Genomic DNA, 288358 nt, shown 5'->3' with positions numbered 1-288358 from the left:
ATCTTCAATATGCTGCTGAAGTAATCGCTAATTAAATACGATTCCGCATTAACAAAACAAAAAGTTTTTACACACGCTTGTTTATCTGTCACTCTACAATAGCAAAATAGAAAATTTGTAGGCATTGTTTTTCATTTTATATACTGTAAGTATTTAGCGATTAGCTTTGGTCCAAACCGCTTACAAACGGTCGCTTGCATTGATAAGGGCCAAACAACGCATCAAATATAGCGACTCAAAAAGCACTTTCCGCAAAAAATATCCTAATAATTCATTAGTCATACTCATTACACTTGTGTCTACAATCTTTTTGATCCCACAATTGTGATGTCATCATTTGCAAATTAAATACCAGGGTATTCCCCATCATAAGAAACGTTGTAAATAATAATAAACAAAACGGTAACGTTGTTGTGTAGTTATTAGGGATGTGCTGCGAGGAAGATTATTCGGGTTCGTGCGAACCCGAATATCATGAAGTTCGCCACGAAAGAATTCCGAATCGATTCGTATGAGAACCAAACAATAAAATTTCGTCCAAAAGTTGTCAAGTCTTGCTTGTAAAATGACGTAATCGATAAACAAATCGCAAACTTTACAAAACGATAAACTTTCGAAAAATAGTGTTTAAAAAACGATTGAGAAAGCAAAATCGTTAGGATAACGACCTTCATTGTAAGTACTGCTGACTCTAGTTCAGCTTTGTTAAGAAATTAGATCATCATTTTTAACAAAAGTCAGTAAATTTATAAGTAACATTGTATTAGGGTTCGCCATTGTTAATCTTCCATGAAGGCGATAATTGGCGAATCTATTCGGGTTTGGGTTCGTATCGGTCCATCCCTAGTAGTTATGCATTATCACAATACGTTTTACAAGTTTATATTGTGGATTGTTTTTCCAACTTATTCCACGAACACGTTATGGCTGCTTCAAGACTATAATCTTAAAACGGCATTCTTAGCGCAGTTTAAGCATATAGACTACTATAAGATATAATATATTGTAATAATGTGCAGAACTGCTTTTGACTTGTGAGGGACTTGTGTGTGACTTTTGACTTGACTTGACTTGTGCTTTTGACTTGACTTCTTAACTTAATTTACCTGTTGAATTATCTGATTATATTGTTGTGTGCGGTGAGAACACTCTGCCCTTTTGCAAGCCGAAAATTTTTAATTTTACAACAGAAATCGCTTACAAGAAAAGGGTTTTCCGATAGGTGCTGTACACTTTCTCAATATTATGAATAACCATAAGTAATACTATTGCTTATAAGATGTCTATTGAGTTACAATCACCATGACTAGCTTTGACAACTTTATGTTGATTTTGGTGATTCACTCCACTAACTCTCTGCTCGCTGGTGTGAGCTTATATAACGTGAAAGTGATGGGAATTAAAATGTTGGACTTGAAAAACGCAGCGAATTGTAGCAGGTGCAGTGATAAAACAATAGGAGATACATATAACTAAAGCTGACACATTAAGACATGGATATGTATTCAGTGTTAAGATTAAGAAGCGGCATTTCCAATAAAGACTTCTTATGAGCATGGATGTTGAAAAACAACCTGGGAACTTAATAAAAAGAATGTTCACACGAAGTTCATCCGAGCAACTTTCCAAATATCATTTGACAGTTGAAGTGTTTGTCAAAAAATAAATTCATAAACTTCAATCAATAACTAAGAAATAGAGCTGCTATATTTATTCTTGAATAAAAAATTGAGATCACCAATGATTAGATGCACGCTTTTCAATGCATATGTTTTCACATGATACAATTTTCCATAACAACGCTATGGTTATTAGACGCTGGCTAGCACATCCATGCACATGCATGCAATCTCCAAAATGTACACTTTTTGTGAAAGTCCTTACGGCTACTGTCTTCGTCATTCGTTGTGAAGCCGTTTTCGTTGCAGTTGTTTCATTATGACATTAGGCTCTGCTTTTCCGTCTTGGAATATCATGATAAATTTTCTTACAACACTGTAAGCTGGTAATACACGATTAACATTTTAATTATGTTACCAGTTACCACACAATGCAGTAATAACACTGCATCATCAGTCATGAAAAACGTTACCGAACCAAATAAATCAGAGTTATGTCTTAGATTTAGAAATATTCATGCTACTGTAGAAGAATATGTGCTAAATTGAGTATAAATACGTAAGTTAGGTTACAATACACTGAGTACAGTAATGCTTCAAAACTTAAACAAATTTTCCAGAAAAATTCTGTGGCTGCACTCTATCCTGACTTAATGCCATTTGAAATGCTGCTACAGCGATGTTTTTACTGGAAGAAGATATGAAGTACAGTATTGAAAACCTTAAAACGTTTATATTCTGTATAAATTAACTAATGATTTACTAAATTTTTCTTTCCTAAAGTGGGCTATGATATGAATTTCTGTAGTTGGCATATGTACTTTGATGGTGTGAAAAAAAGTCATTACCTTCGTACACTTTTCTATGGAAAAATTGCTTTAGTACTCAAAATATTTAAAATAAAACGAGCAGGAACAAATAAGTTTCTAGTATTGAGTAAAGACAAAGGTTGGATATAGGCCCACTTAGCACTTACAACTAGTATACTAGCATAGCTGAAGTTTTTGAACTTCACTTTGAGGCTGCACCATGACCCAATGCCTATTTCCTTGCTTTTATTGCGAAATTTATCAGTTGTTTGCAATAAAACCACAAACAAACTAAGAAAATAGTTAATAATTCGTCAAAACTCATGCTAATGAATAGGGCCAAGTTGATCTCTTGACGTCCAGATCTGTGACGTCACAAAACCATAGTTAGTCATCTTGCAAGTCCTCTACAGCAGGGGCCGCAAATATTTTTTGGCGTGACCCTTGAAAAATAGTTCTAAATTCCTGTGACCCAAGCATTTTGCTAGCATACAATTTTGAACATATAATTGTAACAAAAAAAGCATAACTGGTTTCACACGTGTGCTCGACTATTATTGCATTGTAACGTAGTCACTACGTTAAAATGCAATAGTAATTTAGAGGTTTAAAAAAGCTGAAGTTCATTATTACACTGATGCGATGCTTATATTTATGGTAAGTTTAAAATATTTCACGACCCATAATTTGCGGACCCCTGCTCTACAGTAGTCTATCACAACAAAATAGTGATATTGTTGCTCCACAAGTTATAGCCTAGGGCAGGGTGGTCCAAGACTAGACCACATTAAGGTTTGAGAAGAAAATTGCTGGCCGCAAATAGGAGAAATTTAAGTGATAGCGTAAGACTGAGTTTTCTGTTCTAATCGACTTAATGCTTTGCTGCACCACTAATAATGTAATTCTTGATACTTTCTGTACTTGTTTGCAACTATTCTAGCAAAATCATTGCATGTATTTTAATTGTATATATCACCACATAATACTGTGGTGTTTGTTGTAAAAAGGCATTATCACCCCATAATAATTACATATTGAGTTGCACTTCAATGATGTGTGACTTATCCCAGGTTGTGGCTAATAATGCAACCCATTTAAATAAAACACAGACGTGTATTTTGCTGTAACAACTGCGGATTTTGCATGGGAAATACGGGCCTAGTATTACAAGTGTACAATCAGATGATGTCACAATTTTGAGCTGCTTGAGTTTAGTATACAAATGCATGCTGTGGTTGTGCACTTACATACCAGACCCAAAAATACAGCGTACCAAAACCCTGAAACTATTTGCGGGCCACACAAAATCTGTCTGTGGGCCAAATGCGTTCCACGTGCCAGGGTTTGGACCATCGTGTGAAGGGTGATAATCTTGCCAGTAAAGTGAGAGAGAGAGAGAGAGAGAGTTTATTTTACCATTCAAAACAAACTAAAAAGTATCATAACATAATTGATTGGTGTGTGGCAGCGAAAATACCTCACGGTCAGCTGCCCCAGATTCTATTGCAAAAAAAAACAATTCAAACGGATAGAAAACTCAAGCTCAATAAATTAAAATAACACTGCAAAAACAGAGACACCCCACAGGACCAAAAGCAGAACAAACAAAAAAATGTTTTATAACCAAATCAGCAAGTAACAACAATATGATGCAAAAGAGATGAACAACCATACATCGATCACTCTATTCACAATTATCCAAACAGCACTTCCCTTGCACAAGTCCATTTTTCAATTGATATGAGAAATAGTTATGAGACTTAATTTTTTTTTATTGTTTGGTAGTTTATTCAAAACTAGGTCCTCGAAATGTTAACCTTTTTTTACATTTTACTGTTATTATTAGATTAGATATTAGATTAAGTTGTCTTGCGATGATCTATTATTGTATTTGTGTACTGTTTGAATTTCGCTGAAATAGCCATTAAATATTTGGGGAAGAAGATTTGTGTAATAGTTATGCATGAATTCGCCTGTCTGTAATTGATAGATTTGAGATATAATTAGAAATCGTTTGTAATATAAAGTGTAGTTAGCTTCGTATATTTGTTAGTATTCGTAATTAGTTTTACTATTTTATTGTGAATTATATTTGATGGTTCTAAAACACTATTTTATGCAGATACCCAAGCCAATATGCCATATTGTAAAACACTGTAAACTAGACCATAGCATAACATCATCAAAACATTTTTATTGGTAAATTGTTGAATTTTGTGCAAGACACCACAGATTCTTGACAACTTTTTGCAAAGTTTTTAAATTATTCATGTAGTATTATGCCAAGATTTTTAATTTTGATAGCCTTTTTTATTTTCTTGTCGTCATTCTTGTCTTGTCAGGTTTACTTCTTGCATTTGCAGATTTTAGGCGCTGTTATAATGAAAAAATTTTACTATAATTTAAAGAAATCTTGTTAATTTTTAGCCAAATATTTACCTTATCAAGTTTTCATCTGTTTTTCAATTTCTGCAATATTTAAATACGAATTGTATAATACTGTTTCATTAACAAATAGTCTTGTTCCAAGAGAAGCACTTGGTGTTGCATAGATCATTTCTATACAGCAGAAAAAACAGTGGCCCTAATACTGACCCTTGTAATACACCTATTGAGATATGCCTTTGCTTTAAAAAATAATCACTACACTTGCAATATTGTTGTCTACGTGACAAGTAAGATGTTATCAATTCGTTAGCTTTGTCACAAATGCCATAACAATTTAATTTCATAAGTAATTGCCTATGAGGTACTGTATCAAAAGCTTTCTCAAGGTCAAGAAACACCATACACATTTATTTGTTGCTTTCTATTTGTTGTTTTGCATATTCATCGATATCTGTTACCACTAATACAGTGGAATGAAGCTTTCGAAATCCAAATTATTTATGGTGCAGAATTTTGTTGTTATTAATAAAGCATATAAGTCTACTGTATAAAATTTTTTCAAATACTTTATTCAATTGACTTAAAGACTAATTGGTCAGTAGTTACTAGGATCATTTTTGGCTCCATTTTTATATACAGGAATTTCTTTGTCCATTTTGAATTCTGGTGGGTAGATACCAGTGTTTATGGCATGGTAGAAAGTATGTGCTAGTCTAGTGGTTCAGAGGATACTTGCAAATTTTTAGTATCTTTGCTTGTATATCATCATATCCTGGTGATTTCTTGATTTTTAGTTGACTTATTTGATACTCATTTTCCCAATTACCTGTTTCAATAAAGTTTAATTTTTTTGAATAAATCTTTTTAACAAAGTGAGTACCGTCACAGGTTTTTTCAATGCCTTTAAATTTATTAGATATTTTGAGGCCAATGCTTACAAGATGTTTATTTAGCAAGTTTGAAATTTCAATTGGGTCAGTGTTTTTTAATTGTATTTGGTAAAATATTTGTTTGACTACATTTGTTCAATAATTTGTTAATGACTTTACAAGTCCTGCTTGTATCATTGTGAGCTTTCATAAATTGGTTTTTATATTGCATGTGCTTGGATAATTCTTTTAGTTTGGTCAACCTTTTTTGCATATGTATTAAAGTGAGGCTGATTTTTTGTCCTTGTCCATTTATGAAACAGTTTTGAATACCTCTGAAATGGGTTCTTCTTTCATAAATTTGGTTCCTCACATCTCTTGACATAAACTTTACAATGATAGGTGGTGGCGGTCTTCCAACTTCATCTTTTCCAAAACAATGAGATGTTGGTATGTCGATTTCTTTTAAAGTGATGTTTACTTTCTTTAATTACACTTGAAATGAGTGAGTTGGTGCTCTCAGATGTGGTTTAAGGAAATTAATGAAATTCCCAACAAAAAGTCTTGTGTACTGTTGGACTTGTTCAAGTTCACTACTTACTTCATGTAGTTTAGCTTTCGTTGTCACAAGTTCAGTCATGAGTTGTACACACCTTATTAGCATTGACATCTTCAACCAGTGAGATGCGCAGCTTGATAAAGTCATCAAATTTCTCATTATGGAAAGTTTGTCTATGGGAGACTTTTCGGACTTCAGTAAGCAGTTTTGTTTCATGAGATTCCATTGTCCATAATATCCTTCAACTTATCCTCAATAACTTTTGGGATCTGGGAAAACAGTTTTTTTGAAGTTCTTTTCCATCAAGTTCATCAGGCTCTTAATTCCCTCTAAGGATGCCATATCCTAGGTGTTTAACAGTTGTCTGGGTTTCAACTTTCCAAAACAGGTAAGTACGACAATAACGTATTAAGACTATCATAATAAACTTATTCAACGTCGAGCATGTGTAGAATGGCTTATTCAAATAGAATGAAATTAATTGGAATAGAATAGGTGACCAGTCGTCACATCAGTTTATGGGAATGTTCAGATTTGCTGTTTTAGATAGTTTCATTCATTTGCTTGGTTTTATGCAACTGAGGGCTCCAATATCATGCCCTCATCCCTGGTCTGTATTTCATGGTAGGATTCGCCAAGATCTCGGATACACAAAAGTAACTAACTCGGGTGTGCATGTGTACAACGACTAACCAAGTATGCGCATATTCAATATTTCCACAGTGCATTTCTATGCTACTGGCAACACTTGCAAGTATTCTATAGATTGTATGAAATGATTATTTATCTGTGGGCCGGATCAATATGCATCAATTCGTATGGAAATTTCACTATTTCAATCAATGAGATAAGGAAATTTTTTTAACTAGACTTTAGGACTGGCTTATAACTCCCCACTGATTTTTTTCCCTGTTATTTTTGTCTTAGAAAGGGCTTATTTGACAGTATATAATATATATATGATATAAATTTCATAAATTTATTCTTTCAGATGGATTGATACATAGTGACTAGATAATGCTGTTTTTAGACTTCAAAACAAGGAAAAAATTTATGCACCTGTAAATATGGGTGCAACAAGCTCCATAGTTGCAAGTAGAGACAATAACATTGAAATGAATATTGCAGATGAGCTTCCAACCAATGAAGCTCGAGTTATGAAAAGGCATAGTAGTCAACCAGCTGGACAGTTTTTTGCGTCTCTGATGCTTCGTCAAAAGGTACAAGCTTAACTAGAAACTGTTTCGGAAATAGTCAAAATTTAGATGATGTATTAAATGTTTAATCTGTATTGAAAAATAACTTAACAGAAGTAATTTGAATCTACCACAACTATGTGCTAGGAATGTTAAAGTTCTCCGTGTCTACAGTAAAATTGCTGATTGGTACTACGGCAAACAGAGCTGGGCAGTAGGGATGTGATGGGAGGTAAACTGATCAGGTTCATGCGAATCAGAAATAATAATTTCAGAATATCGAATCTGAGGAATTTGGAGCTTAAACTATCCTATTAAAACTGTAGATAATTTCTGATGCTGGACTTAGACTACGTATAGCTAAGTCCAGACTATCCAAATTCAGAAAACATTTATTTGATTAAAAACACCTCTCGTAATTGGTCAATCATCCATTACCAAAAAAATACAACATCAAACATCACTAACTAGCTTGCTTTTTATTCTGTCTGTGATCGCTATAACCAATTGAAATACATGCCATATCTGCACTCATCTCTTCCCACATAGGCTTGTTTTTCGAAACCAGACAATAGCCGAAAGCAACATTTATATACAATGTGACCTCATCATCTTTCATTCGCCTGTTGTTCAGGCCTGGTCTTCATCCCGAAACATCAGGGTCAACCAGTTGTCTGCAGCGACGCCTCCACTTTCCTCTGTCGATGGCATCCTCGATCTTCAAACCTCTCCTTCTCATATCATCCTTCACCGTCTCTTCCCATGTTTTCTTTGGTCTTCCTCTTTTCACCTTTCCCTCAATCATCTTATGTTGTACTCTTCTCGTTAAGCTCTCCTCATTCATTCGCTCAACGTGCCCCAACCATCTCAGACGATGTCCTCTCAGATGTTCTTGTGACAATGTGACCTCCGTTGATAATAGTTATTGCTCGAACGAATACATAATGATTTCAACGGTAGTATGGCTGATTTTGGTTCCTTCGTGAAGTCAAATTTTGCATCACAGTTGCAGTCACATTTAAGTACAAGTAGCTGTAACTTTGTAAATTTTTTACCACAAATCAAGTAGGAAAAGTATGGCGTTGACACTGTTAATAGTTATATCATACTGCACGAAGCCTATGAAGAATATTGTTTGCTTCACACACAATTAGGTCATACATTACGTTTTTGAATACAAGCATTTAAGTTTACCTTTATTATTGGTGAAAGATTACTAATGTCTATTTTTTTGTGCGTGGAAAAAATAACAAGTTGGGAATAGCACAAAAAATATGGTAAGTAGCACAATTCTTGTGCACATTCAAATTAAGTAACACAATTGCTAAAGGAAAATAGTGCCACTATTGTCTGGATCTCTTTTGGTGTATACTCTTAACCAATCAGTGGAAGGCCATGATTAGGGATGGGCAATTCAGAATAATTTACTATTCCAGAATTATTCTGAATAACTAAACTGAATCCAGAATACCAAATCCTTTTTTGAATTTTTTTATTCTACCAAATTAGCAAACCGCAAAACAAGAACAATTTGTTATTTACAATACAAACACAATCAAAGCACAAGTTTATTGCAGTACAATATATTGTATAAACCTTTCTAAATATTTTCCCGTCAAACGAGATTGCAACTTCGTAGCAGTTAACACTGCACTGGAAAAAGATCTCTTTGAAGATGCAGACATGATAGGTATGCAGAAATATTTTAAAGCCAACTGCTTTAGCAGTGGAAACCATTTAACATTGTTGCGCTACCAGTCTAGCGTGTCATGCAAGAAATGCACGTGTTGAATTGAATAAGTGAGAAAAACGTCCACGTGTGTGTGCGACATGTGCGAATAATGGTTATGCTTGTCTCCTTCAATCAATTGCATGCGAGAAATCTTACGTGCATTTTTTTTAACTTTTGTGATGCACGTTCACTTTTTTCTCACTTGTTCCTTCCCAAAAGTTTTTTTCGCTTATTTGATAATACTCTCATGCTCTTACAACCAAATTATAGTATTCGGTGTAAATTGGCATTTTTGATTCGAATAGTTTAGGATTCAAATCATCCAGATTCGGTATTTTCAATTGCCCATCCCTAGCCATGATGTAATAATATGGAAGTACAGTATGTGAATATTATGATCTATTTATTGTGTTTTAAAGCAGAATGATGGAAATGTCCGCCCTTCAGTAAGTTTACGATCTTCAGGGTCATTCGACCCCTCCTCTCCATACAGTCAACTTCTTCCTCCAGAAGTAATTGAAAGCTTTCGAAAGGAATATGAAGCCTTGAAGCTTACTAACGAACAAGAAATACAAGCCCTTCAAAGAAAAGTATACAAACAGTCAGTAGTAGATCTGTAAAAATGGTTGTGGGTGTTCTGGGCCAATGGTCCATCTGGAATTTTCCAATCTGGAAACAACTTTGTTGTCAGTGGTATTCCATATTGCGCTGATACTGTGTATTTTCCCACAATGTGGCTAGCATTGTTTTCTTGAGTAAAATTACCACAAGCAATAAAAGAGGAATAATAACATTATAACAAAAACAGGTAACTTTCCTGAGAGAAATGGTGCAACATGCAATCACTCCTTGAGATCTCCCACTGCAAGCAGTACTTATATATAATGAATACTAGTACTGTAAAAAGGGAAAAACGAAAAGGTAATATTCTCATTGTTTGTATTTAGGAACAGAAAATGGACACTGAAAATAATCGGTTAAGGGCAGAACTTCAAGCTTTAAACAAGCAATGTCAAAAGTTAAGGCAAGAACGTGATGTTGCAAAGGACCGCTGCTATGAAGCTAGTGAACGAGCTATTGCCCTTGAGCAGGTGTGATGAGTACTTTGGTGCACTAGTGTAGTTTTTTTTCGGTTGATTTTTCGCCTGTTTGCTAAACAAGGATAAGAATAGCTATTGGAAACAAACCTGTGTGCTGAAAACTCTTTGCTGAGAAACTTTTGACCTCATAAATGAAAATTCTTTTAAAGTTTTCAGAAACCTATTCTACAGTGAATTTCTTTTTAGTTGGACCCTACTGTCACAGTTATGATACTGAAACATTAATGTGTCTTTCAGCTAAGAGTTTTAATCACACAGTTTTGTACATTATTGAAGTATTTACACACCAAAATGTAAAATTTTAATTGTGTCGTGTTTGTTGTTTTTAGTTCTCAGCTTTTTTGTTCGTAACACTGTTTTCAATTCACGATAGCTCCTTTAATTAATTAAGTATTAAAATTAAGAATTGTGGATTCAATTGCTGTTGCCCTCTGTAGGGCAGTATCCACTTCAACAACAATTTCTAATAACTTCAAACAGCACTTTCCAAATGCTTGCATAGGTGTCCTTTTACTATTTAGCAGATGTCACTTTTTACGTTGTTATCACACCTATGTGCAAACAAACAGGCACTTTAAACTTACACTAAAAGAGTTACCTGATCATGTTTAATACAGATAAATTCAAACCTGTGCTCTCATACTAACAACCAATTGAACAGTTTAACACCTAGTGGCTTGTAACAGGATTATTGAACAGTCAACAGAATTATTTTATCAAACAGGCCATGAATACAGACGAACTACACTAATGATTATAAACAGTGTTGTGATGGACATAGCAACACAATTTCATTAAGTTATCAGACCCCCATCCTAAGCAGGAGCTTGATTTATGGTAGTCAGGTTAATAATATAGGGCATTGTTGATGAGCACAGTTTTTACAGTAAAAATGCACATCAATGCAGATCTTCTAGAAATTGTGATGACATTGCTGCTTGAAGATGAATCGTTATTGGTAGGTATATCAACAGGGATACGCAGAGAAAGATGCCAATGTCGTTGAATTGATGATAGTGCTATAAGAAAATTTCTTTTTTCTGAAACTCATAACTCAAGCAATTTTGGCAGTGAATTCTCAATCCAGTTGCTAGTTTCAGATCCCGGAAATATATAAAAATGGCTGGCAGTAATTGCAGTAAATATGCTAAATAGTTATGAGTTGATTGTTAAATTACTTAAGGAATTAACAGTTAAACCTTTATATTTCTTAATTTCATCGAAAGTTTCCTAGCAGCGTCATCTTATCAAGGCAGTTATATACAATTAAAATCAATAACAGTGCAAAACATTGCCACCGTGCGTCATGCAAGTGTGATCACAAAGCAAAAGATCATTTTAATTTATTATAAAAAATTGACTTATTTTCTGAAAGTTTCAAATCATTAGGTGAAGAATTCCTAATTTTTGGTCCCATATCGAATGGTTTGTTGGTTTAACAAGTTACTGCATAAGAAAGGGTAAAAATTGGATAGATTTCTCTGTGAACTAGCATATTTTGACAAATTTCTTGTATATACCTGCACATAAGCCCCCTCCTTTAACAAAATTTCGGGTCAAAGAATGAGAGAGGGGCACTTATACGCGGGAACTAAAATCTATCCAAAAAAATTCATGTCTCTATGAATGAAATTCCTCTCGTGTAAACAATACACTCATCAACATCTTTAAAATAACAAAATTGAGAAAATTTACTTGCAACTTATTAGTTTAAGTCTGTTTGACATGTTGTTAAAATTATAATATTGGCAGTACCGTACTCAGTTATGGCGTACTCAGAATTGAGAGGCTTTTTGCCTGACATTCAACTTTTGTTATTAACATTGTTGGATTTGTAGCCTATTTATATGTTTGGTTTTACTCTGTTATGAATATTGATGAAAGCCATTACAATTACTGGAAATTATTGTCATTTACTGCTAATTCAGCTAATATGTTTGCGACCACCTGCGTCGGCACAATTTTTTCGGCCCTCTCATTGAAGACGAAAAATAAAATGAATGGATCATTGAACCTTTGAAGTGTCTCGCTTGGTTGATTTGTTGACCAAGTTGTTGGTAAGTTTTAGTATACACAACGCCTCGTTAAACTTTTCACCAGAGAAGGCATCTCAGCTGTTCATGTTGGCATCAAGGCTGCATTGTCATTTTGCTAACAGAGATTTTTAACTATATTTTTCAAAATGCACAGGAGAGGACTTTTTTATCATCTCCTCTAAAACGCATGTTTTCCTTTAAATATATTATTTTTTTGGTTTTTAAACTATTCTGGAGTTAATTCCAATATTTTCAATCTGGAGCAGAAACCTTTCTAAGGTATTTCAAAGTAGTTCATTCTGGATAACTGATCCATAATGTGCATCCCTAATTCTTTTCAATTGCATTATTACAACATCACATTTATCATGTTTTTTATGTCATTGTTTTTAGGATAGAGAAAAAGTTCAGCGCCAATTTAAGATTTTTAGAGAAACCAAAGAGTCAGAAATTCAAGATCTATTGCAGGTAATAATAACCATTAAGTGAATTTTGTCTTGTCTAGTAATTTGAAGCAAATGTTGAATGTTTTACCTGATAATTTTATACAGTAGAACCCCGGTAAGTCAATCACCCACAGGTCCATGGTGAAGTGGTTGTGTTAGCAGGGTGATTGTGTTAGTGAGTTTTACACTGAACTGTGACGTCACAATTGTACACAGGACTATATTGTTTATATAGCCTAGCCGTTGTGTTTTTGTGAGGCATGCAGAATATTCGTTTAATACGTAATAGTAGACGTTGTTGCGCCATGCATCTAATAAATGCGATAAGGGATTAATCACTTTCTACTGTACTTTAAGAACTCTTTGATAGATGCTTGTTTTAATGCACCAGTTAAAATTTTGTACATACTATTTTAAATGTCGTACTCAGAAACTGTCGCTGCAGGTTCACTTGCCATGCATTAACCTGTGTGCACGTGCACACATGCAAGCAATCACTAAACAAAGTGACTATTTCATCTTATGTAGGTCACGCAGCCTGTTGTTGATAGACAATAGATGATGTTGATAGATAGACGGTTAGGTTAGGAGAATGGGTATGCAAAAATTGGTTTTAGCTATTTATGGTTTTATTGGTGTTAGATTTTGATTAGAAGGTAGATTTAGGCTAAGTTTAGTTTACTAAGTTATAAAATTTGAGTTAGGTTAACAAGAAACTAAAAATAGCTTCGAATGCACAATTTCTTCAGTTAAAATAGTGGCAGTCATTCCTAAAATACAGTCCTAAACGGTAACTGCAATTAGTTAGTTATGAATTAACAATTACAAATTAAAAAGTTTGCAAATTTTTCTGTAGTAATGGATTAACAGTCATGCTAGGCAAGGTTTAATCAATTTCTTCTTGCCAACTTTATTGCAATCGCCGTCTGGATACCGGAGTGGTTGCGTTGACGAAACAGAATGTTATACATTGCAATAGAGGATATTCCGCGCACCATTAAAGTGGTCGGAATAATGCAGTGGTCGCATTATTGGGGTGGTCGTTAACCGAGGTTCCACTGTATGTCTCTTTGCTTGACAAAAATTTTGGTTTTGGTGGTGTGAAAATTTAGATAAACATTTCTACAAAAACGCCAGTTCAGAAATAATAGCAAATGTTTGTATAATTCACAACTTCAATCAACAAATCATGCCATATCATAATACTCATGTACTCAACCAAAAAGTAAGACTTTTTACCTAGAGTAACACTGACTGGTTTGTCTAGCCTCTTTGTTGCTTTTTTAACAATTTCACCCCATTCTTTCCACCACAGATTTTATGTCAATGAATTTATTGCTAGTTCATATTCTGGTAACAATGTTTTTCTTTAGGCCAAGCGACAATTGGAGAGTAAATTCCAACGATTGGAAGCTCATGGCATGGCAACTGTTGATGATCATAACTTTAGTAGTAATGACACTATGCAAAATTTAAGGAATTCAGCTGGTATTTTAACCTAGTCTCATGTTGTTAAATGCTTACGTAGGACACTAAGTTGAAGTACTTTGTCAGTATTTTATTTGTTCACTTATCTGAATTCTAAGTCTATACTATTAAATTAAATATTCATTTTGTTTGAAAAGGCCAGTTTGGTGTAGAGAGTGAATGGTGGGCTGCACCAGAAAGTGAGGCTACCTCACTATTTGGAAGTTGTATACACCTACAAAATGATTCTAATTTGGAGTGCTCTGATAGTTTACCTGACATGCATGACAATGCAAGGCTTCGAGATACTGAAGTACAGTAATTCTAGTGACTCCGACATGCAAATATTCTGGTCTTTGTAAAACATATAGCTTTCACAATATATGCATCTGTCATATGCAGTGATGATTAATTATACACATTCTTTATCACATGTTTTTATTCTAATTGTTTTTTATTTTGTTCATGTTATTTTTGTTGATACAGGACTTTGATCAGGATTTTACGTCAACAAATACTTTTTCCACTTTAAATAACTTTACAAATGTTCCTCCAGCCACTCAAACTGGGGATTTCTATCCAACAGCAATATTAAGGTAAGTTTTTGTGGAAATCCTTCTAGGGTAATGCTTAGCTTGAGTATCATTTTTTGTTTAGATGTTATGTTTCTGCCACTCCAGATGTGATTCAGGATGCCAAGATGTTATTGTTGCATCCAGATCTCAAAGAATTAAAACAATCTTGCATCAAAGAAGGTTATTGTCTTTCTATTGCTCATTTCACTGGTAAGTGGTTCAACTAAACATCAAACCAGCCAAACATAATTTATGAGCGAAATAAGTGTTTCCTATGCACAGGCTGTTTGCACTGCAAAACAGGAGCAGTCGCTCGCAATTATCATTTGTCTGTTTAGCTGATCCATGTGGTCCAATGACATATTCTAGAGTCTAGACCTTGTCTGTTTTGGTCAATTTGAGCATTCAGGTCACCCATAAGAAGTTTTATGTCGTGATTGGGAATTTGGTTGATAGTATCTTGTAATAGTTCATAGAATTCATGAGTCCTTTTCATCTTCATCTGTCTTTTCTGTTGGAGCATACACTTGTGTGATGGCAGTTTTTGCATAAACTGGACTGCAGTCTTGCTATGAGAATTCGATCACTTACAGGTTTCCATCCAATTAGTGCTTATGCAGCATTGTTATTAAGTACAAGACCAACTCGGTGAACATGCAGGCGTTCATGTCCAAAATATAGAATTGTCATTCTGTTATTATGCATTTTTCCTCTTTCAGTCCATCTCATCTCACTTATGTGCCAAAATTCACAGTTGTTTTGGTATTTAGAATCGAGTTCTTCATCAGGATCTGGGCGTCCTTTCGGCTTTGACCCAGATCTGTCATATCAATGGGCGAACCGTCATTAATTTACCGAGATTGTTTGGTTTGGTTTTACTGTTTCTGTAGCAGTCAGGTAGTTTGACAGGGTCAGGCGCTAAACTGACGTCAAACCCTCCTCCTTTTACAGCCGAGCTTGGGAGCGTCCTTGGTGAAAATAATATATGTTCATGCAAATCTGAATGGAATCTAAATTTTGTAACTTTAGTCATCGTGCTTAACTAACATACCTGAAAAGCAAAGAAATTATTGTTAAACTTATAATCGTCTTGATAAATGAGAGAAATCGACTTTGATCCCCTCTCTTTATATTTATAATCCGGAGAGCTGAGGGCTGAGGCAGCAGTTTACTATCTCTCTGAACCATTCATAATCTTTTGCCATGTTTGCTAGTATAGCTTTTGGGATAACCGTTCGTGACTAGGCCGATGTAATAGATGTAATTATACCACCTTGACCATTGTTGACCTGAACTATACTTTATCGGTCTCTATGACAATCAAGACTTATTTTGCAAATCAATCTAAGGACTCTTCCTTAAGTAGATAGTTAAGTGGAGTCAAAGGACACAGTGGACCCTTCTTCAAGATTCCATTCTTAAGCTTGAACCCATGACCAAGGACCTTAAAAAAAACTTATTGTTCTTAAAAAGCTCTCATTTAATGTCAACCAAACCGTGATGCTTAAGGATGACTGCATTTGTTTTTTCAATTTTCAATTCCCTACTCCCAGGTAGGGAAGGCCAACATACAATCCTACACCTAATGGTTTCTAGAGTTACACTGTTGATTGAAAAATTTCGAGTCCTTCGACTAAATAGTACCGGATGTTGTAATGTTTTTCTCTGTCCTGTTTAAATTATCAGTTGCCCTTGCTCAAAAAAGTGCTTATTTAAACAAAGTTTACCAAGCTATCATCATAGTAAGGAAGGTTATAAATGCTTTTGTTTAAGAGCAAATTGTACGTGCCCTAACGTCGTTACCAGAAAATGGACTTTTATCATTGGCCTAAATATTTTCTAATTTTTTTCTGAATACGATATTTCTTCCAAAATAGCCTCCTTTATTCAGCTATAAGCTGCCTATAAGGAAAAGAAGTAAGCTAAAATGAATGTATACCTTACGGTTGGAGGTAGTGACTGCTCTATAATATCTATCTTTGGGTGTTACCTTATGACACACTGCCCTATTGGGCTCATGACAAACAACACGTTCATCCGTTTTCCTTAAAATAATGAAAACAATCGTCAATTACATTTTTGTAACTTTAAATGGAAAAGGAACTTCATTTATTTAAAATATCTTTAAATGTTGATTATTTCATGCTGAGTGTTATGAGATCATAAAAGTATAGAAACCAACAATCTTTATGTGACGTCATTTAGTAATATTTCTAAACAAAGCAAGCTGTTTAGCGAATGCATGATAATGGATAACAACTTGGTCAAAATATTAGGGAAATTTATTAATATGTTGTTGATACAACTAGATTCGAGTTGTGGTGCTAACAATTGGTATAACACAAAAGAAGCAAATGTTCACGCACAATTATAGGAACCGATTATGCAGATCTGGTTATTTATAATATTAATTATTCGATATACTCGACGCTTTCATTAGAGATCTGATTAAATGATAATTATTACTGGTCAACAGCCAATTTTAAATGGACATGCGATTAGGTGATTCTTGTAGGGTTTTTGATGCTGATTCCAGAAATGTCCTTATTTTGTTTCTAGCACATCAGGTTTTCGAGATATTTGCATTTTTAGTTGTTATGCTTTAATAGCCTTTTATAGGGAGAATCTTGTGCCAACCTTTTGCAAAATAAGTGGTATATTGAGCAGTTAATGCCACATGTAGATAGTACTTATAGCACTGCAGCAGAAAATTTGAAATAAAGTGTTTAGTTTTCACAGTGTTTGTTAATAGCAGATTTTAATCAATATTGTAGTAACATATACTGTTCAATAGATTTATTTGTGCCATATTTTTATCGACTGCTATTCTGCCATTGTTAAGTCAAGAAAGTGCAAGAACAATCCCGATCTGTTTTGTTATATTTGTGGCAGTTTTACAATCAAAGGCAAGCAACGAAGTATCACTTCAGATATCAAAAAGATGTACAAGTTGTACTTTGACTGCCCATTACGAGACCAAGACAAAAAGTGGGCACCACATCAAATATGTACAGCTTGTTCAACTGGTTTACACAATTGGCTACACAAACGAACGTCATCGATGCCTTTTGCTATTCCCATGATATGACGAGAACCAAAAGACCACATTTAGGACTGCTTTTTTTGGCTTTGTTAATGTAAAAGGGTTTTCTTCAAATAGTAAAAGTAAAGTTGCATATCCCAACTTAGATTCAGCGAGGAGACCTGTACCACATGATGCTTCACTTCCATTTCGCTTCCTCCTCATGGAGGTTTTGAATCTGTTCCTGATGAAGTTGAAGATAGTGCTGCTGAAGAGAGTTCCACAGATGCGAGTAATTCTGCTGAATCCGAATACGAACCAGAAGAAAGTTCAAAACCAATTCTGTTTTCCCAGAAACGTTTAAATGACCTTGTAAGAGATTTGTCTCTTTCCAAAGAAAAGTCAGAAATGCTTGCATCAAGATTAAAAGAAAACAACTTGCTTGAGAAAGATGTAGTAATAAGGCATTACAGAAAGCGAAACTTGGACCTGGCCACAGCATTCACAGTAAACGGAACTCTTCGCTACTGCCACAACATTAATGACTTGTTTCAATAATTGGGTGAAGCACACATTGTTGATGAGTGGCAACTTTTCATTGACTCTTCGAAGAAAGTTTGAAAGCTGTGATGTTGCACAATGGAAATATAAAACCGTCTATTCCTATAGCACATTCTATTCATCTGAAAAAATGTTATGAAGGCATCGAAGTTCTTCTGGAAGCTATTCAGTACAATGCTTACAAATGGAGTATTTGCGGACACCTCAAAGTCGTTGGCATCTTGATGGGAATGCAGGGAGGATTCACGAAACACTGCTGCTTCCTGTGTTTGTGGAACAGCCGTGCTACCAAAGAGCATTATTTCAGAAGAGACTGGCCTGTAAGAGAATCGTACTTAACTGGAGTGGCTAACATCGAAAATGTTCCTCTAGTGCAGTGTTTCTCAACCTTTTTAGCCCACGGACTCTTTTCCATTAGCATAAGTATTCGCGGGCTCACGTAATAGGAATAAAAAATAAGTTAGTTCAGCACTAAAACAGTAAGACAAAAAAGCAGAAACGGTTTGTTTATTGGGCACATTTGCACTATAAATCTCAGTGAGAACCTTGAAAATTACGACCTTTGCTCAACCTATCTCAGTGAGAATCTTGTTTCAAAAGTTTGTCGAAATCAGGAATTATGGTCGTCAATGAACATCTGATATCATCTTCCGGTTGAAGTTAGTTCCGGTAATTGGTTTTAACTAAAGCCAATGTTCAAAATCCAGCTTCATGCAAGTATGTGGTCGGGAAAGGCAAAAGAGCTATTGTTGCTTGTTTGCAGAGGTCAGAACGATTAGGTTCCTCCGACAGAACATTCGCCCAAAATTGAGTCAGAGAAACAATTTTGAACTTGTCTCTCCACATCTGTCGACTTTGCAGTTCAATCAACTGTTCAGCGATGCAGTTTATTTCTGAATGAACCTCTAACACTGACACGTCAAAAGGACTCCGTACCCAGTTAAATATCTTGTTATAATTGTGGGAAGGAATATATCGATCCAGCTCAGAAACAAATGCATTAAGGTGCTCAAGAAAGATTCGACGAATACCACGCAAATCAATATTTTTCTCCTCAACAATTAAGTTCAATGCTGGAAAAGCAGCCATCTTCCCACTTTCCATTCGATGTATCCACAATTTTATTTTACCTTTGAACACATCAATGCTTTATGTTACATCTAAAATATTTTTGTCTTTTCCCTGCATAGAACCATTCAATTGGTTCACATGGCTGAAACAATCAGCTAAGAAAAGCAATTTGGCAATCCATTTGTCATCGCTAAAACGATCAACAAATTCCTGTTTCTGTTCTTTCAAAAAGGTGCTGATTTCATCTCGTAGGTTAGCCACTCTCTCCAGCACCTTTCCTCGCGATTACCAATGAATGTTTGAATGGAACGGAAGCCTATTATGTTCTGCCCCCATTTCGTCACATAATACACGAAATAAACGAGTGTGCAAGAGACGACATTTAATCAAATTGACCACAGAAACAACTTCTTTGAAAACTATGGCAAAGTCTTCTTGTATTTTTTTTGCTGCCAGATTTTCTTGGTGGAGAAGACAATGAACAACTGAAATGTTTTTGTTTTCCATTTTCACGAAACTCATAAAACCCTTTTAACACAACACACACTGTGGCCTAACTTCACCATTTACCTCGACCGAAGTAAATCCAAGCGTCAAATAATTATATCATTATATGCAAACACCTGCTTTCGTTTTGCCATGACTAGATATTACATTAAGTTGTTAAATATTTTAACTTTTCGCCACCAACAATGCCTAATCTGGCTTCCTATGCACAGACATTTGCGAGCATAACCTGGTGTAACGTGCACAGGCGAAATCGCATTGCTAGAGAAGGAAAGAAACAAAAAGGCGCTGACACTTGGGAACTCCTTTTAAAGAAGAGGGTGATTCGCGCGCCAGGAGTTGGAAGACGGAGAAGAGAACAAAAGAATTAAGGAATTGGATTGCCACCAGCGTAACAAGAGAAATAAGCAAGGCTCTTTATCCGACTATTCTAAATTACCAACAAATGGATGTTTTAATTATCAAAATTATCCAACACACCAAGCTATCTCTTGCGACCTCTACTTTTAGAGGCGAAAAGCCGTCGCGAAAATTATGACCTATGCCTAATTATATACGGTAAATTAATGGGCTTGCGGACTCGGGATTGAGAAACACTGCTCTAGTGTCTAGTAGATCCTCAGAAAATTCTCTTGCCACCTCTTCATATCAAGCTGGGTTTGACGAAGAATTTTGTTAAAGCAATGGGAAAGTGCAATTCTAATGGGTTCGCATTTCTCTGCAAAAAGTTTCCTAGCATAAGCCAAGCAAAACTATAACAAAGAATCTTCGTGGGCCCTCAAATTAGAGAAGTGTTAAATGATCCACATTTTGAAAAATCATTGTTGACATTGGAATTTTGTGCTTGGCAGGCATTCAAGTGGTTGTGAATTAACTTTTAGGAAATGCAAAATGACATTCTTTTCAGGCAGGAGTTGATGATTTGCTTGAGGCTTACAGAAAAATGGGTTGCCGCATGTCCCTCAAAATGCATTTTCTGCACTCCCACTTGAACTTCTTGGTGCAGTTTGTGACAAACAAGGTGAACGATTTCACCAAGACATTAAAGCTATGGAATCTTGTTACCAAAGTTTTGGGAATGATGGGTGACTACTGCTGGATGTTATATCGTGATGACCCAGTCATGTGTAAAAAAGAAAGTCATATGCTAAACATTTTTAAGTGCCATGTATCATAGCTGTGTATTGTTTTTAAGTTTTTTTTCTGAAAACATTGATTCGACGATATCATGAAAATGTGATGAGCTAAAGAAAAACTAAAGGCAGATTTGGAATCAGAGCAAAAAATACATCTCAAATAATATACTTGCGTTCTCGTTTAAAACAAAAGTGAAATTTTGTTGACCTATAATTCTCAGCGAAAGTCAATAAACAGTGGAAAAACTCCAAAAGTATATCTCCAAACTAAATCAACTATCAACTCCAAACTAAAAAAACATTCAAGATTTCAGTTACTGTTGTCCGTCCGTACCCATATAGATCTATGTGGACAAAATTTTGCAAATGTACACACAGTCCGAAGCGCAACTAACCATTATGTATAATTTTAAGTCCCAAATGTGGACCACATGTTCCACTCACCTAATTTTCCCATATGGACCTTATAATACAATAATTCATAATGCAATCTGTTTTGCTTTGTCTAAAAATACCCAATGTTGATCATTTATGCAATGAATTTCTATCTTTAAGAGTGCCAACTTTTACTTTCCAAATTTGACATTAAAGTTGCTCTAGAAACCTATCTTCATTGGAATTTTGGAATCAACTCCATGTTTGCTTGCAGGTATGGAAAATTATCATCAAATTTTAAAAGAAGGAGAATGTTCGGACTTACCAAATAATGCTACAATACAATTTGCTGTGTCTAAATGTTCCGTTTTCGTCATTTTTATTGGAAGCGTTTTGGGGCCATACACTGAGACGGAATGTCAGGAAGCGCATTTCAATATGCCTGGTTTAAAGAATACTTTATTTTGTATAAAACAGAGTGTAAGTGTAATGATTTTGATGACGTATACTGTTGAAGGTTAGTGTTAATGTAGGTATAATTTATTCGTATATTAAGTATATATTTAAATATATTCTTTTTATTTATTTTTTATTGTTTTGAAGAGCCACAATACTTCTAATTCTTGTGCTAAAATTCTTAAACGTATTGAGGAAAGCTCAGTTAAGAAGACGTCGTTCTACAATTCTCCTGATGATGGATGTAATACAGCTTTAAAGGAGATATTTAAAGCTGTGCTCCTGGTAGGCTAATTATATACGTAAGCTTGTTAAATCACTTTCAAAACTGGTAAAGACAGAACTGCATATGTTTTGTGTATTTCTCATAGGTATCAATTTATTTAACAATCATTTCATCAGGAGTTTGGAGTGAATATGCCAAATAGTTGCACTAATTCTTATCATGCCCCATATGAGGTGAGCTGTATTGACGAAGTGGGATTGGATCCATATGTTGAAGTAACACAGCATGAAATAGCTTTGATGACCAGCAAGGAGAACCAAGTAAAAGTAGTTGGCTTGGACAAGGTTTGTTTTCAAATTAAAGAAATGCTCACTACCAGGTAGTCCTTATGACAAATTTAATCATGTTGCGTGGTAAGTTTCTTAAATGTTACAATGCTGTTTTATAACATGGCTTTTAATCTTGTGTAGTCATTTGATAGAATGGATGAGGCTGTATCATCTCCTGGTCCAGTGCCACCACTTTTGGTTTCCGGTACTGCTGGTTCCGGGAAAACATGTTTGTTATCAAGGTATTAACATTGCAATAAATATTTGAGAACTATAACTTTAAGTCAGCTAAACGTCTTTGCAATAGTTGTTTATTATGTTCAATAGTTGGATATCCAGACTACGAAGTAACTGTCCAGATGCACTTATATTGTCTCACTTTGTCACTGGCCCGAGTGCAGTCGATGCCGATCCTGTTATTCTTTTAAGGTGACACAATGCTTTATGGCTGATTTGCTCTCAGACATAATATGACGTGTTTGTTCTTGGATGTAGGTGTAATTTTCTACATATTTTTATATTTTTGTGGTTTTAGGTTTAACATCTACAGTATTTCATCTTAGGCGGCTGCTGTTGCAGTTATGTCAGCACTTACCTGCTGGCAATCCATCACAAACTCAATTATATGCTTCATATGATGTTATTCGGCTGAGTGAAACCCTTCCACGCTGGCTTGAACAGCTTTCATCTCGAAGCAATAGACGTATTGTACTTGTAATTGATTCATTAGACTTAATTCAGGTACATAATACATTTTATTAGGCTATTTGCCTTAAGTACAGTAGTTGCTTGAAAGTTTTATTGTTCTTTAATTTCCGTGATGTTTTGTTTTCTAGGATGCTCAGAAACATTTTAATTGGCTATTGGATCCTCTACATGTAGGGGTAAGAGTTGTTTTTTCTGTAGGAGTAGATTCATGTCCAGAAGAGTGGCGCCAGTTTCCAACTTTGCACTTGGAGCCACTTTCTGTTCAATCTGTTAAAACTCTCCTTTCAGAGCATGCAGTAAAAAGAAATGTACTGCTTTCTCAGCAATGGGTAGGTAGCGATGTCTTGTAAAGTTGCAATGGTATTTGTTGTTATGATTGTATGAGCAGAATTTCGTTTAAAGCCCTATTTTTATGTATATGTGAAAAGGAATATGATGTCATATCCCATTGCCGAACTGCAACAACATGTCATCCTCTTTATGTTACTTTGCTGTCTATGTTAGTTTGCAAGTATGCTTATTATTATTTACTAATTGTGACCTACATACATTTTTATGAAAACTAATGATATTAATACATAATCGAAACTAAGATAATTTTACATTTAAACATTTCAATTTAATAGATATAATTTAATGAAACCATTTAGTCAAAAGTGATAAATTTTTGATTTACATATTTTAAAATAAAACTTTGTATGTGAAGCATTTGTGAGGGATATATTTCACAAAAGTTTTTTCATGCTTGTTGTCAAACTCGAGATTCAGTTGAACTCTATGGAATGTTTTTGCATGAAACAGAAGAAAAATGTAGTAGCCAAGATACTAACAATTACGTGAAAGCTACTCTTCAGGTAACACACTGTTTGTAAGCAAATGTTCTGAGACTTTTTGTGTCATGTACTGCCCCAACTCTTTTTACATTAATTAAAACACACTTTTTTGTTATTTTAGTTTATTGCTTGTTCTCCCTACGGACTTTCAGAAACCGAGCTAATGTCATTGGTACCAGACTTGACTTGGTTAACATGGACGAATCTCATACATACACTAACAATGTTGTGTATTATTAAAGAAAAGGCCGGATTTTTTGTACCACACAATTCTGAGGTGTGAAAAAAGTATGATTACAAATAAAAGTACAAGTATTTACATGCAGGTGATCACATGTTATACACTAGATGTATTTGGTAGCATTCAAGATGTTTTTATGTTTTATCTTAGATATCTAGGTTGTTATTTGAAAGATATGTCGGAAATCATTCCAATAAAAGGAGATGCCATAAAAAAATGCTAGCATGGTTGCGAAGTTACTATGGAAATCTAGTGTCCCCTCGTAGTACAGACCTTCTTTTGTGGCTGCTTCATGAAGATGAGGAAAGGGACGATTTATTTACAGTGCTACGCTCTCCTTATGTTTTTTATTTAATGTATTCCAGGTAAGTCAACTCACATGTAAATCCTGAGTTAATTTTCAGTTGCAATACCCCAGCGTTGTCGCAAATAAGCTGTTAATAGTAATACTGCTTTTTTAAAACTTAAAAATCAATTTATTTTACGTCTTTCACTTACACTAAGATGTTGCTTAAACACTAGTTTGCTGTGAGACTGCACAAGGCTGGTAAATAGTTGCACCAACGTGCTGTTAGTGGCCATGTAAATGCCAGAGCGACCGTAGCTAAATGTCCCCCTTTTTCAGTAGAACTTTACAGATTAAACCGCTTTCGAAAGTAGCCATATAAACAAGCTTTTTGAGACATGTGCCAGTGATTAAGTTTTAATATAAATAACAACTAAGTACCATGCGGTTTTATTTAGAGGAAGAGCTAGTGAGTTGGTCGGTTTGTGGAATTTTTTGAATGAGGAAAAGCAAGCTATTGCTACTTACTACAATGATGCTCTCAAGCAACTTGAAACCACCTGGAACCAACAGAACAACAAATTGCACAGCATGACTGAAGTTGCTCACATATATGAAGCATTTGGCAGATTTCTAAAAGACCTTGGTCTCATGGAAGAGGTGGGTTCATGTATACTACTTAATTGGAAATAACAATTTTGCAGTAAGGACAACGAGTGCAGAAATAGGCATCTTTACTTAATATAACAAACTGTCTGACGTGTTTAAGACTTACTTCTGTCCCTCATCAGAGTAAGATGAAAAGAAGGGGAATTGAATTGCTATATAACATGATGTGATGGTAAAACACAGTTAACTTTTATTTCAAATGGGTTTCGAGGCCAAATAATGGGCGATTTTGGCACTTGAAACAAAAAAACAGTGTGTCGTGCTTCCTGTGTCTTTTATTGTGCTAGACTTTACTTATCTTACCATACTGTTTTCTTTGTTTTGTCCAACAGTTATTATCGCCCATTATTCTTCTGAAACGAAATTGACCATTTTTTACTATCAGGTCATGTTGTATAGCAATTCTATTCGTTTTACTCCGATGAGGGACTGAAGTTAGTCCGAAATGTGTTACACAGTTCGTTATGTTAAATAAACATACCTAATTCTGCACTCGTGATAATTGCAACACTTTGGCATTGCCAAACAATGTCATCTCTCCCGAAACTATATTAATTGGAAATGTATCAAAACAAACTAACTTGAGCCAACAAAAATAGTTGATATCTTAATGTAAATAAATTTGTATGTTTTTGTTTAAATATCATTGCATTCTGGGTTTAATTACAAGGTTTTAATGAAATATAATACAAAATCAGTTCAAAAATTTGCTTGTGCTGGGAATTTTAACAACGCGAAAACATTGGTTGCGAAAACACATTTTAAGTGACTTGACGATATTCAGTTTCAACAAATCTTTATTGAAACTGGCACTGAAATCAGCTAAAACTGACAGTATGGCATGAAATTTATGTTATTGGGCTTGCATGACTTCTAAACTCATCAAATGTTCCCCACCATTTGAGCTCTGGTTACTAAATTTTTCTGTGTTTTGTCTGATGAACACAGTCTTTATTTCATGTTTTAGTTTTCTGCTTGAATTTGAAACTGTTCACCTGGAGCAAGAACTGTTAATGCTTTGCCCAAATGCATTATTATGAATGCGTTTTCTCTAGAGCGTTACGCCCAGTTTGTGTTATGGCAATGCTTAAGTTCTCCCAAATCATTAATCTTTCAATGTCCCATTCTATAGAGCCAACTTGAGTTTCTGTCAGACCATCCCTATTTGTACTAAAAGGCATGAAAAACTTGGAAGATTAAAAGTTACTCTTTGAGCTTGAGCATTCTTTGTTTTTAACAGGCAGTAGCAGCTCTCCAAAGATCTCTAGAAATCCAGGAAACTGTCCTGGATCCAGATCACCCAGCTATTGCTGATACACTGCACCACCTTGCTTCAGTCTATGTGCAGTGGGGTAAATTAAGTGCTGCTGAACCCCTTTATAGGTAGTAATAGTAGTATATAATATTTGACCCTGTCCTTTTTACCAATAAACACTGGTGTATTTAGGAGGCATTGTTACGTGGCCCTCCTCACTAAATCACTTTTTTAGCTATACATCTTCATTCCGTTTCATTCATTGCATTCTCTTGTTTGCACTTATCGACTAAAACCTAGAAAAACATGCAATAGGCGAGTAAATGGCATCTCGAAATGGTTTTACGTGGCATTGCAAAATTGTTTTATGTAGTGTTTCAAAATGGTTTTATACAGCATTACAGAACCTTTTAAGCGGTGGTTCTAAATCGTTTTATACAGTGTTTCAAAATTGTATATCATAAGTTGCCAACTACTGTACTCATAAATATGAGAATGCATTTTATTTCAAAGGGTTGTAAAGCTCCTTTTGAGGCCTGAAATCTCAGAAATTTAGTGCTCCGCTCAATTTTTGCTGCATTTAAATGGAGCTAAACTCAGGAAGCACACTTGCCTATTACAATTGTGTGTCAATAACTGATATACATTATCGTTACAGACAGTCGTTAGAGCTTGTTGAAAGTGCAGCTGGTTCAGATCACCCAAGGGTTGCCCAGGAGCTCAGTGCCTTAGTTAAAATTGCTCGTAAAACTGGACGCCGGGATTATGCAAATCAATTGCAATTAAGAGTCATTTCAATAACCAAGAGAAATGGGAAAATTTCTTTGGTAATATGTTCAAACTTGAGTGCATTCGTGTTTGAGTTATATCGTATATGTCTTATAATGTATGGCATGAGAGTTAGACTGTTGGTATTGGAATTTCCACTTTAAGTATTTGCAATTACGTGATACTGCATTCACGTAGAATCATTTGGAACGAATAAGAAAAAGGACTCTAACACTTGAAGAGTTAACATTGGGAGAAGATTCTCTTGAAACTGCACAAGCTCTCTATGATTTAGGAGTTCTCTATCACTTACAAAATAATTTAGAGTAAGTTTCTATAAAAATGAATCTACCTTCCTAATACATAAGTACATTAATATTACTATGGTGAAATGTGTAGGTTATTTTATCTTGAATGTTAAAAATGTGTATAAATATTATACAATATACTGTACAAGTACACATGTACAGAAATAATAAAAAGTGTAATTCGCTTAAAATGACTTTGAAAAATTGGCTAAATAATAATGCAGTTTGATGCAAAAAGACGTGATTACTGAAAAGCTTTGTAGTAACCTAGGAGTACAAATTATTCATGCAATAGAGAGTACTATTTAAATAAATTACCTTTGCGTTACACTTTTTCCAGAAATGCAGAGTCAGTCTTCAAACGAAGCGTCAAAATTCGTGAAAAGTTAATCGGCCGCAAGAATTTGGAAGTTGCACAATGTCTACACAATCTAGGATCTGTGTACAATGAGCGTCGACAATATTCAAAAGCATTGGATTGTATGTCAGATGCTTTAACAATAAGGTTGGTAATGGATACTTTTCGTTTTAATGTACAGTACTTCCATTGGCACTGGAACCAGATTGAGTAAAGTGTCAGTTATGGATATCTTCTGTAGAAAGGAAATGCTTGGTTTGCATGATTCTAGTACAGTCAGTACATTGAAACATGTGGCTGTGCTTTACAAAAAACTAAACGATCACAACAAAGCTCGTCATTCATATGAACACCTTCTCCAGATATCAATAGAGGTGTCCGGTGAAAAATCGACCTCTACAGCAAATGCGATGGTACGTTATTGCTTTTAGTTTGTGAAATTTCGTATACAGTGACGTCGGATTATAAGTGCGGAGAACGTCATAGATTCGGCGCTGTTAAACTTCAACGAAACCATTGTCACATTTTATTAGGTTGATCTTGCTGTAGCTGAATGCCAAACCAAACACCTTGATGCTGCATTTCCATTGTACAAGAAAGCCTTGGTTATTTATCGCAATGTGTATGGTGGAAGTTGTCAGCAAGTTTCACAAACACTTAGAAACATAGCCGTACTTCTGTAAGTGTTTTGGATATATTATTATGGGCTGTATATCATCTGAGTGACATAATTATGACATAAATTATTCATTGGAGTGACGTAATTAACCCTAACCCTAACCCATTACTGTAGTTTGAACAGTACTTACCAATGTGTCACTCAAATGAACTGTCACTCAGTTGATCAACTACCATTATTATGAACCCAGTTCTTTTGACAACTTAACCAGTCTGCTTACAGGTATCAGCAAGGCAACTTGGAAGAGGCTGCTAAAGTATACAAAGAGAGCATGGGTGATAAATCACATAAATAAATAATGCCTTGATGAAAGATGGTCCATATTAATTCCCATTATGAATGAAATACTTTTCGGTGTGGAAATTGTTGTCCTCGACTGATTAAAGTCTTCGCACAACTTGGCGATAAAGGAAGGTATAGCACTCATCTCAAGACGGTAGTTATATATCAAAGTCCTAAAATACTTAACGGGATGACATTTTCGTCTATGGACAAAAGTTGGCCACCAAAAGTGATCTTGGTTGCCACTAGTGGCTGCTTCACACAACTACTAGTCTGCTCGATTTGTTGTGCAGTTTTGACTTAAACTGGTGAATAACAAAGAAACATTTACCTCTATTACTATTGTTTATTTTTCGCCATTGAATACTAAAAGTGCATTGAATACCTGCAGTAATACAAAGTTGTTGTATACAGCGTTTCAAAATTGTATGCCATAAATTGGGAGCTTTCTTGCCTGGGTTGTTTAAATAAAGCGAGCAGAGTTTGGTTTGATTTGGTTACATTAATGGAATTGTTTGAAATGTGGTAAAGTAAGAACGTGCTGTGTCGCTTAAGATTGTTATTTTACTTTGCGGAACACTGGATTAAATTATCTTTTAACACAGATTTCGAAGCGATGCTTTTTCACCTTTTTCAGCTATGTTGTGGCAGCTAAAGTGAATACAATGTGTAATACTTCTTTCCTCTACGCAGTCCTAAATGGGGTCAATGGTTTAGCGTATTGGTTACACTACAGTTAGAATAAAATAACGTCGATCTTTTTCTGTAGGCCTATTACAGTGGGGCATGGCTATGACTAAAGATCCCCTAACAGTTACGAAATTGGGCCCCACTGTGTGTAACCCCCGGTTTCGCGCATAAACACAAATTAGAGAAAACCGTAGCGCCGGCCCTGGTAAAACGTTAACTACAGTGTAGGTTAGTACGGCCACCAAACTGAAAGCCAGTGCCGGATTTACACAATGTAGCAAGACTAGCATTTGCTACAGGCCCCGGCTAAAGCCGACTTTTTATAAGAAAATAGAATGAACAAAGCTAGCAGAAGAGTAAGGTAGCATCCACTGCAGTAACTCCCAATCGGGGGTTAGTGGAAAAGTTGCAGGTGGGGGGCGTCGGTTGATTTCAGGAAAACTACTCGAGACGGTTTTGAGTCACTAATTTTTAAATGTTTAAGCCCATCTCTTGTTTTCGTAAACAAAACACTGGTTTATAAAGTCAGTTAAATTTTACGTGAATAACTAAATCTGGTTATCGATGACATTATTATGACGTAATACAGTAGACAACGCTTATTATGACCATCTTGGGGCCAGACCATTTTTGTCATTATCAACCACATCAAGATCGATACAGTTAAGCATAAAATGAAATAACATTGAATTCATCTTTTATTTTATAACCTAAACCAGGGATGTCCAACCTGCGGCCCGCTAGTCATTTTCACTCCAAAAGTAAGTACTTTATGCACCCATTTTTCTTGAAATTTAATAGGTTCTGCGGCCCACTATAATAAAAGGTTGGACATCCCTGGCCTAAACATTTGCAGTGGCCTGGGTGGTATTTTCTCATACCATTTCATCATTTCTTGCAAAAGTGTTTTCTAGTTATTGATTGAAGTTATAAACTTGTTTTTTGATAAAGACTTAAAATGTCGATTGATATTTGGGAAGTTGCTCTGAATAACTTTGTGTGAACACTCCTTTTAGTAGGCCTACATTCCCAGGTTATTTTCAAGCATCTGTGTTGATTAGAAATCTTTATTGGAAATGCCCGCTTAACTTTTACACTGATTAAATTATTTTTATATATGTCTCAATGTGTCAGCTTTTGCTATATGTATCTCACATTGTCAAAACATTGTTTCGCTCCCTGCACCTGCTACGACTTGCTGCGTTTTTCATGTCCAACATTTTAACTCCCTTCGCTTTCATGTTTTATAAGCTCGCACTTCTACCAGCGAGCGGAGTGAGTTAGCTGAGTGAATCACTAAAATCAACAAACGAGTTATCTAAGCAAGTCATGGTAATTGCAACCCAATATACATCTTATAAGCAGAAGTATTACTTATGTTCTTGGTTTTTCGTAATATTGAGAAAGAGTACAGCACCTATAATAAAAACCTTTTCTTGTAAGCTATTTCTGTTTGTTATATTAAAATCTTCCAGCCGTCAAAAGGTTGAGTATTCTAACCGCACCCAACAATAGAGTCAGATAATTCAACAGGTAAATTAAGTAAAGAAACCCTCCTAGGTCAAAGCGAGTTCTTCAAATGCATGTGCAAAGCGATTAAGCCTTTAACAACAGTTCGATTGTGCAAGATTAAACTGCTTCGGAAAATGGAGAGGTAGTTATGACTGAAAAATGGGCTTGAGCCCAACCCATCAGAATTCTGAGCCCTGGTCATCTAAAACCTGAGCCTAACCCGTTAAATTTTGAGCTCACCCCATTTCGAGGTCAAATGGGGTGAGCTCACGTTCTCCATATGCTGGTCTGGGCTCAGAAATTAAATTGGCTGGGCCCAAATTTTCAGTGGGCTGTGCTTAACTTTTTGATGGGCTGGGCTCAATTTTTCAATAGGCTTGGCTCAGAATTTAAATGAACTGGGCTCAAATTGTTCATGAGCTGGGTTTAAATTTTCGTTGGGCCGGGTTTAAGTCCATCTTCAGATCATAACCGCTGTTGCAAACAATAGCAACCCTGAAGGAATACGAACAAAAAGATTAAAATATTTGGATGCTTATCCATAATAATTAGCACTCTAGTAGCCTACTATCAAAACTACACATTTTCTTGCGAGAATAACCTCAGTATACCCAAACACATATTAATAATGCCCAATTCAAACTTTTCTAAACACCAAAATTTTCGGAGCCGTTCGGGTGACAATCTCTAAAACACGAATTAAAATGGTGCAATCTTGTTTACCGATATTGCACTTAAATGTTGAGCTGCCTAGGGCCAATTTCTTATCAGGATAAAAGAAAAGACTGAACCATCACATTGCTGGGAAGTTACAACCTTTCCTATAAAATGGACAAACACAAAGTGTATACGTATTAATCTTGCCTTAATCAATTTTCATCTAAATACTAACCTGAATCAACTTCTTAGTTTGCAATATTAACACCCTTAATACAAACGTGGGAAAGCAACAGCTGTTTCCAATGAAATGAAAAAATGTAGAGGATACAACACTCTATAAACAAAAACACTTACATAAAGAGGCTCACCATGGTCACGACTGGGGTGATACTTTAAGAAAACGCAACTTTCACCAAAAGGAACAGAAAAAGATAAAAAATTTGTATTGCCCGTCAAAATAATATCCATCATTTGCTAAACTCACATTTAAGCTAAAGATGCTGGTCTGGTGGGGAGGCACACAGACGATATTTGTTCCCCACTTGCCGATGAGCCCTTTCTCGGGACGGAGAAAAATATATTCCACAATAAGATCGAGAAATCTACAAAAAAAACGAGACTATGAATAAAAAGGCTTTGGCAATGACGAAAAAATATTAATTTCAGAAAAGGAAAATTTGGATGCAAAAACCTTGCATGCACGGATGTTGAACAGATTGTACGAGGAACAAAATTCAGAACCAATTATAGCATACGACCTGAAAAGTTTCAAGGAGAGGCAAAGGAATAAAGCAAACACTGCATCAGGATCACACTTGGTGGACAAATAAAATAAAAAATCGTCTTCCTCAAAACATAAGATTGAAAAAATACATAAATATAGAAGTCGATAGCAGGTAAAGAACACATTAACTTTATTTCAAATTAAAGTTCTGGTTTATCATTATACGATGAGTGGATTAGGCAGAACAAATATAAGATATAACTATAGCATGAGTTTACGTGCTTGTTGTCCTTGGGGACATACAATCAGTAAAGTAACATAAGCTTAGGAAAACGTATTAAGTATTTGTGTCATTACTATCATGAAATATGATAACAACTAGAAATAAGCTACAGAATATTCAGATACGAGTAATACACTTTACCGCCTAAGACTTAGTCGGAAGCAGATCGAAAATGATGTAGAATTGTTCACAGAGATAGGTAGTTTCTTTCTTCTTGATCGTTTTTCTTCCATCTTTCCGTTAGGCTATGCTTGCAGCTTGCCTGTGTTGCTTGCTTGCGTTGGCCAGGGTTGAGTTCACCCATAGTGAATGAATCCACGAATCTAGTTAAAGACAATACAACTTTCCTAATAACATGCTCAAATTGCAATTTAACACATCACTACAAATGTCACAGCACTAGGCTTGTCCGATATGACGTCTAGATACATGGTCGGCGAAGATTGTGACATAAAATACGTAAGAGTTTGCGTATAATCTGCAGCACGTTACACAGGCTAATTTTGTTTGGCATGTAAAGCAAAGTTTAAAATAATCAACTATAACTTAGAAGTAAATACAAACTGAGTTAGGCTATTACATTCAAACGCGGCGCGTAAATATCGTAATGTTTATCGCAATGGTCAGAACGTTTGTCATTTAAGAAAGAATCAAAGTGTGTCCACATTTTCTATTATTAAGTAGGCTATAAGCGATCGAAAAAATCTTACCACTCAGACAGTATAACTCGGAAAGGGTCCATTCACTGACTAGTAAAACTGATGTTAACTGTTTTCTATTTTCCAACTTTGGTAAACTGTGGGCGGTAAAATAAGTGTCTACTTTACCGGCCACCCTTTTACTGCAGTAAGAAAATACCAATTGCGTAACCGGCTAGCCGTTTACCGACGTAGCTTTTTCCAAATTCGATAACCCGCAGCTTGGAAATATGCGCAAGAAAGGGCGTCATTTTCCTATTTTAACTTGGTGGTTGGTGGTCATTGTTTAATTTGACCCTCACCCCCATCGAAATTAGTAGTTTGTTTTCGTAAAGTCATCTTACTGAAGCCCACTTTACTTTTGTAAAGCTAGCAGACAGTGTTTGCCAGCAGAAACTGTTTGTTAGCTCGACTCAGGTTAGAATTATAGATGTCTGCATTCAACAATGTAATATTTTCGCTTTCAAATAATGTTGCTTGTAATTGACAATAATTACGAAACTTGCATATAATTATGTTACAATGGAGCTGCTGTTACGAACGTTTGGTACATATTAACTTATTATGTAACCTACTTTTTGTTATATTTTATGCACACAAAACAACCATATCTAGCTTTTTTTTCTGTGTAAATGCAATTGAAATGCGTGTGATATCTGCACTCGTCTCTTGGCCCACATTGCCGTTTCCCGAAACCGGGCAATAATAAAAAACGATGTTTGTAATGTGACATAGGCCTAATAACTGTCCTTTGATAACTATTGCTACGACCTTAACTTCAGTATGGAAACTATGGCAGTCACATTGCTGAACGGTTAATGACAGCGCACTTCACGAAGCCTACAAGAAATATCGCTTTCGCGTCTCATGCAAAAGTAAGTCACACACAAAGTCGATAAAGTTACGATAAAATTTTTTCAATTGAACCATTTGTATTCATTTTGTTGGTTCATAGCCTTTTTTTTGGCAAAAAAAAGAGCGACGAGCGAATAACTCTTAGAAACAAGCGCGGGGGCGATTTTGTTCCAACGTTGAAGAAAAAGCGATGCTCTCGAGACCGCTCCTAAAAAAAGAAGCTTGCTCGTGCCCACCTCTGGGTATGGTATGATAATCCTTAAACTCGGACTGAGAAAAGTATTTGCACAACTTAAACGGTGATTCCTAGGCGATGATTCCTCATCACTCCAGACTGAGTTACCGAGCCAACCTTTGTGCAAGTTCCGATTGTCACCCATTTTTTATTTTGAAGGTTAACTTTATTTTATTCGACACGAGCTTTGAAAAATATTCAGATTTTTTACCATTTCACAGTACACCTGAAGAAGCAAGGTTATGCTTGCGAAAGCTCGTGCCGAAAAATATAAAGTTAACCTTTTGAGCGCAAAACTATATCCTGTTTTTTTATTTTACTTTAAAATTTGGTATACACAGTCCAGACAACATCAATTCTTTATTTTGGGATTTTGTTGATTTTTTTTTTATATAGTATTGTTCGAATTTAGAACTGACCACCAGGTCAACTGAATAGGAGAAAGCAGTGAATAGGAGTAACAAATTGTTTTAAGTAAATTTTTGGCAAAAAGCTTACTTTTTGGGAAGTTACTGCTCCAAGTGGAAGTTTATGCCATTTTCATTTAGTGTTCTCGACCAGCGGTTCCCAAACTTTTTTGAACGCTACCCAAATCCGAGTTTGGTGAACATCTCGCGGCCCAAGCTTCAAACAGCGTATTTTAACACGAAAAAGTAACGATTATATGTTTGATTTTTTTGCAGTAGCTATATAAGTTGCAATTTCAGCAATCTACTTTTTTCTCAAGTATTTTGTTACGAACATACCCTTTTAAACTACCTACACAGGAAAAAAAAGTGACTGAATGCGTTCCAAAAAAATGGTTATGAATATCCCGGTATTTAGCCACTACCAGCTGGATAAATACAGTCCTTCTTGCGGCTAAATACTAGTCTGAAACGACTAAATCCTTTCCAATTGTGTTTGGTTATGAATATCCCCATATTCAGCCGCGAGCGTCCTAGTTAATGTAAACCTGGCTAAATACTCGCCCATATAGAACCTAGACCAGCCTGGGATTCCCTGGCTTAATCCATGCCAATTGAAATGTCGCACTTGAACATCACGTGACCAAAATGCATAATTACCAGTCTGACAAAATTTTAATTATGTATCCTTCCAAAAAAGTCAAAGAAAAGAAAAAGCGATTACTTTCAAAATTCACAATCGGCTTGATGCCGTCTACCACAAGCTACGAGAACGAAACTAAGGAAAATGGCATATAGTCAACTAAAAACTATATAGGCTACAAATGCAATAATAATAAAGTTTTTACAATAAACTTAAAGAAGGCAAACAAACATTCCTCGTTTCGAAATACTGTAATGTAAACATTCAAGCGAAATTATTATTATTTAAAATTATTATTTTGGTTAATGTAATAAAACCGTATATTGCATATGATGCAACAAGTAAAGACATTCGGACAAGAAATACAACTTTGAGAATTCATAATTAGAAATAAAATGTAATTAGGCTATACATGACCCATATTCACACAACGTTGGAAAATTGAAAACTGAAGAAGTAACCAATTTTTGCGATCGCCCCACAACTTTTTACCTGCAGCAGGATATGCTAAATCCAGGATAAAATGCACACAAAGCAGAGATAATAGACACAAAAAATTTCAGATTTTCCTAAATCAACAAATTGCAATTGGTCAACAACAACTGATCCGGGTCCCGGATCTCATTTAGTACCTGCACACAACTTATGTGGCTGATTTCGATCTTTAACGAGCTTTACGCTTCCATCATTCATAAGCTTGATGACAGTAGATAGCTCTTTAGGAGAAGAAACTGCTTCTAGTTGGTTCATAACTTTGGAAAATCCCATTAGGCATACACACCCTGTTTCACAGCACAATGACCTTCCCTCGATGAAATTACAAAATCGCAACCGGCACTTGTTCACCATGTTTTCTTTAGAGGAATATCCAAAGAATATAGCAATGTCGGTTATGCACTGCAAAAATAGAGAAAACGTTTCAACAATAACGTTGACACGATTTTGTATCTTATGTTTACTAACGACAAAAAGCAGAGCCTGTTGTTTAAATTTTATGCTTAAGTTAATGAAATATCAGTTAAAATCACACTTACCTTTTCTTTCAACTTGTATGATGGGTACTTTTCTAAAGTCTTTGCAGTGCGTTCGTCACCAGGAAATTTTTTGATAACTTCCATCCTCCTCTTGATCGCTATTAATGACATTTCTTCCCCCTCGTTTAGGTGATTTTTCTTTTTCAGAAGTGGCGTCATTGTGAATTTATTTAAGGCTGCCATTTGGTTGTTGAATCGCTTTCGGATATGGGCAAATGAACAGGGCTTCACTGCCACAATGAAAATACAAAATCTTGTTTGTTAGATCCTAACTCACAACAAACCACTGTTCACCTCCACCAAAAACTGCTCCATCGCTGTTCCAAAAAATCTTTCAAGAAGTCTTCTGTCTTTGAGACTGAATGGACTGATATTAGTTCCAACTTCTTGAATAGATGAAGGCAGATCGTGTACTGTGACTGTGGCAACTGCAAAGTGCACATATTGTAAATTATTCGTTAAAATGGTAACGCTTATAAATCCTCTATATTTTTTTTTAAACTATGATAAATTATTTCAATTGCGCAAAATATAGCACTATACAAATTACAAACTTGTACACAATACATATATAATAGGTATGTATTTTTATTATAGTATGTATTACAGTAGCCATGGCAGTTACCAACGTAATGAAATATAATAACGCAAAAGCAGTGCAGTAATCACAAACTTTGCTTTTTAAAAATAAAGACAGGTTTACATTTTTGACCGTAAAACTAAGGGCTATAATTTTGGAACAAGTTGCAAAATTTACTAAGTTTACGTTAGCATTAAATCTCTAATACAGTACTCAAATACAATGCATATTATATCTATTGTAATAAAATTTAGTGTGTACACCACCAATTAACGCTGCGTAAACCGACTTTTACATAATAAAGTAATTTAATCATTTAATATCACGGAGCTCGTTCCTCGTGTTGGTACAACAGAATGTAAATCGATTCATTTTTGGCCGGACAACAGCCAGACATATGTGCAAATGGAGTATATTGAACGTTTTGAATTAGCTTTGGTAATGCTACTGATCAGTGTTTTACATAAAAATATGCCCCTCCGGTCTCCTTCATAACAATGTCGCAAAGCTTGAAAATAGTTCGCAACGGTTCATGGTTGCAAAATAAAACAGTCTTGGCTACATTACAAAGCTTTTTTTGTATTAGCAATCGCACGCAATTCAAGCATTACTGCGTTATGTGTAATGTCGTCGTCGTCCTCTGTTTTTGCTTTTTCTACGAATCATTGATTACGCATGGAATCACTCTGGGATCAAGTGCGAAGTAAAAACGTAACGCGCGTAACTCACCACCGGCAGGCGAAATTAGTTACAAGGAAGTTTTGCAAACGGAGCAGAAAGCTTTTGAAACTAAGTTGTTTTGAACAGCAATAGAAGTTTTAAGTTTAATAACTTTGTTCCCACAAGTTATGAAGTTTTACAATAAAAATGGAATAATCGGTTGCCGCAAAACAAAATGCCACATATGTAATGCCTGGAAAAACAACAGAATTGCCAACAAACCTTCAATCCCTTTAATGAAAGCTTCATGCAAACCATTCTTGAAAGCGAAATTTCGTAACCAAGGGTCCATCTCTGCAGTGTGGTGTTTGAAAAGAAAGTATTACTAGACTTGTGTAAGACATCATCCGCAAAGTTGTCTTTTATTGGTTGGATTGTTGGATACTTCCCAACTTATTTTGAGACTTTTTTCTTTCCGGCTAAATATACTCCAGGTCTACCCAATTCTCTCAACTTCCTTTTTCGTGGCCAGTTAGTTTGCCTGCATGTAATCGTTAGCCGCAATACTTTATGCATAGTTCTCCAAAAACTTGGTTTTGTGTGCTAAATCATGAAGCTCTTTATTTGTAGAAACTGTACCAGCTATCAGATCTCAAATTATGCATGCAATTCGATTCGACTTTACCACAACCATTTGCGGAAACATGTTCGCGACTCCAGTTTTCGTTACGCTTGTCAAATTGAAAATTACAGGAAGAGATAAAAATTCCAATTCCCTGGCACAACCTAAAAAATAAAAATTGTCCAAGGAAAGTAAGTCTGGGTGCAAACAACCTCAACCCAGAGATTATGTTTATGTAATTGACCCTACCCCAAACTCAAAATGGCATCAAACTTGCTTTACCTCAACACCAAAACACAAACAAGCAAACCTACCTTGAACATTTTTGTTGTGATTGTTAGCCTAGATGTCGTATTTTTTTGTGAAAAGTGAATGAAGTATTCGTAGCACTTGTGTGCGTTGACATTTCCGGATTATTTAAAAAAAGCCTTTACCATTTGGGGAAAATAATTTGGGTAATGAAATTTGTAAAAAAATCTTGGCCTACTGTACTTACGTGGGAAAACTTTTAAGTTCCTTCGTCCTTTTACAGCTTTGCATTTAGTAAAAAACTCATGAAATTATGGCATTGCAGGGATAAGAAAGGTTTTAAACAGTGACGAAATGTCACCATCTAAATATTAATGTGGTGTTTATCGCGGTAACAGCAACTATTAAGCCGGTAACTCCGACTGTGTCAAGTGGCTGAATATATTACGTGACACGAATGACATTAAGCCACTTGTTTTGCACTTGTAACGAAGTAAACGCCAATCACATCGTACACTGGGTTTTATTTAGCCATAATTGTTTCCAATGCATCGGTGGTGCGTAGTTAGCCATAAAAAGGCGTTGCGAACTGTATGTAGGCAGGTTTATGGTACTTGGACCAAAATAAGGCGTGGGGAGTATTTTTTTGGACGAAAGTGGCATTTTATTAGTCAATGATGAAAATTGTGGACTATTATCAGTCACTATTTTTTCCTGTGTAGGCTAGAACGACCAAGTGCACCATTTGACGCATAAAATGCAATTCGTTCATTTTATTTAGTGAGAAAGGATCCTTGAAGTAGAAATGGCATTAAATGTCATCCGTTTCACTTTAAAAATAACCACACACCATGTTATAATTTATTCGGAAGAAAGCAAACAATTGAAAACGCAACCTGGTAGGCATACCGATAAACCACAAATCTTGAATATTAGCTTAAAGGAGAAAAATGTTGTTGTTTGCAAAATAACAACTGCAACAGTTCACGAAGATAAGTAAACGCTGGTTATATTCAATCAACACAGTTAGGGCAAGTTTTTATAGAGCATTTCCCACAAACTGTACACCGGCAGGTGTTTCACAAATCCACTTTTCTGTTGCGGCATTTTAGCTTTGAGCATGTATTCCGATTTTTTCTGCAGGTTCAACAGTTTCGATGGAGTTTCTTATCTACCATGTTTATCAGTCGGGACGTTATTATCAATAGTTATGGCAACATTATTATCAATTGTCATTTTTGTCTTTTAAGGTTGAACTATATTAGCCTTTAACTACAAGTCTTGAGGCTGAATGGTTACTTGCTAAGATATGGATGTTAGCAAGGGCAAGATTATGGAATTGGATATTAATGAGGAATTGAAATCATATTCTAAAGTTTGTGAAAATATTCGAAACATCATGACTAAAGTGGCTGAATTGAAATCTAAACCTGGTGACCACAAATCAGAAGTTACGGAATTAAGAATGCAGGTATAGTAGTTAAATTTTGTTTGGATTAATATTCTTAATTTTATTTTACTTTTTTATGTTTGATAATATATTTTGTATATAAATTAAGCCAACTAAACCTACTAAACTACTTTGTTTGTACTACCTACAAACGTAGTCAACTTGGTTATAATAGGTGCAGTTGAGTTTTTTGCGAAATAGGCTAATAAAGGAACAAAAATTTCTAGTTTTGTGAAATTTGTTATCATTTCCGGTATACTCGCACAATCATGCGAGTTATAACTTCATTTCTCCAAATGACGAACATCATATCTACAGTAGAATAATCTCATCCTGGCAAGTGTGTCGGTACACATTGACATTGATTTTCGAAAAGAAAATGAAAAATCTGGGAGGCAAATTAAATATATATTGGGATTTCCCCATTGTGCGAACTTTGGAGCAGCACAATGTGAAAGTTGTTATTTAAAGCATTATCACAGTGCGTTTTACAGGTACAGTACTGTAGTAACGATATATTGACCTACGCTTCCAACCTGCCCCTCAAACACATTGTGCTTACTTTTATTTAAACTAAAAACTGTTGTCAGACATTTTATCTTTGTCAGACTATAAACATTTTTTATTCGATTATCCAATATATGCATTTAATCAATCTTCTCTAGAAGTATGGTATACCATGAACAAACGATTGTGTATTCTACAAAACTAAACTAACAAAGTCACACAAACGTCACTACCAGATAAACCAATATATTCCATATATACCGGCGTACGGGCCTTTCAAAACAAAATTATCAGGCATCATGATATCTTCGCTCTCCAGATATCTTGCCAATGTCAGCTTTGACAGAAGAAGTGGCAACTCGAAGTAGACTTAGCAAGTGCTCATCAGTAAGCTGATTCCTGCATTTTGTCTTGAACAGCTTCACTTTTGAAAAGAACTGCTCACAGCAGTATGTGCTTCCGAAAAGAGAGATCATTTTTTTCGCTTGATTTTCTAGATTTGTTTAATTACCGTGTAGGTAGCTTTTGTAAAAAGTAAGCAAATGATTTTCATTGTAATATTCTCAACAACCAGGTCAAATGGATGAGCAAAAAGTTGAAAGTTGACTTCTAGATTTCTGAAATCTGTAAAGCAAGTTTCAAATGCTTTAGTTAACTTTTTAACCATCCCATCATATTTTTCACAGTTAATCCCTTGAACTTGAACTTTCTGCTTTCCAGACAAGGAAAGTGAGCGAAAGATGCTTGGCTCAACTGAGATTGAAAGAGTTGAAGTTTTTATATAAATGAGGAATTATGTTCGACCGTCTTGTTGACTAACTCGTATTTTCCTTGCAGCTTCACATTCAGTTCCGGAAGGTGCTTGTTGATGTTGGTTAAAAAATTAAAATTGTTCAGCCATTAATCATCTTTGAGGAAAGAAACGTCTTGATCTTTACTTTCTATAAAAGCTTGAATATCCTCCTTGAGATTCCAGAATCTCTATAAACTGGCAGCTCTGCTTAGTCATCTAACTGCACAAAAACAGTTTACACCCGGGTAATCAGAGTCAAGCGCTTCCAGAAACGACTTAAACTGCCGATGATTCAGTATAGATTAAGTTCGTACTCTCGTCTAAAGCGTTACTAAAAGCGGAGCATTTGCTCATCCTCTCCTTTAGAGAAACATCAATATTTTCCAAGAGGTCATCTATTCGTACCATACCATGCAGCAAAAAGATATGCAATGGAGCGAAATTATCAAGTCATTAAAAACGAACTAAAACAGACAAGTTGCGATATGATAAAGAATGAAAGTGACGCTTATGACGACTTAAAGAACATCACTGGTATTTTGTCTGCTATTCCGCAGAAAGAAAACCAGCTTTGAATTTAAAAGAAAACTGAATTATTGCGTCATGAAACACATGACTTACAAACATTTTTTGTTGGAACATTTTGCCCACGAAAATATGCAATTAACCAAACAAAAGCAGTAACTAAGACAAAAACCTTTTGTCGTAATCTGATGTATTCCTTTAAGCGGTATGTGATTAACCAATGTTTTTACTTAATGTTAGATAGGAATTGATTCAGGACTTCAGTTGTGTATGCTATAAAACGATAAATGAGTTTAGACAGTATGCGATTAACCGGTTTTGTCTGTTCTATCGTAAGTAGGTGTTTAAGCCTATGCATAATTCCCAATTTTAATATTAATCAATTTTCTTTTTTAATTTTCGAATTGAGAGCTAAGCACGACAGCAAAGCAAAATAAACTCGCTTAAAGACTCCATGTAAAAAGGGTTCATAATAATACCGCGTATGAACGTTAAAAGGCCTAAAAAAATTGAATGTAATTGAAGTTCATTGTGGATCAGCTAAACGGCCACTTTCTTATTGATATGTAAATTTTCTTGAAGCCAAAAGTTTCAAAGTTAGAGGCCACTTAATGATTTTACTTTTAGTCAATATTTTATGTTAATTAAAATTAACAAAAACACCCAGTTATTTATATCTGGCCCTCCTGTAGTAAAGGTTGCACACCCCTGCACTAGACCGTTAGGAGGTATTTTTAATAAATTATATACTATACATATAAATGGCGAAAACTGGCAATTCAAGTTTCTTTGGTTTTATTATAAATGTCAAACACTTAGGGTCTTACCAGAGCAAATCATTCGATTTTAATGCATTTGTAAAAAAGAAAATAATTTCAAACAAATCATAAATAAATCTTACATTCATCATGAAACCCATATATTCTGTTGATGCTAGCACACTCGTTGTCATAACCTTGAAACTCAAACACTAAATTCGAGCAACTTAGGCTTTATTAAAAACAGAATTGAACAGACCTAAAACAAATAGAATCAGTTAGGCGAAACGTGACAGCTATATAACATTTATATATATGTGAACTTATACTATTAAGCAGCCGACCCACCGACACTGCGCTTGCTACTGAAATGACGTTCTACAGTTCTATTTAAGGCGGCGAAGCAATTAAGGCGTGAGGCAAGGCGTAAACAATTAAGGCGTGAGGCAAGGCGTAAACAAAGGAATGTTAATACATTGGAATGTCACCACATTCACCCCCGGTTAAATTATTATTAAGTATTAATAATAATAAGTAATTACAATGTTTGAAAAAACTACAAAGTCCATTCGCCATATCTTTGTGGAGGTCTTCTCTCTCTCGTGGAGCGCCGCGGGGTTTGTGAATCAGTCTCCATGGAAGACGTTTCCTGGTCTCCATCGTTTCGAATGTCAGTTTCTGTCCGCACACCGTCTACAGTGCCTGTAGGCAAACGTAATTCCGGTTGACGTAACGGTGGAGTGACATCCGACGCTGTGACTTCCTCAATGTCATCGTCAGCCGGGTTTGCTTGTGGGCAAGGTGCAAGGTCGGAAGTCGACACCGTACTCTCCCTTCCATTTGGATATTTAACTCGTGCGAAGGTGGGGTTCACCATCATTAATTCGACAGGATCGCAGACGGGATCGCCTTTGTTTCGCACAAATCGACGCAGCAGCACGGTTCCTTGATTCAGCAACCACGTAGGCATCGAGCTTCCTAGAGTCGCCCGTCTTGGAAAAGGAAACATTCTTTCATGTGGGGTTTCATAGTGGCCGTACACAACAACGACCTAATTCCGTGTAGAGCTTGAGGGAGAACACGTTCCCAATGTTCTTCTGAGGTTTTGTAGGAGGACAAGAGGAGTTTTATAGTTCTCCAAATCGTTTGATTTGTACTTTCGCATTGCGAGTTCCCTTGAGGATGATACGGAGTAGAATAACTTGTCGCAATTCCTCGAGCCATTAAGAAATCTTTAAGTTCCCGACTCATGAAGCTGGATCCTCGATCACTATGTATGTATGCCGGAAAACCAAACAAGCAGAAGAGGTCGGAGAGACAATCGATAACTGTGTCTGAAGACATATTCTTGCAAGGATAAACAAAAGGATAACGACTATATTCATCAAGAATTACTAATAGATATGGCTTCGTTCCTTTAACAGGTCCTTTGAAGTCCATACTCAAACGTTCCCACGGGTGAGTAGCTTTGATGAGTGTCTCAAGCGGTCTTTTAAAAAAGCGGGGTTTAACCTCGGCGCAAACACGACAAGACTTACAAGCGGTTCTTGCTTCCTCGCTAGTGTATGGAAGGTTTCGAACACGGATGAAATGATAGAGTCGAGCGTAGCCTGGATGTCCGAAGGAATCATGAAGCGATGACAAGTCTTTTAGGCAATCCACTGTGGCACAAACTCTTGAAAGGGCGCTTCTATGATAGCAGTAGCTTCTTTCTCAATAGAAGGATAACGTCGTTCACATTTACTGAGCGTGCGAGACATAAACGCCACTGGGCGCCCTCCTTGTGACAAAGTGGCTGCAACGGCGTAGTCGGATGCATCGCACTCAACCTCGAACGGCATATCTTCAGAGATACTACTGACACTAGCTTTAACAATTTCTTCTTTTAACTCGGCAAAAGCATTTGACGCCTTAGCGTTCAAAGGGAAATCGGTAGCCTTAAAAAGGGGGCCAGCTTTTCCGGAAAAATTCTCGATCCATTTGGAATAGTATGCAAACATGCCACAAATTCTTTTAAGTTCCCGGGGGGATTTCGGTGGAGCCATGTCAAGTAGCGGGCGGAGTCTTTCGGGGTCCGGCTTCACTTGATTGTGGGATATCTGGTACCCAAGCAGGTTTATGGTTTGCTGACGCAGTTTTGACTTCTCTTCGTTGAAAGTTAATCCAGTAAGCTTCGCGGCATTTAGTAAAGCTTCTAAATTTTGATCATGTTCTTCTATCGTCGCGCCAGTAACTGTTACGTCGTCCAAATATGCAAATACCTTTTTTAGCTTATGACGTCGGATGAAATCGTCAATCACTCTTTGAAAGGCGGCCACACCGTTTGTAACACCAAAGGGAAGTCTTTTGTACTGATACAGGCGACCCAAAGCTTCAAACGCAGTGAATGGGCGTTCCTCCGCTCGAATCGGTACCTGGTGGTAGGCCGACCGTAGATTGAGTGAGCTATAGTATCTGTCCTTTCCAACCTTGTTGACAATGTCCTCGATGCGTGGAAGCGGATAAGCATCGAGCAAAGTGAAGCGATTGACAGTTTGCGAGTAGTCGACCACCAAACGACATTTTTCTCGGTTTCGCACCACTAGTAATTGAGCTCTCCAAGGCGATTTCGACGGCTCAATGATGTCTTCGGAAATTAATCTTTTAATTTCGGCTTTTATGAAGGCGGAGTCTTCCCTTGAGTAGGAACGAGTGCGAGAAGCGACAGGGTAGTAATCCTTTTGCATAAATTCGAACAAGTTGGGTGGGTCAACATTGGCTACCGCTACCGCGAAAACCTTTTCCGAAGCAGCGGACACTACAAGAGGATTTTCAGCTCCACCAAATTCGAAAGTAACAGCCTCATGTCTTTGTAGAAACTTTTGCCCCAAGATGATATCGGCACAAGAGTTATGCATTACGTCCAGCACAACGTTAGAGTAGCTCCGGCCGAGCAGTTGAATGGCTGTTTTAACATGACCTTGTGTTTCCAACTGCAGTTCAGTGGAAGCCAAGGTTATATCACTCACTTTTCCTTCCGGTTTTAAATTGATGTTTTCAGCTAAAGAGCTATCGATAAAATTTTCTGAAGCTCCGGAGTCTAACAAGGCTTTAACGAGTCGGCCTTCAATGACAGCGTTGACGACTGTACGCTGGAGGCAGCCGGGAGCGCCTGTCAGAAATGAGGTCCCAGATGTTTTAGCGGCGATGGCAGAATACCGTTCTGATAGTTCACTTGATCCCTTGGATTGCTTAGCAGTTTGTAGAAAAGAGCGATTACTGCGGCAGACATTTGAGAAATGGCCTCTTTTTCCGCAATTGCGACATTCTCGATCACGGGCGGGACAATAATTACGACTATGTAGCGCACCGCCACAGTAGAAGCAAGTCTTCTGAGTCCTCAATTCACGTACTTTCGGAGCGACAGCTAGTGATCCTCCAGTTTGTAGTGTACTTTCTCTCGGTGGCAAAGCGGGCAACGTTGATTGGGCCGAAGCCACCAGGCGAGGGCCGGTACTGACAGAGCCCATTGAGCTCGATTGCAATTGAGCTCGCTCTAAGTTATCTGCTCGCTGTAGGTTGATATCATCTATCTCCAACAGGCGTTGACGTACGAGCGAAGAACTCACGCCATTAATGAAAGAGTCCCGTATAAGTTCGTCGCGGTACTTACTCGCTGTGACTGCTTCAAAAGTACAATCCTCAGCAAGTATCTTAAGGGCACGAAGGTACTCCAGGACATTTTCCCCGTGGTTTTGCTGCCGACTGACCAGTAGATGTCGTGCGTAGACATTATTTTTTGGTCGGATGTACAACTCTTTCAGAAGAGTTACAATACTCTCGTAGCTATCAGCTTCCTCTACGTAGCAGAAAACTTCGGGCGAAAGACAGCTTCGAACAACTCTTGTTTTGTTTATATCGGGCGATTGCGTAGGGCATAGCTCTTCCAGTGTAGCAATGTAGTCTTCGACCGTCTGTAACCAATACTTGAAAACTTTAGGAGCGTCGACGGTATCCGGGCTAACCGTGAGATCTTTCGGTCGAAGTAAGAGCTTGTCCATCACCTGTTCGTCTTATACTGTTTTTAATAAATTGTCATAACCTTGAAACTCAAACACTAAATTCGAGCAACTTAGGCTTTATTAAAAACAGAATTGAACAGACCTAAAACAAATAGAATCAGTTAGGCGAAACGTGACAGCTATATAACATTTATATATGTGAACTTATACTATTAAGCAACCGACACTGCGCTTGCTACTGAAATGACGTTCTACAGTTCTATTTAAGGCGGCGAAGCAATTAAGGCGTGAGGCAAGGCGTAAACAATTAAGGCGTGAGGCAAGGCGTAAACAAAGGAATGTTAATACATTGGAATGTCACCACACTCGTGGTTGCCTCTTAGAAGAAAGAAATTTTCAGGATATTTTATTTTGTATACTAACAATAAGCATGCATATCTCCGTGGCGAGCACAGATAGTAGTTGTTCGTACTGAAGGAAAAACCCGAATGTGTGTGGACCACTCACAAACGATTAACCTTTATACTCACGTAGATGCATATCAATTCCAAGAATAGATGACCAGTAGTTTTGTTCTTTTGAACCTTGTAACTTTGCGCTATATTGATTTGTTTTATATCTAAACTTGTGTTTTCTTTTTATAGGGTTCTTTTCACTTCCTCAGTCTAAAGCAGTTGAATCGAATTGCTCAGACCAGCTGTAAGCACGTTAAAGACAACACTCTTGAGGTGAAGTAGTGTGTATGTATCTTTATTCAGTGTTATCCTTCTATCACATGGACCGTAAAAACTTTTTCCCATTGGTCCATAGAACAATCAGTGTGGGCCACATAACATTTCTTTTTAGTACTTTCATATAAGGTTTTGTCCTTTTGGTTATTGACACATCTAGGATTAGTTACATGAAACTTTGAAGTTGTCCAAATATTCTAAGAATCGTCATTGATCATTATGTTGGTTACTAGCGACCTGGCTACATTAAAGCATAACTGCAGTACGATACCACCCTCTGGATAGGAGACAAATGGTCGTTTTAGTGGGTTTTACACTGAGTCATGATGTCACAATTGTGCACAAGAACTTCAAAATAGCATGTGTGTTTGCAATCCTGTTGTTTATATGAAATGTGGACTACGCACTCATTATGTAACACGCCTAATAAATGCGATAATACAATTACAGTAATCATTTATTATAGTCTTACTGCATAGGCTATAAGAATTTTTATTAGTGTTTGCTTTAATGCAGCTGTTGACATTTTATTTTACTTAAAAGGTGTGATTCTTTTCTTGTTTCGAAGTTTTCTTAAACTTGTGTTATTTTATGCCATATCATAATGAGAAGTGTTAAAAAGTGAGGAATAGTTGCAGCAGCTATCGTCTGCACTATGTGTATACCAAATTTTGCACACATGTGAGCACAAAAGCAATGACTGGATTGGAAAACAGTCCTACATGCTTACAGCTGCAAACAATTATCATTTAACAATTTCTACTATTAAGCTTTTGTGGATTTTTACACAATAATATTGAATTGTGGTCATGTTAAGTTGAGTTCAATTAGTTCTTTCACTCCAGGTATATTATGGATGTGATCTGGATACTGTATTGGTCATGTTAGTAATGGTTAGTAATTATTATAATAATAGTTGTTAGTAATTGGTCACAGAATGCCATCCATTTATGAGACACTGAGGTGATCGTGTTATCTAGGTGGTAGTTAACCGGGTTACCGGGGTTCTATTGTAGATTAATTAAGTGACATGAAACCGACTTTTGCAAACAGTAACTGAATACTAGGGAACCGGTAACTAATTTCATGCCAGTATGCCATGATTCTTGTTGGATTTAAGAAATGTAATGACATACACTAGAAGCTTTTTATTTAACCAAGCTTGTGTAATGAGGTTAATTTTAATGACAATTGTCCTCGTGACACTGTATTAAGCTTATAATACACACCTATACTAAACTAAGCTCAACATCATCGAATAAGTGATAGTAGTGCAACAAACAAAATGTTTGTGAAATATCACTTGCTCAACTATTTCAACAAATCACATGCTAATAATTTTATACTTTTTGGTCTGCACCTTGGTGTTAGGCTTAAGGAATGAAACCATGATATTTAAAGTGAAGGGCAAGTGCTACAACCAATAGACATTAAGTTAAAGAAGAGTTGTCTGTAACTATTTCAGAGAAAGAGGTGTTCTATAATATTTGATGGGTAAGGGTAAGCAATTGTTGCCAGAAGTGTGTCACATAACTGCGAATTTGGTGCTCATTAAGATACATGTGGTGACTCTTACCTTTGCTTCCTTTAGTTACGCACACAGGTACACGACTAAATATGAATAACCTTAAACTCTTAAAGGGTAAACACAAACCATGAAAACGATTGAGGTTTAATAGAGTCATTCAAAGATATTTAAAAGGAATTATCCCACAGTGGCAATTATGATGTCGCAACGTGAAATCCGTTTGTATGCCTGATGCTGTTTGGTTCAAGTATCTAGAGAACACTTGGTGTCACAGGTGAAAAAATGGTGTAGTTTATATGTAATTAAGTGGTTAAGAGGAATATCTGTGTTATCGCATTAGTTCAGTTTCACCTGCCTCACTGTTGAAATGTTAATACACTGACAAGGTGGATTCTAAGTGTTAGTTAGTCTATGATTACACCATATAATTAATTCCAAGACCGGCCCTCAAGCTTGTTTATTTCACATTTTGACAATTTTCTTGCCACTGTCTCCATCATAATTATCAGCAAATTTGCAATACAATTTCAGCATTAACTGTTTATTATTAAAAAATTCTTTGGTACGCTGTATTTACTTAATTAAAAAGTGCCTTGATCAGAAGTTGCACAGAATGACTGAAAAAAAGAATAGAAGGCACTATTGATTTAAAATCGCATGGAATGATTCTGAAAAATTATTGTACTAAAAGCCTCTCTTGGAAGTGTTGAAAGATTTTACTGAAAATTGCTAAAGCAAATTCAACTTTTTTGCTTGCTTTACACTTAAGTGCGATATCATAAAATCACACTTCAAAACCATAACTGTATGAAATGATGACAACACGCCAGAGTAAAACCAGATTTTCCAATTGATGCTGGCTGAACATGGATGAAATACCCAGCACATTTACGAAATACTTTTGTTCCAGCTATGGAAATGAACTAGCAGGCAGAGAAATGTGTGATCATGTGGGGCTAATCTCGAAATGTGCAACAATATCTCATACATTCATGTTGAGATAAAGAATAAAATTGTATAATGTTCGAAAGCGGTTGGTTAAAATAATCAAAAGGTGGCACATGGAGACCTAGCTCTATTCAAGTATTTCTAGGCTTGTGTGTTATTTTAATATTTGCAATTCTTCAAGTTGCAAATTGCAACTATATCTTGGCAAAATGTTTTGGTAAGAAATGTTGCATCCTTACTCTAAAAATAAATTTTATATGTATCACATTTTATTAATTGAGTGTTTATTAACAGGCAAAACAAACACTTGATGCTTACAACCTACAGTTAGAAAATCTTCAATATGAAATTGGTCATTTGCACAGGGGAATAACAAAATGTTTTGAATTCAGGTATTATTTATTTATTGATTTTAATTAACTACAGTACTTATTTCACATACGCAGTTCTCCTGTAATGTCTTAAATACTTTTCTTTATTAATATTTATCAATTTAATTATTTCAAATTTTCCAGTTTTAAATCATTACAAATTGAACAGCACAGTTGCTTTAGAATATTGTCATTTTAACTATTCGTTTTATTTCTATTCTTTTATGATGTTGTCTAAACCGTGTTAACCAAATTTTAAAGTAAAATAAGAAACAGGATATTAGTTAAATTTTAAAAATATAAAGTTTAAGAGTGCCAAACTATATCCTGTTTCTTATTTTACTTTATTATCACTGTATCGGGGAATAAGCTAAATATGCACCATTATGATGTCACATTGATGTGTCATAATTGTACCTAAGGGATTCAGCAAGTTGTAACTTAGCAATTGTGATTGAATACTGTCACAAAAATTGTTACATAGTTCACTTGGCGTTGATGAAGCTAACCTGACTGGATTAGCAAAATGTTAGCAGAAATAAATTTCTGTATTTCACCAGTTGTGCCTTGTATTTGATGACTTGAGTCTAATTAAGTCGATTGATTTTCAATATTAACTCGAATCAGACCATGTCTTTAAGTCAAGTCAAGTCTGTAATGCAAAGAGACACAAGTCAAATGAAGTCTTTGAAGTAGTAATGCAACAAAAGGCTATGTTTTTAATTAGCCTACATTGTTTCAAATATTGGTTAATTATTGCAGTCCTAGAATCCTGGAGGGCATGTGGTTCTTAAATTCCAAATTCAATTTCCTTGCACTGCAGTCATGTTCATGCACACACTTGCCCTAAAGCACGTATTTCTCAGCCAGATGACTCAGCGTAATGTTTTTATTATGATTACGTAAAAAAGTACTGTATTTAACAAATACACATTTATGATATGGCATCAGATTTTTGTAAATGTATATTTATCAACATTGCTTGTCGAGAGCAAAATTGCGTTGCTTAGTAATGTTATAGCACAATTAAAACAAACGCTCACTCACAATTATGAGATATGAAAAGTGGCAATGTCCAGAGGGGTTAAAACGAGCAACATGTAAAATACAGTGGTATGATACTATAACAATGGATGGTTAGCATGGCCTCCAAACCCGAATATAATAATATCCAGATTAAGCAAGTTAATTAAAAACGTAGCAACATAAAGGTACAAGGAATAATACATTGTATCGTTAACATTTAATTGAATAAATACAAGCAGAGACATGTGAAGGACATACTGCTATTTGTCCTTAGACTAAGGAAAATCTTTCCACACCTTAAACTTCAGTGATGATTTTTCAACATTCAAGCCCTGTTTAATATGCTGACCTGTGTGGATTGCCTGTTGAACACGTTTTTATTTAGTTTTATAAAGAAAAAACATTAATGTTTGATTTGTTTAGAAATTTGGGGACCTTTTACACAAAGAATTTGTGTTTAAATAACATTGATGTTTTAGTTTCTTCATGCAAATGCAAACACTATAAAATAGTGTTTTCATGAAAATAATGGGCCGCTTATACAATTTGAATACAAGGGTGTGCCCTGTTCCTGAGAGTTAATGGTTTATGCCATTATAATGCAACTGTTGTTTTTCTTGGAATGGAAAATTGATTTCTAAGATTCAAAAAAATGATAAAGTTTGTTGAGATCGTTTGACATCGTTAATGTTGCATTCTATAGATGTATGATACACTCAAAATTTTATGTTTGCATGTATTATGCATCTTTTACCTATTTTTTCTTTAATGCTTTCTCTTGCCCTTGCTGGAGTAATTTTTTCTGTTCCTTCTTTATTTCCTTTTTTCGGTTTTCCATTTGCTTTTTTAGTTTCTTCTTTTCTTTCTCAATTTCTTTAGGTGTGCCAGTGAATGTTGCACTGAACGTATAGTTGGAATTCACCTTTGTAACAGTTGAGGTTTTATTTCCATCCACTGTTGTCTGCAAATAGTTATAAATAATTAACTAAGTAGTTAAGCTATTTCGTACCAAATTGTTACAATAATAATAATAAGTGCAGAAATATTCATATCGGTATTGAAAACTAACATGTTTCAGGTCTTACAAATTACAGTAGTCTCTCCTCAGAGTGTAGCAACGTACAGTATATAAATGACGATAAAGAATCATTTGCTAGTTCTTTGGTGAATTTAAGGTTGGGGTGTTGCTGGTTCTGTGCTAATTGTCATAATTCGCCCTTATTCCTACGAAATTCCTGTTCAGGTCTGATGATATTATAACCTTATTAGTGTTCTTTTTCGTGTGTTCACCAACATATGCTGTGCTACATTTTGGTCTTGTGTATGTAACCCATTTCAAACCCATATGTAGTATATGCAACCCATTTCTGTTACCGAATTACGTCAACCTTTACTAAAATGCATAATGCATTTTCTCACTACGTTCAGTCTAGTTTCAGCAGTGATATCGAATGCATCCCCAATATGTGCTCTGAAAGCACTGACTGTTTCGTATTGAATCAATAATACAGTAGAATCCACTTAATAAATCCACGGCTAATAAATCCATCCGCGTATTAAATCCAATTTGCTTTGAGACAGAATTTTTACATTAAAAAATAGCTGGTTAATAAATCCAAAATTCACTGTATAAATCTGTTCCATAATTATTTTTGTGAACAAAATTTAACGTAATCTCAATCGATTCAAAATCCAATGTATGTCAACTGATACAGTACGTCAATCTCAATGAATCGAATGTTTTCAAACTGGGATTACAAATTGTTGTATTATCAGTCTCGTGTTGTGTAACACTATAGTATTAGCGGGTTACACTAGTGTTGCGTAACAATGCAGTATTGTCCCATATGACTGTGCTACAGCATGAACGTTTTTGCAATGTGCCATTTTCATTTAATACATTGCGACGAAGCAGTGTAGTTAAATTGCGCAATGAAAAGGTCGACCAAACTGCATTAAAAACATGGATATGTTTTACTCTATGAATAGAGGACCATCTTAGAGTGACAAATTTCCCCCAAACAAATCACGCTGGATCAGTTTTTTGCATTGCCCGCTGATAAATAAACATTGTGCAATATACTGTATTATATATTATATATGTCTTGGTGAGGAACCATTAGGTGTTAAACATTTCATGTAATTTGAAATATTTGTCATTAATATGCTGTATGTTGTACATTTAGTAATGTTATACTGTGAGGAGGGACTATTTTAAGGTCCGAAACATGTTAATTTTTAATACAGTATGAATATTTTCTGCACTAGATATTATTGCTATTGCTATTCAATTTGATATAATTAAGCCATTTCAACTTTCTTCAACTTATAAAGCTTTTTATATATTCTGTTGTAATTGACTAAGAATATTAGTTTTTTAAGAATATTGACCTCAGTTAATGCACTGACAGCTGACAAATCCTTCTTGTTTGTTAAATCAGTCTCCTTTGAAGTGGCTTTTGTTTTTGTTTTGCCACTGCTTCCATGTCCATCATCAAATTCTGTTTTTGTCTTTTGAACATCTAATTGCAGTATGTAAATAAATGTAAATACTAAAGAGCCAAGATGTCATAAAGCACTACCAATAAATACTACCCACTATACAGCAGCGTTCTTCAACAGGGGTTTTGCAAAACATTTAGAGCTGTTATGCATGGGTTCCTCCTCACATTTCAAAAAAATGATTTGAGAAATGATTCGACTGAAATCTTACAATTACTGAACGCAGGTTTGGTCAATCATGTTTCTAAAAACGTTCTTGCCAAGCAAAGCATTCCACCTTTAAATTGTAAAATTGTTTTGGCTTTAACGGTAGAGATTTATAACCCAACTCCAGTCCATCCTTCCTTGAAAAAATATACCAAGGGTTCCATGATGCCAACAAGTTAAAAAGCACTGCCTTAATTATTTGTCAGTAATTACTCCAGAGAAAGAATTTTTCAATAAAGTTTAGTAGTTAAGCAGTTATTACTAAAAGTATGTCACAAAAAGGCCTGGTATGGCATGGTGCCATAATTTTCATCTTCAGACTGAAGAATGTCTTTGTCTGAGGAAAGGGCAATGATTGCTCATTGCTTGAGGTCTGGTTACAAAGCTAGCCAGTGTGTGAGTTACGATTGACACACGTTTTTTATTTGGTTTTTAGAATTTTTATACTGTATTACCTGAATTTGGAACTATTCATCAGAACCACTGGACAAGAGCAAGCGTTGTTAATGCCTTGCCAAATGGAATTGTTGTGCTAGTGCCACTGGGTATCACACACCAGTAGATGGTCCGCATTTTTGCGAGCACAGCACTCTAATGACTTGGCTACTAGGCTGACATGCAAATTCATCTCTTAATTATGACGGAGGTGGTACAGCTCACTGAGCCTAGTTTTTGGTCGTTGGAGCTAGCCTAGTACGATACCAGTAATTGACATAACGACATGAATGCTTCACTAGTGTTTATATATATACTGTTATCTGTGATATTTCCATGCTGAAAATAAAGATTATTTGCTACAAACTGCCTGCCTGCAGAGTCGTATTCCATCCAAGGCTCATATGCAACCACTATTACCATGCCTAATTTTATCCTCAGTCTTTAAGCATATTATTTGTACATTACGCTGACATAATTGCTGCCACCTCCATAATAATTAGCAGCAAATTTGCGATATATTTTTGCTAATAACTGCCTAACCCTCACATATTATACAAATTTTGGCTCCGATAGTAATTAATCTTTGCATTTTTGGTTGAAATCTACAGCTCAAGAATTACATTTATACCAATTAATACATACATCTTTGCTTTTTAGAAAATTTTTACTTTTTTTTTACAAAACCTAAATAGGCACATGGTTTTAAACTTTGATGATAACGTGTACAAAGATAATAATTAATCGATGGTTGAGGTATACTTGTGTTCCCTTTTCGGTATTCTTCTGTCTTCTGGTAACCTGTTGCGTTTCCACTTCGGGTGGCTACAGTCTTTTCATCAACTTTTTTATCTTCCTTCTTTCGAAACAGTGGCATGGTGTTTTCATTAATCCAAATTGGAACATAAAAGTTGCATTAATTTTTAATTGCTTTAAATATGCTTTTTAAAAATGTTAAATAAAAATTTTAATCTGTGCACCTCTACCCTTTCCAAGGAAAAAGTACTTTGCTACATGTTTTAACTCTAAAATACATTGTATGTTAATCTTATAAATAGTTATACTGCAAAATATTCTTCATGCAATTTCAAATTTTAAAGTTTTTTAGTAAAGGTTAGTTCTGAGCTAAATTATTTTCTGAATTGAAAGTTTCACAAGGAATGCCTTACCATTACCATTAAAACTTGTCAATTATTAACGAAGCTCTAGAAGCCTAGTAAATGATCTTAAACAAATATCATTAACTTTATGAGATTATACACTCCGAAAAAGAATCGTATCTCTGCTCGACATTTCTATTTGTTTTCTGGGTGGTTGCCAACATTTTACATCGCAAATTTGTTTATAATTGCATGTGACATGGTTCAGCAAGCACATACAGTATTAAATATAAATTTTATAATATATATATATTAGGGATGGGACAAAACCAAAATTAGATAAATTATCGCAAGAGAACACAATTTATGTTGCATTGACACCGACTATTGTCCTTACCTAATTTTGTGGTGCTGAATTCAAGTATGCAATTGCTTTTTTTTGTAGAAGCTACAGATTTTTTGCAATTCAGTTTTTTCCTGTTTAGCAAGTTTTAGCACCTATAGGCACGCTATAGGCCGCATTTATATACATTTTTCCTGTTTAGCACCTATAGGCCGCATGCAGCCACTAGTATATAAGTTGTTCATAAAACAGTCACAAAACAAGTTAATTAATAACACTTCACATGAAAACTTCAAAAAAGGAATAGAAAAAGACTGTAGACTAATCTCACGCGATGTTACAGCAGTAATCTGCCAACATGTTTTTGTCCCATCTACTCTGGTAGCGATGCTCCATGGTCATGAGGTCCTGATGAAATCGCTCACCATGTTCATCGCTAACAGCCCCGAGGTTATCAGGGAATTCATCAAGGTGACTATTGAAGAAATGGAGGTTGATGCTCATGTTGCACCCAAGGTCGCGAAAAGCTAGCAGTATTGTATTAACCAGAACTTGGTAGTTATCTGCTTTTTCTTACCAAGAAAGTTTTTGTAACTGCCACAAAAGATAGCTATGCGTCTTTCTTCTTGGTATTCATCTTTTTGATGAAGTCCTCATCATGTACAAGGGTACGAATCTGAGGTCCATTAAACACACCTGCCTTGATTTTGTCAAACGACAACTTAGGAAGTGCAGAAAGTATGTACTGAAAGCATTCACCATCGTTATCCAGTGACTTTACGAACTGTTTCATCAATCCGAATTTTATGTCAAGTGGAGGAAACACCATCTTCTCTCGGCTTACGATTGGGTCGTGCACAATGTTTGGCATGCCTGCCTCCAAAGTTTCACGGATGGGCCACTCCTTCTGGATCCAGTGTTTCTGTCGATCTCGACTGTCCCACACACAAAGATAGCAGGGATACTTTGTGAAACCTCTCTGTTGGCCAAGGAGAACTCTGACCATTTTGAGGTCTACACAAATGATCCAGCTGTGCTCGTGATACTTGACAAAGTTGATGACCTCTTATGTCTATATACGTTTCTCTCATATATATACAAAGTGACCATTGGGAACTCCTCCATAAAGGTTGTGATTTTGTAAAAGAACACATTTGAGGCTCTGCTTAGAGCTATCCAGAAACAGCCTCCATTGTGGTGGATTGTACGAGGCAACACCTAACTGCTTGAGCAAACCAGGGATAACGTGACAGTAAACAAACTGCTTCTGTTCTGAAAAAAAGTCAGAAAAGACTGGTCTCACTTTCGGAAATAAGAAACTTTTGCAAAGTCGTCAAGTACATGTTTTTCTTGCAGTCTGGAAGCAAGTATCTCTGCGCCTTTGTTAGATAGTCCCAATTCACGAGCCAAATCATTAAAGGTATTTGTGACTTCGACGCCAAGATTAGGTTAATTACGTATACGTACGTATAGTCATTTACAAATCTACCTCTCTATAAAAATCGGAATTTTCAAATTGCATGAAAAGTAGAGCATGTTGGTAAAAACCGATTTCAGATTTGGAATCAGGGCGAAAAATCTATCGAGAATCAGTTGAAAAATGTAATGCAACAAAATATCAAAAAATAGAAAATATATTAAAAAATATATTACTAATCATTACTGTTACTAATCTGTGCATTACTGAATTTACATTAAAACATTACATTAATCTGTACATTACTGTGTTACTAATCATTATTAAATTAATTATTATGTTAATAGAAATTAATTTGAGTTCGAGTACTCGATCGATGATCGCGAGAGATTGTAATTGCTATACAAGCTGTGTATGTCTGTCGTTCACTGTATTGTCACAAAGCTATGCATTATTGTCGCTTCGACACTTAACAAATTATGTAATGTAGGGCCAAAACATATATTAATTTTTTCTTAATGTGTTGTATAATTTAAGCCAAAAAGATTTCTCAAGCGTTACTTACTATGTAATTCTAGCTGCATAGAGTTGAGTGGACTTTATTACGAAAGAACAGCTAACATTTTTCTCTGCTACTATTTAGCGAAAAGAATGGTGCGTTCCAAGCTATTTCTCATTGTTTCTTGTTAATCTAACTTAACTAGATCTTTTTTCCAGTTTAAATCTAACTAAGTAGCTAGAATCAACTTTTTGCATGGCGATTCTCCTATCCGTCTAACTTTAACAACGGGAAGGAAAATCGTAAAAGGGAAATGTAGCGGCGCTTATCTATGTCATGTATGGTCAAATGTATTAACTGGGCACACTTTTTTGAAACTTTGCAAATACAAATTTGCTTGTGCATCAACTTGCAATAATTATTATAATCATAATAATATAAGATTATAATCAATACTTAGGTGAAAGATTGTTCCTACCCACTTATTAATAATATCAGTTTTAAATAACAGCAACTACTTTTTGTGTAACTAGCAATAAATTACATTAAATTAGCCGCACTGGTTTGCAAATACGTGATGAGTATAGATGTTAACAAAAGCGATTCGCTTCATTTGTTTCTCGAGGCACGTGCAGACACAGACGATGCACAACTAAATACGATAACGTACAACTGTACTTTATGACTATTCTTAGCACCTAATTAGCTCAGAAACTAATTAGTCACTCTGGTAAATCTGAAACTTTCCTTGTTTATTAACTCGTAAGCCTAATGCTATTAAGTTGCAATGCCACTAATGGTTCGAATTAAGAATCACTACTTTTTGTAAATAATATGTATTAATTATCTTTGGTGAAGGGAAATTGTAAATATTGCAAATAGTATTGTCTGCCAACAATGGAATGGTGTGCCGTTAATATCTAAGTTAGTTATCTGTCTCTTTGAATTTCCTGGCATGTGGCCCTTTTCAACTTATTCTGTATGGAATGACCTTATTCATGAACCCTTATTGAATTGCATTGCTAAACGTAATAAAATGGATGAGTACATGAAAAGGCTAAGACAATGTTTTTCACCTTTTTTATGAAATTTATTGAAGTAGTAAAACATAATGAAAAGAATGAAAACACGTGAGACGTGAAATCTAAGAAAAATTAAAACACGTGAAGCTTAACACGCTAAACAAAAACAAAACACGTGAGGCGTAACAACTGATGATAAAGAAAAAAGCATCAATATTAAATAGCATTAAGATTGCTGCTAAACGTTGCCAAGAAAACAAACAGCAACACACGAGCAATTCACACCAAAACTTTTGTTGCTAACTCTCGTCTATTTATGCACTTGAAATCATTGAATAAACGCTTCACAGCATCGAACTTTGGAATGCGCCACTTGCTTCCTTTCAGCAGTTTCCTCAAGATAATGTTGCCGACTGTACACTGATCATTTTTTTAGGCAAGAAAGAAATCAATATCTCTTAGCATTTGGTTAAGGATAGACTCTAAAACGTTTCCTTGTCCAACGTGTGGTTTGGAACAGTCAATTTCCTGCCCGTGGACAAGGCCATTTTGATCTTCTAAAAAGTGACGAGTAACTTTCCCAATATAAAGTGATGGTCTTTTCTTGCCTTCATAAATGTCCTCGTACCTTTGGTTAAGCACATCTTGCTCTTAAGTTTGGAGGAATGAGAGAAAGCCTGACATGACTTTGCGCTCATTTTCAACTTTCTGATTGAGAGCAGGTTTTCCACCTCTGCTAATAATAGGCTGTTCTTCTTTAATTCGTTTCACCCTTTTCTGTAAAACGCCTTCATTCGTGTTATATTTAGCTGCTATACTTCGGCAATTCTCTTTCCCTTGCAGAAATTCATCAACAGCATTTTTCATGTCCTCATCGGTCCACAGTATTAAGTTTTTTTTAACTGAATCTTTTGGCATTTTTCAGTTTAAAACATTCACCAGTAACTTCTGAAATTGCTAGGCTGGACTAAGTGTCTTTGCCATCCTAATTCCTTGTTTAGTGAGTCTCCCTTTAATAGGTTTTTGCAGTGGACATGGTTGGAAATAAACTGCTTCATGAAGCATATTCAACATATAAACCAAAAGTTTATATCTTAAAAGACAGCAAAGAAAAAAAGGAAAAAACTTTAGTCACGCGAAAAGTCTACTCATTCGACCACTCACGTGACTTGCATTTTTTTATGTACAAACCGCATGATGCGTACCAAATTCAAACGCACAATACTCTGCAGAAGATTTGAAAATGTTTTACCAGTGATCGAAGATTAATAGTTTAATACAAATATACTAGTAACCTAATATAACGAAACTATTACTATTAAATTGATACATTTGAAAGGTTGATTAATTAAATTACTTGATTAAAGTTTCAATTTTTTTATAGGTCTAGGCATGATGATATCTCATTGGTATCAATTAGGGAATTCTACAAACATGCCCCATCACACTTATCCAAGCCAGTAAGAGAAGTTATGTGAATTTTTACATATTGGTATATATAAAGTAGAATCTGTTTTAGCATTGAGCAAATCAATACATGGGTATATAACAATTCCATCAATGTATTACATCCAGTTTTCCATGAGATGGAATTTTAACATAGAAAATACAACCGTTAACCACGTCCCATTTTTTGTGGAGTTGGTGGTTTAAAAAATGAAAAACGTTTCTGTATTTTTTGTATTTAAATGATTGTGTTCAGCTCTACATAATGTTTTTAGTCAAGAAAGACACCTGCTGCAATTCCAATAATCATATTTCCAGCACTCTCACTACTTAGTTGGACTCATTTTTGTATTCCTTCAGATCATAATCTCTATCTTCAGTGGAAATAATATACTGTTAAGTTATTTAAATTACCATTCGATTCTGCCTAAATCTTCAATAAGTTACACTGGAAGTAAAAAGTAAAAACATACTCTAGACTGCAGGTCGAAGACCTAGTATCGGACAATAAGTTCTGTATGTCCTTGACATTAAATGGCCATAAATGATACTATTGAGTTAAAATTACAAACGAAATGTCCAATTGAATATGTGTGATCATAAATAAGTGAGCATAACGAGTTGATTTAAGATTACACGATGTTGTGTGGATAGCACCACCGATTTTCATCAGAATAGTAAGGGGTGTGCTTAATACATCCAAACTCTATCTGTTAAAAAATCTCCATTAGCATAAATAAACATTTGTTTTATGTCAACGGACAGTCGATCCCATCCTTGCATTAATTTCAAAGTGTTTTTTGATGTAAAGAAACAATGTTAAAATCATTATCGCATGTGTCAGTTTATGTCTGTATTTCAGCAGATTGAATCTGGCTGTAAGTACTGGTATATCGGTTGACATTTGACAAATGAATTATATTGTTAAGCTGATTTTTTACTTCAAGAAGCATGAACTAAGCCATACCAATATATATTTGTTATCCTAACCTTGTTTGCTGTATTTTTGATCATGTCTTAGATACATCTTTATTAATCAGCTCTTTGATAACTTCAAAGCGATAACTTCAAAGTCGGTAGGGACTGTAGTGGAATTATTAATTGAATTCTACTGTGTAGGTTTTTAAGACAATAGGTGCCAAACTTTGGAAGTATTACTGCGATTAATTATTAAGTCAGTTCCCAAATTTTGTGTGGTTTCACAAGGCAAAAATACAGTTGGATTACAATCAGTAATAGTTAATATGGATCATCATCATCATCATCATTAGGTCCTTGTGTACTCTTTTTGAACACGTAGGGCAGTTAAAGATTTCCATGCAGTTCGGTCCAATGCGACATCTTTCGCTTTGTGGTAGGTGGTGTTGAGCTCCTGTAGATCGTTACAGAAAGTGACATGCCAGGTCTTCTTCTTTACCATCTTTTGGTTTGCCGATTTGCAAAATTTTTGTTTTGTTTCCATTTATTCTGAGTCTAATTTTGTCTGCAGCATCCTGTAATGCAGATGTCATATTTTGTACGTCATTTTTAGTCTCCCCAAGTAATGCTATATCATCAGCAAAATGTAAACCTATGATTCGATGATGTTTGGACCAGTGTATGCCAAAGTTTACAGTATTCACTGCCTTGCGCATTACAAAATCTACTGCTAGTAAGAATAGATGTGGCGAAATTATACATCCTTGACGAACACCTGTGTTGACATTGAAACAATCGGTTGTTCCTGTTTCAGTACGAATACAGCATGTTGAATTTTGGTAGATATTTTTAAAGATGTTGATTAGTGTTTTGGGATGCCATATGCTTGTGCAATGTTCCTTAGGGTGTCTCTGTGAATGCTGTCAAATGCCTTTTTGAAGTCGACAAAATTTACCAATAATTCTTATTGGAATTCCAGACTTTGTTGAATTATTTTACGCAAGACAAATATCTGTTCACTACATGCGGCCATTTCGGAACCCCGCTTGTTTCTTTCTAAGAATTTTGTCAATCTGTTCTCGAATTCGACGAAGTAAAAGAGCACAGAATACTTTCCCAGTATGGATAAAAGTGTAATGCCCCTCCAGTTGTTACAATCTGTTATATTCCTTTTTTGGGTATCTTGACAATTGATCTGTTTCTCCAATCAGCTTTTATTACATTGCAATACGCAAGAGGAGTTTATTGAAGAACCCATTTTGTGGAATTCTTATGGAATAAAACTTATGGATCGGCTGTTTTCAGACAAACCATGTCTAGAAACAGTTTTGTTGAAGGATTTATCAGGTTTGATAATAAAAACTGTCGAAGTCAAAAACTGATAGCTGATAGGTTTGTTGACATTTGAGAAATCTCGGAGGCTTTTTTCAAAAACTGCATCAAAAACTACTCCCGGACTGGAGCCTGACTGTTGATGAACAACTATCGATGAAAAATAGATGCCCTATTATTGTTTTCATGCCGAACAAGCCTGACAAATTTGGAATGAAATTTTGGATATTAGCAGTCGAAGTACGTTTGAAATATTTTACCCTACCTAGGAGCTTTAGAAAAAGAGCAACGAAATGGTACTCTACTCTCGGAGGATGTAGGTATGAGACTGACTTCTCATTTATCACAAAGAGGTGCATACAATATTACAACAGATAATTCTTTTACGAAAGTGAATCTTGCCGGTTTGCTACAGGAAAGAAACTTGACTCTGGTTGGAACTATTAGAGTTGGTAGTAAAGGACTACCAAAAGAGATCACTAAGGGTGGGGAAGAACAGTTCCGCAGCAAGTTTTTCTTCGACACATCCAAAAAGTGCACCTTTGTAAACTATCAGTGTAAGAAGAAAAAACATGTCATCTTGATATCCACAATGCACTATAGCCCAACCACGGATACAACAGAAAAAAGAAACCTGATATCATCCACTTTTACAACAAAAATAAAGTAGGAATGGAAATGGTTGACCAAATGGCGAGACAGTACTCAACTCACTTAGCAACGCGAAGGTGGCCATTGTTGGTCTGGTCCAACATTTTGGATATTGCCCTGATAAATTCCTGGATAACATACAAAATATGTGCTCGTAGTAGCTTCACTCGCCGAAACTTCATATTAGAGCTGGTCGAAGATTTGAGGAAAGAATATGCACAAAAGTTATCACGGCCCCGAGATGTCCATCAATACCAATAACGACTATCGAGGAAGAGGAAAGCATGTAGCGGTAGTCCATACCAGAATAAGACAGTTATGATCTGTCGACACTGCAATAACCCTACATGTAGAAAATGAGGATATAGCGACTGGAAAGTTACAGAATGTAAAACGTGCATTTTGTAAATTTTGTGACTAAAAATGTTGCTGTTATTGTAAGGCATAGTTCTAATTCTGAACACAAATTTCTACACTTACACCTTGAAAAAAAATGTTGGTTATTTCTTTGTTTTGCAAGAATACAAATTATGGGAAAATACGAATTTTTTTAACTATTAAAATGTACAAAGTTATAAACTGTTGCACCTCAGGGTCAGTAGCGATATTATGAAAAGCAACTTAAGGATTAAAATCAAACTTCATGGTTAAAAAACAATGAAAATTTTGAAAGGGTTGATTTTGACCTCAACGGTCGTTAGAGGTATTACGTTTTTTCTGGACGTTCTAGTGTTAAAGCAATCCATAAACACAATTTTTTTAACCAAAATATTTTTTAATACTTTAAATCTTTTAATCTATTTGTGTTCATTTTGTGCTTTCGCAACATTGTTTGTACAAAGAAAATGATCGACAAGCGGATAACCCTTAAAAAAGAGCGCGCTTATGTCCAGCTCTGTCAAAGCCTCAAAATAGTAAAATTGTATCCCCGATAATAATTGATTGTATTTTTACCCTTAATTTAATATTTTGCTTTAAACCTATCAAAGTTTAGCACAAGCTCGTTTTTTTAGATCTACTTCATACCTGCATTTTCCACAGTTATTTGTGTATATTCTAAACAAGCTATAATTTTTTTCAGATTGTTACCAAATCTAATAAGCACAAGCAAACTTTATCACGTCTTGGTTGGGAGTTAGAACAAAGAAAACGGTATGTTTTCCAAAGTAAAGTTGTTTTTATAGTCTCCTCTTTGGTTTTTTTTTAATTGCTCACAAAATATTTTAGGCTTTCTGGAAAGCTGGAACTTTTGCAGAAAACTAGAGATGATGTAGTAGAAGAAATAGGTTTGAAAAAACAGAAATTGCAGGTGAGTATTAACCTCGAACATGCTATAAATAGTAAGCAAGAGCTTCTAAAATTTTAACCAACTTGTAACTACAGTCCACAAAACAACTTAATTCAATTTTAGGGTCATTAATTTTAAAAGTTAGCTTGAATGTAAAGTGAATGAATTCTTTACTGCAATGCAAAAAATAACAAGAGTCAGTTCTGAAAAAACTGTATAACTTGGTTAGAATAACTTGGGTAAATGCTGATATATGCTTAACACACTATAACTACAATGTTAGAAATGCAAAGAAAGAAATTGAAGACTGGTTTGCATTTAGCTGTTGTAACTTTCAGAAAGTGTTTCAAAAAGTTGTTGTTCCGACTTCAAAGTAGTTGGAGTTTTCATGTTTTGTGGTATCTCTAATTAGTAAGCATGTATATTTGTTGAGTTACATTTTTTAATACCTCTCTTTGGCATGTTCACTTTATGTTATAGACGTTGTCCCCACATCTGCAAGCACTTCTAAAAAGCTCTTTTCCTTTGCAAGAATCTTTCAATTTACCTTTGGATTATATCAGAAAACAACATGAGCTGGCAAATCTCTTACCACGTCCTTTGTATGCTCTATTTTTGCAAGCAAAGGCCTACCAAGAAGCATGTGGTGAGAGTGCACATTAGTAATAGAATTTGTACTATTATTGCCTCTATTGAAATTAGTATTGGTATTTCAGGAACAAAATAAAATATCTCAGGAACGAAATTTCCTGTGATTTTTGCTCTATAATCATGTGGTTTTTCAAGATTATCAGCTTATATAACAAGGCAACACATAAGCCAAAAATTACAGATTGTTATACTACAGTCAAATTAACATGACAAAATTCACAGTCTTTATGGGATTCATGATCAGCAACAACGTAGACATCACTTTGTCATGCAAATGTTTCTGTGTTTGTGGTGGTAATCGTAATCGTCCAAATTGTCTGATTTAGTTAAACTTTTTTTTCTGTATACATTTGTTTCATTGCAAAAAAGTATTATGGTTGATCCTGCAATGATTATGGTTATAGGGTGGAGATCAAAAATCCAACTTCACATATTTCAGTGGCGATCTCCACATCCAATTAAATTTCTGAATCGCCAACTTTGGTTACTTGATAAAGGGTTTTGAATAGGCAAGTCAACCCGAGTTTTATTGAATCATGCCAAATTTATTTCAAATAATCGCAGAGGAAACTCAGAATTAAAAGAGTCCATTGAATGTAAGTTATTCAAAGCAGGTACACTTGGCGGCAAGTTATCACAAAAGTGTAAACAGAGAATAATAGATGCATTGTTAGCATCAATTACCACATGTTTTTCTTGTTGGTGCTTTTAATAAAAAATAGAACTTGTTAGATCCAAAAACAGAAATGTACAGGATTGTAATGACAGTAAACATAGCACCTGTAATATCCAACTGTTATAGCCATTTATACCAGTGTGTCGAACCGGAGCTGAACCTGAACATTTACGGTTTGAGCGGATGTTTCTGCAAAACGGAACCAGAACCCAATACACTAAATTTAAATAAAACTATAATTTTTTCTGAACCCAAACAGAACCTTAACCGTTGAAGACAAAGAAGCAAAAATTTGAACCTATCTCAACCGCAATAAAATTTCTAGTGCAGTAATTTTATGGAAAAGTTATTGAAAACGAGTTTTTAATTAGTATTTACTAAACCTATTTTGAAGTAAAAGGTTCTTACAAACTAAGAAATATCCATACCTAATGAAATTAATTGAGCTAATTAAGTGCTGTTTGGGCAGTGTAGGCAAAGAATTTAAAAAAAATAGCGGGATAATATTGTTTGAACCCAGAGGGAACCATATATTTTAGGTTTTGTTGAACCTGAATTCAGAACAGGGTATATGTCTGCATCCAATACAAACTCGAACCAGAGTAGAACCGGTAAAATGAAATTTTGTAAAACCCGAATCGGAGTTGAAAAGTTTTTGACTTCCTGGTTTAGACCTCGAACCCTTAAATTTAGGGGCAAGTCCAAAAGCAAGTTTGTAATAGTATGTAGTGGTTAAGCAGTTATTGTTATAAATAAGTGGCAAAAAAGGCAAGATCATTGCTTCATTATGATGAGGATTTTGATTCTTATTACATCATAATAAAAAAAATAGAAATTACTCAGGTATTTGGATCAAGTATGAATAGAATATTTCCTGTGACAGACAAGTAAAGAGTAATACGTATAACTATAGTGTACTTACTTTATAACAGGAACATTGTGTTAAGTAAGCCTAAACTACTTGCAAGTTGGGAGTGTTTGTACTGGTTAAAGTAAATGCTAACCTACAGGACGGTTCAGTCTTGGCTACTGGCGCTAGCCTAGTCCGGTACCAGTAACTGCAGTAAAACCAAGAATGATTTATCAGTTTACGAAGGATGTATCAAAAGTAATGAGCCTCCAAGAAACAAACATACAACACAAACAACTTTGGATGCTTTTATTTTTCAACATAATCTCCCAATAGAGCAACACACTTGCTCCACCGGTGCTGGAGTGCCTTTTATCCCACTTGAATAAGAACCCCCATTTTGGGAGTTCAGAAACTCTTCCACTGCTTCCATGACTTCCGTATCATTGGCAAAACATCAGCCAGCCAGGTCTTTCTTTGTGTTTGGAAATAGGTGAAAGTGAAAGGGAGCAAGATCGGGTGAATAAGGTGAGTGAGGAATAATGTCGAACCCACAATCATTAATTTTTGCCATGGCAACCGTCGAGGTTTGAGCAGGAGCATTGTAATGGTGGAAGAGGACACACTTGGTAAGCATTCCTCTCCTTTTTTGACGGATATTTTCTCTCAAACACTTCAGAAGACATGACAATCGGCGATCTTCCATTTCCATATCAAGAACAAGGTCGATGTTTTCCTCGGTGGTGGCAGTTGATGGTGTCCCTAGCCTCTGCTCATCTTCAACCCTTTGTCTGCCTCGCTTAAATTCAACCATCCAGTGTTTTACTGTATCATATGAAGGAGCATTGTCTGCCAAAGTATCCATTAAATCTTCTTGGCTTTGGGATGCCGTTTTTCCTTACAAATGAAGGTATTTGATGACGGTACGATACTCAAATTTTTCCATTGTTAAAAAAATACCAACGCACTTTAAATTAAACACTCTGCATTATCACTGTCATCTGCACTATCATTTATGACATTCCTGTACTGAAAATAAATATTACTTGCTATTAATCTCCTACCTATGGTTGTGTATTCCATCCAAAACGTGTTAACTAGCCTACCACTACTACCATACCTAATACAAACCCCTTTCATCAGGCATACTGTTTTACATTGTGATATCCTAATGATTACCCTTTTTGTCATAATAGGAGGCCACATTTGCGATACAATTTTGGCGATATATGCTTAACCACTATATATTACTAAAAAATCTTTCAACAGCAGATTTACTGACAAATTACTCTTTGATTTAAGGCCAATTTATTTTCGGATTTGTCACTAACTTGAATTTCATGCCACGATTACATACGTTATATAGTATAATAAATATGCCGTATATGCCTGCGTATGAGCCCACTACCAGCTTTTGGGTCCAGAAAATTGCTCGCACCATGAAATTTTTATCTTTGCCATGGCGACGCTACAACTTCATAACAATACATTTAGCTTTTGAACAAAAAGGCGTCCCACAACGTAATCGTTACCAATCGCAACCCAACATCCTGCAAAATCAAACCAAGACGGCCATATGTGCACAAATACGAAAAGGTAAAAATGTGATACTGTAACTGCAACTGAGAACTGCCTCGATGCGTTGTGTATTTACCATTGATTCGGGAAGAACGCAAGTTGGTTATATCGGCTGTAATGATTTTATGCGGTACGAACAAATTTTTTTAGGTAACATGTTATGCTCGGAGTTTAGCCCACTGCTAATTTTTACGATGATTCAGACATACCCAAAAGTGGGCTTATAAGCCGGCATATACCGTACCATAAAGTATCATCTGGAGTTTCCCTACCCTTACTGGTTTTGTCACAAAGCATTTTGAAACTCATGGTATAGTACTGTATATTTTTGGTATGATATTTCATGCGTGTGCACAATTGAAATAATGTATTGTAGGTACATTTGCGTTTTGTGCTTCAAGTTTACGTATTTAGGTGACCTTCAAACTCATTGAACATTTTTGCTGCTGCTCTTTAATAAAAGCATTGCTCGTGCTTTCGTTCTTCTTTAAAGAAAAGAAGACTGCCGCTTATGCTCCTGCTATTTTTAGAAATTAAAAAATGATTTCACTACAACACGTTTTCAAACATCGGTCGTGTTTGTACTTTGCCTCACTACAACTGTAGTTGCTTATTATTTTTTGTAAATGTTATAGCAACTTTCATGTAATCAAATGCTGAACAGTTTTGTTTTGGTCACACTTGCCACAAATGATTAATAGATGAGTACACTGTCAAGAACCTTCTGGAATTGTAGATGCCGACATTCAAATATTTACTATTTTCACTTTTAAATAGAGTTGAACATAACTAGCAAAAATTACAAAACTTGTATAATTAAGAACGTTTGGTACAAATTGCGTTATTAATCTAATTCTTTGGTGTGTTTTATGCGTACGATATCTACACTCTGCTCTTGGGCCACATTTCTCTTTTCTGAATCCAGGCAATAACACAAAGCAATTTTTGTGATGTGACCTATCCATTCTTTGATAAGTACGCGCGTAGTAGAAGTAAACGTACGTAATTAAATTTTTAAATACGTGCGAAACTACTTTTAAAGTATATATCGGTTTAGTTACAAAAATATCGGCAACATGAAGCAAATCATGACATCATGATGACTACTCGGCTTATTGTTCTCAGCTTAAAAAACACAAGTGTTTGCATCAATCCACCATAACATACCAACATCATTCTTACCTGCTGTGTATTTTGTTGTTAATTTTTCACCATTAACTTTGTGGGTCAAAAATTGTGCGGGAAATTAGTCTCAAAGCAGCCATTGTTTATTCACTACATGAAATTATAGGCTTACTGCAGTCCAAAAACCTAAGTTTTTTTCAATCCATCCATTTGTATCCATTTTGTGCGTTCATAGCGTTGTTTGTGCAAAAATAGCGACAAGTGAATAACCCTTAAAAAGGAGCACGCTCGTGGTTCCGATCCTATGTTCAAGAAAGAGCTGTTGTTTACAAAGAACATGACATAAGGTTTTTCTGGGGACATCACAAAATGTGGTCGTTCTTATGACCAGCTCATGAGTGAAGGACCATGCAAGATCAACCGAAACTGTTATTAACAGTGTAAAATGACAAAAGTCACAAATAAAATTTGTGTTGCGCAGTTGTGATTACATCTGATGTGGTCAAAGAGACAGATGAAGGAAACTTTGTGGGGTTAGCAAATTCAAAGTATGCAATGTAATCACACTGTATAAGCTTGGGAAGTTACCAAAAGTCTCACCATATTAACTTGGCTTGCTTTTCACAGTGTGCAAACTAGACGGCTAATTGCAATCGTAAATTGTTTTTGAACAAAATAAATTCTTATGTCATTTGATAACTCAAGTTTCAATTTTAACTGATTACTATGTTGAAATACTGGAGTTTCAGAAATTTTTTTCCCGGAATTGAGATTTCCCGAATCTCAAAACTAGGGTGTCCAATTTGGGGTCACAGTCAAGTTTTTTACTCAGCAAATAATTGCTAAACTTATTTTTGCTGTTACTTAGCAATTTTTACAAAACTGGTTGAATAAACCAGCATATGTTTATTTTCAAACCTTGCTATGGTCGAAATTTAAGGAATCCTCTATGGCATCACAATATATATTTTCACTCAAAAAATTTGATTGATTACACTGGTCTACAAATTTCAACTTTTTTTTTCAGGTTTGGGTTTTGACAACTGATTGTAGCTAATTTTGGGGCGCTGAATCCGAAAATGAACTCAGATTTTCTCTATCACATCAAGTTTTCTTTCTATCGGTGTCATTATTTTATGAAATTGACCAATTTTACCCTTTTTACAGTAAAATGTCCAGTAAATGTACAGTAAAATGTTGTAATGATCCGGATATATTTTGTTACATTTGTGGATGCTTCATGTTGAAGTCTCAACAATGCAATATTACCACGTTTGTAAAAAGGGCATATCTTGCTTACTTTAAAGTCAAGTTAGGGGACCAGGACAAAAGCTGGGCTCCTCATAAAGCGTGCAAGACCTGCGTTGAATGTCTGAGAAGTTGGTCGCAAGGAAAAGGTTCACAAATGAAATTTGGAATACCCATGATTTGGCGAGAGCAACGAAATCATGTTGACGATTGTTATTTTTGTCTTGTTAGTGTGAAAGGGTATAACAAAAAGAGTAAACATCGTTTGAAATATCCAAATCTGGATTCGGCATTGCGGCCAGTTCCTCACAGTGATGAAAAGCCACTGCCAGTATTTATATCACTTCCAGAACTACACGAAGAGGCTATTTCTTCTTCAGAAGCATCGTTTAGTGAAGGAGAAAGTGAAATTTTTCAACCAGCACCCGAGGATCTGTCAGACAAGCCTTCCCAGTTTAATCAGATGGAATTAAATGATTTAGTGAGAGATTTGTATTTGCCTAAGCAATCGGCGGAGTTATTGGCATCAAGGCTACAGGAAAGGAAACTTCTCAAAGCTGGTACAAGCGTGACATTTTTTCGCAAACGAGAAGAAGAACTGCTTCCATATTTTGCTTCCCACAATAATTTTGTTTATTGCAACAATATAGAAAGGCTTCTTCTAGAAATGGGATTACCACAGTATGATGCAGACGAATGGAGACTTTTCATTGATAGCTCCAAACGAAGTTTGAAGTGTGTTCTACTTCACAATGGTAACGTGTACGGTTCTATTCCTATAGGACATTCGGTGACAATGAAAGAAGAGTATCAGAACATCAAAACCGTTCTTGAAAAGTTCAAGTACCATGAGCATAGTTGGCTCATCTGTGTAGATTTAAAAATGGTGAACTTTTTGCTGGGGCAACAAAGTGGCTACACCAAATACCCATGTTTCCTATGCTACTGGGACAGCAGGGCCAAGGATCAGCACTGGAAGAAAGAAGAGTGGCCTCCAAGGCTTACCTTGACACCTGGAGACAAAAATATCATACGTGATCAGTTAGTTGATATCAAAAAGATCCTCTTGCCTCCTCTTCACATCAAACTTGGTCTCATGAAACAATATGTAAAAGCTTTGGATCATGAAGGAGAGTGTTTTAAGTATATATGTTATGCTTTTCCTGGTCTCAGTGAAGAGAAAAAAAGAGCTGGGATTTTCAATGGACCACAAATCAGGCAATTGTTAAAGGATGAAAATTTTGTAAAATCAATGTTGCCATTCGAGGCTAGAGCTTGGAATGCTTTCGGTGCTGTTGTGAGAAATTTTTTGGGAAACAGAAAAGCAGAAAATTATAAAGATCTCTTAAGGGAGCTACTGCTTAGTTTTGAAGATTTGGGATGCAGGATGAGCATCAAAGTTCACTACTTGAAGAGCCATGCGGATGAGTTTCCAGAAAACCTTGGGAAAGTTAGTGAAGAACAGGGTGAACGTTTCCACCAGGATATTAAAATTATGGAGGAACGTTATCAAGGTCGGTGGGATTGTCATATGATGGCCGACTATTGCTGGAGTTTGAAAAGAGAAATTTCAGATGCTGCTCATAAAAGAAAGTCCCTCAAAAGAGCATTTTTAAGCTTATAAGTGAAGAGTTCATATTTTATGAAAGCTCTTTTGTTGGCTGTTTCTGAACTTGCCCTGCCCAAGTCCCTTTGAGTCAATCTTTATTTTGGCACTTTGCTATTTCTGTGTGTGTTTTCAGAATTTCTGCACTCCGTTGTCTATGTGCATATTGTGTGAACTGTAGGCTATAATTCAGATAATACCTTGTCACTGTCCTATCGACAGGTTCGTCAGCATAATGTAGCGTTTGATGTTATTATGGTTGCTCTTTTGTATGCCTATTTTTTATTCCAAAACATGAAATTTTAATAAAGACAACGCAAATTTGTGTGAATATAATATAGAATGCTTGTTTGCTAATTAAAGCTAGATTATTGCAGGTAAAACAGTGTTTATTGCATCAGAATTCCTTGTTTTGACAACAGAGGGGGGGCAAAAATTGATTTTTTTTCAAAAATTAGGGATATTTCATATCTCAAAAACGTGATGTGATAGAAAAAATCTGAGTTCATTTTCGGATTCAGCGCCCCAAAATTAGCTAAAATGAGTTGTCAAAACCCAAACCTGAAATTTTGTGTAGACCAGTGTTATTACCTATTTGTAGTAGTTATTTCATTCACCATTGATTACAGTCTATGTGCACTTCTTATATTTTTGTGATTCCATTTGGCATCAATCATCCGCAATAGATGCAAAATTTTAACACTTAACTTATGATTCAGAAAGGTGGTGTTGATGCATGTTGATGTATGCGATGTTGATACATATTTATGAACATGTTTGAAGACAAAAACCTGGGATTTCAAACAATTTTTTCAATTTTGTTCAGTGCTTTTCCATCTGTTAGACTTTATGCACTAGTACGTATAGAAAAAAAATCTAGTGTGGATTTCAAACGTGGTGCGGATAAAAGTAGTCTCTCTGAATTTCTGTTATTTTTTAGCAACACTGATTGGTTATGTAAGTTTGGCATTTTCACGTTGACCCTCATGTCGGGCCATGGTCGAAGCAAGCACATCCGTAGTCCAGTTTTGCCAATATAAGTTCGCTTCCATGAATAAGATTGACATTAAAAAGAGTGTGACAGAATGTTAAAGTGGCAAAAAAAACAACAGCAAAGTACAGGAGCATGTTGATATCACATCATAACAAGGGGAGAGCTTATCTTGTTCGTATTTAGTTGAAAAGTAGTCGGGTGCTGTTATGGACACAAGAATCTGCGCTTTTATTTCATCAATAATAATAAAAATACTAGCATTTCTATAACGCTCTGTACCTGATCAAAAATTGCTCAATGGCACTTCACAGAGAATAGATAAAAACAATTAGTAACATATAAACAGCAAAATAATATGCTAAAATCAAGATTTAAAACACTTAAGTACAGCGGGAAAATGCATTTTTAACAATTATTTCACAAAAGGGTGAATAATTAAAATAAAATTTGTTGAAATATATTTTCATTGGTTTTATGCATTAACTTTGTGTCATCTTGAAAACGATTTGCTTTAAGAGGATTCTTGCATACTTTTAAATGTAATATTTAATTTAATTTTACTGCCAACTGCCAACTTCCAGCTCTAGGCTATACATTTTCGTACTCGTACTCGCACTGTTATGACGCGAATAAGATGGAAGAAAAAAAAAGTTTGAAAAGTACTTACTGATATAGTTTGTTTGCTTGGTTACTCACAGGACCAATGATTCCAATTGGATTTACTAAACTTTTATAAAAAAGACTGACATTTTAACGAAAAATCCTTAATATAATATACCTTAACGATATTCATTTCTTGAAAAATATATTTCATTAAACAAAAAAAAATTTGGTCCTCAAATGAGATTTGATTGGCATAGGCAACTGCAGCCTTTTTTAGGCATAAATGACCTTGGCTTGTCATTGTCATAAAAAAAACTGTTTTCTCACATCTTAAAACCCGAGTTTTGGGTTACAAGATAATAGCAAAAAAATGGGTTTCACGTTCGGGAAGACTCAAGTTGGAAACGCTGTTCTACATTACTGGTAAATTGAAATGTTTGTTGCTACGTATTCTTGTCCAATTTTATTTCATTACAGTTGTAATTTATTTATGATATAATTTATTTTGTAATTTATACAATATTGTCGTTCTGCCAGTTTTCAGACAGTTACACTGTTAATTTGGTTGTTTGTTGCTAATGCTAAGCCAGGTTATTTTTTAGTTAACTATGGTGTCAATTTTGAAACTTTAAAGTAATATTTTCTCTATTTAGTACTATATAAACCGTTACTGTTACAATTAATTACGTCACAGTTTATTGTTAGATAAACTATTGGCAGTCACCATAGAAGGAGACAGCAGCGTTGCTCAGGTCTTACTCCACAGGACGATGAAAGAGGACAAAAAGTTTTGTCTATCTGCCGAAGGCGGTGAAGATTCAGATTCTGATTTGGAAGAAAAAGATTACCAAGGTACTCATTATGATTACGAAACACTGAAGAAAAATGTTTGTATAAAGATTATGGTGCCTTATTAACTTGTATTGATTACCTTATTCAAAAAAGGCGCCCATGACTAGTAGGAATAAGCATTTATAACAACCTTGAGTCAGCACTTCAAAACAGCTGTCAGTATAGAGGCAAACAACCATTGGGTCAGCAAACTGCACTATAAGCTAAATGTAAAAAGTGCAATAAACCAGAGTCAGTTTGCACAGTTTAACACAGAAATACATTTCGCCTTTACAGCTATATGCATCAACAGTCTGTCAAAAATAAATAAAATAATACAAAACACGATCATAACCGAAATATATGAAAATAAATATGTGAATACTAAATGAATATATGAAAACTAAAATTGATAAATGAATAGAAATAAAACTGTAGTTCAAACTTTTATAAAATGAACTCCAACAAAGAAATAAGCTAACAAATTAAAAGGTCGAAATCAGTACAAAAAATGTGATCAGTTTTTGTTCTATAAAACCAGTGTCATTCTTGAGGTTTTTTGTTTGTGACATATTGGTTAGAATAGTTTTTAATCTGATATAATGATAGTGACTTGTGCACGTTTGTTAATTGTATAATTTTAATTTAATTTAATTGTGGAAAGGAAGTTGATTATGGTAGTACTTGATTTGTTATGTAGATGCTGATTTCCGTTTATCAATTGTTTTTTGCTTTGGTTTGTAGACTCAAGACGTGGTCTGAAGAGTCGTAGATCTAATGAACAAAAAATGGAAAGTGACTTTCCTGTTTTGTATGATGTCCTTCACTGCCATCCATTAAGTGTCATTTTAAACCTAGATGTTGAGCAAAATGGTATGCACCTCATTGATAACTTTATTTGGTCAGTAACATCTATACAAACGATTTTGCCCTGCTTTATAATGGTCCTTCTTAAACTTTAGCTTCTGATTTTCCATGCATCCAATTATGTTATGAGTAGAAATATGGAATGATATCAACGCAGCGCTTCAATTTTGTCTATTTCACATTTTTAGTACTTTGTAATAAGTACTTCAACTAATAAGGACCATCAGCATTTATAAAACTGTGTATATATATATATATGTATGCGACTTACTCAAACATCAGTGGTTCAGTCACAAACCAGAAAGACCTTTTGGCAGTGGCGTCTAGAAATGGCAATATTTCACAGAAGGTACACCGCAATACCACAGGATGCTCTAGATCACTGGTTCTCAACCTTTTTAGCTTGCGGACTGGCAAATTTTTAAAACAAATTTTGCGGACCGATGGACCTTCAAAAATCAACCCAAAATGTAATTACGACAAAAGTATGCAACTCAAAATTTGTTTTCGCAAATTATACTGTAAAATTTCGTTAAATTTTCTTTAAAAGTCTACTTAGCTTTCACATACAACTGGTCTTAAACGAATTGTAGCCTACTTTTAAACAGTTGGGTACAACACTTGCAGCATTGGGACGTGCGATAAAGTCCAAAGTAGACGATGATCTCTATGTTACGTCACAATGCTGCAAATTACGGAACTGGCGAAGCTCTAAATCAGTTTAAAATTTGATGTTTTATTTCTTTAATCAATGGACAAGCCTTCAACATCTTGCATTTTGCAATCGAGATATAAAATTGTAATATATTTGGCGGACCGGCAGGAAAGTTGACGCGGGTCGGCAACGGTTTGCGGACCGGCGGTTGAGAACCACTGCTCTAGATGCTAAAAAACAACCCACCGCCCTTCTCTTCAGCCACTTTTTCGAGAGAAGCAGGGAAAAAGTGTGTACCAAAACTAACCAGAAATCAGACGCACTTACAAAATAATTCGTGTACATTTGGCCAATTTCGACAATAAAACATTTTTAAACTGTGTAATCGCTTTCCTTACGGTAATATCTAAACAAATCAAACATATAAAAGCCAAACCAAAACTTGCTTATAAGTATTGTTATGCCATCTTAACAGTCAATTGAAAAAACTCAATTATGATGTAAAAATGCATGAATTCAAACATGCTGGGTTACCAGTAAAATGGTTTAGATCAGTGGTTCTCAAAAAGCATTTTTAAGGGTCCGCAAAAGTAAATTTCTCCCTTAGCTGTGCAAATGCATGGTATACAGTAATTGTTGTTCATATTTATGTAAGATAAGCTTGTTTTTTCGCTATCTAAGAATATCTTAAAAAGCAATGTCGGTAATAAAAATTTCATTACTATCGTATTTAATTTCTTAAAGTCAGTGCTTAATAAACTTTACCCATGTTTAATGCTCATCCTTGACTTTTTGCTCCTTTATATGTGATGTGTCGTAATATTGAAGGTATGACAGGCTTAGCTAGACCTACAAACACACAATGTTTCTTCGACAATCTCGAGACTTTTTGTGTTTTATATACCATGATGTCACAATAGCCATAATAGATTAATCGGTCATACAATGACACTTTTTGAAGAAGTGACATCTTTTTTGGCCCAATAAGTTATATTGCTTGGTGGTCTATACCATCAGTTTCCAAATTTTTTTGAGCACGACCCAAATCTTGTGTGGCAGTGTATTTTATCACAATCAGCGAATTGAAGCACAATCATCCAACTTTTAACATTTTAACTTAATTAACCCTTCCACAAAACATGGTAAAAACAGGTACCGTAACTTAATAACTTTTCTCCAAAATAGTACCATAGTCAACTAATATTGACTTGTGAACTTATAAACCAAGTTATCTTTTACCTTTACCACGCATCTGTTAAAACTTAAAAATGATTGATTCAATGATTTACAATTATTGTAAACTGGATTAGTATGTGTTTTCATATCCATTTCTTTATATCCATTTCTAAACACTGCGTTGGAGTCGGACAACCAGATTTTAAAATCAAGGGGATGGAAGTAGGGTTTCTGACTTGAAGAAAAATGTTTTTTTCGTGATAATAAGCTCTATATTATTGTAAAAATCACTAATATGTTTAATTTGTCCTTTATTAACAAATAAGTAATTACGCATTCATTTCTGAAGCACAGTTTTTACTGGTTCTTGTAGTACTGACTATATTGATATTTGACGATTTATTGATAAACTCACTCTCCTAATTATAACAAATAACCCAAAGCTTTTCTTCTGCCCATATTAATAGGTTACAAGGTTTAATTAGTGTAATGATGTCAAGCGTATTTTTCCTTTCAGGAGTACGGGTGTTTGTCACCAGTCTTGTCAACTGTAGACAAATAATTTAATAAATCTATTTAAAAAACGCTTTCACTTATTGTATATCTGTAGTGGTTAGTTTGCTAATCTATAACCTAACAAATTTCAAGATGCAGTACCATTTTCCAATAGGTCCCACACTGCAGTTGAAGTTTTTTTATTTCACCACACTTAACTTTGTGACTGTGAAGACCTGTAAGCTATCTGGTTACACCTCAGGAGATCCACTACCATCAAGGTATTGTGCAGTTTGTACTGATTTAATTAGAGAGGTATATTTTTCCTTTGAACTTCTTTTTCAAGGGATACCAAAAAGGATGCTTGGGTATTGTTAACTTGGCCAAATTCTGGATTCTTTGTTCAGTTTTAATGTTGATATTTGTACTGTTATTCTTTTACTGTTCATAGCAAATTTATTTTTACCAGCCCTCTTCTATCTGGTGACAATCTCCTTCAGTGTCTGCTACCAAGTGATTATGGCCTTACATGTCCCAACCCAAGTGCAGTTTACTTACTTGAAAAATCATCCTTGCAAATAGAGGAATCTGTTTTCGAATTCGGTCGACCTTACATTTGGGCGCAAAAACTATGTGGACTTGAATTTCTGTTAAATATTGAAGTGAGCAAACGAATGTTAATTTTTTACTCACATAAACGTGACTATTATCTTGGTACTTATTCAGTTACTCGCCTGAATTAAACTAAAAATTCTATTAATTACTTCTCGATATGAACCTGCTGATTGTACAAAGGTATTATCCTGCATTGAAAGGTATACATCTTGCTTTTGCAGCATTAAAATTTATCCTGATGTTGGAAACGTTTATGTAATAAAATCAATTGATTTGTTTTTTTACTCCAGTGACATTTACTCAACATCTTTTAATATTTTACTTGGAATTATGGATGCTATTTCTCTTAAATTATTACTTTGAATAACTTCCAGGAATTTGAATTGTTCATTTCCAACCGGATTAAAATTGATGTACTACTAATGTTGCTAACTTAGTACAGTATATGTTTGTTTGTCTGCATAAATAACCAACAAATGAGTGACCCAGATAGCTGTAGTGCAGTAAATACTGACATTAAAATGGCATCCTAAAATAATTTTTTAAACTAAAAATCTTGGCTTGATTTGATTCTCCGAACAGTTTGCTGCATTGCATTAAACATTGACTTTTCACTGTTCCAAGCTAGCTGCATACGAACCAAGGTCAATTATACAATACTTCTTTCGAATAGCTCAAACTTTGGATAATTTAAAGTTTAATATATTTGTTTGTGTAAATTGGTTAAGGCTGTGTAATTGCACTAATACAATGTAGCTTGTTTTGCTTGATACCAAATCTAGTTAACAAGCAGTTGTTCGGTATTTAGATATTATTTATTGTTGTCTTGCACTCCAAATTATTGTCAAAGTGGTACTGTTCAAATGTAACGTAACTTCCGATAAACTTTAGTTAAAAATGTTTTAGAAACTCCATTCAATAGTATTTTTTGATACTCGTGAATTAGGAAACGCTGATTTTTTGTATTATATATTTTAATATGCACACACAGGATGACCAAAAGCAAAGGAGTTTTTGTAAGATGGAACATGCCATTTGCAAGTTGCGAAAAAGAGTGCTGTCTCGTATAAAACTTGCAAAACAACTGAAGAATTTTTCGGAGAACAAAGTGTCATGTGCTGATAAAATCATGATGTTACTCCCTAAAAAGGCAAGACCATAATTATGCTTAATGCTCTTAGAAGTAACTGTACAGTAATTGTTTTAGAGGGAGCTTTAGGGCAGGACATTCTAGTCTAACATATCTTGTGATGTAAAAATAGTTTTGACTTACAGTATTTAGAAATCAAGTAAGGAATTTCGTAGCTGGTGCATGGACTCCATTTCTTTGTCATGTGGTGGAATTATACCCTGTGCACACTGAAATTGTTGGCCCTTGTTTATAGCTAACTATCTGAACTTCAAAGACTGCATATCATACAATTTCAAATATGTGCTCATGACTCATCGAAATAATGTCAAAAGTGCTATTGTCTTTAGTAGAGCCCAAAATTTCAAAAGAAATTATAGTTAATACTTTTGTTATAATAATTTTGCAGATACAATCATCATTGGCAGAGTGGAAAAATCTTTCCTTTTCGGAATACAGAAACCTTCCTCACACACATGCTATAACAGATCTTGGATTGTTGGGGTCAGAGAAGGAAGCTGAAAACCATTTATATTTTCTTGCCGTTATCAAGCGTGGCACTACTGCCAAACTCAAAGCTGCCATTGCATTAAAGAAGAATTATCCGGAAACTATACCTTTGATAACACTTGCTTTAAAATGGAGGGGAACAAAATATTCTGGAAATGATCAAAACATCAGAGTAAACGTTTTGGGTGTTAGCATATTGCCTATTCAATTCTGCTAGCTTTACTCAACATATTCTATCAAACATTAACAAAAGTTCATTTGGTCGTAGGTACCACAAATTTGTCAATAAATGGTATCAGAATAGACATTCTTTATCTTTTCAGGAGATGGAAGCAGAGGTAAACGTCAAGTGGTCGCCGATAGTAAAAGAATTAAGTGACGAAATTTTAGCCGCGCAATTACTCAGGTAAACTTTATTTATTTTTAAGCGATGCAAACAGCAACTTTTGTATATGATGCCATAGTTCTTTTTTCAAGTCATTAGCAGCTGTTAAGACGCATTTACTATCTCAAATTAATTTTATAATTGCCATCTCATTGATCTACGGCGTAACTGCAGTAAAAAGGCGTTGTGCGTTGGTGTAATACGCTTTGATATATGCCTAAAAAGGCGCTCTTAATTGTAAACCTTGTGGCCGCATTTGATTGGAACGCACACGAGAGATACTAATACAAGGTAAACACCAACAACATACGACTTGGAAAACGTTGTCTTGTTATCAAAAGTGACTTGAAATTAGCATGACTCTCCCTAAACACTCGCGGATAGAGGATTAGGAGCACTGTCGTACATAAGGTACTCGGCAAATAAATTTACTGTAGCAAGAAAGATGTAGAAACTCCCTAAAACGTTTTAAAAAAAGAGTAGTAACTGCAACTTCCATTTAAATAAATACTGTAAATGACCACGATCAAAGGAAATTACTGTACACTTATTGAAAACTGTCAGAACTTTAAAGCCAAGGGTTATTTGGTTATGCAGTTTTTTTCCAGTTTCGAAATTTGTGAAGAAATTTAACTCCTTGTACATTTAGTTAAAATGACCTAGTAATCCCTTTATACCTTCACGTGTCAACAGTGACAGTGTTAGGTCGTGTTTTACATTAAGTAAATAGTGTAGAATTCATAACGTTTTTATGTGGATCAAAGCTTCCCGCTCTTTTAGAAATAGCGTCGCTTGGGCTTTTGCTTTTTCGTAAATGTAAGCGCTATCGTTTTGTTGCTCTTTTTAGCGATTAGATTTAGGAAATATTGTACTTATTTTCACTTCAGCGCGTTTTCGAAAACTAATCGCATTCGTATGTTGCAAATTTACATTGTTGGCCTAAAACTTGTGTCTAACTCTATCCTAATAATTGCTTATCATTACTTATTGTAAAGCTAAAAGGAAATTTCATGGAATCCGATATTTAGGCGTTTTGTTTTGGTCAAACCTTCGGCAAATGATTAATAGACGAGTAGATTATTAAGAACCTTTAGAAATTGTAAATGCCGACCGTCATTAATTTATTATTCTTCACTTTTAAGTCATATATCGCTTAAGCTATAAAAATAATTTCAACGTGAAGCAAGTTACCAGCGCTAGTAAAATATCTAATGATTGTTATTATGTCGAATGAAATTAGTCTCATGTGAAAAATATTTTTTATCCAACCACTTTTGTCCATTTCGTGCGTCCGCAGTGTTGTTTGTGCAAAAAAATAGCGACGAATGGATAACCCTAAAAAAGACCGCGCTTACAGTTCCATGCCTAATTTGGAAAAAGAACGTGGCTCTTGAGATGGCGCCTAAAAAATAGAAACGCGCTCGTGCCTAGTTCTGTTGCTGGTCCTGAACACTGATATTGTATAGGTATTTACCACTTACATTTACTTTCAAATATTGCATGTTTATTGTTTCAGGCTGATGGCAATGTTGGATATATACGTTGAAACGGAGTGTGAAAACTGCCATCTCAATCAACCAGGAGAGTTTAGCCTAAACCGCACTTGTCCCCGCTTCACAAAAGGACCTGCCCGTCTGAAGCCCTTATGGTTTCAAAAGTCAAACAAGACGCATGTTCATCATTGGTTATGCTGAATTTACTAGCATAAGGAAATAATAATTTGTGCGTGTGATTTGCGGCTCGGTTGTTGAAGTTCGATAATAATTAATGGTTGATGGTTGTTTCAGTGTTTACAATCACTGAACTTTTCGCCCATTTTGGATGAAGTACACTTGTACAGTATTTTTTAAATGGACAATAAAATCTTTTGGAGGCGTTTGATTCGGAATACGTTTATTTAACTCACGAATTGGCGATTGACCAATACTTGCATACATACACGTAGAATTGCCGAAAGATTAACGTTCTCAGTGAAGGGAATTCCCAATTAACTTTAACGCGTTCATTTCTGCTTCAAAATGTATACATTTACGTGTACATGACAGCATGTTACGCAAAAATGTATTTAAACGTTAGAGTTTGAGTGTTAATTGCAACGCATTTAACGTCGCATGCAAGGCCAGTGCGTAGGGTTCAAAGCGCTGGAAAACTAGGCAACTTTTTCTCAATACTTTTTTTTCATCGTAGCCTATAAATTGCGGGGAAACAGGCACACAAGCGCCAAAACTTCGAGCAGTCTATTTCTATTCCGTCATACACAGGCAAACAAACTTTGAAACTTGATTATAGAACCTCATTCATTACGCAAATCAGTGAAAAAGTGTGCTTTATCAAAACAAACTGAATAAACATTTCGTTAATAAAACACAAGGTCTTTCATAGTACATATCGAGACCATTATTGAGAGAAAAAAAATCGCTTTCAGTCGAAACCCGAAAAAAAACGGGTTTAGCCGATTATTTGCTGTCACACCCGAAACCCGGGTTTTAGAATTTGGCCCCGAATTGCAATCACTACGCTGAACAAGCTGCGCCTATGGCGTCAGAAAAGAGTAAGTCTCGTACGGCCTCCATGCATCTAACTTCTTTCAAGAAAACCGCAGCTGCCAAAAAATGAAAATCAACGCTGAAAGTCCTGCCAAGACTTTTCTCAGTCCGAAGACAAAGATTGTGACATCACAGAAACACACCATATCAGCTGGCTGATTCTACGACAATTAACCGTGTGAAATTGACCGCGAACAAACTAACCGGAGACAACTGACCGTGACGTAAATTGACCTAGAACCAACTGACCGGAATCAAAATTGACCGGGAGGTAAATTGACCGTGCAAGTGCTGAATTATTGTATTTAAGTTGATGTTAGTATATGATATGTAAAGTAAATATTTGTTTGTAATTATTTCCTTTTTTTTAACAAAATTTATTTTTATTTCAACACAAATTCATTTCATACAACTGTACGGTTAAAATGCATAGCGTTTGATTTGTGTCGCCGGTCAGTTGATCAAGACCAATTGTCGCTGGTTAATTTGTTCACGGTTAATTGACGTGATCCCTGGCTAGCTTATACAGCGTTGTCATGAGATACGCGATATGAAATGTCGAGCAACGTAGTTGATGTGTTGTCATGAAATACGCGATATGAAATATCCAGCAACGTATTTGATGCTAAAAAATTAGCCTTCCGTAGTAAAATCGCTAACTTATTCCCTAGGAAATGTGAAAGCGTTGTCTTGTTAACAAAGGAGACTGAAAAAGATATAGGCCTATATAGTCTACATATGCAACTACTGATCAGCAGGATTAGCAGCACAGTAACCGAAATGTAGTGCATACACATAGGTGGGCAGTACGGCGGTTCTATAGTACCGAATTACTGTACCGCGGTACTTTTTCAGTAACGATACCGGTACTGTCGGTACTTTTTTTCAAAAGTACCGAACTAAGTTATATTTTTCAAGAAATTTCAGTCAGTCCCGGTACTTGGTACTTTTCACGTGATTAGTTCAAAATTTTATCAAGTATGTGCTTAAAAACACATGTTAATTAATCCTTAATACTAATTTCAGAATTTGTTGATATTTTTTAATCTAGAAATGTCACGTAAAATTGCAAACGGGTAACGTCTAATATGTTTTGACCTGGAGTAACCTTTATCGGGGCATAATAACGGCAAATATTTCATTTGCAGCAGCAACTTTCACACGAAAAGTACCAAACTACTTTTTTAAAACAGTACTGAATACCGGAACCGTCGGTACATTTTTTGCCAAGTCCCAGTACCGTTACCGACGGTACTTTCAAAGTACCGACTGCCCACCTCTGTGCATACAGTATTGGTCAAACTTGTAATTGCGAGAAACAGAACCGCTCGTGATTAGAACTCGCACAAAATACAGAATATGAGCAACCTCTTTCATTTATGCTCGTCTTATAAAGTGTTATCGCCACCTAATTTCAGCGACTCTGAATAGGCTGTATATTAGAAATTCTCCTTAATCTGTCACGTAGACTTTAAGTCTAATTTCTAAGTCATTCGGCATTTAACGCCATGTTAGAAAGAACTAATGAATTCGTGTCCTGTGGTTTAATATAATTCACGCTTATAAATGTTATATCTTAGTGTTAACTTTAATTAAACGGTAGCTTCTAAACTAGAGCTGATTGGCCAATCCTGGTATAGACTATAGACTAGAGCAGCGTGGTCCAACTTCTTTTCATCGCGGGCCAAAATCAGAAAATTTTTTTATCTCGCGGGCCAATGTTTTTAAATTAGAACTGAAGAAATGTGAAATTAGAACTGAAGAACAATGTGACATTGATATTAGAACTGAAATTAGAATAGTTCAAAATTTAGCTATTAAATGCTGATCAATGTGACATCTGCGGTCGAGGTTCTTCCTCGACAATAGCGACTATCAAAGCTGACTATCAGTTGGCGGGCCAAAAAATCAGTGCTCGCGGGCCAACTTTGGCCCGCGGGCCTGCAGTTGGACCACGCTGGACTAGAGTATAGACTATAGAGCAACCATTAATTATATTATTTATCAATCGGTCGCTCTTTAATCTGCACATTAATCAAAAAGCACAGTCCTGTGAACATGAGAAAATATTTTAATTGCAAATAGTGAGTATAGTGACACACTAAAATTTCAAAAAGTTAAACATAGTAAACATCATTTACTTTAGCATTTCAACACAGTTAGATTACGATCATAACCGATGATGATGATGCAGCTTTGTGAGGTCACGAGTCTGCGGTGGTAGTTGATCAACTGAGTGACACATTGGTAAGTACTGTTCAAACTACAGTAATGGGTTAGGGTTAATTATGTCACTCGAATGAATAATTTATGTCAAAATTATGTCACTCAAATGAACTGTCACTCAGATGATATACACCCGTCTGCGGCAATAAACTCCTCTTCAACTGACTTCCATGACAGGCTACGTGCCATTCTCTGCCAGCACGAATTGCAGACAAACAGTATGATAAAATTTCACTAAAACATTTATTCGAGCTAGTGAAACATAAGACAAGCATTAACTGTGTCAGCACAAGCATTAATATAGCATGACAAATACCAGTTATATGTGAACAATGTGCCGAGAAGTCCAAGTCCGAAAAGTTAAAGGGATAATGTCATATGACATGACGCTGTGGCGCTGAACACCACGATGCCATATTCTGAAGTCATGGTACGCATTTACGTCACAATGGCGGGACAAAATGTTTCACGACAACAGGTCTAACGCAATTGGATCGCTCGTATTGGCCCAAGGCCGGTCCGGTCCAAGCCAATATGATTTCTAGAGTGTGGATATTTGAGTTTCATTCTCTGCCCTCATTTTTCTTCATAGAAATCTAAATACATGGGATTCGGTTGATGAAGTTAATATTGTTTTATAAGTTACTCTGGCACAAAAACGTATACCGTAATGATGATCCATAATCCGATCCACTTTCACCACTGCTTGACAGACAGATAAGTTAAAAAATGATCTGGTTGAAACTCTTATTTAATAATTTGATACATCTTTGAAAATTCCCGCTCACAAAGCTGTTTTGTGACATGGTAGAGAACGCCATGTATCGCTGAAAGGTTTAGCCGGCTCAGCTTATTTGCATGCGTAAATCTAACTGGTAGCAACGAGCCAAATTGCTATTCAGTACCGTGGTTTGGTGACCACTGCTTTAGGTCGTCGCGTATCCTTGTTTACAACATTTCTGCATCTATTTGTACTTCTACATAAACTATGAATTGCAATAAAACCTGCATTGAACATTGGTGAAAATATGGCTCTCGGAGTACCTTTCTACTATTATATTGCGTTTTCGCAACATCATGCTCAATTTTTTTTGAGTCTTTCTTGTCAGCCACTGTATACCATTATAAACCCAAGCCAGCAAAAAACCTGCCCATAAATTATATATTTTCTGAATCTGCAACAATCTGGTTAGTTAGTTAGTAGTAGATCACTTTTCTGGTCAGTAGATCACGTGTCTGTGTCAATAAACTCAGCTTCACCTGACTTACAAAAAAGCTACATGTCCTTGTCTGCCAGCATTAATTGCAGACAAACAGTAGGTTAAAACCTCAAACTAAAACGTTTATTCAAATTCATGAAACATAAAACGTTCTGTGACATCCTGCCAGCACAAGCAATTATATAGCACGCCCAATGATAATTACATGACGAAAGTCCGAAAAATTTAAGGGAAAATGCCACATGGCATGACGATGTGGCACTAAACGCCACATTGATTTTTGTACCACACTGGGTCTGGTGCTGTGCTCTTCCTGCACTATTGCTAAATCTATTCTCATAATTGTAAAAAATAACGTATTTATTTAATTTGACTTTCGAATAATTCGAATTACACGATATCGTTTAGCACAACAATACCAAAACAAGCCCTACATTACACACATACGCAGTAAAACAAGGAATATGATTAAAAACCTGCTTAATCGTTTCTGTAAAATGTTTTCAACTTTCAAAGAAATGCAGTATATTAAACAGTAAATACAGCATATATAACGGCAAATTTAAAATGAAATAGAACTAGGCAAATCCATCCACTAGACGGCTTTAATTAACTCTTGTTATACAACATTCATAACGATATTGTCTTTCAACAGTTATTCATTAATACGTAACTCCAGCAATTCCAGGGAGTGAATTTCAAAAAGAACAATTACAATTGCACGACTGGCTACCACATGTAGACACCCTATGCGCACATCTAATTATGGTTCAGTTTGCTCCAGTCCGATAACAAAACGAAGAAATGCAAAAAAATCTCCAGAGTCAACTCGAAATGCACTGGACAAGTTTTATGCCAAATTTGAAATTAGCTTTTGTTACACACAACTGCAAACTTGTTTGTAAGATTACTTTTAGGGAAGTATTTATAACAAGATAAAGATCCGAAAGACAAACTTTCTTCGTGTTGTTGCAGGTCTACCAGTAATAAATACTGTAGGTGCTACAATACACTTAGTGAAACCATAAAAAGCAGCAGAAGTAAGAAGCTACGATCTACTTTCAAACAATTGAGCCGTGCAATCTAATCATTTAAGTTTACAAAAATACTGACACAAAAATGGACATGAGAAACATGGGATAGATTATATAAACTGATTATACCAAATACTGCAAAAAAACTTCTAATAACATAGGCTAACAGTTTTTAAAAGGCACATGTATCATGAGTGATCATAACTTTATAAAGAGATTGGCGCACATCAATTTGGTAACTAATAGCAGTGGCCCATGGTCTGAGCAGGCTATATTCCTACTACCAGTATCTTTGTTAATTGTTTCAAAGAACTCTGATATATGAAGGAACTGTGAGTTACATTCCTGGTGATAACGATAATTGAATTCATGCAAGTGCTTCATCTTTACCATAATGCCTGTTCATTTTGCTTTTAACACAGTGTTTCTGGGAGGAGTGATGGGCCGACCAGAATTAAGTCCACCATATTGATATTTTGCCTTTTTTTCGGAAGGTTTTAAAATCTGTAACAAAAAATGATTTAATTATATGGATTAACTCACATGTCAGTTAACAAACTCACAGTTAGATGTTCACAGGGCAATCAAAAACATTTTTCCAGAGAACATTGAAAGTGAACAGTAAAAATAGACCAAATTAAGCAGTGAACAGCACAGGTAAGTGATACAAAAACATGAAAATTTGTAAATATATTAACAATGAAATAATATAACTTCTACATAAGAGATGACACAACACATGTTGTCTATACAGTTATTTTTTGTTGTGGAAATTATTTTAGTATAAGCAATGGAATATGGAGCCAGAAGCACAATATTTTTATGTCTATTAGAGTTTGTATATTTTGTAGAACTTGATGAAAATTCTGAGCCATGAAACAGGCTAGTTTAAGCTATAATCCAAAACATGCTGCTATGCCATGTTGTGACTCAAACAAGTCGGGTTTATTTATACTTGTACTAGAGTCAAGTCAGATCAATACTTTCAGCTTTAATAATATTTCTTATTTAAACTGGTTAGCATAACGTCATGGCTGTCTTAAAATTAGTCTACTTGATACTTTCCTTCATAAAAGTTAAATTTTTTTAGAAAAATCTAAAATTTCTTAACTAAGGATCTATGTTTTCCGATGTCATCACGTAACTCAAGCAATTTTGGACTGGCTCAAGTCAAGGCGAGTCATTTTGTATGCTGGCTCTAGTTAAGTCATGCAGGAAAATTAACACGAGTCAAGACAATGACTTGAGTCATTACAACACTGGTACAACGTCGAAACTTCACCAAAATTCAGACACACAACATATTGCTAATGATTGGGTATTGAACTAAGAAAAAACATTACGAATAAATTCTTGATTCTTGATCTAAGTTTACAACAGGTTTTTAAGTTTATGGGGTGAGAACTTGGTTAAACTGCAGACAACAATTGTGCGTTTTTGTTGTCCTTGATCTTAGTTCACTTTTTTCACTCATTCAGGTGAAATGCGTTACTGTTAAATAGACTAAATATGAAATCACAGATGCCCTATGGCAGGGGCTTATCAACCCCTTTCGCTGGCCATACCCCTTAGTTTTGCTGCAGCATTCTTCCTACAATATTTTCAACGACACACTTGATAACGCAATTCAATAAAAACCTTTAGATTGTCATAAATAATGTGATTATGGGCCTTAATCAATAACAGTTTTCATAATCTGTTTACTCGAGTTGTATCATCCAGTTATTGGTTTCACAAAAGATATGGCTGAGCAAAGCATATCAATTGAAAAGTGCACCAGGAATAAACCATAGCATTGCATCAATGTAGAGATGGTTAATGGTCTAAATGAGTGAAGTCATGTATTCTGCTAGGATAATTAGATTATTATCAGAGTTGCGATACATTTTTTTTAAGGCTGAACGACGATGTTTATCTTTTGGCAGATCAGTAAACATGCCAGGTTAAAATTAATAATCCATGGCCATGATGAAAAAAAGAACACTGAAAATCTATGGAACTCTCAATAATGATTTAATAAGGGAAAATTTGGAGGACAAGACAATAACAAAATTGTGCCCAGAATTTTAAAACAAAATACTTTAGATACTGGGTTATAAAGAAGCAAGCAAAGGATCTCTAATATTTTTACTTCAAAGGCTACTATCGACATGACTTCTGATGTGTTGCCACAAAAACAAATAACTTAGGTATCATACAGATCAATATCATATTAACAAAGTTTTCCTTGACCTTTCAAAACTCCTGAAACAGATGCAAAAACAGTTGAAACTTTTGTGAACGATGTTCTTGTAAGGTTTAATTTATTGCTTAAACAAATGTGTGCTCAAAAGTCAAAACTACGATGTCATGTGTCAAAATGTTTGCCAAAAACAACAACGGCTAGCGAGGTAATAGTAACAATAAACTTGGAAATATTTTAGACCTATATTTTGATAAAATTTAAGGGATTTTGACAAACAAAAATTTCATTAAAACCCAAGATTTCTGAGATAGGTTGCCTGGTTTACAAACCCCAATGTACATATCATACAGGATAGCTAACAAAAATTATATTAAAGAACAGTAATTAATTATATTTCAATTTATGCTTACTTGAAATGAACACATAAGAGACTCATCAACGCTCATCATTCCACCAGCATTATCAAATTCTCCACAGTAATTTGGGGCAGAGAACAAGGTGACAAGTTGACGCTTCGCAAAAAATTCATATCCATCCTCCACCACCTTCATTGTAATAATTACCACATTACACACATCAAAAAAACATTAACCAAAGCATAAAATTGTCAGCATATTGCAATAATTTCTTATTAATCCACATCTGTAGTATACGATTACACTTCAAAAGAGTTGCAAAACTCTTCCCAATCTTGGCATCAAGTATTTTCTCATTCAATTAACATTGTATTGAACACAGTTACTCACTCTGTGATGAAAAATTTTATGATATTTGTAAAATAGTACTGTACTAAAGCAGTAGTAGCCTGGTAGCTGAATCACCGTAGTTTTAACAAAGCCTTGGAATAGATTTCAAAAAAATGGAGAATGACTGTTTTCCAACTTGCTACATATTTTTAATAAATACGTAGCTAGTAGGTACAGATATTACACTGGGCGCATCGCATTGTTCAGGATACAGTAGGTTGTGAAAACTGAGAGAGCGTGTTGATATTTTTTTGATTAACTTTCAAGTTAGATATATATGACGACTTCTATATTTCTATTTAAGCATTAAACAAGGTTGATATGTGCAGTTTTCGCTGACGTAAATGCTGCCTAAAGATTACTCATGTTATAAGAATTAAGCAAAGTTAAAGAAACATTGCAAATAATGTATACAGTTGAAGATTGCTCTTCTTATAGCTCTAAAAATTGGTTTCAAATTGTTATAATACATTGTTTCCAATACAAGTGGCGCTGAACAGTTGTTTGTTTTATTTACAAGTTTTGTTTGTTTTTGATCTAACTCATTTGTTTTGATTTTATACAATGCAACAACGGAATCATTTTCTGTGTAGTAAGTCTAGTTGTCTGTGCAACAATTGCCTAATATTCTCAAATGCCACAACCTTTTTCTTTTCTTCAGCCTTTGTGTCTAGACAAAACATGAGATTAACAAGAGAGGTCATAGTTTATTGTAACAGATAAAGTAGTAATGATTTTAGGAATACATTAAAAAATGAGGTCATTATGGTAACGCAGCAGAACCTAAAACTTCTTAGTTCTTATCTATACACTTGCAACTATGACAAGTACGGCTTAGGACTGTGCAAGTGAAATCTTGGCAAAACAATGAACAAAGAAAGGTGGTTCATTTATTCGTACATAACTCTCATTACCTCAAGACACAATATATCGGTATTAGACAAAATGTTAATTAATCTATTTTTATAAATACACCACATAAGCCCTTTTATGCATTAGGCAACAAGCAGACAATCCGGAATATATGAAGAGTTGATTTTGGCGATAAAAAAAGGAGATATGGTGAATTCAGCGGATTTTAAGTGAAAACTTTGGGGCTCATGTAAAATAAAAGGTAAAAGTAAAGGTAAATATAAAGGTAAAATAAATATAAATATAAAGGTAAAATTTTCTCATATATATTTTCGCATATAAAGGTAACATTTTCAAAGAATTGTTTTGCAAATTTAGTTTTGGTTGACACAGGATGAGATTAGTCTATTTAACTTGAACTTTTTAAAATATGACCAAAAAATGAACAACCCTAATGACCACGCGCTTTATAAGACGATTTTGATGCGATCCAGAACTCTGCTATATAAAATTCTCTGCTTCCTATAACCAGTTTTCAGATATGAGGAGAACTTTTCCCCATTCTTTCTAATTTTTCTCTCAATCTTTCGTGTCAATTATGCGATGTGACAAGTAATTGAGCCACATGTATTCTCAACTCACCTACTGACATTGTTAAAGTTGACACACTTGATGTGTCATAATTGTTCCCTAGTAATACAGCAAGTTGTATAACCTAGCAATTGTTATTTTCTACTTTTAGGAAACAATTCAAATATTCCACCTTCCTCGTCTTGATTAAGCTAACCTGAATGGGTTACGGAAAAGGTTGGTAGAAATAAATTTCTGTATTTCCCCAGATGTGCAATATGTTTCAATTTATGCCTTTGGCAACCATGGTATTTTTAAGTACTACTGTAGTAAGCGCCATATTACTTTAATTATACGTAAGTCACTGTACAGGCACTGTTTTCTTCACTTTGATGGAAATAATACTTGCAAGACTAAATTGGCCGTAATAATTTTGGTTCCTTTTTTCCAAAAATTCAAACTTTTTCGTACAAAAATGTAGACTGATACCTTGAAGAACTTTAGAAACAGAAATGCCTTCGCTAAACCGCAGTGGAAAAAATTGCTCATATATACAATAGCAGAACCCTGTGCCACATATACTATTTATATACACAACATATACTATTTCTGATGCAAAAAGGCAATCACTCATTACAAAATTGCACAAGACACAAATGGCAAGTATTAGTATAAAAACTGCAAGACATGCTACCTGATGTGCTCGGCATATTAAGTCAAGATCATGTCTGTTCAAAAACTTGCTAACAACATCAGGACCAAATGTAAAGGAAACTCCACGATCATTTTCTCCCCACCCTTGGATATCCTTGTCAGGATCAGCCCAAAGCAGATCACACAATAAACCTAAATTCAAGAAGCTCTAAACATTCTGGAAAAATATTGTATATTGTATATGTAATGCACATGCTTGAAAACGGTAATGGCCAAGACATAGGTGCTGACTTTTGCTGATTTTTATACAGGGTGGTGGTCGCATGGTAATGTACTATCATCAATGCAAAAATAATTTGAGCCCAGTTTAAGCGTTATTGTTCACTTGCTTTCTGTTAACTGTGCTTTGTAAAGTCAAAGTGTGCAATTGACATCATTTTTCAGGCCTGGCCAAGCTTAACAACTTGCAAATGTTGATAGCCAAATATTCAGAAAACTTCATGATGAATGCATTTTCATTTTGTTTTCTGCATTATGAGATCTTTTGACGGCCTTGACGTTTAAGTATGTTTTTAAGGTTTACCTGGCTTATCAGCCACGTCGCGAATTTTGCAAGGATGGTTTTGCATTATATACATTATACAAGAAGGTTGTTTTCCACTACTTCAATCATCCAAATTTTGTGCATTGAACTTTACGTTCGTTAGCGTTGCTAAAACGTTTTATGTAGTAGTAATTTTATACGAAACAATAATGGCAAAAAAAAACGCTTAAAAAAAATTTTAAATTTCGAAACTTTTGTCTTTGTTAATACCTTTTGAAAATAAAAAGATAACAGCTTTAGCTTACAGATGGTAGACAATAATGCTGACAACTTCCAGCGAAGTTTGCGGTTGACAAACGTTTGCATAGTGATTTAAATTCGGGGCCAAATTTTAAAACCCGGGTTTCGGGTATGTGACAGCAAATAACCGGGTAAACCCGTTTTTTTTTTCGGGTTTCGAATAAAAGCGATTTTTTTTCTCTCAATAATGGTCTCGATATGTACTATGAAAGACCTTGTGTTTTATTAACGAAATGTTTATTCAGTTTATTTCGATAAATCACACTCTTTCACTGATTTGCGTAATATTGACGCATGAAAATGTCCAAAGTCCATCGTTAAAGATAGGCGGTAAAGTTAGGAGAATTGGTATGCAAAAACCTGAATTTAGTTATTTAGGGTTTAACTGGAATTAGATTTAGATTGGAAGGTAGATTTAGGTTAGGTTCACGTTAGTATGTTATAACATTAACGTTAGCTTAACAAAAAACAGTGAAAAAGAGCTTTGAACGCAATATTTGTCAGTGAAATAGTGGCAGTCTTAAGAATATAGACCTGAGCAGTGAGCACTGTTTATCGTATGCATCGAAATTTGGTTACTTTGGGTCAAGCTCACACGTAACGTCATTTCAGACGGTTTGGTATGCTTTGGAGCTTGAAACTTTGAAGAAGTCTTTAGAAACCTATTTTTAAAAAGCAACAGTCAATATTTTGGTTTGCTTTTTTGCATGTTACAGTTGCTGTCTCTACTTTGTAGTAAATTTTGTACATAGAATCATAAAAATTTCTTTATGAAACTTTTGGTGTGAACACAAAAAAGTGTAAAAAAGCATAGTTATGTGCGAAAGAGTTCCAAGAGGCAGTGCACAATTGACACAATCACCCCCTTGACACCAACAAAGAGAACGATTCACAGCTCGCTGCTAAAAATTATGCCTAAACAAAATGATGTATGCATGATGTGATTAATGAAAATTGTTTTGACCGCTTTTGACCGAAAACCGCTTTGACTTACTGGACACTTTATGTTGTCCTGTGGCAAAGAGTACTTTAATTCTTAAAGCAACAGGGTGGCAATCACCCTGTAAACCCGTAAGTCAGCGCCTATGCGTCAGGAATTGTATAATTTCAACTTGCACAAAACAAATAGAATCTCAATGCAATGAGTTACCAGTGTCTGGGACGTCTGTTGGTCGAATAATTTTCTTGATCTGATCCATTCCCTGAAGATCAGGTGACAAACCTAAAGATCAATAAATTCGGTTTGTAATCACTGACCTAAAGTTACCACAGATTTCAAAACTTTTGTCAAGTTTGTCAAGTCAATGTTATTCTTAATGAATGATATTATACTGTATAGAATGTAATAAATCTGGTATAAAATTCTAAATAAATGTATTTCAAGTTCTGATCAAAGATAAAATAAACACTTTCAAAATAGTGGAGCTTTACCTCCATGGCAGCAAAAGATCTTGTCATCAATAATTGCAGCAATAGGAAGGCAATTAAAGCAGTCTGTGAAGGTCTTCCACAGCTTAATATTGAAGCGTCTTTTACCTAGAAGAAATAAACTTTTCAGAAATTTAATCTAAAACTGTGTGTTTATTGAAGGCAAGAAATACACAAACTTTCCAAGGTATTTCTAAATTTATGACTATTTTAGTGAAAACTTTTACAAAGACTAACTTAAACTCAGATATACTTAAACTTAGCATTATTGGCTTTTACCTAAAAACAAGAACTATTTTAAGTTACAGCATTTTAAAAACAGAAAAATATTTCAAGTAATTTGTTTTCTCTTTGATATTGTCAAATGGACAACTGCATGTTCCATTTTTGTCATAAAATAAGTAAGTCGCTGATCTTATGGCCCTGTGAAATGAAATGTTCAGCTATAGGTGTACGGTTATGTTTGTGACGGATATCACTTCTGTGACCAGTGAATTGTTTCATCTAGTTTGATCCTGTTTCTCCCACATAAACTGCCTTGGGGCAGCTTTGACAGCAGATGGCATGGTGTTGTTGCACGAAAATCTTCCACTGATGAAATGTGAAAAAGCATTAGAGTCGGCTGCTCGGTAAGCTGTATAGATGTAAGGAGACAGTTGACAACCAGGGTGTTAAGAGGGGAATATTCCCACTTCTTCAGATGTGTTGGATAATTTCTTCAACGTCAGGAGATTGGGAGGTTGTCGGCAAGCTAGCAGAGGTTGGTTTCGAAAGATAGCATTGAGTGTAGGATCAACATTAAGAATACCCTGTAAATCTTTAGCAATGCGCTTCATGGGTCTCAGTTGTGGAGAGAGTGTCATGAGTCATGACGATTTGAGTCCTATACAACTCTTAAAGCTTACGTCTATATTCCAGGAGCTTATGGCACGCTTTTTTGGCTTTTTTGGTTTGCCCTTCTATAAGATAGTTTTGGTAGTCGAGCTTTGAAAATTCCTAGTGTAATTTGCATAGTGGTTGGTCTCTGTCTGAAATGGAAGAGCAAATGCGGCAGTATCTTAATGCTTAAGTATAAACAATAGATTTACATGTATGAAGAGGGTATGAGCTATCAAAGTGTAGGTAGGTAGGTAATGGCATCTGTAAGATTACGGTATAATGAGGTTTGTTTTTTATTCTGGGTGACTGTCATTTCAGTGTCTTGGAAGTAGACTTCTGTTGCAGACCATTCCAACATGAATTGAATGCTGGAATGTTTGAAGTTGAGTACCTCTGAAAATTGAACAGGATTATCGTAGCCGACAGTCCAGATCATAAAGATGTCATCAATATATCGCAAGTAAAGGAGTGAATTCAGAGGAAAGTAGGAAAAACTTTAAGTCCTCTTCGAGTCGAGCTATAAAAATATTGGTGTACTGGGTGCTATGCGAGTTCCCATAGCAGTGCCTTTCCATTGAAAATAAAGTTTGTTTTAAAAAAAGAAGTAGTTTCTTTCCAAAATAAATTTAGTTAAAGATTCGGCAATGGTAGAGGTGTCATTAAGTGGAAGACTATGATGGATGGCCTGTAGACCGGCTTCGTGAGGAATGTTCATATATAATGATTTCAAATCCATGGTCGCCAGGATCGTATCATCAAGTAGATCTGACCCCGATTCGAGTTTTTCAGAAAATCAGTGGTGACTTGGATGTAGCTGCTGCTTCCGGATGCATATGGTTTTAACACTCCTTCTACATAGTCAGATATCGTCTCTGAGTGTACCGTTGCCAGAAACAATTGACCGGCCAGTGTTTTTGCTTTTGCGAATTTTGGACAACAGATAAAATGGTGCAATATGTTGCAATATCCCCAGGTATGGTGTCTAAAAGGTTAACTTCTGTACTAGATAAACTATGAAGAAGTGTTTTCAGTTCTTTTTTAAGTCAGTGGGATCGTTATTAAGTTTATCATAGTATAGAAAGTCCAGTTGCCAATGAGCCTCGTTGATGTAATTGTCTCGATTGACCATAATTACAGCTCCTTTATCTTCGGGTATGATGGCTATTTTGCGGTTGGATTTCAAGTTCTTTTGAACTTGGTTTCATGGAGTTTTGCGATCGATGAATGTACGGACCAGAAGAATACAGCACAGTTGGCCATGTTTGTAAAAGGAGTGGACAAAGAGTTAAATGAAACAGAAGAGCTTCTGTCACTACAGTCAATAAAGGGCTTGACAACTGGTGCTGATATCTTTACTGAAGTAATTGATGCTTTTGACAAGTCTGGATTGGATTTGTCCGGATGCGGAATCACAACTGATGGTGCTCGATCCATGTCCGAAACTAGCATTGGATTCGTAGGTCTCTTGAAGTCTGTCTCGATCGAGAGAAAATCAATGACAATATTGCAATTTTTCATTGTATCATTCACCAGCAAAATCCTTGAAAAGGAAACACGTCTTGAACCCGGTTATTAAGGCAAAAAATTTCATTTGAGCACGAGGCCTCAACCATCGCCAGTTTCAAAGGTTTCTGAATGATCTCTACACATCAAGATCTAGTGTACTTTTCCGAGGTGCGTTGGTTAAACAAGGGCTGCATGTTGCGACGATTTTAAAAACTGCTGAAATAATTCACAAACTTTTTGAAATTTAAAGGGCACCCAATAGCTGAAATGCAAGACGGAAATTGGCTATGCGATCTAGCTTTCTTGGTTGATATAACTACGCACCTGAATTAACTCAATACAAGACTGCAGCGAAAAAGCCAGTATGCGAATGATATGGATGGTCACATAAAAGGTTTTATGAACAAATTACAACATTGGAAAGCTCACATACAAACAGAAAATCTTTTCCATTTTCCTATTTTGAGAGACTGTCGAATGCATCCCGAGAAGAAAACCGAATTTGCAGACCAACTTGAAAAATTGTTGTATGAATTTTTTGCTCGTTTCAAGGACTTAAAATCTCATGAACATTTTTTTGCTATATTCTCTTCGCCATTCAACACAGCCGTTTACAGAGCATCAGCTGATATCCAACTTGAAATGATTGATCTCCAAGAGAATACTGATTTGAAAGCAAAGTATTTGGAAAGAATCTTGGCGATTTTACCGACATCTCAACCCAGATAACTTTCCCATTTGAAAAAATTTATCGCTTCAAAAATGTTTTTTTTGGCTCAGCGTATTTGTGCGAACAATTTTTTTCTAAAATGGGTGTCATCAAATCCCCTTATCGATCGGTTCTGACAGACGGACACTTGGAAAATAGACTTCGAATTGCGAGCACTTTCATTAAAGCAAATTTGGAAAAAGTCGTGGGGAAAAAAGCCAGCTGCATATTTCTCACTGAATTCATTTAAAGTCGATTTGACAATAAATTTGACTAGCAATTTTCTTCAGAAATTTATGCATCGTAACTTATTATTTCTGCAAGGGGATAACCCCTAATAATGCCATAAGATCAATAACAAAAAGAAACTATTTTTTGTGCCTGCAACTGCTAGAAAGCAAATGTTAAATAAACGTGCGGCCCACGGTTTCCACCCAGTTATTTATATCTCGCCCTCCTGTAGTAAAGGTTACACACCACTGCACTAGATCGTTAGGTGGTATTTTTAATAAATTATATACTACACATATAAATGGCAAAAACTGGCAATTCACGTTTCTTTTGTTTTATTATAAATGTCAAACACTTAGGGTCTTACCAGAGCAAATCATTCGATTTTAATGCATTTGACAAATCATAAAAAAATCTTACATTCATCATGAAACCCATATATTCTGTTGATGCTAGCACACTCGTGGTTGCCTCTTAGAAGAAAGAAATTTTCAGGATATTTTATTTTGTATGCTAACAATAAGCATATGCATTCAAGTGACTGTTTTCCTCTATCAACATAGTCTCCCATAAAAAGATAATTTGATTCAGGTGGAAAATCTCCATACTCAAACAGTCTCAATAGATCCGTATATTGGCCGTGAATGTCACCTGAAAAATATAGATAAGATAGCTGACAAGCAAATTTCTGACAATTTACATTGCTACAGAAAAATGCAGAAATTCTTGTTATTTTTTCTCTATTTTCTATGCAGTAGAGTGTCATTTTGGCAAGTTTTAGGGAAATGAATACAATGGCTCAAAGAATAAATATATAAAAACTAAAAACTTATGGATAGATTCGCACAGATTTTTCCAAAACAACATTGCATTTCTAAATTCATCATAAAGTATTTCTCACTAGATTAGTCAGATCGATCAACTTTGATATTATATTCTTCTTTAAAAACAGTAGTCTTTCCAATGCAAAATTTCTCTGAAAGTGAGTACCAAACACCGTAATCCATTGGATTGCAATCCGGAGATTGGAGAGGTCATTATTTGTTTAAAGAAACTTGGAGTACTGTCTTCAAGATTGTTCTGAATGACAGGCTTGGGTATAATAAAGCTGCATAACATGCAGAGAGATATTAGTGACTACTGCATATGATTAGCCACTTGGTGATCAGTATTAAACTTTTTAACCAGAGATTTCTGAAATGCTGCAATTTCAATATCATTGAAGAGTAAAGCTGAAACATTAAGGAATTATACAAAATGCCTATAAAATCGTGGTTTTGTACAACTATAAAATACAAGAACCATAATCTTGATACTTTTTCAAAAATATAATTAATATATAGAAGAGTTTTATTGTTCATATTTCATTTGTTCTTCTAAAGCAGGGGTGGCCAACCAGTCAGAGGATAAGAGCCTCACTTCTTACTGTGTTAACAGCAAAGAGCCACATCATACACATTATGATTTATGACGCTTTTTCTTATTACGTCATAATACTACATCAGATTTTGTTTCAGTTTCATCATCTTTATTCTGGGTCGAAATCTGATGTAATCAGTCATTATTTAGCAAATATCAATTGAACATTAGCCAGTAGAGATTACTTTTCTGTATTATTAATCTGCCTAAAATGGGTAAAATGTGCTCTCTTTCAGAGGTTCAATATGAACGAAAGAGCCGCGGGTTGGCCAGTCCTGTTCTAAAGCTAAACACAATATCATTTTACAAAACATAGGTAAAGTTATCATGTTGACCGTGAAGCGATGTATTGTCATTTCGCTGAAGACTTTGAGAAAAAAGACAAGTGCAGACAAAATTGGTTAATGACATATCCATTTTGTCAGATTTTTTATGCGATTATCTGATACATGTGTTTAAACCATTTGTTCTAGAAAAAAAAATGTATGGTGAAAAGTGACTGTATACTTTACATAGCTACCTACTAGCAAAACCACACAAACTTACCATGTAAACCGGTATATTTTGTATATATTGGTTTATACAAACTAAATAGTTTTTTTTAATATTAAGAAAAAACTATTACGCCAAGAATCAAGAGAGAGCTTATTCAACAGACCTAAGGATTGGTCAAAAATGTTTTATGTATCATTGTTTACAATACTGCAAAAGCAATAAACATTACACATGCAATGCCGTACATTAAGCTTGAAACAACAACATTAATTTAACACAAATTAAAATCATTGACTGTCAGCGTAATTAAAAGCCTACACCATTTCACTGACATTCTTAACATTATGGTTTACTTATAACCAGGGCGACTTGTCAAAAAAAGTCAAAAATTTGTCAAATTTACAGCGTTAGGTTAAAAATTGTCAAAATTGTTTAAAAAGTCAAAAATTTTTAAAAACTGCATTGCCGTGGTGTCGTAGAGGTTGCACTGTAGGTGAACTTGTCCTTTTACATTGTACACCTTGTAGCCTACTTTATACTGCTGTAAATGGCCCATTGTCTACTTTTTGTGAGTCAGCTGTTGCTTCGGTTTTGCTTTATATACATCATGTATGTTTAGTTTAGAGTGTTTAGACAAAAGTATTGAACAGTTTTTGTTGTGTTTTAGTTGCAGTTTTGTTGGCAGTGATTTGTAATTAGCTCATTTCTCTTTTCAGAATAGGCTAGGTCTGTGTTCAGATTTTTGCACGTCTTTTCTACAATAAATTTTAACTTTTTGTACAATAATGCGTAATTTAACTACTTAAGTTGTTAAAACGTCAAAATTTGTCAAAAAAAAGTTTTTTAATGTCAAAATTTTCAATTTTTAGGTCAAAAACTTTCGTTTTTTAGGTCAAAAAATAATCGCCCTGTTTATAACTCTTTCAAATGTCTCGCTTGGTTAATTTTTTGTACTCGTTTTGAACAATTGCTTTGATGTAAACAATGGAACAGTGAGAATGGAGTTTTCTGCATAAAGCATCTCAGCTGCTTGCATTGACTATGAAGTAGAGCATAATTATCAATTCGCTAAAAGACTTGAAGTACAACTCTGAAACGTTTTTGTGTAAAAGTTCATCAGACTTGGAGGGCAACATTGCACAGCATAAAGATTTGCAATGGTGCCAATCTATCAAAACATTGAAAGCAAGCTAAAACAAACAAAACAAGGATGTAATATGACAGAATAAGACAATGAGATTTTTGACCGATTAATAATCACTTTGTCTGTTCTTTCACAACAAGAAAATCGACTACGAATTTGATAGGAAATGAAGTTGCTGTAAATTATGCATTTAAGCAAACAATTTTAGCAACTGTCTAACTGGAACTAAAAGCCTATGCATTAATCAGATTTATTTCTTTAATAGCCTAAGCTGTATGTGATTAACCAACATTTTCAATTAATGTTAGATAGGATTTGGCTTAGGACATCAGCTAGGACTAAGAAAACTTTGAAAAAAGACAAAGCAACTTAGACAAAACCTATACAATAAGGAAAGCAAATACAGGACCTCTGCTTATTAAACTTTCATATGTGAGTGACACCTCCAATGAAGTAGAAAACAAATTCCTCTGCTTTGTGAATCCCAGAATAGCGTATACCTCTACTAAATGCTTGCCACGGTAGTTTGTGTTCCTGTCCCTGGGCTAGTGTCCGCGACATCTGTCATGTGTTGCTCTTCCAGCCTTGATTCTTGATAACGTTCTGTCACATGTTCCTGTTCATTTGTACCAACTTACTTTCTGCCCTAGCATGTGTTCTCAACAACAGTAACGTGCTCTTGTTCTTCCACCTTGGCTTACATTTCGGCTTATTATCTTGGTTATTGATATGGTTCGGAAACATGATGGCAAAAGTATCATCGAAATATCGCAGGCATACTTTGGGTCAGTACAGGTATAATAGGTTATTACCAAATAACTTGCATTCTATATCGCTTTAAAACAATACGAGTACGGTATAGGTGCAAGGAAATTTCACATTGCAATGCCATTGACTTGTATAAATAAAGGTAAAACATGCATACTTACCACATATTTTAAGAGGGGCCTCTAGCTCCAGAAGAATGGGTTGGCTAAGAAAAATTTCTCTAGATTTAATACACAAGGAACGAATTTCAGTTTCTGTCATTTGAACAGTTCGACCTGGCCTTCCTCCACGCACTATCAAGTAAAAAAAAATCAAATAAAAAACATTTCACGTTTATTATCAAAACTAAATGTATAATATGTTTTTAACAAACATAAAAAAGTAATTAATTATTCAATTTTAAGGTATTTGCAAAATAACAAACATAGCTTTGTTTCAACAGTATTGCTCTTAATAGAGAATTGCTATTTCCTTTATAGCAACCCAGTTAATTGTATCCCAACGCAAGCAACAAGTCATTGTGAAATCTACTATTTAATTCATTGTAATAGACTATTATTAAATTTATTACAAACATCAATTTAAGTTATGGGCAGTGGGCAAGTGACGGCGAATCTAAGTGACTGATACCCTTCAATAGTCTTAGGTAGTGCCTTGAGCAAGGCCTAGCAACCTTATGCTTCCTTGCCAGTGATACAATAAAGACCTACACAATGGAACAGGCAGAAGTGAAAGTCTTACTGCTTAACGGCTGAGATCAAGATGGGGCAAAACGGGACATAACCCTGCAAAAGATGTGATTTCTGACACAATAAAGCAGGTGTTATTCTTCAATTTTCTGGCTTGAAGCTGCAACCAACCTGGCTCTGCATGTAAGAGCTTAACTAGTCATTTGAGTTTCAGTCAAAGAAATAGAAAAAGGTGTATTTGTTCTGGGCAAGTCAGTATTCCTGTATACTGCCCAGGCAATTGCTTTAAATTCAAAAAGAAAACTCCTGGTAGGGTTTCACTGGGCTGGATATTTAACTCAGCAGGCAACAGATACTGCAGAAGCTGACTAAGCAAATATACCCAGGCAAGCAGTGTAATTTCCAAGCTCAGCATTGTACAGTTAACATGTATTCCTCTTAAGAAAAATTAAAGAGAAGTAGAGATGCCTTTTCATTGCCTTACATTTACATGTTATCTGATTTTCTGATTTGTTAAACACATTGTACCAAATATAATGGCGCAATACATATATAACCAATGCTCAACTTAAACAATTAAATGCTCCTTGTGCACTGAGGCAGCGTTTGAGTTGTGATGAAACAATTGCTTTTCAGATAAAATATTCAGGCATCGTTATCGAAAGCACTCCATTTTTTCTGCATAAGTATCAATGACCAACTAGCACTGGAGGTCGACCAATATGGTTTTTCAGGGCCAATACCGATCATTTACTAGTCACATAAGTCGATATTAATTTGTAGTAAAACGGAAAATATTGACATCAAAATTTTGATTAATACAAACTCCAACACTTAAGTTTTTAGAAATACTTTATTTACTTACCAAACAGTTTGTGTTTTAAAAGCATGTGGTGCAACCAGGGGTGGATCTAGAAAATTCTCTTATTTGTCTTATTTTGCTACTAGTTTACTTGCTTTCTTATCTCCATCGATAGAGTATTGGTTAGTGACCTCAAAATAATTGCGCTTTTTTTGAAAATACAAACTGTTCAGGGTCAAGGTCAGTTCATTGCTTGCTTTCCTTGTTAAATTATTCAAATTAAAAGACAACATATTAATCTGGAAAGATTGTTTGTTATCGGGAGTGACACGCTTCGTTGTGTACAGTGCTCATTGGCTTTGGGTAACAATGATGCTAACTGTGTATGTTGCTGTTTTCATTTATTGGCGCAATTAAAACAATCCTTGTTATAGTAAAACAACATGGTGTAGACATTCTAATCTTTTTTTGCTAATGGTTAATAAAACAAAAATATGATCACTTTTGGTACCATTGAGCGAAGTGTTCATCAGAGAAAAACAAATGAACTTTTGCACAGGAATCCACTACTACCACCTGTCAATCAATCGTGGGCAGCTGGCCAGATATGCACGTTAATCAAATTACCCATTACCCACATATAGTATCATAATTAAGATGATAATAACAAAATGATGTAATTGTGATTAGTATATACAACAAGTGCAGCATTAGATCTATTAATTAATAAGAAACAAATCAGATAACCATAAATCCATGATGATTATTACTAATCAGATGATCGTATGGTAAAGCAAATTAATGCCTTAAAATTCTTAAAAATGCAACAACGCCACTGTTTACAAAAAAAATTTAGTTAGGTTAGGTTAGTACAACAGTTATGCAAAAAGTTGATCTTGTCTATTTCAGGTTTTATTGGTTTTAGATTTAGGTTACTATGTTAAAACATTTAAGTAAGATTTACAAGAAACTGTGAGAAATAGCTTCAAACGGGCAACTTTTTCCAGTGAACTGGTGGCAGCCAAACATTTTGTTTTACTCTAATCGGTTCCTTGAAAGTTAAAACATCTTAGACTTTAACTAAATTAGAGTTAAGTGTAACATCAAAGAACAAAAATCAACTTTTAACATATCATTTCTTCTAGATCATTATCGACTATTTTAAACAATGTTCTGTGTGACTTACTTACAATAACTTTATTCATTTAAAGTGAGAGGTTATTGTTAAAACAAGTGTACAAAATATGAAACAAGAATATAAAATGAACATACTTAACAGCAAAAATTTTAAAACTATTTTTCATTTCAAAATTGGCCGGTGAAACCGGTATTGCAAACTTGCCACGTTTTGTTGTGGTGATGAGATTTATTGCGATGTCACAATAAAATCGACATGCGTTGCGGCCAGCTTTAGATTCAAAAACGGGTTCAGCTATGAAAGCAATTTATATTAGACGCCAAGTGTAGCTAATAAGCAACTGGTAGTGTTTAGCATTCTCAATAGCAACGCATAGTAGTATTTCATAGTTTCAGCAAATTAATAGAAGAAGTTACGGGGTTTGTACGATGAGTACCTGGTTAATTTAAGGCTAAGCTATAGCTTAGCTCTAAAAACAGCGGCGATCTTGACCAATATAAATGCTTAGCCTAACCTTCAATTTAGGCTAAATATACCATATTTTTATGCTAAGTTCGGATAAAAGCAGTCTGTTGTTTGTCACTCACGCACATTGGCATATTGAATCAAAAACCACTTTGGTGTGACAATGTAATTATCGATACTTTCATAATGATGTCACAATAAGCCCATTTACATGAGCATTTAAGACGAATTGGAATCTGACTCGCCAATCCAATCAATCAATACTCTCTTATTTTCAACGAAGAGAAAAAAGCACATTGAATTTGAAACGCGCTTACTTCAATGCAACAAAATGTGTGGTTTTATGAGTCGGATTTAAGCTACCGATTAGTGCTAGTCTAGTGGCCATACCAGTAGCTAGGCTAGACCTGTTATCACCACCACGCAAGTATATTAATCAATATTTTTCTCTAAAAGCCATTACTAGAATGCTGTACAAAAACACAAAAAATGCATGGAACAGAAGTGTCGCCAATTTAACAATTGGTGACCTGTTAAAATAGGCTGATCTTTGTTTGCTATACAAGTAAGAACTTCACATCTGCGTAATGACAAGTTATTCTATTGATTTTGTCTCACTAGTATATTGGATAAATTATTGTCAATATTATAACAAAAGCTTATCTTTGACATGCATTGACTGTAAAGCCATGTATAACAAAGCCTTATTTAGAGAAGTATGATTAAGTTTTAAACCTAAACCGACGCTTGAAAAGCGGTTCCTTCTTCTAGAGGACTGTTTATCACATGTGCGGTATTTTGGTCAATGAAACATAAAATACTTTCATCAGACTTCAGGTCGGGCTTACAAAGCCCTCGCCTGTTTTTGGGCCTGATAGTTTTTTGTATGAAAGGTTTCATATGCCAGTATATACATAACATATCAGTTTATCTGGTAATAAAGTTTGTGTGACTTTGTTAGAGTGTATTTTTGTGGAGTACACAGTCGTCTGTTCATAGAAAACCTATTATCTAGAGCAGACCACCAAAGGCATATATAGGATAATTGCATAGAAATGTCACAAAAAATGGATATGCGATTAACCGGTGTTGCCTGTATAGCTTTTTTTCAAGGAATCAGGAAAAGATGAACAGAATCATGAAAATACCTTCAAGAAGACGTGATATTAAGTTATCCACATCCAGATCAGAGTCAGACATGGTTTCCTAAAGCGTTCAAAATTTTCTTTTAAATGACAACCTGCATAACTGCAACAAGAGGAAAATGAATGTTGTATATATGTTTAAATTTTCTTATATTGCATTGCATCTATTGCACTCATTTTTTGTATTGATTAGTTGTTTCATCTACAAAGTTTCGCATTTCATCACAAAAAGCCACCTCACCAGCTTTCAAAGATCTTACAGTTAGGGTAACCTCGACCTCAGTGAGATTACTTCATACTTTTAATGTAGAATATAGGGCAAAACGACAATTCTGTGTCAGGAAATTGGTGCATGAGTAAACTTTCTGCGACGAATAAAACCGACACATTATACAAACTTTCCAGTTAGGGCCCTAACCTAAACCTACATTCTATTCTATATCTAACTTTAATTTAACTCCTATACTCTAAATAGATTTTAAAATCAAATTTTTGCGTAAACATTCTACCAACCTAACAGCTCATAGTGGAAAGCATGGCAAATGCACCCTTGACATTTTTTAATACTGTGCTTGGTGCACCCGAATTACTCTTTGCCCAAAAAAAGGGAGTTCATATTTAGATCATGATCAAACAGTTCAAGTTAAATAAACTAATCCCATTCTGTATTAACCAAAAAACTTTTTGAAAATTTAACGTTCTGATGCCGTTCATGAATCCCATGCTGACCATGTAATGTGATCTCATATCGAACAAAACAAAATAGTATTTCAAAATGCTGTAAATGAAAAACTGGGCATCATATTTTCAATAGTTTTTCTTCACTGTTTAAAGAAATTAATGTATCATCTAGGCCTATAGCTGAGCAAATTTACAACAAAATGCCCAGAACGCTTGCAAATTAAAACTTGAAAACATGAACAGTTAAACATTCTCTTAATAATGCAGGCATATATCCCAGATTGGAAAGTTTGCTAAGTGTGTGGGAGATTTCTTATCCAAAAACCGCAAAGTTTCCAAACTGCCATCTGGCCTATGTCAATCAATCATTTTATTTTTTGTCATAAGCGCAGTAGGGATGAAAAAATCAAGACATTTGTTATTAGCATGCACTAATGAACATATATGCTCTAAAACATATATCCAAACCAGCGAAATTCAAGACTAGTGGTTACAGAACCTGGTTGATTAATTAGGCTATTATACATGGAATGACTCTATTGTGTGGCAAGACATACATGCAACGATTTTAACCTTTTGTTGCAAGTACAGTCGCAAACAAGTATAGAAAGTTTCAAGGAGTGCGTTGTGGTCCTTCATGCTCGCAGTCGTGGACCATCCTGAGTTAGCATACGAATAATGACAGAAAAATCAGTAAGCACAATACTGTGGTGCCCCGCTTTTTTTCTCGACTTTTAACTGGTTGAAAGCAGAGTACGACCACTGGTCTACCAGAAACACTGTGTTTATAGAGATCAGTAAGTACTACCAGAGTCACGTAGGGAGAGATGAAGTGATAACTCAATATGCCACTGCCAGCTATTGGTAGCTGGCATACCAGCTAGCAGTAGCTAGTACCGGTACACCACCTAGTAGTAGATGGTACTACGACACCTTATCGAAAGACACTTTATCAAAAGACACTTTATCGAACGACACCTGATCGAAACGACAGCTGATCGAAAGACACTTTATCGAACGACAGTTAATCGAGCCGACAGTTGATCGAACGACACTTTATCGAAACGACAGCTGATCGAACGACACTTTATCGAACCGACAGTTAATCAAAACGACAGTTGATCGAACGACACTTTATCGAACCGACAGTTCAAGCAAGATTTTTGCGTGTTTCTCAAACATTGAAACAATGAGCCATTGTGATGTGCGGTCTTTGTAATGGTGTGCATTAATGAATTGTGATGTATATATCATAAAGTTGACGATTTATATTTTATATCTATATTTTATATTTGTATCATAAAGTGTACGATTTCGCATGGCGGCCGGCCCGCCCACATATTAATAAGATATCACAAGAATACGCACGAGAATTACTAAGTACGAGATTGTCTGTACAGTAGACAAGACTATAGTCATTATAGATACAAAGAGTAAGGAATTGAAGGCAAAATTTTATAGCAAGGGGCATGTCGCTGCCTGACTTTTACACAAAGTAGCTTCTTGAAAGTAGTCTTTATCCCAGCTTGACCGACAGCGCAAAATAAATGGCTTCGATGCTTGGTAGCACGTACACATGTGAACAAATATTTTCAACAATGAAATTCACGAAAAGCAAGCTAAGATCACGCTCAGCTAATACACCGAGGGGAGAAGCCTTCGTTATCGAGGAAGACGATGAGAACGAATTCTATATGTTTGCATCTCAAAAGAATCTGGATATACTGAACAACTGCGCTAATTGGTTTTGTGACGGTACATTTGATGTTGCCCCACTTGGATACCAGCTGTACACGATACACGCGCTGGTCGATGAAAATCGCACGGTGCCACTCGTATACACCATTACCGAGAACAAATCTGAAGCTGTGTACAATCGCATCTTTTGTTTATTGGAACAACAGCGACCAGGAATAGCCCCAGAAACCGTAACAATAGACTTTGAAATGGCAGCATATAATGCTCTTTCTTCCAGCTTCCCTCGGGCAGAAATTCTCGGCTGCCTTTTCCATTTTGGCCAATGGCCAATTCCGCTTCCTTCCAAGAACGAATAATAGCATTGAAGGATGGCACAATGCGTTCAGCAAGCGTGTCTCATTATCCCATCCGACGCTTCGAAGACTCGTCAAAAAAATTAAGCGGGAACAAGGTTCCAACGAAATGTTAATTGAGCAATTGAGTGCTGGAATCGATGGCCCACCTCGGAAGAAGCGCTACGACGCTGTCAACCAACGGCTGAAGAGCATAGTTGAAAATTATGACTCAACAAATATGGACATAAAAAGTTATCTTCGAGCAATTGCACACAACTTGTAATTAAATGAATGCGATTGAAATGTGCACTTCGTCAGTTGTCGTGCTTTTAACAGTGCATGTTGTCAGTTCTTTTAATAAATTGTCGTTCTTTTAACAGTGCATATCGTCAGTTGTTTCAATAAATTGTGGATCTTTTAACCCTATCCTAACCAGGCTCGCGAGTTTACTAAAAAAACTAGGTGTGGCCAACCCCGCACACACATTTGCAATCGTTAATTACTAGAAACCTATGCGTCGTAGACGATGAGATTATTACAGGTTAGTAGAAACATCATCTGGCTTCCTGTATACATCATAATTGTAAAACTAAAGAAAGTGAATTTAGTGTAAATTAGGTATTTCTAAAAGTGACACATTTCTATAAATTCTTCTTGTTACGCCGCGCCCCCGCTGTGAAAAGAGAACGAAAAAGAATAGTTAGTCAAGTTATTGGTGCGTAAATGAGTAATACGTTTCAATGCGGAGAGAGAGCAAAATTATATAAATATCACAATATCTCAAAAATTACAAAATCCAACTTTATCAAACAAACATGGACAGATAGCTGAACATCACAATGACCCATTGTTTCAATGTTTGAGAAACACGCAAAAATCTTGCTTGAACTGTCGGTTCGATAAAGTGTCGTTCGATCAACTGTCGTTTTGATTAACTGTCGGTTCGATAAAGTGTCGTTTGATCAACTTTCGGTTCGATAAAGTGTCGTTCGATCAACTGTCGTTTCGATCAGGTGTCGTTTCGATCAGGTGTCGTTCGATTAAGTGTCTTTCGATAAAGTGTCGTTCGATTAAGTGTCGTTCGATAAAGTGTCTTTCGATAAGGTGTCGCGTCACGGTAGTAGATAGCATCTCTCATCAGTAGTTCTAGCCTAATTACCTCTCCTTGTAGGAGCGGTTTCTCAGAATGACAGTGGTGCAAAATAGATACAATATAAACATGTATTTATATAGTATCTATGTTGTGGGCTGGTAACTCAATAGAAATATAACAGCTTGTTAGATTTCTATGATAGCATTAATGTGGAGATCAAAAACCTTACTTAAATGTTGATAGAAACTTAAAATTCAACTCGTTACTCAAGTCTAAATCAAAAACTCAACCCAACAGTGTTGAGTGTGGATCTTCGCTGAGCACTATCTTAAATTCTGAGCCGCCCATTTTGGTGACTTATGAGTACCCAATTTCAATAATTATGTCAAATAAAAGTTATACTAGCCAACGGGAAACATAAAATTTATTGAAAATGAAAGATTGGTGTTGAAAAGAAACGGCTTAGTTCGTTTCAGTGAGGATTTGTGCCTGGTGGCTGATTATATTTTCAGCCAAACTACTTAGAATTGAACAACTGCTTTTGGCTTATGAGGGTATCTTTACTTAATTTACCTGTTAACTATCTGACTCTGTTGCGTGCGGTTAGAATACTCTAACCTTTTGTTGGGTCGAAAGCTTTTATCATTACAACAAAAATAGCTTACAAGAAGAGGTTTTATTATAGGTTCTGTACACTTTCTCAATATTACGAATAACCAAGAACATTAGCAATACTGTACTATTGTTTATAAGATGTCTATTGAGTTGAAATCACTATGGCTAGCTTAGACCAAGGGTCTGCAAATAATTTTTTTGCGACCCTTAAAAAATAGTTGTAAATTCCCGCGACCCAAGCATTTTGTGAGCATATAATTGTAACAAAAAAGCATAACTGGTTGCACACGTGTGCTTGACTATTATTGCATTGTTACGTAGTAACTACGTAAAAATCCAATAATAATTTAGAGGTTTAAAAAAACTCAAATTCATTATTAGACAGATGCGATGCTTATATTTATGGTAAGTTTAAAATACTTTGCGAAGGTCTCGCGACCCACTAGGTCCCTGGCTTAGAGATCTGGCGGACCCCTGGCTTAGAGATCTCATCTGTTGATTTCGGTGATTCTATGGCGATTGTAATAGTGAATTGTAATAATTTATAATATGATTGGTGTTTTAATAAGCGATTGTGTGTTCTCCAGCTACATAAAATGTATTATTACGAAAGCTGTACTGTCTTTGGTTTATCATGTCATTCAAACATTTAATTCTTAAACCGACATATTTGACCCAGTATACAAGTGGTTTTAAGTGGCATCATATATTCAGAGTTTACGAAGTTAGACGGTACTTACGATAAAGAATCTCGGTGATGTAGAATTTGTTAGATTTTTAGTCATTAGGCCTACTATGAAAAACTTTGGAAACATAGCATAACGTAAACAACTGTGTCTATTTCTGATTGGCTATGCAAAAGCGATATAAAAACTGAGGCTTGGATAAAAACGCACCTCTTCTCTTTTATTCATCATGCAATTCAAGCCATTTGCTCTATGCGGATTTGAAAAGGGATGTGAAATTAATTCTGATTTAATTACAACTATATTTTGGAATATAAGAATGTGGACTTTATGAACGTTGTGCTGATTTAATGAAACATTCATAGATAGCACAAACAACGGAGCCAAAAGTAAAATAGACAAAGAGTTCTAAAAGAACGACTAAAGCCTTTGGCTTTAGACCAACCTAAAACAATTAACCTCGCCATCCCCATAATTCATTTGGTTAACTCTCAGCTCGCTGGTAGAAGTGTGAGCTGATAAAACGTGAAAGCGATGGGAGTTAAAACGTTGGACATGAAAAATGCAGCAATTCGTAGCAGGTGCAGCGAGCGAAACAATGTTTTGACAATGTGAGATACATATAGCTAAAGCTGACACATTGAAACATAGATAAAAAAATCATTTATTTATTGATTATAATCAGTGTTAAGGTTAAAAAGCGGGTATTTACAATAAAGACTTCTTATCAGCATAGATACTGGAAAACAACACGGGAACATACTAAAAGGAGTGTTCACACCATGTTATTCAGAGCAAGTATTCCAATATCAATCGACAGTTGAAGTATTTTAAAAAATCAATTTCATAAAAACAAAATGATACAAATACTGAAACTTAAATTGTGTGGGTTTCTGCGAAATCGTCACGAGAAGGGGAAGCGGGTGGTGCATCATCGGAAGGTCCAGAAGAATGCGGTTGGTCACGAGAATGTCAAGGCAATTAAAGGCGACGGTTGCTGTGGATATGCAACTGGTGCTCGATGTTGGTGTTGCCAAGTGCGATTACGGGAGACAAGGGATCTGGCATACTGCAAATGGTGCGGAGATGATCGGATAAACCCGATGGTGTGGAAGAGAGCCCACATCATTGCAAAGAGTTGCAGGATGAATGTAAGGGCTGAGAGAAATGGATTCGTAATCTGCGACAGTGCAAGGATTAACGTTTATTTCAAGGCGTGCGGAAATGTTTGTGTGACGTAGGAGCCGTTGACCATTGTTTCATAGGTCGTAGTAAAGCTTGTTAAGACATGTTGCATTTGCTCATTAAGAAGGGTGGCTTCAGACACAGAGCTGAGCATCGATTGAAGATCAGTAAAAGAGTCAGAGTCAGGGAGCTCGTAGAGGATTTTCTCGTAGTCAGGTGAATGATAGTTGATGTGTTTAGGCGACAAATGTAAGTTGAGTTGATGCACGCTCGTGCGATAAAGTATAGTTGTGATAAAGGACGGTGTGTCCCAGAACTCGGAATACAAAACTTCTTGCTGGTCGATACGATTCCAATAGATGAACTCCCGATAAGACAATATTGTCTGAAATGAGTTGGCCGTATTGACTGTGGCCGTTTTGATCGCGATACTTGATGAGTGGACATTGGCTAAACTCATTGGATTTAAATTAGAACTTGATATTGATCGCTCTCTTTGATGGCTGTTTGATCGATCTTCGCATCGTGTTCCATCTATGTGCTGATGTACTAATTCGGTGTGTCAATCATTCAATTAATCTTCAATCATTGGAGTTCAAGTCAAGTTGTGTGTGTGATAATAAGAGGGATATTATGTTTCTCTTATGTTGAATATATTTTGTTACTCGGATATTATTGTAGTGATGTGTTATTAGCTACGAGAACAATTCTCATACATCGATATTTGCGCAGCAAGCAATAGTTGTCTTATCTAGCATATATTGTATTCTTCTGATAAGGTATTTGTAACGGTCAGATAATATTGCACCGTTGCCAAACTATACGCGACAACATGGCACTTGGACGTTTGTGATATACAGCAGTAGTAAGCATCCCAGCTAGCACAACATGGTGCCCTTTCTGACATCAGTAAAAAACAACAAATAAAAAATGTGTCTGTGAAAACAAAGAATAGGCTGACACGCTCGCTAATCCGAATTCTGATAAATGTTTGCTATAAAGCTACGATGAATCGTGGCTGAATTTAAAGAGTGTCATGAAAATAAGTTCAGTTCGTTCTATAACTTTCAACCATTTTGTCTGAATTATAAAACTCTCGTTATCGTAAGTGTCAATCGTCTTGTTACGTCATGCCGTCAAGTGATTTTTCTGTCAGCAACCGAAGGTTCAATAGAGCAGGCCCGTTGCTGTATGTCACAACATCATAACATACATATCATAACAACATACATACAGTAAGCCTATATACATAACTTATCCGCATGCACGAAGTATATCGCTTGAAGAAAATACTATAACTTAGTTATAAGTAGTTTAATGGTAATTTTATCCGTATCTTTGACATTTTCAGTACATGCTTGGAATATGTACAGGTCTTTAAAATACATATGTCGTATATATAATCCAAAAGTAACTTGTCGCTTGTCAAAAAATGAATCAAGCCGTCACGTTTGTTGGGTGATGTTACATACAATAGAATGAATAGATAAAGAAAACTGCCGCGCGTATGTACGGTAGGCTACTAGAAGTTGTCTGTAACGAGTAATTTAGCTTAAATTAGGTAAAATCCATGAGGAAATCTGTCCCCGGGCGTAGCGATATAGGGCGAAAAAATGATTTCAAAAGTTTTCATCATGCACTACTCACAAAATGCAAATGTATTGGTGGCAATGAAGTAGGCTATGATTCTCTAATTTGTAGCAGTCTCCAGTTGCTCACGATTCAACATTGCAAAAGTATAGGGTATAAAAAGTTTGATACACGGTTTCCCTTCAGAACAACCGACACGCGCCAACTTCAATTTTAAGCCAAAAGAAAAAGCTGGAAACGCCCGCAAGCTGCTCTTCGCTCCCTGTCGATGGACATAACTTAGCACTTAAAGATCTGGACGCTCTTAACGTCACCGTACAGTACGTGAGGTCAAAGGCATTGCCCAAAATCGTTCTTTCTGGAAAGTAAATAAACCTACTTCCAAAATTTGCTCCACTCACGCAAACCTCACGTGTCAAGAGCAGAAACCATAATTGGGATGACCTTCAGAATACATTTCATAAGCAGTTTAAAGCACAAAAAACAAAAATGTTTGCACTCTGTGCATGTTGATTGGTATGGCCAGCCGCTGGTATTAAGAAAACTTCACTATTTCGCTCGCAACTTCAATGGTTATTTTTCATTTAGGCTTATATGTTGAGAAGTGGTGACGCAAAAACTGCATCTGTCCCCGGTCCCTCAAAATTCTATAGCTACGCTTCTGCAGTAACCACATATGGATTTCGAATGAAAATATATATATCAATGAAATAAAATAAAAAATAAACTCGTAAGGGAGATAATGGGTTAGCTGTACGAGAAAATGAGTAGCCAATATGAAAATGAGTAGCCCGAAAGTACCAATGAACAAAACGTTTGGGAACCGCTGGCGCTGCATAGAATATAAGTTTATTTGGTTTGCTACTTTTCTTTAAAAATCTAACGGTTTAAAACACAAAATCTTAGATTTTAAAACAACATATCCTAGCCTTTGTCTTTTCAAAAAGATTTAAAAACCCCAGTAAGGTCTCAGAAAAAGTTGCGTGTCAAGTTCAAAAATATTCCAGTCTTATATGTTAACGTACATTGGTACATATAGTATTAAATAAAGTTCTCCGTATATTGGTTTATCTTGATGTTTCAGATAAAAATGTAACATGCGAAAGATAATAAACAATGCATATAAATTTTGTACATTCACTTCCCTGAACACTTTTTGAAAACCTAATATGGCGCAACAAAAGGTTATTATCCTATATAAATGTTGTTGAGCTGTTCCTGATCCCCAACTGCAGCTAACTTGATTTCATTTTATTGATAAATAACATGCACCGAAGCACATGCATAACTTGACGCGGAGAGACGTCTTAAAAGGATGTCTGTGTGCCTCGTTGTCTGAAAGATGACTGACTCGAAATGCGAACAGAGAATAAAGAGAAAAAACACAATAATTCTTTGAGCAAATAAACGTGCTGTCCTGCCGCTTTCTAGCGGACAGGGTGGTTAACGTTACACTGGTGAACATTTATTAGTATTACCATCCGAAAGACATTCAGTTACCGACCCCTAGTCACTCGCGCTCGTCTATGAACCGATGTCTGTACACGCTTTTATTTATGTATTTGAGAACATAAAACAAAAAAACGATTATAACGATTATAACGTCTATTATATGGCACATAAACAAATCAACAACAAAGAAAGGTGTTGTAACTATGTTGCAATAAATAGCTGTTGGCCAATCAGAAAACATTAAACAAGTTATTCTTTTGTTGTAAATTATAGATGTGGTTTTGGGAAGTGCTTTTCACGTCCTTGTGGTGCACTTATAGCGTTTTACGAATTTACACGTCTTCTTGTTGACATATCTCTGTGACGTATAAGTGCAGTCAAACTGTAAGTGGTAAAAATAAAATATTTTGTGACACATCTTTATATGACATTAAACTGGTGGCCTTATCTGATTGGCTATAGCATAAAGCAATAAAAAGAAATGGTTCGGTTTAATCGCTCTCTTCTAAAAAGCATGTTTTGGGGTTACATGGATGATTTTTTCTAGTATGTAATTAGAGTACAACTAGCCTACATTTGGAATATAAGAATTTGGACCTTTATGAATGTTTTGCTGGCTAGAAGAAACAAATAAGCAATAGCATAAAAACGGAGTCAAAAGTTAAATAGACAAAAGGAGTTCTAAAGGGCAATTAAAGCCTTTGGTTTTAGGTAATCCCAATACATTAATATAACCCCCGTCATCGCCATAATATGGTTTATACTACGTTATATAATTTTTTGCGTTTTAGATTAGACTAAACTTTGCTTTTTTAAAACTGTCACTGGGCAACATCATTCGAAAAGTTTACCATCGGTCTAGCACAGCGGTTCTTAAACTTTTTTGAGCGCGACCCAAATCTGAGTTTCATGATCACCTCACGACCCAAACCTATGTCGCGACCCATTTTAATGTCCTATAGACCTATATTATATTATATTAACCTATGTCGCGACCCACCTATGTCACTATGTCGCGACCCATTTTCTGACCCTCCGCGACCCATGTTTGGGTCGCGACCCATACTTTAAGAACCCCTGGTCTAGCAGCTTAGTACTCTCCTATTGCTCTACAATCTACATACTCATAGAGCAGGGGCGGGCAACATACGGCCCGCGGGCCGGATCCGGCCCGCGACGGGATTTTGAGCGGCCCGCAGACAGTTTCCGGTCTTACATGATAATGTGGCCTGCGGCCACATTCTGCCGCAATTTCTGTATTGCGTCACTGAATAATTCCAAGTTTGCCAACCTGAGAAAGATGGCCATGAATCTACTTGTTCTGTTCGGGTCTACATACGTTTATGAGCAAACATTTTCGACCATGAACATTAATAAGATAAAGCTGCGTTCCAATCTATTCAGGAATCCGGCCCGCCAAGTACTTCATTTTCTCATGTCAGGCCCGCCGACCCAAGAAGTTGCCCGCCCCTGATAGAGAGAGTACTACGCTGTCAGAATCCTAGCAAGATCATAGAACTCAAAACAACAAAAGAGAAACGTGAAGCTTCACGGCTGAGTACAGACGCGAATCAAAGCAGCATGCATGATCATTAGGCCTGATCAAAGCATCTGTAGCACATTGAGTTAACTGAAAATATAATAACTAAAAATTCTGAATCCTCATCCAAACCAGATGGTCCAGCATGAACTACAGCGAAGTAATGTAAAATATAAAATCGGTAAACAAAATGAAAATTTATGAACTTTGCAATTAAAACAAACTTTAGATGGAACTAACAGATACTCGATCGAACAATACTAGACGAGCATGACGGTAAATGCAGTGATTCGACCAAAACTTTCAATCGAATCAATTTCAATTAGGAAATACTGAAATGTCGAGAGTTCCTGATTGGCTTTTCACTTATAAATTATCACTCAAGGTAAACAAAACTTTCTGCTAAACCTAAATCTGTCCCACTCATTTCACATACGCTGATGGTTATTGGTCAAAACATTAGCATGTTCTTCCAACGGTTCAGTGTGTCTGCATGTTTTCTTTTTAGTTCTTATGTTAGTGTAACATTTCGCCTTAATATCTTGTATTGGACATCTGAGGCATATGAGTTCTCAATAACTTATTTCTGACATGTGTAATGCAATAAGTTTGGTGCACTAGAGGGCCCTACTGTCGTGCCTTCTCCTTGGACACGGAAGTGGGATTTCAATCCATGGAATGGGGTTTCTTTTCACCATCCGGCTGCGCTAACCTTAATCAAATGTTTGTTTGTTGTTGTTACCTTGTTGCTGATGCGTATTTCTACTATCAGCTTTTAATTACCACACTGCATCATTGTCCAAATTTAACTTTAACACTTATTTTTTTCGTCTGTTTTATTGTTATTTGCGCGGGTGGTAACCATTAATCGTCTTTATCTCATGACTTATGTTATAATCATTCTTGCACGTTTTAAACCTTTGGGCTTTGCTGCTTTGTACCGTCATTGTCTGCTGGCTGAACTGTGATGTTTCTACATTGTAATGGTTAGCACTTTATTTTTCGTTCCCTCACTGACGAGTGACGATGACGAAAAATAAGCTATACGAAACGATTCGACTAAAACTTTCAATCGACACTGCTGAGAAATCTAACTCTGTATTACAAGTTTTTTATTTGCGAATATTAGCAGAAATTTACTCACCTTTACGATGGTATCTATTTTGCTTGCCGCAATTGGCAAGAAATGGATTGAAGAATCAACGTACAGATGTCAGATATATTATAACTTCTTTATTTAGTGCAGCAGGTGACGCTAAAGAGCAATGCGTTGCTATACTACCTGTTTATTGGACGACATTCTTGTTGCGAAGAAGGCAGACGCTCTTTGACTGTAGGCTCGGCGCAGTTTTGACGTTTTTCAAGAATGTTGGGTTTTTGTTTGGTATGCAGCTGTCTGGTTATTGCATCTGTTTTTAGTCTACGCGGTTATTTGCATTTCGAAATGTTTGTCATAAGTGGCTCATCAGTGACCGTGACTAGAATGGTTCATGTTAATGGGCATTGCATTACCTTTACCCTGCTAGGCCTAGGCCTATTAGAAAGTTGGGTCTACCAAACAAATGCACAACCACATTATGCCTTTGAATACTAGACCCCAGCTACTCAAATTATGACGTCATCTGGATGTGAACTTGTATACTAGGCCTAGACCCGGAAAGTTTGAAAAATAGGCTACGCCTTTAAATGTAATGCGAAAATATGCATCAAGCCAACGTTATAATTTCAATGCTGAATATAGGCCTAGGCTAGAGCAAAACAGCTACTCTGCGTCGGTTGGTTGTCGCAGTTTCGCTGAAGCCAATTTTTACCACAGAAGTCCGTTGCATCATACAAACGTTCCAGTTAGGCAGTGAGTATAAGAGGCTATTGAGAAAAAGGGTGGCACATCACGCACGCATGAGTCTCGTCAACGTACACATAAGAAATTTTAAACGTATTCACGTCGATTTTTATTAACCTAAACAAGCCAGGAAAGTTAGATGGTTTTTAAAGACCAATTTCAAGTAAATAAACAAAGAATTCAGCCTTCTATGCATGCTGTCACCCCAAAAGTTATGTTTTTACACAGACGATTTCTTGTCAAAAACGCTTCATTGATAACACTGATCAACACAATTTTTAGTGTCGGAGATGTTTCATCGATTTTGCTGTATGTTTGGCGCGTTGAATCCAAAAATAATGTTGTTTTTTCCAATTCTTGGATCCGCATTGCATTACATCACATCCGGTTACGCTTGACTGAGCGTCAGGTAAAACAAATCTGCAAAATGCATGTGGAAGATAGGAAAATTCCGAGGTTTTTTGAAAGATAACAGTTTTTATGTAGATGAGGTAAGTTATCGGGTGGACACAAATATTTTTCTGTAGAGGAGTAATTGCTTAATTGAAACGTTTTAACGTTTTCTATATTTAAAGTGTATATTAATTGAGTCCAAACATAAAAATGGCCAAACTTTATGGGTGTGTATCAGGGTTGCAAACTCAATCGATTTTCAAGTGAGTTCAAGTTCGAGTTCAGAAAAGTTTTTAAAGTCTGAGTTCGAGTTCTGCATTTAATTATTGGAATTCAAGTTTGAGTTCAGCAGTATTGTTAAGTTCAACTTCAAGTTTTTTTTATCGATTTTGGGAGTTAATTATAATTTCAAGCCGCAAAAGTTAATGAAGGTTTTACTGTAATGCGTATAACAAACCACCAAATCATGGATGCATGCCATATTAAACCTAAAAGTAGAAATAAAATTGCGCTCAACATATTTAAGTTGGTGATTTTTCACACACTAAATAGCGTTGTGATTTGCCTATGAAGTCATATTTCGTTGAAATTGATTAAAAGGGAAACACGGTTGTGAACGACCGATTTAAATTTAACAAATACATTGCTGCTTTCAGCAGCAGATTTAATTTCAAACATTGAAAAACAAGCGAAATCAAAGCAATTCAAAAGGTCTCATTATGACATGTAAAGTTGGTTAGCTGTATTCGATATTGTTTTTTTGTTTATTACATAATATCCAATCATGTAAGAAAAATTTATCGTGCCTTTGGCACTGCATGTAAAAAGCTGGAGATTGGTTGTAAAAAGGTTAGTCACCTCTGCCGTCTGGTGTAGTATTCTTTTACGTCAGAAAAGGGCTTTACCAATACCATTATTATCGACCTGCAAGTTCAAAATCACTCAAGCATAGCATGACATACCACTCTGTTGTGCCTCTTGTGCACCCATTGAATGGTAGGTAAAAGTTTAGTCCAATCGCTGTAAGGTAAAGCTTGCTTTTAGTGTTTCTGATGCAGAAGTTAGAAATTTTTTTATTTTTCAAGATTTCTCAGATACTCAGTTAATGAATTCAGACTCGATCGATTTTTTTTCAAGCTCAGGTTCAGAAAACTTTATTTTTCGAGTTTGAGTTCAAGTTTGGCAAAATAACCGGGTGCTTTCAAGATCGAGTTCGCAACCCTGGTGTGTTTTCAAGATTGACCAATGATTAAGTAGTCTCGTATGTACAGTGCAAATTACAATGTGTTTATGTTAGCTATATGTTTTGTTTACATATACTAGAAATTTGTGATGAACGAGACTGACGATTTTCAAGATGCAATATTACTTCATATTTTAATTTAGAAGATATATTTTTTTGGGAAAATGTGGGTTTATATTGATAACTGAGTTATCAATTATAACGAAGCTATAATTGCAATAATAACTGAGTTATCAAATAAACATTGAAAATTATACTTAAGTTTATGGTCTGCATGTTGTGTGTAGGAAACTTTCAAGTTCTAATAATCAAACATTTTCAAGATGCAATATAACTTAACATAAATAATAAAAATGTCTATTTCTGGTCATTCCACTAATGGGTCTAAAGGGTTGACATGTCGTGTACAATATCTGGATGATACAGATCCGTTTTCTTCTACCAACTTTCCTGAGCCAACACGACCTCCCAGTTATACATTTAATGTGGATATACCATTATGCGAACAACTTGCTGGAGTGCATAGATTGCTCAAAGCGCCGCACAAGGTAACATTTTCCCTTGCTTGCATTTAAGCATACTTCTCATTTTAGTGTTTTACGAATAGATTGGTGACTGCACGTTGCAACTATCGAGCACACTTACATACTTGGATTTGGATTTGTCAATCTCTGAACAAAGAGAAGAGTTTGAAACCTTTAATGCAGATGGGTACAGTTTTGTTATTCTACAAATTTTAAGTTGTTGTTGTAAAATAGAGTTGTTACTAATACAAAAACTGACCTAACTATTGGCGTACATAGGATCAGGTGTTGCATTAGTAGGCTATCTGCATAAAAAAATAATTCAGGACATTTGCTGCATTGCTATACTTTTTGTGTTTTCATGCACTTAAAATTTTACTCACTCACTTAATGCCATTTAGCTTTAAATGGCAATTATTCGTCTGTGATACCTTAGTGCTTTTTTATACTTTTCAAATCTCTAGCTTTAATGAGCTCAACTCTTCTGGTAGTTTTACACTCTGTGTATATGCAGTTTTCTTTAAAGATAAGATGTTAGAAGTGAATGGTTAAAGCACAGATTTTGTAATTTTGTCTTGTATGAAAGGAATATTAACTGTTAAGGTGTAAGTAGGCATAAGAATCTGTGGGTTTACGATATATATTCATAAATGTATTTTGTCCTGGGTTAGCATCAAATGAGTGTCTAAGAGTGGACTTCTCTTTTAGACCATTTAAATGTCAATTGAATGCTGGAATGTTTAGAGTTATTTAACTACACTAAAACAGTTGGCATGGAACTGACTCAAACACCGCATAAATGGTGTATTTTTTGCTAATGATGCAAGTTACCAACATAGTGACACAAAGAAATGCATAAAATGACTCGATGTGTGAATTTTGAAAGGAAAATTTCTGCACCTGGCCCCTAAGTTTTTTATAGTAGTCTTAAGTGTGAAAGTCTTGCTTTGGCAGCAGCATTTAGCAGTTGATGTTTATTTTCAGCATAGAAATGTCTCAGGTGACAGTATATATGTTCTAGGGAAGTATGCTTGTCTTTACACCAATTATATGAACTGGGCTATCGCCAACAGACAAGACTGTGCTCAATATTCATTTCTCAATAAGCTGTAGCTCAGCAACTACCTTCACCAGTCAAAATGCACCTTCTGTAAATTAGGTTAAGCTAAACTAACACAAAGATATTCCTGATAAGTCAGTGCTTTTCAACAGGGGTTCCGCAGAACACGTAGTGGGATTCCGTGAGTTTTAAGGGCTCCGCGAGGGTTCCTCGTTTATTTAGGGAAATTGATTTCTTGCTTCAGCATTTTGATGCGTCATTCCGATTTTTTTTAGATCACTGCACCGCATTCATACTCCAAGTAGGTCAGTTTGTTAAACAAGAAGTTGAGTGCAGTCAACAACCGAATAAAACATTGATATAATTGTTGCGTCACTTGCTGTTAACAAGAACGTTATTGTTGCATCACAGTCATAGGATGTTGCTGATGTACAGATCACAGAAGTATAAGCAGACTGAGTAGAGAGTACAGACTGGAAGGGTGTCGATATGTGTATTAGAATTGCATTAAGCAACGTTGAGCCTCGATTTAAGAAGATTGTAAAAGAAAAGCAACAACAACAGAGGCATTAAATGTCTGACTTTATAACTTTTGTAATAACTGTTTATGTTTTGAAATGTCTAATTATTTTTTGAAGTGTAACAGTGTAATAACGAAATAGTTTATTTTCTGACCAAGCAATTCGTAATTTCTAAACTTTTGTTAGTGGGGTTCCGTGACAAACGCGAAAGTATATGAGGGGTTCCGCGTTGACAAAAAGGTTGAAGAGCACTGTGATAAGTACTTAAATATCCTTATTTGTTATTTTTGGTCATCAACACAAAACGTTTTATTCAAACTGAATTCATAAACAATCTGCATGCTTATTAGGGATGCGAATACTTATTCAGCTAATGGTCGCTATTTGCTGAAGCACTTAGCGTTAGCGACCATACATTTTGTTAGCCATTAGCTGAAAATGTACTTGTAGGGGAAAATTTAAAGCAAATTGTATGGTAATCCATCTTCTCATGGAAATGTGCTGCTCTATTAATCATTTTAATGCTTGAATAGTTTGTCTCCTTGATAAATTTTGGAATCCAGCATGGCATACATTGCTAATACAGCAGTTTTCTTCACTCTTCTTTAGAAGTAACAGTACTTTTGCCTGCATTTAACATTATGACTTGCCATTTGGTGATTATCGTAGCTTACGGCCAATGCCATCCGGCTAACTACTAACGAAAATAGGCTAAATTCCCAGCCCTAATGCTTATGCATATTGTTTTCTCATTGTGGTGTCATATATTTCACCATGCATGTCATAATTAGCTCCAAATCTGTGTGTGTTTTTTGCGACATCTTTTTAACTGCAATTGCTAGATCACTGAATATCAATGAAAAATTCTTTCTCCTGTATATCATACTTGTTATATTTATTTTTTTTTGATTGAAAGTCAACTTGTTTTTGCACTTGCTCCTCACCTTAAAAAGCCTAATGATGTTAAAAGCATTGTATGATGGCGTAATGCCAGGAAAACGACCGTCATCAATAAGACTTTTTCAAGCACTTAGTGGAATACTCAATACATGTTGTCTTAATGATATGTAAAAGAGCCATCGCTAGTTCAAATTTATGTCAAACACTTTTCTTCCTCAGTTTAGGTCTTTTTCTGATGCGAAATGGTGCATAAAAACTGAATTTAATAACAACGTTACTGCTTGTAATCTCGAAGCATACTATAACATGAGTCAGTTTGATTGTTTGTTTGGGAAAAGGCAAAAATTTGCCCAGTAAACAATATAAAACTTATCCTTGGCCTTTACATTATACATTTTTTCATTTTCTGTTTAAGTTTTATATTATATTCAAGAGCACTGTGCAAGACGCCAAGTACAGTAGAATCCGCTTATTATGACCACGGATAATGTGACCACTCGCTTTATATGATCATTTTGGTGAAAGAAATGTCTTTTGATATTATGACCACTTTTTCCATCTCTTGCAAATTTTTCTATCATTTTTTGTCTCAATTGTGCAATGTGAGATTTCCCAAAAAATCTGATCTTAGGTGGTCATATAATATGTGGCGCCTACTGTATCATGTAATATTTGGTATAATTATAGAACTAAACCTGTTCTAATACTCAGTGATTATTCGAACTCTGATTTAAGTTGTCCAATTTATTTCTTAATTTCTAGCAATTACAGTATTTTTTGGAAGATTGTTAGATTATAATCCATGTTCTAATTAACATACTAATTATTTAGAAAAAGAAATTCTATTATAATCAGAACTCAATTGTCGGTTCGTGTTCATTCCTGTATAGGTAAGCATTCGATTTATTTTCATGTGTTGGTACAATTATCTTTCTTTTATATGTTTTTTTCTTTATCAACTGGAAAATATGTTTTTGATATTGTATTTTTGTAAGTTTATTAGACTTTTAATCAATGAGTGGAGCTGGGCACGAGCGAAAATAAGCGCGCTCCTTTTTTCAGGAGCCATCTCAAGAATGCTGCTCATTTATGAAATTAGGAACAGAACCACGAGCGGTGTGCTTTTACAAGGGTTATTGTCTCGCCTCTTTTTTTTGGCACAAACAATGCTGTGAACGCACAAAATTGATAGAAGTTTTTACATAAACAAATCTTTTTGACTTCTTTTGAGACTAATTTTATTCGTTACCACCATACCTAGGTACAAACATGATTAATTTTGAGCACACTTCTTTTTTCTGTGAACAATCTCTCTTTTTTTAAAGTAGGTACGGAATCATGAGCACACTTCTTGTTAAGGGTTATTCGCTTGTCGTTTTTTTTTCACAAACATCGCTGTTAACGCACAATATGGATACAAATATTTAAATTTAAAAATATTATATAAGTTTTTAGACTGCCGTAAGACTTTGATTTTACAAACGATGCTGAATAAAAAATTACTGCTTTGAGTAATTTCACTCACAATTTAATGGCCAAAAATAAACAATACAATACGCAACACTAAGTGCGTCAGAACCATGTAATGGAAGTTTGATATAAACGCTTTGCTTTTTAACCTGATAACAATGGTCAATGAGACTGGTGACTGATGAAATGATGGAAAGACTGACACAGTTGAGCCGAGCTGTCATCATTGCGTTTTAATTTCTTTCGTGTTCACGTTATTTTTATAACTGATATATGCTGTGAAAGTAAAGAACATTAAATTGTTAAACGTCGGCATCTACAATGCTAGAAGGTTCGTAAAACTTTACTCGTCTACTAATCATTTGCGGCAGGTATAACCGAAAAAAATTCTTCAACATAGGATTCCATGAATTTTTGTAACATTTACAACAAATAATGATAAGCAATTACAGATTAAGTTAGAGAAACGTTTTACAATACAAATTTGCAACCTATGGATGTGATTGGTTTTCGAAAATGTGTGGAGTGAAAATATTTTTTGATTACCAAAAAGTGCGGGAGCATAAGCGGCAAAACGAGCATGCTATTTTCTTTTTAGAAGAGCAAAAGCACGAGCGACGCTCTTTTTCATTGACAAGCGAGAGCATGAGTGACATTATTTTTAGAAAAGCGGTTGCCCAGCTCTGGCTGCAACTATCATAAAACATTTTACTAGCATTGAATTTAGGTTCGTGAAATTACGCTAAATAAATTTAGTGCTGTGTTAGATTTGCTATTTGGGTAATCTGAAATCAATTGATCTGAAAGCAATTGAGCAATTGATTGAGTTATATAACTTCCTGAATATGAAATTGAATTCCTTCATCTTGTCTGTCATCACTGTATTGAAAATTAAGTTACCTTACTTTTTAATGTTTACTTACCTACTTTTTAAGCGAATTTTATTATGGAAAAAATGGTGTAATTCGGCAAATGTTGATTTTGCATAGTTTTCCATGTGTAGCCAATTTAAAATATCAATATTATTGGAATGTTTTACATGGATATTGTCAAAAATATCATTTTTACTACATTTAATTTGCAGAGAAACTGTATAATTCCAAAGGACGTGAGTTACGCAGAGCATTGTTTTCACTGAAGCAAATATTTCAGGTATTTTTTAGAACACTGGGATTAAATTATTCATACTGTGCAGCAATTGAAGTTAGCACAAGCATGTCATAGGAAAATTAATGGTAGACGGTGGCTATGCAAACCTCATGAAGGCTGAATGGGCTTCATTTTACTTTGATGTTTGCCTGCTTACATTACTACCATGTGTCAAGTTAATAATACTGCATGTACAGTATACCATTTTTTTCAATAGAGTTACAAATATATTTCATCACTCAAAAGTATCTAAGATGTGTTTTAATATTATATATATACAATACTTTGTGCGTATGTATGAACGCTTTTTTACTATTTTTAAGTTGCAGTTGTTTTTAAATTGTAATGGAAACTACCGTTATGTTAAATTGGTTGATACATTGATGATGGTTTGAAAATAATTGTCATTGTTTATATGTAAGTAATTGTTTTCTAAATAATAAGAAATAATTTGTTTGGAGATTCTGCAAAGCAGACAAACTGGATAAAGAATAGATCATTATATCTGCACTCTCAAGCAATGTGAATTAAATCTTGAACGGTGTTGTTGCTACCATTTCAGCAAGAGAACAGTTTCATTAGAGCATGAAAAATGGAGTAATAAGTATCTAATAAGAATGAGGCTTAAATTTTTATGGTGATAATGGTTAAAACATCAGGAATAGCGATATGCGTGTGGTAACAGCTAAACAAGCTAGAAACTCAATACTGTATAAAGGAAAATCAGAATTGAAAATTGAACCAAAAAGATCTCCTTTTTTTGTAAAAGGCCATTTACCAAAAAGAAAAGTTGATGCCTCTGTTTGAAAAGCCAAGAAACTCTCACATTGAGTCAGCCAAAAGTTAAAATATTTTTTCTTATTTGTTGCTTGCACTATTTGTTGTTTATTGTGATAATTTAAATTGTGACATACATTCATTTCATTTTTTGCCTCAATTGTTGGAGAAGAAAAATTGTGCTGACGCAGGTGGTCACGAACATATTGGCAGTGATGATAATTACCACGACTAATGCAAGCAAATATGTCAAAGCCTCGAGGACAAAGGGGCGAGTGCAGTTGTATCACAGTTAAGATAGAACCAAGCCATTTTTCTGGAAGAAAGAAGAAAAATCCCACTAAATGAAACTCCATACAAGGAACGGAGGTCCAGTTCAGGTAGCTCGTGTTGAGGGCAACCTTTTTTTGACATAGATGGTTTGTGGAGAGTTGCAGATGTTGGTCGATTACTTCACGTACTGCCTGAAGACTTGATTGACGTTGCATGCATCACCAGTGATATATGTACCAAGAAGTGTGGAACAAATTTGGTTCTCAAAACTTTTATTCGGGACACTTTTTGAAACAATCCATTTCCCAGATTTGGGTTTTCTTTGCCAAGATGTAGAGGAGATATTATTATTGTTCTAATGTCATCCTGCAGGTGTTTTGAATGGCAATATTTACCACGCAGGAGATAGTACTGGACTTTGATTTTACCACAGTATTTGCTTAAAAAAGTAAAGAACGCTTAGTATAAGGTGCAATGTGATGCATGACAAATACAGCAATAACACATATAATGATTAAAACTGCAAACAAGGTAACACCGATGTTGTATACACAGGACATGTATTAGATTTCATTACTATAGTTAACTTTTGTATTTTACTCCAATTTCGTTTTTTTAAATTAAAACCTCTTATTCGGCCTTTGCTCAGTGAAATTTCATTTAAAACGAGTTTATGTTTTGATAGATTAAGAAACTCTCTAACAAAAAAATACAGTTGACTCCACTTGGTCGGCCTCTGGGTAATCTGGTCGAACAATTTATTTGGACAAATGCTCCTACTACGGAACAAAAGTAAACATTACACATAATACTCTGGTTTATTCTCACAAACATCTGCTTAACACCAACAGTGATAATGCTGCTATATTCTCTGGAAAGCCTTTCACGCCCACCATTCAGAAGGCGAAAGAGAGAGTGCTACGTCATATCAAGTGATTTTTGACGTTTTCAGACAAAGTATGGTAATATGGCAAGCCATACTGGACAAAAGTGAATACCGCTACATTTGAGGTTTTGGGTTGGCCAAATGGGAGAAGAAACGCCTAATCGCGGATGATTACGCGGTAAAAAGTGAAGTGATGGGTTAAGATGGATTGTTCGCCAAAGTGGACAGAAACATCACGTATATTAGGAATAAAAAAGTCCGGCGTGCAAGTTAAGGATGTCGTGGGTGCACGTGCTACACTGTCACTATTGGGTTTTATAGTCACAGCTTGCAGCTTAACCTAAACCCAGTCTGCAAGTACATTGCACCTGCCAGCCTTCGCAAACTAAAATGCAATACAATACAAACGATTTTTCCCAGGCCTAACAGTTGCCTTCTCCGACCTCATGCTTTCGTTGCTTACTACGTTTTTACTCCGTAATACAGAGTAAAGATAAGCGTATTGCCCTCTTGACCATACCTTTTGGTAATAAAACTTTTTTAATCTTTGTTTTTATAACATTTTGCTGTTTTTAAACTTTTATATTTTCTACTTGTTGTTTTTGTATGTTGACTGTAAAGCGTCTTTAAGCGGTGTTTATCGTATATAGGGCGCTATACAAATGCTTATTATTACAGTATTGTCAATTCCGACAAGTTCGCTTCAGTGCTTAATATGATGACTTTGATGAGTATAATCAGCTGTGACCAAAGTGGTCGGATGAAGCGGAGTCGACTATAAAATTTGTGTCCAAATTTAACAACCTAAAGGCCAAATTACTAGATTCTTCTGATCAGAGTTTCTCAACGCTGCTTCTCCAAAGTCCCCTTCATGCCGCCACCCATGCTTGGCAAGAAAATTTTAATGGACTGTATCCCTCCTTCCATTGTTCACGTTTTTATCCCTGGTTCAAATGTCATTTTGCCAGTTTTTATGTGTCCCTTTTCTTATCTAACATTAGCCCGCCTTGCTGCATTCACGGATTCAAGAATTTATAAACGTAAAAACTTTTGAGTATAATTCTACGAATGCTTAGAGCTATGCAGTATGATTGAAATATGCAGAAAATGCACGTTTTCTTTCGATGAGACGTTTGCACAGTTGCTGTTTCTTGCAACCATTATCACCATGTTTTTAAATGTTGTTCAAGAACTGTGCTGGTATGCTATATGGATACTTAACTTTACGCCCCACTGGGACTACAACATTCAGATTTTGTTTCCACTACCATTAACACCAAGTTCGAAGAACAAAATCAAACAACTTTCTTTGTTTGTCGGAATCAGCGCTTATTACTGTGTTCATCGCAGTAGCACTACGTTACTACATGCATGTATATATATCGCTAGTGTCATGTGCATACTTATGCAGTTTCAATTGGTCTGCGAAAGAGTTAATCATAATCTCATTGATGATACTGTGACGATTTGAAGTTACATTTGGTAATCGTCAGGCCAGTTGCTTATGCATCATTAGTCGCTGCAACAGTTAATACCGGTATTTGCTTGCTCATTAGTCTGTCCAACGAAGTAATGACGTTTGTTATGGCCTGCTTTGTGAATTTAAATCACTTCAAAGTCATTGCAGGTAATGATATTATTATTCAGGACTTGGCCGCACGCAGCTGCAAGCAGCTCATTAGCCATTCCCGACATTAGCATTGTTTTCTCACATTACTTTTGTGACAATTGTTAGTTAAAATTGGATGACAATGCTTGCTTTCTGTTTATTTTTAGTGGATTGTATTGTTTGACATTGGTGAATGCTTTTCCTGGGGATGTCCATTCTAGACGATCAAACTGAATACGAATACCTAACTTTTAGAAATAAGTTTTTATTCTTTAAATATTAGAATTAAATCGTTGTTGTTTCTAAAGCAAAGCAAAGCAGAAATTAGGCTACAAAATGCTTTCATTCGCATTCCTTATGTGAATTGTTGCGTTTACAAAAACTGTATATCTACAGTATTTGCAACATTATACGTTAGTGCATTTCGCTCAGTTCAAGCTCGGTTTGGTGACAAGGACACATAATCATGCATATTAGTTTATAAGCGCTTGATTTTTTATAGAATTGCTTAATAGTCAAGCATGTTTGAAATGCTGATTCGATATTTTATGCCTTAATTACTTGTGTAGAAGGCGCACGAAATGAATTAGTAGAGCAGAAGGCGCATGAAATGATGCTAAAAAGACTACGGTGCTAAAAGCGCCTCTCGGACGTGTGAGAACGTTGTTTCATTGTATCAAGCCCTGAACAAAGTTTTCCTTTGTTAATGTAAGTAGCTTAGCTTCACAGACGGGCCTGCGTTGGTATTTACATCGACCAACGAGTGCTTGACGAGCACGAACCTTATGTTTAAATCAAATTTTGTCGGTTATTGTTGGGTCATGACTAGGGCCATTTAAAGTCATTAAAGTCATATTTTTTTCTATGCATCAGTAAGTCGTGAAATCAACTTTAACGCAAAAATCGCATCCCTATGAGGTATATTAAAAAAGTTATGAAGTCATATAAAGTCATATTTTCCTGGTTAGGTCATAAATCAGCTTTTTAAGTTATATAGTCATATTTTTGAGTTATAAAGTCATATCGTTGTATACTTTAAATAAAAAGTACCAATTTAAGCGGTGAAGCAATGAAGCACTAAGAAAGTAAGGCAATTTCTGATTGAACATAACACTTACAGTCACAGACCTATATTTTATGAGGTCACAAATTGCATTATGAGGTCACACTCACACGTTGCATTGTGTTGCAACACGATCTGTTCTACTTCTGTACATTGAAGTGGGACGTCATGTGAAGTTCAGTCAGTGGGTAGGCAAGCTAAAAAGCTCAACCTTGGTCTAGCTTAACGTTGGGGTAGCTGGTTGAATGCTGCTCAATATTATGCCGAGAGACTTCCACAAGTGAAAGAAATAGTCAATGCATGGGAAGGTGAAGGAGTTATTGTAAAGAGCGTCAAAAATTCAGTCAACGATCCAAAGTTGACTAGTCAGTTAACAGAAATATGCCTCCACTACAACAATATTTCAAACTTAATACTCAAAATGGAAAGTTGTACGTACACCATCAAAGAGGCCCATGCTGATCTAAATGCCCTTGATTTCGGAAAAGATCCGCTTGAGCTCAAAAATTACATTAAGAAGCGATTGGACAAAAACGATGTGAAACAAATTATGGAGCTACAAAGACAAGACATTTCACCAGCGCTTTATGCAAAACTGCAGAAGTGTCAACCCACATCAGCGTCTGTGGAGCGCTCATTTTCATTACTAAAGTCATTTTTACGTCCAAATCGTAACTTCAAAGACTCTAACATTCCACACTACATGAAACTGTACTACAACAGTGGTTTAAAATAGAAATGGATGTGTATTACTGTTATGTTGCGTATGTTTTACTCTTTAGTTCCGTGTGTGACGTTGTTCGCATGTAAAAATACACGATTTTCACATAAAGTCATATAAAGTCATATTTTCCAAAAAATAAAGTCATATTATTGATTTTTTAAGGTCATATAAAAATGGCCCTAGTCATGACTCATGACGCTTTTTGTGCATAAATACAAGTAGGTTTAGCGAATTGGCCATTTGATGCTAACTAGTTTACAAGCCTTCAAGGTGATGTTTGATGAAACTTGTAATGTTATTGCATAACTGTTTTTCTTTTGAGCGCTTGAAGTTTGGAAACTTACAATTAATTATTCACAATTCATTGTCAATAATGCTGCGATATGGAATACGTTTCGTGCTGGGAAGATTGTAATTAGGATTAGTTGTTACCGAATGTAATTATTAGGGCAACCAAAAGTCAATATGGTCAATTTTTTTTAACCTGCTCAGAATGCTATCAAACAAGCACAAAACAAATTTCAGCTTTGTACGACGTGTGGTATAGAAGTTATTAGGTCAAATAAAGTCAAAATGTTACGTTAGGTCAAAATACGGTCAAATTGTTTCTTTAGGTCTTCTTTTTAGGTCAAAATCTATTAAACTTGTAATTTTGTAACCATTTTGTAATATTATTCTTCCGTTTTTCTCTTTTCTTGTACCGCAAACAATTCCAGTGCCCCAAATTATACTTAGAACCAAAGCCACAAAGAGAGGGAAGGCCTTTCAGCGCGTCTGGTGACGTCACGATGTGAAGGCATTGGATTTGAAACTGCAAGTTGTCAATCTTAATACGCAGAAACGAAAAAAAGTCAACACTAGAAAAGCGTTTTGTCAATTTTAAATGCAGCTTTAGATTGGAAAGTTGCTGTAGACAGTGTAGAGACTATCAGTATAGCGTTTTTCAAAATATGGTCAAAATTTAAACTTTTTAGGTCAAAATTTGCAAATTTTAAAGTCAAAATTTAAACTTTTTAGGTCAACAAACTGGTTGCCCTAGTAATTATATATGAACGGAAAAGCTGTTCATAACCTATTCGACATTATATGATTGTAATTTGTAGCTCCTTTACTCGATTATTCGGTTTGCTTATTAATAGTTTATTAAGTGCCAGATCTACGACAAACATCGGCGATCATGGTCCTCTATGTCTCTCTGTTGCGGGACATGCGTATGAAGTCGTTGTTTTTAGTATTCCCATCTGTGGCTAATTTATTGAGATATGTCAATCTTTGTCGAGCTTTTTTGCTTCGCACGATGCTAGGAGTTTCTTTGCTTTACCGGAAGAGCCGATGCGAACACGGATATAAGTTAAATTTATTTGCTGATAATTATTTACTTGTTAATTTTGTTATATGCGTTTGGTTTGTTTATACGCGGGTTGAAGACTTAGTTTATAAGATCGAGGACATCGTATCAGTACCAGATTCCATCGTTGTTTCCTCATTGTACGCATTCTTTCTTACTTGATTTCTAAATAGCTGGGCACATGGTGCGGTTATGCTTCATAACCGCAGGGCATTCGCTTAGTTTACTTGCTTAACAACTGGTTAGAAGTACTTCATGGTCTTGCCAGAAAGTACTAGGAGATTACTCTTCTCTCAACATCGTAACTGGTGTAATGAGGAAGAAAATATCTAAAAACAGACAAATTTGGTATTCCCGTGAATCGTTGGTCTACATAATAATGAGCAAGATGTCTTTTACTTGTAAATATTTTGCAATAAGATGTGCAGCAGTGATACTACATTTTTTATTTGACGTTTCTGCATCCAACAAGGAATTCATACTGATTTTATTCATACCGTTATATTGCCATTGGTTGTAATTTTTAACGTAGAATTCTGTTTGCATTTTGCAGGACGACAAGGATCTGGTTCATCAATTTGTCAATGCAGATGGGCTTACTTGTCTTATTAAAGTTGGTGCAGAAGCAGACCAAAATTACCAAAATTATATTTTACGAGGTAAACCTTTTTCATGCTTGATAACTTCTACCATCTTTTAATCTGCACCTACTGTATTTAATTCTGGCTGCTTAGAAAAGCAAGTGTAGTGTAGAAAAGCATATAGAACAGGTTTCTTTTCAATAAAATTTGTTGTTGTAAACGTTGAACTCCCAAAAGTTCTGTGAAAATTAAAAATCGTTTGAGATCAACTGAAAATCCTTCCTCGATCGACTTCCCTGGTGTACAATATGTACATTGTACACTTCCCATTTAAGGTAATCAGAGAATGATTTACAATTTGCGATTTATAAATTAGAGTTTTGGCTGGCATTATTTCACCAGAAAAAATCGTTCATTCGAAGCTATTTTGCACAGTTTCTTGTTAACTTAACTAAAATGTTTTAAATAGTAACCTAAATCTACTTTCTAATTTAAATCTAACTACACTAAAATCAAATTTTTGCATACCCATTCTTCCATCCTAACCGCCTACCTTTAACAACAGGCTTCCTGACCTATGTGCTAATTGTCATAATTAGCCCTTATTCCTATGGATTTCTTGTGTAGATTTGATAATATTATAATGTTATTAGTAATTTTAAGTCCTTTAGGAATAACGTCAAGTCGTCACAGTACACCTGTAGAAGCAAGCTTATGCTTGCGAAAGCCCGTGTCGAAAAATATAAAGTTAACCTTAAAATTGCCAAACTATATCCTGTTTCTTATTTTACTTTAAAATTTGGTTAACACGGTTCAGACAACATCAACAATGTTATTAGTCTTCAATATCGTGTGTTTACCAGCAAACGCTTTGCTATATTTTGACCTTGTTTGGTATGCGCGTCCCGTTTCTGTTACTTCTTGATTGTGCAAAGTGTAAACGTATGTTACCACAGCGCACAATGCGCGCTCTCTACGTTCAGTCTAGTTTCTGCAGTGATATCCAATGCGTCTCTGAGATATGTGCTCTGAAAGAAGTAAACGTTTCGTTGTTGTAACTATATTCAAGAACCATGTCGTTTTGGTTATCGTACTGTGATGCTCAACTTGTGTATCAGTAGTTAACGGAGTCTGATAAACCAACAACGAAATAATATTCGTTTATCTTAGGAATTATTTTGCGGATTTGGTGGCCATGCTAACCTACCATCTTATAGCACCATATTGTATTATTGCTATCTTGCATGTTTTAATCCCAAGTTTCCTTGGGCTTCGCCACTTTTTCTTGCTCGTTAACTGTTCGTGAGCATGTGTTTTTATTGTGCTAAACTACAACGGTTAGCATCGTAACTTTCGCTCCGCACAGTTAATGGCGAAAAATAAACAATACAATACAAAAAAACAATACGCAATTACAACCAAGATTCCTTGTTAGAAAAACCTATATATGGTGAAATAGTCACTCCGTGAAGTTTTTGCTGTTCAAAACTGATTGTGAAATGCCACAATTTAACACAATATGTTTTGGTTAGACTGAAGGGTAAAACGTTGTTGGTTAGGAAATGATTTGTAAAGTTTAGGTCTAATAATATAAATCTAAAGATATAAATCTAAGACAAAGAGTTGTGACGTCATACATATCACGTACATATCAATTAACACGTACATAGGTAGCGTTAAGTGTTTTATAGGCTAGCGATTCACCTTAGTGAGACGAACTCGAAATAGGAGTTGTTACCGGTTGCTAAAGCATATTAGCGGCTCCAATTAGAATACTATTTTAATGGATTTAAATGCAAACAGCTGTAATAGAAATTAGAAATACCTGTAACGACTCTGGAGCAAATGGATGGGCATGCGGTTGACTGCACCGACCGGTGTGATGTGTGTGGTTAGGCGTGGCATACCCGAAGTCACCGTCGCGTATACTACGCGCATGAATGTTGTGAGTGGTTATATTTTTCGTGTTGGAACGTGCCCGGCAAGCTACAACGGTAGTGATAGCCAGCTAAACTGCTAAAGCATTTAGGCTGCCATTATTTCACGGAGAAAATCATATGTCTGAAGCTATTTTGCACAAGTTTTCTGTTAACCTAACTTAAATGTTATAACAATTAACCTAAACCTAACCTAAATGTAGCTTCAATTGAACCCAAGATAACTAAAGTCAACTATTTGTATGCCCATTCTCCTATTCTAATCGCCTATCTTTAACAACGGGCTGCGTGACCTACATTTGGCGAAATAGTCACTTTCAAACATTTATTATTTTTCTGCCAACTTCCAAAGCTTAAACATAAAACGTACTGTAATCTGATCATTACATTCCACATAGTTTTATTTAAGATGTGCACTTTAAGGCAAAAAAATGTATCGGTATCGCTAAGTACGGTATCTTGAACATACTGAGGAACATATTCAATGAAACATGAGTTTGTCCAATATAAATTTCATTTGTTTTTATTTTGAAATTTATAGCAGATTTTGGAGAAACTACATTGTGTTGAACGTTAAATGCATTTACCAATTTTGACTCTGATGAAATTTGCACAGACCTCAAAGTCATTTTCCTACACAATTATTCTTGCACGTTTTAATCCTTTGGATTTGCTGCTTTTTTCCGATCATTGGTCTGGATTAAATTCTTTTTTTTTTGAATCTTTTTAAAAATAGTTCTGAAGCAATAACAATTTTACATAAATATTCGGTATGGGAGACAATGACATTTTTTTAGGAAATTCCTTTTCCTGACCGGAAATGATTAATTTTTGTGTTTTTCGTATCATTTACAGAATGATTAAAGAAAATTTATGTAAATTAATAATTTAAGAATGAATTCACACAGATTTTTCATTAACTGACTTCACGCTTGTTTCACTTTCCCCCGAATGCTTAATTAAAGTAGAAAAAAATAAACAGCGAATAATAAAAAATAAGCGAAATCTTTGTGAGAATTTAGTTGAACAAAGCCGCCGTTTTTTAATGCCCATTTCCCTTGCTTTTCTATGTTGTCTTATGTGGACAATCTTTTTTGTTACGGTGTATTACAACTGCTATATGCGAAAAATTACAACTGCTATACAGTATACAAGCTACGCATGTCTTTCGTTCACCGTATTGGCACAAACCCATGCACTATTGCCGCCTCGGCCTTTACAAATATGATGTATGGCCAAAACATATGTAAATTAATTTTTTCTTGATGTACAGTATTTCTTAAGTTTTAGGCAAAAAATATCGTAAACGCTATTTACTATGTAGTTCTAGCTGCATGAAGTTGTTGAACCTATCACAAAAGAACAGCCAATATTTTCTGCTGCCGCTATTTACCGAAAAAGAACGGTGCGTTCCAAGTTATTTCTCATTGTTTCTTGTTAACAACCTAACTTAACTAAATCTTCCTTCCAGTCTAAATCTAACTTCAACCAACCATTCTCATTCTCTAACTTCAATGAACCATGTTGCATCACCATTCTCCTAACCGTCTAACCTTAACAACGGGAAGGAAAATCCTAAGAAGAAAATCTAGCCGCGCATGTCTATGTACAGTATTGTTGCGTAATACATAAAAATAGTAGCAATCCTGTTTACCTCCAAATTCACACATTTTAGAGAGAAAAAACAAATCTTCTGTTGTGCAATTAACCGGAAATGCTTTTGTACAAACACTTCGTTTGCAAAAGTATTGTGTCAAAATCTTGGATTTGATAACTTGCTGCGTTGTGCCACTTGCTGAATTCATTGTTTCGATTAATTATCAACCAATTACTAAATACGTGGTCCTGATCCTACCCTGTGAAACCAATGACGATAGATTTTACGGTTTCATAAAAGCGAACGACGATGCACCGCAAAAGTGCGCAGGAAAAGACGCAGCAATCACAGGTGTGAACGTCACGTCATTTAAAAAACGTAACCTACTCAAACGAACGGTCTTATCTTGTTTGTTTTTAAATGATGAAACGGAAATCTCGTTGGCTTACTATTTAAACAGTTTGGTTATTTAAAAAACATTATTGCAGTCTACCTACACGCGATGACCGACGTGTGAGACGTCATCTAGTATTAATCAATACTCAACCAAGTCCAAATATTAAAAACATGGCAATACTCGACTGAACAACTGGAATCGGATTCAACTCGGCCCGTTCCTCCTTTAAACCACGTCCATAATGTAATAAACGAAGTCAAACTTTGACCCAATGTTTTAGTTGTTCTTTCAAAAATAATCGCAATCATTAGCAGCGATAGTAATTATGCTAGGGTTACCATATCAGAAAAAGCCAAATTCCTGATGGTATCAATGGACAACTTTTGCGACACTAAACAGACGCTACACGACGTTTTACAGTATGTTCTTACATCCTACCAATCCAAACGTTTATTTTTTCTGCAAGACAGCATCACTGTCACAGAGGGTAAAGAGCACAGAATTGCCACATTTGCTTAGTCCAACAACTTTCTGTTTAATAGAAAATAACCATCTTATAATCAGTAGTATTGCTTATGTTCTTGGTTATTCGTAATATTGAGAAAGTGTACAGCACCTATAATAAAAACCTTTTCTTGTAAGCTATTTCTGTTGTAATATCACAACCTTTCGGCTGCAAAAGGTTAGAGTATTCTAACCGCACGCAGCAATGGAGTTAGATAATTCAACAGGTAAATTAAGTTAAGATACCCTCATAAGTCGAAAGGAGCTTGCCTGCATCTCGTCAGTAAATTTACATTTTCGCGTAGCCATTTTCAACAGTAAAACAACAACAAAGTTTAATCTTCGGCACTAAACAAATTCTTATTGTGAAAATATTACCAGTTAAATTTCATAAAATGCATTATTCAAAACCTTCGACATTTAAGCTCTTTTAAAAATTTATTCCTGACCCAGATTTGAATACTAAAATCCCGGACATTCCGGGAAAATCCAGACGTATGGCAACCCTAAATCATGCACCCAAGCAAAGCACTGTGAACAGAAATACTGTAGTTATAATATTCATTTGTTAGGTCTGGTTTACACCCTGAGTACTTGTTTTATCTTGTGTTTCTCTTTAAGTGATTTCCAGAAATGTCAGCTTCTATTACCATATCCGCAATCCAATATTTCCCAAAGAAATACAAAGAAGCCATTGTAGTATTTGCGAGTTGTATATTTTATCTTATCATCTTTATCTCTTTGATATGTGAAATCTTTATGAAATCACTATTCCACAAAAGTTTAGAAGTTTAACATCTAGTATCAATTTTATGTTTTGATCACACTTGCATGATTATTCGACTATAGGCTGTCGGAATGGCTTAAGAATTGTGACAAAGCCGAAAGAGGCTTAAAGTGTGCCCGAAAATAACTTAGGTAATGATTGCTGGTAACAACTAGCACTTTCATGCATTGGTATCCAACTTAATTATATGACTTTTGACAAAGAAAATCCCATACCGGTAATTAATTCACATCAGATCAGTTATTTTCCCCGAATTTAAAATTGTATCTTTCTAATGCCTGTAACTTTTTAAACAATTTTTCTTGTTTTAAAACATATCTGTGCGATTTACTCCATTTTTCAATGAGTAACAAGTTTTGAAGTCTTTTTAAATATAGATTCAATACTTTTGCTGCAAGTGGAACTTGTTGTTACATTTAATACCCTTCCATTTTTGATTAACTCCCAAGGGGTCACGTTAGGGGAGAAAAGTTAACCCCGGCCCTTTCTCCTAACCATCTTTGTTGTGAAATGATTTTATTCGTACAATATAATGTGTATCTACTGTACCAGTAGTATGATTAGTGGGGAATACCAAATACTAACATGTCATCACAAGGCAATGGTATATGTGTAATACAAGAGGACCTAGATCAATTAACCAATTAATAAGACTAGTCAGTTAACAGTTGTTATAATTTATTTTGATCGAGTCGGTGTTTGTGTTGTGACTGGTGTGATAATGTACTAATAGACCAAAAATTAAAATAACAAATTAATTTATATAGTAGTCCTGATGAATAATACCAAATTCGGGCAATACGATACAACATGAAGAAAAAAAATACAAAAATACGTATCTATGACAATTTTTACTAAAGCAAACTCAGTAACTGGGACTCGAGCAGTGAGAATTCATCGCCGAACTTAAGTCATGCAAACACTTTTCTCAATCCAAAAATAAAGATTGTGATTGACCATACCATGGTAATACAATTATGGATCAGAAACTAGTTGATTTAAAGATGTTACGTCACCCAGAGTGTGTTTGGCCCTCTAGCAGGCTATAGCCTATATATTACTGCAGGAAAAGGTATTGTAGTATTATCTTGTTTACTGTTTTTGCTGCTGTTTATGGTAAATTGATTTTTCTCACTTCCATAACGTTATTGTAATTATTTACAGCACTTGGTCAAATAATGTTATATGTGGATGGTATGGAAGGTGTCATACAGCACATAGATACTGTGAGATGGCTTTATACACTAATTGCATCAAAGGTATGTATATTACAAGCTTATGCATGTCTGCTGCGATGTGAAGAACTCTGTTCTAATGAAACAAGCAGACTAGATCTTGATTTAATATTCATAACACATGAAAGAGATACTTTTATTGTTTCATTGATTGAAATGCTTCGTGTCAGATTGAATGTAGTTTCTGTCAACGTTGGTGTAGTATGAGCTCAGGTTTCAGTCACCATATGTAAAATTTGAAGTATTGTAGTTTTATTATTTTTGTAATTATATACCCCCATTGTATCTCTGTGCGAGGGGCTGGGAGAATTTCTTTTGTCTAGATCTCCAACAAACCAACTCAGTATAAAAGCGATATGGATGACAAATAACAAGCTTGATGAAACCGTTTGCTTTTTTTCCACTCCTTCACCATAGCATATTTTCGACTCTAACATCACCACAGCCTATTTTTCTCGGTAAACACAGACCACAGGCTTTACATTACATATACAAAGCAAATAGAATTTACATTCATCTAAGCTGAACCAAAAATTAAGTGAATCATATAAATTATGTAGTTGACACATATGTTAGCATATGCGATACAATTTCAATCAAATATTCAGTGAAGCTTGCGACAAGTATGATGCAAAAGACAATGTTAAATGGGAATTGCTTAGTGGTGTGGTATCAATGGCCACAAGCCTACAACTATCATACTTCATTAGGTTTTAGTTATAATGCTGGGCTTCATCGACAAATTTTTTGGACCATCACAAAAATTGTCAACCATTGAATTGGACTGAACTCTAGCTTAGCACGTATTTTCACCATTATTAACAGATTCGAATTCATGCAAATTACATACCGTATAGTATTATCATTTTTATTCACACAAGTCTGAATCTTTTCGTTTTGGCATGTCTCTAGATATAATCTTAACTTTGCTAACCTATGCAAATTTTAAAACTTGTTAGTCTTTAAGGATTTAGAATATCTCTAATTACAGTCCTTTGTGTTTAGGTTTAACTTTACAAAACTGTTTAGTAATCAGATAATTTTTGATGCATTGAGTATTGAATATTTGTTGAATAAAGCGTTTTTTTTGTAGTTTCGCCTGGTTGTGAAAACTAGTTTGAAGCTTCTGCTTGTTTTTGTGGAATACTCTGAACCGAATGCTCTGGTTCTGACTGAAGCAGTCCAGTATGTAGACCGAAGAAAACGTGAGAAACAACTGTTTATGTAAAATTTAAAAATATACAAAATGACATTAGATTCATAAATATAACGTATGAATTATTATATTGTGGAAGGTTCTCCAATTTGGAGCAATCTGATGGCAGTTCTTGGTGAAAAGGATGGAATTGATTCAGAATTGCTGGTCTATGCTATGACATTAATTAATAAAACTCTGAGCAATGTCAGTGATCAAGACACATTTTATGATATTACAGACTCACTTGAAGAACAAAAAATGGATGTAGTAGCACAGGTGTGATTTTAAAGAGACAATATGATAGACTATTTTTAGGGTAAATTTGCAGTGCAAAATCAAAATGGCATTTAATTTTAAGGAATTGGTTCTGGTTATTAAGGTATTGGAGGTAATGTATTTTCATTAATTAGTACAAAAAAGTAAGTTCATGAGGCTATTTTTAAATCATTTTTGTATAAATTACCTCACCCATACTTGATTAAAAACTGTTTTTACTCTTCCACTTTATTTTGGCATAATTGTTTATTCTGGCATTTAGCACCAAATTTAGCTTCCATTTGTAGACAATATATATCCGGATTGATTGATTTTAAAACAGAACTTGTTTAAATATTTTACCACGGATTTGTCCATTAGTTGTGTGTTTTCGTATTGGTAAGACATCTAGTCGCTGAGGCTCTGCAAAAGCATAAAAAGAAGACTAAGGATTTTTCACTGACAACTAGAAAAGAACCTTCAATGTTCACCATCCAACAATGGCATTGAGCATGCTAATGTCTCGAATGATGTTTGATAGTACTGTATTGCAAGAGCAATAAAAATCCTATTTGGTTTTTGATATGTTTTACTATAACTTTAGTCATCTTTTAGTTAGGATAGCAATAGGGTTATACCAAGTACTCCTGCTTTCTTAGCATTTCAAGCAGCCCAGATATCCTTCCAGTAATTATAAAAAAATTGTAACCCTATCCAAAAAAGCTAGTTCAAAGTTAAACATCCCATCATTATAAACTTGTACCACCCTCAAATTGCTTCAAATCATGTTTGGCTTGATAAAGCACTTGCTCATTTCCTTGTACTTGTTACTTTTCCTTATGGGATACCTCTTCCCTTTTGTCCTGTTCCGAAATATCTTGGGGCAGCTCTGGTCAGGTTGCCCATGTACCACCGACACCTTGAGTCACTTTGCAAGAAACTCACATCTTGCATCGCTTTAATTATATGACTGTTGAGTTCCAGCTTGTGTGCTGGAGCTACAACCCTTTGGAATGTGGACAATAGAGCCAATTTATCTGCTCCGCTCTAAGCTATTTTCCTCATTAACCAAGCAAGTTCAATAACTCGAGAATTCAGCCTTCAGTGCAGCTGGTTGGGTTGGGTTACTGCATCTGTTGGCCAATTAATTATTTTCACAACTTTTTTGTCATTCATTTCATTATTTTTGTTACCATATATGTGTGAAGTTTAGCATGCCTTTGGAAGAGAAACAATTACTGCAATTTAAAACAATTTAGTGATATGTTCTAACAGTATTATCCTAAAATTACTTTCTTTATTTTTTAAATTAAATTATTTTTGGTAATTGCTTATAATTTCATGGGAAATATTATGTTTGCATTCACTTAAGTTTTACTTAGCATGGTGATAATATATGGGTCATATAAACTGCAACTTCGGTTATACAGTACTAGACCAGTGGTGTCCAACACGTGGCACACAGCCTATTTAAAAATGGCACTTGAGCTCTGGTGAAAATTCATATTCCAAAAACTAAGATTTTACATTGACAAGTTTACACAGTCAATTGTTGTGATATTGTTTATTCACAATACAAAACAATTGCAGCAATTACAACAAATAACATTTACTTCTGACCTGTATCACAGTATAATAGTCTAAGTGCATGCACAGGTCAACAGGTGGCTGTAATGTTGTTGAAAATTTACTAAATTGGCCCTTTTTCTGTTTTGTCTGCGGACATGCAGACAAAACAATCATATTAGAAAGAATTAGTTAAACGTAATTTACCAAACTTTGGCACAGGAATAAGTTATAAGATAAAAATTGGCACGTCAGCGTGTTTGAGTTGGACACCCCTGATGTAGACGATATTTAAAAATATAAAGAATTGTACGTGATTTCAAAGAACGAGAGCCAATCTGAAAAAAATAATGCCATTTTGAAATGAGTGACTTCAAATCATCAAAGAAACACGATCATTTTACATGCCAAAAATGTTTGTTGGTCAGTCTTAAACACTTCCATGATTGTAGCATTAATGCTTCATTAGCTTACATGTCTTATCATATTTTATAACCTTATACCTAATTCTGATATTCTTTTGCTTGTATGCAGCATCATATAAATAAAAAAGGAAATGATATGGATCTTGTTGAACAATTTAAAATATATGAGGTAACAACTTTTATATATTTCTATAATGAATACCAACAATGTTTTTGGAGTTATCAAAACTGCAAATTGCTGTTGTCTTTGCATAAAGTTGGTTAGACGCGGACATTTTTACATGCTGGTGAAATAGATAGTAACAAACTAAATTATTGGATATATTTAATAGCTGGCTCTTAAACATGAAGATGGGGATGATGACATGCTGGCTGTTGCTTGCACTTCCGCATCAGGAATAAAGTAAGTGATAAGTGATTTTTTACACCACGATCATGTAAAATTTTGTCTCAAATCAATCAAAACATTTATAACTATTGAAAGCAAGTTCACAGCTACTGTTTTGTATGCCATTAGAAGACAATAAAAATGTGTATGAGTGAGTGTATGAACAAAGTAACGCTGCAGTTGCTCTCAAAAACAAGCTTGCGAATGTGTTTTCTATGGAGTGTGCTCATGCCTCCCTTTGGATAATACTAGGGATGTGCCGCGAGGAAGATTATTCGGGTTCGTGTGAACCCGAATATCATGAAGGTCGACACGAATGAATCCCGAATCTATTCGTATTAGAACCAATCAATAAAATTTCATCCAAAAATTGTCAAGTCTTGCTTTTAACATGATGTAATCGATAAACAAATCGCTTTCTTTCGAAAAATAGTGTTTAAAAAACGATTGAAAAAGCAAAATCGTTAGGAAAACGACCTTCATTGTAAGTACTGCTGACTCTAGTTTAGCTCTGTCGGGAAACTAGATCATCATTTTTAAGAAAAGTCATTAAATTTATAAGTAATATTGTATTCGGCTTCGCCATTGTTGGTATTCGTGTTCGCCCGAATCTTCCATAAAGGCGATATTCGGCGAATCTATTCGGGTTTGGGTTCGTATCGGCTGTTAACTGTAGTTAAAAATACAATTACTGACAATTTTTAAGAACTTTTGTGGCCTGTTTTTCACACTTTCAATACTACTGTAAGTTGCATGATTTGGCCAAAATAGTTTGGTTCATTTTTCGAAAGATTTACTTTCAGACCGAATCCAAAAAACACCAAATAGGAGTTCGATTTAAAAATGCTCATTTTGGTTATTTTCGTTCCAATTTTTAGTTACAATCTGCATGCGAACTGGAACTTTCAAACAAGCCAACTTCTAGCCCTCTTGTAAATCCCCGGCTAAAAACAACACCAACCATACCATACACTCTGAATTTTTTAATCAGGTTTTTAAATGCTGTCATAAGAGTCCAACAAAATCATAGAGATCTTAGTTTTGGGTGGTTGGTGGCTTCCTCTACAGACTACTGTCTTAATGGTATATACAGAATGAAATAGCTAGGTGTTTTTTGTCTTTTTTCTGTAGTTTGACTTGCATTTTTGTCACTTTTGCACTTTGACTTTGACAAGAATAATTTTAAGATTTACCATGATTCACTGAGAACTGGATTAAGTGACCTGTTCTAACCCGTCATAAAGGCCTTTGAGCTGCAAACTCTGTTAGACTCGTGTGCTAAACACCTTTTGAATTTTGTGAAGACGACCTTGTGTATATTATGATTTATAAGGAGTTTTTGCAAGATCTTTCAATCTCGAAATACTGCAATTTTCATTTCAATTTGTTAACTTGCGTTATCATCGTGTGCACTAATTTTTTCTCATCGGAGCTAGCTGTTGAGGAAAAAAACGAGTAGCCACTGGATTATGCTGTCTTTGAAAATACACAGGCAGTGTATTTCGTGAGGGACCTGGTGGATGGTGTGATCAGATTGTGTGCGGTTTGCTCCTTCGTGCCACACAAACAAGCTTCAGAGTTCGCCACTCTCCATTTGTTGAAAGTTGAACAAAAGTGGCCAACGCCAGGTATAGTCTTGGTTAAAGCATATCCATGCCAACATAAGAAGCGACAGTTTGATGGGGTAGAAGTGGACATCGGTGATGATATTGCAAAGTGTGGCGGAAATTTGATTTGATGACACTGATGCCCGAGTTCTTGTCTTGTTCTAACAAGTGCAATATGGCCAGAACATATAGATGTGTCAATTGTCATCGAGCTTACTTGTTTGCTGAGGCAAATGGCATGGAGTGGAGTGGATGAGATGACTCCGTTGCCCAAGGCAAGAGAGAAGGAGTTGTTTAATCGCAGTGATCCCTGCATACATGAGAAGATTGTCGTGTTATACTAACATGTTTATAGCAGTGTCGATACTGTGGGTGGGAGCACTTCAACACATATGGCAAGCCTGAAAGCTTAAGCGCTTTTAGACTGCCTTTCACAAGTTCCATCAGACACGGACATGCTTGAAACCGATTCATGTTATGAGTCGTCAGCATAAATGCTTGCGAAAGCCAGGTGGAGATGTGACAGAACACAAGGCAAGGTTGTTATTAGCTGCCCAAGAAGCAATACTGTCTCCATCGTTATTTATGTATTTTTATCCCCGGTAAATGTGGTGGCCGGTGACAGTTTAAAACGATCTAAGACAGAGCAAGGCAAACAGGTGCAGCAATGAGGATGACATTCGTTAAGGTGGGGTCTTGTATAGATTGATGTTATTATAGTCATCAGTGTTTATGCACATCCGCCCAATCTCTGACAACAATGCTATAATGTGCTCATCAGTACAGTTTTTTCCTGTGTGTTTATGATCTGTGTTTCAAATGTCTACTTATTTGTTGTCTTTATGACTAATCAAGCGTGTCCAATTCCATTTTGTAAATGTGCGCTCAGTGGAGTAAGGCTTTTGGTTCAATTCTTAACTTATGTGAGTTTGTTTTTTGTTTCTCCACCCTTAAACTTTTCGGCATGGCTATATATATGCATATATACACATACTAGGGCTGGGAAAGTTTACTCGGTTAATAGCGGCTTTGTGATAAAAAATTTGTTGGCCTTAGCCAAAAATGTAACTGTAGGAAAGAATTTAGTTCAAACTATTTAATATATTTGCAATATGGAGTCGAACATGACTTACTTCACTTATAGTATAATTTAGCTAACAGCTAAATTCCCAACCCTTATACGTACACGCATGGCTGCCACTATTTCAACAAAGAAACAGTGCATTTGAAGCTGTGTCTTACAATTCTTATTTATCCAAACTAAATGTTACCTTAATCTAACCTAAATCTATCTTCCAATGAAACCCTGGTATAACTTATATATACATCACTATATTACAGATGGAACAGAGAACGAATTAAATCTGAGGCAGATCGTAAAAGCAAGCGAAGAAATTCTTTAACAACTGCTATAGAATTATCTAATGAAAGTCCGGTGTCTGAGCTCGCATCTCTAATCAATCAAGAAAAGGCTATTGATTCAACTGTCAGTCAGAAACCTTGGAAACCACACAGGTAAAGTTTGGTACTTGAAGTCTGTGCAAAATTCGGGCCACATAAGTATGTAGCATGGACCACGTTGTAGCCTGCCCGCCGTCTGCTGTATACCTCTGCTTTAGTGGAACCTGGATGTGTTTGGTATAACATTCTACTATTAGCAGCCCATTAGTTTATGCTAACAACTGTTAGCATTTTAAACATTTAGTATATTGTCAATTTTAATGAAGCTCAACTGATACATTATCACTTCCTGCCCCTGAGCTTATAACTGAGACTGAAGTTAAAACAAGGAGTCGTCGCCGAAGTCCGCAAAGGTTAATGATACATCATGGCAAATATTCTATCGTTGATAATACATGTACAGTTGTACATAAATGCACTTTGTTGCATGTTTGATAGCTATGCCATTTGAATCTTTGCTTTGCATAACATAACATCATCAACATCTGTTTTGCTATAAGTTATGCTGCATGATGAGCTTGGTTGCAGAGTAACAGTGCGTGATAACTTTATATCTGCATTAATCTTCATGCCTCCCGGTCTTGCATATCAATTTTTTATAACGTTTTGATTATTTTTATGATCAGCTGTTCGAATTATTTGCTCATTACCATAACTTTCCTAATATTGTTTCTGCTAATTATTGAATTTGTACGAATAACATTTAGCATGTTCTTCGTTTATAGCAGAAATGACCACATGAAGCTCAGACAAAATGATTTACGACGAAATGTATTTACCACTGAAAAACCAAGGTTTATCTTTGAAAGATTTTTTTGCAAACTTGCAGTTTCTTTGTTTTTATTCAAGCTGGCGCTAACTCTACAATAACATTTGCATTTGCCTGCAGAATGCATAACATTACTTCATATTCTTCACCATACACTAACTCAGTGACAGCATCTAACGATGAAAATGAACAGCGGGAAAGAAAAAGGCGACAAAGACTCGCCAAGTGGGATGAAAAAGAGCGAAGGTGAAATGAAGTATCACTAATCAGTTTCCTAATTTCGATGGTTATTCCCAAATATATAAATAAATGTTTGAACCATAAAGCATGTTGGATTCATATAGCGGGCACCATGAGTCAATCCTGATGTTTATTGCTCTATGAGTAATTTCAATATTTCTAAAACCGGAAATGTGAATTGCATTACTAGTTATTAAGAATTTATTTTTATTTTTTTACTGTAATTCAGTGCATTAACTTATGCCTAGGTAGCATTGATAACTACGATTTGTTGTGCTGTTGCTAAAGTTTGCGTGTAAATGCAGCTACAGACATCAAATAAAGAGCGCTTCTAATCAATATAGCTCTGAAAGTGAGGTGCACCGTATTGTCACTTGTAGACTTGTGATTAGTTTGTGATTTGTGAATGAAGTATCAATTGTTGGATCATCACGTCAAGTGTGTATAGATGCAACATACCTGCAAGTTAGACTAAATTTTACTGAAGTTTGGTCGTATATACTTTCAAAGTTTCATGAAATTATAGAATATTTATGCATTTTGTATGCTGTGGGTTGATCATACAGATTTGTATCAGCCAAGACAAGGAACTTAAATTTGTGACTGCAGTTGCAGTTGGCATTTTAATATTAACCATAATGATTGCAGTTTCTCCTACAATCAGTTCAGCATGTTTTTGCAATGATGTGTATGGGAGATATCTGCCTAACTGCGTTAACTAACTGATGTGCAGCATCTTTTTACTTTCTTGTAATTCATTATGATTGTGCCCAATTAATCAAGGTTTAACAACATTTTATATCAAGCAAAAACTGTCCAGCTCTGTTGACATGCATATTGGCACCGTTATAGTATGTGCAATTGTGCATATTGAAATAGTTGTGCTAGGAAATGTTTCTCTGCATGGCATGCTCAAAATCAAAGAACGAATTTCTGCAGGTGTTTGGATCATGTGTTTAATATGGAAAGGAAAATAGGGTGTTTTTATATTCTGACACTTCCATTTTCAAAGGTTTATCAACAAATAATAGATTTACCCTGTTTCAGGCAAAATGTTTTGAACAACGAATTGTCAGCACGAATTTCTACACAAAATGGTTTGCTGAATGGAGGTATTGTCAATTTATGTTTCCTCAATTGTTTTTGCTATTATTCAATATTACTGTATTATTTTTCTTGTCTACCTTGTTTTTTTTAATTTTATATCTTTCAGCCCAAGATGCACCCAGTGAACCACCTCCTCCTCCAACAAGAACTTCTTCAAGTAAAGCGCTTGAACAAAGAAGACTGGGTAAAAATGAATGCTACATTTCAGATTAGCTGTACTTAGAAATGTAAACTTGGTCATAGATACTGATACATATTTAAAAACCAAACCAAGTTGATATGGCCAAAGTGGAAGCAAAATATTTGTGTCACAAGAAGCTATAGCTGAATAATAAACATGGCACAATAAAAATATTAAAGCCATTTGAAGCGTAACCGCCACAAACGTAAAGTGTTTATAGAGCATTCTCAACTAAATGTTATGCACTTTCGAGGTAAGTCGCAATATATACAGTAGTTGAAACTTTGTCGTGACTTTGACCAAAGATGCTAGAATAGGTAGACCATTAATAGCATCGCAATGTTTATAGCCATATCAATAATTGCCTTGGTAATCTTCCTTCACCTGAAAAATATCTGCAACTTAGAAATGCAAAACATTATATCGTCTGCGCAAAAGCTAAGGTTTCATTATATGCACAAGATTGAGTAACCATATTTTGTGAAATATTGGTTTGCTTTGCTATTTCAAGCGTGTAATAGCACTGAAGTTGGTTGAGCATAGAGCTTCTTATACTTGCCATATAATAATGGTATGAAAAGTATCATCATATCATTTTCCCTACTTACGTTTTATGAAAGTGAAATGAATTACATGCTGGATAATAATTAATTTAAAGTAAAGTAATATGCCTACTAGAGTCAGCATGTGTGTGGGATATGAAAACAGAAATATATTTCGCCCACAGTTTGGCATTTTATTTTGACAGATGACGTGATGCCCAACTGTTTGCGAAATATATTTCTGGTTTAATATACCACACCAAGCTGTCCCTGGTTTTACTATACGCTTTAATTTAACAAGTGCAGGAATGCAGAATCAATGACTGCTTTTCCTTTACTGACCGTTATGAAGTAGAGTAAGTGTATGGGAGATAGGGAGTAAGTGTTCCTTTAGTAGTTTATTTGTATGTTTCACTAGAATGGTACTTTAGCCATTTCTTTTTTCTTTGTTTAATCAATAGATGCTTGTTGTTGCATATTGCTTTGTATTACAGAAAAACGAAAACAACAAGTGCTCCAGGACAAACGAGATCTTCAGCAGCGACAAGGACCACTGGACCCGCAAACTCAATCACAACCTGATGATAGCGGTGACATAGTCAGGACACGTCGTCGAAGACATGACCATGATAGTAAAAAGTCATCAGTAATAACTCCATCTGTACATGAGACCAATAAAGATGTGCATGGTTCACTAAACGTATGTCACGTAGACAAGTCGTTCCCGGGAATTAGTTCAGGAACCGAAAAAGTTATCATAAATCATGGGATAAAAGCAGACCCCACCGCCGAGTTGAAACCGACAGAACTTGGAAAACAACGCCCGAATGATGTAATTACTACTGATCAGAAATTGATAATGGACATGCTTTATGCCAATCAAGCTGTTGCGGCGAAACAAACAGAAAGCGACGAGGGTTCAGATGATACCGTGGCTTCAGCTGAAAACGACATTAAATTGTCAGGTGTTCAAGCCATTGCAGAGAAACTCCAAAATGGTACAGTTGATTTAGCAAAGCGTTTAAAGCCATCCGAAAAAGAAACTTTGCCTATTAATGAAACTATCCCCTCTTTTTCTCCTAAAAAAGACAGCGATATTATGTGGGAGAAGTTGCTCACGCAGGGAGCACAAGTTAGTAATCTTAGGTTATTGTAGGTTTTTGATACAAATGAATGAAATATATTTTTTTGAACGTAATTATGTTGTATTGTGTAGAAAAAACTTTTCATTGATGGCTTTGATTTTGGTGGACTCTCTGAATTAGATGATATTGATGTTTTAAATCCTGTTCTACTCTCCAATGGTGAAATTTCGGCGCTTCCTTCTGGTTCAGTACCCCTGTCCCCTCCTGGTGTAGTGCCACCCCCTCCACCTATGATGAATGTACCACCACCACCACCACCCCCTCCTCCTCCACCAGGTGTCCCGGCTGCTCCGCCTCTTCCAGCCTCTCCACCACTTCAGCTGTCTGCAACTGCCAAAAGACGAACTGTACGCCTGTTTTGGAAAGAGGTTGTTTATTTTTTAGATTTTTATCGATGCATGTGTTTTCAGCAAACGTTTGTTATAAGAGTGAGGACAATTATTCGTAGTAAATAACGACTTGCCATGTTTAGCTTGCTTTAAATGACAAATATTTCTTATCAAAATGATTACAGTGTCGGTTAATAACACACCATACCGATGTAAAGGAGCACAACACCAATTTTTTTTAAATTCGTTGTTTCTACTAGCATATAGTTTTCAAAAAAATGTGTTCTTGAAATATTGCTTATCGTAGTGCTCACCTACTAGTAGTTCCAATATGGTAGCCAGAGCAAGCGTTTGGGCAGACGTTGATGATGTTGAGGTAGACCCAGAAAAGTTTATCCATTTGTTTGAACTTAAAACAAAAGATGTTATTCAAAAGGCAAGTGCAAATTTGTTCAATATCATCTATTCCTTAAGTCAATGCATTTGACTGGTGACTTGTCTTGACATTTAACTGGTTAAATGTCTGCAGAAGCAGCAAACAGAGAAGAAGAACGAGCTGCATGTCCTTGATGTTAAAAGATCTAATGCTATCAACATTGGATTAACTGTTCTTCCTCCGCCTCGGACAATTAAATCTGCCATTATCAACATGGATGAATTTGCGCTTACCAAAGAACAAATTGAGGTCGGGAAGAACTTGTACTTTTGTTTTTTGTGTGTATGATGTATGTGTTGTGCATTTACAGCAAAGTAGCGCTCTAAAGTGCATATTGTTCTTTAGTTGCCGTGTAGTTTGAAACGGCTACTCTTTCATTGCCATATGGTGCACTGTATAGGTAACTGAGAGAATTGTTGCATCAGATTGAGCATTATGCTTGGTATATTTCAGGAAAAATACTGTTCGTTAAAACTACTTGCCGTCATTTCATTGTCGTTTTGCTGTAGAAATTATTGGCAATGGTGCCTACCGAAGAAGAAATTTCTGCAATACAGGAAGGAATGCAGCAGTCACCAGATGTTGCCCTAGGGTCAGCCGAGCAGTTTCTCCTCACTCTATCTTCTATATCAGAGCTGGAAGCAAGGCTTAACTTGTGGGCTTTTAAACTAGACTATGATGCTCTTGAAAAGGTAGGATATTGGACGTTGCTGCAATGATTAAGCCTGCATAGTTCATTACACTACCTTCTTATAGTTTTTGAAGCAAAAAAACTGTATAATAAATAGTTTTTCATCATCGCTTATCTAATGCTATTGTATCAAAATAAACTCCAAAACCGCTGTTTTCAACTGATGCTTGCACACTCTGCAGTCTAGTTCAAAATATCATTTTAAAGTGGTACCGTATTGTCCTTTGCGTATGATATCTAATGCAATACAAGTTCCTCACGTTTTTCTTCAACTATGATGGACGTTTAACAGCGTAAACAAGATAAATCTTTTGATAAGCAATTGCTTATGTATGAAATTTTCTAAAATCTTTGGTCTGTAAACCGATTCTTTAAGGTCACATAGAAGATAATTTTCTCCATGACAAGTGATGTTGCAGCTGGAATGGAAGCTGCTCGACGGACAACCAGTTGTTTTGTATGAAATTAGAGTAACCGCATTTCCGCAGTTGTAGTTAACAAGCGATCGATCGTAAGAAAACGAGGCCGTGAGATTAACCACAAACCATGTTTCAAAAATTTCATTGAACCATAGCAGTATGTTTGTATGATTCGGTTAGGTGATGATGATCTGACAATGATCTTTTTAAGACGAAGAATATGAATACGATTCAAGCGATTGGTCGTAGCAGTAGAGTTTTGATGTTAGATAGGTTTTTTAGAGTTTTGATGTTTGATAGGTTTTTGCTTTTTTTGTAATTGGTATTACAAACTGCTTTTTATAGTGCTCTTTAGTATATGCAATGTTGAAAATAGGTTGCTGGCATATTCCTTGTATTTGACCGATGGCAATACTAATGACAGGTTATTACATCTTAGTGAGTGCTAGATATAGAGAATTTACCGGTATATTTTAGACATAAGTGTTTGTGCTGGATGACTTGTGGCCGGTATTGGGTAGTTGGTTTCTGTTTTTATACTTGTTCAAGGATAGATTGCAAAAAAACGTCCCGGCTTATGTAGCAGTTGTTTCTATTCATTCTCGGCAATATTGTTGTATTTATATTGTAACACTCCACTTCATTGGCAAATGGCATGTGTTGCGCTGTAAATACGGGCAATGCAGATAACACCCCATTCTTGAATATTTTCTAAATAGCCCACTTTCAGTTTAACCAATTATTATTTTTTGCTTTTTTTCAGAAGTGTTGTGTCAATACCGGTAGTGTTATATTTCCAGATTTTGTATTAACCACACATTCCGCCGTTACATATAATGGTGGCATTCAAGTTTCTTGTGTTCAGCTTGTTATAAAACCATGCATTTCCCAGTTTTTGTTGAGATAGAGTTCAGTTTGTTCGTCTTCAGTACACACATGCAGTACACCAGTCTACAAGTATATTGCAGCCGTCAGCCTTCGCAAACTATAATGTTTTCGTCCAATATGGCTCGCCATAAGTGTGTGCATTGACATGCGTTTACTTTTTGATTTGTGTCTGTCTTTTGTTTCCGGAGTTTCATAGCCTTAATTTTGTTTTTGCGCAGCAGAATTGTCACCATCACAATAACTTTTTATACTTAGTTTAACGATTGTTATGTAGTAGCGTAATGTATTCAGTTATTCATTACATTTATATTTCCTTGTTTTTTATCGGGTGTTATCACATTTTTAGTAATCACGCTATACCCCACCCTCAGGTTATAGTGTCATTGTGTGTACGTGTTTTAATTACGCATTGATAAATAATGTGTGTTTTGTCAAGCTTGGAAGTGGGTGAAATGATAATTCGACTTTTGGGGTAGAAGAGAACTGACGTCTTCTATGCTCACTCGGTATGCCCGTAGCTGTAGTTTTTTTAGTTGAAAATATGCCTACTGTGCCAAGTTGTTGCTTCTTTTAAAATTGTTTCTGCTTTTCATAACCGCTGAGTTTCGGATTTTAAGCGGTCGGGCCGATATTTCCGGAAAAAGAACCTGGCAGTCTAGGCGGCAAGGAAAATTAGCAACAGAATGTTAAGTTCTCGGAAATTACTACTGCTCGCACCCGGCTCCCTAGCGATATTAAGTAATAGCTATAAAAATTAGAAGAGATTTTGGATATTTATGTTTTATTTATGCGTTTTTTCTGCTATTGTTTTCAATATGTGTTTAACAATCCGATGTGTGTAAGCAAGTTCTTTTCAAAAATAATATTTTTTAAACTGGCATTTGCTATAATGTTATCAATTTTGACGTTTTTTCTTCGCCTATATAGGCCATTATAAGCACTCCGTTTAACCATCCAAATTTCAGTGCCTGGTGCCACATGTGTTTGTATTATCAGTTCCAATATCGCTACACCTTCATTGTCATCGCTTTACAAATTTTTTTCTGTTTTTATGGGGTGTACCCTTCTCCGAGTCGGTTTTTTGTTTTGCTTGTGTTTTGGTTTTTGTTGACATTTTTTGTTTGCGTGTTTTATTTTATTTACGTTTCGGTTTCATGTTTGCGTTTTCTTTTTTGTTAGGGTTTGTCCCTTTTAGGCTTCTGTAAGAATGCCCCACGCGTGCCAACAGCAGCTGTTATTGATTTATTTATTAGGGTCAAGTGCTAAAACAAGTTAATTTCAAATCAAGGAAGAATTTGCCCTTAATTTTTTTAATAACAACTAGTGTGGCGTCAAGTTTTGGCGTCGTTGACAAGTTTTGTTCGGTATATACTAACATTAATCACATGGAGAACCGCTACCATTGCTAGCATTGAGAGTGTTTTCAGCAAAAAAAAACAAAACGTCTGCTGTTATGCTAAACTGGAATATATAACTACTCAATTTCAGCAACATTAAACGATTGACTTTCTGCAGATATTATTATAATGTTTTATTTAATATTTTGATATCGCAGGAAATTGCTGAGGCCCTTCAAGACCTTAAAGACGCAATCCATGAGATAAAGAACAATTTGACTTTACGAAGGATTCTTACCACTTTAAGGGCAATTGGCAACATTCTTAATAAAACGAAGGTACGGTAGTAGTAGGATTTGATTTGCGGTTAATTTCACTAATCTTAATTTACGGTGAATAAGATATGTAAGTATTAAAGATTAATTACCGGTATGGGTTCGGGCATTTTAACTTAACATGAAGCTATCGTCTAATGATTGCCACGATAAAATAAGCTGAGCAAAATATAAGCTTACCTGTATAAAGGTTTTGGTATTTGAGTTTATGTTTTCAAGCTCAATTCAAATTTGGTTGCGTGTTTTAATCCGAATACCTTGTCTTACCATGCGGTTTAAACCGAATTCAACACCAAACTTAATTAATGCAACGAACGCAGATATATACTGTTTTCACAAAACTGACACGTTTTGGACATTGACAATAGTCCTGCATTAGAGCATACACCGCAAGTCAAGGATATTCTCAGTACTTAAACGACGGTGTGTTAATATTTTGTAAATTGAAAAGCGTGATTTTAGACGAAGTACATGCTGCACCCAGATTTGGACCGAAAATGCCAGGGAGATAAGATAAGACAAGTTTTCACTAATCACGAAATTACCTTAAATCAACAATAGTTATGTTTACGGAATTACCGGTAGTTTTCCAAAGATAGTGATATAACAGATTCGTTTAACCTTAAATCCACCGCGCCCAAATTAAAGGCGTGGAAGAAGTTTCGACAATCAGAAAACAATTTTTCGTCATTGATAGTTTACATAACATAAACACTTCAGATTAAAATGCCTTATTTGGTTGTATGATTTTGCGCACCGGTTTGGAGTAAATAAACATAATATTTCTTTATTGACAGGGCGTGTCCATGAGTATGGCCACATAAGAAGTATGGTGTTTTTAAAATCAAGCAATGTATACAAGTATAGGTGTGTTTTTCATAGATATGTTTTTTTGTGATTTTCTTACCAGTACTGCTCTATAGGTAAAAGGATTTGATATAGCTTACCTGTCCAAAGTTCCAGAAGTTAAAGATACTGTCCACAAGCAGTCCCTTCTTCATCACGTAACTCAAAGCGTGCTTGAGAAATTTCCAGACTCCACGGATCTTTATTCGGAATTGGGAGCGTTAACCCGATGCTCACGGGTGAGTAAAAATAGTACGATTATAGTTCCTAAAATTTTCTGCTGATAAAGTTTATTTTGCTTTAAATAGCTGAAATCAACTGCTTGCATACCCATTCTAACATTACCGCCTACCTTTTACAACCCACTGCATGACCTAGCCCCTATATACGTTGAAATTGTCACTTTCATTAATAAGAAACATTGATTAAAGTCACACAATAATCAATGGCATAGTAAACATAGATTTGTTAGTACGAGGTTCGATCATCATTTCTGAGTTTCTAGGTGTAATGCCGTTGCAGTTCCAAGGCGGTATCCCTCTGTGTATTTAGACTGCTATATTTTGATTTATGAACGTTTGGGTACTTAATAGCGCATTCAAATGTTACTGAGCGACAGGATAAGTTAAACCTTAAATGCTGTTGCGTATAGTTGTATCAACTTTTGTAATGTTCATTTCGTTGATTTAAGCATGTTCTATGTTGATTAGCGTGGCCGAAAAAAGGGCAAAGTACGTGGTTACCGTCTCACCGCGGTTATTGTTATAAACTTTCATCGTGTCGCCAGTTGCATTTCAATTCAGTGTCCGTTTTTAATCTGCGATTTTACAGCGCAGATATGTACGCTTTCCTTTTATATGGCACTTGTCTCCCATTTGCCATAAGTCTGGAGCGTAAGTTACATTACCATAGTGACATGCATAAAACATTTATTATTCAAAATTCTTTCTTATTTCTGTAGGTTGACTTCACTTCTCTTGAGGAGACACTGAAGGCTATGGAGTGTCGTTGTAAGAACTCATGGGATCATCTCAAACTAATTGCGAAACACGAAGCGAAAGCTTCGAATCGCTCGAAGCTTTCTGAATTTCTCATGTCATGTGCGCAAAATATTATCACATTGAAGGTCATACATAGAAGGCTTCTCAACAGGTGAAATCTCAGTGATTACGCCTTTGGTTATAGTTAATTTGATCGTTTTATACCATTGATGATAAACTCGACACAATAAAACCTTGTACCATAATTTGCAGTGTCCCGTATTAGTCAACCGAATCGTCATTTTTGTGATTTCATGATATCTGTGTCTCCTTGTCAACATGCTTCTGTGGATTAGGGAGAATGTAGCAGTATTTTGTCTTTCAGATTCCGGGCTATGATGCATTATTTTGGGACTCCTTCAAATGTTATAGCAGACACGACAGTGCAGGGTTTCGCTCGATTGATTTCTGAGTTTGCACTCGAGTACAGAACTTCAAGGGAGAGGCTTGTTTCCCAAAGAAAAAAGAAGCATGCCCGAGGAGAACGAAACAGAACTCGTGGGAAAATGATTATAGAGGTAAATTTAGTGGATTAGCAAATTTCGACGTTTTAGAATTTAGATAATTTTAATCGAACCGTACTTTATCTTGCTTGTATGCTTGTACCTTCGAGATATTATCTAAGATGCAGTTTGATATGAAGCCAATATGCGAAATTAGTGAAGCTCTTTCTTAAAGGCACAACTTCTGACGTTTCATTTTTGTACATTTAAGTCTAAGTGCACGGTACCAGTTAATAAGGCTTTCTTGGTGTGGTAACCAAACTTTATCTGAAATCACTTTCTAATTTCTTTGTTGATGACCAACAGTGCTAGCTAAGTTTTAGTATGGTATAGTAATTTCGCCGATGATAAATTAATGCTTGCAAAATAGAATAATTACTGTTTAAGCGGTCCCCCTAATTTGTGCTTGTAATTGCGCACCATGGCATGGGTTCTTGAGCCCATGGACCGTAAGGTATTCGTTTAAACTGAGACGTTACCGATGCCTGGTTGAAATAAGAAATGAAATAGTTATGTTAACCAAATATAATGGTTTAAATAATCATATTTCCATTTCTTGTTTGTTATGGCCTTGTTGTTAATACTATTACTTATTTGGTACTAAACTACCGGGAACATTGAGTACTGGTGAATGGGGTACACCGCATTTAAAACAGATATTCATAAAATACCGATGTCCTGAAACAAAGATGAACTCCACTGTGACAAAACTTACAATATCGCAATCAACGTTGAAATCTTTAATTGTGTACGCCTGTTTTTTTAAATAGGTCTAATATTTATATGGTAACTACCACTATGCTTAGAAATTACCGTTTGTTTTCATGGATGATAAATAATCATGTTCAATAAATTTTGTAAACTTGGTTCCGCTTAGCTTTCTTAATTTACTTTTTTTGGCAAGCTATTTCGTGATTATTGCTTTACTTACCACGCCACATCCTAAGAACAGATTTTTCATAACACCGGTAAACTATAAATGACGATGTTTATACGTTCTCTAACATGTGGTTGTTGGAAAAAAGGTAGTTGTAAATGTGGTGTCGTAAGATGGGTCAGCATGGCATTGCATCATAGTTTAATCACTCACCTTCTGTAAAGTTAAAATTTCAACTTTCCAGTGCAGATCCATAGCTTTTGACGCAAAAAGGGTCCCATAGTATGAAAAAAGTTTAGAACAACTGTACTACGCTATATGTGCACTGTGCAGTATGTTCGCCACGAGCACATCTGTTAATGTGTTTGGAGCACATAATTCATCAGTATAGCGAACATAGTGAACAAGCACAGATCATGTAAACACTTCTTTTTTAGTCTTTGTACATGATCCTTCCTGTGATAGGCAATCAATGAAAATTGTTTTTAATACTTCGCCACTTTTTCGTCCCACTTCCTTGACATCGTTTGTATAAATTATCACTTTAAAATCATTTATTTTGACACGCTACTAGTGCAAAACACGAATTTCTGTTTAGTTTGTAAGTTTCCTTTTTTTCTCCCTTCTGCAGTAACTTCTGTACAAACCATGTTGGTACAGAAGTACAAACATACAGTGGTGTTTTCCATTTACCTGTTATAAAGGATTTAAATATACTGTCATAGACGCGTCGATTCTCCACGACAGAGGACCAAATGAAACAGAGATTGATGGAAACTGCATTGAAACCTGCAACAGATGTTAAGTTTGAAAAACGGTCACGTCAACGTTCAAACAAATGTGAGGAGAAATATATAGATTATAATATTATCTTGCATGCAAGAAATTCGAAATTGGACATATCATTTATATGCTTATTATTTACTTAAGTGAAGGTACTCCTTCACTTACCCTCAGATACTAATGGAAGGCGCTAAATTTTGTGAACATTGGTCCTTGCCCTAAAGTATTAAAACGTGCGCGCTTATAAACAAACGTTTGACGCGCACGTGATGAATTATTATGGCCGTTTTTACAAAAACTTTGTCATGTTCCGCTTATGGTTGTGGAATGTTTAGTAGACAAATACGGAATAGTGCGCCGATTGACATCATCGCTTTGAATATAACACGCTTACAAGTCTTGAAATACTTTTGTTGTGCTCAACCGAAAATGTTCACTTTTTTATGTACAATGTAATGTTGGTATATTACTTATATAAGTTTCTTTCATCAAAATTAATGGATGTATTATTAGCTCGTCGAAAATCAAACGAAGCAGGTAACCAGTCGTCGTCAAAAGGCAGCGCATCTGATGACGTTACAGATCAGATCATGGAGCAATTGGTAAAGACCGCTACTCACGCTCCACGTGAACGCAATGCTCCAGTCAGCCGCCGGAAACGATCCAGAAACGCACAAAGGAAATCCCGTGAGTATATCCACTTCCTGTTCGTGTTACATAAAGCTCTGGAACTCCCCGAATCTGCAAACACACTTTTTATGGTTGTGCTGATGTCACTTGAGTTCAAACGTGGCTAATATCCTTTACGTGCTCAAGATTTTTTTGGTAATTACCTTAAAAGCGAATGTTGATAAAATTGTTACTTTGTTTTTGTAGTTCGTCGAACCTTGAAAGGCGGTCTTACGGACGAAGAAAAGGCGGTTATAATGGGGAGCTACTAAATCGTTTCTTTTTTATGAAAACGATGTCATCTTATCTTTCAGTGTTACGCGCTCATGAGGTCACCCTGCCACATAGATCTCGCTCTTGCGTATTTATACGGAAGATTTAATTGCAAGTTTGATGATCATTGTGACTGCTTTTTTGAAGTATTCTGTATTATTTTAAGCAGTTTCTTATTTTAGCTTGGTTTTAATTGATAAAAATATTGGACTTTGTTGTTTGAAATAAAAGTTGAATTTTATGATATTGCTGGAGCGTAATTGAGATTTTCGAGATTTTTTACATTTGAAAAAGTAACCACCCATATCAATGACGCAAAGCTATTAGCATCACCTGCCAGTGTTTACACTTGGGGTTTTACTGATATTTCCAATTAAATTCATAAAACAATTATAGCCGCTCTGAGTAACTTTTCGAGGGGCAGGGATTCCTTTATTTTTCGTCCCAAATAGAGGTTTGTTGTACAGCTTTTGCTGGTAAAGGTTGTCACCGTGACTGAAGTTAACGTAATCCTTTTTATAATACTATTTAAACATGGGATCGTGAAAAAATTGTAAAGTTTGTTTTGAAACCTATGTAAAGATTTAGTAAATCTTCCATTTTGGCCCTCACCTTGAGCTTGACTGATTTTACATCATCTTATTTTGCATAAGCACCGTAAATTTTCCACCAAAAGCAACGTCGCAGAGCAAATGTGGAATTCAAAGTAATGAAGGGCACCACAATTTTATAGGGACATCAAGCAATGACCTTTGGCAGCGTTTTTTTTTTCTAGTGTTAATGTTAATCTGAACCTATAGCTTGGAGTTCATAATATAGGAATCTCAACCCAAATGTGATTTATCATCCAGTCTAACAATGTAGTTCAGTTACACCTAAATTTATGTCCGTCGTGAAACACGTGTTGTTTGCTTTATTCATGCTTCAATCTACTATAAGGATTTTTCATGTCCTTCAATAAACAAGGCAAGATATTTGAAGCATCTCGTAGCTACTAAATAAAGTAAATTTAGAAACAGAACCCAACTTCAAAAGAATAACTAACGCTAAATACGATTAAATTGCAAAGCAGAAAAGAACGTGAACTACTGCACAAATTCGCCTCAGGCTATAGACTAAATAGAGGATTGAAACGTAGAGAAGTTTGAGGCATTATTCACAACATTTTCCCCTCTATACAAAATAACAGCATATACTGTAAATGAAAGTAGAAGTAAACAAACTGTCCATATCTATCTGGAGGTACGCCCTATTTGTTCATACGGATCGTTTTGACATTTCAGTCGTCCTTTGGCTAAACTGGGAATCGCTAGTAGTCGTATTAATTCTATCATTACGGGCTCAACGGATTCGCTGCATTCATCATCAACATCAATTCCAAATCGTCGTGTTTATTTGAACAAATAACGTTTCTCATTGAAACGGGTCTCTTGTTGCTGAACCACGCTGAAAGAGACCAACCACATAGGTTTAAGGATTTTCTGTTAGGCTAAGTTTAAAGAAAAATTCATGAGGAGTAGCGTAGAGCATTAAAGCAACCTCACTGCATGCAAAGCTTCTGATATCATCAGTTCCCAACTAGTCAATGGAAGGTTTCGTGATTGAATTGTCAGTCTGTTTGCGCGCCCGATTACTCTATTGTAACTTTTGACCTGTGAGTTGCATGTAGGATGAAAAACGGCGTAGCGACAGGCAGCTATCCCTCTGTCTTTGTTAATTTAATGAAACCCCCATTGTGAGACGATAAAACCGTGGTTTTGTTTTTGAGCATAATTTGCAATAACTTCTTTACATCTTGCACTGAAAATAGCAGAATTTTCGAGCGTAGGAAGTGACCTAGCCGACTTACCGCCGACAGAGTTGTTCTTGTATTTGTAGTAAGGTGCACCCCATTGGATTTGTTGTCGACGCAAAAAAGCTCTTGTAAAGGCGCCTGTTCCGACGTTGTTTTTACATAGTCGATATTAAATTGTGCAAGAAAATGGTGCACGTTCTAATTTCCAACTCAGACTCTTGTATTGAGTTGTTTTCCTTTATTTCGGTTCGCTTCTTGTTATCCAGTGTAAGTGCTACCTACTTATGATCATTTGCTAGGGTGAAGCGTTGACGAGCAAAATAATGCACCCATTTACGAATAGCTTCAATTATTGCTGCGGCTTCTTTTACGACGCAAACGTGCGCAGGATAACATCTTTCGTTTCCCGGGAAATATCGGGCAGAAAAGGTATGCTGGCCGTCCTTGCTAGTTAAATCGGCCGATATCGTGAGTTCCGAGGCATCACATTCGACCACGAAAGGCGAACTTTTGTCCTTTGAATTCAGTATGGCAATGCTTTCTTTCAATAATTGGGTACTCCTGAACACAGAAGAAAATAGTGGAAACGCCGTGATATTATTCAAGCTTCCTGTTGTACCGGAGAAATTGAAACGAAATTTAAAGTTTTGAATTTTTTCACTTTTCTTTCATCTAACCACCTATCTCAAATAAACGTATTTGACCAGTAAAATCGTCATTTTGATGAATTTTTGATTGGGATTGAAGCTACGTGTTATTCAAACGTCAGCTTTCAGATATTATTATCTAGTGAAGGCTACTTTCAGCGACAAAATCGACGTTAACGTTGTCCCAAAAATAACTAGAAAAACTGTTTCTTGGATCTACGTTTTGATTACATTTGACTGAATAGGCAATTTTTCCTCTTGTTATCGTGTCAGCATATTAAATTAGCCTACCAAAGAGGTTGCTAATAAGTGTACAAACTTCACTGCGAGCGGAAAATTTACCTGTAACGGAGACTGAATTATGTTATGACTGAACTTCAAGCAAACTGCTTTAGGGTTTGATCTGCCTACTCGATAAGCAACTGCGAAATGAGAATAATGGAGATAGTTGAGCTTTGAAAATGTCGCCATGACATCACACTACTCTCAAAAATGAGGTTTTCAACAACGCAAAATATACATACACACTTTTATTATAAGATGCTTTTGTCAGAGTTCATAAGAAATCCGCCTTTAGTTTCGTAATATTGGGACAATTACTAAAACCAATAAAAGCATATACCCGTTTCTTTTAAACCAAAGTTCGTAGAGGAAGTGAAGAGTCATGATCAGAATAGATTGTTCTAAAAGTCGAGTTCAACGCACTTCGTTAGACGACGCCCAGACGAGCAGGACGTCTAAATTTTGTATATTTATTTAATCTAAGTTCTTAGGTTGCGTTTCCGTTTCTATCACTCTGGGGAAAGGAAATGTAAATTAACGTCACATTTATGATGCTAGGTACGTCATCAGTGGTGACTAATAGCGTTAGAATCACACGTTTAAACATAGTGCTTATGTTCCATATTTAAACGTGGCAAGTTGTGCTATCAAAACACGCTGTATAGAGCAGTAACTGCGTTAATAAGAGACCAAAGAAAATTAATCAATGCTGTTGTTTGTTTTTTTATGATTTTTTATCGACTTTGGTATAAAGTTGTGAAGATGTGACCAGCTGTTCGTTGATGAACAACTGGGCGCCCAGCCGATAGATCTTCAACAAAAAATCCATCTAACTTTTTTAGTTTTGTCGCTTATTTTTACTTGTGCTGGTTTATAACGCTACGCCTCTTTAACGCCTTGACCTCTTTGCTTTTACAAATATGTAACATTTCGCAAGGTCAATATCATAGTTTGATAAAAAGTAAGACAGTCACCAACCGCAAAGTTTCCCAAACGTGCAAAGTTTAGCAGCTAGGTTCTTACTGATGATAGGTACGAATATTTCCCTTGAATAAGAGTCGTGCAATCTATTTTTGTGAGCGGCGTATCAATTTTGCAGGGTGATTGTTTAAAAACTTATTTCAAGAAAGCTTGCTGTATTTGCTTGAGTATTCCAAATGAGTAAGAGCCTCTCGGCTATAACACTAATAATATTGCAACAAAACTTTTGTTGTTTGCCGTTTACACGATTGCCCAATACAAGCGAACGTAAGAAGTTGAAGCTGTTTCAATGTTCCAATGAAATCAAGTAACAGGCTCACTGCCACATAACTGCTGATGTAATTGGTTGATAAAATGATATTTTTCGCACAACCATCATATTTTTCTCCAAAATAAAATTTTAAAGTTCATGTAGCCATGTAATATCGGAACCAGAGAGTAAATTAGTTAGAAAGCCTATTATTTCAATTTTCTCTTTCAGTTGCGTCGTTTAGCGATGCAAGGCTTTTCTCCATACTGAACTGAATTTTTTGTTTGGTGACGTGTTAGAACAGACACTTTAATCTCTTAAATGAGATAAAAAAATTGACATTTGCTCTGGGGCCATAGCAAACACTTTTAGGTTGATTCGTCTGGAAATTGCACAGCTGAAGTATTTTTAGAATATGATTTTAAACAAAAAAACATTTTACCAAAGATCGAGTTACAGTGCGGCGGATATTGTCGCCTTCACCTCCTGCTACTTGTCCAGATAAAAATAAACACTTTTTTCTTGTCTTCGGACTGACCTTATGACGTCATTATAATCATTAGTATGACGATGGTGTTATGATATATAAGATTAACTCCAGTTAGGGGTTAGTCATTTACGAGATGCGGAAGACTAAGCACTGGTCAAAATATTACTGTCAATAGGTAGTCAGCTTTATGAGTGCAAGTTTTATAAGGTAATGCTATATAACGTGCTGGAAGCTTACATGCTTCCATAGTAAACAAAATTGTGGTTTAGCGGTATAAAGGTGGCGGACAAGTTAGTTGATTTCGGCGAAAAAATTCAGAGTTGCTGTAGCTAAAATAGAGCGGTTTGAAAGCCTACTACACGCAAATAAAATACCGTGCAATTACTGTTCGTACAACTCTGTCAAAAAAGTTCACATGGCAAACCAATTTAATGCAATTTACCATTACAATGAGACAATTTTCAAATTTGAGCTCTGCTTGCTTGCTGTAATTCTGGAACGGCAGTCAGGATATATAAACGTACGTAAAAGTCTACTCATGGCACTCGGAAAGAATTAGGGTCACCATTAAGTTACAGCTTTGATATTGAACAATGATTATCTTAAAACCCTAACGAAAAAGCGCGTGGTTTTGTCGACACCCTTATTTGTCCACTTTATTCTACTGACAGCAATAGTTCTTGGTGTTTCCGTATAGCTGCAAACACCTTCACCATAAGGTCTTATATTTTACGGGGTATCTTTAGTTTCTATGCGTGTTGAAATAGTAATGAACTTACAATTACAAACTTGTAATTACAAACTGTAATATAGAAAAGACGGCACTGCTGTGGTGTGTTTTAATACTAAAAGGGTTACTTAGATATTTGATTCTAGAAGGACACGTCAAGAATAGCAAAATGCCAGGTACGTTTAATCTATATCATTAAAATCTTTGACATAAAAATACGAGCATTTCCTGCTCGAGCAAAGAGAAGGTTTTGTTTTGCAATTATGTTGTTTTCTGTCTTCAAATACAGTATTTAAGGTGTTTATACTGATATTTACTTTATCTATGAAGCTTATAGTTCTTTCGCTATTTGTTTCACGAATTGAATCTAATTTATTGAAAGTACAAACACGAAACTACACTATTATCCCGAATCCTGCATATCCATATTTCCGAAATGTTATTTTTACAAAGTAACGTACTTTTAGTTGCTAAAAGATCGTCGATATTCATTTTTGTGTTCAACTAATTAATTATCATATCGTAAAGCGTATTTTTTAGTTTATAATGCATATTCTAAGGGATCTTTTTGCTTTACAAGTCCTTTGAGAAATTCTTCACGTGTTGCTTAAGGCTATTTACAAACATAAGCTTATTTTTTCGTTATGTGCCATTTGTCAATGACCGGCGTCTACAAGTTTTTTCCCTCTAAATTGTATAATGTTTAACACCGGGGGGTTTCCAGCAAAATAGCCAGGCAATCGATACCAGTTGGCAAAGTAGCACCTTTGCTGACATGAATCATTTATAATGGCCTTCAGCGCACTTTACTAATTCGCCGGATAAAATTTCAGCAGGAAGAAAGTAGTTTGTTAAACAGTAAACACTATAACTTAGTGTATTTACTTTGGCTCTTTTTTCCAACGGGTTGAACTTTGTTACTTTGGTCATTATTGGCGAACAACTTCATTTACGAACAAGTAAATGAATCAGTAACTATGTAAACAACTTCATCAGCAAATAAGTTACGGGATAAGAAACCACGAAATTAGTAACGAAATTCCTATTTTGAATTAGTAATCACTTAACCAACAAATCGACTGCCTAATTTACGCTAGGTTTTTCTCGTTTGCCTTATCATTTTGTAATATATAACAACAGCTTGCATGGTGATTCACAAGTACGGAAGTATGTTGATATTTTCCGGAAAAGCTGTATTCGTCACGCACTCAAATCTGTTTTATGAGTTTATTAAGTTTGACCGTTATTGCTAAACTGTTAAGTTAAAACCTTTTTGTTTATTATGATTTTTAGCAAGGAAATCGAACATAACATTTCCTTGTAGTGTTTGACAAAGTAATACCAAACTACTACATAATTTTTTTGCCAACGAAGCACCTGGTTGACTGAATCTGATAACAACACAACTTTTCCGCAAACGAGCTCAAATAGCCTTCAGTACGCTAAAGCTCTAAAAACATTAGTGAAAAACAAGTCCCTAACCGGCCTAAAAGATACTGAAAACTTCAGCTGGCCAAAATGTTTCTGCGGGCTGAATGTAAATCTATGTGTGCGTTATAGCTTTGCGCTGGTTTTCGTCTTTACATACTCTATCGAATATTGTTTAAAGTATATCTATTGTACGCTATATTCTAAATATAAGCGAAGACGAAAGTTAATCTGGGCCGGTCAGTACAAACACAAATTTCAAGCATCTTGATAAGAATCCAAAATTTATTCCTTGATTCCTGTCAGTATCAAATGAACTTATAGTATATAATTTTGGTAGTTGAGCTCTCAAAACATGTTCTTTTTTTGATGAATGACGTGTCACTAGCTACGTTATAGATGCTATTGAGTCTGACTTTTCGTTTTATAATTTATAGTGTTCACTTGTCTAGTAAGCCCACGTTTTATTTATTTGCAGGATCCGTCTCACTCACTGCGTTTTTTGTGTTGATTCTTGCAGCAACATGCATAAATGCAAGCGTTTGTCAAAGCAACTCGAACTGCTTTGGTGGAAGATGTCTCAACGGACAATGCATTTGCAACGCGGTTTGTGGACAAAGTGGGTTAGCTTTTTAAATTTAGCGATAAACTATGCCGAAAAAATCTCTTTTCGTGTTATATGAGCTTTCAATAGTTTTCTCTCACTTTATAGCATCAGCTATTCTTCCTTTATGTGGCAACGATGGCCAGTATTACTTCAGCTATTGTCATCTGATGATGCAATCTTGTGAACGAGGATTGCAAATCGGTATACGAGACAATCGCATCGGCCTCAACCAACACTGTGATGGAGACAAGAGGGCTAAATTTGCCAGAGCATTTTGGGGTAAACTAAGGCTGCAGTTTGTTGTATACAATAGGGTTATTTCTGTGTACATTTTTATAAATACTATACTGTAGATATGTATAGTTTATATTCATTCATATAAAGTTCCAGTGATTCATTAGAAAAATCTTGATTAAGAAAATACCAGTGATTCAGAATGCGATTCTAAAATGATTTATATAATCACCATGCAGTTAGTGACCGAAGGAATAAAATCTGCCAGAAGAATAGTTGCCTTAACTTTGGTGTTTGTGTGATAGATTCGGAAAACCATCCATCCTGCCTGTAAGTTTTATTTTATTTAACTGCTTTTATTTATGCTTGTAATGTTGATGACAAAAAACAGAGTAGTTGCAAGAAACAAAAAGCACATGAACGTGCTAATCATGATACACAATAAAAAGTTAGAGTGATTTTTAGGTGTCCAGATGGCTATGTGGGACCAAGATGCGAAGCAAAGGCAAGCCTTATAAGCAATAAAGCATACGCCGCTATGCGACCTCTGGCTAGGGTGGGTCAACCTAGTAAAGAAATTTACGACTCTGAGACCGCAATACTTCTATCATTATGTGCTCTATCGGCAATGTGCTCAGCTATTGTGACCTCGGCTTTATGCCACAGGTGCCTACAGAGTTTTCATAATAAATCTTTTGCCGCCTGGAAAATGTACAGAATCAAATGTCTTTGAAGGCCATTATAATCGGATTTTTGTCTTGTCGTGTCTAATTATGACAGGTTAATGTGATAAGCTATGTTTGTATTTTGCAGAATTAAAAGTCAACGATTAAAGAAACAGTACACTCGTGCAATAAAAATGAGAGACATGGAGTTCTTTAAAACACTTCCTCTCGAAGCTAAATACTTGGAGCTAGAGACCAAGGAAGACTTGATAAACTCCAAACCAGCATCTCAAACAAGTCGATTTTTCGTCAAATCCATTAATTGACAATTAATTTTGTGAATTCCTTATAAATTTTTGGTAAATATTTTGTTTAACCACCACTGTGAAAGGAACTATTTTCCGTTTTATAAATCATAGACTAAGCTTTAGCTTTCGGCTAAATTATTCTGCACTTATCTTTACTTCAAAACGACACTTAGGTTATTTGCGTCGAGAATGTAAGATCTTGATGTGTTTACTTTCCTGTTTATGATTATCATGTGTTTTTTGTGACTTTAATACCAAATTTAAATTTTCACACATTTTTCTTAAAAAGTTCGCTAATTTAATTAGTTGAAGAAAACTTCCGCTTATTCTGTAACTAACCGCTTTTAGCGCTTAGAAATTCTGCTATGTTGTACTTGAGTGTTATTTTATTTCTATATGCAACAATTTATTTATTATTTTATCATATTTTATTACTTTTTATTTTATATATATATTGTAAGTCTTACAATATTTGACGGGGATTATATGGATCTAAGAGCGTTTTTTTCAAGTTACCGTTTTATTGTAATAGACAAATACGTACATGTGCAATTGTGCATAATGATATTTACCTGCTGTTGTTGCGCAGTAAACGTGGTTATGGGCGAAATTAACTGATTTGATTGTAAGTTAGGAAAAGCTACACGGTTTTAAATAACCGCTGCAACTTTCCCAGTAATCTTTACAAACGATAAAATTGGCAAAGTGAACGAATGTACCCAATAGTAAGAAGTAGAGAACTCTGTTAAAGAAAAATTAGCTGAAATCAAAAAAGATCATCTCCCTATATTGACGCCAAGGTAACATTATTGAAATAAAAAATCCTCCCAATTGTACAAAACGCTGCAAGAATGTACCCACCGCCAGAAAGAACCTTGCAAAGCATAAACACCAGAGCCGTGAAATATGTAATTGAAAATAATTTGAAAATCGATGTTAAAATTCTCCATAACCCCAAGAAAGAAGGCGGCATAAACTTCCCAAATTTCCAGAAGTATACGCCGAAATGACGTATGCTAAAACGATAAAAAATATTGCATAAATCGCATAATGCTACAACCGATGACAAACTACGACAGATATGTTGAATATCAAATGGGCTATTTTATGACAAATGTCCTTGAAACCTTCACTTTAAATAACATCCCGCACGCCGCAACATCGTGCCATCATTATCATGAAATGAAAAATTATCAAAAAACACAATTTAAGCAAAATAGAATTAGCCAACTCCAATCTCAAAAACACGTACGATAGAATTATAAAAGGAACAAGATTAACAACTCAGCCCAATCGACCCCACACTAAGTAGAAAAGAATTTATGAGCCGCAACTTCCAAATTACCTGCATTCCTTTAATTATAAATGCGCGTGGAACCTCTTACCTTTCAAAAGTAAAAACGTAGTTGCCCAATTGGACTCTAACACGCCGTGCTCTTTTTGCTCCAACGGTGAATCGATTAAATGACTAAATAAAATCCACGAAATCACAGTATACACAACGCAACAAAAATGTTTTGGTAGCGTCATCAAATAAGAACATCTTCAAAATTAGTTAGTAAATTAAGAAAGAAAGAAAGAAATTCCTATACTTAACAAAATACTTTGACGTTGTGGTTAATATAAAAAGCAAAATTCCGTAAAGCTTGCCTGACTAACTGGCCAAGGAAAACTAATTCTTTTATCATGTCTAACAACAATAAACGCTGGAAAGAAAAGGCCACACAGATTTTTAGAAGATAATCTTTCATTGTTTGTTTGATCAATCAATTTATTCGTCTGTCCGACAGTTAAACCTTACAAAAATCAATTCAAATTTTGTTAGTAAAATTAAGCAATTTTATTTCAATGGCAAATTTTCTAAGTTTACGGCTTAATTGGTTTACCATGGTTAACCAAGATGGGACAAAAAGTTATTTTTATTTTGTAAAACGTTTAATGAATAACAAGAAAATTTATTAAAACTCATGCGTGTAATTTCAAGCATTGCCATATCTAACATAATCCGACAAAAGATTAGCTTAAGCGTATTGCGTTTTTGAGTGAGAGCGTTTTTCCTAAAAGTATCCCGTCAGGGGCAACTTTTCCCTATGGCTGTACAGTGTACATCAATGGGTGGGAGAAGAAAAACCACCGTAAAAAGAAACCCAATTCCAAACAGGAGCTCAGATTTGGTGACCGTGTTAATAAAGTCGGGCGTGGTTGACGAGCCTAAGTTTGTACAACAAAAATTCACACAAATGATGATCTTTGGAAAATGTGATGACATTGCTGCTCATTGCAAAATGGTAGGTATCAATCATAAAATCATACATTCTTCTTTGGTAGGTACACCAACGGTGATGTAAGAAGAAAAATGCCAATACCATCCAACAGATCATAGTGGTGAAAAGAAAACCCTCTTTTTTTAAATGATGTTGGCCGTGAGCTCCCAGATATTGAAAATATATTATTAAAGGGCTGGCAATAGCCCAACTGCAGTAAATATCAAAAATAGTTATGATTTGAGAGTGTTAAGTTACTTAATAAATAAACAGATACATGAATAATTTTCTTAGTTTAATTTAGTTTATGCGCATAAAAGATGGCAGTTTAGCTTAAATTACAGTAGCCTACCAGTGTATGTTGGTGAACACTAGGCCTACATATAACCCGCATGTAGACCGCTACTAAAAAGTTACCTTCCACATTGGCTGGTAAGTAGTAGATCTGAAAAAATACAATTTAACCTTTCGTAGTAATTTGTTATGAAACTTGGTATCGGTATGTCTGTTGACTCTCCGGTTTTGTTTAGACTATTATCTTTGTATTTCAAATACTGTCTTCTGAGCGCCTGCATCTTTTTTTGACATGAGACGGCGTCTCTTTCCACAAATTTGTCAGCTATCTTTTCAAACATATCTTTGTGGGACTTTACGGTTGCCATCATTTGCTGAATTTTTTCACTCCCCATTCCGTAATCAGAACAATCACTTTAGCAAAAGTCCAAAGACTTCCTTTGTCATCCATTTTAAATACATCAAACGACCTATACAGACACCACAACTGACTGACTGAACTAAGTATAAAAAAAACCAGGTCTGCAAAATCGTAACAATTTCGCGACTTTCGCGTGTTTACATAAACTCCAGCAATTTCACGGCCAACCACGTTCACATATAGAATAATAGGCGCGAAATTGGTAGAAAAACCATAGATGTCTTATATATACATAAGATATCTATGAGCAAAACCCTTCCAATTCTTGGCGCTGTGAAACCACACACCGTGACGTGATCAATCGTTCACAGTTGGCAAAAGAACGGTAATTGGCAGCGAAACCAGTCATGAGGGAACGCACTCTAAGTTGTCCTAAATCGTAAAGTTTACTGTAGAAATATCACGCGTAGAATAATCAGTAAAATTTATTTTATTTATTTATAATATAAATAGCCCAAATGTTGACTACTTTTTGTTTGTTTGATGCCCCTATTATTTTTCATTAATAAACGTTGTTTTGTCAGTGGCAACAACATCTTCTGACATCTCTGACAGTCGGGAAAAGTAACTGAAGTTCCTGCTGTTCAGAGTCTACTGATAAAACTTCAGTTTGCTAATTAGGCCACATATAATGGTTTTGCATGGAACCAACGTAACATTTTTCCCTTACAGTTTATTTGTTGCACTGTAAACTTTCTCAAAAAAATCGGCCAAATAACTGTTATCTTGCCTGCATGAAATTACATCTTTAGCAAGAGCAGATTCTTTTCCAAGAAATTCCACCACACTGTCATGAGGTTCACTGTACCGTACAAGAGATTCGCCCTTTGACAACCAACGAACTTCCGTATGAAGGAAGAAACGATCAAATCCTTCATCATTTTCTTTGCATAGCTGCCGAAACAATCGACTATATCCTTAGCGTTTGCTTTTATTTTATTAATTGCTTTGACAGCAATATTCAAAGATTCTTGTAGGGGTAAACTAAGACTTTTTGCTACCAAATGCGCATTTGACATGTTGACGGTGTATCACAAGACGGATAGTAAAACGATGAGAGACTTTCTGCCGAAGAAAAGATAAAAATCCGCGATACTTGCCTACCATTGATGGGGCACCGTCGGTAGCGCCACCCGTTGAATAACCCTGCAAAAGACTGTCAACAAATAGTTTTTGAATAATTAATGAACCATAAGTTCTGTATTATATGATAACTCAGATAACAAAAGAAAATTAACTCCAATGTCATACTAAAATCTGTAGTTACGGAGCAGTAAAATCCTTGACAGAATTTAAAATTTGCCGTGTCTTTTCTCTCAATTGAGATAGCTCAATAAACCAAGTAGCTGGTCTTTAGTTAATACTGTATTTAAAAAGAAGACAGCGATGTAACGACATAAGTCAAATTTGCGTGCCACCTCGTGACTGAAAGAATTTATCACGCCGTTCCAACTTGAACAATTTCCCATCATAGGCGCCTTTTCCTGCGTTTAATTATATGGTAAGTTTGGAGTGTTTCTGATCTAGACAAACAACCCTTTTGAAAGATATACAGGGAATCAAATGAAGTAACAAATTCAGTCTGAATGTAATCAAGCTGTAGTCCTATTAGGTTACAACATTGTTTTGTGACGTAGTTTTTACCCACCGTTATTATAAGCTTTTATTTTATAAAATCACATACCTAAAACTACGCACTGGATTTCAAACTTTTAGACTGACAGTTTTGGTCAAAAATACACATTTTACCACTTTCAATGGCTATTTTTATCTATATTTTGTACACGACTTGTAACTTTCAAATACAATATGTCAAATATGGTAGTCTGACCGCGCTTAACTTTACAGCGGCCTAGGTGGTATTTTAATAATACAAGTACATCATTTCTTGCAAATGTACTTCTAGTTATTGAATGAAGTTTATGAATTTGTTTTTTGATAAAGATTTGCCATTTGTCGGCTCTTTTCAGAGCAGGCTTTGACGATTGTGTCTGTCAATGTCCAAATGTCCTTATAGCAGGTCAACTCGAAAGTATACTATAGATTACGGTAAACTCACTTTCAGAAGTATAGTTGAGAAACATGTGCAAAGTCATGCATTTGTACAATATCAGCAACTGCATATCAAACATGCAGTCTAGAAGAGTGCAGAAATATTAGAGAAATGAAATTCATTCAGGTTTCGATATTGAACGGTGCAAAACAATAGACGTCATACATAAATAAACAAAAAATATACGGCCAGAAGCGCCAGAATGACGAATGAGTTAAGATACGTTGACAAATCTGATACGAAGATTCAAATCCACTTGAAAAAATCAGCAATGATTGAAGACGATTCCCGGAAATCAATGTAACAATGCCTCACTTACAACAAACATTAATTACATGTCAGCTGATGAACTTAGTTGTAGGCTAAGTATACAGTATACAGTTCAACGTGGGAATGAGTGATCGTCATCAAAAGTTTCAAAAGGCATCAGTTATGTTTTTAAAAGGCCGAACAGCAATATCTACCGGTAAATTAAAGATTATATCGTCCAACTTTGACAAAACGGTCACAACTCCTTCAAAGCCTGTTCTTGCACAGTAACTGCTATCGTCGTAGTGATTTGAAACCAGAGTTGAGCAACGGGAAAGCAACCAAATCCAACGAGAAAGCCGACCGGAGTTAAGTCCCAAACACACCAACGCTGCAAAATACACCGCAATATAGCCCAATTGTGCATTTTTGTATAGCTAATTAGATAAAAAGACGTTGACAATTCCCGACTTACCTTTGAACATTGCATCGTAACTTCTCTTCAAAGGATTATGGTCGTTAACTATAAGATGAATCGCTTCTAGAAGTGAGGACTTTGCACTATTGAGTAAGTAATATCACAAATCATATTATACAGAGGCAATACGAAAACGTTAACAATCCATGCATGTTGCAAAACAAAAACAATCCTGCAGATTACTTTCTTTTTCATATGGAAATTTAGCAAAATCCTCTAGCGATAAAGCATACATTCTACTCTTAAATCTTCCCTGTTTTTGGCACTTAGTTGCATAAATATACAAACAAAAAATTCTAGTAAACACAACAAGGGAACTACAACAACCGTACTTCCTAAAATGCACAACAGGCAACTTTACATATTATGCATGTTATGTATTAACATTGTTATCGAAACATGGAAGATAGTTTCATATCTTACCTTGGACTTTTTTCCCCTTGACCTGGACTTACCAAATCACTGAGATTAAAGGAACGAGATAACATTCGAGATGGATTTTTAGCTAATTCCTGGCCATTTTTCAACTCGTAATATTCGAGAAACACTTCCCAGGGGTGCATTTCCTCTAGCAAAAGTTAACAAAGTGTACGTAAAAACAAAACTGAAAAACCTTACGTTTTACGATATAACACTTCTGCAGGAAACAATTGTATACCAGTTAACAAAATGGATAGCCACGAAAAAAGGGAAGATAAGTGCTTACTTTTTCAAAAATCAAAATAGTGAAAAATTTTATCACCACAGACAATCAAGTTCTTGTGCAAGGAAGGTAATACCTGCAGAATACGATGGATTCAAACTTCTGGGAATGATGCACGATATGGGAGTTATAATTGCAGATCCGTGCGTTCCAACTGCGTTATGAACTAATCCATGCCCGAGTAATTTGTGGAGTGCACAACACAAATCTTTACGGACGACCTATGGGCACAGACATCTTTTACTACTACAAATGATCTCTATATTGTCAAACGTAAACTTTAAACGAATTTTCATATATACCCAATAAATTAAGCCTTAAGGTCTCCGAAAGCAGCGAAATTTAATTAGACATTAGCCATTTGCAAGCAGCTAGAAGAGCTAACTGTCAAAACTTAGTATTGTGGTCTTTAACTGCTAACAATTATGCGAAATACTACACTTTCTGCTTTCACGAATGGAGGTTGCATTGATTGCAACACGTGTCATGCCAGCAAGACCAATTTGTTACAGTAATGAAATTTTTTTCGACGTCGACGGCCTATATTTGCGTACTGACAAAAACACCTTTCTACAAATATGTTTTACGAAATATGCTAAAAATATAGTCCTAGCGGATAGCTTCATCCTGTTATAATGGGCAAAATTACATTTTCTAACCAAACAAAAAATCGAACAGGTTAAAAAGGGCGACTGCAAGGAAAATTTGGAATAACTGAAATAACAAACAATGAACCGATTTGTACTACTGTACTAACTTTACTATAAACCTTGTAATTATAGCGTTTAAAGTTGTTGTCGAGTCCGCAAAAATATGACGATAATACAGGAATAGGACATCAGAAATTTCCAATTTCCTAACCTAATCTTAACATCTAAAGTTTATACTTTAGATTTAATTTATAAAAATTATTGAAAATCATTGTTTCATTGATACTGATATAACAAAGCTTGCACCTCTTCATCTGTTCACTGACTTCCTTTACTATTGTCCCAGTCATAATGATTTAAGATAAGGTGGAGAAATTAACTATAGCTTTATAAATGAAACTATGCTTGGAGGTCATGTACGTGGAAGGTTACTACTGGGCAATTTAAATATTTTTGAGATGTGTACAATTACGGCTGTAAATACCCACAGAAATTGTAATGAATAAAACCATCAACAAGTGGCGATCCAATTCCAAGTGGCTACTTAAGTGGTCCAAGCCAAGCAATTGCTGGAACTGGAAAAACGCTGCAAGTATCACGCAGCCTACAGTTATTTTACTACAGTATATAATATGGTAATGGGGCCCAGTCTACTTTGCTTAAAAGCCCGAAATTGAGCTGCCGCCCACAGTTTGCCGATACACACTCATTTTCAATGGAAAACAAAAGAACTGCAGAAAACAAAATGATTGAAATGTTAAATTACCCAATACAGCGTTTGAAAGCAATGTTAAAGTAGTTCGTGATGATCAAGAAAATTACTTAGAAAAAAAGTTCGATAGGCCGGAGGTATATGGTAAATACAATATGCTAATTTAGCGACAGCAAATGAAGTGACTAGACATTGATGTTGAGTGTTTAATGTAAAATTTAACGTATGCAGTGCTGACTTTAGGTTTGGGGGAGGGGGGCGGAGGTATGGTGAGATTTAACTTTGTGGGTTCCAAAGTTACGGGAGATGTAGCAATAAAAAATACGAGGGTCCAGCATGCTTTGGAAATTACATGGTCTAAAATGCATAAAATTTTGCATTTCTTTCAAAAAACAACATCGCACACCCTTCATTTCTTTGTTGCTATCGAGCGCTTAATACCCCAGAGGATTTTGGTATAATGTTTTAAATCAAGTGAACATTTAAGCATCAAACTATACAAAAGTAATATCAAAGTAGGAGGGGACCAACTTACACAGAGGTTCGAATTACACAACTTTCTCCTATTCTAAATACAGTTCATAACGCTAATTAGCATTAACAAATGAATGACTCCTGTCCTGAAAAAACAGCGAATAGTTAAGGATAATATTCGTATGCAATGTTTGTTCTTTTAGAGCAAGTATACACAAACATAGGGCCCTGTCTCCTCGCCTCACCCTAAAACCATTACTGAATGTATGTAATAGGTGAAAGCTGAAAGTGTTACTAATATTAACAAGTTGGAATTCCAAATTTGCGCAAATGAGCAGAACGCAATCTGCCGAAACTGTATTCCCACAAATTAGCCCATACACGCAAACTCTTTGTAATTTACGAAGTCATGGCGTCGATACCATAGTAATTGCACCCATCGTAACAGCAACTACACAGGATTGTACACATTCGGGCTTAGGGGCTGCACCAAACAAGTACTGTAATACATAAATACGTACAGTGTATAAGTACATAGAGCGTATGCGACTCTATTTTACCATAGACCACAGATTCATTCACTCAAATATAGCGTTAAGTGCCAAATGTCTCCCCAGTGAAAGGCTGAGTATCGGACTGGAGAGAACTTAGTTTAGGGGGCAAGTTGAAACATCTGTGTACAGGCGCAGTATTATGGGGGCGCCAAATAAGGCCAGAGTTTTTTATAACAGCTTGTCAGGATAAAACCTTTAGGCTGTGTAATGCTGCTTGCACTGATGTAATAACAGGGGTATTATTGGGTCAGCATGCTTCTTCACAAACACCATTTTGGGGACCATTGGCGTTTTCACATCTTGATTCCTTTTCGTTCATCGCATTTTGTTGTTTGCCATTACTTATTGGCCAAATGATTTAGGAAAACAGTTCTTGCATAATAGGTGGGTTACACGGCATCAAAATCGTTGCAGTCAAAATCACGAACGTGGGCAATCCCTTGTGGGTGTTATCCCGTGTAGGTGCAATTACATTGGTGCAATGCCGTGGCCACCAATGGCTTCAGTAGCAACCAGACATTCTCACCACGTTCAAAAAAGGGCCGCCTCGATAAACAAGACAAACATTACAATTGAATGTATCTGTTATTAGTAGACCTATTTTAAAACATTAACTTTTTTTTTTCTGAAGGAAAAAAACGGTTTCAAATCAAGCAATAAAGATTTTTCATTGCACTTACATTTCAACTAGCCTTGCATTATTTATCTCTACCTGTGTCAGTTTATCGTCTTCACCATTACGGTTATGGTCCTCTTCGGAACATGATGTTTGCGTGTTTGAATCAGATTCGCCATCACATACCCTTAATTGTGTTGAAACAATCGTCCTACGAATAAAATATTAATAGAATTTATATTTATGATATTATTATTGTTATCGGCATAAAAGGATTTAAAGCGCAAAGCTAAAACAAGTTTGCCTTAAAACTTAAGCAATTAGCATGGCAAAACACAAGCGCCTGTCAAGCATGAAGTTCTTTGGGCAGCTCTGACGTCCAAATGTTGTCGGGTGAGTAAAAATTATTATTTTTGTCAACTGCGTATTTTCAGGAGAAACGTGCACAGAAATATTAACTACATCTAACTTTCTTTATTTTAGGACAAAGTCGTTCTAGCACTTGCACTTCAAATATTAAATACAATACCAAGCAATGATTTTTTACTGTGGCTGAGGAAAGTGTAACCCATAACAGCAATAACGGCAGAAATTGCAAGTCAGCACACCTGATGCGATGGACAGCCTTCTTGAGATCACTAATCAAAGAGCTGGTATCAAGAATGTTTTTTTCTGGGGACATTCTGGAACCGCAACTGAAATGCGTCAATGAAAACATCTACATAAAGACGATGAGCTGTCATCAAAAACTGTTAAAGCAAGTCAATTTCCATGCGCGAATGGCAAAATAGGTATTTAATTACATGACGACGATAGTAGTTGAGCCGCATGGTTAAAGACTGACAAAATATGTAGTAAATTGTTTAATAATTTTGATTGTAAACTATGAACAATTGCACATATTACATTTTTGCAAAGGTGATCTCTGGTTGTTGAGTATAGCGCAATACAGAACCAGACAGTTAGAACTGAACCATTACAAAGTATAATCAACAACCAAAAAAACACGTTATCTTATAACTGAACTAAAGATGGATCTAGAGCTAAATTAGATATGAGCAGTGTAAAAATGGCTGTTATATTGTGTGAGTTGCAGTTATTAACCTAAAAAACGTACTTTGCCCAAAATCTTTTATGTGGTATAAGTATATAAAAGTAACCTGCAACATTGCAACGGCTCGACGTATGAGTGCAAGCGATTGTTTACCATCTGATTTCTTTTCACCTTGTGCGCTGGAATTAGGAACAGATCCAGATGACTTATAACCACCCCCTATAAAATTATCAAAACCAAATAAAAATCTATTCCTATGGAAGGAAAAACATTTTTGCGGCCAAAATATGTTTGATGCACTTTATTACATGGCACAAATATACAATACGGCAAAGCTCAACCAATTCGCAAGAAAACAAACATGGATCGGATTAACCGCGATTAAAACTTTGTCGCCTTCGATAAAACATCACCACAGCAAGTGGGATGCTTGCCTACCTTACCCAGAGTTTTGATATCTTCGGTAATGATTATTAATTAATTTACCTTTCCATTTTGTATGTTTTTTTTCTTTGCGCCTCCGTGTATGATGATATTGTAGTTATATGTCAATAAAGGTCATGAAAAAAAAACTTGCAGAACTAAAAATTCGATACGAATCCATGAGTCTTAACTCGACTTTAAAACATGTTTAAACGAGGCCTGCATTAGTACCAATACAGAAACAGCTTAAATGTTGACTAAAAGGAAGCTATGCAAAATGACGTGATTTATTCCAGGGGGCATACGTATCCCTACATTTTGTTTCTTCGTGTGTTGGCAGATATTCGAAAGATTATTATAGGAGCCATGCAAGTTTGTGGTAAATTCAAAGTGACTCTTTACCGAAAAAAGACTAGAAAACGGCAACGGGGAATGAGTTATTTCACTGTTACCGGTCTTAGATATGTTTGGGACATTACATAGAATAAAAAAAATTTAACGGCATTTTTTTGTGGTAGGGGTGCACGGTAGCCTATCTGGGCTTCCGGACTATCAATGTTCTACCGAATCGTGCAACGCATAAATAGCTAAGCTAACATAACTGCACAGTACTGTACACTAAAAATAATGTAACATAGTGAATCTGATAAAGCGAGCGGCAGGTAAGTCGTAAACAAATCTCTCCCCGAAGATTGTTGTGCGCAGTGTGCAACACAATCAAAGCACGGACACAATAAATCTACGATTTTTGGCACCTATAGCATAACAAAATATATCATATTGCAATATATTGCATCAATCCTCACAAAAAGAAAGTCAAAACAAAAGACAGCAATTGAACAAAATTCTTTATAATCAAAATATTTTCTCATTTAGCCTGGTGCTTATATGGCAAATTTGTTGTATTTACAGCCCTGATGTGGCGCTTTAATATATAAAATTTCCCAAAAGTTCTTCCTTTTGATATGTTCGTTTTAAACACTACTAGTTTGGACAAAACAATCACTGAATATGTCTGAAGGTTGTCTAAAATTTACCTTTTGCCGCATAAACTAATAAATTGCAAAGTTAACTGAATTGTGTTTGCAAATCATGACATTACTATTTCTGTTTCCGAAATCTCCATGTTTTTTTTTCATTTTGCAATATGCACGCATGATGTTTCATTTTATTATTACTAACTTTAAACACATTGACGTTGATAGTTTACCTACAATTTCATTTTGCTGTTAGTGAAGTACAACTTCCATAGCTGCTTAGTAACAAGTATGCTTAAGTGCCAATTTTGGAACGATCCACGGCTAAAAGTGGAATTGACTGTCTGTATAACAGAACATAGCTTTGATTTAAGGCATAATGCATGTCTTACCTTACAAAACAGGCTGGGAATAAAACTGAGAATTGGATGCACAATGCATTTAACTAAATATTCTCAGGTAAACAGAAATACATAAGAAACAAAAAGTACAATTTCTGTTCGAACGTGTTAGCCACTACATTTTCTACTGTGTCGAGTACCCTAAATCAGTGGTCCCCAACCTTTTTGTCTCCGCGGACCGGTCTACGTTTGATAATTCTACCGCGACCCACTAAAAGGGTGGGGGAGACGCAGATTTTTTTTAATTTTCTTGTATTTGAACATGCATTCAAAATGAAATTGAAATTGAATTAAAACGAATATCAAGTGATTTAAATTTGCAAATAAAAGTTTGCGCGCCTCCTAAAAAACTGAATGTAACAAACTTACTCTCCTGATTAAAGGGCATCGGGCAGTTAGAATGGGCAAGGGATACTAAATTAGGAAGACTAGCTGATACACTCAAGATAACAATTCAAGAATTTTAGCATAACAAGGGCTTGTGATGTAATAAACTAAGGTTATTATGCGATAAAATGGCCTCTCCAGACAATCGATTTCGAGAACTCAAGCGTGCCTACGCAACAAAAGGGGTTCCCACACTAATTAACAGTACCCTGTGCGGACCGGTACCAACTGACCTATGGACCGGTACTGGTCCGCGGACCGGGGGTTGGGGACCACTGCCCTAAATAATAATTGAAAGCCACAGTAATACCTTACCTTCAGATTCATCTTGTAAAAATTCTACAAACCGTTCCAAATCTTGGATTTGTGTTTGCAGGTGATCAATAAGCTTTTCCTTCATTTTTGTAGGGTTCACAATCTAAAGAGCATTATAGCGTACTGCCAAACATATCATATTTACTTACTTGTACGTAAGTACTATAAGATTCAGACATACGTAAGAAACAAGGCAGTGACAGTTTTTACCTCTGCCACAGCATTATCAACTTTGCTTTTAAGATCATCCACAGACGTGTGTGCTAGATCATCATAATTTACATGAAGGTTCAACTTCTTTCTTAGCTGGTCCAATAGTGCCTGTTGTTTAACTAACTGCATAGACTGGGGAACACTCCCGCCACCCTAAGTAAAATCAAACACATTTTTATAGAACAAAAACTTACAATTATAATACAAAACCATTTTGAACAAGTCATGCATAGAGAGTCACTGGTACCTAACATTAACCTGTTTGAAAGCAAATAATTCTAAGTCGTCAAGTTGAGCCTTTAATTCATTTATGATAACTTCGTGTTGTTCCTTGATCTCTTCGCTCATTTTACCATCTTGATCGATACTTTTCTATTAAATATAAAATAACATACTATTATATAGATACTACTGAAAGCCATAATCCGAAACTTTTTAACATGGCATGATGGCATTAGAGCAGTCAAAGATGAGACATACTTTACCTGTGATGTCATCAATGAGTGTGAATCAACACAACCATGATCCGCAAAAGTTTCAAGTTCCGTAAGTAGATCATTCCTATCACCTGGAGCTGCTTCAGAGATTTGGCGAAGTCGAAACTGAATCTGTTATGATTGAATAATCAACAAAAAGCAAGCTAAGTATCCAAAACTTGTTTTTACATAGTGACTCGCTGAAAGCGTCTGTAGTACAACAAATGTGGGCGTTACAGTGGCACGTAAACTATGGTACAGCACCTACAGTCATATACTATTAACGACAAAATTCTTCAGCTATGTCAAAGGTTCTTAGCCAGAGATAAATTTGATTTATCCAAAGGGAAAACCTGCTGATTTATTAGTTACACACAGAATTTAGAATATAAATAGAATGTCTTTACAAAAGGCTAGCAAATGTGCCACCCCTCAGAATTTTGATAATTTATCTAAAAATATTTGGTATATAACATGCCTATCTGTGGTGTAACTTTCATACACATAATCCAGTTTTTGTAGGTTCATGTACCATAAATATAAACAAAGTGACTCTTTTAGGGAGTGTAGGACTATATTTAACTCTATGTTAAACAATGCAAAGTAAAATTTTTCAATTTGCATCTGCTAATAAAGGAGCCCGGTCACCTAGCGGAGTTTTTGTATCCACCGAGATGTAGCATAAAAGAGCTAAATGACGTATTTTGAACAAATTCTCATATCTGAAATTCTCACACCAAGCGCTTAAATACATTTGTTTCTTAGGTTTTTCCAAAGAAAAACATTAAAAAGTCTAAACTTTGAAAGAAATATAATGTCAACTTTAGCTTAGACGCACACTCAGTAAACGTCATAACACCAACAAACCATCATACATTAACTTCATATGCGCACTGGACTGGAACTCATTCTACTTTTTCTATGGTGATTTTCAGCTAGCGACCTTTGTCACAATCACCGTGTTGTCTTTGTAAAACTGCGAAAAATCATATAACAGGCCCTTATAATATCAGATATTTGCTACAAATGCAACAAATCTTCTTCTTAGCATTTTTTTCCGCTCCAGTAGTCTGCTTTTATGAATTTCTGTGTTCACTTTCGGTGGTCTGTTGAATCACTTTCATGCCATTATGATATTTACAGATCTTCGTACATTGTGTCATACGCTGGATATGTCGTCTCGACGGCTAGCTTGATTAATGTAATTTTAGTCAGAGATGTTAAGGTAATTTTTGAACAAGAACACGTTTACAAAAGGAACAGGAAGCTTAAAAGTTATTGCGTTGAAATAAATTATCTTTTTCATGTATTTCGTTAATATACTACTGAAAAAAAGCAAGTAATTACACCATGGATTTCTGCACAGATGAAAACATCACTATTAATTACGAAATAAAATCTTAACTCGTTACAACAACTAGCCAATGTTACACAACTTGTTCCTGATTCAAGTTACATTAGTCGAGTACTCCAGTATAACTTTCATTATAAGTTACCTTATATTGTGTACACATACTAACGCAAACTTGGAAACAGTCTGAAGTTGCCAGACTATCCATGAAAATTCCAATCACACAATATATTTTGCTTTACTGAAAAATCTATGGCATGTCAAAATCGGACACTCAAAATTACAAAATAAACAAATTCATTTATGCAACCTTCAATCATTGCTCAATGTAGACATCTATTTGCTTCTATTCATTTTTAACACTCAACACTGTTTTATGCAGTGTTTTCCAGATCTTACAAACAATTTTTTTTGTGTCTCCAACTGCTATAGTTATAAACAGGGCTTTCATACCGTCCTTATTTCTAAGATTTGTCCTTATTTTGAAAGTCTACATCGTAGAAAATATTATTGTCCTTATTTCAAAGAAATTTCCTTATTTTTGGCTTGCGTCCTTATTTTGTCTTATTTTCAACAAAGCAACAACTCTAATTACAAACCATTTTCATCCTGTCCAACATTCTTTGCTGCCAAAGCTTTATGACATCATAACAGCAACACAATCTTATTGTGAACACAAAGAAGCAAGGCATAGAATAGGCATGAAGCATTGTTAGCACTTCAGGCTGTCTAGGTTAGATAGGAAGGCTAGTTCTGTAGACTGCAGTGAAGGTTGTATATTTTCTCGACAAACAACTTATTGTAGCCTAAATTTGTAAATGAGCAAATGTAAAAACGTTTTCAGTGATGACTGATGAGTAATTTTGTTGTTGAAAAAATGTTTGTTTCTTTTTTGGTAGAAAAATCGTATTTTTTCCAGTCGTCCTTATTTTGGGTTCCACATCGATGGAAGCCCTGGTTATAAATGTTGCCGAATATGTAGTTGTTTCTCCAGCTACATTGGTTGTGATTGTAGAATCATCAAAAACATCCGACAAATTTATTTTTCGGACTTTTTTGAATAATTTTATTTTCCTGCTTTCATATACAGTAAAACGCCCTTATTAGTGCAGTTTTGGCTGGAACGGAACAAACAAAGATTTTTTCTTATTTGAGCTGCTTGCCATGTGTTGATATGTGTTTGGAAAAAAGGGTAGTCCTTGCTGAATACTTGATTGTGCTGTGCACCACGCATTCAAAAGCTAAGTCAAACAGTCAAAAATTGAACCATATTTTTTCCTGAACAAAGGCAGAAAAGTACAGTAATTGAGAATAAAAACCCTGATATCGAACGTTGCGACTAACTTTTTAGTAAAAATTTTTTACACACCTCCTTTAAACTGAAAACAACTTTCATTGTAAAATAGAGAGGCCACTCATTAAAGCTTCTATTTATCTGGTGCACAAAATTGAAATATTTTTTCCTGACTGGCAAACATCGATTAACTGATTAGTGATCACATCTACTAGTTCAGCAATGCCTTGGGCATGTATTGTAAAAGGAGAAGCTTTATTATTAAATTGTTAATACGATCCAAGTTTTTTTCCAACACTTTGGATTTTGTTATAGTGTTGAGCTCATTTCTGAGACACATAACAATATGTTTATTTATATTTACTATGGCCTTCCATAACCTTGAACTCCATAACGATTGCAATATTATTCATAATGATTGATTGCAATCATTTAGCTACTTTTTCCCTTTTCCTTTTTTTAAAGCAATATTACTGACAATATTGCAACGTCTTTCTTCTGTGGACGGTGGTTTTGAACAAATGTTTAGTGTTCTCGCTTTAGCTTTACATCAGTGTTTACCAAAGTGGGCAGTACCACACCCCTGAGGACACTAAGAAGTTTCAGCGAGATGCTATGAACAAGAGTGTTTTTACAATGTGTCCAAATGAATTTTCAACAAGCAAGATAAACAAAGCTAAAGAGAAAATTTAGCTTAAGCATGTATGAATTTGTATTTAAATTTGTATTATCTAGCCACATGTAGTTTCATGACTTGGGATAATTGCTAAGGATAATTCAGAATTATCGAATCAGCAATGCATCACTACTTAATCATGTACCATTGATGATGATTAAAATGTTGCTTATGTTTTTTCAAGAAATTATTTGCTTAACAGGTAGTCACGCAGCTTGGATTTTGAGTTATTGTACTATTATTCTATTTTCTATTATTATTATTGCAGTTCTACTGTTGTCAAAATCTTGATTTATTAAACTGTTAACAACAATGGCAATGCCTTGGTCAAGCCTATTGCAATAACAAACTGAGACCATCATACTGTTTCCACTTGCTAATGCTAGAAACATTCACTGAGAGCAATGTTGGTTGGCTGTTGGCCATGTCAATATGTTATTGCGAAAGTTTAATGGTTAAATACATGCATAAAACATGTTCAATGCATAAATGTTCTACTAACTTGAGCAAATTTTGTTGTCAGTGAAAACAAGCATGAACTGAGGTGTTCTTTTTCCACTTCAAGCTGTTCAATTCTGTTTGATTCAGATCTTTTAGGTTCCATAGTGACCGGAAGATCATCAGAAGCTGAAGCTCCTGTAACAAAGTTTCTTACATTGGTATGCTCTGGCAACGTAAAAATGCTTCATAAAATGATGGTACAGTTATTACAGTATTATAATAAGTTAGACACAAGTAATGGAACTGTTTCAGAAGATAATAATATCAATATCTAATAAATAATTAATTATACCAATAATATCTGCAATAAATATCAATATCAATGCTATCATTAGCTACAGTTTTGGGTTGCAGACATGAAACTGACTTCTACATCATTATTTTGTGTATTGAAGTGATTATTTCATCCGAAGATTGCATTGCCAAGATATGCGGTTAGGTTGCAGTTAAGTACACGTTAAGTACAATTTTATAGCTAAATGTTGGTGGTAGATGATGGTAATACTGACTACTAGTAAAATAATCTATTTTTTATGTTTGGTTAACATTTAAGCAGAATTAGCTGTTTTTCAATCTATTACATACAACTTTTCTGGAAAAGTTCTATATTTACACGGCGTAAATTGACCTTCTAAATTTACTATGCTTGCTGATACAATTTTGGGTTATTGTAAAAAATACGGTGAAACCAGGAGCAAGGTGTTTATAAATCAAACTCTCCACTTTCGAAAATTATTTGCCTTCTCATTATTGTGAAAAACGTATTGAAAAATGGTTTTACTATTATTCATATATTTATGCAAAAACTCCTAGGCATTATTCGATTTAAAAACAGTCAATTTTCAAAGCATTTGGTCAATAATCTCAAATAAACTATGCGTTTTGCATGAATAAATCCATTAATTTCTTTCTAATATCTTTCAAAACTTGGATGATTACTTCTAGAACATTAACCGAATAGGCCTAATGAATTGAGTAAAATGGTATTTTCAACTCCAAAACAACTCATAAAATTGTTAGGTTAACTTCGAAATAATATGAAAAATAATAAGTGAGATTTGACCATGCCACAGGTTTACATGCATATCACACCTAGAAAACTTTGCATATCAGTTAAAAAATATCGCATCATACTGTACATAAACATCCATAAACTATGCTACTGTTTTAATTCATATTTATACAGTGCCTGTTATTCTACATTTAGGTTATTACAAAGTGTCAATGGCAATGTTTGCATGCATGATAATGTTTTAGTGTCGGACTGAGGAAAGTCATTGCTCGACTTAAATCCAGCGATAATTCCTCACCGCTCAAGCCCTGGTTACCAACCTAGCCTTTGTGCAAGTTCCGACTGTTACGCATTTTTGTTATGTTTTTTGTCTAGTATTGCTCGAATTTACAGCTGTCTACGAGGTCCACGAGGTCCACCGAACAGGAGAAAGTGTCGTTAATGCCTTGCCGAAGGGTATTGTAACCATATTGCACCATTGGGTATCGAATATGGAACACAAGAAACATTTATTGCGAGACCAGCGCCTGAACCACTTGGCTACCGAGTCAATGATGATGATGATGATGATGACTGTTTATTCTGTTACGTGTTAAAAAACAAATATTTATTGTTGGCCCTGCCAAACTAGCAAGTAGTTACCCAATAAATTCAATTTATTCGAATAAAATTCAATTACCATATTTACTCGATTGTAAGTTACGGTTTATTAATATTTTTGTGTTATCATTTTAAGGCTTATATTCAACGGCAGCTTACATTTTTTATCCAACCAAAATTTATTATTATAGCCTATTAGAATATGTTAGAATTGTTGCAATAATTTACTGCACCTTATGTTACGTTCAAGTATGGCTTGTATTACTTTTTTAGAACCAATAATGTGACTTACAACGAGAGCAGCTTAAAATCAAGGGCAGGTTACAATTGGATAAATGATTACAAATAAAATTATGATTCCCCCAAACTTGATAAGTATGGAGCTTAGCTGTATTTTACGACTACATAACATCGCACTTGAAAAAGCGCTTATGTTTTGTGAGCAATTGCGGGCGCAGTGCTATTTTTTAAAAAGTGCTCGAGAGTGCGTTCCCGCTTTTTGTCTTCCACTCGCACTCAACTGCAAAAAAAGGTGTGAACCGGCTTTGCAGTTGATAAATCGTAAACTTTTTTATGGCTTGGAAATTAATTTCACATGATGGTAGTGTATAAAGCAAAAAAACACTGAATTTACCTATAAGTAGGATAGATTGTGACTTATTGTTAGCGGCATCTGCTGCATACCTACTTCCATTCAAAAGCCCAAGCGCTGTGAAAAAGTATTTTACGTTACAAAAGGATTCTATTCTTTTGTTTATTTTTTCGCCATTGACTGTGGGAAGTGAAAAAGATATACTGACAAACAAACAACAAACAGAAAAAAACGGCAAAGCCCTGAGGGCTTAAAACGTGCATGGAGTACAGAGGTTAGCTACAACGATGGAAGGTTAGCATGGCCACTATGCCCAAAATATGATAACGATGATTAACTAATGCAGGACTTCATTTTACCATGAGCCACAAATAAAAGTCAACGTATACGCATGGGGTCAAAGAATATTAAACATACGTGAAACTAGAGGTGCGAAAAGGATTAGGGTAAATATACCTATAACAAATCCAGCCATCTAATGAAAAACGATTCTAATAAAAATAAATACAGTTTTGTGAGTGTTGGTTTGATAAGCACTTGAAAACATTTTGTTAATATGGAACAGTTATTGCTTACTGCAAATAGAACTCTCTTAGTACACCTGATGATGCAAGCTGATGCTTGCAAAGCTTGCATAGAAAAATTAAAAATTAAAGTTAACCCTAGTGGACCATCCAACATTTTCCTTTTTTATTTTACTAAATACTGTAAATAGATAAGTATTTCCAAGGAGCTTTCTGTGTTACAATGGTTTAATTGTGAAGAAAAAATGCTCCTCTCTGAGCTACCAATTGATAGTTTGCTATTGTCAATTTCCTGTTTTATCTGTGTCTTAGTACTGTTGGTGTCATTGTATGCAACTTGCATATACCAGTATGCCAAAGCAACAGTCCAAAATCAGGCCACGTTTACACTGCTTTTAGTGTTATAAACCCATCTATAATCAAGCATCTATTGTTGTAAATCATTATACAAAAGTTAGTGGGCCAAATGAATAGCTTGGTGGGCTAAAGTGGCCCGCGGGTCTCCAGTGGAACCATCTTGAACTACTGCATCGAGCATATGATGCCAGAAGAATAACTGAAATAAAACTTCCTGACTGAAAGACAATTTACTACCAATTCAGCTAGTAATTTGCTTGGGCTGTTGCCGGAAATCTCACACCTTTTAGAAGTAACAATGATAACTTACAGAATTTCGCAAAGTGTTAAAACAATTTGTGTAGCAATAGTAATCGAGCAAATAAGCTACCCTCTGTATTATCAAAAGTTTAAAGTACTTAAAGTGCCAAAATACAAATAGATGAGCTATGAAATGTAGCAGGTGGAGGCTAAGTACTGCAATTATGTCCTATATAGTTAAACACGTCAAAAACAATATATCAATTGCTATGTTTCAACCCACCCAAAGGAGGCCAACGTTCTTGTGAAGGCAGATCATTTCCAGAGGAAGGCCAATTCATTTGCACTGAATTATAAGATTTTGAGCATTGTCAGAACTTAAATTTATGAAAATTATTAATACATAATATACAGATAAAAAAATTCTAGTTTGAAAAATCGAATGTGAGTTAAATTTAAAATATTGGTATGGTATGATAATAATCAAAATCATAATAATAATGATAATAATCAAACGTAAACAAATTGTACGTTGTTTACGCTTGCAATTTCTTACTTGCATATATGTAATTAAATATTGTCGCCGTTGAAGAAAGTCCTTAGTTTCGAAAAATCCGTTGCAATAACGGTCAAAAATTAATGTCGTTTATTGCAAGCAAAACTATTAGCCAAGACATCAAGTAACTACAATCCTGCTGCATGGGGTGTTTATCCTATATTGTACATAAAGGATGTTTTACATAATTAACTTTGAAGCAACATCATTTACAGCCAATGCCAAAATTTTATTTTAAAGTAAAGGTATTAATACAATGTAATTACATAGCTAAAAAAAATAAAACAGCATGTGTAACAGATGTATTAAGAAGCTTAGTGTTAGATTGTTGCTAATTGTAAATAGTGTCAATAGTGGTCTAATTTCTACAAACAATGCCTCAGCTTGCGACTAACGGTACGTATTATTCCAGACGTGTGTTCTCTTTTCACTTTCATATTAAATATGTTGTTGAAAGCCTGAGTCACTCTAAGCAGAACGCATTACATGGTGTAAGAAGTGGAATTCAGAAAGATGACGTTCAGCTTTTGACCACTAGATTCCATGCAGTTTGTCTCCCGACATGTAGCAGAGTTATGGCGTGACTGGGAAATGAGCTTTTCCACATACTTTGAGGCGGCTGAGCTTAAAGCCTGGAAAAACACAAGTTGCAATACTTTTAAATTCTGCTGATCCGCAGGCACAGAAGATCTTTCTGACGATGAAGAAAACCAAGATGATTAACAAGACTGTACTAAAGAAATTCATACATAGCCCGTACAACGATCAAGACGGTACAACGTACTCGAGTACTGAGGGGCAAGAAAGAATCCGATTTTCAACACTTACATGTTTTGGCAACGTGATCAACAGCCAGGTGAACTTTTGACAACTGGGTAATGAATTAAGGACAATTGCCTGATGGTTGTGACTACACTGATCCAGATAGGCATCTGCGTGATAAAGTTGTATTTGGCATCCATGATCCGCAAGTTAGAGTGAAACTGATACAACTTGTTGATTTGACATTAGTTAAAGCCATAGATATCTGTCATGCAGCAGAAGCAAGCAAAGCCCAACTTAAGAAAACTCATGATACCAGCACTCACCAGATCAATAGCATCAAGCACACAAGTCATTATACAAGACCTCCATCTACTTCTTTCACTCCACTGAACTGCAGGTATTGCGGCACATAACATGAACCCAGACAGTGCCCAGCGTTTGGTAAAATGTGTCGCAACTGTGGAAAGCGCAATCATTTTGCCACTGTATGCAGAAGTCAATCCAGGCAAGTTCATGACATTGACACACAAACACTAGAATTGCAATCTGACGCAGTAGAAGTAAACCATGTCGGCTCAATTAATTCTGTTTCGAACCATACACAAACTAAAATGAAAGCTAACCTTCATGTTCAAAACGAGTTATCGAAAGTATTTTCCATAACTTTCAAGTTGGCTATTGGAGCTGAAGCCAACATTCTCCCGCATACAATCTACAAGAATCTAAACCAGTCATCACTGAAGAAAACTAAAGCTACTTTATCTGCATTTGGTAACCACCAAGTAAAACTTATAGGCACCACCACATTGCGGGTCACAAACAAACATGGCAACGCATTTGATTTTCAGTTTTACGTCACTTTGCCACATTCCTATTCTTAGCAAACTAGCCTGTTACTTGCTAGATCTCATGAAGCGAGTAGATCTTTGCACAACTTCAACACTGACCCTTGATCAAATCACGCATGAATACGCAGACATATTCAAAGGCATGGGTGTTTATGAAACATAGAACTCAATCCTGATATTGAAGGAGTGATCCAACATCCACGCAAAATTCTATATGCCATACCGCCAAAGCTGAAAGTACAGGTTGAAATTTTAAAAGAAAGTGGAATTGTTGCTGATGTGGATAGACCAACAGATTGGGTCAGCAATCTTGTCATTGTACATAAGAAAAACAACAATCTACCATTATGGATTATATATCCACTTGCATATGAACCTGAACTTCAATTCGAATAGTATGAAGAACATGATAACACAGGTTCATGTGATAATAACATAAATATTCAAGCCACAAGTCTTTGCAGTTCCGCTAATAATATCACCGATGTGCACGATACAAACTACAAGTTTCACGAAGTGGATAGCAGATAAAGCCTCCATCTCGATACAAAGAATTTTCACTGGCTGCGCATTTAAGTAAATGCATGTTACTCATCCCAATAGATCATGCACACCCTTTACTATATGTTTTGTATTTTCACTCACCACTGTTGTGTTTCATTATTATTATATCAAGTCTTCATACTAGTATATGTCACTATTCCTTACATTCTACTATTTTCCATTCAATGTTTTTCATACTTGTGTACTACGATCAGTGTCACTGTTTAGCATCCAGTTATAATGCAATTGTTGTTGATTTCTTGTGTCAATCAATGTGTGCTACTTAAAGAAGTGGGATGTAACAGATGTATTAAGAAGCTTATTGTTAGATTGTTGCTAATTGTAAATAGCGCTAATAGTGGTTTACTTTCTACAAACAACGCCTCAGCTTGCTTGCCAATGTGACTAACATGGCAGTACAGCTTATTCCAGATTATCTGCTTCAGACGTGAGTTCTCTTTTCACTTTCATATTAAATATGTTTTTAAAAGTCTGAGTCACTCTAAGCAGAACAATCGACGGAACTTTGTGTTTAGCACTTAATATGTCTGAAGATGTGGACAGGTAGATTGATGCATACAACTAAAAGAAATAGATAAATGAACCATTTCGCATTTTAAGTTAAAAGCTTCTGGCTATAAAGTAAATAGTATGAAATGTATAAATGTATTCTATAAAGTATGAAATAAATTATGATGCAAAACTGGTGGTTCAGTTCTAGTGCCAAAATTTTTACAAACAGGAAGATATGAAATCTAAAATTTGCAACATTATGATCAAGTGATACTAGGCCTATAGATCCGGCTAACAAACAGCACTAACACGATTTAAATATTCACTGATCCTGGAATAAAAGCCGTCAATCACTAAAGCATGAAATAATTTTCGTTTGTTTTAATATGTATTAAAATTACTCAGTCCTAGATAGGGCCTTTTGAAAGTTTGCCTGGGAGCTAGGGCTACCTCAAACTGGAGCATGATTACATTTACATTTCTCATACTCTTGTTAATATTACAGAAGCCCAAAGTTAAGAACAGAAGTTTGGCCTAAAAATGCATGTCTTATATAGGCCTATAGGCTAGCCTACCTACATTTCTGCATGTTTTGAATAATTTTCTGCAAATGACTGAATGCTTAACTTTTAAACTTGCCGACCTGTTAGGGTAATTCCCACGCTAAACACAACACCAACCAGCAATGCTGTACACCTGTGCCAGCCAAACTGTCTGGAATGTTAGCATAAGTACACCACCGCTGACGTAAGAACGAGTCGAAGATGACGCAGGTGTTTCTGAGGCGTGTCACTAGGTACGCTACGTATGCGTTGGCACATAGATATCTTATATATAATAAGATATCTATGGTTGGACATGGCACGGGTAACGTTAGTAACATGTCACGAGGAAGTAGGAAGGCCATCACTGCTGTTGCACAGGAAACATTCGATTCATACTTGATACGCATACCTGAGTCATTTTTTTATTGTGACGTATTAAGAACCGCCATCTTCGTCGTAATTAAGCAATGAACTTGCGTTTCTTTGCCACTTATTTATGGCAATAACTGCTTAACCACTACATATTAGTACGAAATTCTTTTACCAATGTCATTACTGACAATTACTGTATGATTTAAGGCCAACTCGTTTTTAAACTTGACCCTCACTTTAACTCCAAGAAATTACCAAATAGTAAGAAAACTACTTCTTACTTTGCCAATAGATTTGATCCCATGTTGATTCTTTTTAAATTACAAGCGTGCTATTTATCGAATTGTAATGATTTCGTTTAGTTAAGTAACACATGAACTTTTTTGCCCAATAAAGAAAAAATCTTGAAAATATGTTACCTTTATTGCACAAAGGAAGTCATATGCTACTCACCTGAGCAAAATCGTTACAATGTGCTGCCCAGGACGCTTGTAATTTAAAAAAGAGTAAAGGCAGCGTCTATTTCACCGGCTGCGGCTGCCGGTTACCAAAGTTGGAAAAAGCTACTTCAGTAAACGGCTAGCCGGTTACGCAATTGGTATTTTCTTACTTCGGTAAACGGCGTCCGGCAAAGTACTGTATTTGGGTTAACTTTCGATGTTTTGACGACGCTTCACTGCGATTTTGGTCACCCTTCCTCACAGGAAGTTTAAATTTAATTTTATATTGTTTTTGAAAGATATCTGCTTGCTTGACTTTGTCCAACGAGATTTAAACACTTAAACAAACATTGAAATGTTTAAAACTCTTTGCTTTGTCCAACGAGATTTAAACACTTAAACAAACATTGAAATGTTTAAATCTCTTTGCTTTGTCAAAGCGAACTTTCCATGGTCTTTTTTTAAGAAAAAAAAACTTCAACTTTGTCAAGTCAGTGTCTGCCAGAAGGTGTCTGCTGGCTTGACTCATGTAAGAAATATGGCGTCCATAACTCCGAAAGGGTCTAGGCCAGGGGTCGGCAACCTGCGGCTCCGGAGCCGCATGCGGCTCTTTCATCCTTCTGATGCGGCTCTTATTAATTTTATTGCTACAGTAGAAACAAACAGAAGAACACTCGCGTCTTTATCTCACTGAGCACATTATAGTAATCACATTAATTAAATCTTACTGAATTAACTGCTTTTATAAATGCGACACATGACAGTTTTGTTACAGAGTGTCGTTTTCGTTTTATTGTGAAAATAGTTTTGCGGCTCCCAGTGATTTTTATTTTGTGGAATATCGGTTAAAATGGCTCTTTAAGTGCAAAAGGTTGCCGACTCCTGGACTCTAGGCCTAGGGCCTAGGCTGTTTCTATTATGGTACATGCTTTGGCTACAAGCTCAAGTCCTCTCAGATAGGCAATAACGGTTGATCGTTAGACTTAGCTACGCCATCGCTAGACATGCTATGCGTGTTTCAGAATATAACTTATTTTCGAAGCATCTGCACAGACAGGAAAATTTTAGGCTTATACCAGTAAATGTGAAGTCTTGGATTTTAGTCCTGAAATGCAGTGGTCGGCAACCACCGGGCGGCAGCCCAGTACCAGTCCCTGAGGAGATCGTTACCGGGCCGAATTACTTTCCAATGTCTGTAGTGCAATAAAGTTGTTGTATTTTGTAACCAAAAAGGTATTGGAAATCCGCGTTAGTTGATTTATCCCAACTATATAAGGAGATCATAATGAACGTATTTGTTACATCATAATGTGTAATGGCTGCCACAATTTTTTGAAGGCCGGTCTACGAAAAAATTTAAGTTTTAAACCGGTCCGCAGTTCACAAAAGCTTGCCGACCCCTGTGTAATGAACTATGGTTGGAAAATTTGAGTCCTTCCTACACTGTGAATTTGCACCGTTACCTACGGAGGTACATAATATAGGGTTACCATATCTGAAAAGGCCAAATTCCTGACGGTTCCAATGACCATACCTTTCGCGACACCAAACAAGCGCTATATGGCATTTTGCAGTAGCTTATGTTCTTACATCTTACCAATCCAAACGCTGATTTTTTTTCGCAAGACAGCATCACTGTCAAAGAGAGAAAAAAGCATAGAATGGTCCCATTTGTTTATTCCAGCAACTTTCTGTTTTACTAATATTAGACTTTTTTCACTTAACTAAAATAAGACCAATTTGGCTACATAGGCTACACTACCTAAAAGTTAATCACTATATAAAGCAAACTTCAAAACTGATTCTACAAAATACACTAACCCTGTCGAATGACTTGAAAAATAAAAAAGCCAAATTCGCATATAATTACCAAATAATGAAAATTACTATGTCACAAAGCAAAGTTAACTGAAAAATCACACTAGACTAGCTCTAGCCTTTTACCCAATAGGCCTAGAAGTCTGTAAAAAGTTGAAATTTTTATTTTTACAACACGTGTACATTATTTCAGGTTAAACTCAATTTACTAGATGCTAGAATTCCGGACATTAGAGCAATTTTTAGAATTATTTTCGGACACAGATTTCAACACCGAAATTTCGAACATGTCCGGGAAATTCCGGACATATGGCAATCCAAACATAATAATACCGGAATAAAGTATAGCAGTGGAAAGAACATATTTTTAATAGTCCTAATTATTTTTTTGAAGGAAACTTGGTTGAAAGGATATTGTGTCAAACACTATAAGAAATCTTGTATATTGAATCAATGGAAACTTATCACTGTATGTTCTTGGTGTTCTGTTTGGCACTGCATGCAAGTCAAGGAAAAATTTATACCATTGATTTAAAGGTAAGTCCTTGTCTGGTCTGCATTTTGTGGCAAAATTTGTCAAGATTTTGAGTGTACAGACCCGCTAAACCCAGGTGTGCAAAGGCTAGTCAAGTGTGCACCTGTTCAGTTGTTCTTCAGTGCATATCTAACACTTACATACAGAGATTAATCTAACATCCTATCAAAAAACTCTGTAAAACTGATAACTCTTCATCGATTCTTATCAAAATTTGGCCTATCATTATGGCAAAATGAATGAAGCCAACTTTGCTCATTCTCACGCTTCAATGATTCTAAACACTTTTTGAAGCTTTTTTGACTTTTTTGTTGCTATACTTATGTTACACTTGTTTTTGCCCTGTATCTGTTACGTATCTCCCTTGCGGCCGATTGCACGTTTTCGTGGTTAATTAAGCACATGTGTCTTTTTATCGACGTGTGTCCGACAAGTAGTTGCACGGACAGTTTTGTATTGGAGCTCCTGAAATGAGCTGTGTGAACAAAAACTTGACCTAGGTCAAGTAACTAGGTAACTAGGTAACCTAGGTAACTGCTTTTAAATAAAAGATGTGCCTGTAATTCTAAGAGTGAGGACAACAAAAACGTAACACTTATGTGCTTACTTTGCATTTAGTGCAAAGCGCTTTTGATAGAGAAAATTTTGTCAACCAGAATAGCTGATAAATAGACTCTTTCTGAGTTACTGCTGCCATTTTTTGTTACCAGAGTTACTGCTACGAAAACAAACGTTCGCTACCGTGCACGATGTGTTTTTAACATAACACGACTGTGTGTCAAAAGTTGTTTTCATACTCTTAATTGTTAACAATTACAGGTCCTAACGGTTTGTTACCAGAGTTTTCGATTAAATTCGTCCTGGCAATGTTGCCACCTGTGCACTTTATGACTTCATAAGCATGATTGTGTGCCAGGGAAAGTATTAAGTGATCGATGTGCAGACATAAAAAAAGACATGCAAGTAATATTCGAGTTACGATTAACAGAAAGTTGCGTTTAATTAAATCTAAAGATTTGAAAGCGTATCATTATCCATTAGGTTTTTGCTCTTCCTGTGTTGCTTATTAGTCCGATATTATTTGGAACAGGTTGTTTATTTCCAGTATTGATAAACGAAAGCTTTACAACTATTGTAAAATGGCCAAACGTAATAGTAATTGCAAATTATATTTCTACGCAGTCAATATTTTAGGAATATATGTATATATAATTGTCTGCATTGAGGTAGGCAGTCGATAATTTGGAAGTATCGTTGGTATCAGTACTTGGCAAAAGATGTCCAGCTTATTGGCTTAAAACATGCCAGTTGGGTATAGCAACTGTCCTATCTTAATGTGCATTACCATAGAATGGTATAAACTTTAATTACGTAAATCGCTTACCATTTGGCTTTAAATGTTTTTGTTTTGCTATCACAGCATATGTTATTTTTTAATAATAGTGTTGTAGTAATGTTGTTTCTTGGCAAAGCAAATTTGTATCACAATATTCACATACAAAAACTCATGTTGAGTATTGGCTTTTGATATTGCACAGTATTTGCCGCTTTACGACAGTATCATACTTGAATTTCACAACAATAAATATCCATTTCAACAAAGCAATATTATTTTTATTAAATGTATTCTTGTTTTATGTTAACTCCAAGGAAAAAATTATTCACTGTAATTGCCATTAAGCTGACTTGTTTTCTGACAAAATTTTCTCTATATGTTTCCTCAATGTAATATGCGACACACTTTTTGTGTAAAGCACACTGCGTTTGTTCTGAAATCCAGAATCTCCGTTTGATAATAATTAATGCTTCAAATGGGTCAGAGTCATATTTTCTGAATTTGATTTATGATATGAAGAACAACTTAAAGTATGTTGTAAGCTCTCACTTCATGAAATCTCGTCACCTGATAACCTTCTGCAATTCTGATAGAGCAATAAGTATTAGCGAAGAATGGTTAAAACATCACAGTACAAGCGTTTTTTCTGCAAGTGCACAGTACCGGTAGGCAGCAATTTAGCCTAGGGCCGGTTAAAAACAAACCTGGAAAAGAGAAAAGGGGAAATGGGAATGTAGGAGAAAAATAAAAGGTAAATATAGAAAAGTGTACTGCATAATATAGCTTCGCAAATTTGCCAAATCACGCAAACTTTATTGGAACGTTCAAAGCTGCATCAAGAGTCAAGTTACGTCAGGATTTTCAGTGAGGTAAAGTCTTTCCGGTATCCCGAATTGCTCCGACCCTGCTTAAGAATTAAGAAAGCTATATAATCACCTTCATTTTTTATTCTACTTACGTTTACACAGTTCAATCACCACTAATTTTTAACCATAGATTGTAAAACAAATTTAGTGCGTATGTAATGTAACTTTATTGTTGGAATGATGTTTGTTTTAGAACCAAGCAAAAGACGTGATACCACTTTCCACATTTGGGTACTTGCCTGGTGGATCCCTTGAGGTAAACATAACATCTCTGAAACTTGCGGAACATGAAAGTCCGACGAGTGCATTCAAAAAGGTGATCTAGAAAATATGCATGTTGGATAAAAGTTATGTTTTTGAATTTTGACTTGCAGCTTTTTGTCAAACATGTTATTTTTATGTACTGTAATATGTCATTGCTATGAAACTCCCATATAATGAATAATCACATGTGTTAGATGAAAATTGTCGTTGGGTTGGTTTTGTATTACTTTTAATGCATTTCAACTAAGGCTGGGAATTTAGCAGTTTTTCTTCAGTCGTTAGCCATATGGATGGTATTAGCCGTTAGCTGCCATAGCTAATAAATGGCAAGTCACATTGTTAATTGCAGGCAAAACTACTGTTTATTTCGTAATATGCTTAGTGGAAAGTGTTGTACTGTATTAGCAATTTATGTCGTATTATACTACAGCGTTAATCAGGGAAACAAACTATTCAAGCACTAAAATGATTAACACAACAACGCCTTTCCACAAGTCGATAGATTCCGAAACAAATTTTGCTCTAAATTCTCTCCTATTTAAGTTTTCAGCTAATAGCTAACAAAATGTTTGGTTGCAAAGAGCTCATAGCCGCTTGTGGAATCGGTTATTTGCTGGTTAAATTTTCCCAGCCCTAATTCAAACTCATTTACAGTAACGGATACGTTTTCATATTGTAACTGATAAATTCTCCAGTACTTCTGAGACATAGCAATATAAAACAGCACAGTCGTAACGGATCCATTATTTTCGTAAAAAATCAATTGTTCACATTACTACGAACAGACATAGGTGGATCTGGAAAATTTTTAGGGAGTGGTTCAGTTCATCTGAAGTTTTGAAAATGGTGTTTCCCCAAGAAACGGGAATTCTGCACAGGTTTTTTACTGACTGGTTTATTTACTTTCATATCATCACCCATTGTGTATAGGATCCCTGTTAAAATTGGCTAAAAGAACACATGCAAATCTACAAGGGTTATTGGTTACCAGTGGTAACACGTTTCATTGAGTATGGAGCTCATTTGCAATTGATAATAATTTTGCAAAAAATGGAATGCGATTTCAAATAGATTTTTTAGGAATATTCCAGTAACAAAATTTAGCTGTTGTTGAAGTGTCATTTTTGTATTATTTTAGATTGCTAAAGCCAAGAAATCATACACGATTGATGTATAGATGATAGTGCTATAGGCACCGAACCTGGGTATACAGGGTATACCGAGCACACCCTGGCACACAGAATGATGTCATAGCACACCCTGAAATACAATACAAACAAATTGTCCTGCTTGCATATCTTTGAATTTGAACAAACTTGAAAAGTTTCACAATTTATCTAATTTTTTTTAATCCTTATCTGTTTGTTTTTTACAAAGTATGCGAACGCTTATCTACTGTAGTATCCTTCTTGCATTATGATATCACTTTTAACGCTATTTCGTTAAAACAACATGATTTCGTAAACACAGAAGAAAGTGCTTTTTCACCTCACAGCAACATTGCTTTCGTAAAAAGGGAAAAGAAAAAGGCAACTAAGTTTTTTGCATCGTTTTCGACACGTTTTGTAGTATGATAATTGTATTTATTGACGCTAATTGAATGAATGAAATTATGAATACAGCTTCGAGTATAGGCTTTCTATAGTGGATGCATTGTGACCATTATAAAGTTAAAGGTTACTACAGGCTACAGCATTAAAAAACTTTAGACTGGGTACCAGGCTTAGTAGAGTACACTCCTTGGCACATTGGATGGTGACCGAAACTGTGAGGCTATTATACTATTGGGCCAATGACAATTGATAAAAATCACAAACTGGTTTCTAACTCCATATCACATCCAGTCATCAAGGGCATGTTTTAAATTAAACAGCCAAATAACTAAAAACTGTAAACAAAGCCAGTGACATTAACATTAAACAAGTACTGTGTTAACTATTGAATTAAGAAAAACAATTCAGAATAAGAGTCGGTATTCTGGATTCGGTTGAACGGTTCCAAAATAGAACCCATATTAAATCATTCCGAATTGTCCATTCCTAAGTTCACAGCAATATTCATAGTAATATTTTGCATAGTTTTACTCTTACTTCTAAAGAAGTTTTTAAGTTCCCAATGCTTTTTATAAAATTTTTCATGTCTTCATTTATTTCAATTTAAATCCAAATGTTTTTGCATGCAGGTAGGATTAAGAATTGACAAATCAAGCAGTGGTGGACGAAGTGATTTCATGGTATGTGCATGTGATGAGTGTGATTAATAACTTGCGGTGGTCACTAAAACATCATATATATGTAATGTGTTAAATTAATGCTTATTTGTAATTTGCGGTGGCAGGTTGATGTTACTGTACTTAGTGCTTGTTCATAATTGAACAACTGTGTATCGTATATATATAAGGTAAAGGTTTATATGATCGGACAAACTCCATTGTGCCAAAAAATTTATTCATCTTTACAAATTTGATATATTTTAGTTCCTGAACAATTAACAGGGCGTATCCACTTGCAGCCGGCCTCGTATGAGAAATTCATTCCAGGAATTTGTACTACTGACATTATGTAATGCTTGTAATGCCAGCAATAACACAGATGAAATATATATAATTCTGCTCAGAAAGAATTAGCAATGTATATAGCAAGTATTGCCTTAAAGCCAATAGATGGAGCATAAATACACCGCTCTTCTTGTAGGTTGCTGATACATAGACCCAAATCAAGAGTGGTACAGCACCTGTCTGGTGTCACAATACGTAGACTCACCAAATTGGCACTGTCATAAGAGGTGTTATATGTACTGTGACTGGATGTGTGCATCGCACACGATTGGACAATCTTTCTATCCTCGCAAGCATCCAACCTCCTTTACTTCGCTGCGTTAGAACCACTCTTGCTCGCTAGGCAACAAAGCCATTCCATATGCCCCACCCGAAGCTTTTTGCCGCAACAAATAAGTTACCCTGACAAGTAAAATCAAGACATCAACCGCTTGCTGTTTCCCCATCGCCACAAGGCTCGAATGAATGTAGCTTGTGCGAAACTTTGATTACAGTCAAGGAGGGCTGCACAGGACACCAGCCTCACTCTCTCTTTCTGGAATTTCTGGTCCGGTGGCAGAGTAGGGCAGGGGGAAATGCAGGTTCATCGGCCAATGTCAAAGGACGATATAACGTCGTAAAACAATAGAGAAACACCTTTTAAAAAGTAGGTCAGTACGATGCATGTTGCTCAGACCGCATATGGCGAGCACGCTAAAATGTAAAAATTTTGGTAAAATGCTAAAATTAGAACATTTTTTGGCAAAAAGATGGCCCCAAATTCCCTTGTTGAAGAAAATACAACCTGTTGTGATAGCTTTTTTGAAGAAGCTGTTGAAAGTGCTATTGTGTCAGAAAACTTTGGCTGAAAACATGACGTTAGTGTGGAACTATAGTCGCTTGGTACACTGGTCAAATGTAAGTTTTTCGGCCCAACAAATACGATACTTGCACTTGAGACATGAACAAACTAGTCTAGATTCGTTCATGAGGATTTAGAAATTGAACCTTGGAGATGGGTAATGTTTAATTTTCTTCTAATGTTATGCCGTCAAAATGCACGGGCTCGATGAGTCATCTTTTATAATTAAACAAGCAAATTTTTGAAGTTTCTTGATTTGATGACAACTTATGATCCTGTCATGATTTAATCCAAGAGCAACTATGTGTTTGGCGTGATATGTGATAATATTAAAAACGTGAAAGTCTTTACTATGAATTTGAATGAAACTACTGACATTTCAGTTCATGAGCAGTTGTCCATTTGAGTAAGATTTATAGCAGCTAGTCTTCAGGCTACTAATCCGAAAGCAATTTATATCCACTTCTTAGCCCATCGGTTTAAATCAGAAATGTTGGCATGTCTGCAAAAATTTGATTGTGTTTCAGAGTTTTTTGAAATGTTGGAAACTCTTTGTGTTTTTTTCTGAAGGAGTTCTTCAGGAACCACTATCTTTGTAGAAGAACAATAACACAAGGCCAATATTAAAGTACACCATCTTAAACAATTGTGCTACATTCAACGGCTTTCAAGAGACGATGCAGTAGCAACTTTGAAGGATCAACTGCAGCACATGTTGTCTTCTGAAAGTTTATGCTTTCATGCCCTTCACAGTCAACCATGCATTGCTTTGCATATCAGCAAAGAAGCCATTCTTCGCAAAACCTGGAAAATGACATCAAATTTTACATGATTGTCACTTGCAGCAATTTCACTGTATTGCTACAAGCTCAAAAGAGCTTCTTCATCCATGCTTTTCATCACTATCGTGTAAGATTTTGTCATCACTTTCCCTCTTTTATTTTTTGAAAGTCGTTCTTCTTACATAGAAAGCAAGGCGGTTTACACGATTTAGATCTAAAACAGAATAAGATAGTTGGCAGGTTTCTTTGATGTTGATAAATACGGTGCTGTCTCAGAATTTGTTTTAATTGTTAGAAATTTAATAACAAGGATGTTGATGTAAAAACCATGGAAGAGCTCGTATAGAAAGTGTTCTCTTTGATATTACAGCAAAAATATTTTGCAATTAGAAAAATTTTCGTTAAATTACCGCAACGTTATTACCTAGTTACATGAGCTTCTTCTGATCGATTGTTTTCAAAACTGAAATTGATTAAAACTGCATACAGCTCAACGTTGGGACAGGATCTTTCACACAAATAGCGTTCTGTCCTGCAGTAGAAATATCAACATTCACTACTTTGTCTCAGCAAGATCTAGAAGTCTAAAATTCATCTGACAGTATACTTTTATTAAATGCTTTAATTCTTTTATATTTTAAACTTTTGTTTAACTGCAGCTAATTCAAGTTTCTTTGTTTTTGTTGAGCTTTCCCTGTTTAATCACAAATACAGAAAATATGTTCATCCACCAACAAATTGTGTTCAATGTTAATCCACATTAGCGTCAACGTCGCTTTAATTATCACTGGCCTGCATTTTTCAACTTTAAAATTTTTTCTTCACTAAAAACATGCCAATATAGCTAATTTTGAGGCGCTGATTCCGAATCTGTGGTCCTTTTCATTCTAGCACATCAGGATTTTGAGATAACTGTTACACGTGATATAGCGTTTATGGTGAATAATCGCAAAATAACACAATGTATACAACAAGCTTGACTTGAAAAAATTCAGTGTTTGAACAGAATTGTTACACATCTTTGTTTCCTCATGATAAAACAAAAAAGGTTTTTGAATTATGGCAACAATAACGATACAATCCAGGAAAATCATATTTATTGAAAGCACAACATTTCATTATCTCGGTATCTATCTTAATGAAAATGCGCGTCTTCCGGCTTTTCTTGCATGTTGAGTAGAGTCCTCTCTTTTAAGACACCAGCAGTAGTCAGCAATCATGCTGACATTCCAGTGGCCCTGATAGCGTTCCTCCATCACCATTATCTCCTGGTGAAAACGTTCACCTTGTTCCTCACTAAATTTTCCACAGTTATCTGGAAAGTAGTCGAGGTGGGAGTGTAAAAAGTGCATTTTGACGCTCATCCTACACCCAAGTTTCTGAAAGGCATCGAGCATATCTGTAACAAGCTGTCTGTAATTGGAGGCTCGGTTATTTCCAAGGAACTGCTGGATAACAGCTTTTAACCCCTTCCATGCTTGCAATTCCGTTACAGACAAATGTTTTTCGAAATCTTCATCCTTTAACAGTTGTCTGATTTGAGGTCCAGTGAAAACACCTGCTTGCAGCTTAGCTTCGGATAAAGACGAAAACTTTTCTTGCAGGTACCTAAATCCTTCTCCGCCTTTGTCCATACCTTTCACAAAGTTTTTCATGCACCCTAACTTGATGTGCAAGGGCGGTAAAAGAACTTTTGCTGGAGCAACAAGAGGACGTGACTTCACATTTTTAGATCCTGGCAGAAACTCATCTCTTGGTGGCCACAATTTCTGAGTAAAGTGGGAAGTATCCGCCCTACTGTCCCAGAGACAAAGAAAACAGGGAAATTTAGTGTAGCCACCTTGAAGTCCTAGTATGAGAGCTACAACTTTTAAATCAGCACATATCAACCAGTTGTGCTCATGGTACTTTATCATTTGCAACAGCATTTTTATGTTTTCATAAGTTTCTGACATCTCAGTAGAATGTGCAACAGGTACTGATGGCACAGATGGCCCATTGTACAGCAACACAGCTTTCATGCTCGTCTTCGAAGAATCTATGAACAGTCTCCAATCTTCTGCTGAATATAATATCCCAAATGTTTCAATCAAACCCTGAACATTCCTACAATAAACAAGAGTATTTTCTTTACTAAAAAATTCCGCAAATTCTTTCTCTCTGTGGCGGTACCACGCAAAACTTGTGCTCTTTTCTAGAAGATTCTTTTCCTTTAATCTTGACCCTAAAAGTTGTGCAGCTTCTTTTGAAAGGTTTAACTCTCTAGTGAGGTCATTCAGCTGAGTTTGTGAAAACAACTTGGGAGAGTCATCGTTTATTTCTTCGTGACAGTGCGCTTTATCAACTGCACTTCTTCCAGATTCAGATTCTGAAGAGCTTTGCATCTCTATTGGAGGATTCGGCACAGGAATTTCATCACAATGTGGTACAGGCCTCATTGCTGACTTTAAATTAGGGTACTTGATTTTGGATTTGTTTCTTCTGTTAAACCCCTTAGTGTTCACCATACAAAAATAACAGTCATTGTGATGGTTTTGTTGCTCTCTCCATACCATAGGGACGCCAAAAGGAAGGCTCTTGAGTTTTTTCTGGTACCACATACGTAGTTTTGATGCACACGATTTGCATGCAACATGTGGGGCAAAGTCTTTATCCTGGTCACCAAGTTTAATGCCAAAATAGGCGTGATAAAGTTTCTTTATATTCATTGTTATGTTGCATTTGTCACCTGCAATTGTGAACTCTCCACAAATATAACAGAAAGAGTTTGGTGAGCTAGTACATTTTTTAGGCATTTTGATACTTAAAGTAATGAAATCTGCAAACGAAATCACAGTCACTTGTCTGCATTATGATTTATGCGATTTGTGTGTTTGACTCATAAACTTCAGTGTTTGACTCTTATCTGACAGTTTGTAAGTCCTGATATCATTCAAATTGGTCTGTTTGATAACAACAGTATAATATAAACAGAGGCAAATTTAAAGTTTAAAAAACTAAAACACATAAGGTTAGTATCACACTACAGATAAAACTAAGTAAAACTAACGGATAAAACTAACTTGTTTACTCGTCCTGATGTAGAAAAGTTGCTTCAATAGCTGAAGTAGTAGAAATGTTAACCACAAACTTAATTGAACAGTAACTATTGATAAAATTGTGACTGATAAGAGCTCCATGTGATAACAAAGGTTATCTTATTGATAAATGATATCCTTTTGACAACAAAGAGGGGAGTAAAACGCAAAAGCGAAAAATTATACGGTTTTTCTACCGTAACTTTAAAACCTGATGTGACAGATCAAAAAGGATGGCATTTTTGAAATCAGCGCCCAAAAATTAGTTAAAAAACATTGGCATCATACGGAATAAAATTTTCATGCAGACCAGTGTTATCTTTACTGTATTTTGCATAAACACAACATGAGGTGTAAATGCAGTTTTTACACGCTTATGTGCATGTCAACAACATGCGCACAAATGAGTACACGCGACACGATAATAAGGACTTCTTTAAAATAATTTTGAGATAATAAGTTGTTATTTAAGCCTATGCATGAACTCTCATCTCTTAAAAAAGCACTCAAGTTATCAATATTTTGTTACATTGCATTGAAATACCTTAACCCACTTTTAAGCATGTTAACCTACATGATTTATATGAGTCAAGTTGACCTGACCAGAAGGACTGGTAAACTCACTTTTATTTTTTCATTTTTGAAATGAGAGACAAGCACGTAATTTGCTTAAAGACCCCAGGTAAAAAGAGTTCAAAGTACTATTGCTTATGGTAAAAGACCTCGAAAAATTGATGCTGCTCTAATTTTTTTTAGTGAAGACTGTCTGTAAAAAAAATGTAACCACATTGTTAATTTGCCGAAAATAAAAACAATAGTTCGTAAGACAGTATTTTGATATCCTATCATTGTAATGCTATAGACTAATCTGGTTTTACTATGTTGAAAGTAGTCATTTGATTAGCTATTTTTTGGAAACAGCATGGAGCAAATGGAATCGAGCGTATTGTATGATTTCGGGTATATTGCACCAAAGTAACATCTTCAATATTAACAGTACTATGACTCAAACAAATGTGGTTAAATTAAGTACTTATGAGTGGCCAAAATTGTGACTCATTACCCGTTTTCACTTTACTGCCAGTGTATGCAAATATAACAATGAAACCTGGTAATGTAAGGAGCATATTTGTCTGATTCAATAATTTTTAAGCAAGGAAGCGATAGATCGATTAATGTGATTTAAACTTAGTGTGATATGGAGATTTCCCCTGATAGAGCAGTAAAGTGTTATTAATCATTCATAAAGGATATTCGTAGATGAATAGTGCACATTATTCATATGAATTCCACTAGTTTGCTATTAATTATTCGTCGAACATATTTGAGTTCGTGTATGTAATGGCACATCCACACCAATTAGTATGGTGATCTAATTAAGTGGGACCAACTGCAATGGTATTTTATTTAGTCACAGGCTGACTAGAAACTTAATTCAAAAGCTAAAAGCCATGAACCTGTTACACAAATTCACAGTGTTTTTCTACTTGTTAGGAAGGAAAATGCCCAGTGACAGAATATACCAGTTTGTTTAATGATGAACCAGAACTTTCACGTGCTGTGTTGACATTCATATTTGAAAATGAAACAAAACCAACTCTATATTTGCAAGTATGAATAGTTTACTGAAAAAATTGCATGGTAAGAATTTATTATTAATTAATCAGAAGTAATATTTTTTAAGGTGTGTTCACACAATTTTTCTGATTTGCATTTTTTTTCGAACGAATTCAATTATGATTCGGATTCTGCATCAGAGCCAATACATCATAATGCAGCATGTGTGGCTACGACAACCAGAAAACAAAGAGGTGATTAAATATATTCATGAAATTGTTCGATTGCTACTGATTATTGTGTGTTAATTACATACCGGTGCAGCAGTTTTGTGATATATAATGTTTCATTACATCATTAATGCGAAAATTATACTCATGATAACAATCCTTGGCAGTCAATGGCAAAAACTAATTAATACTGTTTGGTAATTCTTTTATTTCACCAACAGATGTATAATTTAATATTTTAAGTAAGGTTTGGCGCAGAAAATGAAAATAGTAATGTTTTGTGGTTAAGGATTAGCTTTGAATAACCGGTTAGATGATGAATTGATGCCAATATGATAGGTTTTTCACATAGTTTCTTTTTTGTGTATTCCACTATTTTTTAGTCGAAAAATATTCAAGTCTCGCCAGTATAACTGTTCAAGTTCAATTAACAGTGCCAAGTAACGCTAAATATGATTTACCTACCACTAGTAGCACTCACACTACACTGATACATGCATGTTACAAAAAGCTATGGTACCGACGATATTTATTTGTCATGACAATATTTGTTCTGCAATGGTCCATTTATAAAAAATGCGTTTATCTTTATCTCGCATAGCTCTAAATTATTTCTTGTCCAAAATTAAGGTTTAATGTTCAGAAGAACTTTTTATAAAGTATGATAGGATATCACAGGGCTACTCAACTATTTTTAGCAAAGGTCCAGTTACAAAAGTTCAAAATTTGCTTAGGTCCGTTATAACTCTCATGAAATAACTTACAGTCATACAAATGTATTAAAAGACGGTGTATAATATAATAATTCTCTGGATGGGTATTAATTTACCACTTACATACTCGCTGATTAATTGAATAAGCAGGAATAACAAAACTAATGATGAACGATTTCATTTGCGTAAATACTGAGACAGATAAGGTCCGGATTCAACACTGAAGAGGTCCGCATTCGGACCGCGGTCCGCCAGTTGAGTAGCCCTGGGATATTAGCTTAATTATATGCTTATTTTCTGAACTCTGAAAAATTTGATTAATACCTAAACCAGTATTAAATTCTTATTGCTCGAGCTGGTCTGAGTGCATTTTTCAATGTATGAATTTTTTGATTTTATTTATTTATTTATTTTTTATGTTTCCTGATTACCAACATGAACATTGTTACCAGTAGCTGGCTACTTAATCAGTTACTTATTCAAAACATAAATTTGGTTACCTATCATGTGTTTTTTAGTTACGTGTTTGCATATGAAGTTGGTTACATGCTACATAGTTACTTGGTAGTGGTAGTGGTATTGAAGAAATAAGTAAATGAGTGATTTAGGGAACTACGGACCATTTTGACCCTGGTTGCCTGAATTAGGTAGGAACTGTTTACCAGGAACAGGCATTGTTAATGCCTTGCCCAATAACATTACACAAGGATAATGTTGCAATACCAACTGTCATACCTGGCTCACATAGTCAAGAGTCTGATACTCTAATCCGGGGTCAGCAAACTACGGCCCGCGGGCCAGATCCGGCCTGTAAGATTAATTTGTCTGACCCGCCTCACTGAATCACAAATGAGCTTGTTGTATGGTAGCCAATGAACAAAGTGGGAACTTGGCCCACAATTGTCAGTTTTTATTATTAATTAATTATCTGACCCTATGTAAAAAAAAGTTAGGTGACGCCTCCTCTAATCACTACGCGCGTTTTAATTTGTTCCCTGGAAAAAGTTCGAAATGTTTTGAATACGAATTACGTCTCTAAATTACAAACGTTTGCCAAAACTTTTTATTTTGTATTCGTGTTGATATTTTTTATCTTTTCATGAAATCTGTGTAGGGACCCACCAGAACATTTGCACTAAGTGCAAACTATATTTTTACTATGTGTGCATAATAGAAATTTTAAACCAACTCACTGTTTCATATTATTTAGTTACATATTATGTACATTATGCACACATTACATAATTGCAGATGTAGAAAACTCTTTACCAGTCGCTTTGAACAAGGATGGGTGGTTTTTGTCAACTTCTTTGTACTTCAAAATTGATAACGAGAATCAAGCTGGTTTATATGAGATCTATTTGCACAACTGTGATCCCAATTCACATATACAAACTGGAGAGGTCTGTCAGAATTGTTTTTGATTTTTGTCATGGTAGTTATTTACTTGAGTGCATGTGGAACTAAGTTTATTTTTTCCAACACAACTGTACAAGTTCGTTATTAACAGCAAGGAAAAACAAGAAGTCACAAAAAGCTGTTTTAATGTTGGCAGATCCACATTATCGAACAAAACGATGGTACATATTTGTCAGCTGGAGAAATAGCACTGCCTACAATGTATGGAATAATGGCAATGTTTATATTTATTACTGCTTTTTTCTGGGTTGGGGTTTTATGGAAAAATCGAAGCAAGGTTTTCACTATTCACTATTTGATGGCACTGTTGATGTTTATCAAGGCATTATCAATTACTTTTCATGCTGTAAGTAGCCTAGTACGAGTTTGTGGTTGTAATTAAAATATTGAAGAAAGATTTTTACGATGTTTTCAACTGAAAATAATTTTTCGACCCACAAGTAATTTTTAAGTTATTCATAATTTGTAGTAGGTAAAAACCTAACATATTTCAGATTGACTACCATTTTATTGGTGGAATTTTTAAGTCATTCATAATTTGTAGTGGGTAAAAACCTAACATATTTCAGATTGACTACCATTTTATTGGAAGGGATGGAATGCAAGAAGCTTGGGCCGTTATATTTTATATTGTCCATTTGTGAGTCAATGAATGTTGCGTAGACTTAGTTGTATGAATTGGTTATATTCGAATATTAGTTATATGAATTGGTTAATTACATAGTTGGATTTTAGGGGCTATTGTTTTTGATAAAAATTTAGTTGATCGTAATCTTTTAAATGAAATACGTTTTTGGACATAAGCTATTTATTTCATATAATTTTATTTCCTTAGGCTAAAAGGAATACTGCTGTTCATATGCTTACTTCTTATTGGTACCGGGTGGGCTTTTATTAAATATGTGTTGAGTGATCGTGAAAAGAAGTTGTTTATGATTGTTATTCCACTGCAGGTATTGTAGTATTATATGTGTATTACATTTTACATTAAGAATTTCGTTCAATTTATAGCAGGGATAAAACTTCCAAACCATGAGTGTGCAGTTGTATGTAGTTGTAGCAGACATCTTGTTTCTAACTTTGAACATTTGCAATGCTTATGGTGGTGGTGCAAGTACAGCAAGGGTGGGCAACCCTTTCGGATGTGAGGCCTGCTTTCTGTGTTTAATTTTTTACAGACGGGCCCATTCGTATGAAATTATGACACCACGATTAGTTTTAGTCATACTTTGGTTGCACATACCTGCATTTATCAATCTAAAAATGTTTTCTTTGGTAGGTAATGCATTATACAGTAGTAACTGAACTTGATGTCAATCAGTTAAAAAAACTGCCTAACTCTATAGTGACCTTACCTGTACTCAACTCATGAGGTTTGCAGTATATTTCCTCTCAACATTTATCTTGGAAAATGTGCCATCTCTTGTGCACTTGATAAAGCAAGCTTATGCTTGCGAAAGATTATGCCAAGAAAACAAAATAAAAGTTAACCCTAGAGTGCTACCAGATACTCTACCTTTCTATTTTATTCTATACTGGGTTAACATTTTAGTTACCATCAACTTGTGCAACAATAAAATGTGGAAGCTTATGTGAGAAACTTATCTGTGAAACTTGTGTTAGCTGTTACAACCCAAGCAATAAACAACTGTACTGGTATTAATAACTGCAATGTAAGGTTTGCTTTGTTGAAAGTAAGCCATCAAATTTTATTTGTAAATATTTTATTTGACTCACAATGCTTCTTGCTTCATAATTACCAGCACACTGGATGGCAAAAACATACACATTGCTGCTTAATTATTACATAAGCTGTATAAACTTTACATTTCTTGTGTATTGATGGCCACAATTCTGTAGTACTTTGTTAATTAACGTTTATAGCAAATAACAGTTTTAGTAACTATTAACACAATTTATAAAAACGTTAATATGTTTTTGAAACACAGTCGGTAACTAAAAAAAAGAATGAAACTTAACAACTAGAAGAAAAGCATGGAAAAATCACTTTAACACGTTGACTACCAATTATTACCAGTTGAGCATTTTTGTTGTTGTTAAGGATTCATGGTTAAACAATTGATGGCTTCTATGTCAAACAATGGATGCATCCAATTACGAATTAGGTCATAAATTTTTAGTGCTCAAGAGCCATGCAGCTCACAAACTTCATAAAAATACTGTGGTCCACCAGGCATATCAACAGCGAATAACATGTTCCACTTTGGTTAAAGACGGTGTCAAGTGTTGGAATGAAATTGGGGAAGTGACTGGACATGTACGTTGAGCAACGGTTAAAGTTTATGGATCTGTAGACTTTGTTATCTTCAGTCTTCAAACTTGACAAGTCTTTGTAAAAATTTCTGTTTTAACAATGTCTATTGTGCGATTAGTATGTTTTCGGAGATGTTTGTCAACTTCAGATTAGTCTTTAGAGCAGTGTTTCTCAACCTTTTTGGCCCACGGACTATTTTCCCATTAGCACAAGTATTCGTGGACTCAGGTAATAAGAATGAAAAATACGTTAGTTCAACATTAAAACAGTGAGATAAAAAAGCAGAAGCGGTTTGTTTATTGGGCACATATGCACTATAAATCTCAGTGAGAACCTTGAAAATTACAACCTTTGCTCAACCTATCTCAATGAGAACCTTGTCTCTGAACTTGCTTCACAAGTTTGTCGAAATCAGGAATTATGGTCGTTAATGCACACCTGATATCATCTTCCGGTTGAAGTTGGTTCCGGCACTTGGTTTTAAGCATAGCTAAAGTTGAAAATCCTGCTTCACACAAGTATGTAGTTGTTAAACGCAAAAAGAGCTGTTGCTTGTTTGTATAGAGGTCAGAAAGGTTAGGTTCCTTCGATAGAACATTCGCCCAAAATTTAGTCAGAGAAACAATTTTCAACTTGTCTCTCCACATTTGTCGACTTTGCAGTTCAATTAACAGTTCAGAAATGCAGTCTATTTCTGAATGCACCTCTAATGCTGACACCTCAAAAGGACTTCGTACCCAGTTAAATATCTTGTTTTAATTTTGGTAAGGAATATGTCAATCCAGCTCAGAAACAAATGTATTGAGGTGCTCAAGAAACATTCGACAAATAACGCGCAATTCAATATTTTTCTCCTCAAAAAATAAGTTCAACGCTGGAAGAGCAGTCATCTTCCCACTTTCCATTCGATGTATCCACAATTTTATTTTAACTTTAAACGCATCAATGCTTTCTCTTACATCTAAAATAGTTTTGTCTTTTCCCCGCATAGAGCCATTCCATTGGTTCAAATGGCTGAAAAAATTAGCAAAGAAAAGCAATTTGGCAATCCATTTGTAATCGCTAAAGCAATCAACAAATTCATGTTTCTGTTCTTTCAAAAAGTGGCCACGCGCAGGCGAAATTGCATTGCGAGAGAAGGAAAGAAACAAAAAACGCTCTGACACTTGGGAACTCCTTTTAAAAAAGAGAAAAAAGGAAGTGATTTGCTCGCCAGGAGTTGGAAGAAGGAGAATAGAACAAAAGAATTAAGGAATTGGATTGCCACCAGCGTAACATAAGAAATAAACAAGGCTCTTAATCAGACTATTTTAAATTACCAACAAATGGATGTTGTAATTACCAAACTTATCCAACACGCCAAGGTATCTCTTGCGACACCTACTTTTTGAGGCGAAGAGCCGTCGTGAAAATTATGACCTATGCCTAATTATATACGGTAAATTAATGGGCTTGCGGACTCACAAAAACCTTACGCGGACTCAAATGAGTCCGCGGACTCGGGGTTGAGAAACACTGCTTTAGAGCATTTACCGGTTATGTGTTTGTCCATTCTCGTGAGGAGATTTTGTGAGATTTTTATATATAATGCACCCCACATAAACAGTTAAAGTGAGGGGAAAGTCTAAAAACAAGTTGATCTTACGTGAAACAACACTATCAACTGAACATTCTGGTAAAATATTTTTGAAAAGTACTGTGTGGTTAAGCAGTTTTCGGCAAAAGAAAATCGCAAAAGGTCTCAGTTTTTGGTCCTAATTGTGACTTAGATGAAGGTTCTTGTTATGTCGTAGGTTAGTCAAATTGCTTGAAAACATGCTGCTGTGTTTGTTTTCTTTGCGCGGAAGACTTCATGTGAAGAAAATAGCAAAGTGAAGCTGTGTAATTCAGTAAACTATGATTGTTTTAAACATAAAAAATCTGCTAGCCCAATCATTTGCGTTCGTGAAGTTACAGTATCCTTTCAATCGCATAGGCTACTCGTTAAACCAGCACCATACTGGTTGCCATGGCTAGGCTATAGGTCATAACCTATCAGGCTATTGGCAGTTAGAGCAATCTATGCAGCTACTGAAACAGATGCATACGTGATATACAGTAGGTATGGCTAAGTTTATGAATTTGCAAATGTTGTCTGTGATTACGTTTGACATCACAATAGTCTTGATCTACATCACAATTAGGGCCAATTTTTCAATTTTCTTTTGCTTGTAATTACTTAACTAAGAAATATTTTTGCTATTGCATATGTTATGTCTAACAAGAATATCGACAACAAAGTATTATGAAAATGTGAACTGGGAGGGAGAGTGGTTTATTTGGTTGATAATCCAGTTCATAAAAACATTCGTCGTCATGGGAATGATGGGAAAGTCATGAAAGGATAGCAACGCTGTTTATGATGTTTTTCATGAAATTTTAAAGTGTTGTTGTTGCAGGTCCATTGTAAGAAGTTTTTGAGTTGACGTTTTGTAGTCCGTTCGCGTTAGTCAGTCACATCGTCTGTAAAAGTTTGATTCAATACCACACTTTTTTTAAAGTTCTTTGGTAGGGTTTATTAGAATATGGTAATTAATGCCAAAAGAAACGAAAATATTACTGCAGTCTAAGTTTTCATCCTGTTAATGAAGTCAAATGTGTTTTTGATGTTGGTCTGGTGCTGATGTACTGAAGTAAGCTCTTCCTAAAACCAGGGGGCAGATTCAAAGTTAATGTGTGTGGAGGCAAGAATTAGTATCGTGTGCGCGTTGTACTTGTGAATTTTTAGTAAAGTTGTAAGAATATGTGTTGAGGCAGTAAATAGTCGGATTCTGTGGTATAGTTCTTGGGTTGGTGCTTTTACTCTGGATTGTTGTGGTAAGCCTGTGAAAAAGCTTTCAAGTTAGTGCGGTTTTATTTATTGCTTTTTTGTTGAAGTTTGGCTTTGTTATTCAGTATTGTCAACATTTTTTTATACAAATTTGATTTATCTAGAAGAACACCGCTGTTTTCAGGTTTGCAAATGATAAGAGTCGTCCTTACAGAGCTATTATGAAACTTCCTTGTATTTGAATTTAAACTCAATTGTCATGCGGTGTACAATATATATACCAACTCGCAGGAATGTCACAAGAACACAAACCAGAACAAAAGCTCCAACAACAAATCAGCAGTTGCCAGATTTGTTTGAGTAATAAAAAGATATAAATTTTCTTTGCCCTTGCGTTCGTTCTACTCAAAAGTCTGGATAACAAAATTGTTTTAGGTTTGCTTTGTGCTAGTCCATGGTATGTGCACAGCATGACAATATTTATGAATGCTGGATCTTCACAGGAAATAGCAGTGGCAATTAAGAAGAAAATGTATGAACTCATTGAACTGTCATGAAACACTTGGAGCTAAATCGCTACATTGTGTTTGTTTGCAGATTAAAGTTAGGATATTATGTAAGCCCATTTCCCCGCACTGGACTACATTAGAGACAGATAAAAAAGACTCAGGAAACAACTGGGGATACTGTAAGGCTATAAAAAGGAAATAAGTCACACCTTATCTTCGTCACGTTTGTCGTCCTGAACAAAACATTAGTTGCTTATGACTCAATATAAATTTTGTTATGTTGTCAAATGAATGTCCAACGTTCCAGAACCATCCTAAAAAGAGGAAATTAAATGAATGTAATCAAAACAGTCTTTTCAAGTTTAATGAATTCAGAATGTGTTAAATTTTAAATTTTCTGTATTTTGTTAATAAAGTTTATACTCTGCATTCTTGTTTTGAGTTGACAAAATTTTATAACCAAATATCTCCAAAGGCATCCATTCTTAGAGAGTTTGGATGCCTAGTGACATCTACCATTAAATTAAAAAGCATTTACGAACTTGAATAAATGTAAGTTCAGCTTTCCCATCTTTATGTTGAAAACGGTATGTCTGCTGCAACTAATATGCGAATTTTTTTTGTTATTTTATTTCTGCTACAAATTGAGAGCCATTTCAGATGTTACAGATTGTAGTTTAATTCGAATTTAGAACAATAATCGAGGTATTTTTTAATGTTAAGTTGATACTTAAAAATTTTTTGTGCAATTTCTGATTAAAGGCACCAAATTCTTGTGAGTATTAGTCTAAAACCTGAAGTTGTTTTTAGACGTGGAAACACTTCCCATTTTACTTCTGGAATTTGTTGTGTATCTGCGTGGTCCTACTGCAGGCCCTTACTACATGAGTGCCAGTTCTGCCTCGCCAATATATTTTATTTGGCAGACATAATGAAATGCAAGTGACACAAAATTACATTTACATTAGGTTTGTTTATATATAAGTCATATTTAAAAAGTTCTTAGGTAGACTAATCCCATTCTGTATCAACTAAAACTAATTTTGCAAAATAAATTTTTGGAACATTAACTCACTTATCCTGCTCATATGAACCAAATTTTTCACTGTCATATTTAGTTATAAAAGCCAGGATTGTTCTTCAAAAAAATTCACACTTAGCCAGTATACCAGACTTTGATTTTGTTCATCATAAATAGGGTTAGTTCGGATATCAATAATTTTTACTATCCGGATATTTGGAATTTATCTAACCGGTTAACCGGATAATAACTGCTAAGTGAGACAATCGATTTCACAAGGTTTGCATGAAAAATGGATTGTAAAATCATTACACAGTTTTATTATAGATCTACGTACACGGCTACTACACGCGCAGTACGAGCGAATACGAGAAAAATCAAATTTAAAACGAACGAACAAACGAATTTCAAACGCAAATTTAATGTTCACATTGTTCACTGCTTCTGCAACGCCCTCCTTATAAAGCACAATGCATCAATTGTGGAATCCTGTAGACGGGACCGGAGTTTTGTAACAAAGAGTCCACATGCACTGAATGCTCTTTCTGCTTCCACAGAAGTGGGCTGAATAGTAAGCAGCGCTTCATAGAGAGTCTGAAGGTTGGCAGGTCGTTTCCCAGAAGCTTCAAAGACTTCACATTCCTTTTGGACCATTCTTCTGTTTAGGTTTGGACTTGGAGTACTGGAAGGACGAGTAGCTGATACGTAGAATTAGAATTAGAAAGAGTTTTAAGCACAAATTCGTGAATCCGCTCAGCGGTTAGAAGTGTAGCGTCCCTTCTGCAAAGTCCATCTACAGCATGTTTAACTGGTTCAAGGACATCAATCAGATCACGGAGAATTTTAATTTCTGCGTCCGTAATGGTGATAGAAGTTCCGATCTCAACAAGAGCCATTCTGATACATTTTTCTGCTCTTACAAATGTTTTAATCATCTCTAAAAGACTGTTCCATCTGGTCTTTGAATCTAGAATTAACTTCAGCTCTGTATTCAATTGTGCTTGGATATGCTTTTGCAGAATTTCGTTCTTCAGAGGACTTTTGCGAAACATCTTCGCCACTGTTCTTACCTTCCTTATCACTTCCCCAACAAACCGTTGAAGTTCTACACCGGTTGTTTCAGTCTCTACAAGATCAGCTTCAGCTTCATCAGCTTCTTCCATCTCCTCTTCTGAAGAAAAATCTGAATCCGATCCAGTATTACTATTTTCCCTTTCATTCTCTAATCTTTCAAAGATATTTTGCCTTGCATACAAGAAGTCAGTTACTGCTAAATGATAACCATGCGCAAAACAGAGCTGGTGGACACAAGTTACACACCAAATCATTCTTCCAAAACTCTTCATCACTCTAGCTCCATCTGTCGTAGCTGCAACAATGTCTTCCATCTTGAGACCAAACTCCTGCAATCTTTCTTCCACCAAATTCGCTACTCTTTCAGCTGGAAGAGAACCTTTGATTCTTACCATTCCTAAATTAACGGGGTCTGAATCATAGTGCAGGTTTAAGTTCATGTATCTTCTGCTTCTTGTGCTTGTATATTCATCAAGAGTGACAGAACAGAATTTTCCAGTCTCTTTTTTTATTTCAATCATTTTCTTTGTATCGCTTTTCAGTGTTTGGAAAAATGTCATGATAATACTTCTGACATTTTGCACCGTTTGTGGTAGCTTGTATCCTCTTGCTAAAAATGCTTCTCTCAGTTGCTTACTAGTAGCTATGGTGTTGAAAGAAATTCTGTCCACAGCTGCTAGCTCTGCAACGACCCTCTCCAGCGACTCTTTGGTTGGCTTAAAATAGTTTTCAATCGTACTAGTACCTGCGGAACATTTGTTTGTGTTTTCCAAAGAACCTTGTTGTTTTGCTTTCTTTGTGTCAAGAACAATCTTATGTTTTAAACCAAGGTGGTTTCTCATTGCTCCTGTAGATCCACCTTTACAAGAAATCGTGTTTTCACAGGTTTCACATTTTGCCCTCTCACCATTTCTTGATCGTAGAAAGTAGCCCCAAACTGGATTATCACTTTTGAAACGTTTAAATTCCATCTCTTAAATTTAACTTCAATTAGCCTAACTCAATTAATTAATTAACAACTCAATTCAATCAATTAACTTCAAACTAGGTTGTAGACTTGTAGTCAAAGCTTTTCAACTGACACTTCACAGACTTTACCCTTGCCATGAGAATGCAGTCTTCTATTAAAAGAATCATTCATTATGCTTTCTTTGTGAATTGTGACGTGATAGTAAATTTCACTCGTGCATTTTACGACCTAGTTGAAAGTATAAGACAATAGAAGTGTGAAAAAAGGTTTAATTGCGCTCAGCGGGAGTCAGCCTCTACGTAACAAAGAATGTTCAAACTTATTAAAAAGTGTAAAACGCATTAGCAACAATACTCTTTTAACCGGTTAACCGGCAGATTTATATCCGGATATCAGATAGAAAAAAACCCTGCGGTTAACCGCTATCCGGATAATCCAACCCTAATCCTAAATGTAGGGTATGGTTTGAAACCCAATTTTCTGCTATCATAATACTGAAAAATTCTCTATACAGCACATTATAAACGCATGTACACAAGGTGATAAGAAAAAGGTGATCAAGCTTTTACCACAAACTCAACCCGATAACACGAGATTATGTATTTTAGAATTTGGGAATTTGGTGACCTCAATTGTGTTTTTGAAAGTTTTGCAACTTTCGTCTCTGTCCTCCACTGCTTGCAGAAGATTGTCCCTTTGTTGATGATTTTTAGTTAATACATCTGAGTTAGTCTGTCATTAGCTTCTCTTTTTGCAGCACCAATCACAACTTTCACCAAGCAGTCAATGGATTACTCTCACACACACAGATCTAAAAGAATTTCATTTTGATATTAGTTTGCCCATCCATTCATGTATCAGACTTAAGCAGTGAAAAATAAACTACATATCTCACCCAACGAATTCTGTACACGTTGTGATATTCCTTATTCTTTTTGTTGTGTCAGGTATTCTTCGACTAAACTCATTCATCTTTTTGCTATCATTAAAAAGTCACTGAGATTTGAAAAAACTTCCACCTTTTCTCTTATGCTCTAGATGTGTTTATTAAGTTAAATAAAAATCCTCAACAACAGTAGGATCTTCTACGAGAAGTAGAAAGAATAGAGATGGAAGCTGCAAAGTTTTCGAAAGCAAAATTCAGGTCAGCATTTGCACTTTAAAAAACAGCATATTGTGTTTTTGGGTTGAGTTTGTGGAAAAAGCTTAGTAACCGTTTTTCTATTACCTTGTGTTCTTGCAGTCATCGTATGCTGTTTCTAGAATTTTGGAAGTACTATGAGCGCCGCAAATTGAGTTTCAGTATCGTGCATTTATAATGATCAAAATCAAGTATAATGGCTAAAAAGAGCGCAATTTTTTGAAGTACAACCCTGCTTGTACAAATAAATATGACAAAAAATGCCTTTAAAGATGTTTATTGATGTCATATTGACAAGAATGTTGACGAAAAAATATTTAAGTTCCTCTCAGTACTTTGAATGTAAGGAACATTTTCGTCTTTGGTGAATTCCCAAATTTAGCAGCTTTTAAGTGAAAACTTTGGAGCTCATAAGCGGGGTCAAAAATTTAAAATTTTCAAAAGATTCATTTTGCAAAATCAGGTTTGGTTGGTACAGAATGTGATTAGTGTATTTAACTTAAACCTTTTAAACATGACCTGAATATGAACAACCCTAACCGCCTTCCAGACAAAACAAACGTTTGTTGGAAATATTACCTTCTCTATACGACTTGATTTGACTTGCATTATATTTTAGCATGACTTGACTTGACTTTCAAATTACTAGCAATTTAGTAATTTGACTCGACTTGACCTAAGTCAACTTCCCAAATGACTTGACTTGACTCGATTCTTAAAAAAATGACTTAGTTACAGCACTGGCACACAGCCTGTGGGCTTGCAGTTAAACCACCCTGATCAAGCATGAACTTCAGAAGTAAGCTTTAAGCTGTGTCAGGTGCATAATCATCTTGCTTATTCTCTTCACTAGTATGCTTTTTGTTGATTTTTTTTAGATTGTTGCCAATATAGCATATATGATACAGGAGGAAGAACAAGGAAACATGTATTATAACACATTTATGTGGACAGAAATTATTGTATTTGTGGACATCTTGTGTTTTGGAATCATATTAATTTCAGTTGTGTGGTAGGTTTTGTTAATATTTTAAACAATTTGAGTTATTCTGCTTTTTTAAAAATTTAGAATTTAAGTTGACAATTGAAAAAATTACAATTGAAAAAAATGCAGGAATCACTGTATTTTATTTCATATGTATGAACAAACATTTCTTTGATTTTTTCCTTATTTCTTTTTTACCCATCAAAGTGTTTCACAAAGTTATGCTTGCTTTCTTTGAAGACTGCAACAGTTTTTCTCACAGCAATCATTGAGATAACAAGTTTATGATGCAACTTAGTTACATCTCAACATGTAGCAAAGCCATGGAAATTACTTGTAGTTTGTTTGAATGCTGAGCCAAACAGTTGAATAAAATTTATTTTTTACAAAATACTCCATCATATACAAAACTCCCATGTTTAACACATTAAATAATAAATAATTTGTCTGTTGAGGTTGTGAAAAGCCTTACAGATAATGGCATTTCATTTGGCACAGATTTACTTGAAATGTAATGCTTTTCTAAGCTTGCTTGTGACAAGTGTGAAGCACCACACCCAGCAATTGTCTTGTCAATCTTACATGACATCAAGTAAAATTATTTCACACAATTGCAAACCTTTTATTAATTTTTTAAACCATATCCTAAAAACCAATGACAAGTTTCCAGTTTCATCTACATGATAAAATACAATGAAAGCTTGTTAACTCAACTTCGCTTAATTTGAAATTTCAGATATTGAAGTAACCTCACTAGTCCCTTGTGGTGTTAGTGGGCGCTAAATACTCACACCCGAAATGTCAAAACGACGCTACGATTTTTTTTATTTTGTTGTGCATATTTTCATTGGCCATTGTGATTGAAGGTTGTGTGACAGCAAGGTCACTAACTGACCATGTTGTTTTTCTGGCCTCCTTTGCCATTCTACTCGTGATCCCGTCACAGACTGTGGTGTTCGTTCTACGCAATACAATCTTTATGTTGTGAGTATATTATTTTAGGCAATTAAATCCTGCTGCCTGTGAAAGGCACTTCCTTTCTGATAAAGAAGTCGCAGCCATTCATTAGGAATACTTACCGACCCCTAACATAAACAATCAACAAGCGGCCTCAATTCTAAATTTTTAACCTCGGCGAAGCCCATGTATTTTCTATTGTATGCATCCATACAACACGAGAAGAAGGAAGCAATGCGTAGAGTTCAGTACTTCGGATATTTTTTGCATGAATCGACATATGGAGCACTTTATATTCGTCATCCGTCAGCTCTCAGTACCAGCTTTAGTGCAGGTTACAGGACCAGGCCTTCCCTTTTCCAGACAAATAACATAAATGTCATGTCAAAAAGACCTTAGGTCATGCTCAAAGACTTCAGTTATGTTATGAATACTGAGTTATTTTCTGTGGCAGTATACGTATATACCAAATATAGGCTACATGTGGCATAATAAAAGTTTTGCAAAAGTAATTCATTAATAATAGCTACATAGATAATTTTTGGCAAATTCAGAGTATGAGGCAAAACACCTCGTGAACACTGCATGGTTGCAATCACTACTCGGAAGCTCAGTGGCCGACTAACCATAGGCCCGCGCTCGATTTGTCCCTTAATGACGCACTACAGATATATTTTCTTGATTATGACATCGTTTTTAAATACTTGCATGAAATGATTATATTCCATATTTTAAAAGTGTGATCACTAATCACCATGCAAGCTGTTGCTGCGGAAAGACGCCCAGGAAAGCCACACATTGGCATATTTTTGTTTCCTCAAGAACTTTGTACAAAATTATTTAAATCTTTTTGCAAAACCATTGTGCTTTATCAATTTTCGTCATACAAATTTGAATAAGCAAATCTTAGCGAAAATTTATTAAAAAATTTCAAAGGACCCAACAAAATACTTTATTGCTATAAAAATATAACAATTTACGTATCTTTAAATATAATAATTATACTGATATGCAAAATAACTTTGAAATACTTTTCAGGTCTGTGCGACACTTGCAAGATGCATCAAAAACTGATGGAAAAGCAGCAATTAACCTTACAAAGTTAAAGCTCTTTCAACAATTTTATGTTATGGTTAGTGTAGAAGGAAGCAATTTCGCTCGTTTGGCGATCAGTCCAGAAGTTTATATAATCTACAATGCTTGTGAACAATAAGTGATAGTGTCGTTTACTGCATAAAGCAACTTTTGTTGGGATTTATTTTATACCTATTTTGTGATTAATTGAGCCTCTCAGGTTTTGTGGTAAGATAACTTTATACATTAAATAATTTAAATTACTTTTAGGTCATATGCTATCTCTACTTTAGAAGAGTAATTGTATATATGCTGAAGGTTACTTTACCATTTCGTTACACATGGATACACTTGGTGAGTTGCCTAATTGGTGTATAGTTGTATTGATGGTAGTCTGTGTCTAAGCTTTGAACTGTTAATATTTAATAGTGCATTGTTATTTAGTGTCAATAGAGTTAGAAGTGATAGGAATATTCAAATGGAATGAATATGTAATTAAAATTAAAAGAGGGATGTTTGGAATCCGAACCCGAACATGAATATACTACCAGTATTTTTGCCGCTACGCTTAGTGTAAATAGTAAAGGATGCTTTTCTGACGACTGTTTTTTTGTCTGAGCAAAAATAACACCAAATTTGCTGGACCAGCTGATTCGTGGTCCTAGATCAAATCTGATCTGACATTCTTCATACTACATATACATGTATCTATTTGTGTATTGACACTTTTTGTCCCAATAGTTATCAAAAGTAATAGGTACGACTAATACTTGAGTAAAAACAGGTCACTTAATAGCGATTTTACAGAAAGTTCAGTGTTCAGCCATGTGTGCACGCTAAATTTATAGAAAAAGGAGCCGAAATATCTCGGCTGAATCAAGCAACCTAGTAATGCAAGTATTAGTATCGTAAAAGTGAGCAAAACAGTGCCTTTACATGGCGACTATATATATAACAAACTTGCAACAGAAAGGTGTTGAAATAACAAGGTTTCCTGTTATGTAAATCTTGTTTAAATCATGCAAATACTTTCTTCAATCCGAGGATAATAATTTTCCTACCATATCAGTAGGAGGCAATTGCATTTTGTCCTCTGAAAAAAACTGGATGGCATCACAACATAATCCAGTTGTTATCATCTGTTTATTCGTCGTTTTTGTTGCTAAAATTGTCACAAGGGATGCAGAGCATAGCATGGAGAACCATGCAAGTATACACGATTAGAATTGGGTTATAACTCATATCTTTGGCGGAGAGTGTGATATGCTAGAAACATCAGCAAAACGATTTTAAGTTGTATTTTAGTTATCACCAACGAGTTTGGCTCAGTCTACTCACACAGGACATGAACATTGGTACGATACCAGTTTAAAGAAGATATAAAAAGAACTGGAAACTAGTGACCAAAACTAAAAATATCCTCAAAACCATTTCGATCCAGTTGAGGTTGCTAACGTTGTTTCTGCAGCAACTTCCTATGGTTTTTACAAGTGCGGGATGCTAACCGATTCCAAAATGATTGGAATTGATAGGAAGATCTCATCGCCTAATGCGTCAAATGATGTTGGAGAACCTAAGTATAAGAAGTTTTTAACAACCAGTTTGGTTCTACTTATTTATCAGGGCACGCACAGTCGCACATGCTCTTGTTGACTTCTAGTACCCATGTAAGGAAACGCAGTGAGTGTGGGAAGCATTGACAAACATTCAAACAGAACAACGTTTTTCCAACTCCCGGGCGCTTACTTGAAATTTCCTTCTGTCGTCCTGTTAAGCTGTTATTGCCACCTGCGTTGTACCACATTGTATATTTTTCGGCTGTCATCAGAATGCTGTTGCTAAGTGGTTGATGCTTACCAAAAGCAATCTGTATAGATTAGCAAATGCCCTATTGCATTTAAGTAAATAGCTTTTACATAGGCCTACCATATTTTCATCCCCAAAAAAGAGGACAATTCCTCCAGCAAGTACATTGCAAATAAAATTTTACGTTTAAAGAATTTATCACATGTTCTTGGATAATTATACGCATATGAACAAGTAATGCATTCAGCTTCAAAATCATTATGTCCTTTTCTGAAACAAGGATACTTCTGCCGCAGTTCATCACAAAACACAGTGTTCCTCTTTGGCATTATTGCTTAGCTTTATTTAGATTTTATTTTTGTCTATTTTAAAACAATGATAAGAAAAATGATTAGACCTCATGCTGTCGCTGAAAAGTCATTTGACTTGACTTAGGCCTCATGCCGAAAAGTCACATAAACATATAATTCTGTTGAAAATATAAGCAAGAAAGCAAAAAATGCAAAAAGGAGGACATTTGGGCATTTTTCAGTGTCCTCGGAGGACAATTGATTTTTCTTTAGAAAAGAGGACATATGGTAGTCCTATTTTACATATTTATCACTTGGCTATAACTTATTTTTTTCTAAAACACTTATTATTTTCTATGATAGTGGTTTTATTATAAAAATCTCCACTAAGCAATATATCTGACCTTGGGCGTGTAGAAAGGTTTCAATTGTCATTTGAATTTACATTTTTTTGTTTTATTACGATGTTATAGATTCGGGTTCGGTTCGGATTCTAACGAACCCCAATTATTTTCTTTACTGCATAATTATGATCTAAATTTTCTAATAAAATATTAGTGCATACTAATGAAACAGGTTCCATAAGTATTTTATATTTTGTCGTTCAATTTAGTTTGTTTACGAATTGGTATCAGTGGTATTCTTCATTGTCACTGGTTACAAGTTTCGGCCTGGTTGTGATAACCCTTATTTATCTGTTCCACAAGACGATGATGACATTGAAAGCCATGCGTGAGTGCTTGTTATTGTGTATCTGTTGGGTTGGTTTGTATTTGAATGTTTTACCACAAAAACGTATTTATTGAATTTATACAGCCTTACGGAATCAGGGGTCACCGAAACCATTGCGAAAGTTAATCAATATCCGAAGGAAAGTTTGTCAGGAAAAGAAAATGAGTCGCTGTTGCCGAAACAAAGAACTAAGAACAGCATTTTATGAGGGATGCCGTTTTTTATACTTAAGATTATCAGAGTATATAAGTGGAATAGTATCTTTTGTTCTTACTAACTTGTGCCTGACCAGAATCTTCATATTCTAATACACAACAAAAGATTAGGTGTCATAGCTTTTATGGGTGATGGGCAGCTCGAATAGGTTCATTTTTAGTAGTAATGTTCCTTGATTCATACTAAGTTGTAAAACATAATTCCAACCCGTTTCATATGTGCTGCTATGCTTTGTGTTGTGTACCCTTGATTGAAAAAATGTTTTTCATGGTTACAGTTTGTGTTGAATTATATATTCCAGAAAGTATATTTAAGTATACATGTGTAAATTCTTGAGTGTAGAACAAATACGGTACGGAACAGCTACCGGTTGAAACGAACGGAAAACAATTTATATTAGTCAGTAGTTCTTGAAATACAAGTGTGTTTATGTGCAATACCTTGAATTAAGGGTTCCCAAGCAGGACGTGCCTGTTGTATTTAATGTAGCTTTTTCTAAGAAACGCGAAGGGGGCTGGTTGAATTTAATGACACACGCAGTGCATGCGTGTGTCATTATCTGCTCCAGAATATTTTGCCCCAGCACTGGAATTATCAGCCCCTTGCGCGCCCACGATTAAGTTCGTGGTCATAATCCAGCCGGACAAAACTATGTGGCAGAAAGAGCGTCTTCTCTTCAACACGTGTTAATCAAAGTGAACTACAGAAGGCTGTTGGATGAAACAAAAACGCAAGGTAGATTGAAGTAAAGTATTCTAACAAAAATCATCAGAATTCTTTTGCGTAATTTTGGAGTTTGAGATACCTTGTACGCCACTGTACCTAATTATCTTAATGACTAAAACCGATAAGGAATAGTGAAAAAGAAAATACGACGAGCTAAAAGAAGACGTATAGCTACTTATCTCCGACAATTGAGGTAGGTTTATCGCACGACTTTTTTTTGAATAATGCATTACGGAAATGTGTAAATTTATTTGGGGCTGCTAAATAAAATTCAGTGAAGTTTTCATATACTTGACACTTGTGTTTGAGAGATACACATTTCGCCTTAAAAGGCATTTTTAGTTTCTCGAGCATATGTAAGTGGGTTTTGTTCAATTATAACAGGACACGGATGACTACATTCACCTTTTAGCCTACTACCGCAAAATTTCATATATCATTGCATTTTTGGGGGGTGACTTTAAATACAGTAAAGGAAAGAATAAACTCTGGTTCAGACGGTTTGCGAAAGATTACTCAATATGCTGCGTACAAAAACAAAAGTTCGGGAATAAGTTAACTCTCTAAACCAGGGGTAACCAAATTAGGTCCCGAAGGAATAAAATTCATCAGGCCCGCCTCTGGTGACGCGTGGTCTAAACGTACACGTATAATAGGCTCTATCGTTGCTTGCTATCGTCATTCACTGGTTGATGATAACGCCCTCAGTGTCGGATTAAGACCGTAGTGGGCCTGGGGTTAAAAGGTATCAAGCACCTATGTCCTATACGGAATTTTATCTTAACCATTTAAGACAAAGCAAAATGTTTTTTCGTTAATAGGAATTAATAAATTACATTATTCAAAGACCTAACGTATTTTTATAAACCAAGGTGTCTGTTTGTTATAATTTATGTATGCTGCTCAGCAATGTTCCCTCTAATTTTTCACGAGTCTGAGCAAACACGCTAACTCCCTGAGCGGTCACTTGGACCAGTGTGAGCAACATCAGACGTGCCACGTGCGCACTGTGGCCACTATTATGCGTTTTTGTTTTCTTTTTAATTCAGGTTGGATTTTTTTCTTGTGCGCAGCACAGATTTTCTGTGCGCGGAGACCGTGTCAGCAGTGCGCATTTGCGCACGCGCACAGCTTAGCAGTGGTTCCCATACTATGATACGCGTACCACTAGTGGTACACGAAGGTCTTCCAGGTGGTACGCGAGCAACTTATCAAGTTCACACCAAACGATCACAAAAGATCTTTTATTGTCTTCGGCATTATTTTAATTCACATAAATTAGGTAGAGCGTGAAATTTCATGCTTTATTCCCTACTGAATACTAATTCCTTAGGGTATTGACGCATTGGATTGTAAAACAGGGTTTCTTTATAACGAAACAGAACGTCATTAATTACTACGTAACAAATCCTTGAAGTCAGTTTTTGTAATACCTTAGTTATGCTGTAGCGAGGGCGGTAAAAGTTCGACTAATTTTTGTTTAATATTCACGAGCCTTTAGTAAACATTTTGCCTATCATTTTTTATTTTTGAATTCTGGAGTTTTGTCGGACCACCTACAATGTAGGTGGTACGAGAACGCTGCATGAACCAAAAAAATGGTACGCGAGTAGATAAAGTTTGGGAACCACTGGCTTAGAGGGAACATTGCTGCTCAGCATTCTACTGAGCGTTTATAGGCCTATGCCCGAATTCTTTTTGCGGTTTAATTCTCTGCAGTAGCTGTTCTTTTAATCTAGTATGGTGCTGTGCTAATTGTCATCAGTAGCCTTTATTTCTACGAAATTCTCGTGCAGATCTGATGATATTATAATATTAATAGTGTTTGTAATATTAGCGATTGTAATAGTGAATTGTAATAATTCATATAATTGGTGTTTTAATAAGCGATTGTGTGTTCTCGAGCTAGATCAAATGTATTATTTAGAAAGCTGTACTGTCCTTGGTTAATTGTGTTTGTATGTTGAGTCATATATTCAAAGTGTACGAAGTTAGATGGTAGGCTACTTGTGGTAAAGAACCTCGGTGACGTAAAATATGTTACATTTTAGTCGTTACTATGAAATACTTTTGGAAACATATCATGACGTAAATAACGGTGTCTCTCTCTGGTTGGCTGAGTGTAGCGATATAAAAACTGAGGCTTGGTTCAAAGTTCCTCTTCTCTTTTATTCATCATTCAAATCAAGTCATTAGCTCTATTCGGACTTTAAAAATGGATATGAAATTGCTTCTGATGTAATTTCGACTATATTTTCGAACATAAGAATTCGGACTTTATTAATGTTGTGCTGACAGAAACAATCACAGATAGCATAAACAACGGAATCAAAAATAAAATAGAGAAGGAGTTCTAAAACAACAACTAAAGCCTTTGGCGTTAGGTCAACCTAAAACAATTAACGTCGCCATCCCCATAACGATGACGACACAAGATTTGTAATTGAATTGATTAATGAAATTTGTCTCTATAAACCGACTGGAACCATAGTTAGAGCTTACCGTAGTTTCACGAACCAACCAGGAGTTTAACGTGGGAACAGAACGACCGGAGGTGTCACATACACTGCAAACGCGTCAGCCTGATTTCCAACAAGCTGTGTAGCTACTAACAAGCTACTACTCCTACCAAGATAGATTTTGTCGAATTCACGTTAAAACACTCGTTTTCCCTTTCATTGAGGTACATATCTGCCCCTACGTCGTGCCGTCAGGCAAGGACATTATGCTCCAGTTTTTAAAAGACCCAGGACAAATCTACCGCCCAGAAGAACTTCTTTTACCCTCCATCACACCTTACACATGGACGAATTTCTCAAGCTTTTCGTCAGGACTGCATTGACAAACTATCACTGTCTGATGCAACTCGTAATCAAAGTCCAACATTGCAAAAAACTCACCACCAACTCGGAGAAATTGATCCCTCTTCTGTTGACGGACTTCGCTTGCAGAATCAACAGACCGCATTTACGAGACACTGTACTTCTCTCTATAGAGCACACCATGCGAGCGGGTGGACAACAAAGCCTTCGCAGACAAGCGTCGACCCACAATGAAGCCACTTACAACTCTTTTGAAGACGTCGCTCGCCAAGCAATCCTAACCCTAACCTAACTAGGCCTCATTCGCTATTAGCGACAACCATTCGGGAACGAGCAACACCTCACTCCATCGAAAAACATTCAATTCCTCTTGTTACTCTTTATATGAGTACCATTTGTAACTTATGTATCACTATAGTACTATACCATGTATCTTGTATGTATCATTTTGTGATAAGTTACTTTTAGCTTTAATATATAACTTACTACCTTCACTTTCACACTAAATATTAGTAATCTATTTACCCAAGCATACCATTTTTTATTGTGATGCCTAAAGTAATATCACATGGAGTTCTACCCAGTGGTGGATTTCAGCCGGTTCTTGGAATTTTAATAGGGATGTGCCGCGAGGAAGATTATTCGGGTTCGTGCGAACCCGAATATCATGAAGGTCGACACGAACGAATCCCGAATCTATTCGTATTAGAACGAAACAATAAAATTTCCTCCAAAAGTGGTCAAGTCTTGCTTCTAAAATGACGTAATCGATAAACAAATCGCTTTCTTTCGAAAAATAGTGTTTAAAAAACGATCGAAAAAGCAAAATCGTTAGGAAACAACCTTCATTGTTAGTACTGCTGAGTCTAGTTTAGCATTTTCGGGAAACTAGATCATCATTTTTTACGAAGGTCAGTAAATTTATAAGTAGTATTGTATTCGGGTTCGCCCCAATCTTCCATAAAGGCGATATTCGGCGAATCTATTCGGGTTTGGGTTCGTATCGGCACATCCCTAAATTTTAATGAACTCCACGAACTAGTTGTTAACAAGCGTATGTAGCCTATGTGTATATCCGCCCCGGGTTAATATGGCATGCTGCTAGTGAGAGAAACGGATGGTAAAAAATTTGAATCCTACCACTGGTTCTACCGCGAGCATATTTTTTTCGAAATGCCTGAGGGGCGAGATAGTGTACTAGTTGTCATAATTAACTCTTATTCCTATGGAATTCTCGTGCAGATCTGATGATATTATAATGCTATTAGTGTTCTATTTCGTGTGTTTAACAAGCGCTGTACTACTGTATATTTTGGCCGTGTTTAGTATACAGGACCTGGTTTTGATTACGTCATTTGTACTACAGCGCTCAATGCGTTAGTTCCGATATTGTCAGTCTGATATCAGAGTCTGTAATTTGCAGTCTACCGAATGGAGTTTTATTCTGTGTTCTGAAAAACAGTAACCGTTTCGTTGAGAACCTATAATGAATAATTATTCAAGACATTGAAAGTTTGGTTCTGGGACTGTGATGCTACTCCAAGTTAAAACATATGTGACGTTAACTAATTGGCAATTTTACTTCACATTTCCAGATTAAAATAGATCAACGGATGCTACAATTGGTATTAAGGATAAATTAACATGTGCTTTTGAGCACATACTTGTAAAAATTTTGAACTAATCATGCGAAAAGTACCGAGTATACCGGGACTAACTGAAATTCCTTGAAAAAAGTAATTTGGTACGGAGGACGGTACCGGTACTGCCCACCTATGATTGTACACAAATAAAACCTAAATTATATGCTCTCGTGACCAAGAACGAAGAGTTATGTTGAAAGACTATAGTGTCAAAATAAACTTTTGGTGTAATAAACAATCCTTAATCAAGCATGGCTGATATTCAAACTGCAAGCACATTGAACTGATGCAAAGTACAAAAAAAAGCCTATAGAGGAACTTTGAATGGGAAAAAATTTTACAATACTAGCCACAGCGCGAAACGTAAGGATAAATACCAAATCGCCAATGATGTAATAACTAATGTAAGCGTGGGAGATTATATTTTCATGACAATTCCAATTTTCCAATTCACTAAAATAAAGTGCAATTTTGGATTCTACGGCCCCAATTTACCCAAAAAACGATTTAACATGTTGCACCATTTGCAAAAAAAATGTTTTACTTTCCTTTATAAACGGTTACGTTTTTAACCGCATGGCATTTTATATACTGTATAAGTTCGTTTAAGTTTACATTGACTACAGTAGTTTTGCAAATAAAGTTTTTCATCTGTTGGCTGATAGCTCTTGCAACAGGCTACAGCAAAAAGCATTTCCTATCAGCATCTCGCAACCATTGCAGAAGGCCATAGTGGTGACTGGTGACCCGACAAAACTCGGTTTTCTATATAAACATGCATAAAGGAACGCTTTTTGCTTCGCTGCTGTACGACATGGACTCGCTTTGTATTTTACCGAACTTCGTTGTATACTTCCTTCATATTCTTTTAATTGCATTCTTCTTTCGGTTTCAGCTTGTTTTCGTTAGGACTGCCCAATCTTGAAAATATGAAAAAGCAGTAAATATCCAAAATAATTATGAAGGATTGATGAAAATTGACAAGTTACTTAATAAATAAACAGACTGACAGATAATTTTCTTAGTCTCATTCAAAGTTTCCCAGCATCATCATCTTATTAAAGTGCTTTATCAAAACTTGTCATATGCATGCTGGATGCTAACTGCCTTGAGTTTGGCAAAAACAGATTTGGTAACAGGTGGTTGAGAAAAGCTTTAACTATTTTTAATTTGAAAGAAAAACAGAGCAAGTGAATGTGTATTAAAAATTCTGTAAAACCTACACATTAACATAATTACTGTTATAGTATTGCTAAATGCTGCCTATACTCAATAACAATGAATGTGACTTAAAGCCAGTGAGCATCCATTAGTGAAATACAATTGAAAATGTATGCATAATGTAGAGAAAAAAGTGTATAGCGCAACAAAATATGTATAAGAAAGTGCTTCGTACTGAAGTGCAGATTTCCACATATAACAAACAAAAATAGTACAAAACATTATCACATAGTGTCATGCAAGTGTGATGACAAAGCAAAATAAATTTATATAAAAAAAAATTGTCTAGTTTTCTAAAAGTTTCAAATCATTAAGAAGAGAATTCTTAATTTTTGTTCCCATATGTCAAATGGTTTGTTAGGTGAAGAATTTACTGTAGGAGGTAAGGCAAAAATTGTTTTGATTTCTCAGCGAATTAGCATATCTCCATGAATTACAATGCACTTTGCTGTTTAGCCAATAGGGGTCAAGTAAACAAGTTCATTACATCTTTTATAAGTTATGCATTAATTGTTACATAATCAAAGATAGATTATTGTTTCTCTAAGTGGTCTTCAAAAGTTGTCAACACAAGGTCATAAAATTATCAAGTTTGATGAAACAGGTGAATTATTTCTCCAGGTAAGTTTCTCTAAGTCTGATGTCACTTACATGGCTGGTAGAAACAATGCTAATCACAAACACAGAACAGTTATTGTAGGAGAGAAATTGTTAGCACTCGCAGACAAAAATTACTTTGTCTAGTATGGATGAAATTAACCAGATGTCAGGAATCGCTATCATTATAAGGTGCGCATCAATGCAAGTGGCAATCAGACACTTGAAAAGAGTTGCCACACAACAGACTATGCTTAGTGTTGACAAAGTTAATTTAACTGCCGAATGGCTGCAGTCATTCATAATTAATCATGTAGTCCTCTGCACAAAATATCTGCCATTTATTAAAGAGTATATGTCTGGTTATATGTTTTTGTCTTGTTATTCTTTATTTTAAATTTTGGTTAAAACAGTTACAAAATGCAGCATTCTTATAATTCTGGAAATACAAGTAAACAAATATTACCCAAAAATGCCTGCCTGCTTAGCAGTATTACACATATGTGAATAAGTTTAAGTTTTTAGCAAACAATGTGTCTTACCATTACTTAACTAGGCCAAATGTGTGAGCAGTGTCAAAAAGCTACGACTTTTTCCTAAACCACTCCAAACGAAATATCCTACTAAGTGCAAAATCTTTTCAGAGTTATTTCCATCATTTGAATTGACTGGCTTCCTGGCATGCCTGATGCAGCAATGTTGATTCCACCAGCATCAAAAGATTCAAGTGGAATGTGAACTGCTTCCATGTTCCACCGCTCCAGCTGGTCAGTGATCTTCCAGTCTGCACTTCGTGTTTGATAGGTGCAAAGAAATTTTGGACAATTATGACCATGATTAGGGGCTTCTGAACAGGATTTTAAAAGAAAGTACACTGTACTGAGTATTTCATCAAAAACCATCGGATCATAGAAACAGTCTGATCCAAGAATTACTTCCGGGAAGATTTTGTTGTTTGTAAATAATGATATATTTAATAGTTCTGTGGTAAAACAGCCCCATTTTATGTCCAAAAAAAGCACAGGGTAATCCATTGAATGTGTGGAATTTGCCTTGAAAGTTGTTATTCCATTTTCCTCAAATGATGTTCTGTAATAACAACCTGTCATTACTAAACAGATAAATCAAAATAGACATAAAAATTTAACTTTTCATGATACTAAGAGAAATAACCTTGCACAAGAGATTTTATCTGTGACAATTACGAAATTTGGATTGGCACATTTCAAAGCAACAATGCTAGGAAGACCTGTTCCAGCACCAATTTCAAGGCAGGTTCTTCCCCTTAAAATACTTTCTCGATGATACCATATGTACTGAGCCAGCACAACTGAACAAGGCCACATATATAAACCATATTCTGGCTTAATCGTCTCACAAACCACAACTTTCAGTGTATCTTGCAAAGCAGTATCAAAAAACTGAAGGTGTCTCTTTGTAATTAATGCATTATCATCATTAGACATTCTATAAAGACAAAATATTCTTTATGATAACTATGATGCAGTTTGCCTGAAAAACTAATTACCAAACAGTTAAAGGTTTGTAGTGGAAGCAAATCAGAAATTATGCAGAAGTTTGCGAGGTCAAACAATATGCTACTTCATTAAATTCCAGATTAGGACAATTTCCCAATATTTAAACGATACAGTTTGATTAACAGCGATAACCAGTTTATATACAGTGGAAGTTCATTAACTCGACTTTGTTCAATTCCAAATTTTGACATAATAATTTTGATATCACGAAGCTGTTTTATCACTTCCAGCAAGTTGAAAGTGATCTTGTAGTTTCCAGGGTATAAAAGTCATTCATTACAACAAAAACAGTAGGTTGATTTGCTTCATTCACCCTAGAACTACCGGAAAATTGTAATACTTAGAATGACTGGATCGGTCAATTGACTGGTAGATAAGGATAGCGGTTTTTGCAGGTGTTGCTAAAACAATTTAGCTCATTTGTGTTTTAAAAGCAAGCTAATGTCAGACATTTGATCAACTAAGTTTGATTATTCGCTACGGACGTATCAAAAAATGTGCAGAATCGGCGTTTTCTAAATGAAATAAAATGCGTAAGAATTTGCATGGCATCGTTTGAATGTAATAATGTTAAGTATCCTGTAAGGCATACGTGTCAAACTCCCGGCCCGCGGGCCACATCCGGCCCGCTTTACAATAAAACTTGGCCCGCAATGCTATTTTATACATTGAACTATTTCCGGCCCACGAGATCATTGTACAGTATAACTTACTTTTTTCAAGCAAGAAACAAGATTATAACAAATCGCACAATACAGCAGTTGCCCCATTATACGATAGAATAAATCGATTTATTCTAACGCTTGTAATCTGGGCTGCTTTTTTCTTTATTGTTTGTTATTTCTTTAATGCTTTTTCAAGGAGATGAATGAAACATAATGATGTAACATGTATGTAAGAGAAGAATAATCAAAAATAGGCCAGTCAGAAACATCAAAAATTTGGTCTTTTTTCGCTGCCTGTTCCAATTCATGTACTCGTGTCACGAAACGTTCAATCAAGTTTTATCTTTACGGCCCGCGGCGTTAAATAAGTTTTGAGTTTTGGCCCCTGGTGCGATTGAGTTTGACACCCCTGCTGTAAGGGATCGAAATAATCTTGCCACCAAAGAAAATGGCAGTGGTAACTCGAAAAGGGTCTATTGTTGCATATTTGAAATAAGAGTTATCTAGTTTGACGCAAATACCAAGTAATTTTGAAGCGCTTGTCTAGCCGCTTTCTAGTTTTATTTTACCTGGTAGGCTAGGCTAACGGCTAGCCTACATGTTTCTAAATTTTTCTTTGACACCGGTATATGTTCTTGTCCTTGAAAATGTTACTGGTATATGGGCGTTGATCATGTCATGTCAATTGTTATACTAATGTGATCATGTTAACAATGGCTGGTATAACGATCAGCACAATGCCAGAACGACGTGGCGGCCGCGGTTTTTCTTGATCTCTAACGCAGGCTACCGGTAGCCTACGAACCAGGCTGACATCCGCTACGAAGCTATAGGCCTAGCCGCTGCTCTCTTTAACAAAGCATTTAAGCCCTAAGACTTGCTATTGGTATTAACGATTTTGTTCAATTACATATTCCATTTTGTCCGCTGGCCTGTAATTTTACGAAAAAACATTGTGGCTGTCCCGAAACGTCTTCATGAGCCTGGGCAAGGTTAGGAACCACTTGATCACAGATGGACAATTCAGCAATTGTTAATCATTTTGATTCACTTAAATCGTATAACCAGAACAATAAGTTTTGAATTCTGCGTTTTTGTGATAACACAATATAAACAAATACAAGCACAAAGGAATTAAAATTTAATTAAATCATGTAAAAAATGTTTAAGTTATTTGATCGTAATGCATAAAATACTGATAGCATAATGTATGCAACAAACAAACTTTTTTTAAATTATATGATTTAATCATGTTTAGATGTCACACCGGTTAGTTATGGGAGAGTTTAGGGTTTGGAAGTTTCTACTGTTAAATCTGTTTTAATCTGAAGTTGAGTTCTTCTTCACCAAATTATGTGTCCACGACAGACATCCGATGCAAATGTTTAGATAAAGGTAATAAAGTGTATTGGAAAGTTTTGCTTCGATGTTTGAAAGGACAATCTGCTTGTAGACCTATATATAGGCTACGTATTTTTGCTCTCCCATCTGGAGATCTAATGAGAAACACTTGTTATGAGGTAAATGGATAAAGTTATGGAAGAATATTTTGTCAAAAGTCAAGCCTTATGTGGGAATGCTAGGCTAGGTCTAAAGCAAATTATATGAAAGTGCAGACCCGAACAGAAAAAGTTGTCAACTGTGGTATTAAGTATCAAAGTGTCAGTCACAATTTGAGTAGCTAGTGTCTAGTATGCAAAGGCATCTTGTGGTTGTGCGGTTCTGCTCTAGAACCGAAGTCACTATTTCACCAGTTTCCGTTTACCGAAGTTGCTAAATCATAATACGGTGACTGGCAGAATTTTGCTGATGGTTTTATCGCTCTCGTTTTAGATGGGGAGAACAAAGCAATTCTATGATGTGGCGGTTAACGATGGTAGGATGGGGCTCGTATATAAAGGCACAACGTAGCTTTTTAATTCACAAAGTAGGTCAAAAAAGCTATTTTGCTGCACACATCATTGCAAGTAATTTCCAAACAACGACATCTGGTGCACACTTGCGCATACCGATACACACTTTTTGTTTCCTACTGGTGCAAACCAGTCTTTGAAATTTGTGCTTTTCAGTGCACAAAAAATTTACATTCAATTCTGGTATCCTGGAGGTCATGGGTTTGAATCTTGCTATTGTTCGACTTTTTTGATCTAATTTAGCCATGAGAGGTGAGAATTGGGGTCAGAGGAGATTAGTTTTAAATTAATTTAGACTTGGGCAAAAATTGTGATTTCAAGTTGAAAATTAGCGTATATCTCAATTGGTTACCAGTGATATCGGTTCAAAGTGATATTGGTTTGCTTTTTCAATAGTGATTCGGCACAACATTTTTTCTCTCCTCCCTTGCTCTCATTTTTTGTTTCTTTCTCCTCATCGTGCCTTTTTTGTTTTCACTGACGGCAAACGTTTTGTTCTAAAGCAGGGATCGGCAACCTTTTGCTAGTCACGGGCCAAATGTCGAGTGTACAACTCTTTGGCGGGCCGGAATTTTGATTAATACTATAATTCACACTCACTTCAGTATATTACGCTACATTGCTGCAATCTCAATCATACCAATTACAAAAAGAGCAAAATATATGTTTTCACACTTCAACAACACAGCATTAATGTGACACAGCATCTCTCTTTGTATCTATAACGACTAGTCTAGTCTACTCGACAGACAATCTCGTACTTAGTACGAGATACTAGTCTACCGCCTTCGCACCAGTTTCATGGCGTAACAATAGACTAGTTACTAGTACGACGTACTTATGGCGTAACAATACCACAATTTTTTCAAACAGAGCTAACACTGCAGTTTGAAATTCAATAAGAAAGGGCGGGCCGTATTCTTGTGATAACTAATTAATATGTCTCGGGCCGGATCCAGCCCGCGGGCCGTAGGTTGCCGACCCTTGTTCTAAAGCCATGCAATACTTTTGGACTTAAATACTGTAAAAATGAACTTAGGATAGGCTAGCCAATATGCAAAAATACCCAGTAAGCGAATTTTTGCCAAAAATTGATAATCAAGTTTTTAGTTTTGTATATTTCTAAATGAAATTTAGTGTGCAACATTTTAAAGCCCTCCTCTGTTATCATTCCGATTTTCAAGTTTCTACCTACAAATTATCCTTATTTTTCATCAAAACAAACACACCGTACTCAAAAAAAGCTTTTCTACATCGGTCCAACTTTGGTGAGGTAGCCAATATGCGATGATGTTTTCGTAGTAGTACTGTAAAATCCTTCGGGTCACATGTGGTGGGTAGAATGCGATGATTGCAACCGCTGGTATCACGTTAAATGCACCAACTTGGATCTCAATCTCACACAACTTGGATCTCAATCTCACCCAACATGAAGTCAAAGCTGACTTACCTCTGTGATAATTGTGAGTGAACACATATCTGAATGCTACCTTTCCAATGGCAATTTGAATTTTTGCGCTAGTTGCCATTCTTTCTGTTGCTATTTTCAAGTTGTTTGCTTTCCGTATTGTAATTGCTTTCAAGCGTGATATTTAACTCATTCGTTGCGTATGATTCTGCTGTTTTCGTTGAATTTTTGAAAAAAGAAAACAGAAAAGATACATAAGTTAATTGTCTGAAAATTTGACGAAGCATATCAAGAAACGCAAATGTGCATCATAGAAAATAATTGCAAAGTGAAACCAAAAAGTAGAGTGAGATTTATTCTTTACTCTTTCTTAATTCTACTTAAATTAATCTTAGACAGTGCAATTATTTGCTACTTATAAAGGGACATGATAACAATGCGCGAGTGAAACTGATTTGAAACTATAAAAGATAGAGCCATATGATAAGGTTTTAGCAGCGGAAAAATGTGGACTGTTTCATTTTATATATACAATGCCTCTGATTGCACGTCGATGTTGAACACTGATTGACGGTTGTGGGTTTGGAATTTCTTTTAACTTAAGTTTCCGATGTTCTTTGGCAGTGAATAAAACGATTCGCTACTTCTGATTTCTCCAATTTCTTGGTATTTGCCTTGTTTTCTTTTAACCTGGTCTTAATATTTTGGTATATATATACGGTATAGGCCTATATGTCAAATATTTGTATAATGGCTAGAAAAAATGTTTATTGTATCATGTTTGAGCACGATCTAACAAGAATAGCACCTTACTTTTCGCTCCCTACAATCAATGGCAAAAATTAACGATACGATTAGAAGGCACCTTTGCTTAGAATCAGCATACAATACTTACAAAAGAATAAAGGTTATGGTTTCTATTCAAGACGTATATAACATACTATACGTATGTCTATTTTCAAAAATACTTTTTTTATAGCAAAAGTTTGACAAGGCTTTAAGCCTAATAAATATTTGATGTCTATTTAAGTAAAATTAACCAATCAGAAAGGCTTAGGAGCTACACACAGCACTACACTACTTAGGAGTATATAACAATCGAACAATTCTTTTATGACTGGGTTAGGGACTATTTGGCCTTCAAATTTATGCTTATAAATAGGTAAAGTGAAGTCTACCAAAAGTGTATGTTTTTGAAATTTATCTGGGTTGTGCGGATGCGGCGAAATTAAGATCGGCTTGTACTGAAGATGCCAGCACACTAGATGTGATTGCGTCGTTGTACGGCTACAGTTTAAACCGCAGTTTGAATCGTAACAATTTAAATGTTTTGCGTCACAATAGGCCAAGGTACAGCATACTGCATGTGGATTAGTTGTGAATGGCTGAACCATGTGAATCGCTACTCAAACTTAGTAAGTGAGCAAGAATTTTTGTTAGCAGAAGAGATTTGTCATCCAGATTGAGAAGATGATGGACCCTCTACTGTAGTCTGTTCAAGATTTTGATATAATACAAAAACATTTATGCTACCAGTTTAGAAGGCATTTCTTCGAATGTTAATGATCAGAAAGCATGTAGAGAACCACTGCTACCTGGTAGTATTCTGTTTTAGTGCTATTTGTTGTGTATTCATTGTGCAGTAAACTTAAAGTTTAGTTGTGCATGATATTTTTTTGGTATATTACTGGTAACTTGCCATTCTGTTGATCTTTAGGGCCAAACAGTAGTTTATGCATTTTGTAATACTACAATATATGGTTTTTCTTGTGATATACATACCATCATGTAATTTTGAGCAAGCGGACTTTTAATTCGTTAGACATGTAGAAAGAAAATGCCCTTAAGTAGCCACTCCCAAACATATCATCGACAAGCTAAATTGGAGAGTAAAAACAAACCACCTTCCAAACCATCATCTGTTGTTTTGCTGAAACCATTGGTGGCATACGACAGTGAGAGTTCAGGTACTGACTCCTCTCCTCAGATTGAGAAAAGATCGACCACATTTTTTCAATCAAACCGTAGAGTTGTATTAAAGTCTAGTTCTTCTCTGAAGTCAGACAATTCCTTAAACTACCACCAGTTTAAAAATAAAAAAATAAAAAAATCAGTAACAGACAGAAGCCCATCAAAGCACTCTACTGGTAAAACCAAAAGTTCATCAACATATAGCTGTGATAGGAAACATTCATCGAGAAAATCCGGGCATAAAAAAATAGAAATTCTTTCAAAAAAGTCTGAAAGGGCTTATTCGAAACAAAAGAGGGAAAGCCGTGAACCAAGCAAAGAAAAAGCAGCAAAAAAGCGAAAACTCCAAAACGATTCTGAAAGTTCCCCTGAGCTGTCATCACGTGACAGTTCTGTGGATGAGACAATGGATAGACGATTACCTCCATATGAATTTAGAGGGTATGGTTCAAGAAGTCCTGGAGGTGGTAGTTTTCGGAAGCATTCGTATCATCCTCCACCAGATTTGCATCGTGAAACATGGGATGCCCCTCGATATGGCCGAATGAGATCACCACCTCCATTTTCTCCTCACCACCCACTCCCTCCAACTTATTCACATGGTCCACCTCGTCCTGTTATTCCAATCATACGCAGATCTGTTACACCTCCGACACATCATTCTCCCCATTTTCATGGCAGTTCTCCAAGAAGAAGAGATGTTTATCCAGAACAACGACCACCATATATAGACAGAGATAGTGGAAAGTCTTATGGCAGTCATTCGCCTCGTAGTCCTGGGTATAACCATGCTCCTTATATGCCACAAGCCCCAAGGTATAGTACAGAGTTGTATTTTTGACATTTTGTATTGTATTTTTTGTTCTTCGTTTATTTTTTTTCCACCATTTCACAGTATGCATTTTCCTAATCATGATGTTGACATGAGGAAGCCTCAACTTGGACAACCACCTCAAAGTATGGTGACAGCAGGTTAGTATTGTGACAGCAGTTATTCAGGTTTCTTTTACCACTTTTGGTGAATAAATGTTTTTGCCAATCATGTAGGCTATTGGCTTGTGAGTAATCTATCCCGCCTCTAGTTTGAAAACTTGTTGTCTTGTTATTCATCAGATGTGTTGTCCACTGGCATCCTTGCAAAAAAAATTAAGGCAGTGTGAATCTGGAAAGTTTTCCAAATTTGAGGCTAGGCATTTTAGAAGCTGATGTCATGCCAAATTTGTTTCGTGCATAATGACGAAAAAATGTTGCATTACAGTACTAGTAAGTGCTCAAAAATCTTGAAGGCCGCCGTCGGTTTAAGGTATGCCATACAAGGTTACAAACTTAGCTTGCAAACAAACAAAAAACTTGCAAATAAAAATCAAGCTTTTTGATCGGTAAACTTACGCTAAGTCATGTAACATTTTTACATCATAATGCCCGTAACATATTTAGCATGACATTGGCTATGTTCAACGGGTGTTAACACTGATTTAAATTATCTAACTGAGAAGTTATTGTTGCCATGCAAGCTTTTCCTAGTCTCCAAGAACCATGGACGGTTTTAGCCGGGGTGTTGAGATGTTTCCACACCACCCTCTGCAGTTAAAATAAGTTTTGCAGGCACCGTTTAAAAGTCGATTTTCCCGGTCAAAAACAACCGTTACTTCGTTCCAATGCAATGCATTTTCTAAAACGCTCTTAAAGACTGTAGGCAAGGTTTCTTTCTGTTTCTCATCTTTCTCTCTGCCCGGTCTTTTCCTCTTACGTCTCGTTAAAATACTCGCATCTGGGTTTGAGTGTAGTCAGGCAGCAATTTCAATTGCATTAGCTTGTCAGCGGCTTTGGTTGGCTTCTAGAAGTTGCATCGTCATTTCGTTTTAGGAAATAATTTTCAGGAAAAATGATAAACACAATGCATATTGGAAGGCTCAATAGACGTTTGTGACGAGGCATATAGAATTCTATCAGAGTTGGGCAACAACACTGTGCGAGATGAAAGTTTGCAACGATGCTAAATTACCACGTCATTAAAGGTGAAGTAAAATAGACGAAATAAAACCGGTTATGATAGATCGCATTTTACCATGTTGTTATCTGGTTAGCGATTATCTCAATTCATTCAATTAGTAAAATGTCCATTGTTGAACTTGTTGTACTGATTACGACTGGTATCATCTTGGTATTGTCATATAACGATAATATCATGTCTGCCTGGGTAATTTGAATAACCTACATATCTGACACCTGCCCACGATTGATTGACTGGTGGTGCTGGTGAAGACATGTTGAAAACTTCATGAGTCGTTTTCTTCACTGAAAGTTCACTCGATGGAATCAACGAGTCTCTTTGTTTTCGTTAACGGTTATTAACTGACGAAAAAGACAAGTCTGCAGCATATTGTACTATAGCACGTGTTTTACTGCATAATGAAAGTTTTTAATTGCGCTAATAAACGAGAGCGACAACATACACACTTTGCGTAATAGTTACACATGTCATCATAGCAAGGCTAAAAAATTTAACTAACACAAATAGATCAAAACTACTTAAATCTCAACAATATATATATGTAGATTTCTTAACAACTTGCACCAACTTAATTTAATGTGGAATGCTAGCTGCATATGGTGTGTGGTTAGTTTTGTTCGCCTTTTTCTTTTCGAGATTTTTTTTTTTTGTTTTAACTCCATGGCAAGCGTATGTGGAATTCATATTGAAAGATTGTCAAAAAAGTCTTAGTACTTACGGTTCGCATACTTGTTACTTCTGTATAGGTGTTTTTGTTTAAAACCAATAAAATATACTATTTTGTTCGAAGCTGAACTTATGTGAATTAACAGAAAAACGATTATATTTTGTAGATACATTGATAAACATATTTTGTGTGGCGTGTGCTAGCTCAATGTTTTTAATAGCTAGGTTCATTTACGATTATCTTGTCAGTTGTCCATACGAAAATGTTTCACTTATGCCGAGCATGGTCAATCGTTAACAATAGACGTTCTAATATGCATTAAAAGCTTACTCTGAAATGAATGGATGGTCGTACTTGTATTTGACGAAGTAATTTTTTACTAGTTTTCCGTATAAAAAACTTTACTTGAACTTTGCCAAGTTTTTACTTAAGAATACTTTACGCCTTTAGTAAATCAAATCGAAACAACATGTTACACTATTACGAGATCGTCATACGTTGTCGCACACCCAACGAAATCCAGATGTCGAAGTCTGTGATGGAAGATTATGTTTATTCTGGTATAAAGCGCACCCTAAACTCTGGCTCAAAAAATGATGCAAAATTTTTTTCAACAAATTTTCGATATACAAACTGTACAATAAATCAGCTGTTCAAACATTAATGTTTTCCTGGCCATGAGCTTTTAACAATGTTTTGAGGGCACATGCCCGTTGCCCAATTGCTTGCAAGCCTAGAAGTACGCATTAACACACCCATGGGAAAATGTAGTACATTGTAGGACATGCATGCACGATTGTGTGAGAGACATGAGTATGCATTAGAACATGCAGCAGAGATGAGAGGACGCGTTATTAAACGCATTGGTCAACCTTCATGCAAGATTACTCGTGTCTTTATTCATGTATAAGTTGCTCCCATATTTTCGCTAAATATTTGGTTCAAAAGACGCGACTTACACCTAAGTAAATATGGTACTTGAAAAATGTGTTAGGTCATGCTTTTGTGGCTGCTACCTGCCACACTATTATTGTGCGATTTGTAGTCTTAGGCGTTGCACTAATTGAGGAACAAACATTATCTTTAAAAAGTGGTGGGTTTAAATGGAAAATATCCCAGTTTAACTAAGCTTTTTTAACTCATTTTGTTCATATTTATTATTCTGTAAACTTAGCTAATTTACTGAAAAAAGAAAAGTCCATTTATTGTCAGTTGCAGTTGAAGGCCAAAAATCAGAAGGAAGAGACAGAAGTTCGTCTCGATCAAGAAGTCGTAGCAAACATAAACACAAGAAGAAAAAGAAAAAGCAAGAAAATATTTTTTTATTTGTTTTTTGTTTATTTGTCAATTTCTCGGATAGCGCTGTTAGCAACCACATATGTAAGTGCTTAAGTTTCCAGCAATAAATGCTATTTAGATGTTATGTTAATACAGATCTTCTCGAAGAAAACACAAGTCTTCAAGGAGAAGGTCAAGGTATGTTGATATATACCAGTATATAGTCTTTCTATTACCATTAGGGATGGGACAAAACTGAAATTATTTGGATTTGTGGAGTCAGAGTAATGATGTTAAAATTACTCGATCCAGTCCGAGTACTCGATGATGACGTCATAAGTAAACTATAACGATCATAATGTTATAAGTAACAAATTGCTTAAGACATCCAAGTTACTGTTTTCCTTTCCGAAAGATTTAAGCATAAAAAAGCTCTAGGATCTTCACACCTATTATTCTTGTACTAAGATACCAACAAACCATGAACGCGAGATATTATAACTGCTATACAGTAGGGATGGGACGATACGAACCCAAACCCGAATAGATTCGCCGAATATCGCCTTTATGAAAGATTCGGGTGAACACGAATACCAACAATGGCGAACCCGAATACAATATTACTTATAGATTTACTGACTTTCGTAAAAACGGTGATCTAGTTTCCCGACAATGCCAAACTAGAGTCAACAGTACTTACAATGAAGGTCGTCTTTCTAACGATTTTGCTTTTTTGATCGTTTTTTAAACACCATTTTTCGAAAGAAAGCGATTTGTTTATCGATTACGTCATTTTAGAAGCAAGACTTGACAACTTTTGGAGGAAATTTTATTGTTTGGTTCTAATACGAATAGATTCGGGATTCGTTCGTGTCGACCTTCATGATATTCGGGTTCGCACGAACCCGAATAATCTTCCTCGCGGCACATCCCTACTATACAGGCTACGCATGTCTTTCGTTCACCGTATTGACACAAGGCTATTCAATGTTTTCGCCTTGAAACTTTTCGAATGTGATATAATGCTAAAACACGTAAGTTAATATTTTCTTAAGGAAGGTACAGTACCTCTTAAATTAAAGCAAAAAATACTGTAAACACCATTTACTATTTAATTCTACAGTAGCTGTGATGTAATTCACAATGATGTTTATTGCTAAACCTTATTGCTTTAGAGAGAAGCAAGCAAGTCTTTTTAGTTGAGCGAGTAACTGAAATTGCTTTCATCGAAACACTTCGTTTGTAGTAATACTTCGTCTAAGTCCAGCAATTGTTAGCTTGGTGACCAACGACGATATATTTTATGTTTTCACAAAAGCGAACATTGATGCACCATCAAATTGCACTGAAAAACACGCAGCAAACACTTGTGTAAACGATAATTCTTTGAATGAAAGTAGCCTACTGAAACGAACGCACCAAATTTGAAAGTTTGTGAAGATACTTGAATGATGAAATGATGATCTTCTTAGCTTATTATTTAAACGCCTTGGTTATTTCAAACTTATTGAAGTCATCCTACACATGAAAACAACACGGGTGATGTCATCGAGTATTAAGCAATACTCGATTGAGTCAAGAGTTTTGAAAACATGCCAATACTTGACCAAGTAATTGGACTCGGATTCGAAACGGCCCATCTCTAATTACCATGGTATTATATTTTAAACTGCATACTAGTGAATTCAGTTTGTCTCAATACAAAATATGTAGTAATAAGAAACAGATTGAACCAGATATAAACAAATCTGGCCTTGGCAGTCAACATATTTGTAACAATTTTAAAGTTGGGTGTCCGCGACAAAAAAATTGTTGCAGTTAGAGGTCCGCAAGTAGGAAAAGGTTGTGAACCACTGTATTATTAGAAGAACATTTACAAATCCATTAGTCTAGGGCAGGGGTGTCCAACCCGTGGCCCGCGCGATATTTGTCGAAATGACTTATATTATCAACTGAATCGCCTACGTAATTTATGGTGAACTTACATTCCAAGAAATTGGCATTTATTGTTTGTTTACTAATTTCTGACAGCCATATGGAAAACTCGCTTCGCATTGCTACATCATCCATCTCACCGAATATTGCCAAACTTGTTAGAGAATAACAGTGCCAAACTTCACATTGAAATGTCGACGTGTAGTAAAAACTTTGTTGAATTTACTATGTCTTCGTATGTTTGTTGTTCTTATAATTGTAAAAGAGGATAATACGTATTTCTCAGATTAGAATTTTGGGGTGAGGGTTTTAATTAGAAATTAGCAGTAAACACTCAAGGGGCCCGCGCAATCATTCGTAAATCGCATGTGGCCCTTTGGCCAAAAAGGTTGGACACGCCTGGTCTAGGGCAAGGCTACCTTGTGATTCTATTTTGATTATGTTTTGATCTATACATTTGTTACATAAAGTAGGCCTTTGATATATAACAAAAAACCAAATGAAAAATGTGTGACAATCGATACTTGCATAAAGGCTAGCTCGGTAAGCGACAAGGAATCATAATCGAAATTAAAAACATGTGTTAGTGTGCCTTTTAAGAATCAAATCGAAATTTTAGAAAAACACAACAATCAGTTCTAGTAATGTTTATGACGGTTGCACTTTAAAAGAACATGAAATTTATGATGTTGAAAACACAAACCTGATGATAGCCGGATTAAGGTTCTTGCGGTATTAGGTATAAGGTCTTTTGCAATATAAAATATGGTATATATGAAGTAAATGTTTTTTTGTTTTTTGCTTAAATAAGATATTATCAAGTGTTTTAATAGATCTGGAAGTGTAACAAGTCTCAGTGGGAATGATACTGGTTCTCAAGTGGAATATTCTTCCAAGGTAACTGTTTATTTGAGTCATTTTTGATCACAAGGAGCCTAGAAGGCCTGCCACCATCTGGGTTGCATATCACTTCTGTTAACCTATTTTGTTATCCTATTATTGTAGTGGTAACACTGCAAAATATATAATACAAGCCTGAAACATTTTATTGGTATGTGACTGTACAGGAAAAACTTTACACAAACAATATAAAAGAAGCGACAGTGCTGAATGGGCATAAAAACAAAACAGTAGCAGTGCACTGAATCGTGTTTTTTTAAATTTGGTCTGAAGCCAAATTGTTTGAAAAAGTAACCAAGTTATGTTGGCCAAATCCTGTAATGTAGTGTTTCATATATTTGTATCGCAAAAGTCAACAAAACGGTGCCTATATATTGTGGCTTGTATAAAGAAATATATAATACTTATATTAAATTATAAAGATATTCCGAATTACTATTATTATAAAGATATTCCAAATTACATCGGATAAAAAATAAAGATATGATGGCTTAATAGAATATTTATATTTCCAGTGCTTACTTAACTACTTCAAAAATTTAGTTTTTTGTTTTACCAGTTTTTAATGATTTTTTTCTCTGGTTTTCCAATTTAAGTTTTACCTTTGCAGGGATTTTTTTACCTGGTGACTGATGATTTTGCTTTCCAGCAAACTTTTGTATTTTTGTTTAAACATGCTGCTGTCTGATTCAGAAACTATTCAGACTTTAAACCTCTGCCTCATGGAGTATGAAATAAAATCAAGTGATGCATCACTAAGCTTAAAATACTAGTAATTCTTCAAGAAAGCTTTTTACCAGAAAATTGAACTTGCACATCTGCTGAAATAGTTATACAATATCTTTGACACTGAATTACAACATCAACGGTTTTGGGTCAAAGCACATGTAAAATCGTCTATGCATCATTTCAACATTGCTAACCTCATTCATTAGCTTGTCAACATCAGCAAAGTCTGTCAAAGTTTTGAATGAAGTTGTGTGTGCTGTCTGAACTTCTGGGTCACTCCTTTAGCATTAAGTTAAATACCTGTACGTTCTATGTCTACATTCTTGTTCTATGTCACATTTGCCAATTTCTGTAAAAGCTTTTACATAATTCGTATTTGGCTATGGTCAAGCGTCAGTGAAGCAGTCGTGCTCGTATCCAGTAACTTAATGAGGTCTTTTCACAGGCTTGAACGCCAAGGATAAAAATATTGCAAAGAACATTGACACTTATCATGTTTGCTAGCAACCCGTAATATTGTAGTGTCCATTGGCTATCCTAGGTGTTTATAAATTCGAACAAGATGCGACTTGTCCGTTATATACGAGTTCTACTGTATCATGTATCTGGAAATTTTTAAAGTGAAAGATCATGAATGTCAATAAAAGTTTTGGGTAAAGTGTTTTTGTTAATATTTTTCCTTGTCAGAATAGCAATAGATTATATATTTTCATGTTGCACAATCACTAACCATAATTATAGCAGTAAATTCTGCTCACTGTTAACAATATAATAATGCATTAACCATTTTTAGACATGTTTTGTAACTTAACAAAATAATCATGATGAATAATTTCACTTGCTAGACTCTCGTTTGTGACAACCCAATCATCAATCTTTGGTCTATATATATATCGGCCTCGGGTAAATGTGGCACGCTGCTAGTGAGTGAATCGGATGTTAAAATATTTAAATCCCACCACTGCAACTAGGGGTCTAAGGAATAGTGTTTTTTAGATAATTGTAACTTGCAACAGAAAGGTTTGTAAATGACAAGTAACAAAGGAATTTCAAGCTGGTTTTTAGATGTATCTTAAATATTTGGTTTTCAGCCAAATCTGCCTAAATTCTGGCACTCCTTTACTTATAATTTGATAAAGCTATCCCTACTTTACTAATAACAGGCTTCAAAATTCAACAATAATACCTAAATTCATGTGATTATTTGGAAGACTCATAATGTCTTGAGCTAGCTAGGCATATATAGCAATTTTAGTTACACATATAACTATAATGTGAAAGTGTTTCGTAATTTTGACACATGTTGTTGAGAGCTATGCAAGTTGCTTTCTCTGTGAGCTCGCTTTAGGCTTTGTTTAGATGATCAAGCTATAGTTCAGTTGGAATAACGTTATCGTTTTATAGGCAATTCTATTTGAATTTGAATCATCCTTCAGTGTTTAAGGCTGTGAGACTGTTTACACTGCAAGTTTTGCATTGAAATCCATCGATTAACCGTAACATTATTTTGCATTTGTTAAAAGTTTTGGTGGTATCTCGCTGGAAATAATTGTGCATTTGTGTAGAGATTTTGTATTTTTATGTTACAGTATAAAATTCATTTTAAATTCAATGTATAATGTATTCAAATCTTACCCAAATCAGTAGTTTCACGTTTTTGCCTAATTTGTTTCTATTTAATTCCAAGCCATTTAAGTCAAGTTTTTGTATAAGTGTTCTTTCTACCAACAGCATTTATTGCGAGGTGCGTGAGGTAGTAAAGTTAATCACGATGAGTTATAAATACAACGTCTGACATGTCAACTTTATAACAAACACCATTTTCAAAACTCTTTGATAAACAACTTTATTTCAATTGATGGTAGTTGGAAAAGATCAACAAAAGACTTGTAAAACACTACTTAATTGCTTGTGTAAAATGTCCACTGGTGAGTAACCATAATTTTGCAGTCTGCAAGGATTTTTTTTAAACTATGCCCAGGTCTTATTTTTTTATCATAACAGATTTCATCAACATTGATCATGATTTTTAATAAGCAATGATGATAAGTAAATTTATATAAATAATATAAGTTATGCTTTAAAACATATAAAAGCGATTTGAAATTGAATAAAAACTTCGCTTATAATTTTCTTTAAATTGTCTGAAGACTTTGTAGACACTTTTTACAAGCATGTAAGATAATTAATAAGTTGGTGCTAAAATCACAAAATCTTTACCAGAAATCAAAATCAGGAACAGAAAAAGGAACGCCAACTGTAATGACGGTTACTGACTTAGCTGCCCAGTTGAGTGAGCGTCGCAAAGAATTGAAAGCTGAAAACAGGGCATCTGGATCTGCAAAAGGTAATACTGTCCAAGGTTGATTTTTTGGTCTAAATACAATGTGTCCTTTTCAAGAAAATGGGTGGAGGGAGAAGGACATTAAAATCAGAATTTTATTTTTGTAAAAGTTGCAAGTTTTGCATGCAGACCGTACATGTTAAATGATAATTCTAAACTTTCCTGAAGTATGATAGTGTGTATAATATTTTTTTAACAGTTGTTTAAGTATTTTTTTGTTAAAGAACACTCAATATAATGACCTAAGTGTGTAACGATTTGTCATGTAACAGACTTGTTTTACTATGCTGTTCAATGTACAGCATAGCTGTGTTGAAAACAACTAGATCAGGGGTTCTTAAACTTTTTGGCACACGCCCCCCTTGACGGTACCTAAAAAATCCGCGCCCCACCTCGTTGCAAAATAAAAAAGCATTAAACAAAACAACAATTTATCTTCAATTAACTTTCATTAATGTGAAGGATGCAGTTGTTTTTGGGAAATCAAACGCTTAATTCGAGGCTTTGTAGAAGATAATACACATCTAAGGTCGGCTTCACAGTCAAGTTTGTTCCTAGGTTTTGTCTTTATATTCATGAAGATGACGCTGCAAATGACTTGGTCTCAAAGCGTCGTTGCTTAGCTTTTCTAAGCATATCACTCATTGCGGTACGACTTTTCCGTTCACTGTGGTATCTATAAAGCCATACTTCAGATAATTTTAGTCATACTTTCTCTTTTTTCCACTCATTTTGTTTCAATACAATTAGTTTAATTACTAAATTACCTGGTTATTAAATCAATACTACATTTAAGTTTTACTTCATTTTACGGTTTTAATATTGGCTGACGTTGGTTTTACCCTATTTAAACCGGGTGCGCGACATTACTATTTGAACTATGTGTGGCCGACACTGCACACAAATTTTCAATCGTTAATGACTCGAAAATTATACGTCGTAAACTGATCGGATTTTTACAGGTTAGTAGCAAAAACATCTGGCTTCCTGTATACATCATAATTGTAAAACTAAAGAAAATGCATTTAGTGTAAATTAAGTACTTCTACAAGTGATACATTTGTAAAAGTTTTTCTTGTTACGCCGCGCCCCGTTGTGAGAAAAACCAGGTCACCGCAAAAAGAGAACACAAGAGAACAGTTAGTCAAGCTAGGAGTGCATGAATGAGTAAACGAAAACAATACGCTTCAATGCAGAGAGACACCAAATATAATGACGTAACAATTGACGTATTTCAGAATCCAAATTTCAAAAATGCAATTGCCATCGTGACACACTTTAAAATTTTATTAAAAATGAACCTATAGCGAAAGTCAAGAAAGCATGTTTAGACATAGCTCATATACTAGACAGTTTGTCATCTCTCGCGCCCCCCTTATGAATGTTACACGCCCCCCAGTTTAAGAACCACTGAACTAGATCATTGCTTGACGCAAGCCATATGTTGAAACATAGGTGTCCATCACATGGCGAGCTATGTTTTTGAAAATGTTTACTTATTCATATTTATTTAAATGTCTTTTTATTGTTTATTCACAGTATAACGAATCCAACAACTTTTAGCCCCCTTTTGATTTTACTTACCACATTGTAATAATGATCATACTGTAATAATCTACGAAAATCACATTCGTACGGAAAAATCAGTGATCTTTTACGTTACTAACGGCGAGCGCATGGATTTAACTGTTGTAGAGTTAACGTCTACTATTAAGTGACAACGAAGTTTTTAATTGAAAAATGATGTAACAATGAAGGAGTTACTCGGTTTTCAGTTTTGTCTGTGGATATGCAAATTACAAACAGTTGAAGAGTTGAAGTACTACAATAGTTGGTAATTATGGTGATTTTCACATTTATGCTGTTGTATCAGTTGGGCTTGCCAGCCACTTGCTAATAACATCTGAAAGAATATGGCCAACTCATTATGTATATATGTGAACTTAAACAAATGTTTGCAAAGTAGAATGGTAGTTATAGGTAATTATAAATTATTTACAAAGGTTTTTCATTTATTAATGAATCTTTTAAGTTTTTTGTAAAAACATGGTTTTCCATAATAGAGATTATTAAAATTGGCATGTCTGCATATTTAAGTTGTACACTCCTGTGTTAAGACATCGATGTCGAAATCAATTAATTTATTTTCGTTGGAATCAGCAAAATCAATCATATTTGGCATCCCTAGATAAAACTGAAATTTTCAAGTGGTTTTTATGTCTTAACTGAAGGATTTCCTGATATGTTAAAAACATTGATACCCATATGCTATGTATATGCTCATTGCACTGAATTGCGAATATGCACATTAAATTTCTATGAGCCAACATGGCTTGCAACTATTGATACAACAACTTCTTAATGTCAAAATGGTGGAAATAATGGATTTATAAAATGTTTTTCAATTTTTCAAAACAATTTTGGTTTTAGTATTTCATGATCTGATCACTGATTATATCTCACAACTTTTATCCGAGGTTCTTTAGATTAATGTACTTTCAAAAGTTCCTAGGATTTTTCTAAAAAAATTTACTGATACAGTGTATTTTGCTTTTCAGAAGAAGAGAAAAAAACTGAAAAAAGTCATCGTCACCATAAACATAAACATCGAAAAAATCGCAAAGAAAAAAAGAAGAGGGGAAGTAGAACAAGAAAGGCTGAAAGCCTGAGTGAGACAGCAGATGAGCAGGAAAAAGTTAGTACAATATTACTTTATATTCATAGATAATTTGAGAAATAAATTCAAACCTGAGAATATTTGGAGAGTAATATTGACAAAGATTAACTGTAATTGACAGGGGTCTCATAATAATGAGTTTTTGTGGTATGCTTTGGTCCTTCAGATTGTTCCAAAGTAAGAGTAAGACAGGAACTTGATTTAATCAGCAAACTATATATTGCAATATTTTCATTCAAGTGTAAAGAAATTAAATATAAAAGTTAGCCGTAGAGTGCTATCCTATATCCTGCTTTTTTATTTTACGATATACTGATTACATTGGGTTAACATGGTTCAGCCACCATCACATTTTCATTGCAATCCTCCACCTCCTCTAATCAATTTTTTTAAATACTGTTTCTACTCAATTTAAATTTGCCAATTCATTGCAAACAGCTTTATTATTATTGATCAAAATCAAAATTTTTTATCCATAAATTAGCTTTGTCACGTGGCTATAACTATGGGATATCATCTTTACATGCCCGATTTTAGTTTTTACTTTAGCGTTACTCAAAAAGTATTTACGATACAACAACCAAACTTAGCTTGATTGTTAATCTATTTACTCTCCATGACAGAAACCTAGATTAGATCACATGATCTGACAATAATAGCCCAAAATCTGGCTTAAACTTAAATTTTCAGATTTTGAATGTAATTTTAAACAAAGCCACTTCTAGCAGACACACATCCTTTTAAGGTCTAAAATTTAAAGCACTTACTTTTGCTTTTAGATAAAGTTCAAAGGGGATTCCCCGTTGTTAAATTTTGTTAAACCTTAATATTTTAGCAGGTTAACTTTATGGGTTTGTGGCATGTTCGAGACAAATCAAGACAAGATTTTTTCAATTCAAAATTTTAACAAAATTTTTGAAATTGAGCAAGATTTTTAACAAGGAAGGAGAAATTAAACAAGTTTGTGTGGACACAAAATAAACACGATGGACATGTTTAGAAAAAAATGAGAGCGACTTTGCCAATTTTTTCCTTTTCTTTCTTATGATCTTGATGGCAAATTAATTTTTTTATACACTGCTTGCGTAAAACTACAATAAACATCACCTTCCAGTCACCTGGTTACCGTACATGACAGGCTGGATACAATAAAAAAGCTAGCTATATGGGCCAGACCACACTAGAATGAATTCGATTGAATGTAGCTGCCACTCTTGTGCACTTGAATGAAAAACTAAAACAGAAAACATAAATTACTTTCTTGTTAAATATTACATTGCTACTAAATCTATATTTATGCTAAGGTTAAAAATACTGTAGGTCTATATAGGCCTGGGCTCACGAAAAAACATTTGCGTGAAGAATTTTAAATGAAGCTTTTTATTGAAAGTGTAGTTGATAGGTCCCCCATACTTTCAGAAAAGCTATCGCTGATAAGCGATATCCAAAGGCAAAAGTTTTTATAAAGGAGCTTAATGTCGAAAGAAAGATCATTTAGCTTTCCTGGCAGCCACGTTTTAGCTGCACCCATCTCAAAAAGTTGGTCAAATTTAATGCATTTGTATCAGCACTAGTGATTGTGCCGACTCAGTAAAGACAAGGTGCGCTTGGGAGCAGCCAAAGCTGGTCCTTTGTCAAATTTTCCATTTGCTTTTTAGTAATTTCTTCTGCGTGCATTTCAATAAAATAGGCTAACTTATTAGAACTCCGTGTTTGCAGTAACTTCTAAATGGGCATTTTTGCTGTCAGAAAAGACGTTTTAGATTAGAAAGCACAAGTACTGTCCTAACATTTTTTAAATACAACAAATTAACAAAAAGTAAACTACACAAATGCCAAACTATATCATCAGTGCAAAATTTACCATTAACTAATTGCTAGTAGGCTAGCTTACGGTTAGCACCAGGAACTTGGTTTAGACTAAACACAAAGTTTTGCACAACTGATAGATTTTACGCTTAAAGTGTCACAACCCTACGTAAAAAGGTATGATCTTCAATGCAAAGTACATGAAATCGATTATCTGCTACCGGTAAGCCACATCGAGGTTAGAAACGCATATATTTTTATTTTGGACAAAAACCGCGTGCACTGGAGCCTTTGTACATTTGTATTGGTTTCAGAAAAGCGTAAATTTCTTTGTTTATTTCTATATGTAGTAAAATTATTAAAATACAGTACAATTAATCATAAACCGCTTCATTGGGATCCATGAAATTTTGCATGTGAACTAGACTTGCCTACTATCTCATACTGTAAATCAGATGCTATTTTATACTGGAATGTGGCAAAAATCACTTATCTCTATATCTCGTTATATAGGCCTATATAGCCTAAAAACATACGTTCCCCATTTTTTCATGCCAATTTCTCTCCAAGTTTGCTGTGCAACCTGGAACTTTGAATGGTGCAAAATGCTAGGGGAATTCCCAGGCTAGCAGGCAACACCCACCATGCTGTCTCCTGATTGGTCTAACAACCCTACATAAGAGTCTAACAGAATCTTAGAGATCTTAGTTTTACTCTGTTTAATTGCTTTTGAAGCGGGTCCTGGCTGGGAAGATTTATCACCTCTAGAACATCCGCTTTTTTAATATTTCGATCCATATTGAAGTTGGCTGGCCAACTACTAATTATTTTTGCAATGGACATTGTGAATTACTTAAGTAGTAACTCTAACTTGTATGGGCTTAAAATGGTGATTTCTTTTATTACATTTCCATCTGTGTTTATTTTTAACTATTGTTACAAAACAATTTGCAGACATTTTACAACATCAATTATTTGTTTGTACAGATACGAGCAATTTTTTTGCAAAAATTTTCAAAATTTATTGTTGGAGGTTTTGTTTGCATAGAGTCGTTATGAAGTTCATAGCGCTAATATAATTATTTTGTAGTGCCATCCCTGATTCTATTCAATGGTAACTTTTGTTGAATGATATACATGGTGATAAACATTTCGATTTAGAATCCATTTTTAAGTTTTATGTTTATTTAGATTTAATTTTGTATTATGTGCATAAATGGTTTAGAATATAGATCAGGATGGTTCAGTTAGTGGAGATGAAGTGGACCCTTCTGTTGTATCGTCAACTGTTGAAAATATTACTGCAGTAACAGCACCTTTATCAGGATCAAGTGGCCATTCACAGCATCTTGTTTCAGTAAATTTGAATACAAAGAATGCATGTAAGAAAATTTTCGTTCATTTGTATTTGCTTGGTTGGTAAAAACAGTATTGCTGCAAAAAAACATAAGGCGTTGTTTATAATTAAATTTTTGATAATAGAAACTGATGGTATGTTATCTTTTTTATAGTGAATATACAGCAATCAAAATCCCAATCAGAAAATCAGTTCTCGAACAATTCATCTGTCCAAGGATCAGTTTGGGTCCCTAATACTTCCCAGGCATGTAAACTTGTTCATTGCTGTAACCAAATTTATTTTAACTGCAATGCTATAACCAGGTGGTCCACACTAAAGATGTTGATTATCGAATCACAGCAGCATTTTTTCAGAAGCAAACAGAGCTTTCGAAAGAGTTAGAGCAACAAACTGCACCCAGCATATCTCAAGGTACATCATTGACTTACAAATTGGTTGATCATGATTGACTTATAGTTAGTGGGTGTAATTGTTGGACAAAAGCGATAAATGCTGCATTAATTTTTTTATTCCAAAATGTTTGTTCAGTCCACTGAAAGCGTTGCATGTAATCCACTCAACATTTACATTTGCGCTAGCCTAGCATACAACCTGTTCTTGAAGTCCACAGGCTGATATCCTAATGTTTTCGAATCCAATAATTATCCCAACGATTAGGGTAATTATTTGACATTATTGTTGGACCATACTGATGGTTTAAATATTATTAGTTTTTATTCAGATATATAAAGCTCTCCCTTGTGGAATGTTATCTGTTAAGCTTTTATAATGTTCCAGTTATAATACCATTCACCAACAACATGTTGCTCATCTTGGGTATAGTAACTAAGTTCTCAACTTGTCTTATTACATTCAGAGATGGTATTATTCAAGTATTTATCATTTTTACTGTAGTGATTGTATTTCCTCAAAGTGTGTGATTAGTGCTAAATATATGTGAACCACTTCAAGAAACTTACCTGCATGATGATTTTTGTTTGCATGTTTCGCTTTTTCAGATTAACATTGGATGTTTTCTCTAAACCCAAGCACGAGTATTTGGCAGTCATTCTTCTTTTAAGCATAGGTCAGACAGTGCCACTCACAGATTACTTTGTCCCGCTTTAAACTACATATGAATGTCTTTTTTCATTTTTCAATTACAGTATTGGTATAACTGCAAGTAAAATTTTACTGCTGAATAGCCGATTTTGAATTCTGGTGCAGCACATGGTTCAGTTTTGTTAAATGCAATGCTCCCAGCAGTGCTTGACATTTTAATACAAAGTAAATTCATTTAAATGAAACATGTGAATTATAGTGGTTATAGTTATAATATCGTTGGGGTGTTGTTAACATTGGACTACTATATGTTCTCTATTATTGTGATCTGTGCTTACGAAGCTCACCTGCATGGGTTTGCAAAATGTTAATTCATCTGGTGGCAAACATAGTAAATGGCGTACTATGTTAACCAATTTTTTGATATCCCATATATCGTAACGTAACTCGAGACATTACAACACTGGAATTGTGATGCAGTCTTCATTAAAAAACGATCAGTCAGTGAATCAGTTTTGTTATACTACAGTATTAATAATCAAGGTACCAAACGGTTGTTTTTTGCTACTTCACATACTTTGTTGAAATTCCACATTCATTTAACAGTTAATACCTCAGAGACCTCAGTTAATAGAGTTCCAAATATTATTTTCGTTTACTTTGTTATGAACACTCTTCTGTTAGTGCATTGCATGCTAATTTGTTTTGTGACAATTACTACTGTATTTTATCGACTAGCTGGAAGTTTTGTCACAAAACAAGAACCTGAAAAACTGCTTTCAACCTTTAATATGAAGTTGGAGCCAGATGAGGTTGCTAAGCGTTTTTCCAACAAACAGGATGCGGATGGGGCAAATAGTGCTATCTTGTGAGTGTAATATAAGTTTGCAAATAAATACAGGCAAATTTTAATTTAACTGAAGTATGGTCAGAGCTCGTCAACTCAACTCCTTGTAACTCCAAATTCACTGATCTTTACAAGATACCTCCATAATTTTAGTTTTTATCATACTTCAGATAACTTTAACTTTGGATTACTCAAAGTAATTTGCTCGCTTCCTAAGGCTTTGAGTTAATGAGCTTTCACTGTAGTTTAACTGGATCAATGGTATTTATTTGAATACAATCATAATAAAATATTGTATTTTGTTATTTAATCTAATGGTGTGAAGATGAAATGAGATGTGAATGAAAATTGAGGGTATTCTGATATTTGATTTCTATCAAACAGATTAAAAGAAGATACTGGTATTCATCAAACTAAACGATGTCTGCAAGATCTTCCACTTCCTCCTGTGCTTCCATCTACTTCAAATACTGATGATGAACCAGTTAAAACCCCACCATCAATTATTGAAAAGGAGCACGTAAAAAAGAAAAGGCCAAGGTTTGTAGCTTTTTTGTGTCACATCATTGAATTTTATCTTCAATAGGTATTGGCTGTGAGAATCGTAGTTATTTTTTCTTTTTTTGCTTTGGCAATATAGTAATTGCTCTGAAATTTTGCAGATTATGTGGACCTCGCACTAGAGAAGTTACTCAAAACGTAAATGACTGGGGTTCAATGTGTGTCGATGAGTATGAATTTATATCAATCACAGGTGAAGGTACCTTCGGTCAAGTGTACAAGGCAAAAGAAAAACGGACTGGAGCTATTTGTGCTTTGAAAAAGGTGTCGATTTTATCTTGTTTAAGGGACACCACCCTAAAATCATTATATTGTAAAGTATTGTCTTGCTGGAAAAGGTTACATGGTACATACCTTATATTATATGTCCGACACATGAGTCAAATAGATAAAGATTTTTTGTGATGTATCTACAACAAATCTTAATTAAGACAATCGGCAAACTGATGCTGAGAAAACTCTGGCCTATATGAATTGACTAAACCGACCAGTTTTATTATAGAACAACAGACTGGCCTGCCTTGTCAAAGTTCTTTTTACATGTCAGCGTGAAGAGCTGCTGGGTCAAAAATCGCTTTGTTTGTTGTTTATTTCCTTTAAAATGGTGTTACTTTTCTATGGACTTTGCCTTATGGCAGCTACCTGTTGAGTGTAACAAGCAAACACTTCAACTCCAGTTCATAGTTTTGAAGTCCAATTCCACTTTGATCCTTGGTCTTAACGGTTCTAAGAAACTCGGACTAATTAACGGATTAGATTCTATTACGTTCCAACAACAGCACATCTTTTCAATGTTCCCAGACGTTTTTAATGGTATTGGTTGCGTTCCAGGTCATCGCACAATAAATCTTGACTCAGTGTTGCTCTTCTCATTCGACCTAGCAGAAAAATACCCTTTGCCATTAAAGAATGAACCACACGATATGGAAACAATGGGAATCATAGCAAGAGTAGAAGAACCGACAGAATGGGTTACTTCATTGGTAATTGTGGAAAAGAAAATGGTAAATTGCGTATGTGCTTGGATCCGCGAGATCTCAATAAAGCTATAATGCGTGAACATTTTAACCTTCCTACTCGAGAAGAAATCATGTCACAGTTTTGTGATGCAAAATATTTCACAAAACTCGACACGCTATCTGGCTTCTGGCAAATCAAGCTAGATGATTTCAGTGCTCGTCTTTGCACATTTAATATGCCTTTCGGCCGATTCCGTTTCCTACAATTGCCATTTGGGATTTTGTCTGCCCCAGAGGTCTTTCATAAGACTGTCTACTTGATGTTCGAGCACATGACAGGCGTGGTAACGTCGGTGGATGATAGTTTGGGGAAGCACCTTAGACGAACACAACACTCGGTTACTTTGAGTCCTACAAGTTCTATGCCAAAACAATTTGCGCCTTAATCAAGAGAAAGGCATGTTCTGCACCAATTCTATTACATTCTTAGGAGATGTTATAAGTGCTGATGGAATAAACCCAGATCCAGATAAGGTCGACGCGATAGATCGGTTAAAGGTGCCCGAAACCAAAAGTGATCTTTTAAGATTTCTCGGTATGTTCACATATATAGGGAGATATTCTTGACTTGTCAAGTCGATTGGCAAACCTTCGCATGCTTCTTCGCAAAAACGTCAAATGGCACTGGACAGACGATCATCAAAAGGAATGGAAAACCTTAAAATACTCATCTTCTACTGCGCCAGTTCTGAAGTTTTTCAATCCCAAAAAGATAAGTAAGATTTCCGCCGACTCATCGAAGCATGGCTTGGGTGCAATTTTGCTACAACAGCACGATGAAGGTTGCTGGAAACCTGTAGCAAACACGGGCATGCATTAACTGATGAAGAATGCCGATACGCACAAATCAAAAAGGATCTGCCAGCGATTTTAGTGTGAACGTTTCCGACAGTACGTTTATAGGCAAAAATTTAAAGTTGAAACTGATCACAAGCCATTAATCTCACTTTTTCAGAAAGCATTAAACGGTTGTCCTCTTAGAATACAAAGAATGATGATACCATTGCAACGATTTGACTTAATGCCCGCTTTTACACCTGAAAAACTGATGTTTACCCTCGATTTGCTATCCAGAAGCCTCGACAATCATCAACCTGTTAATTCGTTGAGTTGTGAACTTGTGACACCATAGAAAAATATGTCGAACTGAAGGTATATTCAATCGCTTGTTAAAATTTTTTTTTAACTAAGCTTCAAAATGAATCTCAGCTGGATGTTCAGCTGAATCTACCCTTGCCTGTGTCAGGTCTGGTTGGCCTTGGCACAAAATACAATGCAAGGAGTTAGCGAAACCGTTTTGGAACTAACGAAATGAACTGTCATTAGTTGATGGAATGGTTTTTCGTGGGTCAAGAGTTTTGATTCCTTCAATTCTGCGTCAAAAACTGCTGCAAACGATACATCAGGGCCACCTTGGAGAAGTAAAGTGCAAAGAACGGGCGCAAGAATCCGTCTTCTGGTCTGGGATGTTGTCAGATATTGGAAAATTTGTCTCGTCGTGCCCAGTATGTTCAACTTATAGAACAAAATAGCAGAGCGAACCACTGCGACCCCACACTGCTATGGATTACCCTTTTCAAGAAGTGGGAGTCGATTCGTTTTTTTATAATCGAAAAACGTATTTAGTTGTTGTTGATTATTATTCAGGTTACCCTGAAGTTTCAATTTTATCTTCTACCAACACAGCATTAGTTATAAACGTTTTACGGTGCATATTTTCACGGTTTGGAATCCCAGAGATCCTGATTTCAGACAATGGACTGCAATTTTCAAGTGAAGAATTTGCAAAGTTTACCCATAATTTAGGTTTTAACCATATATTAGCTAGCCCGCATTATCCACGGTTGAATGGCTTGGCAGAGAGAACCGTTCAAACGGTAAAGAAACTGCTGAAGAAATCATCCATTGCCAACAATGATTTTCATCGATCGCTGTTAATATTTCGGGGGACTCCCTTAGAATGTAGTCAATCACCCGCTCAGTTGCTGATGGGCCATCGCATGTTGGCTGGTTCAAGGGTTTTGTTTTGCAATAAGATGAATAATGTGCTAAAACTAGTAGGACAGCTTATATTCACATGCTGAGATATGCTGGACGATACTTTCCAGCAAAAGTCCGGTCAAGACCATTCCTTGTGCAGCTTTAGTGAAAAGTTCAAAAGTGGTTGAAAACAGTAAAATCAGTCATATATTGTTTTCAAATGATCTGGTTCTTTTGTTTTTTTCCAACACCGATCTGCAACATGCACTTGATTGTTTTGCATCTGTTTCTGACTTTTTGATGACTGTGGCTTGAAAATATGCATGAAGAAAACTGAAGTACCTGTTTTTTAAGACACACTGATGGAAGTAGAAAGTACCTCGGAGCACAATTTACAACTGTTGGGGCAGAGCATAGAATTGAATACCCAATCTGGAAAGGCAGGTGAGGTCATTCGTGAGCTTCAATGCTCAGTTCAGACCACCTTGATTTCAAATTTCAAATCGTTTTTCATCCACTCCCCATCTGTTCTTATGAAACTGGGTTAATTTAACTTAAAAAATGCACTCATGCAGGCTTCAGGAGTAGATTTTCTAAAAAAGGGTTCATGGCAAGGTGCAACAGAGCGAAATAATGTTGAGCTTTTACTTTTTTGGCTTGAAAGGTCCCAACTCGCAGCCAGGGTGGTATAGTCACATCACCAGAATGCCTCGGGAAAGACTTGCAAAACAATTCATGTTTACCACAGCAGTTGGTAAAACACCAACAAGTCAACCAACAACCAGGTGGTACGATGTGCCGAAAGACTACGAATGCTATACATTGGGTTCCACTGAGAGAAAAAGGGGTTTTATACGTGTTTGTGTCAATTCCTTTGTTGACTATATAATAATTCTGATATCCTAGTGGTTACCCTGTTCGAGTTATCTTGGGTATTAACCAAGTTTTTGTGAACTGATTTAAAGTACCATTTTTAATTTTGAACTTAAGTACCAACCACTGTATTCCAGGTTCGATTAGACAATGAGAGGGAAGGCTTCCCAATCACCGCTGTTCGAGAAATAAAAATATTAAGGCAGTTACAGCATCGAAATATTGTATCACTGAAAGATGTTCTGACAGACAAGTCCGATGCCACTGATTTTCGGAAAGAAAAGGGTCAGTAATTGAAAATTTGTACAATTGATTGTCTAAAATCTAAATTATTTATCGGTTATTCTATTGTATTGCTGAATTGTATTATCTTTTCAGAATGTGCCTTTTATTTGGTGTTTGAATATATGGATCATGACTTAATGGGTCTTTTGGAATCTGGCATGGTTCACTTTAATGAAGGCCATATTAAGTCTTTCATGAGACAACTTTTGGATGGCTTAAATCACTGCCACAAAAAAGGTTTTCTGCACAGGTAATATATTGTATTGTAATGATTGGGATCACCTACAGCGCCCATAGGCTTGTGCATACGTTACTAAATTTTTATGTCCGGTGCAAGGCTCAACCCACGCACATAATGTTAGGCCCAAAGATCTTTGCGCAGTACCATTTGTGTTTTCAAATACTTAATATTGATCAGTTATGTGTGAAAGCGCTATTACTGTATAGCATTTCATTGTATGCGGTATGATGATGAAATAGTTCACATACTAAAATCTTACATACTATGCTATTAATTTCTTTTTATTAAACAATATTCATACAGATATCTTATCTATATCTTAGCACTGTAGGCTACTTTGTGTTTGTATTTCATATCATTCTTTTACAAATTGACATACCATACTTTCAGAAAGAGTTATTCAGTAAAACAGGAAATTCACACTTATTATAAAGCAAAAAGACTGACTGCATATACAAAAACATGTGTTTAAACCTGTAAACGGCAAATTATAAACTACTTGAAAAAAATATTGTTGTTGATTTTACCAAATTTTTTACTCTAAATTGATTTTCAGGTTCGAAAACAAAATTTTCCCATTTTGGGGGGTTAGCGGTGTTCTTGTGACGAAGCGCTTTTGGAAACTAAAGATAAATTTGACAGCTTAGGGTGTAATTGATTTTGTACGTTTTGTTAATTGACCTTTTATACAGGAGATATTATTGTTAATGTATCATACTGAGTATTCAGCATTAGCTCCAGATTAGAAAAAATTACGTACTGTAGTGTGACATTATAATGTCTTGTGACCAAACTCAATGCACAAAAAGGTGATTCAAAATTGAAATATTTGAGATTAAGAAACTTGTGCAGTGGAGTAGTTACTTACAATATTACGTGCCAGATTCATGAAAAAACATAGTTGTAAGATTGTTGACACAGTTCAGGCATACGACTTAGCGTGCACAGCTTGCATCACTTCCAGAAATGGATGATAGGCCGCAAGATGCCTGAGCATTGAAACGTAGTATGTGCTGCTTAAACTAAATTTTGTAAAGCAATCATTAATCGATGGTTTCAACCTTCGGGTAATGGTTTAGAGTCTCACGTATTACTTGGATCGAATCGTATTTTTTTCTTTTCTAGGGATATAAAGTGTTCCAACATTCTTCTGAACAACAAAGGAGAGATTAAACTTGCTGATTTTGGATTGGCTAGATTTTATAGCCAGGACGAACCGTAAGTCAATTTTTTCTTGTGATCATTATTAGAGGTGCACCAAAGTTTTGGCGATCAGGTAATAATGTCTGAATTCGGTTTTCAGTCGAGTGTATTTTCGATTTGACCGAAAGCAGAATATTATTTATGTCTAAAATTTGCTTGAAAGCTTCCACATTGCAGGAAAACTATAATAACAACAATTGTAATAACGGTTTTGTGCATTGTTGAACATAATATGATACATTACTTACATACTGCGGTCGTAAGTCACGACTAAGTACGTTATTTTAACAAAATTTTAGCTACCATTTTTTCTCGATTATAAACTTTGTGTATGATACAATGCGCAGAGTAGATACCTGCAAGCCAATAATCTGTCGACATATTGGCCACCTGAGTGTCTTTTCGGAAAGTGCTTACATTTTGTGACACATTTTTAGTCTGCATTCAGATAAAACCCAATATCCACTTATGCTTATGAATAACAAGTTGTTGGGTTCTGTCCCACTGTATGTAATGAAATAGATGTAATTCGCATTGTCAAGTACTTGTTTAATTACACGGCCCTACTCATTGTAATCCTTGGGCAGCAACGTCACTACAAATAGCTTTCGTAAAATTTTATGCTTGGGTGGAAAGTGGTTAATCATGCATTGATTAATTTGCGTAAGCATGTTTTTATAAAAATCCTAAGTACATTCCCTAACATGCAAAATAGTTGAGAAGGAGTAGAACTCTTCATCATCATCATCCATTGTTGGTGATCGTTGCCGACTCCGGTGACCGCTTGAATAGTTTTCTTGCCCTCTTGCAAGTTTATCTTTCAGGCCTAATTTCAAATTTAGGGAAGAATTATAATAACTACAACAGTAATTTGTCTCATGACCAACTTACCGAAAACAAACGTTTCATTTTCCCGTCATGCCATGTTAGTATTTGGCTTATTTCGTTATGCAGCATTTTTATGTTTCAATTGATCTTTAAACTTCTGTTTTTCTTTGTCCTTAATACTTTTTACTGGATATTTAGGCGTCCTTATACCAATCGAGTCATTACACTATGGTATCGGCCACCTGAATTGTTACTTGGTGAAGAAACCTATACGCCAGCCATTGATATATGGAGTTGTGGGTGAGATTGCTGTTATTGCAAATTCTTTGCCTACGGTATACAATTATTTGAAACTTGTAAAATTAAATAGCTTTGCAAAAGAAAGAATCTTAAGTTGTAAAATGTTAAAAATTAAAAAATGTTTACAGCTGTATTTTGGCGGAGTTGTTTACAAAGAAGCCACTTTTCCAAGCTGACAGAGAACTTGCGCAGCTAGAGTGCATAAGCAGAGTATGTGGATCTCCATGTCCTGCTGTATGGCCAGATGTAATTAGGTTACCACACTTTCATACAATGAAACCTAAAAGACAGTACAGGCGGAGACTGCGAGAAGAGTTTGCATTGTATGTTTTGTTGTATACTTATTTCAGTATTTTTCTAAAAATGATTCTAGATAATTCTGGTTGTTCGTACAATGTTGATCAGACTTATATGCAATAGAGTTGACAGTGAACTTAATACAGTTTGAGCATTTTTTATGCTGGTATAATGTAGTTATTTTGGAACAGTTTACCTACGCTTGCCATAGACTTACTTGATCAAATGTTAACATTGGATCCCAGCAAGAGGTTTACGGCAGAGGAAGCACTTGATTGCCCATGGTTAAAAAATGTTGATCCAAATAACATGTCAATGCCAGAGTGAGTACCTAAATTTACAGGGTGATTTCTATTTTAAAACAACCTGGACCAATATGTTTTGTTTTGTTATTACTAGTTTTCCTCATTGGCAAGATTGCCATGAAATGTGGAGTAAAAAACGTAGGAAAGAGCTGAGGGAAAATGCTAGACTTGCTGCAGAAGGAAAAGCTTCGTCGCATGACACTAGTCATGAACAAACTAAACCGTCTCAGGTTTGTCTTTATGCTTAGTAGGAACGTTATCTGTTAGTATTGATTGGAAAGCCTGTGGTTACCATAACTGGATCTTATAATGTGATCACTATATTAGTATATTAGTTTCAATTAAATCATACAGAACTCTAGTTCATCATCCAAAGACACTGATCTTCGTTCCACTGTCCCTAACACCACAAATAAGCATTCGACTATGAAAAAAGAGGTACTTAACTGTAGTCGTGAAGCTTCTAGTTAGTAATGCAAGTCTGCTAACATTTTTTTTCTGAAAATGACAATGTTAATTTAGTTCGATCACTTCATTATTACATATACCAACCATTTGTTTGAGGAGGAAGCTGTATTTAGCCAAGTAACATGTTTTATGAGTATATTGATGAATGTTTGTTGAATATTAATTAACTCAGAACAAGCGAACTGAACACGAAGCTTTGTTAAAGCTCATGCAAGAAAATCCAAACATGAATTTAGCACAATTAGCCAAGGCATGGAATGTTCCAATTGATGATAAAAGTGAAAAGTTCATGTCTTCGGTGAACATACAAGTCCTTATTTCGGATTTAACTCGAAAGAGTGGCAATGATGCTTCTACCTCTGGTAAGTTCGGAGTACTCCATTCCTCTTTGTGGATATTGCTTTGAAATACTGTAGAGTGTAATGTACATACTGTGTTTATTAGTTACCACAAAACGTTTTCATGACCCATAACCCACATCTATACAGTATGTATCCTTACAAGATTACGAAATCTTGTCTGTTTTCAGACAAGTAGAAAAGTAGTTTGCAATGTTTTGTTTCGATTGAAAGGTTTTACATGATATTAAGCAGCAAGTGGTGATTAATTAGGATGTAAAATGATGTTATGTGCCTTTACACCAGTGATTCCCAAACTGTGTACCGAGGTACACTAGTGTGCCGTCACAGATTCTCAGGTGTGCCGCAAATCTTTTTGGTATTTTGGAAAATAACTGTATAAATATTTAAAATAAAGCATGCAGACAAGCATATGCGACTTAAAAGCGCTCTAACTGCTTCAATAGCTGATAATAAGCACATGTCCATCCAATAAGCACATCCATGGCATTAACACGTGAATATAAATTTTTTTAAAGCAACTTTTATGCTCTTGTAAGTGTGCCGCGAGCGTTTTATAATTTTTCTAGTGTGCCACAAGCTTAAAAAGTTTGGGAACCACTGCTTTACATAATAAAATGATAAATCCCAATAACAAAAAGTTGTGGAAATTAGCTAAGCGATGCTACAAATTTACGTGTAAGTTTGTCACTTTTTGGGTAATTTTTAGGCTGTCACTGTTTCTCTGGAAAAATTTCATGATTTCTTGTTAACCTAACTGATATGTTGTAATACTATGTTTGCCACCAGGCATAATTTCAGTAACAAAAGGTGCTCAACTGGTGTACTAATTCTTTTATGAACCAAAGTTTCGCAAAACCATGCAGATGAGCTTCGTCTGGGCAGATTACAATAATTACAGATTTCAGTAATTCTCTTACTGTAATCTTATGGTTCATAAAAGAATTAATACACCAGTTGAGCACCTTTTATTATTAAATGTTTTAACATGGTAACCTAAACCAGTAAACCTAATCAAAATCTTCCTTCTAATCTAAATTTAACTTCATTTAAGTCCTAATTAACTGAAACGATTCCATTTAAAGGATTAAATTAACTCCGCTCTTTGCATACTCCTTCTAACCTAACCTCCTTTGTATAACAACGGGCTGCATGTCCTACTTACGGTTCTTGCTAATGGGATGCCATCCAATTTAAGTGATTGTAATTCATATACTATGCCAAAGTGAATTTTATTTTTGTATTTTCAGGCTTAACGTCAATTTTGGAGCAATTTCAGGAAAATATGCTAAAAGGCACAAAAAGTTCTGCAAGTTTTGGTGCAGGTAAGATGCATTGTCATTTTTAAGATCAGGACTTATTATTTGATTCTGTGGCTATAACTGAATGTTCTGTTTGATGTTTTTTTTTCTTGTTGCGGTTCAAGAAATGCAAGGAAAAGGACCTATTGTGAGTGTTGCACCGCTGCCTGCCCGTCCTGGTTTGCTAGGACCCTCAGGAACCCAACCAGTCTTTAATTCAAATACAAAATCATTAGGTATTAAACCAGTTTAAGTCTTATAACAATTTGCATGTGTTTGTTTATTGCGTGGGTTGATGGAAGCAGATAAGAATTTTTCAGAAAGTGTTTTATGGCTAAGCTTTTCAATTAGTTATTCATCACATTTCGATGCAGATGAATCACGCAAGTTCAATGTAAATGCTTCTACGACTTCCGCGTCGGAGAAAACAAAACTGCCTGTAGTTAAACCTAAAGATGAAGACTACAGGGTGAAAGACGTAATGGCTAAATCAGCGAAAGCCAACGTTTTGTTATCTGGAAGTGTTTCCCACAGCGTCACAACGAACAGTGCCAAGGACCATCAACATTTGCCAACTACGATGCCGACCGCAAATTTTTTAACCCAGCAGCTGCTGGACAATCAGTTAAAATCGGAAGCAAAGCCAGGGAATGCAATAACACCTTTAAATCAATCAAAGGACGTTGATTTGCGACAGCGTAGTACTGGTGACACTAACGGTCGATACGGATCTTAGTCCAGTCGCCATTATATTATGCGTTTTGTTTGATTTAAAAAATAATATAGTATATGCTGCTTATACTAGAAGCAGAGTATCAGTTGATTTGCCTTTGCTGATGTCCTAATTACTTTCCCAGTCAACGATGAACTGGAGTGCATAGTTTTCCTTTTCAAACATTTCAATCTTTTAATTGTGTCGGCAATCACATTTTTTGCTGCTACAATACTGACGGTTGGTCATGTGCGGGTGAAACCGTAGTTAATGTTCACTGTGGAAATCGGTGGAATAACAAATCCGGAAAATTACCTTAATAACTTTAAGAACGTTGTACTGTCGCATATCACTGCCCCTTGGGTCCACTATTTCTTGGGGTACCATTCAATTTATTTTTAGACTGATGCGATCGTTTTTGTTGCACGTACCGATAAATTGAAAATTCTGTTCACTTTGGAAATTTCTCTTACTTTTCGTACAAGAAAAAATGCTTTGTATACCATAAGTGCATCAATACAAAATTGTGGAACTTTCATACATTAATTTGTACCTGTAATATTGGAGATATGCTTTACTCTTAGGGCCCTGGTACTTTCCTGGATACAGATACAGTCGTAGCCGGAAGTTTTAGATCACCAATTTGAAATTAGGGTTCTCTCGTTACACATCATTTATCCGGCAGCAATTAATTCTAATCACGTTTCAACTGCACATTATTGCATTAAGACCATTTTATACTTAATTTTTGAAAACCCTAAGGCCTAAAGAATCATTACCACACTATGTAAAGCGTGCTGAGATCGTGAGTCTTCACAAAGAAAAATATTTTTGACTGGAGTTACAATACGATCGTGATATTTCAGAAAGCAGTGCTGACTTGGAAATTAAAATATTCGGTCGACTACGAAAACTGTATCGTAAAAAGAACAGCCTCGATCTCTCCGAGCAAGAGGCGCGGACGTCAGTTGGAGAACGAAACGTCGACACTCAGTCCGTGGAAGGAAAAGCTAGAATTACATAGCCGTTCATAATCACACGATTTTTATAAATGATGCAACTCGTAAGTTGAGTTACAACTTAAACAGGCTCCAGTCAGAAAAGAATGAAACTGTTACAGCCCTTATTAACTTACATTTTGTTGTTTAAATCAAACGTTTTGATGACGAGGTTGCGTATGTATATCAAATACAGAAATGAAAGTACAGTAGTTAGACATAAGCCTTACAACTAGTAAGCAATAAGGAAGGCAGGCATATTATCAAGCTAATCAATAAAAAGGGCCTATAAATGAACTACCGAAGCAATTACTGCTCAATTTCCCTGTAAAACTGCGATTTAAAAATCCAAAATAAAGCTTGGGGTCGCTGAAAATTCCAGTAAAGAGAATACCAAAACAGGAAACTATGCTTAGGCCTACACCGCTTCCAAACACATAAAAGATTCCATTTTGGTACATCTCGTTCTGGAATTTTTCTAATTGGGTATTTTCATTTTGGTATTTGAAATACTGTAGCATTGAACGATAGGTATTCGTGAACTATGTTTACATTTTACGCAGCCAAAAGAACTCTCTTCATTCTTTACGGCAGTTTTCAATAATGAATAAATAGCGCTTGAAACTAAGGCAATAGCTTGCTGATTTGGAAATAAGGAATTACAAAATATAAATGACTCCAAAAAAATTAAAGTATATGGCCTATGGTTTCGGCAATACGCCATCAAAGTTTAGTTAAGTGCGACTGAACAATTTGGCCTGCTTCCCAGAAGCGGCTTGTGAGCTCACGATGGTTGATGCAATGGCAATATTTTTACAAAAATTAACAGATAAGGAGACTTCTCATTGTTATCACCCATAATTAGTCTACAGTTAAAATGCAACAAAAATAAAATTGATAATCAAGTAAGTTACTAATTCAAGTATTTCAAAAACAATCAAGTACTGGAAAATTGGTACTGTACTTAAGTACAAAAATTGTGCTCAAAAGTCAAGTTACTACTTTACTAGAGTAACCAGGGGCCGTATGCACAGTTCTCATTAGTCGGTAGTAATATGAACTTTGGTAGTGAGACTATATAGTCAAGCTAGTAGCATGAAATTGTATTGAAAGACCTTAGTAGTAGTCAGCTTATCAAGTTTTGGTAGTGGAGTCGAGACCAGTCTAGAAGTCGAACTGTGCCAATAGCAGCCGTTGTTTAGTTCCACTGATACAGTGTTTGTCCGAAAATAAGACAGGGCTTATATTTTTTTCGCTTAAAAATATGACACTAGAGCTTATTTTAGGGGATGTCTTTTATTTTCATTTATTATAAGTAAAGTTGAGAATTATGTTTATTCAAAAATGATCATATCATCATCCTCTGTAATGTCTTGGATGTAACTAGATTCCAAAGTTCCAAAAAATTTTCTTTTAACTGTATTTCCTGTCAAATTTTTGCACCTACTCTTTCATGTTGAGCAATAAAGGCTTCATCGCGCTATTGACTAAGTCTTATTTTAAAGGTAGGACTTATATTAAAATCATTCTCGAAATTCAGGCTAGGTCTTATTTTTAGGGAAGGTCTTATTTTCGGAGAAACACAGTATGTCTGATTCTTAAAAGTTTACTTTAATTTTATTTTAAGATGACTATTTCTTTTATTTACTATGACTCAGTTCTAGGTCGATTCTACCCATGGACTATTCAACCTAGGATGATTCAACCCAGTGATGATTCAACCCACGGACGATTCAACCCCTAACGATTCAACCTAGGACCATTCAAAGCAGGACGATTCAACCTGTTCACAAAAGCGTTTACGCAGTTCGGTGTCAGGCGCGGATGCCACTTTTGTCACTATACCAATACTCATCTTATTTTGAAATGAAAACAAATTTATGAATCGTGTTGTAATGAGTTGGCCTGCTTAGCAAAAAATAAATACAGCCTACAGTCAAACCTTAGAAACAACTGTTTGTTGATGAGAATGAAGACTGCCCGCAAAAAAGTTTGAAGCAAGATCGAACATTTTGAGAATAATGTAAGTCGCCTGTGTCCAGTCAATTTATTATTTTGAAAATAAACGATTAACTTTTCTTGCAGCAGAGTGAGGGATTCTTTGAGCTATAATTATGCTTATTTCGTTGAGGTTGGTTTACTGTGATCAACCATGTAACTTCAGCAAAACTGAAAGAAAGTGGTTAAAAGTTGGAAAAAATTGCCAGAAAATAAACATAAAAACTAGCAGATAATATTTGTAGTAGTAAATGCAAAACGAGAGCTGCTTATAATTTTAAGATCACAAAAAGATTGCAAGCTATACGACTGTTATTGCAATTACGATTGTTAAAGTAGCGTAATCGTATTTTTACGAATTGCATTTGTTGAGTTGTCTGGGTTGAATCGTCCAACTACCTGCAAACAACAGTTCTCAACCAGAGGTTTTAGGATGTCCACTATGATACTCGTCTAGTCCTTTTCTTGACCTCAATAACTCTACTTTTTCAGGTGGAAAACAGCCAAACATACCGTGGAATCCCGGTTAACGACCACCCCAATAACGGGGCCACCCCGCTACCACGACCACTTCAACGCGGCACGGAATATCTCCTATTGCAATATATAACTGCTTCGCCAACGCGACCACTCCGGTAGTAAGGTACCTGTACCGAATAAGGCTCACCTAACACTTTTTTGAAAATAACTCAAGAACCATAAATGAGAATAGACTGAAAAATCGTATTCTATTAGTGAGGGTATATGACTACAACATATTAAAACCACAATACCTGACAACCCCCCAAAAAATGTTTATAATGAAATTAAAAATTCCAAAAAATGGGCCTTATTAGGAGCATAGGCTCCTAATAAGGCCCACCAATTTTGTGAGTATTTTGATTCAAAACATAGTAATAGACAACATATAACATTATTAGAAATTTCACAGTTTAAGTTGTACAAACATTTAAAAAGATTCCACTAGGCACATCAAAGTAACTGCAACAATTTGCAAACTGATGACTGGAACCACTCTTGAAGTCTGGACATCAATTAGCCAAGCATCTTGTATGGGCCTTATTAGGCGCATGTGGCATCCACGAAAAAAATGTCACATTTTTATCATCAGAAAAATTTTAGCAAAAAAAAGTGCATTATCCTTTTCAATAGGCTACTAAGTTGGTTGTTACATGAAAACTTCATCCGGCTGACAACAGTTCATTTAACCGGCCAAATTCTAACTTACTGTTTTTCTAAATTAACAAAACCACCTTAACTGCAAATATCAAATTTTTGTTGTGCTCTAGCGAATCGGTTGATCACGTGACAAGGATGAAATCTGGTAAACCATCATGAATTTATATTAGTTTTTATGTAGGGACAAAATCTTTCATTTATTTGCACGGGTTTGCGAAATATGAGCAATGGGCCTTATTAGGGACCGGGCCTTATTCGGTACAGGTACCTTAGTCCTACACCATAATACACCTGACACCTTTTGCTTACCAAGTGGCACATTTCAACTCTCCGTCAACACACTATAAAAGCACACGCTTTTATCAGTGATAAGATAGACAGAGCTAGAGATCACTGACTGAATCTCTGTCGGACCCGGTGAAAATGAACTCTTGTAAAACTTGTAGAACGGCAGTATTCAAAATGCGACTCACTCAATGGTCTTGCTAAAACGTGTACATAATTTCAAATAAAGGCCTTCACTTGCAAAAATATTCGTTGCAACCTGTAGCCAACTGACAGCCATAGTGTTTGAGTATTTTAATGGCATGCGACAATGTAGTCAGACAAATAATTTAAAAGGTAAATTAAGTAAAGACACCTCCATAATTCAAAAGGGTCTTCATTTCGGTGGCAGATACCGACGAGTTTCAATCCTTGTGGCCGCTACTGCCAGTTCTACATTTCTGCTGAACATAACCAACGTGTTTCACTGTGGCTGCTACTGCTAATTCCACAACCTCTTCTGTCATTGTCAGGACTTCTTGGACTGCTCCCAAAATCATTTCACCGAAAGTTTTTCGGATTAAAAATGCAACATATTCTATAGTTTTCTGCTTACATGTTTCCTCGTGTTTGCAATAGCGCTCAGGTGAATCTTCATCTGGACTCACAACAGTTTCTTTTATATCAACGTTCGCATTTTCTTGGATTAATTATATACCTTTCATAACCACATCCATTGCCAAAAACAAAAACCATACGCATGTGGTGATGGCGATGGGGATTGTTTTAGGTTGGCCTAAAGCCAAAAGCGTTTAGTCTTTCTGTTAGAACTCCTTGACTATTTATTCTTTGACTCCGTTGCGTATACTATCTCTGATTGCTTCTTTAAGTCAGCACAACATTCATAAAGTTTAAATTGTTAAATTGTCCCAGTTATAGTCGTAGTCACATCAGAAACAATTTCATCACCATTTCACATCCGAATAGAGCTATCACTCCAATTGAATAACGAATAAGGCAGAAGGGCGCAAAAGAAAACTGAAGAGAAGAGAACGGTTTAAACCAAGCCTAAGCTTTTATATCGATACATATCAGCCAATCAGCGAAAGACACGTTATTTCATTACTACGTATAGATATGGTTAATTCCATGATAATGTTGCAAAGTAGCAAAAATTGAATCAACAAAATATACAAATAAATTTATGTTTATGTTAGAGTATACGCCTATGCCTTTCTGAAAAAGACACTCTGAATTATTATACTTTTTATATTTTATATATAAAAGCATTTGTGTATCTGGTATGAAGTCTTCATATAAAAATGTAAATTTCACCTCTTCTTATAACATAATTTGTTTTCTAGTGCTTAGTACATAGGGCAATTATTACTCTTTTTGCACATATTATGAAAGTAAGTGTTTGCAAAAAAACATCCGCCAAGTTCTACTCACCTTTCCCTGCATACAAATTTAAGGTGAAAAAAAGAGCATTTGTCCCGTCAGTCACAAAAATAGCACGTATAGTTTGATAAAAAATGCATTACTGATATTATTGTTTTTCTTTCCACATAGCTATCTTCTACATTAAGCAGGACATTCTCACAACTAAAAGCTTTTGGCATATATATCTTAACTTTAAATTTGTAGGTGAATTAAAACTGTCCCGTCAGTCACGTGACCGACGGGACAATTTTTGGTCTGAACAAACATGATTAAATTTACCAAATTTACTTTTCTGTGTTTGGACAAAACCATTTGTTAATTTGCACCAAATCCCAAAACTGAACAAAATGTGGCACCCAAATGATATTGAAATTGAAAGAATCCCCAATACCAGGGATGCACACTTTTTTGAATCAATTAAGCCATACGAAATTAGGTATGCTGTGCATTCGCTTGTGAATAATGAACAAATAGACTGTTTTTCATTTATTGGGTCAAATGAAGTGTTAGTTCAGCCAAAAGGAGGAAATGATAAAGATTTTGCTATTGGATCTTGGGTTAAAGTAAAATACTTAGCAGAAGACTTTTATGGGCTTGTAATAAATAAAATAGCTGGTGAATATAAAATACAATGCCTAAAAAATTCAGATAGTTCATCTTTTAGTTATAAACTAGAAACGGATCATGACACTGTTTGGTACACCAAAGATAACATTCTTAGTCAGATGAAAGATGTAACAATTCTTATAAATAGCCGAGGAATGTATAAAATAGTTTAGAACATATAAAAATCAGGTGCTAAAATATATTTTTATTTTAGTTTTAAAGTTTTCTAGCTTTGAGTTGTTTACGGTTGTTGTTTGGGTTTTATTTATGTTTACTAGTTCAGATGCATTTCTTCAAAAGTTGCAGGGCATATATAATTTATTTGTAAGTTAATTTGCAAGTTAAAATGATTTTATGGACGACAATGTTATTTTTATACAGTGCTATAGAAGTTTATTGTCATGTTTTTACAGCTTGCTATTTTGTTAGTTGTTTGAATTGTCAATTAGTATTTTCAATATTTTACTGCATGTCATGCAAAAAATTTGTTATTCAGATTAAAAAACTAATTGAATTTTATTTAGTTTCAGTTGTTAAATTGAGTAGATGATATTATTTAATACTCGATCCAAAAACTGTGAGTGTCCTTTTATTACTTCAGATGTTTTCCCGTCGGTCACATACAAAATGTCCCGTCTGTCACGTACACAATACACTATAATCTTGTACTTAGTAATTGCAGCCAAAGTTCGAAATTAGTTTAAAGCACAGTTCGGGTCAACAATGAAATCTACAAGGAAACACCTTGATTTATCAAATAATGAGATAGAAATTTGTCATCAGTTACACTGTCCCAAAAACGCTTGTTAATTTCTGTCCCGTCAGTCACGCTAACAAAATGTGGTTTTCAAAACTTCTACTAAGTTATATTATTTTACAAAAATTTATGATGCCATTTCATAACATGCAACTACCATTAACTGAAAACACATTTCCTTTTTTCCAACCTTATATAAAACTAATAATAATGCATTTATAATTTTAAAAATTCTATCTTTTGTCCCGTCAGTCACGCTGGAATTGACCATATGTCATTTTACGCCACCGAAGCTTTTCACCACAAGTACCATCTAACTATACAGTACACTGTGAAATGCGACGCTACTCGAAAACACTTACATCTAGGTCAGTATGTCGGTTTTAACGATACAATGTTTAAATAACAGGATTAACCAAGAATAATACACCTGTTTAAATATTCAATTGCATCTAACTGGAGAACACACAATCATTTATTAAAATGCCAATTATATAACTTATTACAATTTACTATCACGACCGCCACACACAACTGCACTGCGACCATGTTTGCTCCCGATCTTCATCTCCAGAAAACTCCAGCAACAATTTGCACTTCACAAATTACGTCCTGGAAAACTTATTTTTCCTTTACTTCTTCTTTGGAAGTTATCAGAAATCGGCCAATATCTTCAACCCACACCCACCTTAGAAACAAGAATGTTCATCTTGAAATGAAACTAAAGTTTCATGTCATGGCCCACTCATAATGTCTAATTAAGCGTGGATACTAGGGATGTGCCGAGAAGAAGATTATTCGGGTTCGTGCGAACCCGAATTTCATGAAGGTCGACACGAACGAATCCCGAATCTATTCGTATTAGAACCAAACAATAAAATTTCCTCCAAAAGTTGTCAAGTCTTGCTTCTAAAATGATGTAATCGATAAACAAATCGCTTTCTTTCGAAAATTCGTGTTTAAAAAACGATTGAAAAAGCAAATTCGTTAGGAAAACGACCTTCATTGTAAATACCGCTGACTCTAGATTAACTTTGTCGAGAAACTAGATTATAATTTTTAACAGAAGTCAGTAAATTTATAAGTAATATTGTATTTGGGTTCGCCATTGTTGGTATTCGTGTTCACCCGAATCTTTCATAAACGCGATATTCGGCGAATCTATTTGGGTTTCGACGGGCAATCCGATGTTTATATGGAGAGTGCCTTCGCATATCATCTGCCCTCAAACTAAGCTTTTTGGGTCGCATAAAATGCTTCTCCATTACAACTCAACGTCTTTATATAGACATTCCTTACCTGACCTCGGTGCATCATTGGATGAAATGTTATACACGTGCGAATAGCTACCATGGCAGTCATATTCACTGCGACAACAACTACTTTATTTTTCGCTACCACCAATGTTCAGAGCTCGACAAACTCGCTCTTTTTCGTCTCAACCTGCCAAGGCGTGTATCTTCTGTATCGTGTATCTTCAAAGCGCGTACATCAAACCATGGGTTCCAGCCTTGAAGATATTATGTCCAGAGCAGCATGCCATTCTATCAACCGTGCCGTCTTACCGTCACTTACGGACAAAAACGCATTTAGCCAACGTCCTCAATAGCAGGCTATTGCATCTGAGGTCATGGACGCAATTTAGGATTTTGAGGTTTTTAACCCAATATAATTTAGATTCCTGAGATCAAACGAGTTCATTAGAATCACATGACGGGATATGAACGCAATATAGATTTTTGAGGACATGTGACTTATGAGGTTAACGAGTTCATTAGATTCACGTGACCAAATTGGGATATGTTCAGAAATCAAACATAACTTATACATGTATTTCCAGAAATTTTAATTGTGATTTGATTAATCTGAATGACACCGAAAGCGCTCCGCGTGCTCTACATCTTCACCTGCTATGCATAGGTTTTCTAATTCATATCATCATCATATGTTTCATTGCACCCGCTTCGTCAAGGATTAGCCCATAGGAAAGGGAAAAAAGAACGCACGGATTACCCATTCGTATGGGCTAAAAAGAATATTTCCATCTCTTAAAATAATTGTTGGAAGGTTAATCGTGTTGGAATGAGTAATCCAACCGAGCGATAGGTCGAATAAGTAATCCAGTCGAACTGCTGTGGCTGGTCATCGTACGGTACGATCCAAGCAAGTTCTAAAGACTGCTTAATTGTTGCACAGTGCAATGCACAATGGTGTTTGAACTGGCAATCCAGCCAACGATAGACCGGTACTCTAGTAGCCAAAAGTCACTTTTTCGGGTTTGCAGTGCTCATGCAATGTATTAAATTGAATTTTGGTAATTGCATGGTGCTTTTATTCAGCATCAGGTTGAAATAGTTTTGCATTCAAGCTGGTGTGATTGCATCAATTATATACAGGTGGCATACCACTGCTGTGGCATAAGGTCAAAGCGTTTCACAGCAATCAACATGGTTTTCTTTATTTGGCGGCTAGGATAGAAGTATAACTTCATATGTCATTTTAGTTCGCTTCCATTAACCTTTGTGGTAATCTTTAATTGCTCCAGCCCCACTTATCTGGCTAGCTCTTAAGCAAGTTCGGAATGATACACATATGTTTTTTATTGCTTGAATTTAGGTATGTTTATCAGAAGCACTGAACTGGAGCAAGCATTGGTAATACCCCAAGGGCATAACAATGGTAGTGCTACTGGGTAGTGAACACTGCCTAATTGCCAGCTCTAACCATTCGGCTACAAAGCTGGCTACTACTCAACATTGCTGCTTTCTTACATAACGAGCTTGCAGAGTACAGTGATCTTGTGTGATTGTCAGAGAACTTCGAAATCCTGAGTGGAGTGAATGAACAACTTAACATTGTAGTATTTCAAAAAGGAAATCCATCTGATATGCAGATCATAAGCAAAAGGCAATCATTTAATTTGTCTTGACTTTCGATAAACGAAGGTTTCAATCGTTCTCAAAGAGTGCTATTTGTCGATTATATGCATTCATGAGTTTGCAGATTATTACAAATTAAAAATGATAATAAACGGCCTCTAGAAAATAAATGTCTTGTGTAAAAATATCCCTGTTTTACCATCAGCCTGCTTCCTCTGAGCAAGATGTTATTTGGCAACACAAACTAGATGTTTGAGCTTGAGTCAAGTAACAACTGGGTAATGCTGCCATCCAAAAATTGATGACTATGTATTCCATGGGGAACATGGGGATACAATAGCTGGATATGTTGTAATCTTTATTTTGCAATCTTCTTTGTGCTACGTTCACAAGTTACACTGTTTGCCATTCCCTATTTTTACAGGGTTGAACAGAAACAACCATCTCCAGATAGCAGGCAATTAAGTCCCCCACGCCATCCTTAGCAGTGTAGAGCCAGTGAGCAATGGGTATCTTGATTTTATTTATCCGGCTTGCTTTTTTGCTGAGGCAAATAGTTTTGGGAGGAGCAATCAGAGTGGCTCCGCTTCATAATGTGCAAGGTAAAGAGTGACTCTATCGCACTGAAGCCCAGCAGGTTCAATGCTCACAAAAACAGAAAAATTGTCATGCTGTGGGGTTCTATAGGTCTACATCCAGTCACAGGACGCTGTTTACTATAACAGTGTAGATTTGGTGCCCAATGCCCGTTAGTCATTTTTTGACCAAAGATTTAAATTTTCTGCAAGGTGTCACAAGGTGAGCTGTTGATGTTAGCTTTAAGCTCACGTTTTGCTACCTTGGTGTTAGGGTAAATGGATGCTAACACTCATTGGTAGCTTTATTCTCCAATTTTGGATATATGCATTGGCCAAGGGTCAGCTCACTGTTTCCCAATTTTTGGCCGAGTACCCGATCTCTTGGTGGGTCGTTATTTAAGTTCACTCACCACTTGGCTCAACTGTGATGGGTAATTAATTATAAATTATTTATCTCCATTCATTAAGAACAATTAGTCTATTGGCAAAGATGCTGTCATTATCACAGTCATGTGTCATGAGGCAAGGTCCATATCTGCTGGGGACTCGCTCAGCATACATAACTTGCTCTGTTGACATTGTTTGCGCTTACTCAGTCATGTGAGTCACAGCAAGAATGCTGATATACTTCAAGACCTTCTATGGTAAACAAGCCACTAAGCGATACTGTGTAGTTCGTACCGCACTACACATCAGGGATGTTTTCAAACGTACCCAAAAAGGACAGGCATCAACGCAGACATCTGGGAAGTGCTTGTTGATATGCAGATCATGCTGTTAGTAGTGGCATCAAGTGAGATTAGGAGAAAATAATTTAAAGAGAAACAACAAAACATAGTGACCAACCAGCAGTCAGAGTAAGTCAGAGCACACGCTGTGGCAAAAACTGCTGTCCGAGAATTTTTCTGCTAATCGATGTAAGATGCTGCGCTTAGCGAAATTGATTACTTTTGAATGTGCTTCATTGCTTTTTAACTTAAGACAAAAGAAGGTTTTGTTAGATTATGCAGAGTTTTTTTGATGGTAATAATTATTGTCAACAGTAAAATATTTTGATTTGATTTCGTATTTTAAATTCTTAAATTAAAACTATTTAAATTTTTTAATTTGTTTGGAATGCAACATTATCCACCACCAAACATTGTTTGCCAGCTGAAATCTTCTGTTTGATGCACATTGTGAATGACTGAAACTTGGTTATTTTGGGAGAAACTTCACTTGGAAGTAAATACATAATGCATGAAGTTGTTTAATTTGGAAACGTTTTTTCATGTGTACCCCTTTACTGACCTTTGTTGTTGTTGTTGTACCAACTTTACCCTAGTTTGGGACCATGAAATTCTGAAGCCTGTCTTGACTTTTTTATTATCTGTTTTACATATTCTTGTAATTATTTCAAAATATACCACTACCTCCGACTAAAAAGTGTCAGTAAGATTTGTTCTACCTTTCCAAGAGAATGTTTAGAGTTATTACTGAAATGTGTACTTTGGCTCTAGTGCTCTTGATTTGAATCTTAGTCCATGCGAAAGCAACCATCTCAAGTGGCTGCCATCAAAATTACGACAAATAATAGGTTGTTGTTGTCTAAACGATTGCTTTTCTGCGAGGATTGAAAACAGCACTTCATTTTGGTGTAATGTTTTCAAAATAAAACTCAATTTCTTCCTGAAGCCACCTACTTTGTATGCTTTTCAGACCAAACATTTCAATTAAGAAAGTTACGATTAGCAAAGTTTTTGAAGGGCACCGGTTACTACAATATATATGATATAATGGATTTTAGTTAAAACATCCTCTTAAAAGTGCTTGTAAACAACTTGCCACCTCTTAAAAGCCATCCACTTTGAACAGTAATGCTGGCAATTTATTCTCAACTGCATTTAAGAATGGCCTATTTAAACAAAAATCTGGTCAAAGAAGTTGTGCAGATAAATGGCTATTTACTCCGAAAAACAATCGCTTATTACAAACAAATATCAAGTAAATTGATTTGGAACATTTGTCATTTCATGTCACAGCTACTATCGCTTATATTTTTACATTTTTATAGCATCAATGCCCATAACTTGGTTTTGCTGAGACAGACAATGACCTCACAGATTAAGTGTTTAATTCACATCAAAGTATGTGCATATAAGCTATTAGCCTAAAGAACATTGTGATATTGTAATACTATAGTGCTGTAGGAAAAGACTTACGTGTACCATATACATAAAAGGGTTGGCCAAACTTCTTGATAATCTTTGAAGCCTTTATGATTTGAAAAGGAGTTGCAGTTGGAACATGGCGCTTACTGTTGATTACCAAGCACCAAGAAAATCATATCTGTGCACAGTAAATTTTTGACATCTGTAAGACTTTAGTGTTGAGCGTTTGCTTTTAATGCAACATGTGCCCTAAGTTATATTATTTATTAGGACAACTATCTTTATGTGTGTATGTTCTATTCTTAATTCATATTGAGTGGTGATTACTTCTTACAAAACTAATTTTTATCCAAACAGTTTAGTTTATTGCATGTTTTAATTTTTGTAAAATTGTTAAAATTTTGTCGTACTATTTGCTCTTTTCTGAGTAACATGGCAAGCACTAGAAGATCTCGGTTAGTTCTTCATGTATAATAGCTAACTTATATGTATATATCTGTTGTATATTTAATTCGATCTTTGGTCATAAATAAGTAAATGTTAGTAATAGTATGGCATTTTTTTCATGTCACTCTGTTTATTTGCATGCAAGTCACTAAAAGTGTTAATAAAACGCTATTCTGAATTGCCGTCCAGATGGACGTAAGATATTTCGTGTAGATACAGACAAGCTGTGTTTTCAATTTAAAAAAAAAAATTTTTGTGTCTCACTTATTAATGATTTGATTTGCATTGTTCAGTAAGGACATTTCACAAAGCCAGCGGGATATGCTTATATCTTTGTGGGAAACAAAAGGTATGAGAACTGCAAAGTCAGAGCACCTCAATGAAGCAACCATTAATACTGGTTTAAGTAAAAACCAAATCAAGGTTATTCATCGTAGATTAAAGTTTTATTTGCCATAATTCATACTTGCTATAGTTATCAGCTCTTTCAGTATTACCGCAAGCTGTAGAACTGCACTCCCTGCTTTACAAACAAGTTACAGTTCATTACTGTAACTCTATGCTGTAATTTCCGCATGAAGTAGGCTATTATGATAGAACTCTGGTTGAAAGATGCCATTACGTACTTTAAGTTCAAAGATTGCAACAGTTGTCTTCGCCAAAATAATCTTGTTGGCTGACAAAAAGCTCTGTTCCTTGTCCGGGACAACTCTCCAACTTAAAGTAGTTATTGCATGTTTATTGCATGATCTTACAAAATGATTAAAGTTTGTCCCTTTCTCAGATCTCTTGTATGATGGTATGTTAAACTGCCACTACTAAATACTTTTGCCGCTTGTTTACTAGCGTTTTGACAACTGCTGTGTTTTAGCGCTGGATTTACAATTACAATGCATCAATAAGGCGAAGGGTTCAAAAAGTTAAACCTTTTCGAAAACGAAGAATCACAGGCTACAATCTATTTTGTTCTTCCATTAAGAAACAGAATATTGGTATTTTTAATACAGTTGCATGATTTCTTCCCAAATTTTCAAGGGAGAAGCTTCTAGACAGCATCACATGTGTTTCATTTAAGATATGTACAAGGTCTGATATTCTGGCTGGTTTGCTTAATTGATCGCTTGCTTCATTGAGTCATTAGCATTATGTCGTTAAATGCACAAATGTAGTTCTCACTGAAAATAATTTTCATTGTTTTTCACCCGATAAATTGCATTCATTGATTTCATGCTTACTGTGTTCGTTACTAAATTTGCATGTCGTAATTTTTTTTTCTCGGTTTGATTGTGAAACTTGTGTCACAGTGTTAGTTGGATTAGTGAAGAGCATGATACATAATGAATGATGCATGACTTGAAGTGCATGCTATTTGTGACCTCACATGATACGTGTGTAATGAATTTCCAAAAATGTGTTTACTGTTATGTTGGTTATTAGAAAGCCTTAGATATCGAAGATGTTAACATTGATTGACGCTGTTAAATCTTAAGAGGTGTAAGCTTCTACTCAACTTCAAAATTTACATAAATGAAGGTTTCACTATGTTAACAGCTGAACAATGAAAGTACTAGTTTAGACAAGTTATCAAAGTGTTTTGCATGAAGTAAGGTCTTGCCTGTTTTCAGTGTTCCTTACTTTCAATTTATGTTCATTTTTTTATAAAGCTTTCAAATGTTCTGTACTAATTTTTAATTGCTGTTTTTCAAGATTTCAAACTCTGGGGTAGCAGGTGGAGAGAACTTCCGAAGCAAACGAAACAAGTTTGGAAAGAGAAAGCAAAGACCTTCAATTCTGAAAGTTCCATACCACCAACTGAAATGGATGGAAATATGAAAAAAAAACTTAGACAAAATGCAATTGCTCGAATAATTCAAGCTGTATGTTGCTGTTCATATTATACTATGGTGTAACCGTGCTGTACACGAAACAAAGGTAACTTGTTCCTGTTTTAGTGTGGTGAACTTGAAGAAATTGGTGTGGCGGTTGGTGGAATGGCATTTGTTAACGATACATTCAATGCATTTGGAAGCAGGGATGTAAGGCCATATTTCTTGGAGCCAAGTGTTCAAAGTGGCTTTATTGAGATTTTACATGGCGGAAAAGGTAATTTTATGTAATTTACTGTGATATTTCTAAACATTTGTAAGAACATGATTAACTACAGTTACATTTACTGCAAGCATATATTAAAAGGAACTTTTATAGCACTTATTTTTTAACTTTAACTCATTGAAGATTTTTTTTGCATATGAACCTGAATGATATTAGTGTCATTATTAATCACGTTAATCATAAAGTATGAAAAAATTTTCATTACAAGTAACGTATGCTATATATTTGTATACAGCTTGCAGTACTTCAAGACAAAAAAACACCGAATTGCAAATGAAAGTTCGAAAAATTTTTAATAAGAAATATTGTAAGTCTTTTTATGACAACAAATTGTCTTTCTTTAGCCTAACGGTGTGAAATAAAAAATTTTATTATTAGTGTTGCGTATTTTTCCAAGCAATAGAATGTAATACAATAGAATTGATGCTAATTGTTTTATCTTAATTATATTAAGTTGTGTTTGTGCATGCCTTGGTATCTTTGCTCTGGTGCTTTACAGGTGAGACAATGCACAAATCCAATGGACGTATGCCGTATGCTAAAATTAACGAGTTCAGCATCACTGGAATGCCTTGTGGAATCCCCTTTCGAAATCCTGGCAGTTATGGTCCAGTCGATTGCCAGAAAATTATAGATGAGCAAGAAAATATTATAATTATGAAAAGGGGGTAAGTGATGGGATTTCTGTAATCTTTGCATGCATAAAGGGATTACATTGCAAATTTTACGCATTGCGCTTTCTGTTATTCTTGTTGCTCTTTATAGCAATTTGGAGCTGGCAGAAAACAATTTAGTTCTTTTGGTGACAACGGAAGAATGTGAAAATGAGGAACATTTGCACTTTGCTGAACCAACACATAGAACAGTAGATTGGTAATTTGTTCGTGATTCAGTGTTATATGTATAACGAGTAAAAATTCCCGTATTATACGGAACATAAGGCGCACTTTAAATCCTTTTTTCTCCTCATAGATTGATCGTGCGCCTTATAAGCCGGTGCGCCTAATGTATGGATCATAATGCGTATGCGCATGCTCACAACGTATTTTAATGAGCTTTATACGGTAACACATGTGCCTTATAGCCATATGCCCTTATAGTCCGATACGCCTTATGTATGAACAAAAAACTAATCAAAGCAATTTATTGACAATGCGCCTTATAGCCCGGTGCGCCTTATGGTCCGTAAAATACAGTACATCATTTGGCAGTTTCGTTTTGGTAATGTTTGTTATTTTTACATTGCCGTACAACGGTGCAATGATTTCTTCTGACCAACCTATTGTGCTAATATACTGTACAGTATATAATTATATCACACACGTATTGGTGAGCGGATAGTTACTTTTCGCTAATTTTCCTTATTTGTACAGTTAGATTTGTAGTGTGCCTCTTTTATAGTCTTTTATTATTAACGTAAGTTGCGATCATTCATTCCATTTTAGCACCTCATCCTTTATTTATGTCCGCATTTTCGTCATTGTATAAAGTTAACATTCGTTAAAATTGTTTGTTGTTTTTTTACCTATTTCACCGTCTTCAATATTTTCATAATTTTGCTTTTCACTTTTTGACTGCGCTTTCGGAAAATATACTGTGCTGAATCAAAGCATTTTTAGTGATAATGACTCACTGCTGTATTTTGGTACATTGATTTTCTATTAAGGCTTAATTTAACATTAACGTTTAACTTAATTTAACAAAATTCCATAGTAATATGGGGGTTCAATATCACTTTTCGTGACACTTTCACTAAAAAGTAGTTGCAATATGTGCAAAACTTTGATATGTAGCCTAAACGAGTCAAACTTGTAAACGATTACGTTAAAAGTCAATGAAGTGACGAATACAAATGGACGTAACATGATAAGAGGTTTCTTTGATAAGTTGGTCGCATGCTAATTTTGATGTGGCCACATTAAAAACAGAAGATCGTGATGTAAACTTCAAAATGTTACTCACACCTTTTTAGGAAGGTTAAATTAACCACTTTAAAAAGGACGCAACCTAACAATGAAAATTCTATGCAATATAAGTTGAAAGCTCTTATCTCTTATTGACGTGTTGGTCGAACACATTTCATCGTAATAATCTCTTCTGTCGTATGATATGATATTATGACCTGATATTATTGAAGAGGTAGGCGAGCTCAATCGCTGCAAGGCTATAAAATTCAAGTTTGTCATAAATATCTCCAACAATATCATGTCGGAATTTAAAATGCTTATTAACACTCAACATGTGTTTATAAAAGTAGCCTATAACCCTTTTGTTGTATGACATTTTGATCCTCTTTCTGGTTCACATGGTAAAACAAGATCAATAAAACGCATTTTTAGATCTTTTTGCCGGTTTTGCCAACTATTAAAATTATGAATAAGTTTAACGAAAAGAAAATTTTCTCAAATGGTTAGTTTTTTTTTATTAAATCTGTATTTTAATAAAATATCAAAAGAGAAACCTTGGCAAGACTTACAACCTACTGTTATTATTTATTGCATCGCTTCAGCAATTATAACTTTAAAACTTAGTGACACACCACATCACGTCCTTTACCGCCGTTCTTTTCTCTTGACGCTCTTTTCTCTTCTCTTGCAGAGACCCAATCCCAAGAAGCTAGCGCTGTGGACAGATCTATAAGCTCAATACTATCAATACTGCTCACAGTGTCTTGAACAATTTCGCTGGCCGGTCAGCTTAGTCAATACGCCCGCGCTTTTTCTCATCCAACACATTCGCCACGCAACTGACTGAATGCGGAATACACGAAAAGAGGGACCAAACTTGTTGGAAAAGAAGTGTCTGACCTTTAGAGGTTAGAAACCCCTGATGGCGAAAACATCTCTGGCCATTTCTCTCCAAATGACTTCGCTGCTGTGCTCTATCAAACAAAGCCAAGCAAGGTTCTGGGTCACAAAATTTCAAGAGCTTTTATCATCGTGATTTAGGGCCCGAAGATTTGTTGCCCCTATCTCTTTTGTGTGTCCTCTTGAAAGTCCGCAAACGCTTGGTCTACCCCTGCGTCGAAACCATAATCGACAACTTCTCCCCTGGTTGAATTCCAGGTCACCCGTATGACCCAGAACATCGCGAAAAGCTTCGGGATTAACAAAAAGGCTGGTGCTGCACTTCATAAACTTACAGCTGCCTATGATACAGTATGGCACCGAAGCTTTGCCTGCAAGCCGCTGCGTCTACTCCCAGACGAAACAGGTACATAATCCGTATAACCATGGAGCTAGTTTACAAACGGAGCTTTACCTTCACCCCAGGTCACAATAAACGAAACAAGCTATGACGCCTTAAAGACGGGATCCCACAAGGATCGATGGCACTCCTTCTTAAACATCTACGCGCTCTTCTGTCCAGTCCCCAAATAAGTCGGAATAACAGTTCGCTCACGTTTTGTCGAACTCGAACAGTTGGCTCACGTTTTGTCGACAACTTGAGTCACTACGCGAGAAACGAATATCCCGGATCGCCTTGAAAAGACAAATGATAGCTTTTGCTCGGGCACTAGGCTGCTACTCTCCGTAAAAAAGCTATGGTTTTATCGTTTTTGTTTATTAAGCGCTCTTAAACGATTAAGGCACACTTAATAATAAAAATTAAAAAAAATCTGCTCGTGTAAATGTCGGAAAGAAAAAAACACGGGTTTTTATCGGAGGAAAAAACACACACAAAACACATCTATAATCTTTAATTTACAGTTGCATTAAGGTCTGCTGGATTGGGTTCGTAGGTGTGTTCACATTTTTCGCATTGGAATGATTTAAATCTGTTATTGATACGTATTATCGAGAAGTTTGTACAAGTACATCTAATAAAGGCTGTTGTACAACGTTCACAGTAGATCGGTTGATGGAAATTCGGAGTTGTTTTCCGTGAGCTCTTGTTTCTTCGGATTCTAATAAGCTGTCCGCATGAGCAAGGGATCAAGCGTGATAGGTTAGGTGGTATCGAGGAAGCATCGTGTGGAATTTGTTCGTCCATAAATCCTGGTTCTTCTTGTTGTTGTTGTTCATCCGATTCTCCGCTTATGTTTTTTCTCTTGTTTCCTCGGCTCTCGCTGTGTTCTCGCTCCGAGGATCCCTCATAGGAGTCGGGCTCCCGGCTATTTTCTTGTGGATTCTCTGTTGTGGGTCGACTCTTTTTTGCATCCTTGGCACTCTCTCGTTCTGTTCC

The 288358-nt window shown here is 35.4% G+C and overlaps 13 protein-coding genes and 1 long non-coding RNA gene across 49 annotated transcripts; 7 read left to right on the top strand and 7 right to left on the bottom strand.

Annotated features, from left to right (window-relative positions):
- Window positions 1-1354: 1354 nt before the first annotated feature.
- Window positions 1355-29544, top strand: LOC143469499 (nephrocystin-3-like). Of its 10 annotated transcripts, none has more exons than XM_076967214.1 (29): window positions 1355-1439; window positions 2240-6632; window positions 7373-7464; window positions 9592-9762; window positions 10120-10263; window positions 12702-12776; window positions 14128-14242; window positions 14380-14534; window positions 14708-14817; window positions 14879-15006; window positions 21743-21948; window positions 22072-22209; window positions 22327-22494; window positions 22621-22721; window positions 22807-22908; window positions 23043-23220; window positions 23316-23516; window positions 23616-23698; window positions 23894-24041; window positions 24142-24297; window positions 24412-24626; window positions 25006-25207; window positions 26457-26599; window positions 27130-27298; window positions 27438-27565; window positions 27888-28052; window positions 28147-28318; window positions 28439-28584; window positions 28807-29544. In XM_076967214.1, the coding sequence occupies exons 3-29, from the start codon at window positions 7402-7404 to the stop codon at window positions 28877-28879; spliced, it is 3855 nt and encodes a 1284-aa protein (XP_076823329.1). In that variant the 5' UTR covers window positions 1355-1439; window positions 2240-6632; window positions 7373-7401; the 3' UTR covers window positions 28880-29544. The 10 variants fall into 10 exon arrangements, with proteins under 10 accessions (XP_076823329.1, XP_076823332.1, XP_076823333.1 ...); XM_076967217.1 differs by lacking the exon at window positions 1355-1439 and having other exon boundaries at window positions 1958-6135; window positions 6347-6632; XM_076967218.1 differs by lacking the exon at window positions 1355-1439 and having other exon boundaries at window positions 1958-6441; window positions 6526-6632.
- Window positions 28042-33944, bottom strand: LOC143469501 (uncharacterized). Of its 13 annotated transcripts, none has more exons than XR_013119123.1 (6): window positions 33446-33938; window positions 32877-33058; window positions 32420-32486; window positions 32213-32330; window positions 31961-32062; window positions 30349-31563 (listed from the first exon to the last, which is right to left on the bottom strand). XR_013119123.1 is itself a non-coding variant. In XM_076967222.1 (5 exons), exons 2-5 carry the CDS (start codon window positions 32966-32968, stop codon window positions 28042-28044), a joined length of 411 nt encoding a protein of 136 aa, XP_076823337.1. In that variant the 5' UTR covers window positions 32969-33058; window positions 33446-33944. The 13 variants fall into 13 exon arrangements, 5 of the variants coding, with proteins under 5 accessions (XP_076823337.1, XP_076823342.1, XP_076823338.1 ...); XR_013119124.1 differs by having other exon boundaries at window positions 30349-30852; XR_013119122.1 differs by having other exon boundaries at window positions 30349-31889; window positions 33446-33937.
- A 1642-nt stretch (window positions 33945-35586) lies between these two features.
- Window positions 35587-39434, bottom strand: LOC143469488 (uncharacterized). Of its 2 annotated transcripts, XM_076967201.1 has the most exons (4): window positions 38130-39434; window positions 36608-37035; window positions 36355-36470; window positions 35587-36289 (listed from the first exon to the last, which is right to left on the bottom strand). In XM_076967201.1, exons 2-4 carry the CDS (start codon window positions 36788-36790, stop codon window positions 36259-36261), a joined length of 330 nt encoding a protein of 109 aa, XP_076823316.1. In that variant the 5' UTR covers window positions 36791-37035; window positions 38130-39434; the 3' UTR covers window positions 35587-36258. The 2 variants fall into 2 exon arrangements, with proteins under 2 accessions (XP_076823316.1, XP_076823314.1); XM_076967199.1 differs by having other exon boundaries at window positions 35587-36470.
- Window positions 39435-39948: 514 nt separating this feature from the next.
- On the top strand, window positions 39949-82391 carry LOC143469487 (THO complex subunit 5 homolog). The gene is made up of 15 exons (XM_076967198.1): window positions 39949-40189; window positions 47397-47480; window positions 50254-50351; window positions 60266-60341; window positions 64310-64380; window positions 64456-64537; window positions 64997-65162; window positions 74553-74699; window positions 75423-75551; window positions 78047-78152; window positions 78341-78533; window positions 79478-79636; window positions 80025-80297; window positions 80449-80531; window positions 82027-82391. Exons 1-15 carry the CDS (start codon window positions 40028-40030, stop codon window positions 82202-82204), a joined length of 2007 nt encoding a protein of 668 aa, XP_076823313.1. The 5' UTR covers window positions 39949-40027; the 3' UTR covers window positions 82205-82391.
- LOC143469489 (uncharacterized) lies at window positions 50713-55604 on the bottom strand. 2 transcript variants are annotated; one of them, XM_076967203.1, is made up of 4 exons: window positions 55263-55511; window positions 53748-53878; window positions 52111-52317; window positions 50713-50982 (listed from the first exon to the last, which is right to left on the bottom strand). In XM_076967203.1, the coding sequence occupies exons 1-3, from the start codon at window positions 55375-55377 to the stop codon at window positions 52111-52113; spliced, it is 453 nt and encodes a 150-aa protein (XP_076823318.1). In that variant the 5' UTR covers window positions 55378-55511; the 3' UTR covers window positions 50713-50982. The 2 variants fall into 2 exon arrangements, with proteins under 2 accessions (XP_076823318.1, XP_076823317.1); XM_076967202.1 differs by lacking the exon at window positions 50713-50982 and adding an exon at window positions 51205-51718 and having other exon boundaries at window positions 55263-55604.
- Window positions 82392-85460: 3069 nt separating the features above from the next.
- Window positions 85461-86150, bottom strand: LOC143469199 (uncharacterized). Its single transcript, XR_013119073.1, has 2 exons — window positions 85949-86150; window positions 85461-85878 (listed from the first exon to the last, which is right to left on the bottom strand). It is a non-coding gene; the product is annotated as an uncharacterized LOC143469199 (long non-coding RNA).
- A 694-nt stretch (window positions 86151-86844) lies between these two features.
- On the bottom strand, window positions 86845-106330 carry LOC143468756 (serine/threonine-protein phosphatase PP1-beta catalytic subunit). Of its 2 annotated transcripts, XM_076966131.1 has the most exons (9): window positions 106209-106330; window positions 102128-102259; window positions 98561-98791; window positions 94819-94923; window positions 94538-94609; window positions 92584-92735; window positions 90132-90266; window positions 87927-88040; window positions 86845-87850 (listed from the first exon to the last, which is right to left on the bottom strand). In XM_076966131.1, exons 1-8 carry the CDS (start codon window positions 106258-106260, stop codon window positions 87939-87941), a joined length of 981 nt encoding a protein of 326 aa, XP_076822246.1. In that variant the 5' UTR covers window positions 106261-106330; the 3' UTR covers window positions 86845-87850; window positions 87927-87938. The 2 variants fall into 2 exon arrangements, with proteins under 2 accessions (XP_076822246.1, XP_076822245.1); XM_076966130.1 differs by having other exon boundaries at window positions 86845-88040.
- Window positions 106331-120830: 14500 nt separating this feature from the next.
- LOC143468236 (FH1/FH2 domain-containing protein 3-like) lies at window positions 120831-160457 on the top strand. 6 transcript variants are annotated; one of them, XM_076965308.1, is made up of 28 exons: window positions 120831-121107; window positions 121167-121270; window positions 124396-124454; window positions 126119-126186; window positions 133417-133522; window positions 139831-139925; window positions 140995-141106; window positions 141197-141375; window positions 143455-143514; window positions 143678-143748; window positions 146682-146855; window positions 147068-147154; window positions 147530-147595; window positions 147691-147816; window positions 148858-148922; window positions 149024-149101; window positions 150135-150772; window positions 150857-151153; window positions 151422-151550; window positions 151644-151799; window positions 152060-152242; window positions 155104-155223; window positions 156144-156305; window positions 157028-157218; window positions 157432-157624; window positions 159212-159326; window positions 159783-159956; window positions 160146-160457. In XM_076965308.1, the coding sequence occupies exons 1-28, from the start codon at window positions 120913-120915 to the stop codon at window positions 160208-160210; spliced, it is 4068 nt and encodes a 1355-aa protein (XP_076821423.1). In that variant the 5' UTR covers window positions 120831-120912; the 3' UTR covers window positions 160211-160457. The 6 variants fall into 6 exon arrangements, with proteins under 6 accessions (XP_076821423.1, XP_076821421.1, XP_076821425.1 ...); XM_076965306.1 differs by having other exon boundaries at window positions 147527-147595; XM_076965310.1 differs by lacking the exon at window positions 147068-147154.
- A 4972-nt stretch (window positions 160458-165429) lies between these two features.
- Window positions 165430-169228, top strand: LOC143469014 (follistatin-A-like). Of its 2 annotated transcripts, none has more exons than XM_076966527.1 (6): window positions 165430-165562; window positions 167293-167433; window positions 167527-167700; window positions 167895-167985; window positions 168121-168321; window positions 168469-169228. In XM_076966527.1, the coding sequence occupies exons 1-6, from the start codon at window positions 165556-165558 to the stop codon at window positions 168644-168646; spliced, it is 792 nt and encodes a 263-aa protein (XP_076822642.1). In that variant the 5' UTR covers window positions 165430-165555; the 3' UTR covers window positions 168647-169228. The 2 variants fall into 2 exon arrangements, with proteins under 2 accessions (XP_076822642.1, XP_076822643.1); XM_076966528.1 differs by having other exon boundaries at window positions 168121-168211; window positions 168469-168605.
- Window positions 169229-173346: 4118 nt separating this feature from the next.
- Window positions 173347-192412, bottom strand: LOC143468701 (RUN domain-containing protein 1-like). Of its 3 annotated transcripts, XM_076966054.1 has the most exons (17): window positions 191134-191328; window positions 190874-190977; window positions 190532-190677; window positions 190046-190202; window positions 189773-189835; window positions 186166-186299; window positions 182352-182474; window positions 182125-182238; window positions 181864-182019; window positions 181654-181756; window positions 179257-179369; window positions 178705-178814; window positions 178193-178307; window positions 175167-175311; window positions 174811-174955; window positions 174385-174470; window positions 173347-174300 (listed from the first exon to the last, which is right to left on the bottom strand). In XM_076966054.1, coding segments are annotated over exons 4-17 (1632 nt in total). In that variant the 5' UTR covers window positions 190047-190202; window positions 190532-190677; window positions 190874-190977; window positions 191134-191328; the 3' UTR covers window positions 173347-174076. The 3 variants fall into 3 exon arrangements, with proteins under 3 accessions (XP_076822169.1, XP_076822170.1, XP_076822168.1); XM_076966055.1 differs by lacking the exon at window positions 191134-191328 and having other exon boundaries at window positions 190874-190987; XM_076966053.1 differs by lacking the exons at window positions 190046-190202; window positions 190532-190677; window positions 190874-190977; window positions 191134-191328 and adding an exon at window positions 192367-192412.
- Window positions 192413-196286: 3874 nt separating this feature from the next.
- On the top strand, window positions 196287-226199 carry LOC143468305 (protein GPR107-like). The gene is made up of 14 exons (XM_076965433.1): window positions 196287-196426; window positions 198820-198942; window positions 201073-201123; window positions 207642-207758; window positions 207832-207958; window positions 209899-210050; window positions 210203-210412; window positions 210636-210706; window positions 210902-211019; window positions 220744-220877; window positions 222846-222939; window positions 223152-223235; window positions 225591-225709; window positions 225794-226199. Exons 1-14 carry the CDS (start codon window positions 196343-196345, stop codon window positions 225915-225917), a joined length of 1608 nt encoding a protein of 535 aa, XP_076821548.1. The 5' UTR covers window positions 196287-196342; the 3' UTR covers window positions 225918-226199.
- A 5126-nt stretch (window positions 226200-231325) lies between these two features.
- Window positions 231326-236135, bottom strand: LOC143468306 (histone-arginine methyltransferase METTL23-like). Of its 2 annotated transcripts, XR_013118986.1 has the most exons (3): window positions 234108-236135; window positions 233477-234023; window positions 231326-232036 (listed from the first exon to the last, which is right to left on the bottom strand). XR_013118986.1 is itself a non-coding variant. In XM_076965434.1 (2 exons), exons 1-2 carry the CDS (start codon window positions 234398-234400, stop codon window positions 233558-233560), a joined length of 759 nt encoding a protein of 252 aa, XP_076821549.1. In that variant the 5' UTR covers window positions 234401-236135; the 3' UTR covers window positions 232299-233557. The 2 variants fall into 2 exon arrangements, 1 of the variants encoding a protein (XP_076821549.1); XM_076965434.1 differs by lacking the exon at window positions 231326-232036 and having other exon boundaries at window positions 232299-234023.
- Window positions 236136-240157: 4022 nt separating this feature from the next.
- Window positions 240158-269302, top strand: LOC143468130 (uncharacterized). 3 transcript variants are annotated; one of them, XM_076965133.1, is made up of 25 exons: window positions 240158-241245; window positions 241325-241401; window positions 244335-244416; window positions 244545-244586; window positions 247157-247220; window positions 250176-250299; window positions 252855-252991; window positions 256008-256164; window positions 256294-256385; window positions 256445-256553; window positions 257922-258051; window positions 258415-258570; window positions 258693-258855; window positions 262601-262748; window positions 262842-262998; window positions 264115-264207; window positions 265219-265320; window positions 265449-265643; window positions 265809-265940; window positions 266017-266152; window positions 266277-266360; window positions 266563-266752; window positions 268000-268074; window positions 268176-268286; window positions 268425-269302. In XM_076965133.1, the coding sequence occupies exons 1-25, from the start codon at window positions 240296-240298 to the stop codon at window positions 268784-268786; spliced, it is 4068 nt and encodes a 1355-aa protein (XP_076821248.1). In that variant the 5' UTR covers window positions 240158-240295; the 3' UTR covers window positions 268787-269302. The 3 variants fall into 3 exon arrangements, with proteins under 3 accessions (XP_076821248.1, XP_076821247.1, XP_076821246.1); XM_076965132.1 differs by having other exon boundaries at window positions 244329-244416; XM_076965131.1 differs by having other exon boundaries at window positions 244323-244416.
- A 13052-nt stretch (window positions 269303-282354) lies between these two features.
- Window positions 282355-285782, top strand: LOC143468773 (uncharacterized). The gene is made up of 6 exons (XM_076966158.1): window positions 282355-282484; window positions 283769-283938; window positions 284014-284164; window positions 284409-284480; window positions 284673-284841; window positions 284939-285782. The coding sequence occupies exons 2-6, from the start codon at window positions 283879-283881 to the stop codon at window positions 285048-285050; spliced, it is 564 nt and encodes a 187-aa protein (XP_076822273.1). The 5' UTR covers window positions 282355-282484; window positions 283769-283878; the 3' UTR covers window positions 285051-285782.
- Window positions 285783-288358: the final 2576 nt, after the last annotated feature.

This window comes from Clavelina lepadiformis, chromosome 8 (genome assembly GCF_947623445.1).
Source record: "Clavelina lepadiformis chromosome 8, kaClaLepa1.1, whole genome shotgun sequence".
NCBI lineage: Eukaryota > Metazoa > Chordata > Ascidiacea > Aplousobranchia > Clavelinidae > Clavelina > Clavelina lepadiformis.
The sequence above is the reverse complement of the archived record's forward strand: the minus strand, read 5'-3'. Positions and strand labels throughout refer to the sequence as shown.

What these genes read in the sequence shown, in the direction of transcription:
- LOC143469499 (XM_076967212.1), top strand. Translation starts at nt 7,312, where the DNA reads ATGGGTGCAACAAGCTCCATAGTTGCAAGTAGAGACAATAACATTGAA. An exon ending in TACAAGCCCTTCAAAGAAAA is followed by an intron (nt 9,763 to 10,119) that starts GTATACAAACAG and finishes GTTTGTATTTAG; the next exon opens with GAACAGAAAATGGACACTGA. An exon ending in TTGTACCACACAATTCTGAG is followed by an intron (nt 24,298 to 24,411) that starts GTGTGAAAAAAG and finishes GTTTTATCTTAG; the next exon opens with ATATCTAGGTTGTTATTTGA.
- LOC143469501 (XM_076967222.1), bottom strand. Translation starts at nt 32,968, where the DNA reads ATGGAAGAAAAACGATCAAGAAGAAAGAAACTACCTATCTCTGTGAAC. An exon ending in TTCCGACTAAGTCTTAGGCG is followed by an intron (nt 32,331 to 32,876) that starts GTAAAGTGTATT and finishes TTTTTTTTGTAG; the next exon opens with ATTTCTCGATCTTATTGTGG. An exon ending in CCAGCATCTTTAGCTTAAAT is followed by an intron (nt 32,063 to 32,212) that starts GTGAGTTTAGCA and finishes TTTTGTTTATAG; the next exon opens with AGTGTTGTATCCTCTACATT.
- LOC143469488 (XM_076967199.1), bottom strand. Translation starts at nt 36,790, where the DNA reads ATGGCAGCCTTAAATAAATTCACAATGACGCCACTTCTGAAAAAGAAA. An exon ending in CATACAAGTTGAAAGAAAAG is followed by an intron (nt 36,471 to 36,607) that starts GTAAGTGTGATT and finishes CTATTTTTGCAG; the next exon opens with TGCATAACCGACATTGCTAT.
- LOC143469487 (XM_076967198.1), top strand. Translation starts at nt 40,028, where the DNA reads ATGGATGTTAGCAAGGGCAAGATTATGGAATTGGATATTAATGAGGAA. An exon ending in GGAGATCCACTACCATCAAG is followed by an intron (nt 78,153 to 78,340) that starts GTATTGTGCAGT and finishes TATTTTTACCAG; the next exon opens with CCCTCTTCTATCTGGTGACA. An exon ending in TTAGCCGCGCAATTACTCAG is followed by an intron (nt 80,532 to 82,026) that starts GTAAACTTTATT and finishes TTATTGTTTCAG; the next exon opens with GCTGATGGCAATGTTGGATA.
- LOC143469489 (XM_076967202.1), bottom strand. Translation starts at nt 55,377, where the DNA reads ATGCCACTGTTTCGAAAGAAGGAAGATAAAAAAGTTGATGAAAAGACT. An exon ending in ATACCGAAAAGGGAACACAA is followed by an intron (nt 53,879 to 55,262) that starts GTATACCTCAAC and finishes TACTGCAATTAG; the next exon opens with ATGTTCAAAAGACAAAAACA. An exon ending in CTGTCAGTGCATTAACTGAG is followed by an intron (nt 52,318 to 53,747) that starts GTCAATATTCTT and finishes AACTATTTGCAG; the next exon opens with ACAACAGTGGATGGAAATAA.
- LOC143468756 (XM_076966130.1), bottom strand. Translation starts at nt 106,260, where the DNA reads ATGTCTGACTCTGATCTGGATGTGGATAACTTAATATCACGTCTTCTT. An exon ending in AACAGACGTCCCAGACACTG is followed by an intron (nt 92,736 to 94,537) that starts GTAACTCATTGC and finishes TCTTGAATTTAG; the next exon opens with GTTTATTGTGTGATCTGCTT. An exon ending in CTCTTATGTGTTCATTTCAA is followed by an intron (nt 88,041 to 90,131) that starts GTAAGCATAAAT and finishes TTTTTGTTACAG; the next exon opens with ATTTTAAAACCTTCCGAAAA.
- LOC143468236 (XM_076965306.1), top strand. Translation starts at nt 120,913, where the DNA reads ATGTCTATTTCTGGTCATTCCACTAATGGGTCTAAAGGGTTGACATGT. An exon ending in ATACACTAATTGCATCAAAG is followed by an intron (nt 139,926 to 140,994) that starts GTATGTATATTA and finishes TTTTTTTTGTAG; the next exon opens with TTTCGCCTGGTTGTGAAAAC. An exon ending in GTGGGAAAATGATTATAGAG is followed by an intron (nt 157,625 to 159,211) that starts GTAAATTTAGTG and finishes ATACTGTCATAG; the next exon opens with ACGCGTCGATTCTCCACGAC.
- LOC143469014 (XM_076966527.1), top strand. An exon ending in CAACGCGGTTTGTGGACAAA is followed by an intron (nt 167,434 to 167,526) that starts GTGGGTTAGCTT and finishes CTCACTTTATAG; the next exon opens with CATCAGCTATTCTTCCTTTA. An exon ending in ACCTCGGCTTTATGCCACAG is followed by an intron (nt 168,322 to 168,468) that starts GTGCCTACAGAG and finishes TGTATTTTGCAG; the next exon opens with AATTAAAAGTCAACGATTAA.
- LOC143468701 (XM_076966053.1), bottom strand. Translation starts at nt 192,397, where the DNA reads ATGAAAAACATTGAATGGAAAATAGTAGAAT. An exon ending in AAGGCTGTCCATCGCATCAG is followed by an intron (nt 178,308 to 178,704) that starts GTGTGCTGACTT and finishes TTTTATTCGTAG; the next exon opens with GACGATTGTTTCAACACAAT. An exon ending in CAAGGGGAAAAAAGTCCAAG is followed by an intron (nt 174,471 to 174,810) that starts GTAAGATATGAA and finishes CTTACTCAATAG; the next exon opens with TGCAAAGTCCTCACTTCTAG.
- LOC143468305 (XM_076965433.1), top strand. Translation starts at nt 196,343, where the DNA reads ATGGAAACTTATCACTGTATGTTCTTGGTGTTCTGTTTGGCACTGCAT. An exon ending in TTTATACCATTGATTTAAAG is followed by an intron (nt 196,427 to 198,819) that starts GTAAGTCCTTGT and finishes TGTTTGTTTTAG; the next exon opens with AACCAAGCAAAAGACGTGAT. An exon ending in TGATTGTTATTCCACTGCAG is followed by an intron (nt 211,020 to 220,743) that starts GTATTGTAGTAT and finishes GATTTTTTTTAG; the next exon opens with ATTGTTGCCAATATAGCATA.
- LOC143468306 (XM_076965434.1), bottom strand. Translation starts at nt 234,400, where the DNA reads ATGTCTAATGATGATAATGCATTAATTACAAAGAGACACCTTCAGTTT. An exon ending in GATAAAATCTCTTGTGCAAG is followed by an intron (nt 234,024 to 234,107) that starts GTTATTTCTCTT and finishes TTGTTATTACAG; the next exon opens with AACATCATTTGAGGAAAATG.
- LOC143468130 (XM_076965131.1), top strand. Translation starts at nt 240,296, where the DNA reads ATGCCCTTAAGTAGCCACTCCCAAACATATCATCGACAAGCTAAATTG. An exon ending in GGCATCTGGATCTGCAAAAG is followed by an intron (nt 250,300 to 252,854) that starts GTAATACTGTCC and finishes TTTGCTTTTCAG; the next exon opens with AAGAAGAGAAAAAAACTGAA. An exon ending in AACAAACTAAACCGTCTCAG is followed by an intron (nt 266,153 to 266,276) that starts GTTTGTCTTTAT and finishes TAAATCATACAG; the next exon opens with AACTCTAGTTCATCATCCAA.
- LOC143468773 (XM_076966158.1), top strand. Translation starts at nt 283,879, where the DNA reads ATGGATGGAAATATGAAAAAAAAACTTAGACAAAATGCAATTGCTCGA. An exon ending in AATTTTTAATAAGAAATATT is followed by an intron (nt 284,481 to 284,672) that starts GTAAGTCTTTTT and finishes GGTGCTTTACAG; the next exon opens with GTGAGACAATGCACAAATCC. An exon ending in ATTATAATTATGAAAAGGGG is followed by an intron (nt 284,842 to 284,938) that starts GTAAGTGATGGG and finishes TGCTCTTTATAG; the next exon opens with CAATTTGGAGCTGGCAGAAA.